This window comes from Hypomesus nipponensis, chromosome 27 (assembly GCF_054491055.1).
Source record: "Hypomesus nipponensis isolate SF chromosome 27, ASM5449105v1, whole genome shotgun sequence".
Lineage (NCBI taxonomy): Eukaryota > Metazoa > Chordata > Actinopteri > Osmeriformes > Osmeridae > Hypomesus > Hypomesus nipponensis.
Window position 1 is genome coordinate 11,295,256 of NC_140387.1, and position 288,358 is coordinate 11,583,613.

The window sequence follows — 288,358 nt, forward strand, 5'->3', positions numbered from 1 at the left end:
AAAAGAAATGGGACTGTTGCTTGAACGTGCTCAGAAAGAGAGTTGTAAAGGTAACATGGATGCTAAACAGGCAATGAAATCTTGGGAGTGTGTATTTACACAATAGAGAAATCTGTGCATAAGAGGCTGTGTATTGATCAAAAAACATGCACTTGAAGGAATGCTCTCACAAGGTACAATTTATTCCTGTTGGACTAAATCCAACTAAAATGAGTTTGCCTTTGAATATGCTCCAAAAGAAAGCTCAATATGAGTCTGATAATGACACACATTTGTCGATGATAAGTCTAGTGGACAGATATAAACAAAGACCTTGTACAAATGATTTTGAAAATATTATGCAAGTCAAAGGTCTCTACAAACAAAGAATCAAAAGAAAGTGGAATAATTCAACTGAGAAATAATTTTGGATTTGTTACTACGATGACTGTTAGTTAAAACCTCATCACTATAAGTCGTTTGAGGATTTTTACTGACATGGTGCTTTAGATTGTGGTGGAGATTTACAGTAGAACGGTAGAATCCATCGTTAAGACTAACAAAGCCATTTTTGAAAAAGAAAGGGAGAAAATAGATGAAGCTCAACAACAGTTGGCTGAAATTGGTGAACTGGATGATGCATGGGCTCATATGTCCTGAGTCAGAAAAAGAACATCTTGAGTGTCTTGAGCTAAGAGATGAGGTGGCCATTGATGAACACAATGCTGCTGAAAATATCCCTGATCTCAAAGGTAAACCTCAAACTGCTTGTACTATTGAAACTAATAATGCAACAATGTCAAGAGAAGAGGCATTGCAATTATTGCGTTCACTAAATGAGGAGCAATCGAGCATTTTGTATAAGATTCATGAGTGGTGTCTGGCCAGAATTTGTGTTAAAAACCCTGAACCATTTAAAGTTGTTGTTACTGGAGGAGCAGGTACAGGGAAAAGTCATTTAATTAAAGCATTACAATATGAATCAATCAAACCTTTGTAATAAGTGTCAGAAAATCCTGATATCACAGTGGTTTTAACAGCTCCATCAGGTGTGGCTGTATATAACATTAATGCTGCAACCATTCACAACACATTTTCAATCGGTGCAAATACCAGACTGCCATACCATCCTCTTGGTGTTAAGAAAATTAACTCTCTGCGAGCCAAATTGGGAAATTTACAGATATTAATCATTGATGAAATCTCCATGGTTGACCATCGCCTTTTAGCCTACATTCACAAGAGATTGCGTCAAATTAAACAGACTGGAGACTATTCCCTGTTTGGAAAAGTGAGCATCATTGCAGTTGGAGATTTTATCAGTTGCCACCTGTGAAAGGAACCACTCTGTATTCTGATGTGAAAACAGTTAACTTTTGGGATGCTCAGTTTGAAATGGCATTGTTGACTAAAGTTGTCAGACAACAAAATGATGCAATTTTTGCTGAGATGTTAAATCGCCTAGGAGTACGTAAAAAGAATGAGGCTCCAATTCCCAGCGATATTCAAATGCTCAAACGGTGTGAAACTTGAGAGCCATCCAGTTCAATTCACATATTTGCTACCAACAAAGAGGTTGATCTATACAATATTGAAAGACTACATGATTGTTGCCCTGAAGCAATCACTATAGACGCTCAAGATTATAACAGACATCCCAAAACTGGAAGGATGGAAAGGAAAGTTGAACATCATAAAAATGTTTACAATTCATGTTTGTCAAAATATGTTTTACTAGGTATTGGTGCTTGAGTAATGCTTAAAAAGAATATTGATGTTTCTGATGGTCTTGTTAATGGAGCATTTGGAACGGTTTCACAGATATCAACTAACTCAGATAGTGCTGATGGCTTCCCCTCTGTTATTCATGTGGCGTTTGATGATCCAAGGGTTGGAAAATGTCAACGGTCAAAAACACAACAGACATCGTCCCAAAATACTACAATAATAGAACTACAGGAAGATCATGTGACAAATGATGGTGGCATTAGACGTCAGTTTCCACTTAGATTGGCATGGGCTTGCACAGTTCACAAAGTACAAGGGCTGACCATGGTCAAAGCTGTCGTTTCACTTGCCAAAATCTTTGCTGCAGGACAAGCATATGTTGCATTGAGTCGGGTAAGAAGCCTCAGTGGACTAATTATTGAGGATTTCAAAGAGTACCATATCTTCCAATGAAAAAGCCAATAAGACCATGCCTGCATTCATTTTGGAAAAGGACAGATTCACAAAGCCGTCTAAATTCACTTTCTGACTTCACAATGTTCAAAGTCTAAATGCTCACTTTCTGGATCTTCAAGCATATAAGCGATTAATGAGTGCCGATTGCATTTGTTTAACAGAAACATGGTTAAGTTCTGAAAATACAGACAATTCACCACACTTGCCAGGTTTTTTGTTTAACAACAATCCAAGACGCAATTGTTATGATAAGTCAGCCCATTTTTGTCAAATTAAAACAACAGACAAGAGTTGGAATATAATATTCTGAGAAAAAAGCATGGCAGACGTTTTGGTTCCAGAGAATTGTAATTTAGAGTGTTTATATTTTGCTGTACCACATTGTGGTACACGTTGTATTGCTGCTGTTTTGTACAGACCTAATTCTTACACAATTGATATTTCGACAGCAGCTCCTGAATATAATTTCTGAATTAGAAATACATCATGGCACAAAGCTTGTTATGGGAGACTTCAATGAGGCACTCTGCGGGTAGCCACCAATCTCAACATAGATAACAAATACATTATTTATGCATTTGTAAATACCTGTTCTTCTTTATCAATTAATCAATTTTAAAATAAACATTTTGAATAAGTAAATTGTTATCCATTCATCTGTTTACTTATTTATTCATGCATATGAATGTATAGCTTTGCATTTGAGTTTTGTGTTTATATATATAGCAGTTTACAATTATGCAATCCATTTTTTCTACTTCTGAATATGTAGATGCCATAAAGAGAAGCAGTCTGTCTCAAAATGTCACATCTCTAACTGTACTGTGAAATCATGTAACATTGTTTACATTTGCTTTGGCAGCAGGAATAAGTATAGCAACTGGCACAAGGCTGTTTTCTCAATGAAATGTAAACTATTTTGTTTAGATTTAGCAGACGCTCTTATCCAGAGCAACTTACAGTAAGTACAGGGACATTCCCCCCGAGGCAAGTAGGGGTGCAAAACCGAACCCCAAAAAAACGAACCGTTCAACACACTACCCACGGTTCGGTTTTACATGAAAACCGCAGTTTTTCGGATCAACGAGAAAACAAACCAACACACTTTGTCCTTCCCCGTTCCCGTAACCTTTTCCGGAGAGTATCTGTCCAATGAACTGTCAGTATATCATGACGAGTCACGTACTGGAGAGACGCAATCATACAAGCTATGTGAGATGGCATGTGGAGGCGAAAGATTCGCTTTTGAGGAGGTACCATTGTCTTTTAAATCACCTGTGTGGAAACACTCTGAATTTCGTCTAGATTACAGTAGCGATGGAGCGAAGGTAGTCAATAAAAAAGAGACCGTCTTTAAGCATTGCTTGACATTTGTAAAATATGCTAACGGTAATACTTCGAACATGATGGGGCATCTACGCTAGCCTGGCTCTGCCCTCCTACGTACTACTCAATTTGGATTTTGCTTCTTTACCATGTCTGGGAGCTTGACTTTGAAGTCGGTTTTCAAAAACAAATTTTATGTAGGTCCAATCAGCGAACAGAGGTAGTGGCTGAGAATGATGACGTTAATGTTGTGCACTAGTTTGAGTAGTTCAGTAATGGCTGCGGAGAAAGATGCGAGCAAAACTATTCTGTGGTTGTGGCAACGCTGCCGAATATCCATAGGTTAAAGCCGGAGCAAGAACATGCCTTGCTGAGTTTTGTTGGTGGCCATGATGTTGTGGCCATCCTCCCCACGGGGTTCGGGAAAAGTTTGATTTTCCAGCTATGGCAGCTAGCTCCGTTACAGTAGCGGTGAAGGAGTTGGCTAAGGCGAACGCTTGCGATTGGTTATGGCAAATCAGAGTGGCTCTAGGCAGATCCAATAGTTTTAAACTTCAACAGAGGACCCGCCTTCAAGGAAGTTAACGTTTGTCAATGGGGCAATCCCAGACCCTCTGTACAAATGAAATGTACGAGGGTCTGGTTAGGACCAGGCAACATCTACACCGGCACCATCCAAACATATCCCTGGCCGGAACGAGCAAAGAGTCAGACTCGACAGGAAGGAAACAACAAACTCTCCCCACTGCCTTTCAAAATAAATTTCTGACAAACACTGAAAAACTAAGAAATTACTAAAGCTGTCGGGGTGTTTATAGCTAAAGATTTACAACCATTATCAGTTGTTGCCGATGCAGGATTTTGCCATTTGGTGAAAAACCTAAAACCGCGTTACACTTTGCCATCGCGAATGCATTTCACGAACAAAGTAATCCCTAAGATACATGAACAGACACGTGGGGGAATTGAGATCCAACTATCCTAAACTCACTACACAGCTCTCACTAGCAATCTTTGGACCTCCAGGGCAACTGAGTCATCTGACCTTGAATACTCATTATATTTTGAACTGGGAGATGAAAAGTGTAGTGTTGCAAACACGTCCCCTTTAAGAGAGCCACACAAGCACACACATAGCTGATGAATTGAAGACTGCAGTGAATGAGTGGAAACTGGCTAGGCCCAACATCACAATCCCAGTCACCACAGACAATGCACACACCATTGTAAATGCTATCAAAGAAGCTGAGGGACTTGGGCCACAGATTGGATGTTTTTCCCATGTTCTAAACCTTGCAGCTAAAAGGGCAGTCTCACTTAATGCAGTGTCCCGCCTCCTGGGGAAGGTCAGAAGAGTGGTAGCATATTTCCACAAAAGCACCATAGCTCACCATGTTTTGTCAACCAAGCAGGAGATGCTGGACATACCAAGACATAAGCTAATCCATGATGTCTCAACTAGATGGAATACCATACATGACATGCTTGAGCGTTATGTGGAGCAGCAGGACACCTACTCTGCCTTAATGGACAACACTGAAGAGGTCTGTCAAGGACAAGGGCATTGCCGTATTGACAGCCAGTGATCTGAGACTGGCAGAGGAACTAATTCAGCTACTACAACCACTGAAAAGAATAACAGTCCTCATGAGAACTGAAACATCTCCCTCTGTGTCAATGATCCTCCCACTAAAGAAAATGTTGCTCAAATCCATGGTACCAGTACATGAAGACAGTGTCACCATCAAAGAGGCAAAAACAGCAATCACCCAAGACCTTGAAAGAAGGTACACAGACCCTGATCTTAAAGACTCAAGAGAGCTACAGCCCTTGATCCAAGGTTCAAATCCCTGCCTTACCTGGATGATGCCTCTTGCCTCCAAGTCTACAGGGATCTAACCACACACATTCTAGAGAATGAACAGCAGGTATTGTTTATCATTTTACCATTGGTTTAGATGGCTGTTATTTTTACAGTTGTTATTGTTTATTATTCACCCAAATAATTTTTCAGAGTTGTTAATGTCAAAATAATAAATTATGTATGTCATTTATTCTTTATCTTAGGGTCAATGCAGTGAAGCAGGGGGAGCTGCGCTGAGCACAGAACCACCTCCCCAGAAGAAGACAGCTATGGCTGAGCTATTTGGAGAGCTTTTCAGAGCAGAGGAGCAGACCAAGCCTTTTTCCAGAATCATTGAGCTGGAGGTCAGCTCATACAAATCAGCAGACAGCATTCATGTGGATGCACACACTGGAGCACTGTGGACGTAACTATGTACAAATCAAAACAAGTCTTTTTTTTTTTTAGTTCCTTTATCCGAGCCTCTGCACAACCAGTATCTTTACATTTACTGTAAAGATAGATAGCATCAAGTGTGTGTGTGTGTGTGAATACAAACGCTGTAACGCGAGTGTTGTAAACTTCTTGTTATTTGGATAACCGTTCTGCTGTTGGTTTTATGGCGTGCGCGATATATGCCTTTCTCATGGAAATGACTGAGTGGGCATCTCTGCAAACCAGGGTGATCAGATGAGAATGGCTAAATTTGAGGCATCTTACAGCAACGGGGGCTACGAGCCATTGGGATACATCCATTGTAAACATTAGCGCATGTTGCTAATGTAACAGTAGCGGAGGGGGGTGGGGGCTGTGCCACGGTGGTGGATTTTCAAGTCATATCAATTTAAATGCTTGTGCTGTCAGGGGGTGCTGCAGCACGTTCCCGCGGCCATGATTTAGCCTATTCTGCCTTTGTAAAACTGAAGTTAAATAATGTTGAATATCCCAATACATGTCAGTTTGGAAAAGAAAATGGATTATAGTCTAATACAATTGTAGTTCAATTGTAGCATGCCAGCTGTAGGTGGCCTGCTGCAGTGCGCGTCATGCGTGTGTTGCACACTCGATTTTTTTCCATCGGAGCTTGGTTCGCGCGTGGAGCTCGACCCAAATTGTTGCTGAAAGAATTGTTATATAGGCCTATGTTTGTTTATTATAAGTTGTCACTGTTAGGATGACTATAGGCTACTGTATTTAACTTCATTTTGGGGGACTTATGACCTCTTCTTGAATTTGAATATAATGTATTTGGTAAATGGACAGATCACTAAACCCATTTTATGCATGACTTTGTGTAGGCCTACAGTATATTGCGTGTAAGAGATTCTAATGAATGCTGAATGTGAGCCTACTGGCTTCACATTCAGTGAAATTCACTGACATGTCTGAGGATGGCAAAGAGGAAAGGGCTCCTCGTACGCCCCCCGCTTCACCCCGGTTCGGCCCGTTGTCTCCTGAGGACACGGCTAGGCTCAGGATGAAGCTGGCGCGGCTGGAGATGGAGCAAAAGGAAAGAGAGGGCATGCGACAGAGAGAGTTCGAGCTACAAAATAAGGAGACTTGAGATAGAGAAGGAGGTGAGAATCCGACAACTGGAGTTAGAGGCTGACTCCCGTGTGGCCCCGCCTCCTACTCTGCTTGTTTTGACGTGGGTAACCATATTGCTCTAGTTCCTCCATTTAGGGAGTCGGTAGTCGATTCTTACTTCTCGGCTTTTAAGCGTGTGGCCACCCAAAGTCTGGTCACTCCTCTTACAGTGCAAACTGTCTGGGAAAGCCCAGGAAGTGGTTGCTGCTCTTTCCCTGGAAAACAGTTTACTATAAGAGGTGGTTAAAACCACGATTCTTAGAGCGTATGAGTTGGTTCCCAAAGCTTATAGGCAGGGCTTTAGGAATCACAAGAATGCCGGGACTAAGACATTTGTTGAGTATGCACGAGAAAAGGAGACTCTGTTTGATTGCTGGTGTTCAGCCATGTTCAGCATTCTACCGATTACACGGGTATACACGTGTGAATTTTTTTAGAGGATTTTAGGAACACCCTCCCAGATCATATGGTTGTCCATTTGCATGAACAGAAGGTGGCCACGTTGGCACAGGCCGCAGTGTTGGCAGATGAGTATACTTTGACACACAAGAGCGTGTTCCCTGCCTCCCATGCTGAGGGTAGACCAAGCGTATCCCCTGCACCCCGTTTTGAGGGTAGACAGTTTGTGCCGTCGGTGCCTCATCCGGCTCACCCTTCTGCCAGCGGACCATCTCCTACGAAGGCGGCACGTGAGTGTTTCTTTTGCCGCCAGTATGGTCATTTGATCGCAACATGTCAGGTTTTGAGAAATAAAGACAGAGATCCCACGCCTCTCGTTAGTAAACCAAAAGGGGTGAACTTGGTTGGTTATAGTAGTCGTCCAGGGGGACTGACGGGGACGCAAGCTGATAACCGGCCCATACAGATCTTGAGAGACACCGGTGCGGCGCAATCAGTCATACTTACGGATGCGCTGCCTAGGTCGGTAGATACGTATTGTGGATCACATGTTATGCTGCGGGGTATTGAAATGGGGAAGGTCGGTGCCCTTGCATTGGGTCCATTTGGCGTCCAACCTAGTGTCAGGGCGTTTCCGCTTTCGAGTCATGGACAGTCTGCCTGTAGAAGGGGTTGCACTGCTGTTGGGAAACGACATAGCAGGTGGTAGAGTGACACCGGTACTAGAAGTGTTAGACAAACCGACCCCTAAGGCAGAAGAGGAACACCTATTTAAGTCTTTTCCCGGAGACTAGGTAAGGTGGTGAATCTAGCCAAGACCGTTTTTGGCCGGGAGACCGTGAGGGGTGAGGATCCGTGTGTCCTCCCTGAGTCGGCTGGTTTGAGCCCGGCTGACCGAAGAGGGGACGCAGTAAGCCTGTCCAAGTTAGATGCGTTCCTTGTGTCGATCACACCTGAGATAGTGGTCGAACAGCAGAAAAACAATGTATCTCTTCGTAAATGCTTTGCTTCTGTTGTGTTGGTGGGAGAAGCGGGAAACAAGGAAACAGCCTACTTCTTAGAAAACGGGGTTCTAAAAAAAGTGCGGTAGTAGCCCACCATCCCCAGAAACTGACGCAGCTGGTGACGGGACAGAAGGGCAGGAAAGCTAACTATAGCCTCCACTTTGACCGCCACGGGCTGCACCTGTCCACGTCCGACCTCTTTGCCTAAGTAGGTGACTGTAGCCCTGCCAAAGTCACATTTGGCCAAGTTGAGGGTCAAAGATTCTTTCTTCAACCTCTGAAACACATCTGTAAGGGTGGAGATGTGGTCAGACCACGTGGTGGAATGGATGACTAAGTGGTCTAAGAACGCAGTACAGTTCGGTACGTCGCGTAACACAATATTGACCAACCGCTGGAAGGTGGCGGGGGCGTTGCGCATCCCAAACGCCATTACCGTGTATTGCAGGAAGACATCAGGAGGAACAAAGGCTGAAACATCAGAGGCACGAGAGGTCAGAGGCACCTGCCAATACCCCTTTAGTAAATCAAATTTACTAACATATGCAGCAGCACCTATTGTGACGACGACACAGTCGTCAATGCGTGGTAATGGAAACGAGTCGGACACTGTGACAGCATTTAATTGGCGATAATCCGTGCAGAACTTGAAGGTACTGTCGGGTTTGGGAATTAGAATACAAGGGAAGCTCCAGGGACTGCTACTGGGTTTTACCATCCGGTGTTCTAGCAGGTAATCCACCACTTTCTTCATCGCAGCTCTCTTCACAGCGTTCACACGGTGGGGATGCTGTTTGATCGGAGCAGCGTTCCCAACATTTACGTCATGCTAGAAACAGACGTACAGGTAGGAACATCCCAGAATAGACTGGGAAAACCAGTGATTAAATTAAAGGTCCTTTGCCTGCTCTACCTCCAGATGCCCCAACTGGGCATGGAGAACCTTTAATGTCTGCGAATTACACAAACATTCACATTGCTGGAGAGTGTTACGCACCACCAACCCATCCTCCTGCTCATCCTTGGCTATAGGCTCCTTAGTAAACCCTACGTGAGCCGTAGGCACGACAGCGGGGTGTGCCGACATACCCGAGGTCCCAACTGGGGACTCTCGAACATGGTAGGCCTTTAACATGTTCACATGGCAAACGCAGGATGAACGTTTTGGATCTGGGGTCTTGACTACGTAGTCTGTCTCGCTAATTTTTCTCTCGATTACGTAGGAATCAGAAAAACGCGCCGACAGAGAAGAGCCAGGGACCGGCAAAAGGACTAGAACCTGATCTCCTGGATTCAAGTCACGGCTTACTGCTTTTTATCATACTGGTGTTTCATTCTCTGTTGTGAGGCAGACAGAGACTCTTGGCTACCGCACATGCATCATGCAGCCTGTCACGCATCAGGCTGACGTAGTCTACCATGCTTCTTTTCCACTGTGGTAGCCCCTCTGACCGATCTGCTTAGCCCCAATACACCTTTTCAGTGGTCTTCCAGTTGTCAGGCTGTTTTTGACCCCGCTAAAATGCTGATCTGTAGTGCCCCAGTTCTTGCTGCCCCTAATTTCGAGAAGCCTTTGGAGGTCGGAGGTAGACGCTAGTGCCATTGGGGCTGGAGCAGTGCTTCTGCAGGAAGATGGGGACGGAGTGGACCGTCCTGTCTGTTTCTTCTCTCGGAAGTTCAACCCATGCCAATCCAGGTACTCCACCATTGAGCAGGAGGCTCTCGCCCTGCTGTTGGCTTTACAATTCTTCGAGGTGTACGTGGGCTCAAGCACGTTACCTGTGGTGGTATTCACAGATCATAACCCCTTGGTGTTCTTGAGCAGGATGTACAAACAGAATCGCCGCTTAATGCAGTGGGCCTTGCTTGCCCAGGAGTTTAATCTGGAGATCCGCCATGTTAAGGGGTCTGGCAATGTGGTGGCTGATGCCTTGTCCCGTGCGTGGTGTTAGGGGGCGTATGTGTTGTGTTGACGGAAAAACAAACTGGGGGTTTGTGGTTAACCCGTAGCTAACCTCTGTCTAAACACACTAGGCAAGACCTGGGCGGACCACCCCTTGTACTTCTTTCAGGTACTGAGTCTAGCAGTTTCTGCAGGTTAGCAAGCTGTGCGCTTCTTTTGGATTTTTACTTTCTTTGTTTTGGTTCCGCTCAGCCCCTTTCCCCCATTCACCGTGTTTTGGTTGAATAAACCTAGATCTGAACGGTATCCCTGTTTGTCTGCTTGGTCTCCTGCCTCCCGCACAACCGTACCACCTCACCCACGTCATAGAGTGCCCACGTGTGGCGGCGCGTTACGGTCTCCTCCGAGGGAGAGCGTAACAATTTTATTCGCAGATTATGGGCTATGATGACTGAACACATTTATTAGGTTAATATGTGATGTTCACAATAGAGGTTGCCATTGGTTAACATTTATTGTTATATTTTACTGCACTGCAAAATATTATTAACAGGGCCCCCCAATCAGTTTCAGCCCTCCCTGAGACACAACCCTTGCTCCGCCTTTGGTTCAACAAAATAGATACTATTGTTCAATATTAAAAGGTGACATGACATGCTGTTTTTGGATGCTTTTATATAGGCCTTAGTGGTCCCCTTATACTGTACCTGAAGTCTCTTTCCAGAAATTCAGCCATGGTGCAAAATTATAGCCACTACAAGTAGTCCCACAATCAGCTTTCCACAGAACGCGCTGTTTCTGTGTCTGTAGCTTGAAATGCTAATGAGGAGGAGAGGGGCGGCTACATGTGCTAATGTTTACAATGGATGTATCGCAATGGCTCGTAGCCCCCGTTGCTGTAAGATGCCTCGAATTTAGCCATTCTCATCTGATCACCCTGGTTTGCAGAGGTGCACACTCAGTCATTTCAATGTGGAGAAAGCCGGATATCGCGAGCCATAACACCAACAGCAGAACGGTTATCCAAATAACAAAGAAGTGTACAACACTCGCGTTACAGCGTTTGCATTCACATACACACTTGATGCCATTTTTCTTTACGTTAGCAACAGTAACTCAGCTGTTAGCTGCAGAGCTGATGTTACAGCCACATTCTAAGGGTAGCAAGCTAGGTAACCATATACAGTAAAGCAACAAAATGATCGCGTTAGTTACTTACTTGTCCAAGGTTCCTAGCTTGACCAAGGAGATTCAGTAATGATCCAGAATTTAATTTCAGCAAGGCCAGATTTGTGTTGGCTCAAGTTGAGGAAACAGTAGTGGCTGAAATGTTTGGCGCAGACATACTGTTAAGACAAACTAGTGAATGGTCTTGCAATACCAATAGCACCCAGCATTCAAAAAGCACTGAGCTAATGAGCGTCAGGTGATTCGCTGATTAGCAAATGATCGCGCAACGCCAGTAGCATCCAGCATAAAAAGGCACTGAGTTAATGAGCGTCAGGTGTGCAGAAAGGAAAATCTGGACAGGGTGCGTCAGTGTGCAGGAGACAACAGAGACGCTATTGGTGAGTGGGCAGTGCGTGTGAGGAGAAGATTGTCTGTACAGGGTTTGTTTGTTTGAATCAAAGTAAAAGAAGCTGTTTGTTTCTGAAAGAAGGTGTCTGTTTCTGATCCGTGCACTTGAATGCTGCTTTATATAGCGTGCAATGAGTGTTTGCTACTGGTCATTTGTTTGTATGTTTCTGGAGTGTACGGGGAGCTAATTGGGTATGTTCTGCTTCCTTTTTGTTTCTTTATGACCCAAAGGTTTTCAACCTGCTTTCCTAATAAAAGTGGAAAAAGAGTTGAGTTGGTACCGTGTCCTCTGTCGTCATCCTAGGCCTTTGTCAAGTTGGAGGCAGTCACTAAAGTCACACCCAAATAACTTCACACATACAACACTTGGAAGTTGTGTTGGCGCATTTCCAGCGAAAATACAATTAAGATACGGGTTGTGCAGAGGCTCGGATGAAGGAACTAAAAAAAGATTTGTGCTTGCATTTGTACATCCATGCACTGAGCAACTATTATGCTTCGTTTCTTTGCTCGCCATGATGTATCTCCAGGAAAACCCGATATCGCACTCGCCCTTGCACGGTGGTAGCTCAGTTTCTCATGGGCGGGCCAGATGATCTGGTCGGGCAAAGCAGAGAGGGGAGGTAACCTTCCCCCGATCTACGTCACTCGGGAGATTTTCAAACGGCGCAATTGAGCCTTAATTTTGTCAAAGGCGGAGAAGAACATGCAGGGCTTGGTTTACACTTATCGAAAATTCTAGCCACTGGGGGACCAAAGGCAGGCTAGGGGAACTCATATTAATGTTAAATAACCTCATAAAATGAAGTTGTCATGTCATCTTTAAGGTCAATCTGTGAGTGAGTTGAATTAGTGTTGTCAAACGATTAAAATATTTAATCGCATTAATGTCATAGTTAACTTGCAATTCATTGCAAGTAATCGCACATTTTTATCTATTTTAAATGTCCCTTGAATTTTTTTTGTCCTGTTATTTTTTCTCATTTTAATGGTGTTATCAACATGGACAAGTGGATCGGATTGCTTGGTGCAAATGTTTTTTTTAATTGAAACAACATTGTAATTGCCTGGCTTTGACGAGTGGGAGGATAATTTGCATCAGCTGTGTGGCCTAAAAGAATGTAAATCACGCGATAAAAAAATGACGCCGTTAATTTGGGTTTGCGTTAACGCTGTTAATAACGTGTTAAACTGACAGCACTAATTTGAATATTATGGAGTAGGAAATCGTAGTAGGCTATGAGACAACATAAATCTTAAATGTATTTTATATTCTAGAACAAGTGTAATTTTGTGGATGTTTATTATACAGCAGTATAGTTTGTGAGTGAATAGAACTCCCTCACAATTTAAGTTACGTTCCATCTGAACTTGTTATATGAACATTATCATCTAGTTAAGCCTATTTGAGTTTAAGTAGCCTTTTAATGTTATTTTAAAGACAATAATAATTTATTGGGGTAACATTTTAACATATTGAATAATGTTGCAATTAATCGTGAATAATCATATGAATTAATGCGATCAAATATTTTAATCTCTTGACATCCCTAGTATTTATACTTCATGTACCAATTTGTAAAATTATTTCCTATTGTGTATTTACACACATATACAGGGCCGGTGTTGTATCACCCGATGCATGACTCTCTGGATTGGCACCCCCTCGCGGGAGCGCGCGCGATTCAAAGAGTGAAGGATTTCGTCTTGATATCGCATCCAAAAGAAGGGGAGACAGAAGTCTCACATTAAACCGTCTTTGTTGTTGAATTCAGGAGAAGGATGTCTGTTATCTGTGTAAATATCAGATGCTATTTTCAACACAAAATCCTTAAAATTCGTCATTCAAACGGTATAGTAACGAACGCGAACCAACATTCTTGCTCCACGACATCGCATTCTGAGGAAATATACCCCAGTATGATCATGATTATTGCTACACAAAATGTATTTTGTGTAGCAGGTTCAAAGTATATCACATGGCATAGCTCTTCATACTAATGTATAGGTTCAAAGGCATGCGATTTTAATGCAGTTAGCCTGTGCGTAGGGTGGGTTACTCATACAGGTCGAAAACAACAACCTTCTGATCCAGAATAGGCTATCAGCTGTCCTGAAAAGGGACCAAAGGTTCACATGCCTAGCCTACAAAAGACAAGTACTAAAAACAATGTATCAACCATGTATCAACATCAAAAGAACCATCAAATCATTTAAAAGTAAGTTTCAGGCATGTCACACTGTCCTAGTCAGGGTTAACAGGGGGTTCATTGCACTTACATCTAATGGAAAACCTGCCATGAAATGTTCTCCCCCCGCATACGTTTCTATCCTTCTACGCCAGCATTATGTACATTTAATAGCATCAATTGAATACCAATACATGTGTATGTATAGGGTGGACAGGTCTGAAAACAGAATAGTCCATGGTAGGTGAGGGATTATTATGTTTTATTTTTTCATTTATTTCATTGACTCAAACAATAAGAATAATATTTCCTATCTTAAAAAATGATTTGATGGTTCTTTTGATGTTGATACATGGTTGATACATTGTTTTTAGTACTTGTCTTTTGTAGGCTAGGCATGTGAACCTTTGGTCCCTTTTCAGGACAGCTGATAGCCTATTCTGGATCAGAAGGTTGTTGTTTTCGACCTGTATGAGTAACCCACCCTACGCACAGGCAAACTGCATTAAAATCGCATGCTTTTGAACCTATACATTAGTATGAAGAGCTATGCCATGTGATATACTTTGAACCTGCTACACAAAATACATTTTGAGTAGCAATAATCATGATCATACTGGGGTATATTTCCTCAGAATGCGATGTCGTGGAGCAAGAATGTTGGTTCGCGTTCGTTACTATACCGTTTGAATGACGAATTTTAAGGATTTTGTGTTGAAAATAGCATCTGATATTTACACAGATAACAGACATCCTTCTCCTGAATTCAACAACAAAGACGGTTTAATGTGAGACTTCTGTCTCCCCTTCTTTTGGATGCGATATCAAGACGAAATCCTTCACTCTTTGAATCGCGCTCTCCCGCGAGGGGGTGCCAATCCAGAGAGTCATGCATTGGGTGATACAACACCTGTTTTAGACAATGGGCTTTAGGGGCTGCAGCCCCGGGCCTCGTCACCAGGGGGGCCTCAGGTTGCCCGATGTCGAGTGAGTCAACGGCACCGCGCATAACATTAGAAAAATTCAGAGTGAAAACAAAATTCATGTGCGAAAATTTCCGGTCAAGGAAAGCAGAGAGTGTGGCCAAAATCCGCGATGGGACTAAACTCGAATAGCTTTGGCAACTTTTATAGTACAAAATCGTTGTCAATCAAAAGGAGATGCAGTCTTTCGACACACCCTCCAATCATCAAGCAGAAACCCAGCGTCCAGGCCAGCCCACTCCTCCATTCACTCCCAGAGACGCTGAGCGTCCAGAGAAGAATACAATGGAAGGGAAAAAGATGGAACTGAAAAAGCCAGGTAAAAAAAGATCTGTCACTTCATAAATCTAGGTTCCTGCAAGGGTGGGAACAATATGTTTTCTCAAAATCCCTGAATCTTTCAGGTAAACATTTGGGTTGTAATTTCCGGAAAATATAGCTAAGAATATGACTCCAGCGTAATGTTCATATTAGGCTAGGCTACATAAAGCTAAAAAAATCAATTTTGCACTGAAATTAATGTAAACATTTCCGCTCGCGCTCCATGCGCGCTCGCATTAATGTGAAGTTCCGATTTCACCTCACATCAAAACCTTGACTAGGTAGGCTATTAGGTTCGGGTTAAGCACCAAATGTAAATCAGTTTTTTGATATTTTAGGGGAAGCTAAGGTTCCATTGCAATCTTAAAGAAATTGCCACTGCACAAAACACTTTCTGCTTTTGAGTTCCATTTTCACTTTCTCTACCTCCGCCTACTACCTTGAACGGACCACCTAGCTACGTAAACACATTCCCGAATTCAACGGCGGCGTCATTATTTCGATCAGCGTAACCGGCGTAGTGCAAGCGTAGGGTTTGGGTTCGGTGGGATAAAACATTTAAGGTTCGGCCGAAACCGAATCCCGTCCAAAAGCCCAATATTCGACCGAATCCTGGTTTCGGTGCATCCCTACTCAATAGAGCATGACATACTGCACCAACTTCTTTCAACTTGATCTCTACTTTTGAAGAGCTCATTGATGAGTTTGCATTGAGAAAGAGCAGAAAACTGACCTTTTAATATCACTGATGCGATGATGGTGAGTCACATGTTTAAACTGATCATAGGCCTATTTATAAAGTGGTTCTGTGGACTTTAAAGCACTGATGTGTCAGTGCACCTGGCCTGGGTCATGATGTGCGTCGGGGCGATATAGGGGCCTCATCCTGGTAATTAGCCCCAGGCCTCAAAATGTCTTAATCCGGCCCTGCGTATGCGACAGTATCGTGCTGTTGCAGCGATTGAGTTTGTCTATTTAAACATACAAAAAACATAATCAAAGTTACAATAAGTCATTGTATTTCAGTTATACATATTATGATCGTGTAAAACGTACAGTCATTGCTTTCTACAAGATTCACACGACAAAAAATGGCTCAATTTATGATTTAGCTAATAATAAAACACAACTCCATACTATCAAGTGTGCCTGGTGTAGCCACGGCCATCAAATTATTTCTGACAATACCCGTGACTGTCGCAAGCGCTGAAAGGTCATTTTCCAAGCTGAAACTGATCAAAACATATCTCAGAAGCTCCATGTCACAAGAGAGGCTGTCAGGTCTAACCATCCTTATAGCATAGAAAATGAATGTGCGCGCAGTTTAAATGTAAAGAGTGTGGTAAAAGACTTTGCACACAGATTTGCTAAAAGACGCGCACATGTGTAGGCTATTCACCTGCAAACCGTTTGAGCGTTTTTTTCTTATTGAATAAATTTTCCTCACAAGAGTTTTGATATCTTGCATTTATTACACGGCAGAATGTTCCAAAAAGTTCAGTTGGTCGGGGGGGGCTCATGTGTTTCTGTTACGGGCCTGATTACTGATAAATGCTGTTTGAGTATATGATAATAAACTTTAATTGAAATTTAAATGGATTGGATCCTAGATCAGCGTATACACTCAAATTGGCGCCAGACATTTCATTGAGTCCAGTGACATTAATGAAAAAGATAAGGGAATTAAAAGCAGTCGGATTGTTAATGCCTAATCATCTAGATTCCAGGTGATGCAAATGAACTTGCCAGAGAATGACAATCACACTGTAACACTGTACATCAAAATTCTGGGGATCAAAGGAATGTATGTTTTGACTTGATTAATTCTACCCCAAACATAGGTCGTTTCAACTTTAATAGGAATGGACAAAGAATGTTCAGGAGGAATGTAGGCATGTGTCGTTACTGTCATAAACCAGGTAATTGGTTCAGAAATTGTCTCATTAGAATGCAAGAGGAGCGTAAGAGCCAATTTGAAGAAGAGTTTTTGTTGTATAGATTAATATTTAAAATATTGTTTATTTAAATCTATAAAGTCATAATTTCATGTATGGAGAAATATTAGTTATTTTCATAGCTGTAGAGTACATTGATTGGATAAATGAGTGGAATGTATTACAATAGAGAAAGGTGGTGATGTGACCAAGTTATGATTGCTCAGTTTGAGATGGTCAGGTTAAGGAGCAACACAGTTTTTCCGACCGACGACACCAATATACTGTTATACCTAAAGAATTCAAGTTTGGTCTATATGTTACGTTTTTGTCAGTAAAGGTTTAAAACAAAAGTTTGGATTTTTTTGTCGCATCACACTGGTTGCTAAAAGCCTGCTCCATTAGTGGCATATGGAACAAGGACGGAGTATAGGCCTACATAAAGTCATACACATACATAAAGTCAGAAAAACTTGCTAGAGAACAGAAACCCCAGATTTGGATCAAGAATACAATAAGTCGAAGAGTGAAAGTGGAAACCAGCTTCAAGCCATGAAAATAATTTGGAAAAGGTGAGCTAAAGCTGAAGTTATCTTGCGCTAGCTAACATAGGTTATTGCTACTTGAAGTGCTGAGCCAATCGACGTGTTTGGTTAACACACTGAAGTTTGGATTCATCTAATGCTCGATTTCAGAAAACATTGAGACATTTGCTGTTGGAAGATTATTTTTGAGACATTTGTTAGTGAATTTGCATTGATTAATGAAGATGGCAGAACTTTCTGTAAGTGAATCGACACCAAATGATGTTAGCCAGTAGAGGGCGCCAAAGCTTACTGAAAAAGCTACACTAGAGAAACTGCGTCGGCTAATGGGAAACAGGAAAGGGAAATTCGGCCAGATCACTGCTAAAATGACCCAAATTGATGATCTTAAGGGAAATGAGGATGATATTTATACTGTAGTAAATCCTTTGCAAAATGATGTGTGCAACTTGCATAAATAACTCTAGAGCTCAATGAATCCATAATATATTTGATGGATGAAGAAGAAAGAACTGAAGATAAAAAATGGTTTGATAATAAATTGACATCAGTTAAAGAATATGGAAACCTCACTGACTTGGGTGTGGGAGGAGATTAAAAGAAAGGAAGAGGCTCCAAGAGCAGTGTCAGATGTCCCATCAGAAACACAGGAGGTACAAGCTGATGATAGTATGTCTCAAGTTAATTTGAAAGATAGCAGACCTAAAAGTAAATATGGATCAGTTGTTTCCACCGGATCAAGAAGATCCTCACGGAGCTCATTGTCTACAATACACGTCAAAGAGGAGGCAGAACGGGCAGCACTCAAAGCATGAGCATTAGTTTTAGAACAAAAACAAGTTCTTGATCTAGAGGAAGCAAAGCTAAAAGAGAGAAGTTGGAAGTTGATGCAGCACTTACCGAGTCTACTGCAAAACTAAAGGTGTTCGAGTCATATGAAGAAGATGGTATGAACAGTTACATTTCTAAACGGTCATGTTGAGTGAAGTTGGACAATGAAAATGATTGCCTGCAGTCACCACTAGGGAAGACACACCAGCCAATAATGAACATGCAGAAACAACCTGCCAAATAAAAGGACAGTGATGATAGAGAACTCCATCAGGTGTTACAAAAACAAAGTGTCATCACAGAAATGCTCGTTAAACAGCATAACTTATTGAGTTTTCCACGCAAAGAGGTACCAGTGTTTAAAGGTGATCCTCTCACCTACCAAACGTTCATCAGAGCATTTAAACATGTTGTGGAGAGCAAGGCTGATACCTACCAAGATAAATTCTACTATCTGGAGCAATACACCAGTGGCGAAGCACAGGAATTAATCCGAAGCTGTGAGCATGTCTCCTGAAAGGGGCTACGAGGAGGCAACTACAGAAACATTATGGCAACAAGCTTAAAATCACTAATGCCTACATCAGGGGTGGCCAACCCTGGTCCTCGAGAGCCTCTGTCCTGCATGTTTTAGATGTTTCCCTGCTCCAGCACAACTGATTCAAATGAATGGTCATTATCCAAGCCTGAGAATGACCGTTCATTTGAATCAGGTGTGCTGGAGCAGGGAAACATCTAAAACATGCAGGACTGAGGCTCTTGAGGACCAGGGTTGGCCACCCCTGGCCTACATAGAGAAAGGCGTTGAATTGGCATGTCATCAGGATGGAAGATGGCAAAGCTGTCAATGCTTATGCGTTGTTCCTGACTGGCTGCAAGAACACAATGGGTGTTCTAGAATTCATAGAGGAGATAGACAATCCAACTAATATGAGGACTGTTCTGTTTAAGCTTCCTTATAAATTGCATGAGAAATGGAGATTGACAGCTTTTGACATTCAAGAGAAGTTGGGTTTATTCCGCTCGTACAGTAGCAGATGGGTTGGAAGATGTCTGTACAAGTGTTTGTAATGAAAAAGTCTCATAATCATAAGAAACCGACGTGGACCACCCAACCAGTGGGTACTGTACTAGTTTGGGCTTTTATACTTTGTTTTGTTCGATAACTAGCACTACAGTTGAGCTAGCAAGCACACATTAATGCTACTGTACTCTAGCTAGCTAGGCTAGCTAATCATGAAACGTGAAAAGATATGAATATAATAGACTATACGAGTCTCCAATCCTGTTTCCGAAGAGCTACCTGCCAGTAGGTTTAAGCTCAAGCTCCAACACTAGCACGCCTGATTCTAATTATTATCTGGTTGATCAGGTAACTCGTATCAGGGCAAATGAGTGTTGTTGGATCAAAAACCTTCAGGCAAGTAGCTCTTCAGAAACAGGTTTGGAGACTGCTGGAGTATACAGACTAGTAGCTTGCGAAAAGTAATGCCAGAGCCTGTCTAAGGAGACATTCTCTGGTAGCCTACGGTGCATGGTGACACAACGTCCTAATTTCCCCAGACATGTCGTCTTGATGTGTGGGATGTGGAACTAGGGTCCGTCACAATTCTGATGATGGTATTGTTTTTAATCTAAGTCCCTTAATATGTAACTCGGGACAAGCTTGTTTTTTTATTCGTTTGAAGGCTCCAATCAGGGCATACATTTTATCTGTGACACTGCTGGGTGGGTGAGTGACGGTGATGAGGTCAAACAGAAAGACTGCAGACTCAAGACTGCATAGAAGTTGAATACCCCTGATCTAAAACAATTTCCCTCTTCTTTCTCTGGTTTCCTATTGAATTGTAGGTGGCCCAGAGTCATTGGATCACGACTACCTGGCCTGACAACACCAAGCTGACCTTGTCCAAAGCCGCTCTCCACAGCCCACATGGTGGACCTTGTCTAGCTGGTTGAACAGCTTCGTCTGGATTCAGTCTGAAGAAAGGATACAGTTCAACTATGTTTATTGACCTGCTGGTTTTCTGAACATGCAAAAATATTAATGTGACTTTAAAGGTAATCCAATCTGATCTCACCAGCAGAAGCAGAAGACGATACCTCATACTCCGACTACTATTTGATTGATATTTGATATGTCAGCAACTTTAGATCAGAGGAATGTGCCCTTATTGTGTACAAGTTTTTACCTTTACATCTCATGTCCTAGGGATAAGTAGTTATTAGAGGGGGCAGGTATCAATGTAATGTTTAATGTGAAGCTATTAAATGAATCCAAAGTCACATTTATGTTGTATGAATTATAATTGCTTTCTTTTAATAAAGTTTTTTTGCAATACACCATCTCCATTGTATTTTTCATTGTATTCATAAAATTGATCATATCTGCATTTATCTTACTAGCTAATGAATTATACTGTGGCCTCTAATTATTGTGGCTGTCTATTCTGTTGCTGCGGGTTCTCCATTGCATCATCACAGTAGGGATGAGATGGGTGGTCCATGATGGCCATCAGCTACTCTCAGCCTCCTTCTCCAAACTGTCCAGCATGATCCCATCAGAGAACTCAACTTTGATGAAGAAAGTGTCTTGTTCGTCTTCATTAACAGAGACTTAAGTTCAGTTCTGTATTTTTGTATTCTTAAGTGACTACATGTATTATTGATCTGCAGATTGGGAGAGAAAACAGACCTCTGACAATAAATGACGGCACAACACCAGGCTTAGGTCTCAATCATGTTTCCCAGCTTCAAAGGTCGGGGGAATGTGTTTTATTGGGTCAAATAAATTCAACATGGATATTGCTAGTCAGGTATTAATGGTGTTATAACAGTCACAGAGAAAGATTCCCAGCTCCCAGCCCATGACCATTCAGAGAGAGATCATAGGTGGAGCTCTCCCGGCCATCACAAGTTCAGTCAAGACACTCACGTGATTGATTTCACCATTTATTCATACACATGACAAATGGTTTAACATTGGCAGAATGGATGTACATGGGGAAGCGCTCCCTGCCTTCACTGCAGCATGCATGACATGAGGCAGGGAGCAACAAGTTAAATCCCCAAAACACAAACACTCCGCCAGTCTATACTATGTGTAGAGCGGAGCGTCGCGCCTCCTGAGCCTCAGGAGGACCACATGACATCCCACTGTGACTAGCAACAAAATTGTGAGACAAATCAGCGGTGCATCCGCTGTTCCCAAGGCATCTGGACGGACGTCCCCATGTAGACACTGGATTCTGATGGCGACGTAGCGCATCAGTGGACGTCTGTGGATCACCATGGCTGCATGGATATCCGAAGAGACATACTACGATTGCAATGTATGAAGCCACCCAACCACAAAATACATGCGGACCACATTGGTCACCGGAGGTCTCAGACCTGCTCAGCTTGAGCGACCTGCTCAGCCTGAGCGATCTGCTCAGCTTCTTCTCGAGCTCCTGCTCGGCTTCTTCTCGAGCTCCTGCTCGGCTTCTTCTCGAGCTCCTGCTCGGCTTCTTCTCGAGCTCCTGCTCGGCTTCTTCTCGAGCTCCTGCTCGGCTTCTTCTCGAGCTCCTGCTCGGCTTCTTCTCGAGCTCCTGCTCGGCTTCTTCTCGAGCTCCTGCTCGGCTTCTTCTCGGGCGCCTGTTCACTTCTGCTCGAGCGCCTGTTCACTTCTGCTCGAGCGCCTGCTCACTTTCCTGAGCGCCTGCTCACTTTCCTGAGCGCCTGCTCACTTTCCTGAGCGCCTGCTCACTTTCCTGAGCGCCTGCTCACTTTCCTGAGCGCCTGCTCAGCTTCCTGAGCGCCTGCTCAGCTTCCTGAGCGCCTGCTCAGCTTCCTAAGCGCCTGCTCAGCTGCTCGGCCTAGAGTAGATAGTCGCAGAGCGTTATCCAATGCAAGCTTCTTGTGTACCGGCTGCAAGCATCGCCCAACACGGCCCCGGTCTCTGTTCTCAAGCGCTTACGAGTTCTGCGCTTCCACGACGTCCAGCGAGGACGTGTACACCAGAAGCAGCCGCTCTGATCCGGAAGGAATACGCCGTATACAGATCCGTGGACAGGCCATAGCACTCGCGCAGAACTTAGTGGAGTTGCATGAGCCACGATCTGGTCGTGGCTTGCCGGCTGCATCACTGGTAAACAGGGGCTCATCAGGTGTCGCCCGGGGCAGTACAGCAGGTACCGGCGCATGAAGGAGAGGGGACAAAAGGTAGTTAGTGTGGACCATCACAGTGGGGGTACCTTTACACCGCTGAACCCGAGAAACGCTAACGAGCAGGGTGTCGACTTAGCACGAAGCACCTCTGTCTCAGTGGTCGTTTGTGCAGTAAAGGTGGAGTGTTGGGAAGACGTTTGTCTGCTTTCGGCCCGCTGCTTCCTTGAACCGCTCATTACAAGACGGAGAGACGGGCTCCCCAGAAGGCTGCATGATGAAGGATCCGCACACCGAACGTACAACTGGACACCTGCCACCAAGGTTTTGATGGACACGGTTGCAGCTTGCGGGACTCAAAACGGTGCACACTGCAAAGAGCACAGCACAGACATGTTTACAGGCAGAGGGCTCAGAGAGAATGCATCATGGTATGTATAAGAATATCAAAGCTAGGCAGGGGTTGACTTCTCTTGCCCTTTGACGAGGGCACAGATCGAGGAAGCGTTCCTGCAGGCTACCTGCAGCATGCAGATACCTATTGCAATCAGTATAGCTGGCTTCATGCGGACCGTCTCACAAGTTTTTCAGTTCATCATTATCGTTACTCATTTTCTGACACATTGATTACATCAGACACACATTCAGCATTGTCAGTACACATTGGTATATCTACAGGTGTAACCGGGCCAGGGTATTCTTCTCTGCCTTGAGAAAACGCAACAAATTGAACACATCCTCTTAGGATGTCACAAGACAACATGCAGATAGGCTACAATATTAGGGGACCGCTACGGCCTGCATAAAGCATTCAAAACAGCATGTCATGGGACTTTATATGCGTCTCTAATAAGTAAAATACATAACTAGTAGTATATGGAATTGTAGCAGGATTAGCATTGTGTATTCATTCCTTTACAGGACGCATCCTAGTAAACTATTACTGCTATTAACCGACAACGTTTGCCATCTCCATTGTTAGGCTACTTAAAATGTCACTAGGACGATGTACTCCAGTGCTTCCGCTGTATTCATAATACCGCTGCACGGAATTGAAAGAACGTCATCAAACGCGAGCGAGTAGATTGGATCTGCTCCACGATTCTAACAATCAAATTAAACGGCGCTATTACAGCAAGCATTTCTGTTCGGCTCGGTCAAGCAGTGACAAACAGGGCGGCTTAGTAACAGTAACACTACTAATGGCTAGCAGCTACCTAGCGAACTCTGGCTGCTTCTTCGAATGCGGGCTTGTGCAGCAAAGCATTAATGCCCATATTATTGTAAACTGAGAAACGTGCACATTGCATTGTCCTTGCACGATATGTCCAACCCTACACCCCGCACTCGATCAGACGCCTGTCCAACAGGTCTGTGCACTGAGAAACCTGAACGTGATTCACGATGGTACCTGCAAACAAATGTCGCTCCTCGGATATGCCAGATATGCTGCGAGTGCTCGTGGTCGGCTCCTGAACGCGAGCCCCCTTTTGGACAGCACAACAGCAGCACGGGAAACGGAGCCACCCTTCGCCGGAGCCTTCCCCGGGCAGCATGCAGGGGAGCGGATGGAACGGCGAATCATAGGGAAGCAGCTCGAAACCTTCGTTCAGATCCCCAAAACACGCACACGGCATCCGGGACCGAAGAGACGGACAGGGAAACGCGAACGAAAGACAGGCCAACACAACACAGAGAACGGGGAGCAGTCGGGAGGGCACTGCACTGCACTGCACTGCACTGCACTGCACTGCAATGCAATGCAATGCAATGCAATGCAATGGCAGCAGCGCAAAACACAAGGGGGCGAGTACGCGTGTGCGTGCATGTGTGCGACTTTATAGCGCCGCCTATCAAGCTAAGCCTATGGGCTGAGAACACGGGGATGGGTTATATGGCGCGCGCTACCCGAGTTCCATGCCTGAACTAGCTCCGCTTATGTACGTTCACCCAGTACTTTCTCGTGACCCTGAACATCTATTCAACCTGACTACACACAATCTACTCTTATCAATAACAAACTCACATGATAACATACTAAGTATCCAATGACTAGTTCTATTGATTTGCGAAAGTTCTATCGATTAGTGAATAACTTAAGAACATGGGAAATCCCATACATGTATGTACAGTGAGACAGACACAGTGATGCAATGTGTGTCCAAGTTAGGACTGTAATTGGAATGTTTCATGTTCAAGTCTAACATTTGTCAGGTACACAGAACAACACAAGTTCAGACTGGGCACTGAAATTCTTAACAACGCAAGCACCTGGCATAACATAACATATTTTACATCTATGCTGAGCTTAAATAAGTGAAACTTTCTAAATATGCAGATAGCAATAAATAATCGACTATACTAACCCTAATACTAAAACTTCCGAAATATACATATAACAATAAATAATACACTACACTAACCCTAATTGCACATAATACTTAATACAACCCCAAAACCTATTCTAACCTAGGTGGAGTACAGTACAATAGTGCAAAATTGCAGATCAGTGTCAATGACTATACAGGAGCCTGATGGCGAAGTACAGTGAGGTACAGTAGTGCAGTGTTACTGATAGTGCAACCAGTAGCTGAAAGTGACAGTGTATAAGTGACTAGTGTGCAGTGAATCAATGTCCATATCAGTGTCCATTCAGAAGCCTGATGGCCCTTGGGTAGAAACTATTGTCCAGTCTGCGTGTGCGCGACCGGATGCTGTAGTAAAGCCTGCCAGAAGGCAACGGGGTAAAGAGACTGAAGGATGGATGGGAACAGTCTCTTAGAATCCTGCCAGCTTTCCTGAGGAAACGTGTGTGGTAGATGTCCTGTAGGGCTGGGAGCTTCCTGCCGATGATGAACTCAGCAGAACGGACCGCACTTCGTAAGGCCTTGCGGTCCCTGTCTGTGCAGCTCCCATACCACACTGTAATACAACCGGTCAGAATGCTCTCTATAGTGCATCTGTAAAAGTTAGTGAGGATGACTGAGTCCATACCAAACTTCTTCAGTCTCCTCAGGAAGAAGAGGCGCTTACGGGCCGCTTTGACCACCTTGTCCGTGTGAACAGACCAGGTGAGGTCGTTGCTGATGTTCACCCCGAGGAACTTGAAGCAGCTGACCTTCTCCACTTCAGATCCGTTGATGAGTAGGGGTGCATGCTCCTCCTGCTGCCGCCTCCTATAGTCCACAATCATCTCCTTGGTCTTGCTGATGTTGAGAGAGAGGTAATTGTCCTGGCACCATGATGTCAGGGTGTCAACCTCCTCTCTGTAGGCTGACTCGTCACTGTCAGAGATGTGGCCCACGATTGTTGTGTCGTCAGCAAACTTAACAAGGAGGTTGGAGCTGTGCGTTGCCGTACAGTCGTGAGTGAACAAGGACAACAGGAGAGGGCTGAGCACACAGCCCTGGGGGGTGCCTGTGTTGGTGATCAGTACAGATGAGGTGCGGTCACCGATTCTCACCACCTGTGGCCTCCCCGTCAGGAAGTGGAAGATCCACTTGCAGAGGGAGGTGCTCAGTCCCAGGTCCACAAGCTTGGAGACCAGTCTGGAGGGGATGATGGTGTTGAATGCTGAGCTGTAATCAATGATCAGCATCCTCACATACATTGTCCAGGTGGGAGAGAGCGGTGTGCATAGTCAGAGCAATGGCATCGTCTGTAGACCATTTGGACCGGTATGCAAACTGCATAGGGTCCAGGGTGGGGGGCAGCAAGGAGCAGATGAATGATTTGACTAGCCGCTCAAAGCACTTAATAACACCCATTGGAAATGCCAGTCCTAGGAATTAATGACTGCATCTTTTGCTATGAACTGCAAAATGTCAACATATTTGTGAAATAATAAAACACAACGTCTGCCTTTTCCCTCCCACATGGAGAACATAGGCCTACTTATGTAAAATGAGCTGGTTTTGGATTGCGTTGGTCGGTTTAGCATCTATAGCTCCAAGAGGAAAGTTTAGTAGTTTTATTATAAATAATTGAAAGCTTAATGTATGCCAGTAGTGCTTCCAAGTATTGGGTGGTATAGTCTCATAAATCTTCATGCGTATGTTACTTGTGTGTACCTGCTACTCGGAGCAGTGGATGAACTGTAGATGGCGTAGTTCCGCCAATTTAGTGGAATTTAATCTGAACCCAGATAACTATGTTACACATACAATACATTCATACAAATAAAAAAAGGACAATGATTATGTTTTTGGGGGTCTCAAAACATCCAACTTCATCTATTTTCAAAATCAATGTTGAACTAAACCGAACGCCAACGGATGGCAAAGTCTACAATGGCCGCAGTGGGCAACGCTCTTAGCGTTAAATGTTACGCCTATGCAAACAGAATTTACGTAGCCTGCCTACTCCCGCCCACATGAAAGTCATAAGTATACATTGTTGATTTCCAGAATTTAATTCTGGAAATCCCACACCCATTCCGTACATTACTAATTTACCAACTGTTTCTTTGTAAGCACTTTTTATTAAATAAATACATGTTTATTCTTATTACTGTGACTTGTCACTTCCTGAAGTTCTTATCTAATCTTCTTATGAATCCAGTTATGACAGCATTAAACAAGCACTGGTTGGCTACACACCTCATGCCGGGCTTATACAGATGTGTGTATTGGCACTTTGAAAGGTTTAGTGCAGGCTACTACCTTGTGTGAATGAATACATTCAACGTTTGTATAGTGACCTGTATCCATTTACGACATGTCTAGCACCTCTACTCTCAGGAAAATACTATATTTTGACTATCTTTCTGTCCCCCTGGTCCTCCCCCAGCACCAAGGGTGTTCCCAGAGGCCAACACCTGTGACATAACCCTGCCCATACACACAACCCATGTACAGTTCAAACAGTACATGAAGTCTGGGATAATACAGTCACCCACCTTTGGGCAGGCATAATGTCACGGCCACAGCCGTGCCCCCCTGTTTTTGGTTTTGCCCTACCGCGTCCTTGTGTCTGCCATTGTCTTCACCTGTGTCTCGTTGAGTGGTTTCAGTTCTTGTTTGTATTATCTTGTCCACCTGTGTCTTGTTTGGTTCTGTGTATTTTAGGTTCCTGTTTTGTGTCCAGTCTCTGTCTTGTCCTTACCCTTGTTAGCGTGAGTACCCTGTCCAGTGCCGGTCTTTCCTATAGGCGACATAGGCAGCTGCCTATGGCGGCATAAGAGTGGGTGCTGGTGAAAAATCTTGCCTAGGGCGCCAAATGTGCTAACACCGCTACTGACCCTGGCTGTTTCCCATTTAAAAGAATAAACCCTTTGAGGCAATGTATGGCTACTCTCCTGCGTTTGGGTCCTACCCCACCATACACCGTGACACATAAGGCATAATTGAATTAATTAAAGACATCAAATTAAATTGTATAACCTTACTTTTAGAGTGTTTGATTTTAAAAGGGTTTCTTAGTAGCAATTGGCTTCTGAGTGTAGGTGGCAACCAACAGATATTACCGTTGGACTTACAAAAATGTCTATTACAATTCTTTAAACTTCTCTTTAATTAATGCATCTGCAGTCGTAATCATGAATGGAAGTTTAGTTAAAATCTAGTATTTTTCACCCTTTACCAAGACACTGTAGCCTAATGATGGTACATTGTGTTAGTTTGGAGTATGTTATTAGGATGAATGTAGGGGAAAGTGTATTACATGAGAAGGAAATGTAACAAAAGATTAGGGTATGATTTCCCAGATAATGAAAATGGTGTTACCCATATAGATGGTGTCACTAAAGGGTCAATTACCTTAGCGTCAAGTCACCTCATAAAAGTAGAGGACGCATTGCGTTATTTGTTATGGAAAATTATCCCTATTGAGAGGGAACTGCGAAGATAAATGAAAGTTATCACAATTATTTTATTAGTAGCCTAACACAGCATTGCGAGAGCAGGTTTCTGCTCTTTTGTGTTTTTCTGCAGACATTGAGAACTTGGGTTGGACATCTTTGAACAGTGCTAGTTCATGACTATACCATATCAAGCTTGACTTTCTATTCGCGTACCATTTAGTTAGCTGACGATTAGCAGTGTACGATATATTCCTAGCTACTTACACAAGTACGCCACACACATTTTCAGGTAGGTTAATTGGTCTAGTTAGCTTGCTAGTGCCACTTCAATGATGTACTACCAGTTTGCTCGGTGACGCATAAGCGGAGCTAAAGTTATTTCTTCACAGATAACTGGTGTTACTGATAATATTGTATTTTACTGGGCGATATAAGGCTACTTATGACACCTAGGCCTACTACTAAACATAAAAATATACTTGCCGAAAGCTCTCGAGGTGTCTGCCTGGCATCCCAAGTGCAGCCACGATGAGCCTAAGGAACCACTTGACCCACCCAGCAATGTCATGTTGCCAACTGGTGGTATGGAGGCTTTACAGCTACCGGCACATATCATCGCACGTGTACATGCACAGTCGCACACGAGTTGTGGATTTGTACAATGGCATAAGTGTAGCAAAAGTCACGTGTAAAAACACAGGCAATTGAGAGGCCAGCCTTTGTGACTACATATTTGGACAATGTTTTACACATAGACAAATCTGAGTGCGCATTTGTGGATCCTTGTACGCATTTGTGGATCGCGGTACGCATTTGTGGATTGTACACAATTGTGGATCGTACACATTTGTGGATCATGGTACGCATTTGTGGATCGCGCTGTGCATTTGTGGATCATGCTGTGCATTTGTGAATAGTTTTACTACAATAATAGCCCCATACCGGGCTCTCCACTTTTATTACTCATTTAAAAAATATTTGCAAAATCGAATATAAAAGCATTATAGAATGTTAAGTAAAGTAACAGCTAGCTGGCGTCAGTTACTTGTAAAATGCATAAATAAAGTTTAATAATAAAATCTCAATTTAGCTTCATCTAACATATTTGAGTGTGCTAACATTAGCAATAACATCAACTAGTTCGAGGTGTATGCATAGGCTAGGCTAACCATTAAATTAGCAGCACATTTCCTGTATTTAACAATGATTAAACATGGACTTAACTGAAAGTGATGCACGGGCATCATCTTGCAGTTTCTTTCTTTTTTCTGCCCCTGACTCCTGTTGTCTTTTTGAGTCCATTTTCGAAAAGTTGACCTAGCCTATAGGTCAACTGTCAAAGTTCGTCAGGCCATTGAGATAGGAAAGGGCACCCACGGCGAGCTTGGGAAGTTGAGTGTGTATTTTATTTTGGGGGGAGGGGGGGCACCATCGTAACTTTTTTTGAGCTATTAAATATATCTCTTGTTCTGAATGTTTTGTGACATACATGGCTAAAAGGTGCCTAATATTTCTATACTGAAATAATATCGGCATTATAATTATTATAACTATGATGATTTTCCAGTTGGCTATTTTTTGGTGCCCCCTACAGTGCAATGTACAGTGCTTGGTTCTAGTACCTGATAAGCCAAGCCTGGACCTTCCCTTTGTGAATGGCTAGTGGAAAACATCTAATAAATGATGACATTTTGATCGGTGATTTGATTTCCAAACAAAAAAACTATAATGATATATTTAACAAAAAGTAGAAAAAATGAGTTTTCACAAGTTTGAGGCTTGACCATGACAACAGGTCAGGGATATACGGCAGGCAGCACAGACATTCCTCTCAGTTGGATTTTAACACAACAGAGATGGAACCTTCTGAGGCAGCTGTCACAACCAACCTGAGATTTTATTTGGGGAGGGAGGATTTTGGCATGTATGAAAAACAGTGTCGCCAAAATCCTACTCCCCTTCTAACTTTTACATTTTTGCAACTAGTATCAAAAGCTTTTTATGGCACACTCTACAGGGCATAAGGAGCCACCAAAATAATGTTGGGGTGTGTCAGATCTTACAGTCCCAAGATATGAGGGGGGGAGGATTACGGCAGGTATAAAAAACAGTGTTGCCAAAATCCTACTCCCCTTCTAACTTTTACATTTTTGCAACTAGTATCAAAAGCTTTTTATGGCACACTCTACAGGACATGAGGAGCCACCAAAATAATCTTGGGGTGTGTCAGATCTTACCGTCCCAAGATATGAGGGGGGGAGGATTTCGGCAGGTATGAAAAACAGTGTTGCCAAAATCCTACTCCCCTTCTTTTAGATTTTTGCAATTAATATCAAAAGCTTTTTATGGCACACTCTACAGGACTTGAGGAGCCACCAAAATAATTTGGGGGTGTGTCAGATCTTATAGCCCCAATATATGGGGGGGAGTAGGATTTTGGCAGGTATGATGAACAGTGTTGCCAAAATCCTACTCCCCCAGTAAGTTGAATTGCTGCATCATTAAATAGTTGATACAAGTAGCAGTTGGTTTTTAGGATTGTTAGATTGGTGAGGTAGCGTGTGAGATAAAGAGAACTCATACACAGTAGCCTAATGCAATACATACAAGGTGAAAATAATGGGGGATTAAGTTGTATTAAACATAGATGAACACAGTTCTATTTGAACATTTCAGGGATATAGGGCGTGGAAGAAAATACATTTCCTATGTGCTTATGCTGATCACAATAGCCATGTCCTTATCACCCGTTCAGACAGCCAACTCCAGAATTACTGGCAACACTTTGACAAATATAAGTGAAAGATATGTAAAATACACAACAATATTTAGGAATTTACCAGCAGTAAAATATTGTAGCCTATATGATAATAGGACAGTATAGCACAACATCGACTTCAACATGGTTTTCAAGTGCAGCTCCAAACTACGTCTATTTTCGTGAGTGAATCATTCGGATTTTATGAGTAGAATGACATACAAATCGTATCGGCTCTCAAGTGCAGCACAACAAAAACGTATATTTTGACGAAACATGAATTAAATATCCTACTGACAGTTTCTTCAAAGCCTAAGACGAGGGAATTTAGGCTTGTAAAAATCGCCTTGGTTCGTCAAACTGCAACTAATACGCAAGGAAGGCAGTGCGCGTTCAGGGGTAGGGGAGTGGGATTCTGCGGGGGAGTGAGAATTCGGTCCAACACGGGAAACGTAACACGTTCTACGGCCATGATTGCTGTTGTATTTGCCTGCAGCGTGAATCCAAGGCAAACTGTCAGGCTACTGCGCCCAGGAAGTGTCGCTTAGGCAACCATCTGTATTTATCAGGCTATTTAAGTAATTTGTTGAATTCATGCAGTAACTTGGACAGGTAACACTGGTCATCTGTAACCAGAGCTCTCAAGTGTCACACATTGAGCGTGACAGTCACGCATTTCATTAAAAAAAAAAGGGTCTACACAATAGCCAATTGGAAAATAGCACCATTGTATCTGGGTAAGATTTAATGCAAAAACCAATGGGAAAAAAGCATATCCTGTAATTTTTCACGTGATTCTACCACAACGTCTTCCGAAAATTTTGTCATGATCTCCTGTTTTAATGTTACAACAAATTCACAACTTGTCTGACACAAATAATGACAACTTGACTGCTGTTAGAAAATGTTTCCTAGATTAGCCCCCCCCCCCTCAAAAAAAAAAGTTTGTTAATTTCTCTTCCTAAAACCCACTAGAGGACACTATTTAAAAGGATATTTTCACAAATTTCTTCTGGGGGAACACGCCCCCAGACCCCCCCCTAGTTTTGCTGGGTCACAGGAAAAATAATAGATTTTATCTAGGGGCTTTGCCCCCCCCAAAAGTGGGAACCTAGATTCGCCCCTGGTTTTACAGCCTGTCCACTGACAACACCTGCTCAGAACAAGTAGTTCATAGATGTAGCCGGTGTGTATTGGTGAAACTCACTCCTCAGATATGTGACAGACCACCCGCTTCTACGGATTACTAGCTTTTCGTTGGCGTAGTTGGTAGTGGTGGAGCTTGGGATGTCAGAAGTGGCAAGTTCGATCCCAGTGCGAGACGAACATATGCCCGATACCTCTGACGGTGCTTACAATAGCACGTCTGTTACATTAAATAGGCCTAGTCATATTTTTGTTATCCCAGGATGACTGACATATTGTCACATTATAAACATCTCTTTCCAAATAGGCGTAATAATTTTTGTGTTTTGTATAGTCGATGTTATAGGTCACTTTTAAAATAATGTTTTATTTTATAATTATATCCTGGCCATGGATGCATTAATCATTGCAGCCTTTCAAAGATGTCAGGTAAAAAGCAGTTAATTAATTAATTAAAAAAACATTTTTGGGGGGAGAACATTCTTGCCTGTCTTCAAAACTTGAGAGCCCTGTGTAGCAGTTGTCCCGGAAACGTTGTGATAAGTTTGAGTGCACAAGCAGTGGCTATATGACCGGGGTCTGACTCATGACGAGCAAGCACTTTATTACTGCTGCTGGCATAGTAGCTTCCTCAAGCAAAATGTGCAGAAACAAGCACCAGGCGCTCTCAGTTTCTCGCACCAACAGCCAAAAGGCTTGCCGTCACTACCTTCTTCTATCCACTTCCAGCGCCATTTATTTTTGATTCAAGTTCCCAATTTTCTTTTCTTCTCATGGCACAGTGCTGGAATACTTTTAGCCCTACACATGTCACCTGCCTGTGCGCACGCCATATCAAATGTAATATGCACAAATGATGGCTGTTTATACGCACACACCAAATTTTCTATCAAACTGTAAGGTGTAGTATTCATTACGTACTTTCTAAAACTTGCCAGAATAGCCCACATGTAATTCACCCGTATCAGCAAGGCCAGATTAGACATGCATGTGTTTTATGTAGGTCACGATCATGGAAAGCCCCTTCATGCCCAAGGGCCCAGATTGCCCATATGGTAGATCCGGCCTTGCGTATCAGGTACACGGTGAACGCACTGTGTGCAGCTACGCTGACCAGGGGCGTGGCCAGGGGTGGCCTAGCCACCACTGAAAAGTGAATGGCCACCACTGGTGCCACCTCTACCATGCAATCGGCTATTTGCTGACAGTCTTGTCCATATGCATAAAAACTGGCCAATAAAAAAATCTAAAATATGAGGGGCGGGAGTTCAGGCTGAGCGGCATGTTCAACAACTACACTGGAGACGCATGAGAGAAGACGCTGATGATACTAACGTTGAATCTATTGATAGGTACACTAAAGGTATTTTTCCATATTATGTGTGCTGAGAAATATTTGTAAGGATATAAACATTCAGAAACTAAACATGAGCTAGAAATTAGCATAACGTTATTCAACACCATGCAGCCCATTTAGTTTTGGTGTATGGAATACAATTCGTATTACAAAAATAGCCTGATGTAAAGTGTCTACAGACTGTAGCTTGCTTTGCTTAATAGAATGCTAGCTAGCAAGCATTCACGACATGCGAGACATTTTATTTATCAGAAGTTAAATACCCATGCCATTTGTCTTTAAGTGTTTCACATGATAATTGGTTTGTACAGTATTTAACATAAGTAACGCAAAGCATTGTATTATTATTGTGCTAAGCTTACGATTTTAAGTGTAAATCATGATCCTGGCTGACTTCAGTCTTAAGCTGAGATCTATACTGACTGCATATTATTTAGACATTTAGGCTATGTCAATTAAATTGAATGCAAATCCATAAATACTTTTCAGTATACAATACAAAAGAAAAAATACTTCTATATAGGGCTGACGTGAGGCAAACATTATATTATTATTGAACAATGTGAACTTTCTTCTTCAAGGTCTGACTCTGAGGCTCAGTCAGGGATATAGGGAAAGAATAGCCAGGCAAAATGAAACATTCCAAAAATTAGCCAGTTTCTTTCTTCTGAAGAAACAAAGAAATGACTGACACAGATAGCAATGAGCCCCCAACAGTGCCTGATGCAATGTCTGCTCCTCAAGGTATGTCCTCTGAACATCAGTAAGAGTTAATAAGTATGTTTTAAACGTATGATATCGATTTTTTGTAGGTCCAATCAGCGAACAGAGGGAGTGGCTAAGAACGATGGCGTTAATGTCGTGCACTAGTTTGAGTAGTTCAGTAATGGCAGCGGAGAAAGGTGCGAGCAAAACTATTCCCGGACTTTCCGGGAGACTTGGGATGTCTGTTATCATCCAGTTAGGCCTATCTGAAGTTAAGTACACCCTTTTCATGTTCTTTCCACAAAAAAAATATTTATTGTGGTAACATTCTTACATATTAAAAAGATTGAATTATTTTGCGATTAATTGCGATTAATTGCGATTAATCATATGAAATAATGCGATTAAATATTCGAATCGCTTGACAGCCCTATTATAAATACATTACAGAGGTCTTCAACCCTGGTCCTCTGGGACCCCCTGTCCTGCACGTTTTATATGTTTCCCTGCTCCAACACACCTGATTCAAATGAATGGGTTGTTATCTAGTTAGGCAGAAGCCTGTTAACGACCATTCATTTGAATCAGGTGTGTTGGGGCAGGGAAACATCTAAAACGTGCAGGACAGGGGGTCCCTGAGGACCAGGGTTGAAGACCTTAGCATTAGAATAAATCATAATTTGCCACAGGGAAATCCCATATGCGGGATGCTCAATTTAGATTAAGGATGTGATCATTTACTAATAACTACACACAGGAGGAACATTTTCATAGAAAAATGTTTAGTTAGGTGGCTGAGCGGTTAGGGAATTGGGCTAGTAATCTGAAGGTTGCCAGTTCGATTCCTGGCCATGCCAAATGACGTTGTGTCCTTGGGCAAGGCACTTCACCCTACTTGCCTTGCCTTTATTGAGATATAACACACAGTGTTTCGTTAACTACAACAGAAAGGGTAGATAAAAAATGTTTAACTTGAGTTTCAATACGTGGTTGATGGCCACCCTGCTCTGGAGTTGTGCCCCTGCCTGGCCATCCTGTTAAAAATGTTCTAGACACGCCCCTGACGCTAAGACACTGATTACACCCCATAGAGACATAGTGTATGTGAAGGGTGGGCTGAATGCCTTGTTTAAGGTAAATGTAATGCTGATCATAGGAAGCTCTGGTTAATTTTACCCAATCCCAAAGAGACATATTTTGCAACAAATTACTGTTGCAAAGAGGCTTGCTGTTAACAAGGCTTAATATGTGTAGTGAAGGTATGTTGGACCATGCAGCTGTCTGCTTCAACAACGGATCTTCAGACCATGCCTCTGCTTTAAAGCCTTTGCAGCGCCATGGACTGTGCAGCCATGACGCATCAGCGCAAGGTCATCACGTGTGTGAGTGTGTCTGTTTCTGCGAGTGTGGCAGAGAGAGTGAAAGAGAGAGATAAACTGCACCTACATTATGGCCTCGACGCATTTTATGGAACGCTTTCTTTTGATCTAGCCCGGTTGATGTCTTATCTCAGCTGTATTCATTTTAGCCAGGAGCCTATAGTCTCTCTCGATCTGTAAATTGTCTGATTTATGGTTGCTTGAATGCTGACAATCACGCCGTGTTCTTGTATCAGACAATATATGTTTATTCACATAAAAAGTCAGTCACGGTCTCGTTCATAGAGTCGGTTCCCCCCTCCTCTCTCTGCCTCGAGACTCATGTGGTCCAGTCCCGCCCATCACTGTCTAGAATAACCGTCCTCTACAATACAAAACAGTATACTCAGTACCTCCCTCTAGTTTCGCTCCCTTTTAAACTGCACTAGCATCAGTGTGTGATTCTCTGCCTACCTTCCTAGACCTACACCCTTTTGTCTAGCTAAGAAAAAAACACGCATTTAGGAGCTTGCTCAGGTGCCCCCGAAATATCGGAATATCTCTTCCGATTAACGGAGCTCGCCAGCTTTCAATCCTCTCGACATCATTACTCTCTTCTCTGTGTACTGATGCTTACGACCTCGCCGAACCGAAGGATTTCTCTCGAGCATGACAAGGACTCCCAACTCATCTGCAATTCAATACCTACGTTTGATCAGGATCACTGGATACATATGCTCCAGCAGAAGTTTTCAGCTAAACTAAAACACCTTGGACAGCATCCCGAGCTGAGAGGAGAATCAGATTTCGGTAAGCCAGTCATCTTATCCATCTGAATGATCTTCATCCATGTTACTGTAATCATAGACGTTAGTTGAGAGATGAAGGCTATACGGAAGCATGCTTAGTGCGGCAATGTTGCATGCTCAGCAAGGTAAAATGTAATCTTATCAATTTATAGCCTTTTTAAGCTCGTTTACGGTTTTGCGTTCTCAATCATTGCATAATGGACCTGTATCCTATGAAGCAACGTGCACTTGTGTGGTGTTACAATTCTGCTTTAAATTTAAATTCAGTGTATTGAAACACAAATCACCTACTTACAGGCTGGATATGAAATGCCTTGCAAGGTGTTCTGATGAGTGCATTTCCTTTTAATTCTGTCAGAAGCGCCGTTATGGTAAAAGAAGAGAGATGCTCTGGAATGGAACGGGAGGGGTAGGTGAGGGGACGAAAGATTGGAATAAAGAGAGAACAGTGCGAATTCGTTTTCTGTTCACGCACGGTTTTCTTTCACACAGATCCTCGCTTCAATGAATGGCCTACTGAGTCAGACCATGGCACATTCAAGTTCGAGGGCGTAACGGCATACAATAATGTCCAAGGCTTAGGCCTAGTATAAGCTGCATTTTACCCCAAAACAAGCGACTGGTCATTAATAATTTTCCACTCCGCGTCTTTTCAGACGGATCGGTTACATTTTAAAACCGGCCTCTATACAAATTATTTTCGTTACACTCGTTAGCCTACGTGCTTTGGTGTTTACAGGCAACTGATTACTGCGCATTCCATTTTCTCACAGTATTTGGTTCATTATGTGTTCTTTGTAGCTTGTATTGTGAATCAACCGATTTAATTTTGAAGAAAAAATGCACAATAATATTAATATACTTGTTTGTGTGTGTCTGTATGTGTGTGTGGGTGTACATATTTTCCATCGAATGTGCAGGTAATAAATTAGTCGTCATAGGACTGCAGGCCCAATAATGGGTAAACCCGTTCAATGTGGATGCGTTTTTAAAACATTCATTCAAAATGTGTGAGAGACAGAAGAAAATCTATTTTTTATTTATTGTTAGTCGTTAGTAGGTAAAGTTCCCCCTGTCTCTGTTATCTCTTTGAAATGGTCGAATTGCGTTTCTGTCTAGCAACTGCTGGGGGAGCTCTCACTCTTTTCTGCCAGGTGTCACGTTTTCCACGAGTGGCTGAACTAGGCGTATGCTGATAGATACTCCACGAAATTATAGATGCAGTTACTAGAATTCGAATTCAATTAGTTTGAACTTGCTTGTGGCAAATGGTGTACAAAGTTTGTCCCTAAAATGTGTATGGTCGGGGTTTGACAACAAATGGGTTATCAATTATTCAGTATGCATATGTTTCAATGAGTACGCATTTGAGGCATTAGGCCGCCATTGATTTTTTTTTTACATTTATTTGTTCAGGGACATTTGGCATGGAACTACCATTGTTGTTACAGTGATTGAAATAAATGTGGTGATATTGCATAGCATGTAATTAAGCATGTAATCTCCATATATAGAGTGTTCAGTTGTACATTTCTGTCCTATCTGAAACCATACTTAAGTACCAATCTATAGGGCCTGTCCAGGTCCCAAAAACATGCTGGTACTGTCAATAGACCTCACTTTGTGAGTTATGCGCGTTCATCATGGAAATATTCCCAAAATTTGTCAACGTGCCTTTAACACACATTGACAGTATGCCAATACATTGTATGACAATGTTCTTCTTAAGGCCCCGTCACACCATAACGTTCTGGTCAACGTTCTCTAAAAGTTCTAATTGTTCAATTTCGAGCGTTCTAGGGCGAGGTGGACACATCTGGCGTATGACTAACGTGTGACTATAACACATGAGGAGCGTGGGACTGACGCATGCGGAGCGTGTAACAGCGACCAAGTAAAACACCCCTGAAAACTATTAGCGTGTGATGACGTGTCACTGGGTCGCGACGACGTCTGACTAAAGCAAACGATGAATAACAACCAAGTAACGCTAGGGTAACAACAAACTAACAAGCCAAACACGTGCAACGTTAGTCAAACGTTCCACAAACGTTCTTCAGTGTGCCCAGCATTTAAAATGTAATCTTTAAGAACGCTGGTCTCCATGAGAACTTTTGTGCATGTTCAAAACTTTTTTTTTGGACCAGAGTTCTCTGCTAATCACTGACGATTACCAGCGTCACCAGCGTCCGCACAACGCTCTTCTGGCGCTATACCAGCAACCATGGACCATTAGCAACGTTTCCTCGAACGTCATAAAACGTCAACCAGAACGTATGGTGTGACGGGGCCTTTATCCAAAATGCCTAATTCAATCTGTTGGCCTTTCAAATGGCAACATGCTTGCAACATTCTGTAATAATTTTCAAAGGGAAAGCATTCCCTATCACATATGACAAGAAGGAAATGCCAGCAGTAGCTTGAAGCTGCATCTCTGTCCCAGTCTCTCTGACCCTGTGTTGACAAAGCCTTCAAATACTAGGGGAACATGCAGCAGCATAATGTTTCTATAGATTTGTGCAGTGCACCTCAATGATTATTTGATTGCAGCCTTGTGTGTTGCTATCATTCATAAAGGCAAAGAAAGAACAATGTGCATTTCTAGGCTCTAACAAACATACACACACAGAGACACAAGAACTGCCTGTCAATGCTTTACTTCTTTGCACTGGGAGGAAGGCAATACTTGGTGACAAGAATATCAACTACAAACCTTTCTCAGTGTTGCAATAGGAACAACTTTCGGCTTACATTGGCACCATCTCTGTGCCTGTTGGCGGGCTGCAGCTGTGGTGGCTCGAAGGCAGCTTAGACATGGGAAATAACTATTTAATTGAAGGGGAAAACAACCAGCTCAAATTATTCATGTTACAAGCTCAACCTGCATGAAAGTGATCGTTAACCCTATTTTAAATTGCAGCGGGACCATTTGACCTTCTATTTTGCTCGTCTCAGTTTTTTTATGTTTCTTGTGACTTAACACATTTCATTTGTTTTGTCGGGCATTTGTATTCTCTGAGGTTGTGTTCTTTGTATTTATAGGCCACATATCAAAAAGTATGTACAGAAAAAGATTAGCTACTGCTGCTCTTCCATTCAAGTTGAGAATAACTGGGAGTGATTTAACTGTGAAAATGAAAAATAATATAACATTACATTAATAAGTCTGAAGCACGTTTGCCTCTTTGTCAAGTAATTGCAATACCTAGCCAAGGACAGTACAGCTGCATCAAGTTAGTTGTGCAGTAACTCCAACTCCATTGTGAAATGGTACAGTAAATCTTCATTTGGTATTGGAGCCAGAGTTGTAGGGATAAAGTCTGCACGGATCCACAATTCTCCCCCATGAACAAAAATCAGCAGCGTTCACCATTTGGACTCAATTAACCTCAGTAATTAGTGGACTTGCTAACAGTGAGGCACACCATGGTTCTTAAACACATATATTATTGGGGGAGCTTGCTTACAGCAAGGCACACTATTGTTACCGCACATAGTATTTATTATTATTATTTATCATTATAGACACCTTAACTCATCCCTCGGTTTTGCACTACGTAGACATGAAAGATGTTCAAATATGTGTCTTACTCCCAAAAATTACTTTCTGGAAGGTTTGCTAGTGTCACTTCACAAACCTGTGCTTGTTTACCTACTTCACAACTTAGGTTCAGTTTATATTCTTTTCAACAACTTTAATATTTATTTAACTGTGCAACAGAACCTTCCAAAAAGTAATAGCAACACTTTCTGGAACGAGATGCATGTTTTGACACCTTTGACAGGTCTTTGTAGAGCAAAAACAGAGACAAGTTAAGGTAAAATTGACTACGCATGAACAAACTTGTTGTGATTTTGATGGTTATGGAGATAACTATAATGAGTTGAGACCCATAGAGGAGCTCTGCTCCTAGTGGTTTACCCCTTCGCATACACACAGCAAATCAACTGAAGCTTATAGGTATCCACCACACATGCCCTATATGTGACACACTCTGGTGAAAAAGGGCTGTTGTCGGCCAAGGTAATTTCTCAGTTTTTACTGATTGTGATAGTACAGATTGTAAGCTTTCAAATGATGTGTCATACATTGAAATCTGAAAATAGTTTAAGAAGAAATGCGTATCTGGATGGTGGTAAACCTTGAATGCTCTAGCAGAAAATCCCCTTGAAAGATTCTAGTCCTTTTCATGTCTTCAGACAGGGATTGTTTTTGTGAAAATCATTAGAGGCGCATCGGTCATTGCCGGTGCCGGGCATTTCACCGCAGTGAAGATAGAAAAAAAGACAATTCTTTGTGCTCGATCAAATTCCAGGATCCTGCGTTCTTGACTGATCCTAGATAGCACACCCAGTATTATTTTTTATTACACTGGGAAAAGATCAATTAGAGATTTCTGTGTTTTGATTTGTATTGTGATTATTGTTTTGTTCTTACATCAATGGACAATGATCAACAGTTTTCCTTTCAAATACAATATTTTGCCCAATACCCAAACCACATCAATGCTTTCATTTAAACCTTCCCACATTTTATTACTGGAAGTTCAATTTGAATGTTAACCATATTTAGCCTAAACTTCATTTAACAATTGTACTGTAACAACTACTGAATAATATAGCTTTTGAACACTCCATACAGAAATGGACACTAAACAAGTGCATTTGGCATTTAAACAATAATAAAAACTGATGTATTGGGCATTGACACGCCACACCAGTAGGGGGCTATTGTATGTTTAAGAGTGGATGTGCGCATTAAGAAATAAACCAGTGTGGAACTGTAACCAAGCGTGGTCGGTCGTTACTCTGAATTGTCTCGCATACTGATGCTGTACAAGTGAACAAGTACCCTATAGATGACTAGGAAAGTCACTACAAATTGGCGACGAGAAAGGTAACCTACTCATGCCGTCAGATGAGGAAGAGAGAGACGTGAGTGGGCCCCAACGCGATATTAAAAGGGAAAGATTGCGAAAATGGCAGTGTTCATCGGACGCATTGATGCCTTCGATTAAGCCACGGAGCAATGGTCGACATATGTCGAGAGGTTTGAACATTTTATCAGTGCTAATGAGGTCCCTCTAATGAAACTGGTGGCTGTATTGCTGAGTGTAATGGGGGCCACTACGTATGGATTGCTGCGGAGCTTGCTAGCTCCTGCTAAACCGGCAACTAAAACATACAGGGATATAGTGGACACCCTAAATGCTCACTTTTCACAGAAGCTCATTATCATTGCGGAAAGATTCAGTTTTCACAAATGTAATCAGGAGGAGGGGGAGAGTGTTACGCAGTATGTGGCGTCATGAAAAAGCTCTCAGAACATTGTGATTTTGGCGCTCATTTGCTGGATGCTTTGAGGGATAGACTTGTGGACTTGGACTAAGCAATGAAAATATTCAAAGGAAACTTCTGACTGAGGAAATGCTCATATTCCATCGTGCTGTAGACACCACAATGTCGATGGAAGCTGTAGCAAGAGAATCTCAGCATTTGAAAAGTTCTGACTGAGAGTCCAGAAGGAGAACTGTGAGTTTTTCAGAGACTCTCTAGAGTACCTAGGCCATATTATTGACGCAACAGGACTTCACAAGTCACCGGACAAAATTTGTGCCATAGTGGATGCTCCAGTGCCGACCAACACAAGCCAGTTGCGCTCTTTCCTAGGACTCATTAATTACTATGCACGCTTTGTTCCGAATCTGTCCACACTTCTCCACCCTTTAAATGGGTTACTGCACAAAGACATGAAGTGGGAATGGTCCAAGGAATGTGCGGATGCATTTCGCAAGGGGAAGGAGCAGCTCTCTAGAAAGAGCATCTTGACCCATTATGATCTGCAACATCCGGTGATACTTGCCTGTGATGCCTCGCCTTATGGAGTTGGAGTGGTCATTTCCCATCGAATGCCAGCGGTGGAAGAAAGACCTATAGCCTTCGGGTTTAGAACGCTGAGCAAAGCTGAACAAAACTATGCCCAAATTGAACGAGAAGCTTTGGGAATCATGTTTGGAATCAGGTGTTTTCACTCTTATCTGTATGGACGTCACTTCATATGGCTCACAGATCACCGTCCTTTGACGACCATACTGAGCCCTAGCAAGGCTATTCCTTCAATGGCGGCAGCAAGACTGCAGGGATGGGCACTCTTACTAGCAGTACATAACTATACTATCAAGTACAGACGTGCTGCTGACCATGGCAACGCTGACGGTTTGTCTCGCTTGCCGCTTCCGGTGCAACATAAGGAAAACCGAGGACAATTGACACGTTCCTTGCTTAAGGTCACATGACATGAAAACTTCACTTTAAGAGGTTATTTAACATTAATATGAGTTCCCCAAGCCTGCCTTTGGTCCCCCAGTGGCTAGAAATTTCGATAGGTGTAAACCAAGCCCTGGGTATTCTTCTCCGCCTTTGAGAAAATGAAAGCTCAAACGCTCGGTTTGAAAATTACTTTGAAGGTTACTTCCCCTCTCTCTGCTTTGCCCGCCCAGATAATCTGGCCCGTCCATGAGAAACTGAGCTACGATCATGCAAGTGTTTTTATCCTCGAGAGACATCATGGCTTGCAAACGAACAAAGCATTACATTTGCTCAGTTTGGATGTACAAAAGGAAAACAAAAGTATTTTTACAGTTCCTTCATCTGAGCCTCTGAAGACCGAGTAGCATAATTTTATTTTCTCTGGAAATGCGCCGTCACAACTTCTGACAAGACTTGCGACAAACATTTCAGCCTCAATTTGAGCAAATACAAAGCTGGCCTTGCTGAAATTAAATTCTGGATCAGTACTAACTCTCCTTGGTCCAGCTACAAACCTCAGACAAGTAAGTTAAATAACGCTATATAATTTTGTTGCTTTACTGTATATGGTTACCTAGCGTGCTACCCTTAGAATGTGGCTGTAACATTAACTCTGCAACTAACAGCTGAATTACTGTCGCTAATGTAAAGGTAGATAGCATCAAGTATGTGTGTGAATAGACATGCTGTAACGGCTGTAACAAGGCTGAATTTCAAGAAAGAGACTTCAGATACAGTATTAGGGGACCACTAAGGCCTATATAAAGCATCCAAAAACAGCATATCATATTACCTTTAACCACCAAGAATGTCTACCAATTTGCTGTACTGATGTAAGGAGAGAAACCAGGCCGAATATCACACTTTCACAAGTTATGGAGATGGTGTCAACTGGCTGGTTTCCGGCCGCCAAGGGCTCTGACAGTAGCCTGAGTTCATATCTAGTAAGGGAGGATGAGCTGACAACGAGTCAGGGCTGCCTCCTGTGGGGTTATAGAATTAATGTGCTTCCAAAGTTGCGTCAACAGGTGTTAGAGGAACTTCATACAGGGCACCTCGGAGAAGTTAAGATGAAAGCCGTGGCGCAAAGCTACGTGTGGTGGCCGGGCCTCGTTGCCCAAATCGAGGAGAAATGCAAGATCTGCTTGCCTTGTCAGCGCACGCAGAAAACACTATGCCTCACTCCTCTTCACCCATGGCCATGGCCCACAGCCCCATGGCAGCGTATTCACGTTGATTTCGCTGGTCCATATGAGGGCCGCATATTTTTCGTAGTGGTTGACACCCACTCCAAGTGGCCAGAGGTCATCTTAATGGAAGCAACCACTTCAGCAAAGACTATCTAGGCACTAAGAGGTCTGTTCAGCCACTATGGAGTACCAGAGGTGCTAGTCAGTGATAATGGCCCACAGTTCACATTGGAGGAGTCTGGCTAAACGCTTTGTACAGACTCTCAAGCATTCTCTTAAAGCGTCCAAGGGGAGGTCCGCCGTTCAGAGGCGGCTGGAGGCTTTTCTGCCTCAGTAGAGGAACACTCCCCATTTGACTACTCAGGAAGCCCCAACTTAATGTGCTAACATTAGCAATAACATCAGAAAGTTTGAGGTGTATGCATAGGCTAACCATTCAATTAGCAGCACATTTCCCATATTTAACAATGCTTAAACATGGACTTACCTGAAAGTGATGCACGGGCACAATCTCACAGTGTCTTTCTTTCTTTTCTTTCTTCCCCTGACTCCTGTTATCTTTTTAAGCCCATTTTAGAAAAGTTGACCTAATATCTAGTTGGCCACAGTCACTAACGTCAAAAACCCATGCGCGATTACCGATCGTAGAACATTAGTTTAGCTAGGGTAGCTACCTAAAACGACAAGACAGCTGCTGAAATGCCACAGGCAAAGGCCAGGGGGATAACATGTGGCTAGTAATGTTTGCAGGCGGTGATATCAACACCCTGTATTTTTGTCTGCCCTTTGACTGGTTAGCTCCAGCAATTACCACACAGTCGTAGGTTAGTAGTAAGCTAGCTCAGCTGTACAATTTACCTGGGGCCTATTTCATAAAGGCCGCTCAAAAAAGCTAGATTTAAAGTCCTAAACCAGACTTGAATAAGTTTAATTAGTCAAGCGGGGTTTAATCGGTTCCATAAAGGCCAATTTCAGCTCACCCAGTCCTACTAATTCAAGTCAGATTTACATAGTCAAGCTAATTGCGCGTCCACCACAGCAAAAGCAATGCACACGGCCACATGACTTCTTCCAGAAAGAACGTCCCCTTTAAATCGTGTATAATGGCAGCTCCCTCATCCACCGCTTCAATCAAAGTAAAATGACTCCCCATGATTGACGTTTTGAACGTAGACCTTTGTTGATGAAAAAATACCCTCTAAACTAATTTAAATTGACTTTTTTTGACATCGTTTAAAATAAATAGCCTACTATTAATTAAAACATTATCCAGTAGCCTAGTGCTAACTTTTGAACATGGGTTTTGTGTTGGGGAAATGGGGGGCGGATTTATGTTCGTTTGGCAATTGTAGGCTACTGTTAACAACTATATTGCTATGATAATTATACTTGGATAATTTAGATTGAGATCAGGCCTATGCCTAAACATTTGAAGTCACAAACTAACATCCATACATTTAACGGCTATGGTGCGTTGCCTATCAAAGCATTGTTCATCATTGTTTATATGTTTACATTGTTTGTAATGCATTAGGCTAAATGTTGTAGCCTATGTAGGCCATTTACGTTGATTTTCTATCAATGTTGAACTGATGAGATTAAGAAAACAAGATTATACGTGGTAAATCATCGTCTTCCCGTTGGGTCAGTGTTACAGGGACGTCTGGTTAAGCACTAAGTCATGCTAAGCCTGACAGTTAGTCTGACCCTGACCAGACTAGTTTTGTAGCCTAAGTTGCCATAGTAACCGAGTTCGAACTACGTTGAGCTAGCTTTATGGAACCGGATGAACAAGAAATGAGTCTGACTAACTGACAGAAGTCTGGCTAATTCGGTAAACTCGCTTTATGGAACAGGCCTCTGGGGTGAAATCTGAAACAAAGCAAAACAGAGCACAGCTGGCATCTCCAGGCAAGGCTGTAGACTGCGAACAAATGGTCACATTTTTCTGTTGTTATTGTCAATGATCACTTCCAGTAAGCTTGTTATATTAGCCAGTTTTCCAGAAATATATTTCAAGCTTAGGCTATATACATTATGGGGGGAATATTTTTTTGCAGGTGGTACTAGATTTGTGATTCCAGCGAAGATACTGCCAGTGACAACCTTGTTAGAATCATCTTGTTTCAAAAGGGGTTCTTTATTGGGTGTGCTCAAGCCTTCGGCGAGCACACCCATTGTTCTCCCTCTCATATATATATATTTTATTATTAGTTGTTTTCCCACCCCTAAAGATCCCTCAATATTTGGGCTACATAGACAACGTCGGTGTCAAAAGGTTAGTCTTGTTTGCGATTGTGTTGCTTGTATTTTTATTTACATTCATTTGCACAGTTTAGGAAGTTACAATGTTTTTGTTGCATAAAGTATCTTGTACAAGGGAACTCAGTGCTATCCTTACGTCACAATGTCATCACACGTTAGCGATGATGCATAGATATAACGTTCTTGTAAGATCAGCGAGCCCAAGCATTAGTATTCCCGTAGCTAAAAGTCTAGGAAAGTTGAGGCTACTTGGGTTCTCTTCATTCTTTTGGTGAGCAGTCTCACGACCCGGCGTCATGGAGCCGACCAGCTAAATACTTATTTAGCACTAGCGCTGCTACTTGCATATAGGCTACCTACAGCTGGCAGCTGTGCTCCGATTCATACCTTGCCCGGATAAATTGTAGAATTAGCTAACTACCAGAGCTACACTTCTGCTGTGTGGGAATCGCAGGAGCTAACCAGTCAAAGGGCGTACAAGAATACAGGAGCACACCCCACAATTTCCCCAGAAATTGTACCCTCTCTAGTTATTACTTATTTTCCCACCACCAAGGATCCATCAATATTTGGACTACATAGACAACGCCGGTGTCAAAAGGTTCGTCTTGGTAGCAATTGCATTGCTTATTTTGGGATTTACATTCCGTTGCACGGTTTAGGCTTTAATTGAGTTTGCTGTCTTCAATGCCATAGCCTAAACTTTATGTCAAAATAAACATTTTTCCTTTCAGGGGCATTGAAACAATCCCCTCAGTGAAGTTTGGCTAGCAAAAACAGATAGCTTGCTCATAGCACAATTTACCGGGGTTCAGCTTCTCCACGCCGGGCTCTAGACTGAGACCAAAAAGTCTCACTCTCCGTTGGGCTGTGACTATGGGGCGTGTTTCAACCGAACTCGTAATACAAATGCCTCTTCACTCAATTGGATAGACCTACAACCAATCAGAGCAACGTAATATGTTGTTGGTTGAAAACAAATTAAACCCAAGCGCTCTTTGGTGACGTTGATTACGTTACTGTTGATCATCTGTCCATCATCGTATAAAGACCGCCCTGACAATTTCATTTGTCCGAACAGCTCCTGTTCGGACAATTTTCCCCCAAACGTGTGGGCGGGGATAAGTTGGGCTGGCAGCCAGGCTACATTTTCCCCTATATACATGTCAAGCTTTTTGATGTTTTTGGGGGCACATTTTCAGTTAGCAGATGGTACTGTTTTAATTGCAATTTCATCTGAAATATTGCATAGCTTGTTTCAAAGGGGGTTCCTAATGAATGAATGCCATATGAGTAGGATAAATGCTTGAAAATATCACTAGAAGGGAAAAACTTCAGGTGATGTATAAGTCAGAGGTTAGGACCATTTGTACACTGGTTTGCCCAATATCTTCCTTGGATCCAACTTTTCAACTGAGGTTGCTAGCTAGTGTAAGGGGTCCTATTATCGTCCACCTCGCTCTCGATGCTCGTTTGAAATTTTACGAAAATGTAGATGTAATACAAATTAAAAACATTATGTCACAGCATTGTATTTAAATATATAGATACACACCTAAATTATAACATTCCGGTTTGAAAGTCCAATAAGGATATGCCTAGAAATTGTATTTTCCTAATTTTACCAGTTAGCCAGGGGTCCCATTATCGTCCACCCAACCACTTTCAATGGAGAAATGTCAAGTTTGACGCTGCGGAAGGCAGATGCTACATATACTGTTTAAGAGCGTATTTACATACTCAAAACTCAAAATAAGAAGCTGTAATTTGGTGTGCAACAATATAAGGTGTATACATATCGATTAGATACTTTCTTTAGTTACTGCTGCATATCTTCTTTAAGAAATGAACTGAAAAAATGTTCATGGACGATAATGGGGTCTGGAACGTTGGCGAGTTTGAATGGACGATAATGGGGCCGCTTACTCTATAGAGCTTATCAGTATTCCCTCTTGCATGGGAAATGAGAAGGCAACCGTTTCACTCTACACTTAACTTTTTGTATTTTTAATTGTAAATGAGCAGCAATATATCTATGCAATCTTCATAAATAAGAAGTATGCATTTTTATATAAAATATACAGAAGTTATATCAGTTGTAAAAATTACAGCTAATAAACTGACCCATCTGCAACTGACACAAGCAAGCACACCCTACAATTTCCCCTGAAATTGTACACCCTAATTGCAATAGTATGAGTAAATGTTAAAAAAATATCACTAGAAGGAAAAAACTTGAGGGAAGTCCTGCCTGACTGAGCCAAAATTCCGAAAATTCTATTAGGTGCTAGAATATGGTAATGATATAATATTCATATTTACATGAATTGTTATATTAAATCATACACCTGAACTGTTCATACCATATTCAAGAGAAGTAGGGGTTTCTAATAATATAAATACAGTATATGTATGGTTATGTAAGAAATATAGCCTGACGTCTAGTCAGAATATGAGTCTGATAACTCTCCGTTGGGCTCTGACTATGGGGCATGTTTCAACCGAACTCGTAAAACAAATGCCTCTCCGCTCAATTGGATAGACCTACAACAAATTATAGCAACGTAATATGTTGTTTGTTGAAAACGAATTCAACCCAAGCGCTCTTTCGTGACGTTGTTGATTATGTTACTGTTGATCATCTGTCCATCATTGTATAAAGCCCGCCCTGGCAATTTCATTGGTCTGCCCAGCTCCTGGTTATATATAGTTTGTCCCCAATACAAGCCCCTCCAGACCCAACTTCCCAACCACATTTTTGTTGTGGGCGGGGCTAAATTGGGCTGGAAGCCAGGCTATAAGAAATATCCTTTATCAAGAAAATGTTTACACAAATCTTCTCTGTCCGCTATACTTCATCAGACAACTTTTTTTTCAACCAATTGTATTACAAGATAGAGGAACATTTTGGCATATGAAATATACATAATTGTATGGGCAATGTAGAACAGCCGACAGATTGGAAATATAACATGTTGTTTAAATGTTATTAATATTTTTATGATGCCGGGAAAAACTGGAATTCCCCTCCCAAAAAACTAGCTATCGCTAGGTGGCTACTCCTCTCCATAACTAAAAAGGTTTGACTTTCCAAGCAAGTAAGCAAAGTTATTTAGCTTAAAGGGTACATAGTGTCGCTAGATAATGTTTATTTAGCAAGTTTCACAGAAATGGTCAACTATTGTCAGTAGCTGCCTGTCTCGAACACCGAAGCTGAGTCATACAATATTTTCTTGAAAGAACTCACGTTACTCTAGCAAACAGCTAAAAGCTTTTTACTTTTAATTGACAATACTGACAACACATGTAAAGAAACTTGTCTTTACTTGAAATATCACCTCAGTTTTCAATTTGACGCAGGACATCTATCACTGTAGTATATCTCCCATCCTCTCTGGCTCAAAAAAATCCAAGGTTGCACCTGTGCACCTAACCTCCTCGCATCCGCTGCCTCTCCAGGAACAAAGCGTTTGTTTCTTCTTTGACGGAACTCACACTCATGGTCGGAACATATCGTGGTCTAAACTAATCAGAGACAGAGATAGGGCGGGTCTTTGCCTCATGTTTTAGATGTATCCCTGCTCCAGCACACCTGATTCAAATGAACGGTCATTCTCAGGCTTGGATAACGACCATTCATTTGAATCAGGTTTGCTGGAGCAGGGAAACATCTAAAACATGCAGGACAGAGGCTCTCGAGGACCAGGGTTGGCCACCCCTGCTTTAGGCCTACACAGAGCCATTTTTCTATGGCTCTGGGCCTACACTGGTCCGTGCAGTGAGATTGAAATTAAGACCTGAGCACCAGAGAATCAGTTATGGCAGACCTAGGCATTGTACGGCCCACAGGCTGTCCCAATCCGGCCCTGGGTGAAGTAAATCAAAAATTTAAAATAAATAAATGTATTGAGCGGTAGTAAATATGTAGTCCTGAAAGACTAGTGTGAAATAAATTTTGGACCTATGTACATGAATTTGTTTTAGGAGAAGTTTACAGTTGGATAAGAAGCTTGATACAACGTATGTTAATTCAACTCATTTGGTAGAGATGCAACCTGTAGTTTTATAACACCTAACTAGGAGACATGAAGTCTAGGAGACGGGAAGTCTGGGTGACCTGAAAGAGTTCTTGTCACCTGGGGGGAAGAGACAGTTGTTCCAAAGACAATGTGGATTCAACTGTATTGTTCTAAGGATTTAACCAATGACAGAAGAGATATAGCTTCATGGAAAGAGGTATAGCTTCATGTCTGTAGGATGGACCAATCACTTTTGAGAACTGTCGTATCTATAAAATGGTCTGTTTGGGCCATCAGCTGAGTAGTGTTGGTGGGCTGGATTCTCCCAGTTCCATTCTAGAATGCTAGATGGAGCTGTATGGAATTGTCTTTGTGTTATTGTCTTATGTTTGTGTGCTGATGATGTTATGTTGGTAACGTTATTATCTTTAAACCTACGTCAAATAAACATTAACTCTATACTTCACCCGACTTCAGCTTAAACGATTGATTCTCTCAAAAACTTCCACGACACTAGTGATCAGGCAATTTATCGCCGACAGGAAAGTTCGCTGTTGGTTAGCCCTCGAAAATGAAAAACGAAAGGTTGATACAGAATGTAGAGTTTTTAATAAGACATGGATTTCCAAGTATCTGCTTACTGAGGTCAAAGTCAAAGCTGTGTTCTTAATTTTGGAGAACAGGTTGCTGTGTTGAAGGATTACAATTTGAATCGGCACTAAGGGACCAAAGAAAAAAAAACTAACGCAGACATAAAAATAACTTGACTGATTCAGTGGGCGCGGGCTGATGGTTTGCATGAAAAAAATGTGTGTGAGGAAAACAAAATATATAAATATTACGAGAAATGTTCTTCCCACATTCAATTTCTGCAGTCTGACTACAGTACGATTATCTGCGTCGCCAATTCCAACTGTTTTCAAAATGTGCATAGGCCTAAGAGAGGGTCAGAGTTTGCATGGAGGACCGCACATTCTCCCGTCAAGTTTGTTTTTTATAAATCACAACCGTTGCGTGGAAAGTGGCGTACGCACATTTTCAGCCCGATTTTGTGCGTACGCAAGCTTTATAAATAAGATCCCTGGTCATGGCGCCATCTATAGCGTCGCTGCGAAAGCGCAATCTTACAGCCCGACAGGATGTGCTGAAGGCTTCCGATGGGAGTGTTACAGAGTGGGCAGATTTCCTTGTTTCTGAATCACTGGTGGAGGTTCCGAGGACAGGGAAACGTGTCATACGTTGACCTGATGAGGAAGCCGAGCCTCAATTGAGGAATCTTCCACAAGTCTGACCAACTGATCTTCCGGTCGACAGCCCCCTCCCAGGTTGTCCAGCTTCTTTGTCGGCTCTGGGACACAGCCTTGATCTTATATCGTTGCTCCTCCGTCCTTATCACCTCTGACACCACCATCTCCTTTCTCTCTTTCCGGTTGGCCTTAGACCAAAAACGTGGTGCCTCTCCCCAGCCTAGTCCTGCCCTTCCTGCCTGGACCCTGCCCAAGATTTCTCGGTGTTGCAGCCTGCCAGCTGCTCGGTCGACTTCGGTTTGGGCACCCCACTTCCGACCAGTACGGATCTTGATGTTTGCGTTTTTCACTGACTGATCAGTGGACTCTTAATTCAAGAAGCAGCCTGGAGCCTCATGTATAAACGTTGCGTACGCACAAAAAGCTTGCGTACGCTGGTTTTCACGCACACTTTGTGATGTGTAAAGGTTTACTTGACGTGAGAATATGCGGGCCGTCACAGAAAGTTTTGAGCAGATGTGAGAATGTGCGAACCGTCCGCAGTCTTGTCTGGCTCTGTAACACTGCCGAAACTCACCCAACATTAAGTTTGATCATTAATGTGGATGATCACATCAAAATGCTAAAACCCAAAACGGGAAATGTTATAAAGCCTTCCACCACCACTTAATAACTTCTGTTAAACTTCAGGGTGTCAAACGAACGACAAAATCACTCAGGAAATGCATGTCACGCAAACCTGCCATGCTGTTACGATGCGCCACCACTCGTTTCTTCATTCAGTTTCTTCACAAGTTTTACATCGGACCCTTTCTTCTTAATTTCTGTCATGGTCCGGTTCTCTGAACCCACAGCATTTATGGCACTATAACAATCAGAATTAGAATCAGAATTTGGTTTATTCGCCATTGGAGCCTATGTAACATGTAATACAAACACGGAATTTACTGTGGAAGGGAGGTGCAAAACATTAAGTACAAAAGTTAAACTATTTCCAAGAACTAAACAATCTAAGAATACAACAATTTAAATATAAAATAAAAATAATGATTTTATTTAAATGTAAGGCACTTTACATTTAGCTAAATCTCAAAGAGCTACATGTTAAAAACAAGAAAGGGCACAAATAGTGAATAGTTTTCCACTCCGCTCACTTTTTTTTGTCGCTAATACCTGATGACAGGCGCCAAACAGGACAAATTTTCTCGCCTCCACCTCTGTTGTCAGAACCTCTATCTCACAGCCACCGTATTTCTTTAAATCAACGCTGCAGCGTTTAACATTCATTTTTGATGCAGCGTTTATTTAAGGGTGGCGTTTTTTTTGAAGAAATACGGTAATTCAGACAAAGAAATTACCCCAGGAGCGCATTTATAGCATTTATCCATCTGCATATTAATTTATGGGAGGAGGCAAGGCGGGGTTAGTGGCTCGTTCATGTGCGGTCAATCTCATGTTGATTGTGATTTATAAAGGAAAGGTGTGCAGGACCTGGCGTACGACCAGTTTTATACATGTGAATATTTCTGGGCATAGGTACTTTTCGAGTTTTGTCCGTACGCTGTCTTCTGGTATGAAAGCCCCAGCCACTTTTGGATGAAAGGGCTGGCTTTCCCATCCAGGGGCGGATTTACCCATTAGGCAAAGTAGGCAACCACCTGGGGCCCCCAGCTGCCAGGGGGGCCCTTGAAAGACTCCATACAAATACTACATGATCAATAATAACTAACTATAATAATAATAATACAAATCAATTAAAAGTCAAAACCTTCCCCAAAAGGATCAACAAAGTACCAACACAGCGTTTATTCTATTTGTGTCAACGCAGGCTTCCCTTCCCAGCCCATTCTACTGTGGACTATTCCATCGACTGCAGCGACTGCGCAGCAAAGCACGTCATTTCTGTTGGTTAATATTGAGACAGTAGAAGAGTGAAGTGAATGCAAAAACAATTTGCTAAATGAAACGCAACTCCCCGAGCGGAGCACAAAAGAGAAAGACAAAAGAGGAGAGTAAACAAGCAGTTGCCAAACTGAAACTACTGAAGGAAACGTCATTTTTCTCTCCACTTGTATCCAATGATATGGCAGCTAGCACAAGTGCTGCTCAGTGACGTTTGGCTAGCAACAGCAGCTACTGTAGTCTAGCTTGCTCGTTGCACAATTTATCGGCGTCAGCTTCTCCATGCAGGTCTCTATACTGAGACCAAATTTGGCATTGTTACTGACAATGATCGCTTTCAGCAAACTTTTGAATTAGCCATTTACCCCTAAATAAATGTCAGGATTGACATTTTGGGGGCATATTTTCAGTCAGCAGATGGTATTGTTTGAATTGCGATTCCATCTGAAATACTGCCGGTGACAATGTTGTACAATAGCTTGTTTCAAGGGGGTTCTTAATTAATGAAAGCAATATGAGTAGACTAAATGCTTGAAAATATCGCTAAAAGGGAAAAACTTAAGGTGTCATAGAGGTTAGCACCGTTTTACACCGGATTGCTCAATATCTTCGTTTGATTCAACTTTTCAACTGAGGCTGCTATAGCTTATCAATATTCCCTCTTGCAGGGGATATGAGAAAATAACCGTTTCATTCTACACTTCACTTTTTGTATTTTGAATTGTAAATGAACAGCAACAAATGTATGCTTTTAAATCTATGCAATCTTTATAAATAGTATAGGCATATGCCTTTTTATATAAAATATACAGAAATAACTGTTGTAAAAATGTGTTAATAAACGGACCTTTCTACAACCGACGCTAGCAAGCACACTACAATTTCTCTAGAAATGGTACCCTCTCTAGTTATTATTATTATTATATTAATAATTATTATATGGATTGAAACGAGTGAGAATAGGAGTTAAGGGGGCCCCATGCCTGTCTTCGCCTGGGGCCCCCAAATCACTAAATCCGCCACTGTTCCCATCCATCTTGGTTGTTGTAGATGAGGTAATCTCACTCAGCGGCCACATTATCCTTCTGTAAAGTGTGAACTGGTAGATCCACACCTTGTACTTACCCGGGAGTTGGCTTTGGTCGATCTTTGCAAGGCCATCTGAGAGTTGCTTCAACACAGCTCTGCCCATTTGCTTGTCAGAGAGCTCTGATGTGTACTGTCGACCCAGACTTCTGATGGGATGCTCAGACAGAAGTGGGATTCTCTCGCCCCCTGCTACAAAGATGGGGTTGTCATTTCTCACTCCCCTCCTGAGGGAGAAGCTGTGGGACTTGGCAGGCTTGATTTTCATTCTTGCCCAGGACATCAGCTCACCCATCCTTTTCAGCAGTCAAGTTGTGCATGGTGCTGTGACATCGTCCATGTAGCTCCTCAGTGGAGTTAGCTTCTGTCCGGACGGTAATTTAATCCCTCCCACATTCTGTCTTGCTCCAATGAGGATGATCTCGAAGGCTGCCACAAACAGAATGGGAGAAATGGTTCACCCCATGGCGATTCCTACTTCTAGTTGTTGCCACCCGGTGATGAACTCCTGTAGGGCAAAGTACATCTGCAGATCATTGAAATAGCTTGCTACTACGTTCTTAATACAGGAGGTTATGTGGAAAACTCCATAGCATAGCTGATCAGCTGATGTGGCACTTGAACCATAGGCTTGGCGAGGTTGAGCCAGATAACATGCAGGTCCGTCTTCTCACGCTTGGCCCTGGGAGCAGCCTGGGAAGCCTGGGACTCCTGCTTTCTGGCAGCTGGTGTCAATGTAGCCATTCTCCATCAGGTAGTTGGTCAGCCAGTACAAAGAAGAACATCTTTCCTTCAACATTTAGCAGGGCGATGCACCTGAATTGGCCCATGTTTTTGGAGTTCTCTTCTTTGGGGATGAAGACTGCTACCGCTCTTTGCCACTCAGACGTAATGCATCGCTTTTTCCAGACAGTTCTCATAAGGTGCTATAGCAGATGTAGCAGTGTTTCTTACACAGACACACTTGCTGGTGTAATTTTTTTTTCACTATTTAGTTTAAAACACGCAGCGTATTCGTTCAGCTGCATTTCCTTTCCTTGCTCTCCCTTCTTCTCTCTGTCACTCACGCGTCTTTCTCACATACGCACACCGTTACAACGTCAGCCAGGGTCGGACTGGCCATCGGGAGACTCGGGAGATTTCCCGAATGACCGGTCAAACAAACGGCCGCTACGGCCAAGGCACTATTCAAGAAAAAAAAATCCTAATAGTTTACGCTCACTTTGAGGACGGTATTATACCATTCAACTGTTTAACTGGAGCGATCCAAAATCCAAAGGGTGGGGGTGGGCATTTCCCCCGTGGAAACTTGAATGGTGCACTTGTCCGTCCGTTTTACAGATCACGATTGGTAAAAAATCAATAGTTTTCCGAGTACAGCCAATTCGCTGGAGCTATTTTAGCTAACATCTTTGTTTCTTTAGCAAAGAAATGGAAAGGAAAATAAAAGGAGGTTTGCAGCCCGAAGATGCGGCTGTACCAGAGGCGCCATGTGCAAGTAGCTGTAAGCTGCTGTATTTTCGACATTTAGAAAATTCCAATATCATTCCAAACCATATTGTTTTAATTTTTCTAAAAACATTATACATTTGGTATTACTGTTAGCCAATATATAGGCTGTACATTTTAAATGAAGTCAAATAAATAAATAAAGAGAGATAAAGGCACTCATCTAAATATGCACAACATGTTTTTTGGCTTTAAATAATAAATGTGCTATGTGGCTCAAATGCAATTGTCTTCATTTTTTGTTCTGTGAATTAAAGCAGGCACAGGTGACACAGGGAAAGAGATGGAGGCTGTTGTGGTGAAAGGGTCCAGTGGAGAGACTATGACAGGTGCAGCACTGCAACTGTACTCAAGAGTCAGTCTGTTAACAGGGTTATTATATGGAAATTAGTTTGTTGAAATGAGTGTCATTATTGAATACAGTTAACTGATTGTTGTTCTTTTGCAACATCAAATAGCAGATGCAGAGACAAGTATGGAAAAAGAAAGTGAGGGAGAAAGTGGAGGGGGGGGGGGGCAGTCTGTAATTTCAAAGTCCTGGGCTGCTCCACCAGAGGACCTTCTTCCTCCTCTACTTCCCTGCCTTCAGCAACATTGAGTCCGTCAGCACAACCTACATGTGTATTATGAACATAAGTTTCAATTTACCTGAACCTTGATGCTGTGTAGGGGTAGGCAAGGCTTCCAGGCAATATTCCGGCAAAAAGGTACAGCATGTTTGAGTTGTGTGATGTACTGGCTATATTTAGGACATGATCCTTTACACAGGATCCACTATGGACATCCAGGATCATGGTGAGCTTGGGATTTCTGTGTCTGTTGTCATTAAAAGTCAACTGGCATTTATTGTCATCATATACTTACAGTACAAAACGTACTTCCAGGACCTACACATAACCTAGACAACTACGTACAACTCGTCCAACAAGACAAGATGAAATTTGTGACAAATGCCCCAAGACACCGATAAGTGGGGATACTCTGAATGTAAACAAGCAGGCTTGTGCAAAGGGAAACTGTGAATGTAAATGTAAACATAACATACTAATACCATATGTGGACATCAGTTAATGAGGTAGTAGCGATGAGGTAGTATATTGAGTGGAGTTTGATGATGTACAGGAGTGTGTGGGGTGCATGGTTTGTCCACAAAGAGTGTAGCTTTGTGGATGCAGCGTTAGGTGTAGATATTTGTGAGGGAGGGATGAGAGACCTGACAATCTTCTCGGCTGTCCTCATTATCCTCTGCAGAGTTGCGGTTAGAAGCTGTGCAGTTCCCAAACCAGGCTGTGATGCAGCTCCTCGGGATGCTCTCTATAGTCCCTCTATGTAATGTGGTGAGGATGTGGGATGGGAATAGGCTTTCAGCCGCTGCTGGTACACTAAGGAATTAGGTGCTCGACGGTCTTGTTGATGTTCAGCAGGGAATGGTCGGTATGTGCTGACCTTACTTGCTCACCACCTGAGAGAAGGCCATGTACTATACATGGACAATGTGTACAGCAGTGCAACCATCTTTAAACATTTTCTGTCTCTTAGAACGGGGCCTGTGCGGCCAACATTCACCTGTAAAATTTGAAAGGGAGATGTTCAATAAATAGAAAACAGTCAACAACAGGCAGTCAAGTGGTATGTTATGTCATACATAACTGTCTTGTCATTTCAATAGGTTGTTACCGTATTTTTCGGAAATAAAACAACGGTTTATAACCTTAATCTATAAGCTTTTACATTTTTCTTGTGGTGTTGCAGTTTATATATCGAAGCGGCTTATAGAACGTTTTAAATAACAAAATAACAGTAGCCGTTCAAATGCGGGTCTCATAGCGTAACGTCGCTGGTTACCTACATGCTCTGTTTTTCCCTTTGGCACTTATTTGTTTTTTCACAATGTATGCTTCATGTTTTGGCTACCCACAATGTTTGGGGCTATCTTGTTGTTATGATCAGTGACCTATGCACTTTTGTAAAGCTCTCTTTTAGAAGTCGCTTTCGATAAAAGCGTCTGCTAAATTATATATTAGGAGGTTTATTATATTTTTGCTTATCATAGATGTAATCTATGTTCTGTGTACTTATATGTTATGTTATGCCAGGTTGCTTTGCGTTGTCTTGTCCTAAGGATTTTTCAGTGACCAGTCTGACCTTGTGTTGTTCTGTGCATCTGACAATAACATACCTGTCTAGAAATCCAGCCCCTGAAAGTGTGTTGCAGGTCGTCCACTGCAGTTGCAAGCAAGCCAAATGTGAGTGTGGAAAATGTTCTTGTATGTCTGCAAGACTTTCTTTTATTGATTTGTCGGTGCCAAAATTGTGCAAATGTTACCCAGGAAACAGAGGAAAGGGCTACATGGGATGACAGCTCTGACTGACTATAGCAATAGGGATGATACTGATGCTTAAGGATGATACTGATGAGTAAAGATGATACTGATGAGTAGGGATGATACTGATGATTAGGGATGAGTAAAGATGTTACTGATGATTAGGGATGATTCTGATGATACTGATGAGTAGGGATAATACTGATGGGTAAAGATGATTCTGATGTGTAGGGATGATACTAACGAGTAGGGATGATACTGATGAGTAGGGATGATCTGATGAGTAAGGATGTGCTGTGTTGTATTTTAGGTTGTTTTTGAGCTGTAATGAATCTATTGTAGAATTGTCAAATGTTTGGCATTATTCAGAATTAAGTGACAGGGTAGCATTTTGAGTCATTTCAGCCAACTTGGGCCAGTGTGCTTCTTTCTTTTTATCTTTCTGTGATTACACTGTACCTACTGAACATTTTGATGTATAAAACATCACAGTTTTGCTAAATTTATAATGTGTATGTTTAATTTTGCTTGGTGCCAATTCATAAAGTATAAGCATATTTTCTACAAATTTACCATATTTCATGGTCTACATTCACACTTGAGTATAGTAATGCACCAATACATGTCTCAAATGTTTTGGTACATGTATAAATGACAGTTTGAGAGCTATTTTGTGTTGCTAAAATGAATAAAAATAAAGTTACAAGCAAATCCAGCAGCATAAGAATTTCGTTTTTTTAAATGTACAATCTTATACATTTATGGATCGTGACAAAAAACTGCAGGATATTTTGCGGAGAACTTTTAACAAAGTCCATAAGGGTGTTGGCTATGCAAAAATGCATTTAAAAAATAGTGCCCAGGTGTGGGAACAAAAATCACTTTCTAGCCACTTTTTCCTAGTTCACCTTATGGCCTATAGTAGAACATTTCATAATAAATTCAGTAAATCAAGCAACGCTGTAAGACCCAGTGAAATGTTATACAGCTAGCAAACTAACGTTAGCTAGCATCGCTACGACATTGGCTGACTCTACTTTGGTAGGCTATCCTCAGTATTTGCAAGTTATCTAAACTTATACTTATACTGTATCTAAAATATGAGAAATGGCCACGAGACAAGCTTTCACAGGTGTTCGCATGTCTATGTTGTTTCACTCCGTGGGCCTGCACCTCGTCCATTACTGTTTACAATGTTAGCAGGACTACTTGGTTTGCGTTGCCTTCTCAGCATGAGAAGTACAAGGTTTGGTGTGAGAGCGTCTGAGCAGGGGCGATTCTAGGATTAGACCTTTAGGGGTGCTCAGCCCCCAATTAGAATGTGTCATGAATACAGTGCCTTGCAAAAGTGCTAAACCCCCCTGCTAATATAAATCCCTAATTTCACTTGATAACAATTAATAGATTTATGTATTATTATGCAAAATATTGAATGAATAAAAAAACTAAGGATGTCCCTTTCTTCATGAACTACCAGCATCAAATGATAATAAAGAATAATATATATATATATATATATATATATATATATATATATATATAAGGGTCTAAAACCACCATTGGTGTATAGCCTACTTTACAGTTGAATATTAGCTGATATTTAACTACATACATTTAACCGATACAAATGCTGCTAAAGCTTGCTAGGTACACCACTGCCGACGCTAGCAAACTAGAAACGTCAACGCCATTTTCTTTATATATAAAATGATAAATCTTTACCCGGACAAGTGACTTTTGTGTATGGACAAGTGAAACATTAATGTACTTGTCCAAAGGACAAGTGCCTCAAAAAGTTAATGTCGAGCCCTGCTCTATCACCAGATTCGTCACAAATTCACACAACATTCAACATTATTCGCACTAGGGCAAAAATACATGATTGTTGGTCCGTTGAAGCTATTCAGGCTCATGGATGAAAGGAGCTTGTAGTCACAAATTTATTGGCATTTAAGCTACATTTTGTATGGCCTGGGTTCATCGAAAACAGCTGGTTATTGTGGGCACACCTGAAAATTACTGAATGTGTAGGCTAATCGCGTAGGCCTATTTGGGGTTGTCTTGAGGCAATAGCCAAATTTCCCACAATACCACAGGCCCTTATGAAACTACATCTTACAAATTAGCCTACTTAGGGGAGTCAGATGGCTGAGCGGTGAGGGAGTCGGGCTAGTAATCAGAAGGTTGTCGGATCGATTCCCCGCCGTGTCATATGACGTTGTGTCCTTGGGCAAGGCACTTCACCCTACTTGCTTCGGGGGGAATGTCCCTGTACTTACTGTAAGTCGCTCTGGATAAGAGCGTAAAATGTAAAGTCATTCATGGAGGATGTGAAAGACATGACCAGTGACCTGAACCAAGAAAAGGTGACCAATCTGCTCCAAAGTCCACTCTCAGCTGCGCCGATAACCCTGTGGGCATACTTTCTAGAACACCCCCGTCACAACAATGGAGAGCTCTCTGCATTCTGGATGTCATACATTGACATGGTAGAGGATGTAGTACTTGGCCTTCTGCATGCGTCTCGTGAGGGGGACTGGGAGTTGCACCTCCACGCTATAAGATATAATGATCCCATGGTGCTTTTTTTATTTTATGCCAGGTGCATTTCTGTATGTTTGAATATTCTGCATCGATTCAATTTGATTGCAAGATTGCTAGCCAAAATATTAAAATCAATCTCTCATCTCTCAGATACCTGTCCCCTTACTTTGCTCAGATGACCAACCTCCCAGAGAAGTATCCTTCTGTGTATGAATCCTTCAAGACAGGCCAGTTCTCAGTGCAGCTGTCAAATAACAACACATTTGGGAGGATTCCTGTAGACCAGGCTATTGAAGTCACCGTGAATAAAGACACACAGACTCCTGGAGGCATATCACGGTTTAGCCTGAAAGCTGGAGCGGTCAGGCATTACTACCTACCAGCTGAGCACCGCAGTGCATTCCTTGGACAGTTAAGGGAGATGCTACAAGGCAACAAATCACAGCTTTCTCACTCTGAGCTACAGTCACCAAGAATCCAGAAAGATGAGGAAGCAGTTTCAGCAGTGGTTCCTGGGACGGCCACGGCGGCAGTCTGTCTTTGGCTTCACCAGTCTCACGGAACTTGGTCCTAAGTTTGGAAATGGTACCAGGGCTGACACTACATAATGCTGCCACTCTGCGTACCAGAACACCAGCTTCCAGTTGTCCTATTGCACAGGCCTTATCCTGAAGGGACAAGCGTGGCATGTTTATTCTTGGAGCACACAATTACTCAACAAAGTTGCAGGACCCATCCACACAAGTGCTGTCAATTAGGTTAATTAACACACCTGTGGTCAATTAACACACCTGTGGCCAATTAACTCATCTGTGACTGGCATTTTTTGGGATCGCTACCCACACGGTTAGCTGTGTTGCTCATTCCACAAATGCACGATCCTTACAAGTTGTACCTCTTTGTAAAGGTGACTAATCAGGCTTTTCAACGATATAAAATACATATTTAAGGGGAGGAATAATCGTCTGAAAAAACGTTTCAAAACTTTTTTTGAGGAGTTTCATTATATAATGCTATATTTATATATTTATTGCCATCTTTTTTTTATTTCAGAATTTTTTTCATAGCCATATTTATTTATGTATGTATTAATCTATTTATTGGGTGTACTTTTCCTTCGGCAAGGGCACAACCATCGTTATCTCACATATATATAAAAATATACAATATTTGGACTACATAGACAACAGCTGTGTCAAAATGTTTGTCTTAAGGCCGATTTATACTTCTGCGTTTTTACGCACACGCACACGAGGAACGCCCCCTCCGTCAAAAAATGGCCTCTGCGTGTCCACGCAGAGCCCTCGCAGAGCTCTGCGTGTGCCTTCTGATTTTCCTGACTGTCCGTCTGTCCGTGCGTCTTTTTACGGATACCCCTTGGCTATGATTGGTCCGTATTAATAACCGTTTGCGTCAGGGGTGGGGGCGGGGTTGCCGTGAACAACAAGAGAACAGAATCCTTTGACCGCCATTGTTGTAAGTTTTTACAACTCTTATTTCAGCTAAACAGTACATGTAAATCAGCATCTGAATTAAAATGTGACGAGAAATGGGCAGTGTAGTTGCTGAAAATGTGCTTATTTTATTGATGAAATGGTTCATTTGTTCATCTGCTCCGACCTTTCGATAACCTAGCTAGCATCGCAGTGCAGCGTCATCTACTGTTCTGGCGGTAAATTGTTTTCAACACGCAGAGCCAACGGAGTAGTATAAATTCAACCAGTCCGTCCGACTCCGTGCGTGCGTCTGTCCGTTAACGGAGACGCAGAAGTATAAATCGGCCTTTAGTCTCGATTGAGTTGCTTGTATTCGTATTTACGTTCCGTTGCACAGTTTAGGAGGTTACAACATTTTTGTGGCAAAAAGTGCCTTTAGTCGATGAAGTGTACTCTGTGCTAGCTACGTCACCACACGTTAGCAACGACGCATGGATACAACGTGAGAGACGTTCTAGAATGCAAGTTGGAGCTTGGATTATGAGTAAAAAATACCACCCCCAAAAATGTCCAACCATTGTACTTTGCTGAGAAAGTGATTTCGAGTGGAACTGCAATCAGATTTTTGATTTAGGTTGTGAAAATCTTTGTAATTTGAGTGAGTGCGGGTCACCCGTGAGACCGCCTAGTCTTTTAGGCGGCAGCCATGCTAGAAAGCGTCATAGTATTTTCGTAATTTTATAGTTCAATTTTACACGAAAAAACAGAAAGAGGGAAGTGTTATGAAGATATGACCAGCCAGGTGGTGAGATTTTAATGTAGGTTGCTGTAAAAACTTTGATTTGTTTGCTATGTGAGAGCCCCGTCCGCCTCCATTGACGATTGCGGCAGCTACAACAGTATTGACACTCGTCGACAACAGTGTTTTCGATCTGCGTCTGATGAGTATTTTCTTAATTTCGCACCAGGGTCAATTCTACATCAAAATGGAGAGCAGTGTTTTAAAGATATGGCGATTGCAAAGACAGCCAGCGGGTCAGCATATTTTTGTAATTTGTGTAAAAATTTGAGTGAGACCACGTCTTGTTTTGACGTTAGCCATCAGACTCGGCTCACCCACAGGCAGTGTGTAGTAGGCTACTGTATTGCCTTCAATGTCACAGCGATGGCTAAACTTTTATGTCAAAAGAAACGTTCTCATTTCCGGCACTTTCAAACAATCTGTAAAGTGTGGCTGGAAACAGCAGCCAGCTTGCCTCGAGGAAACTTCTTTTGAATCAGCCGTGTCCCCCTAAATTAATGTCAAACGTATTTACATTTTGGGGGGCATATATTCAGTTAACAAGGCTCAACGCTCAAGACGTACTTGTTCCGGGAGTACAACGGTACTTAGGAATGGTTTGCTTGACCCAATGTTAGTTTCCTCAAGGATCACAATGACTCTTGCTTAGAGTCTTCTTGCTCTTGTGGTTAGTGGTAACTGAGTAACATTTTTGTACTCGCTGCGATATATTGTTGCTTGTTTTTCCACAGGTACACTTGCCCTTATAGCGGTCCATATTGTTTAATTGTAACTTGTTTAACTACATGCTCTTATGGTTCTTCCCTTTATTGGCACTTATTTTGGTTGTTCACAATATGTGCTTCATGTTTTGGCTACTCACAATGTTTTTGGGGCTATCTTGTTGTTACTATCAGTGACCTATGCTCTTAGTAAAGCTCTTTCTTGGAAGTCACTTTGGATAAAAGCGTCTGCTACATCAATAAATGTTAAGAGACGGTACTGTTTGAATCGCATTCCATCTGAAATACTGCCACTGACAACGTTGTTACAGTAGCTTGTTCCATAGGAGGTTTGCTTGTTTCAAAGGCAGTTCGTTTTTTAAAGGAGACATGACATGAAAACTTCATTTTATGAGGTTATTTAACATCAATATGAGTTCCCCTAGCCTGCCTTTGGTCCCCCAGTGGCTAGAATTTTCGATAAGTGTAAACCAAGCCCTGCGTGTTCTTCTCCGCCTTTGACAAAATGAAGGCTCAATTGCTCTGTTTGAAAATCTCCCCCTTGTGACGTAGATAGGGGGACGGTTACCTCCCCTCTCTCTGCTTTGCCCGCCCAGATCATCTGGCCTGCCCAGTGCCCATGAGAAACTGAGCTACCACTGTGCAAGGGCGATATCGTTTTTTCCTGGAGAGACGCTGTAACGCCAGTGTTGTACACTTCTTTGTTATTTGGATAACCGTTATGCTGTTGGTGTTATGGCGTGCGCGATATCCGCCTTTCCCCTCATTGAAATTATTATGCGTGTGCACCTCTGAAAACCAGGGTGATCAGATGAGTGTTCAAATTCGAAGCATTATACAGCAACGGGGCTACGAGCCAGCTGATGTGAGGTAGATGGCATCAAGTGTGTGTGTTAATACAAACGCTGTAACGCGAGTGTTGTACACTTCTTTGTTATTTGGATAACCGTTCTGCTGTTGGTGTTATGGCTCCTCATTGAGGGTGTTATTCTCCTCATTGAAATGACTGAGTGTGCACCTCTGCAAACCAGGGTGATCAGATGAGAATGGCTAAATTCAAGGCATCTTAGAGCAACGGGGGCTACGAGCCATTGCGATACAACCGTTGTAAACATTAGCGCATGTTGCTGCCCCTCTCCTCCTCATTAGCATTTCAAGATACAGAAACAGCCGTTTGAGGAAAGCTCATTGAGGGACTGCTCGTAGTGGCTGTAACTATGCACCAAGGCTGAATTTCGGGAAAGATACTTCAGATACAGTATTAGGGGACCACTAAGGCCTATATAAAAGCATCCAAAAACAGCATTTCATGTCTCCTTTGAAGGATATTCTTCATGAATTATACAATATGAGTAGGCTAAATGCTTGAAAATATCACTCGAAGGGAAAACTGACCCACCTGCAACCGACGCAAGCATGCACACCCTAGTTTACCTGTTAATTTATTTAATTTTGACTAACTCGGCGTTCCATATGGCTCAACTTGGTTGACAATCGTTTTATTTTTGTTTAGCTGGTTTCCACCCAGTTACTTATTTTGTGAACATGGGCTGTGTTGCCAACTCCGTAGATTTATGAGATGGAAGCCAGGTAGAGAAAACAAAACGATGCGTTACAATCCTAGCAAATTAGTCTGACTGGATGCACCTGCATCATTTTGTACTAGTTATAATCCGACCACACAATGAACGCAACATAGGCTGGTAAATAAGCAACAGCTAACTTGTTGATTGACTCTTTACTACACTACGAGTTTTTGTTTTTTTGTTTGGCAAAAACACCACATACATGTGCAATACAACAGCTCATTTTTTCATCTCAGTATCGTGCAAAATATAGCCTACGGCTGGTAAAATTTACGAGTTATACAAATACTTCAGTCATAATAGCCAAAATGTATACTTTGAAAGTCTCGCCAGTCCCCTGAAGCGGAAGAAATACGTCACAAGAAGAGGGAAAAACAAAAGGTGTATTCGACTTCATGCAGGCTGCTTCAAGTCAGCCGGGCTGCAGGCGACGCCGGCGCTGCGTTAAGTCGAATGCACCTACTATCACCAATGAATTGAGTAGTTGTCACTAATACGGGGTGCAAACTAGGTCAATTTCAAATGTGAACCGAGAAGTGCTAAAATTCTCTGGAAATTCGATTTTAAAGGGGCGATTGATTTTACCTTGTCATAGTTGAATAACGACAGTTCGGTGGGTAAATGAATGTGAACATACAGTGAACCTCAAAGTCCATTGACACCTCTTTCCTAAGCAAATCTCAAAATAAAAAAAATTGGCCTTAGGGCATGTAAACTAGTTTAGCTAGCTTGCTAACGCAAGAGCATAGGTAGAATGTGTGATGATTTACTAGTAGCCTAGTTTATTGGCAATGGGGCTAATGGTTGTTTCATGTTCCTGACCGTGTTTCATTCAAATAAATAACCAGTGTTGTTATGTAAATCTACAATTCACGATGCATGTTTGTCCAGATCTTTGTCAAGTTATATTTCATCAAGATATCTAGAGCTAGCTCACTGAAGCTGAGTTGAATCACAATATAGTTTGGTTGCTAAGCTGTAACGTTCTACCCACTTAAGTCAATCCAGTTTGCTTCGACAACAGAAGTGGAAACAACTAACGTTATCATTTCAAATGATATCTAGTCAATCTGTTGAAAACAGTGTTGTGTAGACACAATAGATTTATTTGTATTTCAGGTCTCCACCTTCGGTGTTTTAGTGAGTGCTGTTGGCCGTGTTGCGTTTTTGCTCCACAGCTTCACTCGTTGACATCAACCAATCAGCACGCAGCTCATCTAAATATTAATTGAGCACACCATAAAAGGAGAAAAGCTAAAGGATTCAGAGGATCTATGAGGGGGCATAGAACAGCACCTGGGCCATTTTCAACCCAACCAATGTTACATTCCCTATTCAGAGACCATAAGGAACAGTGTGAAATACCCCAAAAACCCAGTCAATCACCCCTTTAATGCGTCCTAATCAACTTCTGGAACGTTGAAATGAATAACAAACTCTTGTGCATAAAGATTTAACGCTGGGGGAGCAGTCAAAAAATGTAGAACGTATGTTTGAAAGGGTTAGGATATTCATCTAGGATAGATAATGTAAGCCATGGTAAATTTAGGTATTAGCTTAGTGGCTAAATGCTTTACATTGTTATAAGTGGACAGTACAGGGGAACCTTGAAGAGCAGAGAGATTTCACAGGCAAGATGTCAAGAGCACTCTATTTTAAGTATTATATGGCAAATGGTCGACTGGTACAACCTGTATCAAGGGCACATTTCACCAACAATAACTTCACACAAATTAGAGGAGGAATCCAGGCAAAGAAAAGAAAGAGCTTCCCTCAGCACAATTGCACAAGCCTTTAACTCATATCAGGCCTGGAAATGTCTTCCTTGGATGCCTGTGCACATGCATTGTAAAAGCAGGTGTGTGTGTGCATATACAGTGTGTGTGCAAATGCCTGTCACAAAAGCAGCTATGAAAGTATCATTAGTACTAACACCATATTTCATTCAATTATCTATATCTCACCAAGTTAGAAATATAGATAAAGTTAAGTGCTGTCTTTTTTATTTGATTCTCTGCCCAAACACCTGGTAACTGTATTTCACCAGTTTTTCCTCCATTTAATGTATATCTGAAATCATTGAGTACAGTAGAACTCCCAAATTTTTAATAATCACAGCAATTGCCCACAGTGCAAAATAATGTTTAACAATGACAGGAACAGGTAGTTAATTATACATCATGACAACAATTTGTTTGTGAAATAATTAATATTTTTATACCCGGCATTATGTCTTATCTTTTTTTACTATGTTACTGGAGGGCTTAACTCCATCAGAGCAAAGAGATGTAATTTGCCTTCATGCTCCCTCTCTTCCTCTCTTTAAAAAAAATAATAATTGGCAGTTCCTTGTTGCATCTGCTGCGACACAGTGCCAAACTGTCTCAATAGTTTGCGTCCAAATTATAATTATTTTTTTCCCCATTGGAGTCAGGCATGATTATCATTGGCAAGGGAGCCCTTGACACTAGGGTAATCTCTGCATTGAAATGCATCCAGGTCTATAAGGCAAAGGCGTGCAATTCCACTGGAGGCTAGAAGAAAGCAAACAGCTCAGACTGGTCCTTCATTAAAAACAGCTGACTGGCTGACAAACACAGCAGAGCCGACACACACACAGAGACCAACCTCATTCAGACAGTCGAAGGACACTTGTTCGGACAGTGCCATTTGGTGCTAAATTGAAACAGGATAGTTTGATATTGAAAGGAGTCTGTGTGTGTGTGTGTGTGTGTGTGTGGACATTGGGAATTATTAATATAGCATTGTTAATACAACATACCTTACCCAATCACCAACTGGGAATTAACTTACAGTACCTTAAAACCTGATTGATACAAGACTGTGAACCATATTGATTGTTAGTGAAGCATAAAGGAAAATTAATTATTTGGAACCTGAACTAAACAACTTTTGCAATATTGATTTACAAACACCTTGCAAGGCAGAACAGAGGCTTTTCTGGTTTCTGAGCTGTTGTCACTCTGCTACCCTTCATTTGCAAGGAACTCAGATGGGTATGAGAGCAAGAAAAAGCACAAGGCTTTGTTTCCCCACCACCTGCCTGGCGTTTCAGCAGATTTCACAGATGCATGGAACCCTCCATACCTGCTCCCTCCTCTTTCCTTCCATTTTACAAATGTATGACGTGGAATTCAGAACAATGGATCATTGATTTTTGCCTTAAAATCCAGTTATACTCCCTCTCCTCTTGTTTGAGATGGCGTGTTGCTGATTCTTCACAGTAAGGTGAAGTGAAAAGTTTTTAAGTGTCAAATATGAAATTGGTGATAAATATTAAGGTGGAGGGTATAATTAGGTCAGTAAATTCAGGGATTGTATTGCACGTCGGGGACTGGGAAGGGAGGGGTTGTGTGTGTGTTGGGGGAGTTGAAAATAACGCACTGCAGTGGGATGGGACTTTGTTCCACACCGTAGCAGGGGTCGGGTCTCAGGAGAGCGGGACAGATGTTCCATTATCCTGTCAGGAGAGGAGTTTGCAGCAGCAGGCCGGGGTTGAAAACAAAAGCTTGTACAGCGGTATCACAAAAAGTTCCAAGGTGCTAAAGGTTGTGGTAGGGATGACAACATGACCCCCACTGCCTTTAAGTGTGAGTAGTTGTCAAAATGGTTTACTTTATCATATCTGGGGCTGTGGTTTGTGATGGACAAAAGCCATTGGATCTCTCAGAGGTTAATTGTGAATAAACAAAGGATTCACACTAGGGCTGGGCAGTTTGGCCCAAAATTTTTATCACGGTATAATTCGTAAGCACTGATGGTAACGATATATCACAATATTTTTGTTATTCTTAAAATGTCATGACAATGCAATCCGCACTGCAGTGGCTTGATGTGGAATTGACCCTGGTACGAAATTAAGAAAATACTCATCAAACGCAGATCGACAACACTGTTGTTGAGTCAATGGAGGCTGACGGGGCTCTCACGTAGCAAACAAATAAAAGTTATTACAGCAACCTACATTAAAATCTCACCACCTGGCTGTCTTCACAATAGTCATATCGTCATAACATTTCACTCTTTCAGTTTTTTAGTGTAAAATTGAACTAAACTATATAGGTTTCTAGCATGCCTGCCGCCCAAAAGACTAGGCGGTCTCACGGGGACCCGCGCTCACTCAAATTACAAAGACTTTCACAACCTAAATCAAAAATCCGAGATCCACTCGAAATCGCTTTCTCAACAAAGCCTAATGGTTGGAAGTTTTTTGGGGTGGTATTTTTCACTCATAATCCAAGCTCCAACTTGCGTGCCAGAACGTCTCTATCCCGTTGTATCCATGTGTCTTTGCTAACGTGTGTTGACGAGGTGACGTAGCCAGCACAGAGTACCCTTCGTCGACTAAAGGCACTTTTCGCCTCAAAAACGTTGTAACCTCCTAAACTGTGCAATGGAACATAAATCCCAATACAAGCAACTCAATCGCTACCAAGACGAAACTTTTGACACCAACGTTATGTATGTAGTCTAAATATTGATTGAGCCTTAGGGGGGCAAAAAAATTAAAAATAATAATAACTAGAGAGGGTACAATTTCTGGGGAAATTGTAGGGTGTGCTTGGTTGCTGGGGTTCGTATTTAAATTTTACCACTGATATTTCTGTATATTTTATATAAAAATGCATAGCCTACTTATTTATAAAGATAACATACATTTAAAAGCATATTTTTTTTCTGCTCATTTACAACTCAAAATACTAAGAGTGAAGAGTAGAATTAAATAGTTGTCTTCTCATTTCCCCTGCATGATCAGCCACCTCTAGTTGAATCAAAACGAATACATTTGGCAGATCGGTGTAAAAATTGACCTAATCTCTATGATTTAAACGTCTTTCCCCTTCTTGTGATATTTTCAGGCATTTAGCCTACTCATATTGCATTCATTCATTTATAAAGAACCCCCTTTGAAGCTTATTCTAACAACAACATTACCGGCATTGAATAGCTATCTCAGATGGAATCGCGATTCATATCACAAAGTAAAATGAGTTAATGGTTATCACCCAGGCCTCTTTGCTTGTGGCGTTTCTGCAGCTGCCTTGCAGTAAAGCAGTTAGCCGAGCTATCCCCCAGAAGTTAAGGAGCTGCTAAACTAATGTTCTGCTAGAGTAGTCACGCCAGTTTTCTTGACATTAGTGACGTCAATGACTGTGGCTAGCAAGTTAGCCACCGTTAGCTTCACTTTTCACCACAAAAACGTAATTTCAACTTAAACCGTGCAACGGAATGTAAATAAAAATACAAGCAACTTAATCGCTACCAAGACGAACCTTTTGACATTGACGTTGTGTATGTACTCCAAATATTTAGGCATCCTTAGGGGTGGGAAAATAAACAATAATAATAAATATATATGAAAGAGAACAAAGGTTGTGCCCTTGCCGAAGGCAAAGGACACCCAACTAGAGAGGGTTCAATTTTGGGGGAAATTGTAGGGTGTGCTTGCTTGCGTCGGTTGCAGATGGTTAAATTTTTATGAAACAAGCCGAACCCCCTTTGAAACAAGCTATTAGTATTAGCAAGCTAGATAGTAAGATGGAGGAGGCATCGGCGAAACATGCGGCTGCTCTGAGTAAATCTTGAATAAAACCGGAGATTTACACCACAGTAGACAGTCAAATAGTGGTGGAGGATAAACTATTGAACTTTCTTGTGGTTAAAATTAGAACTCTAAGTCAGGATGATATTGTTATGTTGACTGTCAACCACTTTGGGTCAGAGTGGATTGAGAGCTCCAAGAAAGTTTTCTTGGAGCTCTGCCCGAATACCAATCAACGCTGTATTTCGCACAAAGGACAACAAAATGACGCTAACAAAATCCCTCGGTTTGTGTCTCATCATTTGGAGGATCTTCCACCTGTGACATTCAACAGCATTGATGTTTCTTTCCTGCTAGGGAAAATCAAACGTCTAAGCATGGATGTATTAACCATGAAAGAGGCTATGTCTGTGCAAACTGATATCTGCGAGGATCTCCGTTCCGTTACAGCCAGTGTAGACCAACGCCTGTGCGCAATTGAGAAAACTGGAGGAAGTAAGCCTTCTACTTGGGTCACCGAGGAGGCCCCGAGCCCGGGTATGGACGGTGACAGGCTAGTACCTGGATGTTCGGTTGTGGGTACCAGCGCAACGGAGGAAGTCTCGAGTGACAGAAGCGCTGACGGAGAGACAGCTACCACAACATGGAGCAGGGTAGTGAAGCGTGGCCAACGACAACAGTTAACTGGAGGTACTACTCAGCCCAAGGCCAAACCGAAAGCTCCTAGGAATGAGAAGAGAAGTGGCATTGTTGGAACCAGTGCAGGAGGAAACATTCTTGCTACAAAATTCTCCCCTGATGTGAATCTGGAGACATTGGCTAGTTACTTGAAAGAGAAACTAAATCGTGATGTATCATGCCAAAAGATAGAAAGTGCCCAAAGACGGTATAGCTCTTTCAAAGTAATTGCAGAATGCAATGAGGTGAGCGAAATGTATGAGCTACAGTTGTGGCCAGAGGGCATCTTTGTGCGGCGTTTCTATGAAGCATTGGATCAAAGAAATGTAACTGCGAATACGAATGATGATGTGTCTGAGGATGGAGCAACTGCTGCAGTGAAGACTGGACTATGATCTATTCATGAGAGTTGTGTCAGATAACTCGCGTGGTTTACGCCTTGGACAGGGGGCCGGGGACAAAGCGAGACGTATTGTTATTGACAAGCTCTTAGAGAGTGCTGATATCTTATGTATACAAGAGACTCTGCTACCCAAACAAGATATAGAGAAACTCAACTGTGCATAATAACTTCTATGGCGCAGGGGAGTCGACAACAGATCTAAGTATGGGAATAGTGCGTGGCAGAAACCTGGGGGGGTGGCAATACTATGGCATAGGAAACTTGACCCACTGATCGATGTGATTCGATTAGAGGTGGACTGGGCCTTAGCAATTTAAGTTGAACATGATAAAAAATGTCTGTAGTATTAAGTGTTTACACACCATATGAATGCTACCAAAATGAAAATGAATATCTTAACAGACATTTGTCAGCTCATTCATTAAAGAGAGTACAACAACATGCATTTTTGTGATGGGTGATATGAATGCTGATATGTCAGATGTTAACTCTCTATTTGCCTAACACCCCTAACACCTTAACCAATTCTGTATAAACGGTAAGTTGGTTCTCTCAACCAAACTGCTGTTACCAGTAGACAGTTACACATATATTAGTGAAGCATGGCATACAACATCTTGGCTAGACCACTGTATATGTACAGCTGAAGCTCATGATTGCTTGGAAGTGGAGATTCTGTATGGTCGAGCCACAGCAGATCACATACCTGTCTATATGATAATACATCTTGACAGTCTACCTGAGTTGACCAGCTATGGTAATGTTGATAATTATGAGCCAAATAGAAGACTGGACTGGGCAAAGCTCAGAGAATATGATCTATGGAAGTGCAACGCACTGAGTGATAATAGTCTAAGTAATATTGATATACCACTTGAAGCTATTTTGTGTGGCAACTTCAATTGTAAGAGGCACAAACATCATAGTGATATAGTTATTATGTATGACAAAATTGTGAACTGTTTAATTAATGACAGTAAATTATTCATCCAAGAGAAAAGAAAGCGTAAGATTAGACCAGGATGGAACAAATGTGTCTGAACTTCATGTGGAGGCTAAGGAAGCTTGTTTGAGCTGGGTTTCATCTGGAAAACCTAGGTATGGGCCAGAGTTTGAACATAAGAAAAAGGCAAATGCCAGGTTTAAATATTCTGTACGCTTTATCAAAAGCAATGAGCAGATGATGAGGGCTAATTCTATGGCCAGAAAGTTTCAGTAGAATGCTTTGTATAAATTCTGGAAGGAAGTGAAGGTTATCAATAACAGCAAGACGCCTTTGCCATCCAGCATTGATGGGATCTCTGGGGAGGAAAATATTGCTGAACGGTGGGGGAAACATTTTGGAGAGATTTTTAACTGTGTTGAGAGTGCTGAATATCAGGTTGGTGATGTCACAAAAAATGATGGCATGGTCATTAGACCTGATGAAGTGTGTCATGCTATTTAGAAATTGGCAGTGAACTAAGTGTGTGGTCTTGATCAAATAACAGCTGAACACTTGAAGTATGCAAGCCATAGAATCTCAGTGTTGCTTGCGATATGTTTCTCTGGATTATTAGCACATGGCATATTGCCTGACTCCATGTTACCAGTACTATTAGTGCCAGTTATTAAGGACCAAACCTGTAAGGTATCTAGCATAGAAAACTACAGGCCAATTGCTCTAGCGAGTATATTGTCTTAAGTGTTAGAACAAATTCTATTTGATAGACTACAACAACATATAAAAACCACTGACAATCAATTTGGTTTTAAAAAGAAACATAGTACAGATTTGTGTATATATGCACTAAAAGAACTTGTTTTTAAGTATAAAAGCCATGGTTCAACAATATTTTCATGTTTCCTTGATGCATCCAAAGCTTTTGACCTTGTTAATCATGGAACTACTGAAGGAAACGTCATTTTTCTCTCCACTGGGATCCAATGGTGCGGCAGCTAGCACAAGTGCTGCTCAGTGACGTTTGGCTAGCAACAGCAGCTACTGTAAGCTAGCTTGCTCGTTGCACAATTTATCGGCGTCAGCTTCTCCACGCAGGTCTCTATACTGAGACCAAATTTGGCATTGTTACTGACAATGATTGTTTTCAGCAAACTTTTTTGAATTAGCCATCTCCCCCTAAATAAATGTCAAGCTTATTTACGTTTTTGGGGGCATATTTTCAGTCAGCAGATGGTATTGTTTGAATTGCGATTCCATCTGAAATTCTTCCGGTGACAATGTTGTACAATAGCTTGTTTCAAAGGTTTTTGTTTTTTTTTAATACTTTTTTTAAAGAAACAAAGATACAATGAGACATACATACATACATGGAACAAGAAGTTGGTCAACTATACATTTATATTGATGGTAGAATGATGGAAATAAATGTAAATTCACACAATAACAGTGATGATTCTGTGAGGTCACTAACACAATCCATTTTTCACAGTACTGCAACTGTATTTCTCTCCATATTTTGAACATCAGTTACAATATCCATCCAGTCAGACTCTGTTGGAGGTTCGGCCTGTAGCCATTTTCGTGTTACATCTTTCTTGCTGGCTGCCAGTAATGTCTTTAATAAATATTTGTCTTGCAACAAAAGGTGAGCTGCGATATTGCCCAAATAAACTGTAGAAAAGGAAAAGTCAAATCCATCTCTCAAAACTGTCTGTATTACTTGTATCACCACCTGCCAGTATGACTGGATGGCCGGACAGCTCCAAAATATGTGGTAATGATCTGCCAGTTGTTCACCACATTTCCTTCAACATAGGTCCCTTCCTGCCTCACCCGTTAATGCACATTGTAATTTGGGGGTAGTGAAGGATCTAATCAGATTTCGCCAACAGAATTCCCTCCAAAGACCCGAGCTGGTGGAAGTGGACTGCACAGAGCACATATTTGACCAGACCTCCTCTGAAATGACAAGTCCAGATTCTCTCTCCCATTTTAATCTAACCTTATCCGTTGAGTGTTTTCTACTGGATTGAAAGTTTGTGTATGATTTTGAAACAAGCTTCCGTTTGTCCATAGTTTTATATATGTCAATAAATACGTCAATTAAACTGGCATCACATTTCCCCTTAGATCTAATCTCCTTATAAAAGTAAGTCCTGGTTTGTAAATACCTAAAAAAGTCTAGTTTTTCTAAACCATACTCCTCTGAAATGTTCTGAAAACTATCCAGTTCTCCTCAAAGGGGGTTCTTAATGAATTAATGCAATATGAGTAGACTAAATGCTTGAAAATATTGCTAGAAGGGAAAAACTTAAGGTGTCACAGAGGTTAGCACCGTTTTACACCGGATTGCCCAATATCATCGTTTGATTCAACTTTTCAACTGAGGCTGCTATAGCTTATCAATATTCCCTCTTGCAGGGGAAATGAGAAGACAATCATTTCATTCTACACTTCACTTTTTGTTTTTTGAATTGTAAATGAACAGCAACAAATGTATGCTTTTAAATCTATGCAATCTCCATAAATAGTATAGGCATATACATTTCTATTTAGAATATACAGAAATATCAGTTGTAAAAATTACAGTTAATAAACGGACCCTTCTACAACCGACGCTAGCAAGCACACCCTACAATTTCTCTAGAAATTGTACCCTCTCTAGTTATTATTATTATATTAATAATTATTATATGGATTGAAACGAGTGAGCATAGGAGTTAAGGGGGCCCCATGCCTGTCTTCGCCTGGGGTCCCCAAATCACTAAATCCGCCACTGCACGAAAGTCTTTTGAGTGAGAATGTCGCCCGGTAGACCGCTTAGTCGGGCGGCAGCAATGTCTTCACGTCATGTCACAAAGTTCATAATTTTACAGTTTTACAGTCAATTCTACATCTAAAATGTCGACCAGGGCAGCTTTCAAGAGATATGGGAATTCTGCTTTTAGCCTTGGTCCGATTATTTTTGAGATTTGTTTAAAACTGGCAATCTGAGTGAGACTACGTCCCCGTTTTGACGTACGCATCAGTCAGACTCGGGTCGCTCACTTGCAGTGTGCACAGTGTTGTGTTTCACTCCATTCCACCAGAAACGTCTGGGAGAACTGCCTATTGTAGATACGAGCCTCTTGGATTTCTTTAACCAAACCTGTTTCATTCATCATTTGCCTGAGAAAGCGACCTCCGTTAGCCAGGCTAGTTTTGCCCGAGCCATCCTAGTTTTGCCCGTTAACTCCGTTCTACCCCAAAAACGTCAGGGAGGACTGCCTGTTGTAGATACGAGAATGAGACCTCCGTTAGCCAGGCTAGTATTCCCCGTTCACTTGTCAGGCTATTTAATGGTATCGGGGTCAAGTGACTTTTGTGCATAGACAAGTGAAACGTAAATGTACTTGTCCAAAGGACAGGTGCTTCAAAAAGTCTCAAGCCCTGCAATCTAGTGGCCAGAGATATATGATGACCTGATTGACACTTCAAGTGTAATAGACCCGGGTGAAGTTCGTCTTTTGCAACCGACATGCCCAGTTGATAATTTGTATATTTTACCTCCTGACGGAGGTATTGTAAATATAGCTGCAGGCAGTAATGGCGGGTTCCTCCTCAAGATTGCAAACTATTACAAAATTGACATGAATCAGACAAGTATTTCATACATGTACACTACATTTCAAGACAATTGGATCAATGTCTGATTTTAAGGCATTTTTTTAAATTCTTCACAAATTGTCAATGTAGAGACAAATCCATGCTGCTGACATTATGCATTCTTAGACTTTTGGTCCCCATGAGCAGTAAGGCATGTGAACCAACTTTCAGACATTGTGGCTTGATGGGGTCAAAATGCTACTCTTTTGAAAGTGACAACTTTGAAGTGTGTTCTGTAAGGCCACCTGTGCTCTGGTCAGGCCCATCATGCAGAGATCCATAAAAGCTTTGACTCAGAACTGGGAATGACATCACACCTGAGTTCAGGGTTGCCAGATCCGGCAAAGATTTCCAACCCAACAAGAGCTCAAAACCAACCCAAAATGCCTAAAACGTAGCCCAATATTTGTTGGGTGTACAACAGAGGACTTACCATATTTAATAGATGCCTCCATAGTTAAAATGTAAAAATGACTGGTGGATGAATATTTTCCTCATTTTCTGCTATCCTCACGTTTCATTGGTTCATTACAACAAATGATTTAATCATGCGGTTTCCTATCACCACTGAATAGAGAGACGGAGCAACAATAACTTTACGAAAGTGAGGATACACTTCACTAAAGAAAGGGTGTGTAGGTTATGAACTACTACTGCTTGCTCTGCCCACACACTTTCCCCATCCATGATGTTTTCCTCTCCCAGCACAGGTCATGCCAAGGCAGAAATTCAGCGGCCGCATAAGGTTTAGAAGTAGCCCAAAAACATGCCCCCAGCAATCAATACATTATACCGCAACACTGTTTTTAAAGTTTCCGAAAGTTCTTGACAACCACGGATATTGAAACTCTAATTGAGTTTTGAGTCACAATTGACAAGAGTCATGTGGGCAACTGTGCTTGGGCAGACTCAGTGAGTGTAACTTGTGAATGTGCAGCAGACCGAGTATATTTTAACAGACTCAGAGCCTCTGGTCCCATTAAACTACACAACATGCACAATCAGGGTGACCAACAGGATTATCTTAACTAACAAACAAACAATAACATTACACACATTTAACTGTGTTGAAAAGGACTGATGGTTTGCCCCTGTGCACGTGAACAGCCCTTTCGCTGCTGCTGGGTCATTTCGTTAGTGCATGCACCCCTAATGGCTCCACTTGTACAGCCAATCAGAGTGCAGTCTGGGGATGCTTGAGCTGACGCTACCCAGTGGGGGGGAATAGCAGATCAGTGCCCTGACGATACAGAATTATACGGTGTTGACATTTCAGTTTAAAGATTAGAGTGAGAGAGTGTTGGAATGATGTGCATTCAGATACCTGTAAGTATTTATAATGCTCATTTGTTGTTTAGTTATAATGTTATCAGTCTGTGTTGTTAGACATGGCATTGAAGTTGTTAATGCGTTTTATGGGTCGTGGCCTGTAGCGCCACCTATTGTCTCACTACCATACCATGTTTGGTATGGTAGTTCCTAATGGTCTGCAGTTTCAACATTCGAAATTTCACAACTTTTTACCATTTTGGTCTAGGGCCTGCCATTGACTCCCATGGAACAACCGTAATACTAACAAATAACAATAGAGTTCTCCTACTGGAGGAACCCAAATAATAATAAAAAATACTAACATAAACAATAGGTTCCCTCCTACCAGAGGAACCCTAATAACAATAATACTAAAAATAACAATAAGTTTCATCCTGACGGAGGAAGGGTCTGAAAACCCTTGGGGCTGGTGGGATAAACTCTCTTTGTATGATCTGAGCACCTTCATCCACAGGGTTGTCAAAGAACGGATACGCCATAATTGATCGTAACTTGGCCTTATTTTATGTCGATTAACCAATAGCTTTTGAAAACAGTTAGTGACATTATTTTTTAACTTGTTTATTAAATTAATACATTCTTTGGAGATTAAGTAAACACGTAAATTCATTCATGTCTGCACTTATGTTTCCAAACAAAGTGCTTTGCGCTCAGGAATTTACAGTGCAAAATTTGATACCATTGATCACGACATCCTAATCAATAGACTGGAAAAGCTTATTGGGTTCACAAATAGTCTAGTGAACCAGATGAAATCATATATTACAGGAAGTTTTATGTTAGTTTAGGAGACCATAGGTCTAAGAAACATGAGAACTGCTACAGGGTTGCTCAAGGAAGCTACCTAGGTCCATTTCCTTTTTCTCTTTATATGTTACCACTCAGCGACATAATCAGAGAACATAACATGAATTTCCATAGCTATGCAGATGACACACAACTTTATATATATCCACTGAACCCAACAATGCAATAGCCATCAATTACATTACCAGCTGCCTGACGACAATAAACAAATGGATGAATGATAACTTTCTTAAATTAAATGAAGACAAAACTGAAGTCCTATTATGTGGACCCAAATCCAAAAGAGAGAAAATCTAGGAAGCTTAACCCCCTTGCTTAAACCAGAGGTGACAAATCTCAGTGTAATCCTGGACTCAGATTTGAATTTCAACTCTCACATAAATAAAGTGACCAAAACTGCTTTCTTTCACCTGAGGAATATAGCGAAGGTACGCCCATTCATAAACCAAAATGATGCAGAGAAGTTAATTCATGCTTTTATATCCAGCCGGCTGGACTACTGAAACGCACTATTCGCTGGTCTTCCCAAGAAAATCACTGAACGACTACAGCTCATTCAAAATTCTGCAGCTAGTTTATTAACCAAAATTAAAAGGAGAGAACACATTAGTCCTGTCCTTGCTACTTTACACTAGCTCCCTGTAACCTTCAGAATTGACTTTAAGGTCCTCACATACAAAGCTCTACACGGACAAGGACCTAGCTACATTGCTAACTCTCTTATAAACTACACACCAACTAGAACACTGCGATCATCAAATGCAGGCCTATTAGAGGTCACCAGAAGCAGTCATTAAAAGATTGGAGATGGAGCCTTTGTCAATTATGACCCAAACCTATGGAACAAATTACCCATAAATATTTGGGAAGCAAACACAGTAGACATTTTTTAAACCTACGTTTTTACCAAAGCATTTAACTAATTTGATCTCAGAAGGGTTTTACAACTTTGGTAGTTATATTATTGTTTTTATAGATTTGCTTTGGATTACCGCAAAGATTGCGGCTTGTTTTATGACTTGTGTTTCGTTCGCTTTTATTTATTTTGTTGAGTTACATTTTCAATTATATTGGGAAACCACAAAGACTGTGGCTTGAGATATCCCAAAGACTACGGCTCGAGATACCGCAAAGACCGCGGCTTGTGTGTTTTTGATTCCCGCAAAGACTGCGGATTGTATTTTGTTGAGTTACATTCTTCTTTTATTTGTATTATTATTATTATTATATCTTGTTTATTTTTAATTATTATTATTATAATTGTACTTAATTTTGTTTTTTATTTGGGAAACCACAAAGACTGTATTGAGATATTGGAAAGACTGCGACTTCTGCTTTGTGGAGAGTGTGTTTTGTTGTGTTATATGTTTTGGAAACTGCACTAGGCAGCTTGGATCTAAGACGGATTAGAGAGACTGCAGATGGAGTGCGGCTTGTCTGGGTTGTTATGTGTGGAAATTGCAATTGCAACTAGGAATACATTTTCCCTGAAGCAAACCCGGCGGCTTCATAGCTGCATCCATGTTAGCACGTCACGTTTGATGTGGTAATTTCATACACAAGGCATACACACAGGTTCAAAGACTCGTTCTCGCCCCCTACAGTGCAATTCGGCTAGGTATACATCCGCGCTAAAATATCAGGGTGAAATACATCATAGCTTGCATAGTACACCCAGCTCCCAACCAAACTTTGAGAATAGATTAACGGCAATATTTTTTTTATCGCCCGATAAGTCTCACGTTAACGCAGCACGTTAACGCCGATAACGGCCCACCACTAAAATAAAGTCTTATAAAGACTTACAACTCTGACAAAGATCTGTGCCAATTCTAGGGAAGATTGGACAACAATTGTAGGAGGAGTAGCGTGTTTCCTTAATATTCAAAATGACGGAAAATCTATATAGCCGGAATTTGTGTTGAACTCGTCTTAATCCAGGGAATCCAACGATACTTCATTTTTGAAAATTGGCCATTCAGTTCAAAAGTTACGTGTGTAAACACACGTCCAACTTGACCCTTTGGTGGCGCTAGAGTGGTCTAATGGGAGACATGAAACTTGGTGTAAATAAAGAAGGGACTGTCCTTGATGAGTGTTCCAAATTTCACAACTTTTTACCATACGGTTCTAGGGGCTGCCATAGACTCCAATGGGAGAAGATGTGTAATAATAATAAGAAAAGGTAGAAACACTTAAGTTGCTCCGCAGCTTCGCTGCTGACGGATTCCTCCTGATAATAATACTAACAATAACAATAGGTTTCCTCCTTGCGAAGGAATCCTAATTATACAGTTTTTTACAATCGCTTTGACAATTTTTTCAATACTAACAAGTTGTCTAAACTCTTAATGCACCAACACACCTACCACACACAATTGGCAAAACAGTTAATTTCATGCTCAAAATCACACATTGTAAACTAAACTCAAACACAAATTTTCATAACACAAAAATACACCACGTCTACCAAAACACTAACCCACATTCTCTTTCAACAGGAAAATATAGTCAATCATAGCACAATGTAATAAAATACACTAACATCAGATGTTTAAGGACCCATCTCAGAGTATCTTTATAGAATGTACGGTTACTGTATTGAAAAAAAGAAGACAGAAACATAATTGCTGCAGTAAAGGCTTCATTTGCAACAGGACATTACTGCAATAAATATGCATTATAGCTGCCATTTACAGGATTTCATCAGTTACCCTAGCTCTGGCCCTTCTCTGAGCGCCACCACGTATTCTAACTCCTCTCCCTTGTCCTGGTACTTGTGTTCCTCTCCCTCCTGCAGGCTGTACATAGAAGTAATCTTTATATATACCATATGGTCATGCAATTGAAAGAACCTCAACACCTGAGTGTTTCCTAGTTGGAATCAGCTGTGATTTACAGTATTTGCATAACTTCAACCAGCTGTTTCTCAGTAGCAATAGAATAAAATACAGGGGATATATTTGTGTTCCAATCAGCGACGGACTGGGGGGAAAAAGTGGCCCGGGAGATACTGTCAGACCGGCCCACTCAATGCATCACACGTATCGTTCTTTTTCTCCCTGAGCTTTTCAACTCCACCTTTACATTTTGGTGCCAATGACATGCTCTAACTCTCAACAACTTTGTCTGCTAGCGAGTGACGCAAATGTTGAGTAGGCAAGGCAAGTTTATATGTTATACGTGTTCAAGCTGTGTAATATGGAAAATAGTTAAAGGTGCCAGCGATGTCAGAGGGAGGGCCAGTTGGTGATGGAAGTGGGCCGGTATTTTGGACCATCCCAACCCCGTCGTCCCACCAGGGATTCCCCCACTTGTTACCCGGAATCTAGTCGACATTTTTTTTTACTTTCAAATGCTGCCCATCTTGTTGTACTTGGAAAATGTTTTCCATTTTATTTGGAAGTCCTTGTATTTGAAAGACAATGCCCATAAATGTTCTGTACTGCTAAACAAAGTATTTTTCACATTCAGGATTAATCCCAATGTCAATGTGTTCAGTTTGTCTAATATGTTAGATCTGACACTTGGTCCTCATTTTTTATTACACAGATCCCTTTTGAATAACCATTGTTGTGACTTACCTTAACTTTCTCAAGCCATTTACAGACTATCAGTGTCCCAAAATTAATGTTCTATTTGATGTTTTGCAAAACAGACAGTTTAATCTTGCCTTGTCTGCACTTTAACAGCACCCATTAGTCTGCTGGAAAAAAAGCCTTGCAACCATGGATATAATCAATTTTTAACTGCAAAACAAACGGGCAACATTTCCTCTTAGAATGGAGAATTGAAATATGGAGGTTCCAAGAAAACTGTGAGCATATGGTAACAAAAAAAATCAGAAAATAAGGCCTGACATAAATAAGTTCTAAAATCTTGTCATTGTGAAAACAACCATTTTGATGAGTTGTCACGTTTGGTTTTCATCAAAACGATTAGCTTTATTTTTTTTGCGATCAAATAACACGATTAGTTTGATTCAATTAAGTCTATTTTACCCTAATTTGAAATAGACATCTCATGTTATATACTTACCTGTTGCCTTTATTCCTCTGTCTCTTTCTCACTCTCTTTCTCACTTTCTCTCTCCACAGGTCTCCACAGAATGGAGCGAGAATGAACAGAGAGTGGCTGAAAGAAAAGCATGAACTGGAGGTTTATTGAGGTAATCTGCTTCCTGTTTATATGGGACCATATAACAGTTCAGTCTTCCCGCCAGGACCCGTTGGCAGCAGAGCAACATGTCACCAAACAATTTGATTGGCTCATCTCTGACCGCGGACCTTTCCACCACTCTCGGACTTACCTCTTCTTCATGGAAAGATTCCGCCAAGGATTTACAACCCGATATAAAATTTATAGGTGAGTTAGCTTTTAATCATGGCATGGTGTTTAAGGTACTTTGTAATTGTATTTTTCCTTTCTGTATTTGTCAAGTGACTGCTGAAGGGGTGAACTGTGTAAAACATTTACAGTTTTTCTCGATTGCTTAAGCACGATTTTTATTGTTTTGTTTTTCAAAACACCGCACACAATTAGCACAACCACACACCCAATGAGAAAAACACCTCAGATCTTTTGCAAAATGAAACACTTAAAAACTATACACTCATTTAACAAAAACATATTTTGTTACCATATGAAACACACACGTTGCATATGAATTAATTCTGTTTGTACCAGTTACACACTGCTGTTGCAAACCAGAAAAACGTTTAGCCATTCTACTTATCAGTGATTAGAGTAGTGTAAGTGAAGTACACAGAGAAAGTGCAATTATACGATAAATTCACCAGTACACAAGACCGATGGTGCAGACTGATGAAAATATGAAAAAGATTTCCCCATATACCTAAATTTGTCAACATGGAAAATCACAACAAAAACAACGAAACATGTCTCAGTTTTCATAACTGCATACTGTGTAAGTTATCAGACAAATATAATTGTGTCCAGTACCAAAAAAAAGAAGAAAAAAAACATATCTGTAAAAAAAATATATATATAGTACAGAAAATGCCATACATCATCTCTCCGCCTAGCTGGATCTGGCCAGAGAATTTCATCTACATCACAGGCAGTATCCTCATTGGCAAGCAATGTGGGACGAACCGTCTGGAATGTTGAATCCATCCTTGTCCTGCCGCAGCGTCAATTTGGTCACAGGCCTCCTCCATGGCCTGAATGAGGGTTACCTGAGCCTGGGGCCGGAGATCGTATACCTTCCACCGCCATGCAGAGAAAAACTCTTCGATTGGGTTAAGAAACGGAGAGTATGGTAGAAGGTAAAGAATTGTGGATGGTGTTGAAACCAGTTCTGGACCAGAGCAGAGCGGTGGAATACACATTGTCCCAGACAACAGTGAATTGCATCTGGTGCATGTAGTTAACTGCAGTGATGATGTTTTGCAATCGGACCAAAAAGGTTGTGAACTGTGTTACTGTATAAGGGCCCATATTGGCATGATGGAGGAGGACCCCATTTTCGGTGATGGCTGCACAAAAGATGATGTTACCCTCACGTTGCCCCGGTACATTGACGATAGCTCTGTGGCCAATGATATTTCTGTCTCTCCTAACTTTTGTGAGGTTGAACCCTGCCTCATCTATATATATATATATATTCCTAAGGGATTGCCTCAGTATCCATCTGTAAAACTCTGTAAAATACAGTGAAAGACAAGATTGTGTAGTTAAGCATAGATTTAGTATACGGTACATTTACATGTAAAAAGGTATGCAACATTAGAATGCTAAAGTGAACAATACACACCTCCACATACTCATGCCGCAGCTGTTTGACCCATTCGAGTTACGCTCAAAAGGCACTCGATAAATCTGTTTCATCACAACCTGATTTTTAGTCAGGTGCATGCCAGTGTAGAAAGAGAGACCTGGTTGACATAATGGAAAATGGCATGCTCGCCAATAATGTTGGCTTGGATTTCTCTGAGCTTTATTGCATTATTGGCCAGAACCATGTTACAGTAACAATCTGTCTTTCTTGCTGTTGGTTGAATATGGCGCCCATTCTCCTTGTCGTGCTAGACCCTCAATTCTATGTAGAACAAAATACATCTGACCGACTGTAAAATGTCTCCCTCTGATTTCTTTCATTTTGGTTGAAGATAGGTGAACTCAGCTGCTGCATTTTTATAATGCTTAAACCTTATTGATGTGTCTACAATTAAGCAATCACGTGTCTACGTACCTGATGGCTTTGTTTAACCAATTGCCACATAGGTGTGGTAATTTAACTGTCAGTGCTTTGGAATGGCAAGGAAGTGACATCTTGATATACTTCTGTGTTTAATGCATACAAGTGTGTTTAGTGTTTTGCAAATAACTTGTGTGTATTGTTTCGCAAAAAGTGTGATGTTGACATGTGCTTATAGTGGTGCAAATCTGAGCCGTTGTTTTGCTCCTTGAGTGAAGGTTTTGATAATTGTGTAATACTTTTGATTTTAATGTTTATACAATCGTAAAAAACTGTAATGTGCGCAAGCTTTCCCTTTTGCAGTCGTCGACTCTGCCGTCACTTTCAAAAAGGTGTGATGGTTTTTTAACCTGTTAAATAAGCTAATCATTAGACGTAATTGTTTTGTGTAATCCTACATTCACAAATTAATTGACACTTAAATCAGGTAATTGCTATAACACATTTCTTGAAACAGTCACCAATTTCCTCAAAACTGTAAACACAAAACCTAATCTTCAAGCACTATTTACAAAACCTCTGAATCCTCTTGCAAAATGACACTTTTGCCTCAAAACAATTTAACCTGAACTCAAAATCAAACACTGCTCTCAAATCATAAACAAAGTGATCAAAATGATATGCACTATCAAGCAGTCAGTAAACAATACACCAAAAAATAGAAAACACATTGTTCAAAACAAATGTTATATTTATCCGTCATTGTCTTTTGATGAACAAAAACATGTTCTATCATAGTAGCTAAAAATTGATCAGAAATTACTACTCTGCTTTGCTCTTTGCAAAGCAGTACTGTGCCCTGCAACTCACTCTTGTTCTTTGTTGATATGAACCTGCAACCAGTCAAAATCTATTGAGCAGTCAGTACTGTTACTGTAACAAATGGAAAGCACAATGTTCAGGGCCATACAATTTGTTCATTGTACAGTATACAGCCTCCAATGCACTGTACTACAGTATACAATACTACAGTTTTTCACAATTGCTGAAACACATTTTTGAAACAGTCACCCATTTTCTCAAAACTGTAAACACAAAACCTCATCTTCAAGCACTATTTACAAAACCTCTGATTTCTCTTGCAAAATTTAACTTTCGCCTCAAAACAGATTTACCTGTGCTCAATCAAACACTGCTCTCAAATCATAAACAAAGTGATCAACATGATATACACTATCAAGCAGTCAGTAAACAATACACCAAAAAATTGAAAACACATTGATCAAAGAGAAGTACATTTTTACGTAATCTCAAAACTAATTTCATATTTATCCGTCATTGTCTTTTGATGAACGAAAACATGTTCTATCATAGTAGCTCAACATTTATCAGAAATTACTACTCTGCTTTGCTCTTTGCAATTATTCTTGTTATTTCTCCTCCTTGTATCCTTATACAGTACTATACTGGCATTGCATAATTTGTCACCAAAGGGCACTCTACAACGTCCCTGTTGGCCACACGAGTAAGGCAGAATGTTAGGGAAATCTGTTTGTTTTGTCACGCATTTCTGGATTTTTATTTCATTCATATTCTATATCGGCCGATATATGGGAGTACCATACCCTGCTTCTCACTACCCACAACTCACTCTTGTTCTTTGTTGATATGAACCTGCAACCAGTCTAAATCTATTGAGCATTCAGTACTGTTACTGTAACAAATGGAAAGTACAATGTTCAGGGCCATACCATTTGTTCATTGTACAGTATAGAGCCTACAATGCACTGTACTACAGTATACAATACTTTACAGTAAAAGGGACAAAAATCAAAGGAGTAAACATGTGATCAATGTGCTTCTTCTTGTCTTTGGGCTGGGTCAGGGTCATTGACATCACAAGGAATATTTTCCCACCTTCAACAACCTGTTTGCTCTCTGAACTGGCTTATATTGGTTGTGTCACATCATTTGAAACAAGTGAAATCAATTTTGAGTGGTTGTGTTTAGTCAATGACATTTTTTTTCTATTTGTATTTGATTGTTGCCATTTGTGTTTACCAGTATGGATGACATGTGCATTAGAGTGCAGAATGTGTTTTGAGAATGAGAATGTGTTTTGAATGTGTTTTGCTGAAAAGTCTATGTGAGATTTGCAAATTGTGTTGTACCATGTGAAATGGTTTAAGGTATTGACAACAGACTGCACAATTAGCTACATGAGTTTAGGCAACTGATAACTTTGTTCAGCCAATGGGTTTTAGTGTTTTAGCAATTCAGAAAAACTGTAAGGGATAAAAATCAAAGGAGTAAACATGTGATCAATGTGCTTCTTCTTGTCTTTGGGCTGGGTCAGGCCAGAGCACTTTGTCGACAACACAAGCAATATTTTCCCACCTTCAACAACCTGTTTGCACTCTGAACTGGCTTATATTGGTGTGTCACATCATTTGAACCAAGTGAAATGTATAAACAGTAAATGTATTTACGTAGCAATCAAGAAAATAGATTTTGGATTTTGAAACACTGGATTTTGGTGTTTCAACACCCATTGACACTTTCCTGATGTATGACTGTTTAGCCTGTGTTCTGCACTTCTCTTTTGCCAACCATCTCTGGAGGAAGGGATCCCTCACTAAATTGCTCCTTCCAAGGTTCCTTGCATTTTTTTCTCCTCTAGTCATTTGTTCTGGGAGTTTTCCTTGAGGGTTGAGGTTGGCTGAGGGGCAGTTCTATCAGCGTATGTGAAGCCCACTGTTGCATTGCTTGTAAAAAGGGCTATACAAATACTGTACATTTGGTTTGATTTGAAAATATTACAGTAACCATCACAGCTTAGTACTGTCAACAAAGAAAAACCCTCTGGTGTGTTGGATCCAGCCTTGGAAACGCTCCACACCTATGTCACCACAAGCCAATTCCATTGCCTGTAGGAGATGGGTTTCGGTCACATACCGTTCGCCGCCACACAGAGGAAAACTCTTCAATTGGTTTGAGAAATGGGCTGTATGGTGTAAGGCAAACATTTACAGTAAAAAATGCTGGTTGATGTTGAACTATTCTTGTATACAGACGCCACGGTGAAAGCTGACATTGTCCCAAACCACCATTAGAAACAAGTGTGAACAATTTTGAGTCATTGTGTTTTACAGATGACAGCTGTGTTGTAGTTGTGTTTACTGTTTGCCGCTTGTGTTTACCATTTTGCAGCACAAGTGCATCACAGTGCAAAATGTGTTTAGTGAATGAGTAGAGTTTTGCCAAAAGAGTGTCTGATTTGACAAATTGTTTTAGTTCACTGAACATTTGATTCAGAGAAGGGGGTTTAGTGTTTCAGCAATTGTGAAAAACTGCAATTGTATATAGCGGGACAAGTTATCCCTTATTTCTCAGCATGAGAAATGGTTGAAATACGTGAGAAATACAAGGTGTTACGTGAGAGTGTGAGAAATGGCTGAAATGCTTGAGTCTCACGGCGGGAGACTTGAAAGCCATGCTGAGAGTGGCGGTCCTAGCACATTGTGCGCCCAGGGCGAGAGATTTTTTAAATGCTTGTGCGCCCCCACGTCGCATGAATGCCTCCCCGGGCTGCCCGTGCCTAAAACCGCCCGTGCCTGCTGATATTACAGTTTTTTTCAACTGCTTACACACAAAATCCTTACTTGTCACACAATTTCAGAAACCTGACACTCAAACACCAGAACCCCACATCAAATCTGCAAAACCATATGCACATTTTTGACCTTGGACTCAGTTTTCAATTTCAACACTTCTTGCATAATACAACACGCTAGGACAGCCACTATGCTATTTCATTAGACATACCGGTCATCATCACAAACAGAAAATGGCATGGTAAAATGCATTGTTACAAACCTGAAACTAATGTTAGAAGTCACAGAACTATTCATATTCTTCCAACAGATTTATCAACCCCTGTTTTATCTGTTAATACCACACAGAGTAAACTGGCCCTTCTAAATGTTAGATCACTAAATTTTGTAGTTAATGATCTGGTCAAAGAAAACAACTTAGACTGCATCTGTCTAACAGAAACCTGGCTAAACAATGACACGGCAACAGCAACTCTGATAGAAGCGTGTCCACCCGATTACAGCTTTCACCAAGTTTCTAAGAATTCAAAAAAAGGTGGAGGAGTCACAGCTATTTTCTCCTCTAAACGGTTGTTCAAAATTACTGAGCTAGGTGAATTCACATCATATGAATATCTTGCTATAGAGCTCAAAACGGAATTAATACTTTTTGTTATTATATATCGGCCACCCAAGCACTGGCCAATATTCATACAAGAATACTCTGAACTATTATCACTATGTGTCACAAGATATGACAAAGTAGTTTTAAACAGAGACTTCAATATCCAAATAAATAAAAAAGCAGATCCAAGAACTATTGAGCTCTTAAATCTCCTAGACTGTCTCAATCTAACTCAACACATAACAGACCCAACACACCGGCACGGAAACACACTAGATCTATTAATAACAACTGGATTAAATTTAGACGATACAACTATGATGACATTTTCTGAACAATTTGCTCTATCTGAGCCAACTAATCATGATTGCTCTCTGAATGAAATGGTAGAGAACCTCAATGATGCACTATTATCTGTGTTAGACACTGTTGCACCACTGAAAACCAAAAAGAAGTGCACAAGCAGAACCTCCCCGTGGCTGAGAAATAAAAATGTTAGTGAAACGAAAAGAAAATGCCGTGCTGCAGAGAGAAAATGGAGGAAAACAGATCACTATCCACTACAATATTTACAAAGATACACTAACCACCTAAAACAAAACCATCCGTCTAGCAAGGAGAGAATATTTCTCCAACATTATTACAGAAAATGCCAGAAATTCCAGAGTTCTTTTCTCCACCATTGACCAGCTGCTAAACACTGTCCCTGTCCCACCCCCATCCTCAGCAGCTAAATGTGAAGAGCTTGCTTTGTACTTCAAGAACAAAATAACTTTGATCAGAGCTAGTATTATTAATAGTGTGGTCAAAACTGACATCAGTAGATTCTGCAACATTAATGACTGCACTTAGTGAACTTTCCAAAATTGTCGGCAAATCTAACTCCAGAACCTCAGATATTGATCCTATACCCACAACATTCTTTAAGCAAGTGTTTGATAGTGTCTCAGGTCTGGTGCTAGAGATTATAAACACATCCCTTAGAACTGGCGTCTTCCCAGATGCCTTCAAAACAGTTGTTGTAAAGCGTCTATTAAAGAAACCCAAATTGGATAACAGTCTACTTGCAAATTACAGACCAATATCAAACCTTCCATTTATTAGTAAAGTACTGGAAAAGATTTTAGTTTTAGTCCAATTGAATTATTTTCTTGAAGAAAATAACATCCTGCATGTATTGCAGTCAGGTTTCAGGAAATATCACAGTACTAAAACTGCTCTCACCAAAATAATTAGCAACCTCAGACTAAACTCTGATGCAAATAAAGTCTCTATCCTTATCCTGCTAGATCTCAGTGCAGCATTTGATACCATTGATCACGACATCCTAATCAATAGACTGGAAAAGCTTATTGGGTTCACGGATAGTGTATTGAACTGGATAAAATCATATATCACAGGAAGGAAGTTTTATGTTAGTTTAGGAGACCATAGGTCCGAGAAACATGAGAACTGCTATGGGGTTTCTCTTTATATGTTACCATTCTGCGACATAATCAGAGAACATAACATGAATTTCCATAGCTATACGGATGACACACAACTATATATATCCACTGATCCCAACGATGCAACAGCCATCAATTCCATTACCAACTGCCCTTTTGGCAATAAACAAATGGATGAATGATAACTTTCCTACTATGTGGCCCCAAATCCAAAAGAGAGATGCTTACTAAGAATCTAGGAGGCTTAACCCCCTGTCTTAAACCAGAGGTGACGAGTCTCGGTGTAATCCTGGACTCAGATTTGAATTTCAACTCTCACATAAATAAAGTGACCAAAACAGCTTTCTTTCACCTGAGGAATATAGCAAAGGTACGACCATTCATAAACCAAAATGATGCAGAGAAGTTAATTCATGCTTTTATATCCAGCCGGCTGGACTACTGTAACACACTTTTCACTGGTCTTCCCAAGAAAACCACTGAAAGACTACAGCTCATTCCAAATTCTGCAGCTAGATTATTAACCAAAACTAAAAGGAGAGAACACATTAGTCCTGTCCTAGCTACTTTACACTGGCTCCCTGTTACTTTCAGAATTTACTTTAAGGTCCTTTTCTTCACATACAAAGCTCTACACGGACAAGGACCTAGCTACATTGCTAACTCCCTTATAAACTACACACCAGCTAGAACACTGCGATCATCAAATGCAGGCCTATTAGAGGTCACCAGAAGCATCATAAGAAGATTGGTGATTCGGCCTTTGCTAATTACGCCCCAAAACTATGGAACAAATTATCCATAAATATTAGGGAAGCAAACACGCTAGACATTTTTAAAAGACAGCTTAAAACCTACCTTTTTACCGAAGCATTTAAGTAATTTTATCTCAGAATGGTTTTACTACTTTTATTAGTTATACTATTGTTGCTATTTTAATTATTACTTTTATCACTTGTATTATTGTTTTTATTGATGTTATGTAAAGCACCTTGAGTTACAATTCTTGTATGAAATGTGCTATATAAATAAAGTCTTACAATTCTCCACGTAACACACAAAATGTGTGTTTTACTGTAGAAATGAACAGGTATGTAACAATCTACTGTAATGTACACATGTCCTAATGTACAGCACATGTACACAATGTTCTGTTTCAGCACAACACACGGTATACTATACACACATATACTTTTGCACCCATGCATCCATTGACTGCAGTGCACTACATGATTGGTCACAGTCTAGTGGATTACTGTATCATACTGTGCAACAGTACAGTGACTGTAAGAAGACATTCAGACAATAATGTAGAAAATAGTATTCATTACTGTATTCTACAGTTCATGGCACACACACACACCATTCCGTAATCACCTTTTTCGAAATTAGGTATGGTTCCTATTACACTCTTTCTTTTGTGCTGTGTAATACTGTATTCACAACCACAAATGCTTACAGTAAAAACTTTTTTTTCTGCTGCTAGTTTATGCGTTAGAATAATGCATTCTGCAGAAAAGGAAGACTAGCGTTTTGGAATGGAAGGGAGAAAACAGGACAAAGTAACACGGCAGATATCGCCTTTATTTATTTTTTGACAATGTCGTTAAGGCAGCAGGCATGTGTTGCGTAGGCGGCCGCCTTAACTGTGCTGTGGGAAACCCTGGAATATAATGCTTTGAAATTGAAACTGAATCAACATGTCAAAATTCTGTTTGCACTCAAAGCCACTCATTTGGGGATCAGGGGGGTATTCCAGGTAACGGGTTTAGTGAAAACTTTGAGTTGTTTAACCCTGAAAAGAGGCATACTCCGAGTTCCACGTTCCAGAAAGAGAGGTAACGAAACCTTAAGGTAAGATTCCATGGTAACTTACTCCGTGAAACTAACCTGCTCGCCGGCAGGTTTTCCATGCCAAACTAGCCGAGCAATTTCTAATTTTTATTTATTTACTTAGTTATACGCTGGGAGACGATTTTAAGATTGGGATTTGATGTGCTTTAATTCCCTGATGAATACCTAAGTTAACGTTAACGTTTTGCGTCACAATCTGTAATTTATTTTAGCAACATTCTCAACCCTTGGGCCTTCGTCGCTAGCCTGGCTCTGCCCTCCTACGTACTTCTGCTCAATTTGGATTTTGCTTCTGTCCTAGGTCTGGGAGTTTGGCTTTGAAGTCGGTTTTCAGAAACACATTTTTTGTAGGTCCAATCAGCGAACAGAGGGAGTGGCTGAGAACGATGACGTTAATGTCGTGCACTAGTTTGAGTAGTTCAGTAATGGCGGCGGAGAAAGCAAAGTTATTTTGCGGTTGTGGCAATGCTGCCGAATATCTATAAGTTAAAGCCGGAGCAAGAACATTCCTTGCTGAGTTTTGTAGGTGGCCAAGATGTTGTAACCCTCCTCCCCACGGGGTTCGGAAAAAGTTTGATTTTCCAGCTACGGCAGCTAGCTCTGTTACAGTAGTGGTGAAGGAGTTGGCTAATACGAATGCTTGCGATTGGTTATGGCAGATCAGAGTGGCTCTGGACAGATCCAATAGTTTTAAACTTCAACAGAGGACCCGCCTTCAAGGAAGTTAACGCTTGTCAATGGGGCGATCCCAGACCCTCTGTACAAATGAAATGTACGAGGGTCTGGTTAGGACCAGGCTACTTTGTTGCTACATGCCGTGGACATGCACTCAGAATTGACCAAATGCTTTTGGGCACTGAAATAAATACAAATAATTGAAATTGAGTAGCCTAGACTATTTCTATCGGCTATTGTTCCTACAATTTACATGATTCATATGATTCCTACAATTTACATGATGTACCATCCTGAAACTAGCATTTCAGCATATCTATTTCAACATTGTAGGGGGTCAATATTGGCCAAACAACCTAAACTAATTCCCCTATGGTTTGAAGGAAGATTGGAAACTGAACAGTGTATTAACATTAACCAAATAATTCCAATACCAATGGAATTACAGTTATTTGACTATTTTGATTTTTGGGTTAAATCAGAGCAAGAATGGTTAAATTAAGGTTAAATAATTTGTATCATATTGCAAATGAATGATATAAATGAAGGTTAACTCTTATGCCTACTCTTCCATGATTATTCTAAACCAGAGATAGAAAGTAAGAGGTGAGGAAGAAGGAGTAGGACAAGCTAGAGCTGAGGAGAACGTTTCAGGAGATCAATAATCAACAGAACAATGCTTCACAATTCCTTAAGAACAACTACAATCACACCAGAATCTTGACCCATACTTACCAACATGACTAGCAATGCTACAGTAAGTTAAACAATGAGATGTGAGAGCCATCAAGTTGAGACTCCATCCAGTAACTCCATATTTTACCATATGAAAGGTGGGGGTAGGTTCATAGCCTTATAAGATCAGCCTTTATTCTTCTGCCCCAAGTACACCATCTCTTGGTCAAAATAGAAATTCAGAAAATATTCAACTATTAATATTCATATAGGTTATTGTTCCTACAATTAACATAATCTGTGACCATGTATCCTCTCATAACTGGTGCTCCAGTAAATATTTTTCGAGATTAGCCTTTATTTTTCTACCCTAAGTAGGCCTACACCATCTCTTGGTCAGTTTTTTTCTATTGGCACTTTCTTCACGAGGTGCAGTTTGCACAACCAATTTATTTGTAACTGGGTATACATGAGATTACATCAGCTACATTTCACTGTTCCACATGCAAAATTCACTTGCCATTAAATTAACATCTCACTGTATACAGCATGCCCTGTTGTCAGAATGTGCAAATCATTTTTATATTCATTATTCTCATAATGTCAGTGTAACTGACAATTACCAAAAAAGCCTGTAAATAAAAATAGGCCACATGGAGAGAGAACTACCAGTAGCTACCATAAATAATTCTCTACATCCGTTGACGAGGCAGCAATTGTCTCCCATGCCAATTGTAGCTATAGGCTACGCTGCTACAGCCGTGTTGCTTTTTTTCCAGAATATGTGCTCAGATTGACCATGAATACGAAATAAAACTTATATCTAAAGTGTGGTGAAGTAGGACAACGTTTTTTGTCGTCGGTTGCCATGCTGAATCCTAGTATCGGAGCTCCATAGATATTGGCTTTTGGAAGTAGTCATGCACGCGTTAAACTCAGAGTTGCTGTACTCCGAGTTGAGTTAACAAATTCATATCAGCTTTTCTGGAACCGAATCTTCGGAGTTTCCCATGTTAGAGTAACTCAACTCAGAGTTCAGGGTTAATCTCAGAGTTTGTTAAACCCGCTACCTGGAATACCCCCCTGGACTACAAGAGCACCAATTCCATAAAAAGAAATTCCAGTGCACATGCTGAAATATAACTATAACAATTATTGGTCTGATGTCAGCCGTACATCATCGTTGTAGTGTTTGACAGTAGGAACAAAACAGTTACATAGCTAGCTACTTCAACTATTAGCTACTCTCCCTTTGAATTATACAGTTTTTCTCAATTGTTTACGCACAAATACTGGTACTTGACACAATGACCACAACATGTAACTCATGCACCAACCCCCTGAACCAATTTAGCTAAAATACAAGCTTTACCCTCAAATTGCAGTTCTAAAACACACTAAAACAATTCTCTACATTTGGCACAATTTTCATGAAAAAATTTTTTTGTTTTCACAAGGAACACACTGCCATTCAAATATGCTGTCACACAGTTTTACAATCAGCAATTAGAGCTTTAGCATAACAGGGCAACAGGTGACCTCTTCTGTTTTGGAGCAATGGATGCCAACATTGGAAGCAAAGTCAGAGCCAGAGGAGTGAGAGTAAGAGGAGGAGGACAAGAAGGACGAGGAAGGCCAAGGACTGTAATCTCTGATGAGATCCGAGCCACTTTGGTTGACCATGTGGTGAACTATGGTCTACAATGAGGGAGGCTAGGCACACTGAGTACAGCCAAATTTGAGCACCTACACTGTAGCATCCATCACCTGGACTTTCCGAAATGAGAATAGGTAAGAAATCTATTCTCACTAGAAAATTGCAGTAGGCCTACTGCATATTAATACAGTACTCAATGAGTACAGTAGCACAGTATTGCCTGTGGACTGTTCTGTAGGACTGTAAAAATAAAGTATGTTTCAAGTATTTGGGAAATGTATCCCTACTTTGTATTCCTTCACAGTATTTTACTATTTGTTTGGCAGAACTGAAAGATTACTAACACAAGGTGGTTCTGTCTCCTGAACAGGAAACTGAAATCATGAACATGGTCCTAGAAAATAACGCCATAACATTAGGCAAATACAAAGAAAAATACTAATAACGTAACTGTATACAGTAAATTCTTCTGTTGTTTTGTATGTAGACCACTGTATGTGCAATTTTGTGTTGGTTGGGATGTACACTGTGGACATTGTTTTTGTGGGGAAAATAAAATATATTTGTTACCGTGTATTTTTGTGTTCAGAGTATAAAAACTATATTCTCAAATATTTTGTAATACATTTATGTACAGTACCAGTCAAAAGTGGGAAAATGTTTCCAAACTTTTGACTGGTACTGTATGTACTGTCTGTAGGAAGTGTAACACTGGACAAAAAAAGGCCTTAATCATTAGGATAAATGGAGAAGTATTTTCCATTCATCATAGTGTTTTACATTGAACACATCAGTGTTCAACTGGTTCTTATAAATGTCTGTTCATATGATGGTTTGTGTGTATCATTTGAAAACAAAATACCATTTTGAGAAGAAATAACATTGTTTTGAATGTAAAGTTTCATTTTGCAGGAGAAGTGAGAGATTTTGCCCATTGTGTGTTTTTTGATTTGTGTGTAATTCTGAGAGTATGAGGCATGTTTTCAGAACATGTGTGTAACCGATCGAGTAAAACTGTAATAAGAACTAGATTTCTAATAGCTGGGGAAAATGGGTCAGTTTTTCCTGACATTTTTACAACTGATATTTCTGTATGTATTTATAAAGTTGACAAATTTAAAAGCGTACATTTGTTGCAATGTTGTCATCGGCAATTGGCACCGGCAAGTTCACTGGTCGCAATCATTGTCAGTAACAACGCAAAATGCGACCATTTGGTCTCAGTTAGAGCCCTGCGTGGAGAAGCTGACCCTGGTAAATTGTACCACTACTAGACTACTGCTGTGTTTGTCTTGGTAGCGATTGTGTTGCTAGAATTCGATTTAACGTTCCGTCAGTGGTTTAGCATAGCCGTGGGAACATATTTCATCAGGGGGACGCTGGGGGGGGGGGCTTAATGTTGCGGGGCAGTGTCGAGGTGGTGGATTTTCGAGTCATATCATTAGGGTTTCTCCGGTAGGAAGAAACCTATTGTTTTTGTTAGTATTCTTATTTTAATTGTTTTCTTCTTCTCCGCTAAATGGCTCAATAGCTCTCAAAGTCCTGGACCCCATTTTTTCCAATTTGGCCCAATGATACAACAGGTCACTCATTACTCCCAGACGGCTAGTGGCCCAAGTACGCCCATAGGTGACGCTATAAGCCACGCCAAAAGTCTACGTGGATTTCCCCAGCACCCCATTTCTCCTAAATGCCTGAAAATTGGTTTAAATGCCTTATTTCTCATGGGGAACAAAAAAGTCTCAAGGACCCATATTTTCAGACTTTTCTTGTACTGTCCAAATTTGGTACAACCTTCAAAACCCTTCTCCTCATGAACCATAGATCCAATCGGCTTGAAATTTGTTCCAGATGTGTAGAATACTGTTTTTATAAAGGGTCAAATTGAATAAGAAATGCAATACAAAATGTCTGAAAGAAGTGTATTTATGTAAATGTGACATTGCTTCAATATCTTTGTGTTAATAAATCTAATACAATTTTTACTGATTGCAAACCTAAAAGGGTACAAGACGACATCACTCTGAAGTACCATAAACAATTTCACCTTGGTATGTCAATATATGATTGAATTCAATTGAATTGTTCCACAGCACGCACGCTCCTCATTCTCACAGACTCATCCTGCCCCTTAACACTAGGGTGACCACCTGTCCCGCTTTGCGTTGTGTCGAACATCATTTTCACCCCTTGTCCAGCACGTTGCATATTGAATATGCTGTGCGATACAGCGCAAAGAGGGACATGTGGTCAACCTACTTGACACACGCGCAAGCTTGGCGAGACGCACACACATCTTTTCTGGAAATGGTGTGCTGACCAAGCCCCCGCCTTTGGTCTTTAGCTCCTGTTTAATTTTGCTTCCAATCGCAGCTCCCCGTTACGAATATATATTGTTTTTCGGCGGCCATTGTTGTTTTCAACTGGAATCGCCTGATAGCCGTGTTGGAGGTAACCACGTTCGGTAAGTCCTATTTTCACACATTTTAAGCTAAAATCAATGATTGGGTTCGTGAAAGTACACTACTCTTGAATTATGGTGAAGGTTTGAGCCCTTTGAGACCTTTAGATCGTGAGTTTGTAGTGACGCAAAACTGAACTTGAAAAGTAGCTAGCTTTTTCCCTCTGTGTAATTAGTGAATAATTTAGCGTCTCGGCGAATTCATCAAAAAGGTAGAGAAGGGCAGCTTTTAGGAGAACAAGCGATTCCCCACAGACCTGTCGGCTCAGAATTTAGATTTGGGTCGTGAAAGTCTTTGTAATAAGCCTATGCACCAGGGAGACCGCATAGGCTTGGGCGGCAGCCATGTTTTGGTTGCCTCATGTTCATAAGTTCACCATTTTACAGTTCGGTCGACACGAAAAAAGAGGTCAGCCTTTAGGAGATGTGGGAATTGTGCTTTTAGCCAGATGCTCCGATTATTTTTGTGATTTGTGGAAAACTTGCAAGTGAAGTGAGACTGCATCCTGGGGGTAGATTGTTTTGACTTAGCCTCAGAGACAGACTCAGCTCGCTCACTGGCAGTGTGTAAACAATAATGCATTTCACTCAATTGACCGTTCCCGAAACTCCTCCCTAGAACGGCCCTCATCCAATCATACTTTAGCAACCGCTACTAAGAGAAGAAGGTCCGTCAAGCTTTGACTCAGAAGAAACATGGTTAAACGGTGTGCCTATGGGACATGTTGATCTGACACCAGATATTCCAAAAGGTGTGGTATTTTTTCTATTTGCAAAGCCGAAGACTCAAGAGGGAAGGTGCCAGCGGTGGATAAAACAGTGTGGGAGACCCCACTCCCAACTTAATTTAATGAACATCACCAAACACACAAAGCATATGTCTCCAAGGTAGCTAGCGTTAAGCTGCTAGCGAACAATATTTAAGATGTTAGTTGAGAGAACATCCCCAAACAGTTATGGTTCATGTAAACTAGTATTATTACCACTATTAGTGCATAACTAGTCACTCCAACAAATTTGTTAATGTTAAAATCAAAATGTTAATGTTCATGTCTGTAAAATTGCAAGCTGAGCTAGCCAACGAACGCCAGCAAGTTGCCAGGTGCTTAAAATACTGTATCAATGTTGAACAAAACGTCCCAACAAGCCATTATAAACTTATTTTAATCTTCGTAAATTTTGTGAGTGGGCGACTTATTCCTGAGTATCCCAACCCCGTGCTTGCTGTTCAAGTGCCTGGCCAGACAAGGCTACTTGAGACCTGTATGCTTTGGCTTCGATTTCTGTTGTTTCACCTTTGTTGCTAATTTTTATATTTTGAATATATCCTTCCACTGCTTCACTATGGAACACTATTTCACTGTTTACTATGGAACACTGAGTTAGTCAAAATTAAATAAATAAATAAATAGATAAATACATACATAAATAAATATGACTATGAAATAAATTCAGAAATTAAAAAAAGATGGCAATAAATATAGCATTATATAATTACATAATTGAATCCATTTACCGACGTCAATAAATAAATACATTTATTTATTTTAAAATTACATTTATGTAAAGACAACATTTATTTATTTCATGGGACTTTTATTTCCAAATCCCACATTTATTTAAGACTTTTACACGCCACATTTATTTCCTCATATATTTCCACGCCACATTTATTTTTGTGCTGTATTTATTTCCAATCTCACATGCAAACGAAAGGGAAGTGGTTATCTTCAGACCAACGCAGCTGAACAAAGCACAAAGGTAGATAGGGACACCTAGATTCGGAAGATGATGGAAGACATTAGTTGTGTCAGAGATTGCATGCTAGCCTTATAGATCAAATTGATTAGCATGGCTTGTCAGGATATATTATTTTGGCACACGTTGTAGATTTTGTAGAGGTACTTGGGCAGATAAGTGCTCTACAGAACATAGAAGTCTTAAATAGTTTAAGACTTATCGAGCACTGTTCGTGTGCAAGATGTACAAGTATTGGGGGCTGATTAGTGCCAGGTAATGTTAGCTAGCTAACACAGCTAGCAATCGTCACTACGCCTAACAAAGAAGACAATCACTGCCACCGCTACATCGCTCTACTATTATGTGGATAAAGCTAGCTAAGCTGATAAGGCACCTAGCTACAACTATCTACCCTCACCATTATGCCATGCCGGTTTTACCATTTCCATTTAGTGAGACGACACCTGAAGTGAAGCCAGACCATTCAAGACATTACCCATACCTTTGGATTTACAGTACTGCTTCAAATTGAAGTCAAGTTTCTTAACGCTTTGTCAATATTGGCAATTTAGATGTCCAGACCAAGACCCATTCAACACGGTACACAATATAATACATAATTTATGTAATTATTCAATATTAAATCAAACCACTACCAATAGACACTAGGCTGTTGTGCCAATACAGCACAACACAAGCTATCTGACATGGCCACTCAGATGTTGCCCTTTTATTATTTTTCCAGCTAGCTAGCCGGCTAGCCAGCCACTTGGCCTACAGTTGCCGACTTTGAGACCGGTGATAGCCAACATACCACCTAGGAAGACGTAGTGGTGGCAGTGATTGTTAGCTTTGGAGACGAGTTACACGTCACACGAGCAAAAGCAATGTTTACAAAAGTAACATCAGCGTTACGTCGCAGCTATCAAAGACCAAGTCCCCACACGTAGGCTACTAGGTCATCGCCATCACTCCCATTGGGAACCAATGATAAAAAGGCAGAGATGACACAGACATTGTGGGCAAAGCTTGTCTACATTGTAAGCTTTTCGGCAGTGCGATGCCACTGTCACCCCCCATACAGGTACCTCGACAGCTATCCCCTTAGCACAGGTGCTGGACACCCGCGGTGTTATCGCCCTGGTTTCCAGACTACCTGGTTTCCGTAAGCATGCAAGCTGTGCGTTCACCTAACAACAGCAGCTGCCGTTGGCCTCTATCACCAGATTCATCACAAATTCACACAACATTCAACATTATTGGCGAACTTCAAGTTGCATCTCATATTTGCTCTGGTAGGCTAAGAAAAAAACCCATTTGCAACCTGGTATGAAGTGGGATTCAATCGACTAGAGCAAAAGACATGATTGTTGGTCTGTTGAAGCTAAATTGATATAAAAATATAAATGCGCTACCCTACAACAGACAACCACACACGCTGTCCGAAATTATCATAAGAAAATTAATTTGTCCCCCCCAATGTTGACTCCATGGCTACGTCCTTGCGCCCAAGTACCTCTACAAAATCGACAATGTGAGCCAAAATAATATATCCTGACACCACGATAGATAACCACGCCCCTCTCGTTTGCATGTGAGATCGGAAATAAATGTGGTGTGGGAATATATGTGGAAATAAATGTGGTGTGTAATTGTCTCAAAAAATAATAAATGTGGCATCAGGAAATAAAAGTCCCATGAAATAAATAAATTTTGTCTTTACAAAAACATAATTTTGAAATAAATAAATGTGTTTACTTATTGATGTTGGTAAATGGATTCAGCTCTATAATTATATAATGCTATATTTATATATATTTATTGCCATCTTTTTTCAATTTCAGAATGAATTTAGTGGCCATATTTATTTATGTATTTATCTATTTATTTACCTATTTATTTAATTAATTTTGACTAACTCGACGTTCCATAGTTTACAGGCAAAGGTTGAGCTGGTCTTTTGTCAGATGTGTATATATTGACCAGTTTAGAGCTAAATACTCTAGCTAGAGCCTGTGTTTTGAGTGACTTTGCAGTCTGTATCAAGTGTAGATGGAAAAAGCTTCATTTTTCACCACTGACATGGACCCTTCACTTTTACAGGTCATGCAGAGGCCTGCTCAACAGAGTGCAACAAAGCATGCTGAGAGCAACAACAGAGGATGCTGAGTTTAACAAAGGATGCAACAGAGGATGCTGGAGCAACACAGACCCCTTGCTGGACTACCCCTCTCTACCTGGACAGCTTCTCTTCAGCCCTGACCCCAAGACAACTTCATCCAGCTGGCTTGCCCTGCCTGCCCCTTGATATCTCAAAAGATCACTGAATTACAGCTGTTTAAACTTCAGCCAAATCTTATAATGCTTGCCACAGAACAAATAGCTTACTTTCCTATACAGTAACTGACCACGATGGTTCGTAATACTGAGAATAGCTCAGTTGGCTAAGACAGTGCACTGCAAGGAGCAAGGTCACAGGTTCAAATTCAGTCTTTTGGCCTGTCATATTTTTGATTATCTGTTTAGTTAAACAGGATGACATCATTCTGATATACCATGTGCAATTTCACCTTGAAATGTCAACCGTTTCTTAACCTTTGTCCCAAAGCTGACCAAAGCTAATACTCAAATCACGGTCACAGCTAAATAATCAGCGTCAGCGCCCCTTGGGTACCCAGCATGCAGTGCCAGTGCGGTATGTCAAATAGGCAAAGACTTGTGGAAATCATTATAAAGCCCTACATCTTGTCTTCAAGATGGTATAAACAGTTCAGGTATATTATTTGAAAAAGTCTGCATATTCAGGCAAGAAAGTGACTCGGTGAGAAACAGTTCTGTCAGGTCATGACGTCACAATTGAATTTGACTTGAAAATTCTGAACCATTGAAACCCATGAATTTGAAGCACTTTAAACTTTAATAACTTGAAAACTTAGTTTTTTCGCCATCAAGTGATATTTTCAAGCATTTAGCTTACTCAAGAACCCCCTTTGAAACAAGCTACTGTAACAACGTTGTCACCGGCAGTATTTCAGATGGAATCGCGATTCAAACAGTACCATCTGCTAACTGAAAATATGCCCCAGAAAACGTAAATAAGCTTTACATTTATTTAGGGGGAAATGGCTAAGTGTGAGGGGATTGTTTGAAAACGCCCAGAAATTAGAATGTTTGTTTTGACATAACGTTTAGGCTGTGGCACTGAAGCCAGCGACGCACCACACAAGCTTGAGTTTGAACTTTACATACTTTCTTTAATGTGACATTACTTACTGTACATGCAAGTCTTGATTTGCTTAAATGTACATGTATGATGCTGCTAGTAGTGGTAGTACACCACGGCACGATACGACACTCGCTGTGCAACAGCACTTCAATCCATGAGTCATTGCTAATGTGTGCTGTTGCTAGAGTACCCTTCGTTGACTAAAGGCACTTTTTGACACAAAAACGTTGTGCAACGCTCCTAAACCGTGCAACGGAACGTAAATAAAAATACAAGCAACGCAATCGAGACCAAGACGAACATTTTGACACAGGCGTTGTCTATGTAGTCCAAATATTGACTGATCCTTAGGGGGGCGAAATTAAACAATAAAAATTATAATATATATGTGAGAAAACAATGGTTGTGCTCGCCGAAGGCGTGAGCACACCCAATAATAATAATAATAAAAGGTTGAAACACTTAAGTGGCTTCGCTGCTTGGCCACCAATTATTTGTCTTTATTTCAGTGCCAAAAACCATTGGGTCAGTTCTGAGTGTAACATTAGCGATGAAGGACCAAGGGCTTAGAATGTTGCTAAAATAAATTACAGATTGTGATGGGAAACGTTAACGTTAACTTAGGTATTCATCAGGGAATTAAAGCACATGAAATCGCAGTCTTAAAATTGTCTCCCAGCGTATAACCAAGCGGATTAATTTTTTTCAAGATCCCTCGACTGAACCAGGAAAGGATATCCCATGTCTGCCACAGCTAGCAAGCTCCAAAAGTGGGAGGGGATAGGTAGAAACGCAGAGTTTGGCATGGAAAACCTGCTAGCGAGCAGATTAGTTTCACAGAGCAAGTTGCCATGGAAACTTACCAAAAGGTTTCGTTACCTCTCTTTCTGGAATGGAAACCTTGGAGAAAGCCTCTTTTCAGGGTTAAACATCTCAAAGTTTTCACTAAACCCGCTACCTGGAATACCCCCCTGACCTACTGTCTCAAAACAGTCTTTATTAAACCTATCTCACAGAATCCCCCCTTTGCAGAAAATCCCATCATAAACTCCAGGGGGCATCTATCTCAAATGGTCAAGTGTCCTTTTGCAGGATCATCAACATCGGAAGTAATTAAGCAAATAGTCATCTACTCTACAACATCAACAATTCCCCTTTCCTGTATGCAGCAACAGCTGGTCAAACCTGTATCTTAACCATGAACATAGTAGCCTTACAAATCAAATTACATTTAAACCTCTACATATGGCCTATCAGTTGTCAGCAATGCCCTTCCATCCTGGGTCTACTCACCGTGTTTTTGTATGTTATGCAAATGGTTAGTTATTACGACATTTAGAGGTTGTCTATGCAGTGAATAAATAAATTCACAATTAATTGCTCATGGTCCCGTAATTGCTTAGCTATTTTTGATAACGTTTACAATGTATAGTACGTGCCAGCAATAGCAGCCAAGTTTTTGTCCTGATTTAATATAAAATTGCGCAATGCGAAAATACAGAACTTTTCCTTGCATCAAAATGAACAAAAATTATCCAATTATGTATGAGAAGCATCCAACTGTGAAATTGCCATGGATTCTCCAAGAACATGGATTATTACAAAACAGTTCAACTGAAATAATGGATGACAAATTCTAACCCTGTCTTAATTCAAATGTGCAAGTCCCTTTCAAGATTCCCAAAAATGCACAGTGCTACAGAACTGGCCTAATACCTCACATTTGTGCTTCTGTCTCAATTTTGGGGGGATACACTAAGAGTAAGCAAGTTGAGGAAAAAAGAAAGAATACTTGAGTCTAACTGGCAATGTGGAGTGAATTGCTTTGTAAATTTCCCCAAGGGCTTTCTGGTGATTTACTGCTTGAAAGTGGCTAAATCAGATTTGTGGAAAGACAAAGCATCCAGTTCTCTGTTGCTCAAAACAGATTACGCCTGAAGGCAAACTGCTGGCCAATTCCTACCCAATCAGGAGCAAACAAATCTCCACCCCTTCTTTAATAAACAGGTCATGGCCTCATTTAGGCCAAACATACTGATTTGTGATTTGCCGACCCCACAGTTGGAAGGAGGAAAAGGTCATTGTCACTTGGAGGGGGAAAAACTTTTTGTGGGACTTTAATTACCGTATCCCCTCAAGAATTACGCTTCCCAGAGAAAAGAGAAAAATAACAATAGGTAATTGTTGGTGACATGGCATCACAGATTGCAATCTCCAACCCAAGTGTTCTTTTCACTGTCCCCTTAGTCTGATGAAATGTATGAGTGTTTAACTCCTGTATAATGTTCATCATGCGTCAGACAGCCTCTTTTGGCGATGTAGAGTGTCATAGTTTTCTGCCTGAGATTGAATCCTTATGGACAGGGGTTATCAATCCATGCCTCAGTGATGGTATCCAACAGTCTTGTTTTAGCTTTTGCTCTCCCATCCTGATTCTCCACTCTGTAACATTTTCTATTATGAGGTCATTGTATCAGATGATGTGTGTTGGCAGTTTTTTCATTGTTGGCATGCTGGCTCTATCTCAAATCCTCATGCTGCATGTGGAAATCCAATATAAATGCAAATCTGTGGCCATTAATGCATTTTAAAATGCTTTGAATTAGCATTGTGCTATAATCAAAGGAACTAGATGGTTGTTGTTTTTAAGGATGAACATGGTTATGAAAATGGCATGGCCGTCATTGTTCAGGGGGTGAGATTGGAGCAATTGGATTGGATGCAAACTTTGATTTAAGGCATGGATTCCCCCCCCCCCCTCCAAAAAAAAAAAAAACACCTAGGGTAAATTGTTTCTTGGACAAATAGATTTTTTGCTAATAAAACACGAGGGCGGGCAGGATTCTTGGGGTTTGTGGTTCAATTCTCAACTCTTCCTGGCTATGTGTTAAAGTTTCATTGATCAAGACACTGAACCCCATAATGTTCCTGATGAGCAGGCCAGCACCTTGCATATGTGTGTGAATGGGTGACTGAGGCAAATGCTATATAAATGCAGCCCATTTACCATTTCACTGACAGCATCATCTTGAATCTTATCACTTTGTTCCAAGTAGCCGAAAGTAAGCACCCATGGACGTGTATTTTTCCACTGACATCAGTCAAACCATGTCAACCATACCTTTGATTTGACATGGCTTTGATTTTACAGACAATACATTCCTCATTCATTGGGAAGCCAATTCTCGTGATTTGTCTGTGAATAATGTAAGCACACAGGAAATCTAAATTTCTTCCACAAGATGTGCACTTTTATAACTGAACGTTTCCTCATCTACTTAATTACGTTTTCTCTCATTAGTTCTCTGATCAGGGATGGATTTGCGTTTGATCTAAGCAGGTAATTTGCATCAACAAACAGCCTGTACTGGTTAATCTCCCCTTGAAACACCACATCAAATGGATGTCATCTTTACCTAGTCAGGAACCAGACCAACCTCCTAACTCATGGTTTATTTTTTCTCTGCTAGATGGGTCTGGCCAACCTCCCATTCAAACAGATTTCCCTCCTGTATGAAAAATGCCTGGAAATCCAGTTATCTGATATTATTTTATTGTTCTTTACAGTTTTCATTTTTTGCATATTACAAAAGATAAAGTGTTGAAGAAGCCACTCAATATAATAAACATGTTTGGGATCACTAAACTCATAATTTGTTCTTGTTTACCTAAGGTTCCAGTTGAGTTGTGGGCACGTCACGTGTGATGTGATTTGCATCATGGTGCAGCCGTTTTTTCCCTAGGCTACTATAGTGCGGGGATACTAGCTGTAATGTTTTATATGTAGGCTGTTTGTCTGTACAAAGTACAATCCCATCCCCTCTTCTAATTAAGTAGTGAATCAGCAGATTTGGTCTGGAGTCAAGCACCCTTAAATATTGTAGTTGTGTCATATTTCAAGCATGCCTGCTGCGTGTTCGACATATGTTCGAGGTGCGCTCAGAAGAGCCAGAACATTTAGAGACTGACAAAACCCTTTGGCATTCCCTGATGAGTATCTTTATGAAATATATAGATTCTCAGCTGAGGCAATTACGTATCTTTGTCAGCTTCTTGAGCCGTATAGAGGGTTTTCACGACGCGTCATCGGACCGGAAGACGCCATCTTGGAGGCACTCCGCATCACAACAAAGCACTGGCACTGAAGTATATCCCGAACGTCGTCAAGGAAAATTTTGAATTATTGCTGTGTTTCAGGTTGTACCAATAGGACAGATCGAGAAAAACATTTGGTATAGTATCGACTTCCAAAAGTTATTAAAAACCAGGGAGAAGAATGCCAGAGATTATGTAAGGAGATTATCTAAGGAGTAAAGGAGGCGCTTGTGGTTGGCAAAGCTCAACCAAGATCTACGAGGGAAAAATCTGGACAACATCCGTATTTGTTCGGCACATTTCTTGTCAGGTATTGTGAAATGTTTATTTCAGCGGCTCATAACAAATGTGCTATTGTAATGATAATATTTGTAATAGTAAATAGTAAAAACAATTACTGCTTTTATTGTTTTTACTGTGCTTATTTTACTGTAAAGCTGACATTGACATTATATAAATCATATCAAACTACTGCATGTGTATGGGTTCGGCAATAAAGGTAGTTAACAATATCGGGACGGTCCGTGTACTTTGCGGCCAATGGATTTTCGTTTTAAAATTAGAAAACCAAAATCGGGAAACGAGCTGTTCCCCGATTCCCATTTAGAAATAGGAAAACTAAAAACGGAAAGCGACCCATAAAAAAAAAACGACCCGTTATCTGATTTTCTTTGATGTGCTTAAACATGAAAATCGGGAAGTAAAATAGTGTGTGGAAATATTATTTTTCAATTTTGCATAGATTTTTGTGTAGTGACCCAGAAGTTGCTCCCACGAGCTTGACAGTCACTCTGGTCCACATATTCAGGATGTCAGCAGAGGGTGCGCTGCCATTTGTACGAAAGCAAATCAGTGACATAATGTTTTGAATTTTAAAAAGCATTGAATACTTAATATTGAAATGTAAACAACACCGAATTCACATCTGAATATACATTTCAATGGAAAAAAAAATCTGACCCAAAAATTCAATACTCGGAAATTCAGGTTGCTCAAATTTGAGCCCCCTAAAAAATTGGACCTTAAAAATTTCAGAGCCTATCAACTTTGAGCTTAAAAATGTATATCTTAAAAAATGTGAGTGTTATGGAACAATAGGTTCATTGTAATCAATAGGAAACCATCGTTTAAATAGGCTGTGATTGGTATGAATTGTGTATAGTTATGCATTGTGTTTGTGAATGATGTTATCATTTAGATGTCTGGTAACCTTTTTGAATATAAAGCTTTCTTCAAAAAATATAATTAAAACTGTACTTATAGAGAATACAACAAGATCTGTAAAGCAATACCGATACCATTATTACGGTTAGTTCAATGTAAGAATAAGACCTTTACCAAATGTTTTTATTAATAATTGTACTTTATTTGACAGTAAATGTAATAATACATATATTAGTGATGCTTTTAAATCTAAATCTTTTTTTATATTAGAGGATTGTGTGTACAGGTTCCAAATATGGTTGCATTGTCCATAAAAATAAAAAAAAACATTTCAAATTCATTAAATGGCCCATTTCCCCAAAAGTCAAAGAAACTCACTTTAAAATAATTTATAAAATATATCCAGTTGCTGACTTTCTTAGAAAAATATTCAAATTTGGTGTAGAACAACAGAATGTCTAAATTAATGTCTAATATAATATATCCGTTAATTCGTAGTGTCACATATATGTGATTGTTCGAAAGCGGGCCCCACAGAGTACCGTCACACATGTGATTCTGAACATTCCAAACGACTATTTTCCGATAGAAAAAAACTATATGACAAACGCTATAGTATGGCTTCAAAATTTACAATTAGGAGGCTAACAAGTAACACTAGCGGGTAGTAGCATTGCTACGAGTATTATGCTAGGTTGCTAGGTAACAGAAGCTAACTAAAGCTAGCTAGCTTTCGTTTAGAAAAAAAACCTCATTCTGCTGGCAGCGTCGGTAATATTTAGAACTCACTCCTCTAAGGTTAAACAGGCTTTGATAGAACCTTCTTTATTTTGTGAGGTGGTTGATGAGACTCTGGAAACATGCTTCAGTCCGATGTAATCAAATTTTGCATTGAGGCTCTATTGCTCTGCGAGCTATTTTATCGTTCATCTACTCTCCTATGCACCCTCTGCTGACATCCTGAATATGTGACTGTCAAGCTCGTGGGAGCAACTTCCGGGTCACAACACAAAAATCTACGCAAAATTGAGAAAGAAGATTTCTACACACTATATTACTTCCCGATTCCCATGTTTAAGCACATCAAATCAGATAACGGGTCGTTTTTTCGTTTTCCGTTTTTGTTTTCCTATTTCTAAATGGTAATCGGGGAACAGCTTGTTTCCCGATTTTTGTTTTCTAATTTCAAATTAAAATCCATTGGCTCCAAAATACACGGACCCGGGACATCCAACTGAAGGCAGAATCACCGAGTCATCACAAATCCAAGTAGAGGGAGCTAGGTTAACTGGAAGGGATCTGCACCGCCAATAAATTCTAATTTCTCAAAATATCGACCCTTTTCTTGTGGTCCAAGTCCTTCCCTGTATGCCTTTGGATCTTGGACGCGTTTTGATGACCATTTCGGTCGTTTGGACATGGCTACAGTTGTACCAAAGAGTATAGAACATACGTTGTTTGGTTGTACTCCGTTCAGTTGTTTACACCAAGTGCCTCCAATATGGCCGCGCATCCGAGTTACAGCCTAGAAATGTGACGTTGGTGAAAACCCTCTATATTGCCATGCGATACATCGAAGCCGTGCCCTCACAGTCCCACAGACTATGCTGCGTTATATTGCTACGGGTACTTTATGTATAGTTTCATGTTGATATGTTATCCCTATTCACTGGGGTGTCTCTCCGAACCCCTTCTGTTGTCCTTGGGTTGCTTTGACCCATTTTCAAATTATTTCCATATCAGAAATTTGGGTTTCCTTCAACCAAAACATTTCAATCCAAAAAGAATCCCCTTAGGGCACAGCACGCAATGGCCACACAGTGCTATCACGCCCACACTTCACAGCCACCTCACACTACCCTGCTGGCAGGGTATCTTATGGAGGGCAAGTATTACGACGCCCCCGTGTGTTAACCACGCGTAATTAACGCTGATTTTGCATGCAAAGACGGCGTCCATTGCGCCGACTTCCGTACAGTCTGGAGTCTTTTTCACCTCAAATTGAACCGTGCCACATGACACGTTCAAAGCACACGTCTAAATAAAAGTGTGCTTTTTGAAACGTGTCTAGCAAACCACACGAAATTAAAGCCTGGTTTGGCTCAATCAGCGTCTTGTTTTCCAAAATGAAAGTCTGCTTGCTTGAATCTCCGATGGGAAATTACGACAACATGTAACGTTTAATACGTAAGTGAAGTAGGTCTTAGGATGCTTGGTTAGCACACATACGTCGGGCCGACGCATACAATATACGTCGGCCCGACATCGTATGGACATCGTTTGCACATTGGCAAGACGTCACCGAGACGTCGGTAATTGATCGAAACCGACCTCCAGACGATGTCTGGAAGATGAATCAAAACTGTACCAAACGGCCGTTCTACAGATATTTCCTTTTAACTCTACATTTATTTATTTAGTTTGGATCTCTCAGACAGCAAGTATTTCACTATCTATCTGAAATGTCACTTAGCAAATGAACATACAATGGGCTATTAGCAGTAGCTAGCTACTTGATTCAACCTAGATTTTCTGTGTGTGGGTAATGAAGAGACACAATTCAAGTTAACAATCTTTTATTATCAGACTGGATGTTGATGTCATCAAGCTCTTAAAAGAACTCCAACACAGAAAAGAGAGATCAACGGAACTCTGCTCTAGTTAGTAGCTACATTTTTGTCTGACCAGTGTTGAACTAGCCTAGCCTGTTGGGCTTCCTTTGCGCCAGCTCTGTAGCATAACGTTCACTCAAACCTAGATCATTACCAGTGGCGACTGGTCTTCAGGGGCAGTGCCCCACCTGTTATCAACAGAAAGAACTGCAACAAAATTGTGTTATTTTTAACTTCTCAAACATTTTTATTTTAGTTTACTTCGAATAATTTACAATCTATGAATATAGCGTCTTCTTAAATTGTTTCGTTTCATTCGTTTGTGTTAAGATTTTATTTCATGTTCATTGGTCCCTGCCTTGTTGTTTCAGACTGCGTTCTGCCGATTCGAGTTAGCATAGGCTAATCGTGAAGGTGGGGCTCTGGTGGGGCTAGCCCCTTTCTCACAATGCAATGTACATTGGACGAGGGAAAGTATTAATACGCATGCTCAGACTATAATGGAATGTAAAGTAGATCACACAAATGTTATGATAGTGGGGCTGAGAGCCAGCTGCCCCACCACAGCGTCATTTCGTATTTCAGACCTGATTGGCTATCTGTCGTTCTGGCGCCAACATTAGTCGGCAAAAAGGAGAGTGCGGTGCGGCTAGCCCCTCTCTCATATTGCAATGTACATTGGAGGTGGGAAAGTATTAATACGCATGCTCAGAATGTAATGTTATGTGGTTCACACACATTTTATGCCAAGTGGGGCTGAGAGCCAGTTGCCCCAATACAGCGCCATTTTGTATTTCAGCCCTGATTGGCTGCTTGTCGCCAACATTAGTCGGCAAGAAGAGCGAGGAGATGTAGCTAGATTGTCTTAGCTAGCTTGTTAACTTCACAAACGCCAGATAACTTGAGAAAATGAATAAAGTGATTTTCATACTTGAGCACCGGTTATATACCCTATAAACCCTTAATTTGGAGGAGAAAGTTGAAGTAAAGCAGCTTAAGTGGTGCCCATCAGCCACGATATTGTCATCGCTCAAACTGCTGGTAAAAGTAACCGCAGTTTTAACGTGGAGTGGTTTTTGAAGAAAAAGAAAAAAGGTTAGTCTAGTTAGCATACTAAAGAAGGCACCTTTCTCTTCAAGTGAGCTCTCAGCCTTGGTGAGTGAAAGCATATTTTATTATCCTGCCTTTGTGGTGCTGGTCCGTGCATTGGTCATATTATGGGGCTGGATTGATAGATAAAGATGGTGACGTGTCAGTGTGTCCATGCTTATCTGGTTGTTGTCATAGAATGGATCTGTATCCCTAAAAAGTTGTATTTCTGCTTAGTTGTGGCCTTCCTGTTGTGTTGAGCTCATTGCTGTTTGCGCATGGCCCTGTAGGCAAATTGGTTCTGAGCTTGGTTGCATTCCTAATTTAGGTTTGTAAATATGACAGTGGTAATTTTACATGTGTGTGAGAGACAAGGAGAGCAATCACACAAGAAGGTCTCTCTCTCCAGTTTGTGTAGCCCTAACCCTACTACAACACCCGGTAGAAGCAAGCCACTCTGTTGTTAAAAGTTTTGTGTGGAGCTGTCAGGCCAATAGTGTCCTTGGCCAAATAGTGTCCTACCTGACGTCACAATGCCGTTCCGAAGCAAGGACGCGTCCGTCGCAATGCCGACCTTAAATTCCTGAGATAGCTACGCGTGCTAGCAGGAAACTGTCATGGTTGCTATACTGGTTACTAGGTAGGATGTTTTGTATATAGGCTTATTTAACCCAGTTTATTTTACTCTACGGTTTGATGTTTTCACTCCTTCGATAGCTAGTGCTAGCTAGCTAGTTGTTTTTGTCGAAAAAAAGCATCAATTAGGATCAATTTTAACAAACCAGGAAGGCAACACGTATAGTATTCTACCTGCGCGCGTTGCTGTCTCGGGAATGTCGAACGAGTGGAAACTTTAAATCGTAGAGTAGAATAAACTGGTTTAAATAAGCCTAAATACAAAACTTCCTAGCTAACCAGTATAGCAACCATGACAGTATCCTGCTAGGGATAGATATCTCAGGAATTTAAGGTCGGCATAGCAACGGGAACGGCATTGTGATGTCAGGTAGGACAGTATTTGGCCCTAGGACACTATTTGGCCTGACAGAGCCACGCTGTTTGTTGACGTGTTAAATAAACACATCAGTAGCAAGAGGGACTTTTGTAGCTTACTGGTATCCTATATTTTGAAAGGTTTTTTGCCCCACCAATTTTTTACATATAAAAACGCACCTGCTCATTACAGTAACTTTACACATTGTTGTAGGCATAGGCTACTTATCGCAAAACGTTTTGGTATTTTTCTACTTTCATTTAGTTACCTAACAACGACTGCTCCTTCTTTGTGAAGATAAATAACGGTTTAAAAAGTGAACGCCTCTGACTCGCGAGTCTCTGTCTCTAGATATGCTTGCAATACAACACAATGAGCATAATGGAACGTTCTTCCTGAAACAGTCAGTGATGAGCGGCTGAGCTGACGATGAGCCAACGTATCTGCGACGTTTGAAATAGAGCACAGAGATGAGAAATCCGACCATTTGCCGACGCTTATCCGACATGAATAGAACGCAACGTTTCGATCTTAACCCGACGTAGGCTATGTGTGCTATCTGGGTAGTTAGCTATTAGTATGAAGTTGGTGGTCACAATTGCAATGCTGTCTGGCTTGGAGCTTTGTGAACTTCCCTTGCACTGCGATTGCGTTGCCTCAGTATTGTGCGCAAATTGGTTTCACTGCCAACATTCCACACATTTGTATAAGGCCGGCACGAGGTGTGTAGCCAACCAGTGCTTGTTTAATACAACCACCAACTAAGTTTGCGCATTTGCCTCTTACATTAAAGAATGTTGGCAGTGAAACCAAATTGCGCACAATACTGAGGCAACGCAATCGCAGTGCAAGGGAAGTTCACGTAATTTCCCATCGGAGATTCACGCAAGCAGACTAATTTTGGAAGACCAGACGCTGATTGAGCCAAACCAAGCGTTAATTTCGAGTGGTTTGCTTGACACGCCTCAAAAAGCACGCATTTATTTGTCCACCACAACGGCTCCCAGACCAACACCCTCCCCTATCGATCTTCTCGATACTACTCCACCCGACACTCCCCCGACACTCCCTTCCACAGGTGCAGCCACTTGCTTAATTGTCAGCGCAGCACTTGACCGCTAACTACCCCCGACATTCACTACAGTACCGTACAATGCTCTTCACAAGTTAAATAAATGATAATTTCACTACTTGAATTTGGATGGAGAGTGCCAGCTCCTCAGCGGGAGTGAGTCCTGTGGAGGAGGGCCTCCCAGTTCTTTGCCTAATTTTTCTTCCTGTTGGCTGAAGGTATTTAATTGTTCTATATGCCCTTTGTATACCAATATCCTACCAGGGTTTCTGCAGGTTTCAATAAGTCAAATTTAAGACCTTTTAAGACTTTTTAAGACCATAAAGATCAAAATTTAAGACCTACACGACACATTACCAAAATTCAAATCAAATAATTTTATTGAAATGAATTCGGTAATTGAAAAAGCATTAATTTTACACATAGGGCTCCAGACTAACTTTTTTTACTAGGAGCCCCTGACTGAAAATTTTAGGAGCACAAGCAGAAAATTTAGGGGCACACCTTATATTGACCTGCAATGCATTTATTAATGTAACTAGAGGGGGTACAATTCAGTGGCAATTTTAGACCCTTTTAAGGAGTGCTCAAGCACCCCTAAATGTAATCTCAGCACCCCTAAAAATAATATATATTTTTTAATATATTATTTATTATCATTTGATGCTGGTAGTTCATGAAGAAAGGACATCCTTAGTTTTTTAATTCATTCAATAGTTTGCATAATAATACGTAAATGTATTGATGTATGTCATTGTTATCCAGTGAAATTAGGGATTTATATTAGCAAGGGGGTTTACGTTTAGCACTTTTGCAGGGCACTGTATTCATGTCACATTCTCATTGGGTCTGAGCACCCCTAAAGGTCTGATCCTAGAATCGCCCCTGGTGTGCCTGCGTCGGTTGCAGATGGGTCCGTTTTTTTACTGTCATTTTTACAACTGATATAGCCTACAGCGACACACCATATAAGCTTGAGTTTAAATACATTATTAAATGTGACATTGGGTAGGCCTACTGTTCATGCAAGTCTTAGCTAAAAGACTTAAATGTATGATGCACTTTTCGATCAGTCCTCCGACACCACAACACGATACTTGCTGAGTATAACAGCGCAACAGCTCAAACACATGCAGGGATACAGTAGCAACGCTAGTGCTAAATAAGTATTTAGCTGCTCGGCTCCATGACGCCGGGTAAGAAGGGCTAGTGAAACTGCTCACCAAAAGAACGAAGGGGAACCCACTTGTCTGGCAGATTAAGACATGTTTGTAGGAACCTAGCTAAAAATAGAACTAGCCTAAACTTTCCAAGACTTTTAACTACGGTAATAATGCTGAGGGCTCGCTGGTATCGCTGTGTTACTGGATTAGAACGTCACATCTATGCGTTGTTGCAAATGTGTGCTGACATTGTGCACACCCAATAAATTCCAAATTTGTAAGTCGCACATGCGCGAGTGCTTGTTAAAAATGCTCGCACTGTCTCAAAAACTTATATTTAAGACCTGACTAGATGAAATTTAAGACCTCGGATGAAAATCTAGCCATTTTTAAGACTTTTTAAAGGGGCAATTGACTGTTTTTTGGGGGTATTTCACACTGTTCGTTAAGGTCTCCAAATAGGGTATGTAAAATTGGTTGGGTTGAAAATGGCCCGGGTGCTGTTCTATGCCCACTGACAGATCCTCTGAAATGTTCCCGGGAAAATACACAAGTTTTTCTCGTTTTATAGTATGCTCATTAATATTTAGATGAGCTGCGCGCTGATTGGTTGGTTTTCAACGAGTGAAGCTGGGGAGCAAAAACGCAACACGGCCAACAGCAGCACTCGCTGAAACACCGAAGTTGGTGACGTCAAATAAAAACGCGCAAATAAATCTATTGTATCTACACAACACTGTTTTCAACAGATTGACTATATATCATTTGAAATGATAACATTACTTGTTTCCACTTCTGTTGTTGAAGCAAACTGGATTGACTTGGGTGGGTAGAACATTAGGCTACAGCTTAGCAACCAAACCATATCCTGATTCTACTCGGCTTCAGTTAGCTAGCTAGCCCTAAATAACTTGCTGAAAAATAACATGACCAAGATCTGGACAAACATGCATCTTGAATTGTAGATTTACATTACACAGGTTATTTATTTGAATGAAACACAGTCAGGAACACGAATCAATGTTAGCCCCATTGCCAATAAACTAGGCTAAATTATCACACATTCTACCTATGCTCTTGTGTTAGCAAGCTAAACTTGTTTACATGCCTACAGTCTAGGTGTTACTAGTAACAGTTACTAGCAATGCTACCGTATCCTGTATCAAGCACCTGCCTTTCTCCAGTTCTTTCAAATAGATTATCTAGACAGGCGTTAGCAATAAGCCAGACTGCTGTTCGTTTTCTGGCTATTTTTCGGAAGCTTCCCTTCTAATGCCGACTACAGCTAGTCTAGCTAGAGTCATTTGATGTGTGTAGAAACTTATTTAGCATTCTACCTGGTATGCTATATTATACAGGAAACGTTAGCATTGCTAATAACTGTTAGCACAACATCATACTGTCCTTATAGGCGGTTGCAATGAGCATACGGTCGGAACAGCACCTCTTTCCAGGTTCAGCTTCCTAGCCAATCCTGCTTGCAATTGTCCAAGGTTGTCAAAACTGTCTTGGGTGAAATGTTCAGAGCAAATGAATGATTGAGTGTCGAACTTCGCCGGGATCTTCTCATAAGACAACAGCAGCCATGCCTGTTGAATGTTTGGCTCCTTGGGAAGACTGAGTGTTAGCCTTCCCTGTAGGCTACAGCCTGGAACACAGCATTTACGACCGTGGTCCATTTTCAATATTCTTGTTATAATTCAAAACGTTCTTCTTTGTAATTCCTTATAAGTAGCTTACACAGAGCAGCGCGCAGCTAAACTAGTATCGGCGATAGACGCTACCTCGGGCTGGTCTGGGTGTAAATTCTGGGGCGTGACAAAGATACAGACCAGAGCCAATAAGAGGGCGATCACCAGTCCTACGTAGGACCGGTAGCATTGTTGAAAAGCTAGCGTTTTACAGCCAAATATTTTCTTTTTGAGATTTGAATAGGAAAGAGGTGTCAATGGACTTTGATATTCACGGTATGTTCATTTTACCCACCGAACTGTCTTATTCAACTATGACAAGGTAAAATCGGTTTTGCAGTCAATTGCCCCTTTAAGGCCTTAAATTTTTAGTTCTGAAATTAAGACTTTAAGACCCCGCGGAAACCCTGCCTACATAAGGGACTGACTCAGACAATTCAGCCTTGTTCTTGTTGGCCTTAAAATATGTGCAAGGATTGCATACTGCTACTTACCGGTTTGAATTATGTTTTTATATATTTTTTTTTATTTGCCCCCTCCATTGTTTGCCACTGCCAGGGTTGCAACAAAAATAATACAGCAACAAAAGTTTAATGTTATGGAATGCACAATTGTAATTATGGTCACATCTCGTGCCTGGGTCAGTGATATCAATAAGTCATGTAATTTACGCATTTACAGCGTTTGTAATTTTCTGCCAGCTTTCTGTCCTTGATTTGGCAGCAGCGAGTGTGTTGCTTATTGCCTGTATTTTATGTCTGTATTCCTGATATGTTTGTATTACAATATTTCACTCAGGAGGAGCAGACACTAGGTGCGTTCGACTTTATGCAGCATCGGTGTCGCCTGCAGCCGTCTGCAGCCCAGCTGAATTGAAGCAGCCAATGGCATTCTCAGCTTCAAGGTCGAACGCACCTAAAGATCGTAAGATTATTGTCTGCTCCTCCTGTGTGAAATAGGCAGCTCTTGTTTTGTCCATGTTTGCGATTGGACATATGGTGCAAACACCGCCCCTTTTATGTGAACACGCGTGCCTCTAGATTGGAAAGATCTGGGTTGAGTTAGAGAGTTGATACCGCCGTCAAGATACCGCTTATCGTGACTGCGGTTGTTAGGGTTTGTGAAGCCGGGTAACAAAGTAATCCAGAGCATGTTGATTTTGATTCATAGTACAGGCCCCCGGTAAACCGTGAATTCAGGCTGTTTTCGGAAGATGCAATTTGCACCAACAGTACCCATGTTGATTTAACACATAACTTGACCATAATCGAGCCAGGTACGGTGCAATGTAGTTAAGACAAAAAAACTGGGTATTAAAACTATGGCTGTCGAGCAATTAAAATATTTAATTGTGATTAATCACGATTATTTCATATGATTAATCACGATTAAACGCATTTAATCTCACAATTATTTAATCTATTTAATCTGTAAACATTTTACCCCAATAAATTATTTTTTTGTGGTAATAAAATCAAAAGGGTGTACTTAACTTCAGATAGGCCTAACTGGATAATAATGTCCATATAACAATTTCAGATGGAACACAACTTAAATTGTGAGGCAGTTTTATTCACTCACAAACTATACTGCTGTATAATAAACTTCAACAAAATTAGACTTATTCTGTAATATAATATACATTTAAGACATGTTGTCTCATAGCCTACGATATCCTGCTCCATAATATTCAAATCTCACTCAAACATACATCAAATACTTAAGCAACCACAGATTGACTTTAATATTGAACAATACAGTTTCTATCTTGTTGAACCCAGTCAGCTGCTTGCGTCTTTTGCATGTGTTGTCTGCCATATATTTCCGGAGCGAACGCTGCTGCTGCTACCGCTGCTGTTAGCTGTGTGCTTTGCTTGCATGTGATAGTTTAGGCTGGAAGTACTCCAGTGATAACTAAACTTAGCCTGACAATCAGTACACACAGCCTTAGTTTTGTCAACCGAACCGTCTTGGAACTTTTTCGAAACTGTCAAAATCAAGTGACAACAGGTGATTCCCAGGGACAAAAAGAAACCTGCGTTAACAGCATACATTTTTTCTTGTTTTGTCTTTTTTCAAATTCCAGAATCTTGCTTTCTCGACTTATCCTAGATATGTGTTTTAATTAAAACACATATCTAGGAGCATTGAGCATTGAGCGCTAGTTATTTCACCGCAGTGAAGAAAAGAAAAAGAAGATAATATTTGCACTCAAATTCCAGAATCTTGCTTTCTCGACTTATCCTAGATATGTGTTTTAATTAAAACACATATCTAGGATAAGTCAAGAAAGCAAGAAGATTCTAATGATTAACACAAAACAATCACGCCTCACCAGGCTTTACAGGTTTACCTACATTCAGATATCTTTAATTTTTTTTCAGATTTCAAATGTATGACACATCATTTGAAAGCTTATAATCTGCACTTTCTCAATCTATAAAAAATGTTTTATCAAACTGTGTCACATATGCATTTGCAAATTGGTCTGTTAATACCAGGCCAATCTTCACCAAATCCTTACATTCAATTCAACTGCCAGTTCTTTGTCATAATTTTCCATATAGCCGTCTTTACTCTTTTCCTTTTAGGTTTTACAGATGCCTACTGTTAACAAACTGCAATTTGTACAACAAGGACACATGAGCTATTCATTCATAATAAAAAGAAGTGTAAGGTAAAGCAGTGCACTTTTTACAGATTCCTCATGAGTAGTCTGACTGAGGTGTACTGCCTGTTGTCTTTTAGGATTAGACTAATCATTGTCCTGAGGCTCACTTGAATGAGTTTGAATAATCCGCCAGTAATTCTGTGTAGACCAGTGGATCATTTATATGCAGTCTTCAAATTTGTAAAATGACAATTGGAATGTCTACAGCAAAGAGAGAGAGAGAGAAGGACAAAGGGTGAGTAGAGCTAGTAGTTGGAAATAGTAAATAGAGACTGAATTGATTTAACCTTTAGAATATTGTTAAATTTGCCTGAAAACGGCATACCCAAAGAAAATTGAAAGCTGTTCTTGAATAATTTGAAGTACATGCATGTAAATTGTCTCTTTTGAAAGGTGTCACTCTGAAGTTATTTCCCGTTGTCAGGACCCCTATAAGTCCTACTGGTGTTAAGTAATAGAAGCTTGAACACAAGGAAATTGAAAGTTTCTATTTCTGCCTAGATTTTGTTTTGAAAACAGAGGCCTAGAGGTGGTAGGTATTAGCTGGAAGACAGAATTGGACCACAGCTTGAAGCCTTACTCAATTCAAATTGCAGGTCAAACTTAATACCACAATATATTAATATTTGACACGTTTTATAATAGTACATCCAGTCGTTTTCTAAAAGGGCCTTTTGGAGACTCCAAAATGACCCTTTGTAACCAAGGTCAAATACTTAGGATAAAAAGGTATTATTTTTTATAATTGTTATCTCTAATGAAAGGTGGTACTTAGAACTATCATATAGTATAGCTAAATCCCCCATTAGTATTGCTGAAACACAAAAACTGAAGCATGAACACATTGGAGTGCTTTATCTGATTCAGCAGGGTTGACGCACAAAGAACAGCTGCTTTTGTCATCCATTTTGCGCGTGGACTTTTATTTTAAAGGCTCCACAGATACCTAGCAGGTTGGGTATTAGCATTTGCAGCATTTCCTTAGCTACAAGGCTAACAAGCTCAATTGAATGGCAGGAAAAGCCAGTTTGAGAAAATTACCTTAGAACGAGGGGGGGGGGGGGGGGGGGGGGGGGCAGGACGCACAGACCTAGTTGGCTTTAGAAGGCTGTCACCAGGGCATGGAAGCTCCTATTAGGTCAAACAAGGTGTCAATCAAAAGGGCAGAGTTTAGCTATTGTGCTATTGTATAATGCCTGTTTGAAATACGTATTTCAGAGTAGGGCTAGCCATGATCTAGTAACTTAAAGGCTGGCAGTTGATTGAAAATAATAATGAAGATATGTTTAAGATTGAGATTGGACTCAAATGTGGGTAATTGGATGTGTAGGCCTATATATTATTTTAGCTTACGGTTCACTTCAGTAAGTAAGTAAGACTTTATTTATATAGCACATTTCATACAAGAATTGCAGCTCAAGGTGCTTTACATAAAAACAATAATACAAGTGATAAAAGTAATAGATATAAAACATATAACAACCCAGACAAGCCGCACTCTTTCTGCGGTCTCTCAAATCCGTCTTAGATCCGAGCTGCACTTGCAGTTTCCACACATATAACAACCCAAACAAGCCTTTTCAAACATTAAAAGAAAGAGTGAGATAGCAGACTTCTTCAAAAAGCTGAGCAAACAGGATCAGGTAGAAATAAACCCCAGTCCTTGCATCACCCCAAGACCTCAAAGCAGCTCTCTCCCCGAGGCTACAGGCACCAGGTCAGAGCATAGGCAGTGCTTTTGCTTTGTTTACATATTTGTGACTGGACAAAGACAATTGCAATACTTGGTGTTGCGACTTGATCTTGAAACAGTTTCCATAAGTACAAGCACATGAATCGTAGCTTTCCGATGATATATAGCATGTGTAGCAGTCTAAAAAATATATTTGTTAAAATGTTGTGCGTAGTAACTGGAGGGGGAAGAGTTTCCATCCCGCAGGCAGGTCTGGAGCGTAAACAGGGGAAGAGGAAGAAGTGGGCAGGAAATTATGTAAAAAAGAAGAGCAGAATGTGGATGTGAGATAGTTAGAGACAGAAAGTTATGCTTCGTTCTCACTCGATATTTACTGACTGTGCATTGAGTGTCAGCGCAATTCCCTTGCATGTCAGCGCAATATTTTGTCAAAATATGCTATGGTGAGAGCGTAGCATTAGTGTCTGTTAGTGATGGGGAACAGGGGAATGATGGCAAGTGATGGGGAACAGGGGAATGATGGCAAGTATCAGACACACAGTATCAGAGGCTCCCATACTGACCCTTCCCCTCTTCCTGCCTTCTGTCCCCTCTTCTTTGCACCCACACACAGAAAGTCACTATTCCATTCCCCATCTTTGGTCGCTTATCCTTGATAGTGGGTCAGATTTAATATCCATGATGCCAGTGATTGATACTGACATTGGCTAATTTTACAGTCTCTCTAATGGCATGATTACTGCAATGTTTTCTGCATGCCACTTTGAGAATACTGTCTCCTTTGAATGAGACCTCCTTATTACAATTATGGGTCAGCTTGGTGCCGAGTGAGCTGTAAGTTTGAGGAATCAACAGCGCCAATCTGGGGGAGGGAATCATGTCTCTTCCCCTCTCCAGCCCACCGATAATCAGCCCCACTGCGGGATGACTTAATAACAGGCAGGGAAAATATGGTAATTAGCTTGATGAGGAAAGAAGAGCTGGAGGAAGTGTCAAGGTTAACGACTGACTAATTTACTATGTGGGATGATGCAGCAGTTCCTCAAGACTTGGAGACAATAGCGTTGCCACCAACACCACCTTCATTATCTTCACTGTGGAATAAAACAGCCTAAGATGAGGCAAAACTCATTATACCATTGTCTGGGTGAATACTCGATTCTGATGCATGGGTGTCCATTATCAGGTGATATATGGACACCTACTAAGTAGTTCCAGCAAAACTGTTTGTTCACAGTTCTAAATTATTGTGCTTGCTTCATAGTATGAGTCTGTACAAAGTGTCTGAAATAAGTAACCGTAACAACAGGAACAAAGTCAAAGCCTAGCATGTAATTAGCTACAACAATGAGTGACTTCAATATTTCTTTTCACCTATTTTGAAAATGCTACTTTTCTGAATTTACTGTAATTGTCACGTAACTACGGTGGCCCTGAAGTGAAAAACACACCCACTAATATGAGTGCATCCCCCAAATGAAAACACTCCCCCTGTGGCATATTTTGCCCCCTGCTTCCAGCACTATCTCTTTCACTCTGTTGTACCAGTACAGTGAGGCATCTGCCAAACCATACACACATTTTTTGAGATTCCATAATGTTCCTTTGCAGTCTGCCTCCAGGGGAGGCCTGATGTAAGGCTGAATCCCAATACTCCCCCTTACCCCTTCCCCTTACCCATAGCCCTTAATTTAGCCCTAGCCCTCGAAGTTGAGGGTGCAAATATGTATGTACAGAGCCGAAAATATTACATTTGGCCGCCATTGTTGCCAGTCGCGCAGTATTCACATAGCCCTAGGTTTCAAGTAAGCTCCCGATCTTACTTGGTTTTAAGGGGTGTACACCCCTTCGTCTTAGCCCTACCCCTAGCTCCAAAAGAGTATTGGGACACCACTAGCTCTCATGGGAATGCGCAAAACTAAGGGTAAGGGGGAAGGGGTAAGGGGGAGTATTGGGATCTGGCCTAAATGTCACGTGACAGCTCTACTCCTTGTAGGAATGCAGCTTTTATGTCCATGGAATGTAGTGTCCTTTGTCTTTGACATAACAGCCAAAAGTAGTTGAAGGGATTCGGTTGCACATGTCGGCGAATCTTTCTGTAGCTCTGACACTCTAAGCTCCTCAAAACCTCTTGCCACTAACCTTGCTTTGGGTACTATCCCAGCAGAGGTCTCTTTCAGAGTGCATACCCATCGGATGCTAATGCTCCTTTGTCTTGAACAACTTCCAACACTTTGTTATCACTCCGATTCTTTATCTCCTCTTGTTTAGCTATGTCAAATGAGACATCTTTTGTTAATAGCACATCCTCACTGTTATCTGTCGTCACAACAGAGGGCTCTATCTTAAGGTCATTCAACTTTGATACATCAACTGAATCAGTTTTGCCCTCAACCATGCTTGGTTCAATGTGTAGCTAATTGTACCAGTTTTTGTATTGGCCTGTAGCTTTACCTGCTTGACCAAGAACCTCTGCTCTGTGTAAAGTCCCACTATAGCCATCTCTGTAATTCAGAATTTGCCCTGTTTTCAGAGGGACAGCAGTTCTCAGTTCTGTCATTTTGTATCCCTGTGTCATCATCTACTTGCCGTGTTTCAGTCTTCACCTCTGTGAGCACTCCTGTTCCTGTATCATCCATGTCACATTCAACAGAAGTGAGATCTTTTGCAGCAACATCATCATGATCCTTATTGTCAGCAGCATCTGTCAAGTTATGTCTCTTTCCAAAGTCAGTGGTACTTTCTGAATTGTCATTGACGGCTTCTTGTTCATCAGCTTCATTTCTTTCATAAGTCTCAGGTAGTGAACCCCGACACAGGTACCACCATGTCTGACAAATACCACTGCTCTATCTTGGCCTATCACAGTGCCGGGTCCTTTCCACTCTGTGCAATCTACTCTCTTGTAGTACACCTTGTCATCCGTCTTGTATCTCTCATTCGTACTACGTAGCTGTTTACGCAGTGCTCTCATTCTTTCTGAACACTCTGTCTCAGTAAATGCCCTTCTTGCTGCATGTAAGGCAGAGATGTGTCTTGCTACCCACTCACTTTTTGTTGCGCCCTCTAAGGCTGGTAGCTTGTGAGTCAGCACAGAGGGCAAGTTAGGGTTCTGTCCAAACACCAACTGATGAGGACTGTAGCCCGGTTCAAGGCAATGTTCCAGTCACAGTTGTTACTGTTTCTTAATTTCTTTATGATCTCAGTCAGTGTTTGATTGTGACGTTCACAAAGTCCATTACTCCAAGGGCTGTACGCAGAGTTGTTTTTACTCCTATGTTGAAATTTTCTCCCATATCTCTGACCTCATCATTATTAAACTCTCCTCCATTGTCGCTGAATAGCTTCTGAGGTGGGCCATGCACGCTTATCCAGTCATGGATGAAGTGTTTTACAATCTCGGGTCCTGCCTTTGTGGTCAGAATGCTTCCTGCACTAAATCTTGTGAATTGATCAATGATGTGGAGATACCACAGACCTGGCTTTAGTTCATGAAGGTCTACTGCCACTGTTTCATTGTGCTGAGATGCCAGAGGAAGACCAACAGCAGGCCTGGGTTTTCATTTTACTGTATCTTTGACATGTCTCACACTCACTTACAATTTTTTTAAGAATTATGGCACATTCTGCATCTTTGGTGCCTGAACTAGATAGAAGCCTTAGCAATCGCTCAGCGGAGGCATGACCAAACTGTCTGTAAAGTTTCACTAGCATTTTTTGTTTCTCAGCTTTGCTCTTGTTTTTTGCGACAGCCAGTATTTCCTCATCGTTGTGTTCATTAGAAGCGCCACCTCCAGTGGCTACAAGGACAGTCATCACTTTGAGAGGGTTCACCCCCAGTGTCCATTAAGTTCACACAGTAATGCCCAGAACTTTTTAAGTCCAATTGTACAGGTTGATTGAACATTATTGTAATTTTCAATGTTGAGAACAGTCCCTGCCTTTTTCATGGACGACTTGCTTAAAAGCAGTGGAATCTGTGCTGTTTGGCTGATCTTTGCAGGAATTTTCTGTATTTGGGGGGAGTGGACCACTTTTCCATCCCCAAACTTGAATGGTCTATTACTGCGTTGCTCTGTCTTTTTCATATTCTCTGATTCACTTTTGCTTAGTGCTGTGATACAGCTATCTAGCCAGTCCTCTCCACACACAGTGCGTGTTCATGCAGTGTCTATTATTGCAGAGCTAAAACATTCTGTCAAAAATATTTCTGCATCAGTAGGAGACTCTTTTGTAAAGAGAGTGATGTTACACTCATCAATGTTAGTTTCACAGTTTTGCGTTAATTTTACTTGCTCACTATTGTGTGGGCAGTCAGATGATTCACAGGGTAAAAAAGAAACCTGCGTTAACGGCACCAGTTTTTTAAATCGCGTTTAAGTGAGATTGCGTTAACGCATTAACTTCGACAACCCTAATTATATTACATTATATTATATTACATTGTGCACAAATTATTGCGTTATACACATACCTGCCTAAGCTCACATCAAACTTACAGCCCTTAACTGTACATAAAGTGGGTTAAGCAAAGACTCTGTACCGCACCATATGCAGCGGGTGCCCTTTAAAAAAAACGCCCCTGCCACTCAGATAGCCAGAGTCCACCACTGGTAACTCATGCTGCACACCTAACCTGCTCCGTAGTAGGTTATGTTTGAGATAACAGATCAACACTTATAAAAGCACCACCTAGTGACCAACCAAAATCGTCTTGGAAAATGGCATCACCATGTTAAATGGAAAACACTATTGTATTTAGAGTAGTGCTGGGCATAGATCAAAATAAACATAAACATGGCCTTACGGCTACACCAACGGACATCTTGCCGTGCGGAAATAGAACGTTGACGGTGCGGATGTTTTATTTAGCCGGCTACACTGGACGCGTAAAGATTTACATTTAAGATGAACAGACTGTATGTAAAAAGGGCCACGCAAATAGTGATGGGGGAAACAAAGCTTTTCGAAGCAACGAGCTATTTGACACAATTGTCTCGAAAAAGTATCGCTTTTTCGAAGCGTTCGATACGTCTTCTCCATAGGGACATCTGCTGGTCAGTTCATGGTATGGCGACTGTATCGAGCGATGGAAGGAATCAAGTGACGTCAAGTCCTCGAGACGTCAGTCTCATAATCGTCATTGACAACTTGATAAATTAAGGTTATGTGACAAATGTTTTGATTTGCAAGTGTCAAAAATATGTTATCATATATCTTGTTTTATTATAAACAACGTAACGTCTTTGCTACTTTACGTTTATGATATTTATTTTTAGGTTTTTATAACATTAATTACACATTCTTCAACTGAGTATGGCCTCGTGGTAAGAGCGCAACCTCTCACTCAAATGTAGTGAGATTGCATCCCCTCATCCCGTTTTAGTAGAAGTATATGCTAAAATAATATATTACTAGCAGTACTAAGTGGAATACAATTAAAATAAAATGTATATTCTATTTTATTTTAATTGTATTCCACTTAGTACTGCTAGTTTATGTATCCTTAGTATAGTTAGACTACATATTGAAATTTAAGATTCCTATATGTTTACTGTATGCACCTTCCTGCCAAAGCAAATTCCTTGTCTGTGCAAACTTTCATGGCGAATAAATCCCATTCTGATTCTGATACTAAATGATAATGTAAGCTAGGGGTTAAGGTTTTGGAACATGATTTTGCAACCGGGAAAGGGATGGCCACATTTGAAGGCTGGTAAAACTAGAGAAAGATGTAGGCTATGTGCTTGTGTACACCTACTATCTCATATCTGTATCTATCTCTGTCTATCTATCTCTGGCAATCTATCTGTATCTCTGGTTCTGTCAATGAATGTAGTGTCCTTAAATGTCACCTCTTTATAACCTACGAATATTAGTGATGTCTGATGTCTTGATCACATGGTTTTTGCCCATTTGAAGCTACGTTTGACACGTTTGTATCGGTACAAATTGTTTCAAAAGGTCAATACCGCTTCGTGAGCACGGTATCGAGCATAACATCACTAGGTGTAACCATGAATCATAGTATGATCTGAGTAGGCTACTTATATGTCAAGCTATGCCAGGTTGCCTTGCGTTGTCCTGTCTGTCCTAAGAATATCTCTGACCCTGTGTTATTCTGTGCATCTGACAATAAAAGACTTGAACTTGAAAGTTTGGAGCGCCCTATAAATGGCAAGAGTGACATTTCACCCCCCCCTCCCCCGCCCTATGCAATACACTTACATTTATTTAGTGCAAATAAAATTATTAAGCCTATTTGGAAAGAGATGTGTATAATGTGACAATGTCATTTATCACGTGATAATGAAAATATGACTCGGCCTAGACTAATTGTTCTGAGCAGGTGTTGTCAGTGAACAGGTTGTAATACTCAGGGCGATTCTAGGATCAGCCCTTTAGGGGTGTAGCCTGGCTGCCAGCCCAACTTCTCCGCGCCCACAAAAAAAGAACTACATCAAACCAGGATCGGGGCGGACCAATGAAATTGCCAGGGCGGGCTTTATACGATGATGGACAGATGATCAACAGTAACGTAATCAACAACGTCACAAAAGAGCCCTTGGGTTGAATTCGTTTTCAACAAACAACATATTACGTTGCTCTGATTGGTTGTAGGTCTATCCAATTGAGCGAAGAGGCATTTGTTTTACGAGTTCGGTTGAAACACGCCCCGTAGTCACAGCCCAACAAAGAGTTTTCAGACTCATATTCTGACTAGAATTATGAGTATGACAACGTCAGGCTATTAGGGGTGCTCATCCCCCAATGAAAATGTGACATGAATACAGTGCCTTGGAAAGTGCTAAACCCCCTTGCTAATAACAGGCATGCAAACAAGTAAGGGGTACAAGGATACGGCAATCTTCCAACCCTCTAGGGGAGTTTGGGGTAATGCTACCCTGGAAGAACATTTATTACATTTTAAAGTTAAACGCATAAATCTGGTGCACTTTGAGAGCAAAATTAAGAGGCTATATCTATGTAGAATCTGTGCTCTTGTGATAAATGTCATGTTCTTTTAACTATAAATACATGTTTTGTATATCATACATCACAAATAAACTATTACCTGTGTAAAACTACTTTAAAAAGCAAAAGTCACCCATAAAAACGGTCTAAAATCGCCACTGGTAATACTGTTGGTTAATTTACAGACAAATTTACAAAACGGATGCTAATTATCTGGGAAAGATTTTCTAACAGCAGTCAAGTTTTCATTGTTGGTGTCAAACAAGTTGTGAATTCGTTGTAACATTAATACAGGAGATCATGACTTTGTGCTCAAAGTAATGCCCGAGCTCCAGTGGTTTCCACTGTGGGTGAACAACATTTTCGGAAGACGTCGCAGACTCACGTGAAATATTCCAGGATATGCTTTTTTTCCCATTGGTTGTTGCGTTAAATCTTACCCAGATACAATAGTGCTATTTTCTGATCGGCTATTGTGTTGCCCCTTTTTTTTCTTTTTTGATTGCCAGAGAAATTTGTTTGGGCGCTGCGCCATATTAAAATATATCATGTTTTTCCGCGTGAGAAATACAATCTGTGGCGGGACAAAAGCCCGAAATGAGTGACTGTCAAGCTAAATAAATGCGTGACACTCGAGAGCCCTTTAGTAGACCTAGGGTTGCCAACCGTCCCGATTTGTCTGGGACATCCAGATTATGGGTGATTTTGATTTGTCCCGTCCGGGACAGCTCCAGTCCCGTTTTCCAATCACAGCCTCGCCGGCCGGTATTCATATTCAGTGAACTGCAAACAGGTGCGTGTGTTAGAAGGGAGCGCGAGTGCATGGAAATATTAACGCGAAGGGCCTTGCATCACCAGTGCAGACGACCATCAGAAGCTGAAAGCAGTCCTGGCCTAAGACTCGGAGTCTTACCTGACTGAATTTGGTGAATGATGGTTTCAATCATTTGTATATTTTCTGGCATATCTAGGTTAAGTTACCCAAGTCTGTTGACAGACTTAGCTAACGTTAGCTACAGCTTGGTGAATTGAGTCATTGAACACAGGAGGAGAGAACGCAACGTTTGCCAGCTAGCTAAAGCTCCGGTGGAAAATTCCAAATGAACGTATGCAGCCCTTACAGTGCGTTCACACTGCAGACTTTTTTACCGCTCAGCACCGCCGGCCTTCCCACAGTGCACCAAGCTCGGGGGCGTGCCACACAGATTCATTCAGAGCTGTAGTTCTCTTAAATCACTGTTGTAGTTCTATAATGCCATGGCAAATGTGCAGACAAAATACAACTTTTACACACATTAAGCAAGAATCCGACACGCTTTCTAGATCTGACATGATCTTATCTTCAGCACGCAATAGGTTATCTTTTTCCACACTTTTTTTAGGCCGAGTGAAAGATTAAATGCCACCCGCACTCTATGTAACGGGTCTTTTTCCGGCTGGAAAAAAAGATGCATCAGACATAAACGTTGACATGTGTAACCTTTTATTATATTACTCGAAATCTGTGCAAATAATTCGCTAGATTATGACTTGCCTCTACACATTCACTGTATGGATAGCGAGTGGCTGCCAGCCAGCATTTCAGCGTTGAATGTCAATCGTGTGCCGGGTGAGCTAGCTAGACTATGCAGCTAGCACAGATGAAAGTTACGTAATGTGAAGAAACTGAATTAAAGTACAAAATACAACACACCAAGGACGCCGACAACCTCAGCAACCCTGCGCCAGGCATAATTTTTTTTGTTTACGTCTCTGTAATCGAACATAGACGTATCATACAATACTGAGTATGAAGACACACATACGATGAGTTGCTCTTCCATCTTGAAATTGTCAAACCTAGAAATGTTTACCATGAGCAACAGTTGCTACGTTACAAGAAACAAGAAACCAACCCGATTGGCCATTGCTGGCGTTTTCACGCTCCTCATTTACATAAAGTTGAGAAAATCCAACTTTCGCCGCCCTGCTCGCCTTCCCACAATGCCCTACGCGAGCGTCGCTGCCCCGCTCGCCTTCCCACAATGCCCTACGCGGGCGTCAACGCCTGGTTTCATTGAAAATGAATTGGAAGCCGACGCCCCGCTCTGCCCGCCCCGCTGCAGTGTGAACACACCGTTAGTGCCGCTTACACACAACAGTGACACTGACAGATCGAAAGCTAATTTGAGACGATATAAAGATGGAAAACTAGGCTAAGAAACGTAAACGTAATTACCTTCACTAGACAACGTTTTACCACAAACGGCTATGTTTGTGAGGTACTGTTTGCCTCCCCTCTGCTTTTTCACTGTGGTTTTATGTCGGATCAGACTAATAGGTTATACGCATATGTAAAATAAATTTCCTATTCTATGGATAGAAAGGACATATAATAAAAGTGTCTAGAAATATTACAGTGGTGACAGACAACGAGAAAACAAAAGGCTCAACCCAGTTTGTGAGGGATTGCACATTCTGAGATGAGGCGCAGTTTGTTGCTAGCCTGGTCCTAACCAGACTCTCCTATATTTCATTTGTACAGTCTGGGCTAGCTCCATTGACAAGCTTTTACTTCCTTGAAGGTGAGTACTCTATTGGATCTGCCCAGAGCCACTCTGGATCTGCCACACCAATCGCTATTGTTTGCCTTAGCCAACTCTAGCTGGAAACGAACCCCGTGGGGATCAAAGATTGTTCTTGCTACAGTGCCTTGCGAAAGTATTTGGCCCCCTTGAACTTTGGACCTTTTGCCACATTTCAGTCTTCAAACATAAAGATATAAAAAATTATTTGTTTGTGAAAAATCAACAAGTGGGACACAATCATGAAGTGGAACGAAATTTATTGGATATTTCAAACTTTTTTAACAAATCAAAAACTGAAAAAATTGGGCGTGCAAAATTATTCGCCCCCCCTTAACTTACCATACTTTGTAGCGCCACCTTTTGCTGCGATTACAACTGTAAGTCGCTTGGGGTATGTCTATCAGTTGTGCACATTGAGAGACTGACATTTTTGCCCATTCTTCCTTGCAAAACAGCTCAAGCTCAGTGAGGTTGGATAGAGAGCGTTTGTGAACAGCAGTTTTCAGTTTTTTCCACAGATTCTCGATTGGATTCAGGTCTGGACTTTGACTTGGCCATTCTAACACCTGGATATGTTTATTTGTGAACCATTCTATTGTAGATTTTGCTTTATGTTTTGGATCATTGTCTTGTTGGAAGACAAATCTCAGTCTCAGGTCCCAGTCTCAGGTCTTTTGCAGACTCGAACAAGTTTTCTTCCAGAATGGTCCTGTATTTGGCTCCATCCATCTTCCCATCAATATTAACCATCTTCCCTGTCCCTGCTGAAGAAAAGCAGGCCCAAACCATGATGCTGCCACCACCATGTTTGACAGTGGGGATGGTGTGTTCAGGGTGATGAGCTGTGTTGCTTTTACGCCTAACATAACGTTTTGCATTGTTGCCAAAAAGTTCGATCTGACCAGAGCACCTTCTTCCACATGTTTGGTGTGTCTCCCAGGTGGCTTGTGGCAAACTTTAAACAACACTTTCTATGGATATCTTTAAGAAATGGCTTTCTTCTTGCCACTCTTCCATAAAGGCCAGATTTGTGCAGTATACGACTGATAGTTGTTGTATGGATAGAGTCTCCCACCTCAGCTGTAGATCTCTGCAGTTCATCCAGAGTGATCATGGGCCTCTTGGCTGCATCTCTGATCAGTCTTCTCCTTATATGAGCTGAAAGTTTAGAGGGACGGCCGGGTCTTCCTAGATTTGCAGTGGTCTGATACTCCTACCATTTCAATATTATCGCTTGCACAGTGCTCCTTGGGATGTTTAAAGCTTGGGAAATCTTTTTGTATCCAAATTCAGCTTTAAACTTCTCCACAACAGTATCTCGGACCTGCCTGGTGTGTTCCTTGTTCTCCCTGATGCTCTCTGCGCTTTAAATGGACCTCTGAGACTATCACAGAGCGGGTGCATTTATACGGAGACTTGATTACACAGAGTGGATTCTATTTATCATCAGTAGTCATTTAGGTCAACATTGGATCATTCAGAGATCCTCACTGAACTTCTGGAGAGTGTTTTCTGCACTGAAAGTAAAGGGGCTGAATACTTTTGCACGCCAAATATTTCAGTTTTTGATTTGTAAAAAAAGTTTGAAATATCCAATACATTTCGTTCCACTTCATGATTGTGTCCCACTTGTTGTTGATTTTTCATACAAAATTACTTTGTTTGAAGCCTGAAATGTGGCAAAAGGTGAAAAATTCAAGGGGGCAGAACATTTTCGCAAGGCACTGTATCTGTTTGAACAAGACATGCGCAAATTCAGCAATTTTGATTATAAAAATGCGTAAACTGATTGGAATCATACAGAAATTACATTTATAAGACAGATCAGTAGAAAAAAATATATATATTTGTATCATCATTAGTTTTTTGCCTCCCTGACCGCACGTCCCTGATAGGCTACATTATAGACGAATCAGATTTGTGTGATGTGTTTTTTGGCCGCGAAATTGCGGAGTGAGCTGTCAGTTAAAGGTGACATGACATGCTGTTTTTGGATGCTTTTATATAGGCCTTAGTTGTCCCCTAATACTGTATCTGAAGTCTCTTTCCCGAAATTCAGCCATGGTGCAGAATTATAGCCACAATCAGCTCTCCTCAGAACGCGCTGTTTCTGTGTCTGTAGCTTTAAATGCTAATGAGGAGGAGAGGGGCGGCAACATGCGCTAATGTTTACAGGATGTATCTCAATGGCTTGTTGCCCCCGTTGCTGTAAGATGCCTCGAATTTAGCCATTCTCATCTGATCACCCTGGTTTGCAGAGTTGCACACTCAGTCATTTCAATGTGGAGAAAGGCGGATATCGTGAGCCATAACACCAACAGCAGAACGGTTATCCAAATAACAAAGATGTGTACAACACTCGCGTTACAGCGTTTGTATTCACACACACACACACACTTGATGCCATTTATCTTTACGTTAGCAACAGTAACTCAGCTGTTAGCTGCAGAGCTAATGTTAAAGCCACATTCTAAGGGTAGCAAGCTAGGTAGCCATATACAGTAAAGCAACAAAATGATATAGCGTTAGTTAACTTACTTGTCCAAGGTTTGTAGCTTGACCAAGGAGATTTAGTAATGATCCAGAATTTAATTTCAGCAAGGCCAGCTTTGAGTTGGCTCAAGTTGAGGAAATGTTTGGCGCAGACATACAACACTTTGGGAAGTTGTGTCGGCGTATTTCCAGCGAAAATACAATTAAGATACGGGTTGTGCAGAGGCTCGGATGAAGGAACAAAAAAAAAAGGTGTGCTTGCATTTGTATATCCAAGCACTGAGCAACTGTTATGCTTCGTTTGTTTGCTCGCCATGATGTCTCTCCAGGAAAAACCGATATCGCACTCGACCTTGCACGGTGGTAGCTCAGTTTCTCATGGGCGGGCCAGATGATCTGGTCGGGCAAAGCAGAGAGAGGGGAGGTAACCTTCCCCCTATCTACGTCACTAGGGGGAGATTTTCAAACAGCGCAATTGAGCCTTCATTTTGTCAAAGGCGGAGAAGAACACGCAGGGCTTGGTTTACACAAATTCTAGCCACTGGGGGACCAAAGGCAGGCTAGGGGAACTCATATTAATGTTAAATAACCTCATAAAATGAAGTTTTCATGTCATGTCACCTTTAAAGTATGTATCAAACATGGATGGGGAACTTACTGGGACTCTACCGAAAATGAGGCGGGTATCTGAACAGCGTTACAAGCTGGAGTACAACGTTCAATGGCCGACCATCACGGTCCAAGCTGAACGACGTCCACGCCTACTGTATGTTGTGCAAGGCAGATTTCAGCGTGTGCCACGGCGGTCGTCATGATGTCGAAAAGCACACCAGGACCAACAAACACCAGTAGTACAAGGCAGCGGTGGAGTCTACAAGGCCCATCGCGGGTTTCCTAACACTTGATAAGGACACCAACGTCATAAATGCTGAAGTGCTGGCTGTTGACTTTCTAGTGGAACATAACATCCCGATCACGGTGGCTGACCACATTGGGCCACTAGTAAAAACAAATTCCAGACTCGAAAATCGCAGGTAAGGCTCAAATGACATCTAGCCTTAATGTATCACAAGCATCCATAGGTATAGATTTATACTTGAATACTGTCACAATACACTCTACAAATTGTACAGTCTGTACAGTACAGTTACAGTACTATCTTTGTTGATAATCTGATTAAAATCATGAGAATTAATGATTGCTGACTTATACTGATTCTGTTTCATTACACATTACATTTCATATGCACATTTTTCATTTCATATGAAAGTGAAAAAAAGGAGCCTCATACATGAGCCTACTTTACAGAGGATTAATTTCATGATTGATTAATATTGATATTAATATTATATTAATATGAATCTATAATATAATCATGATAATACATCGCAATATTTTTGTGATTGCAATTGCAGGAAAGTATGGGTCTGGTTGCTCAAAGAGCAGCGCCATTGTAGGAGCCCTTGCCAAGGAAGATGCGTCTGTGATCACGGAGGCAATGAAGACGGCTCCATACTCCCTAGCCACAGATGGGAGCACAGATTATGGAGACTGCAAGCTGTATCCACTAGTTGTCAGGACTTGGGCGTGTTCTGACAGTGTTGTTGTCTATGCTAGACTGTCATGTGGCATCTACTGGTCAGAACATATTTAAACTCATGGACAGTGAACTTGAGAAACGTGACATTACTTGGGACTGCATGAGCTTTGGGGCAAATAATGCCATGGTGATGCAACGACTCAAGGAAGCCCGTGCCATCTGATTCATCTAGCTACAGAAAAAGCTTCTGCTCAGCTGCCAGTGCCCATTGAAGAGCTGCTTGTGGATGTGTTCTTCTACCTGGACAAATCCAGCAAGACGAAACAGGGACTGAAAGAGTTTCAGGACCTGTGTGGAGTGGAAATGCGGAAGATCGTGAAACATGTTAGTACTCGGTGGCTCTCTTTAGAGAAATGCATTGCCAGGTTGTTGCAGCAGACAAGTCCACGCAGAGCAGCAGCAAAAACAAGGCAACTCACAGCAGCAGTAAGGACATGTCAGCCCACAGCAAGGAGAAATCAACTCACAGTGGCAGCAGCAAGGACAATTCTGGGTTTGATTTGGCAGGCTCCCTCCAGCCAACAAACCCTAGCCAAGTCCAGTCAGGCAAAGAAAAGACCAGCAGCTACGACGACCACACAACCCAAGACTGCAACTGCGAAGCCCAAGACATCTAGCACTGCAGCCACTCAGCCCAAGACATGGGCACAAAAGAGAGTGAAGAAGGCATGTCAACATCTGAATGACCCAACATTCAAACTTTACTGCTACTTTCTGAGTGCAGTCCTGCCGGAATCTGATGAGGCCAACACTGCTGCAGCTAGACAAACCTTGCATACATGTACTATACAGGACCATGACAACACAGCTGAAGGATCTCTTGAACCGATTTGTGGAGCCTGAGGTGATCAATGCAGCTGCTGAGGTTTACCAGGTACCATTAAGAGAACCAAGCAACCAGAAGAGCGATGAGACCTTGTTCATTGGGCATAATACAAGAACCTTAATAGCAGATCACCCTGAGCTTGAGGAGCTGCAGCTGGCCAAGGTCTACAGCACTGTGCGGGCTTTCTACATGACGGCTGTGGAGTACATGGTCAACAAGTTTTTGTACGATGACCCAGTTATCCTGAATGCTTCTGTGGCTGACATGCCTACACGGGACAGCGCAGACTTCAATTCTAAAAGGTACTTCACAGGCAGATTCCCCTGCTTGAGGATGAATGCTGAGGAGATGGACAAGCTTGAGGGTCAACCTATCTAACTGATGTTCTGCCAGAGAGCATCACCAGCTGTGACAGACCAGACACACAATGGCACTTGCTGAACCAGCTGAAGGATGGGAATGGCCATCTCAAGTATCCTTTGCTGTGCAGAGTGATGCTGGCTATCCTCTGCATCTTCCATTCCAACGCAGACTGCGAGCGCATCTTCAGTCTCGTCACAAAAAATAAAACCAAGTTCAGACCCAGTATGCAAATGTAGACCCTGAGTAACATCATTACCCACAAACAATTCATGGCGGCAAAGGGATCAGTCTGCTACAAGCAGGCGTACTCCAAGAAAACTCAACAAAATTAACAACCTATGACCAGCTAAAGTGAAAGGTTGATCAGATGGTCATGTCACGTCCAAAGGTTCCCTTGAGTTGGTGTCAATCCACCTGTTTAGTCAGTACTGCATTTGGTCAGTACTGTATGTTATTTCATGTGTTTGGTTAATAAAATAAAAATAATAAATAAACAAATAAATACACTTTTTTGTGTGTCTGTGTATAATGTGTTCAACAGTACAGGGAAAAGACAACATTATACACTCAAAATACTGCAGTTCTTTGCAGATTAACATGTCCTTATATGACCTAGATTGCATCTCAGAACAAGTAAAATCTCTGGCCTACATTTTTTTCGCCTCGCTACGCTCGGGTTGCTACTACTTTCAAAAGCACAATGTTGGAAGCTCTGACAATATAAGACAACACAACACCAGGGGCCAGTTGCATAAAAATAGACTTGGTCTTAGACTTAAATGTAACTTTAAGTCCGACTTGCCATAGACACTTCTTTACCTGTTGCATAAAGCTTCACTATCAGTGACTAACGCAAGACTGACTTAAAGCCTGTTGCGCTTTGCATTATGGGTAAAATAGGACACAAAAAGAAAAGATGGTAGACAAAACAGCGAGACTTAAGATTTCAGATTCACTTTATTAGCCAATTGCAGTGTAACCTGCAATTAACGACGAAAGATTGATGCATTTAAACTTGATGAAACCCAATATCTGTTGGAGGAATACAATATGGAAAGTTGTTTGATTAGCAAATAGTGTATGCGTTTTTAAGCTTCTTAATATAACCCCAACGCTACTTCCATTTAACAACAACTCCAACGCAGATGGCTGGTGCTAGCGTCAATAAAGTGAGTTATGTTGTCATCTACTCACTCGTTTAATAAAATGACATTTTAGCGGAAAAGCAGAACCCAGTTAACATTTTCTGAAGTTGCAATTAACAAACTGAATTCCTCTCATAATAAATTATGCTAAGATAATGATGTAGCCTACTAACAGATTGTTGTCATAACACCTAAGCCCTTAGCGCAAGGTTTAGCCAGGGGAAGGTGGCTAACTTGTCTACCTCAAATTAAGTCAGTCTTACTATTTATGCAACAAACAGGCTTACTTAGAATATCTAAACTTACGATATTTTACAGTCTAAGGCTAAGACTAGTTTATGCAACTGGCCCCAGGCTTAGGTCTCAATCATGTCTCTTTCCCCTCTGAAGGCCGGAGGACCATCTTTTATAGGGCACAAGAATGTAAACATAGATAGTGACAGACAGGCAGTAATGACGTTACAACAGTCTTACACATAGACACAATCTACTCTTATTAATAGCAAGCTTACATGAGAACATACTAACTCCAATGACTAGTTCTATTGATTAGTGAATAATTTAGGCACACGGTAAATCAATTTATTCCACAATGCACACACACAAACCCATTTCCTCACCAGTAACGTTAACTGCTGACAGTAGCACTTATCACCCATCTTTCCCCATTCACTGTGGTTACATGGATTCGAATTACAAATAGAACTATCCTTTTCTTGTAGACACCTTTTTTTAAATAATTGTGGTCCAACGACAATCCGATCGACACCCCAAGATAACTCGGTCCGAGTCGGTTGATAATTCGGACATCACATGTAAATGGTGAATTGGGCTATGAACTGGACTCTGCGTCATTGCGCATGCTTGAGCCCTCCCGCCGACGATGAAAACAAGGTACAATCATAAAACGTAAGGCTAACCTGGGTTAGCCTGGCTTAGCCTGGCTCTGCTCTCCTACGTACTTCCGCTCAATTTGGATTTTGCTTCTGTACTAGGTCTGGGAATTTGGCTTTGAAGTCGGTTTTCAGAAACACATTTTTTGTAGGTCCAATCAGCGAACAGAGGGAGTGGCTGAGAACGATGACGTTGATGTCCTGCACTAGTTTGAGCTATAGTTCAGTAATGGCGGCGGAGGAAGATGCGAGCGAAGCTATTCTGCGGTTGTGGCCACGCTGCCAAAATCAAATTAAAGCCGGAGCAAGAACATTCCTTGCTGAGTTTTGTTGGTGGCCATGATGTTGTGGCCCTCCTTCCCACAGGGTTCGGGAAAAGTTAGATTTTCCAGCTACGGCAGCTAGCTCCGTTATAGTAGTGGTGAAGGAGTTGGCTAAGGCAAACGCTAGCGATTGGTTATGGCAGATCAGAGTGGCTCTGGGCAGATCCAATAGTTATAAACTTCAACAGAGTACTCGCCTTCAAGGAAGTTAACACTTGTCAATGGAGCGATCCCAGACCCTCTGAACAAATGAAATGTACGAGGGTCTGGTTAGGACCAGGCTAAACCTGGATCCCACTTAACCCTAACTTTCGAAGCTAACATCGGTGCCAGTTGCTTGCTGGCCCTTTGTCTTTGAGACGTGTAGACCTTCACCCTAACTTGCAAGGAATTCAATTTAGGATGAAAGCTAGTTAGAAATGTAATAAAGTGTACATTACATAAAGTGTACTTAAAACACTGGAAAAATCTGGGACATAAGGACTTAAATACATTTATTTCTCATTTATTTCAGGGACAATGCATACTGATCAACAACAAAACTGTAAGTGTGCCAGAGTTAGCCAGAGAGGCTAATTTTCATATGCTGTCCCCATTGCATATGTTGTCCTGCTAACAGTCAAAGCCCTGAAAACGTACACATAATTAATTAATAGGTGAAGGAGAAATAGAGAGAGAAAGGGAAAGAGATAAATACTTAGCTTGGCATGTTAACACATTTGCTGCAGGTTTATTGACTTATCATTATTCAATTTAGATGAGTTACTGTGTGCAAAACACAAATGCTTGTTCTCAGAAGTTGCCAGCTAAATCAGCAAAAACCAGTGCACACCACCAGCCCCCCATGCCAAGAAAAGTGCTTATTATTCTGACATTGAATAATTGTGATGTTTCAGGGTTTTTTTCCCCCAAGAAAGGGTCATGGAATACAGTCATATATCGGATAAGAACAAAACGCCGGGTGATTTATGGAAATATAAAGAACAAAAACATGATACTGACATATACTGTTTGTACAGTATTTTGCTGGTTTGTGTTAGAGACCCCATCTTGTTCTACCGTAGCAGATCAGATTCAATTAAGTCTTAATTCAGGTCTGGGACAGCCCATCATGCAGACTATTAGTCAGGTTCCTGTTTTTGTTCTACTTTAGAGAGGTAGACAAAGCACTGAGAGAGAAGTTGATATTCATGATGCCCTTGTTTTTTTCATCCAGATAGGCTTACACATGCCAAAGCACAGGCTTTCGAGCCAATGTCATTATGTGAATATAGGACTTCAATGTAATCTCACCATGTGATGTTGTCGCGCAATTGCTGCACAGAAGGAAATTAATCACAGTTGTATAGTCACAACAGCAGGCTGAAGAGGCCCAGTGAAAGCAGGCCACTGTTGAGCAGTACATTGGTAGATAGAATCCGGCTGATTGCCTCTCAGAAAATTCAAAGTAAGTAATGGTTCAATTTGAAGGGCACGAGGAGCTATTCAAATGTAAATAATGTTTAGGAACTTTTGCAGGTAGGAGGACCTATGTAGTAAAAGGAAAAGACTGAACAGTGAAGCATTTGATCTACCCCACTCAAGTACATTTCCTGTGCGTGTTATTTGATAGAATTCCTTTGTTATAACCAGGCAATTGCTGAAATGCTGCATGAAATACAATGCAAAGTTAAGGCTCTTTCAAGAAACCTGCTTAAGCTGAATCAATTAGTTGGTAGTTGACCATGGGTGCATATTGAGCATCTATTTTCTTTTCACCAAGAGCCATTGTTGAGAATCGCCTGTTCTTCTGTGCAGTAGTGTTTACCTTTACCCTGCATCTGCCTGAAGTGACATACTCTGAACCTCACTGTATGAAGATAGAGGAAAGAAAGATGGCAGAGAGAGGCCAAGGTCTACCAAACACTTTACAATAAATTGTTTTGAAGCAACATTGAATGTACCATTAACATCTATCTAATAATGCTAATAATCTGTCTGTGTGTGTGGTTTCATAGTGGGATTTTAGGGCAACAAGTTTTCCACCATTATTTTGAGAACCAGGCACTGTGCAAAGTTTTTATTTTGCAGGTGTTAGTTTCAAGGAAGACATGTGGTGCCATATTTGACGTTGTTTGGATGAGGGCTTCCAGGTTCCCAAAAAATATTTTGTGCCAGTTTTATGATAGATCCCTTTCAGCCAGGTTAGCTGGCACTATACATAGCGTTGAGCTGCACCAGAGGCTGTACAACGTTTAGCTGAGCACCACTAAGCACTTGATGGCAAAACATTGATTCAGCTTCTTTCAAAGGGTTTTCTTAGTGGATGAAATGCTGGCTAGCTAACATGGATATAGCATGCCCCAAACGGCATACGACAAGAACAATGGGCCTCATTCTCGAACATTTTCTTAAGTTTCTTCTGAAATGTTTCTTACGGGCTTCGGAAAAATAAGTAAGAAAAACACATCCGCCAAATTCATGAACGCTTGAAAATGTGTTCCTACGCAGCAGAAGTTTTCTAAGCTGCGCTCCCCGGGAAGAGTTTTCTTAAGTTGAAAGCGCGTCCTCGTGCTCCTGAATTTGCATACATACACGCCCCGACAGCTCCTTATAAGGGCATGCAACAGCAGTGACGTGTGCCGTCAGAATTGACACAATTAATTGACACAAAGCAACAGGAACGCAAGTTATGTCCAAGAAAAAAGCAACCGGTGCACAGGTGCATCGGTGCAACATCATACCAGTAAGATGAGCAGTGGAATTGTTCTCCACTGGATCTAATAGTGTGCACATTAAGCAAGGTTAATTATTATAATTCTTTAAATCCGAGGATGTCTGTTATGGCAAGCCGTTTTATTATTTAACCAATGAATTCTTGATATCCAAAATTTGAATTCTTGATATCAAAAATACAATTCTAAGCTTTTTTTGTAAGTCTGACAAGCCGTTTTATCATTTAACCAATAATTGAATTCTTGATATCCAAAATTGCAATTCTTGATGTCAAGAAATCGAATTTTGGATAGCAAAAATTCATTGGTTAAATGATAAAAAGCTTGCCATAGTCTGCAGAGTTGAACGCAATCTCCAACAATTTCTCATAACTTCATTACCACTTAAAACACTGAGAGTTTTCTTAAATGTGATCCCTTTGATCCTTCTGTTTTTTTAAGGAATCGCATTTGAGACAACTCTGGCCGATTTACAACTGCTATTTCGAGTTCGGAAAGTCTTCTGAAGTTCAGAACAAATCCCAGATGAGAAAACTTTAATGAATGCGAAATATATACGAATTTTGCCTCCTTAGACGGTTTTTGGTGTCTTATTTATTAAAATCTCAAGTTTAAGTGTACTTTGTTACTTTTTGCTTTATTAGTGCATTAATTTAGATTGCTGATGAGGGGGATAAATACAAAATACAATTAATAAAAATTCCCGCATCTAATACAAAGCAGATTCGTTCTTCTGCCAACTGTCTTTGGGTAAAAGATTTGTTAATCTCCCGACTCTTTGGTTACGAGCAGGCGCGGTTTTAGGCACGGGTAGACAGGGCCTAAAACCGCATTTATCATTCCCTCCCGGGGGGGAGGGGGGGGGGTGCAAGTGATACACTCGCGCACAATGTGCTAGGCCCGCCACTGGTTACGAGTCTCAGTCTCAGAATTTTCTATATAATTTTCTAATCTAAGACCATTTTACTTGAATTGCACATTCTATTAAATACAGTACAACATGACATTTTGTATGGTTTTAAATTGTCATTTATTATCACACTGGCATTTGATTATCACAGCAAACAATTATACTGCACTAAATTGTAAGTGTAAATGTAAAGTAAAAATAACAAAACCAGTCAATATGACTTGTGAACAAATTTCATTCACGCCTTACTGTACTAAGCATAGCAGTCATCCGAAAGGGAAGGAGGTATCTGTTTCCACTACTAAACCTATGCAGGTCATGTAAAAAGGATCCAAAGACTCGTACCTGAAGACACAGTCTCGAAATGAACAAATCATTTCTGTTTGCTCTAGCTACCAGTCCTGAGCCTATACAGGTCACGAGAAAAAGCATCCGAAGACTTGTACCCGAAGACACAGTCGGGAGATGGCTGAATCATTTAAGTTGGCATCTGCCAAACAAGCACACTATTCTCCCTTATCTGCTCGAGACATATTACAAAGCCTTGTTGCGTTTTCTGTCTCTGTTTCTAATAAAATGTAAGCATATACGTTCTTCTAACTCATTCTCCATCTCCTCCTCATACAATTTCAATGGTTCTATCAAATGTGTCATACCAGAATGTTTCTTTGTGTCTTTTCTCATAGCTAGGTAGCTAGCTATAGACAATAGATCGATAGCTACTTAGCTATATTGGGGAAGATGCAAAAAATAGTTTTGTATACCAAACCACTTCTTCTGTGAGACTAGCACACCTCAACTTGAGTGATGCATGCACTGTAGTGCTCATTATCTTCCTCACTTTACCTCAAAGACTTGTTGATGCAAAACCAGGCACAGTACAATTTGCATGCATTATGTTGTCAGCTTCTGAAAAACAGGTAATTAGAAAGCAGTTAGATGCATTTTTGAAGCCTGAGAGAGTGAGAGAAAGAAAGAAAGACATGCACCTGTCACAGAACCACTGCTTATACTTCACATAAATGTATGTCTTTGTGAGTCTGCGTGTGTGCATTTACATCTGTATCAATTATGTTTGCTTATTTGTGCTTTGATAATGAATTTACTGAGTGCATATGTGTATCTATGGGGTAGAGGTCAATATCTGAGATTGTACTGTTGATACTTTAAGTGTTTGCTTACATGACATATATGTGCTTTGGAAGGACATGGCCATACTTTAATCCATTTAAACTTTTAACTTTTAACCAATTTAAACCCTCCTGTACTCAATGCAATTTCAGTCTCCAACTGGGATTTATAAATCTGTTTTGACTGAGGTGTCAAAATCAAAGAATCAGAATTGTGCAGATAGACTTAATTGTGCATTAAGACCAGTCAACCTTAGCTGGCAAGTGACATTTCTATTGTGGCCTCTCTGCAGTTTCCATTCACACACCACCCCCATGCCTCTCCCATATACCCCATGACATTTGTTTGTTGAGATGCTACCTCTAAACATCTTTGTCAAGAATAAGATTTATTGAAATAAAAATGAACAACTATTCAGCCAAAGGGATTATTGCAAATCCCTGCAATCAAAAGGGGTCTGCCTCCATGTCATGAACTAAAGTTAAATGAGCAGTTCATATTATGTGAAATATTTACATCAGTGCTTGTTTAGACAATAGCTAATTGAGTATAAATATTATGTTTCATTTAAATAAGTGTAATATGTGTCAGGACAATTCCTTAGAACTGGTTTATTGTTTGCTGGTACAGTATACTGAATTGTTATTGACTCGTATCCATATAATAATTCCTGTCTCTATTTGTGATTAAATTAGGGCCCTGGCTTTTGGCTTGATGGTGGGCCACATATCTGGCTAGTGGATGTGTGTGGTTTTTCCATGCTGATGCATTTGTTACTCGGCAAACATAATTACAAGACACACAGCTACCCTGTGGCTATGGTTTGCATTAGTTCTGCATAGAGAACACACACTCTTCCTCTGGATTTAAGATTGCTGAGGATGATGTCAATCAGCAGTTTTCCCCTTCAGGGCACAGCAAATTGATTCTCATTTCGTAGTACAGTTGTTTCTATGGCCTTCTGGTGACAGCTGCCTTTGAACTGGAAGGGAGTGTTTTTTTAACGTTTTTGCTTTTCAGTCGAGGACACTGTAGACATTTAGACTACGATAAATATTGTTAGTTTTGTGAACTTCATTCATGTAAAAGGGCCTTATACATGCAAGAGTACTTCTTATTAAGTATTTAGCTTACAGTACAATTATGGAATCGTTACTGTATCATGAATGCCAATGGTTATAATGACCTTTACCGTAGAAAAATGTTTACTTCTCCATTTGCTTTTGGACTTTTGACTTATCTGTTCTTTGGCCTCTGAGATTGCCATTACAGTACAAATGTTTGTCAGAAAACTATTTGATAAGACTATTTCCGTTTTGATACACATTGTCTTACAGAGAGGACCAAGATGACTTGACGTAGCATTAAGATTACATTAAATTCCATGTAACTACATAGGAATACCTATTGTAAAAACATTGGAACTGGAAGTACATAGGCCTTGCTCTGTGTTAAATTATATTAAGTTTTAGCTGTAGAGGTTTCAAAGGTGTAAGAAAGGATAGTATCGGGGAAGGGTGTAAGGAGTAAATGGATTTTGTAAAGGGACAGTTGAAGGTTGATTTACCAAAACAAGATCAATGTTAACATCCACTTACCCTTGGAAAACCTTCCCTTACCAGGTTTTACAGAATAACTTGTACCATTAAACCATAATGAAGTCTAACTGCATACCAGTTCCCTTGTAAATACAATGTTGTTACTATACGTATTGCTATGGAGGTACATGCTAGTTAATCTATCTTTAATGGAAATCTCATTTATAGTTCTATTTTGTTGTTTTCTACCTTGCAGGGAGTTTGCACGTTGGAAGGTGAGGAACACAGCTATTGAGAGGAGGGACTTGATCCGGAACCCTGTCCCACTCATGCCAGAGTTCCAGCGAAGCATTCGCTTGCTGGGGCGAAGACCCTCCACTCAACAGTTCATTGATACCATCATCAAGAAGTATGGAACACACATCCTCATATCTGCCACGCTGGGAGGTAAGATTATTACATTTACAAGTATTAATTTAGTACATGATTCATTTTACACAAAACAACAGTGACAAACACAGCACAGTTAATGTAGCCGTTAATCAAGGACTAGAAGTTTTAACCAATTGCCATGGTTAATCAAGGAACAATCTCGAATTTACTTAGTACAATACAATAATAGCATCATGGTGGTGTGATCAGACAGTTCTGGAAGGTTCTGGTGTCCGAGTTCCTTTGAATCCCTAAGGGGTTCGTTTAAGAGCATGAATTGGGTCCCTCCCGTTTGGAATTTACCTGACGTTTGGGCTTTGGGAACACATTTTCCTGTTATAGCAGCCTGTGTTCAGCATAATTTCAGATGAAATATAGAATTTCAGTCGCAGAAGGGAGTTTCGTAGGTAGAAGGTGTAGAGTTGCCATATCATAAAGGCCCTCAAGGTGAATCAGCCTACTGAATAAATATGAATCAGAAAATGCAATATTGTGGTGAAATATGATACGATGGTGAAGTATAAATACCACAAAGTAAAGAGTATTGAACGCTGCCATAGACACAGAAGTGACTAAATATAGGTGATATATGAAGAAATTGTGACTCTGGGTTGGTTATAACATTGGTTATTAGATTCCTCCATCTCTCTCCCCCTCCCTCTCTTCCACTGCTGTCTCCACTGGTACAGTACTGGTACAGTAAGTGTCACCAGATGATATTTTAACCCTGAGGGCATTAGATGAGAGTTATGGCCTGGAAGTTTCTAATCTCAAACTTTGATACCCATTAAATAACTCAATTTGTGAGGAGATAAACCCAGAGAACCAAAGTGTACTGAATTGCGGTCTGTGGGCCATCTCTCTGTCCATTAGATCTTAATAGATAAAGAAGTAAAGCACAAGACATTTTATGACCAAAATAGATTTATAGAAAATGTGGGGGGAAAGAGTGCCACAGTGAGTGCCATTCAGTAGGCATTTTAGCTTTTTTCACCTTTGCCTTTTGCCACTGTTTAAAAGCACGCACAGCATTGCAAGCAAACCTCACCGGTCTTTTAGTACGACTGTAACACACAGCCGGCCCTTCCCATTCCTGTAAAGCTATAGTGAGGCTTCATAGCACCAGACAGTTGTCTGTTAATGATATACAGTGTAATCAATACCTGCCCTACCACGTATGGGTTTTACATACACAACAGCTGGTATTATGTTATTGCATGGCCCCATAAAATTATACATACATAGACCAGATCCTACTCTACAGACTTTCTGAGATGGGCATCACTGGCACTGCACTCTAGTGGATCTCATCCTACCTGTCGGGAAAATCCTACCAGGTCTCCTGGGGAGGCAAACTGTCAGACCCTCGCCAGCTCTCCACTGGTGTCCCACAGTGCTCCGTCCTTGGACCCCTCCTCTTCTCTCTGTACACCACCTCACTTGGACCAATCATCACATCCCACAGCTTCTCCAACCACTGCTACGCTGACGACACGCAGCTGTACCTGTTGTTCCCCCCAACCGATCCGGGGATCTCAGCTAGGATTGAGGCCTGCCTCATAGACATCTCCGCCTAGATGACCGAGCACTACCTCCAGCTGAACCTCGCCAAAACAGAACTTCTCATCATCCTGGCCAAACCCTCCATCTCCCACAGCCTCTCAATCACCCTGAGATCTGCAACGGTGACCCCCTCATCCTCTGCCAGGAACTTTGGGGTTACCATGGATGACGAGCTCTCCCTCACGGCCCACATTGCTGTCTCCCGGTCGTGTAGATTCACCCTCTACAACATCCGGAAGATCAGGAGATACTTGTCTGAGCACTCCACCCAGCTGCTTGTCCAAGCACTTGTCCTCTCCAAATTGGGCTACTGCAACTCGCTGCTCACCGGTCTCCCAGCATGCGCAACCCGCCCTCTTCAGAGGATTCAGAACGCTATCCAGATGCTCCCACGTTACTCCGCTCCTCATTTCCCTCCACTCCCATCACGGCCCGCATCAGATTCAAGACCCTGGTACTGACCTTCCGAGCAGTGAACGGGACTGCACCCGACTACATCAAGTCTCTCCTGCAGCCTCACACCCCCACCCGCCACCTACAGTCTTCTTCAGACAACCACCAGATGGTCCCACCGCTCAAGACCGCCCGGTCCCAACACAAGCTCTTCTCCTGCCTGGCCCCCCAATGGTGGAACCAGCTCCCCACCTCCATCAGGGACACTGACTGTCTCCCCAACTTCAAGAAAAGGCTCAAGACGCACTTGTTCCGGGAATCCAACGGCACTTAGGAATGCTTGATTGGACCTGATGTTAATTTCCTCCAGGATCACAATGACTCTTATTGAGTCATTGTGACTCTTGTAGGTTAGTTATAACAAATATTACAAATATAACAATATTGAAAATATTTGTTTACCTCGTTCACTTTCGCGTGACTAGGTTTAGTAAAGGCCAATTTACACTTCTGCGTTTTTACGGACACGCACACAGGGAACGCCCTCTCGACGAGGAACGCCCTCTCGGTGCCCTCTCCGAGCCTCTCGGAGAGCTCTACGCGCACCTCCTGATTATCTTGACCGTCCGTCCGTCATTTTACGGATACCCCTTGGCTGTGATTGATCCGTATTAAGAATCACTTGTGTCAGGGGCGGGGGCTGGGTTGCCGTGACCAACAAGAGAACATAATCCTTTGACCGCCATTGTTGTACGTTTTTACTATTCATATTTCAGCTGAACAGCACATGTAAATCAGCATCTGAATTAAAATGTGACAAGAAATGGGCAGTGTCGTTGCTGAAAATGTGCTTATTTTATTGATGAAACGGCTAATTTGTACATTTGCTCTGACTTTTTGATAACCTAGCTAGCATCACAGTGCAGCGCCACCTACTGTTCTGGCGGTGAATTGCTTTCAGCACGCAGAGCCGTCGGAGTAGTATAAATTCAACCTATCCATCCGACTCCGTGCGTGCGTCTGTCTGTAACGGAGTTGGAGAAGTATAAATCGGCCTTAAAACGTGAATGATATTCGTAATAATTAATTATGACAATTTATAATTACAGGTTTTGTTATTTTAATTTTTGGACTTTACTTACAGTTCAGTACAGTATAATTGTTTGCCGTGATAATGAAATGCTAGTGTGATAATAAATGACAATTTCAAATTATACAAACTGTCATGATGCGTTATTTTAATGCAGGATCTTTTTTTATAGTAACTGCTAGTTTACATGCACTAACATATACTGTAGATGAGATTATGATTAATATTTGAAGTAGACGTATTCAGGCCCGGGAATTGGCTATAAAATGTTGAGCAACCCAACCCAAATAAGTCTCTAGATTATACCTGGAATTAACCGATTGAAAATCTCCAAACCATGAGACATTGGACCGGACTGCACCCCTTGGTTTTAGACACCACAACTGAAGTCACCAATCGCAGTGCAACGTCATGGGCCGAATAATTAATCACATTGCAGTAGTCTTAGAGCACTAGTGGCAGCCATCATTGTTTGCCCTTTGAACAATGAGGGCCTACAAGGAGAGGGGAGGAATTAGTTGTTCAACCTTTACTCAGTGTCAACAAACACACGTTTGATATTCAGCATCATTGTTAGTGTGTAAAGGGGGCTTGCTGCTGTGCTGTTTCATTCCTCTTGTTCTGGGGGTTTATTTGCAGAAAGATCACTTCCTGTCTGTGAAAGCACCCCACTCCAGCTTCACCAGCCTCAACCTTTAGACGTGCATATGTGGTGAATATTAACAACAATCATACTGTTTTATTAAGAAAAAACAGCTGCCATAGACCTTGATATTGAGATTAAAGGGGTTTAAAGAACACACAAACAAATACAAAGAAAAAGAAAATGCTTGTTGTTAATGTAGCCTTTATGGGACAGTGTGCATGGTGTGTGGCCATGAAAACAGAATTCTGTTGTGCATTAAACAGTTGAACAGTATTTGACTGTACTATACAGACAACACTACACTGTACTGTACAGAGTACAAAATATTGTGATCTGATATTGCATCTTACACGTTACGCATACACTTAATGGATTGCAACCCCCCCCTCCCCGGTCTGACAGCAAACCCCACTCTACCACCTTAAATAACACATTTTCTGCGGGAAACGCTGCAACCGAGTATATTGCTTTATTCTAATCTGAACGTTTATGGTTTACTCTATCTTGACATTTAATCAACAACAGTAACCCTGTATTGAAACCCATAATTGCCTTATTCCTTACAGGGGAGGAGGCACTGACCATGTACATGGCCAAGAACAAACTGGACAGGAAGCTGGTCAACTCAACTCAAAATGTGGAAGCCCTGCACCAACTGGCCTCCTCCTACTTCATAGACCGAGATGGCACTATGAGGAAGCTTCATGAGATCCAGATATCCACCAATGCCATTAAGGTACAGAAGTGTATGTCCCCCTGCAATACATAAAAGCACAAACAGACACACACATGCGCACACATACAGACATCACACACTCCTGAACAGACCCTCTTTCTTGGAGAAATCTGTCTAGCTATTTCTTGTCTTAAGTGATAGTTGGATGAAGAGGTTTTGTCAGACAGTGCTTGCGGTAGCAGGAAGTCAAGCATGACCAAATGAAATAGAATTGACTGGCTGCTGAGTCAGGCCTTCAGAAAGAAGCACACGCTGCACATTCTAGACTGGATAAGTATTGCCATTCTTGTACCTCAATGTGTGATAGGGCTTAGGTGTGCCATAAGGGGATGGCTTCCTACAACCTTGTGTTCTGGGTTAGGAAGGGTGCATTGGCTGGGAGGTGGGACTTTGAAAAGTGAGTAATTGTGAACGTGAGTAAGTATGTGTCCCTGCTTACCATTTTAAGTTGACTTTTGGATTAAATAGGGATATTGAAATTAACTTTGTATTACCTGTAAAAAATGATATTATCTGTAAAATTAATATGAACAATCAACACTCCTGTTTATTGGTATAAGGTAAGCAGACACTCCATATTTGTGAATGTAAACCCCAAAATTACACTGGAAATGCTTATCACAAAAGAGATTATTTCAAGCCTACTTGAAAGCTTACTAAATAAAAATAAAGCTTTGTAATACAATAAGCAGACCCAATAGAACGAACATGAGCAAAATCAATGGCAACTGTCTCTGATTCCCATTTCCAGTAATCATATCTTTTGGCTTTGTCAGAAATACATTGTTTCAAAATCATCTTGCTTTTTCTAAAAATAGGAGGTGAGCATACAATGCTTGGTCTGCAGTCTTCTAATGCAGCAGTCGTCCAGAGCAGCAGACCCTCAGATTTCAATCAGAACTTTGTAGAGGAAGCCTGTTTTGCATGTGGGTTTGTAAGTGTGGCAAACCAGGCCTGCCTTTTTGGCTATTGTTAGAGAGGCAGTCCAACTTTAAAAATGACAATTGATACAAACATATTAACAAAGATGCTGTAGTAAGGGTTTATGTATCAAAAATAAAAGTGTGTTTGATTTGATGAATTTGTTTTTAAGTAAAACACTCAACACTACAGTAATAGGTATAATTTTATATCAAGGTGCTTGTAATAAGTGTTAATAGTTAATAATTAACTTTATAAGATGATTTCTAACTTTGATCTGATTAACTAAATGTATATGTAGATAATAGCATCAAAGTTTATTTGTTAGAATATAAAAATGTATAAGTACTACAAACTCAGTTTACAGATGCTTAGGAACATTAAGAAAAGTTTCTTATAATCATTTGTAATTGCAGTACAAGCTTACTCATTGAGTTTTCCAAATACAATTTTTTTTTATTGTTAAACCATTACTTAGCTTTTCTTTTTGCTTTATTCAAATTTGTACATACTTCACTATGCATTTATTTGCAGTTTATTATGAAGTCATCAAAAGTTAACTATGATTTTCGGGGGTACCAGACTTAAAGTGAGAACAAAGCTAATTAAGGTTAGTAAATCCTTTATTGTACACATATCGACAGTTAACTATGCTTTTTGGGGATATCTGATCTAAAGTGAAAACAATGATTCTCACCGGGCTCACCGAGGAAAGCACATACCACATAGACAATGCCTTCCTGCACAGCCTGGGTTCAAATCTGGCGTGGAATATTTGCTGCATGTCTTCCCCTCTGTCTCTCTTCTACATTATGACTATCATAATAAAAGCAGAATTGCCTTAAAAATATGTATTTTAAAATATGATGCACTTTTTTTTTAAATAAAAAAAACACATCAAATGACTCTAGCTAGACTAGCTGTAGTCGGCATTAGAAGGGAAGCATCCAAAAAACTGCCAGAAAACGAACAGCAGTCTGGCTTATTGCTAACGCCTGTCTAGATAATCTATTTGAAAGAACTGGAGAAAGGCAGGTGCTTGATACAGGATACGGTAGCATTGCTAGTAGCTGTTACTAGTAACACCTAGACTGTAGGCATGTAAACAAGTTTAGCTTGCCTTGGCCGTGTTGCGTTTTTGCTCCCCCAGCTTCACTCGTTGAAAACCAACCAATCAGCGCGCAGCTCATCTAAATATTAATGAGCATACCATAAAAGGAGAAAAGCTAGTGTTTTTTCCCGGGAACATTTCAAAGGATCTGTCAGTGGGCAAAGAACAGCACCCGGGCCACTTTTAACCCAACCAATGTTACATACCCTATTTGGAGACCTTAAGGAACAGTGTGAAATACCCCCAAAAAACAGTCAATTGCCCCTTTAATATTCTCATTGAGAAAGGATAGGGGTTTATAATTACTGCATTGGGAAGCTTTGTTTGGCTTAGGAAGCAGCATGATTATAGCAGTATTAGCACCAGAGCTGAGTACACCTTTAAGAGTACACCTTTATAATCCTCTGAACGAGGATTTGTCTGCTTAGCGGCCGTCTTCCTCAATGTTGTCGCCATCACTGTCGGGAACCGCGGAGCTATTTTGATATCTACTTCAGCCCTCGCAATGGTCACATGACTCTCATACTATGCACTTTTTAATAGTTAACTATGCTTTGGGGGTACCAGATCTAAAGTAAGAACAATTTGAAGTTTGTACTGTTATTGTGACCCTAGCTTTAAGAAGCATCCTATAAGGGCCATTCTAAATGGTTAAAAGTCAGAGTTGTTAAAATCTTGGGAAAAAAGTGTATTTTCCCCCAAACTTTATGTATGCAAATGATATACTATCTAAGGTACACAATTGTAGTTCATTCTCATTTTGTATTTTCACACAGTTTGGAAATATTTTTTCTCTCCCCAAGTTTGTCACTACCAAAACACAATAATATGTAATATATTAAGAAGTTTTATATTGACCTGTTTTCTTTACATTTACCTTGTAAATACATGTTTTGTACTATTATTAGAAGGTTTTCACAGTAAATAACCATTTGAATTTTAACTAAATGTAAGTGTAATTCATGAGAATTGTAGTATTTTGAATCCAATCTTTCTTTTCCTGTTCAAGAAACCAGTTTGAGATTATTTTAGCTTTGTGACATGGTGCATTATCCTGCTGGAAGTAGCCATCAGAAGATGTACACTGTGGTCATAAAGGGATGGACAAGGTCAGCAACAATACTCAGATAGGCTGTTGCGTTTAAATGATGCTCAATTGATACTAAGGGGCCCAAAGTGTGCCAAGACAATATCCCCTACACCATTACACCACCACCACCAGCCTGAACCGTTGATACAAGGATGGATCTGTGCTTTCATGTTGTTTACGCCAAATTCTGACCCTATCATCTGAATGTCACAGCTGAAATCGAGAATCATCAGATCAGGCAACATTTTTCCAATCTTCTTTTGTCAAATTTTGGTGAGCCTGTACAATTTGTAGCTTCAGTTTCCTGTTCTTAGCTGACAGGAGTGGCACCCGGTGTTGTCTTTGGCTGCTGTAGCCCATCTGCTTTAAGGTTTGACGTGTTGCGTGTTCAGAGAGGCCATTCTGCATACCTTGGTTGTTAGAAGTGGTTATTTGAGTTACGCTTGCCTTTCTATCATCTCAAACCAGTCTTCCCATTCTCCTCTGACATCAACATGGCATTTTTGTCCACACAACTGCCTCTCACTGGATATTTTCTCTTTTTTGGAGCATTCTGTGTAAACCCTAGAGACGGTTGTGTGTGAAAATCCAAGTAGATCACCAGTTCCTGAAATACTCAGAACAGTATTGTACCAACAAAGCCACGTTCAAAGTCACTTAAATCCCCTTTCTTCCACATTCTGATGCTTGGTTTGACAACAGCAAGTTGTATTGACCACATCTACATGCCTAAATGCATTGAGTTGCTGCCATGTGTAAGTCGCATTCATTTAGATTTTTTCTCACAAAATCCAAGACCAAGAACAGACAATTTATCTGGAAAGGGAAGTTATTGAACTACACAATAGCACACAGAACAACAGGCTTACTAGGTGTCCGGTATGTTAACGTAACACATTAACATTCAGCTACACAATAGCATAAAGAACAATCTGGGAGGCGAAATAGGCTAAATTAACATAACAAGCTAGCGAGTCCAACAAGCAAGTTACTAGTATGCTAGTTCACCAAGCTCGCCTCATGTATAAACGTTGCATACGCACAAAAAGCTTGCATACGCTGGTTTTAACGCACACTTTGTGATGTATAAAGATTTACTTGACATAAGAATGTGCGGGCCTTCTCAAAGTTTTGAGCAGACGTGAGACTGTGCGGACCGTCCGCAAAGTCTTGTCTGGCTCTGTAACATGGCGAATTCTAACTAAAAGTGCCGAAACTCACCAAACATTACAAAATAAAGTTTCCACTACTACGTTTATGACGTTGACTATTCAAAAAACATTAAAATAAAAGTTTGATCATTATTGTGGATGGTCACATCAAAATGCCAAAACCCAAAACGGGAAATGCTATAGCCTTCTGTTTAATCCGACACCACTTAATAACTTATGTTAAACTTGAGGGTGTCAAACGAACCACAAAATCACTCAGGAAATGCATGTCACACTAACCCTATAGCTGCCATGCTGTTACGATGTGCCACCACTCGTTTCTTCATTTAAAGCTTTACATCGGACCATTTCTTCTTGATTTCTGCCTTGATGGTCTAGCCTGACGTTGTCATACTTATAATTCTAGTCAGAATATGAGTCTGAGAACTCTCCGTTGGGCTTTGACTACGGGGCGTGTTTCAAATGAGCCTGGAAAACAAATGCCTCTTCGCTCAATTGGATAGACCTACAACCAATCAGAGCAACGTAATATGTTGTTTGTTCAAAACGAATTCAACTTAAGCGCTCTTTTGTGACGTGGGTGATTACGTTACTGTTGATCATCTGTCCATCATCGTATAAATCCCGCCCTGGCAATTTCATTACGCCCAGATGTTGTTTTTCTGTAGTTGTTTCCCAATACGAGACCCTCCAGACCCAACTTCCCGACCAAATTTTTTTGTGGGCGGGGAGAAGTTGGGCTGGCAGCCAGGCTAGCCATGGTCCGGTTCTCTGAACCCACAGCATTTATGGCCCTATAATAATAATAATTTTATTTGTAATGCACTTTACATCTAGCTAAATCTCAAAGTGCTACAGGTTAAAAACAAGATAATGCGATGCAAGATAATAGTGACAGTTTTCCACTCTGCTGACTTTCTTTTGTTGCTAATACCCGATGACAGGACGCTAAACAGGACACATTTTCTTGCCTCCACCTCTGTTGTCAGAATCTCGATCTCACAGTCACCATATTTCTTCGAATAAACGCTGCGGCGTTTAACGTTCATTTTTGGTGCAGCGTTTGAGAGTTCCGTTTATTCGAAGAAATAATGGTAATTCAGACAAAGAAATGAACTCAGGAGCGCATTTATAGGCCACATGCATATTTATTTATGGGAGGAGGCAATGCAGGGTCAGTGGCTCGTTGACGTGCGGTCAATCTCACGTTGATTGTGATTTATAAAGGGAAGATGCACAGGACCTGGCGTATGACCGGTTTTATACATGTGAATATTTCTGTGCTTAGGTACTTTTCGACTTTTGGCCGTACGCCATCTTCTGGTATGAAAGCTGGGCAATCCTTTATACATGAGGCCCCAGATCTCATTCCACATCACTGAATTAACATTTAAAAACATGTTAAAGGTCCCATGACATGAAAATGCCACTTCAGGAGGTTATTTAACATTAATATGAGTTCCCCTTTGGTCCCCCAGTGGCTAGAACTTTTGATAGGTGTAAACTAAGCCCTGGGTGTTCTTCTTTACCTTTGAGAAAATTAAAGCTCAAACACTCAGATTTGAAAATGTTCCTCTTATGTCGTCATAAGAGGAATGGTTAGCTCCCTTTTCTCTGCTTTGCCCGCCCCAAGAATTGGGTCCGCCACTGAAAAAATGAGGTACGACCTGCGAACACAATATTGTTTTTTTCTTGAGAGACAACATGGCTTGCAAACGACTGAAGCATGGCAGTTAGCCCCGCCTCCCTCCTCCTCATAGCATTTAAAGCTACTGACACAGAAATGGCACATCTTAAGGAAAGTTCATAGTGGGACTGCTCGTAGTGGCTGTAATTCTGCACCAAGGCTGAATTTCGGGAAAGAGACTTCAGATACTGTATTAGGGGACGAGTAAGGCCTATATAAAAACATCCAAAAACAGCATGTCATGGGACCGTTCCCTTCCCTTTCCTTAAATTTTGATATATAAGTCACACCTGACTTTAAGTCGCAGGACCAGCCACACTAAGAAAAAAAAGGCGACTTATAGTCCAGAAAATACGGTACTTTTTCATGTCTTGGTAGTGACCACAATATTTAGTTAGCCATGGCTGAATCAGACTGTCAACATTTTATGTTAATACAAATAATTTCTAACTCATAAATGTTGCACATGTAGCCAGCATGTATAGCAGATACACATCTGACAATAAATATCTGATCAGACTGCATAACAGATTTCAGATCACACCTCACAAAAGAGCTTTTCTAGAGTTTGGGTCGTGAAGAGAGTGCAATTAAGAAGAGGTGTGCACATTTTCAACCTAAAAAAACATTTTCCAATGAAGACTATCAAAATCACTTTTATTTTTACAGAATGTTCATTATGATAGTCAGCAAGATTATTTTAGTCGACAAAAACTGTCACAGTTAACAAAGTCATATAAAATCACAGTAAATCAAGGAACATAGTTAGACTCCATTCCACTTTTTCATGTTTTATTTTTTCACATTCTCATAACTTCCTGTGTCCATGTCTACATATCAAATATCTAACGTGAACAATTTTACCAACATTTTGCTTTTGAGTTTAATTTTCTAATAAATCTTCAGAACCACTCAATGTGTGTGTGTGTGTGTGTGCATGCTTGCTTGTATAAAACATTAATTTGAGGATACTTTTTTTTTATTGCTTGCAGGTGTCTATTCAACAGTTTAACTTTTCACATACTGCTTTGCTGGGTTGATTTGTACATGCCTACGTGACTTTGTCAGGTGGACAGATTATGGTGATGACCTTGCCTGCCATGTACCAGATTTTGTCTTCCATTCATGGCTATTAAAATGTGTTTCGCCCAATGTTGTGCATGGTTTTGACGTCCAAGACGGTAGGAGACATATAATGGGTAAAGAACATGACAGGGAATCTTAAAAAAGAGGATTCTTTTGGAACAGTAAGATGGAAAATAGCTTTGCATTGTTAATGTAATGCAATGTTTTAAAATATTTAAGGGTGAGAAGCAAATTCAGGTTTCACCTTCGTCCACATATGGATTCCCGGATATGGATAATTTGTGTGACAATGCACCACTTTCCGAGAAGTTCTTTGGTGAGATCCTCGACTAGACAGACAGTCCCCTCACACCCAGAATTTTAGGTAGAATGGCTACAATCTTCTGGGGTTGGTAGCTCAGGAGATACTACAATTCTTCCAGGCTTAGCCTGTGGTGCAATGTTGGTGGATATTGGGTGGAAACAGGAGCAGATGTCTTCTCGGTTGCAGAAGCAACTGAGCACTCTAGAATAGACTGTTCCTGGAGTAGTACAGATCACCTGATGAATGCTTAGTGTGCCTGGTGGGCAGCTCTTTTGCCAGGAGTGCACTTACCCTAGAAATCTGTTTGTCTTCCACATATAAGAACAAGTGACAAGGCACATAATGTCAGTGTGTTCTCTAAGGTGTACAAAACAGCATTGTGCAGTGTTGTCTGTTTATGAGATGCTTCAAAACTTGGACGTGCTGTACCTCCTTCGCATATTTGCACTGCCAATTGTCTGCATAGTCAAAGTGAAGAATCACCTCATCTTCTTTGAGAGATCTGTAAAACTGTATTTACAAAGGCAGCGCACTTGAGTAAAAATGCAGATTACCACTGCTGGGAGGGTATAAGGGAAAGTGGGTGTGTGCCGCACAGAGATGGGAGGAGAGGTGTATTTCTTCCTTGTAACATGTTAATGTTAGCTGTAACTTTGTGAACTAATATTTCTGTCTCCTGTTAGCTGAACCTTCTTTTCCTCGAATCGCCCATGGTAAAGGGCACTCAAGGAGTCAGGCACTGATTGCCCGACGAGGATCTGGTTTGATAAATACCATGCAAATTGCGGAAATGCACAGTGCGCTATTTGCGGTTGGGCAAAGGTGCAGATTAAGCTGCAGTTGCAATGTTAGTAAATAAGGCCCTAAATGTCATGAAATATCACCCAGAACAATGCTTAATTACAGAAAATAGGAGTTTGGTATTGTTGTTCATATCTACTCACCATAAAGAGATATGAGAGAGATGGACACAGGAACACTTACTGGTCCAATATGTAGGGGTGTGGTTAAAATCAGTCTCAGCCAATGGACAACAAAAATATACAGTTTTGGTAGTGACATGAAAATTGGGTGATCATCGTAATATTTGTTTTTACACAATGCTTCATGATTTTAAAAGAAAATATAAAATACATGTTATTTATTTTTTACTTCACAAAAAATTAATAATCCCCCAAAACATTTTTAAACATCATTGAATAAAATTAGGGCGTTAACGTAATCTCACTTTAACGCACAAAAAAATACAGTGCTGTTAACACAGGTTTCTTTTTGACCCTGGGAATCATCTGTTATCACATGACTTCGACTGCCAACGGTAGCTGAATGATGGAGAGAGGGCTTTTAGATGGGAAGTTCCATTTCAAAAAGTTGCGAGATGGCTCGGTTGACAAAACTAAGGCTGTGTGTACTGATTGTCAGGCTGAGTTAAGTTATCGCCGGACTACTTCCAGCCTAAACTATCATATGCAAGCAAAGCACAGCTAGCAGCAGCAGCGTTAGCGGTAGTAGCGTTCGCTCCGGTAATATGGCAGACAAAACTCGCAAAAGAAGCGAGCAGTTGACTGGGTTCAACACAATAGAAACTGTATTATTAAATATTAAAGGTGACATGATATGCTGTTTTTGGATGCTTTTATATAGGCCTTAGTGGTTCCCTATTACTGTATCTGAAGCATCTTTCCCGAAATTCAGCCTTGGTGCATAATTACAGCCACTACGAGCAGTCCCACAATGAGCTTTCCTCAAAACGCACTGTTTCTGGGTCTGTAGCTTTAAATGCTAATGAGGAGAAGAGGGGCGGCAACATGCTCTCTAATGTTTACAACGGATGTATTGCAATGGCTCGTAGTCCCCGTTGCTGTAAGATGCCTCAAATTTAGCCATTCTCATCTGATCACCCTGGTTTGCAGAGGTGCACACTCAGTCATTTTAATGAGGAGAAAGGCCGATATCGCGAGCCATAACACCAACAGAAGAACGGTTATCCAAATAACAAAGAAGAGTACAACACTCGCGTTACAGCATTTGTATTCACACACACGCTTGACGCCATCTATCTTTACATTAGCGACAGTAATGTCGCACAATTTAAGTTGTGTTCCATCTGTACTTGTTTTTAGGACATTATCATCCAGTTAGGCCTATCTGAAGTTTTTAAGTACACCCTTTTAATGTTATTTCCACAAAAAAATCATTTATTGGGGTAACATTTTAACAGATTAAATAGATTGAATACTTTTGCGATTAATCATGTGAAATAATGCGATTAATAGCGATTACAATTTTAATCGCTTGACAGCCCTAAATAAAATGCAAAAAATATTTTCGTAAAATATTTACAAGTTTAGATTTAGGAGTCAGGGATCGGGACAATCAAGTTTATGTTTTCTCCTTTCTAATACTTCTCCAAGTTGTATCTCATCTGGTCTTTTGAATTTATGCAAAATGACTATTATTCGGTGCTGGCCAAATCAAAATGAGTAATGGGCAATTCAGAGGCAAAGTCACCTCATGGTTACTCTAGAATGCTCACTCTAAAAAGTCTATATTAATGTTGAGTGTAATAGTAATAATGTCTATATTAACCATTTTACTACAAGTATTGTCTCTTCTGTGACTGGGGTTATAGTATCCTCACAAGATTGATCCCAAAAGGTCCCCTCACCAAGTCAGTGACGTTTCACATTACCACTTTCGACAAGGGCAACCGTCTCATTGCAGATTAAACACATCATTTTTTTACCCCCACCGGCAGCACAAATGCATACCTGTCAGTCCACTCTGTCTGAAATGTGCTTTTTGATGGGTTTTGTCACCTCATGATTTTCGCTAAGGAAGAAACACGTACCGTTAGCAAAATGATTAGCCTGCATTGTTGCGAATGACACACACAACCTGCGTGACCCACAGAGGTTGTGGCCGACGTTGAGTGAGTGAGTTGTCATGGTGATTACAGTTATTACAGCTCCTGAATGGACCTTAGGATTGGACACGGAAGATAGAAACCACATCTAGTAGGAAAAAGATAAAGGCTAAAGGCTATAAAACATGTGCCGGTTATAATGGAAACGTTCCATCAAAATGAATTAAATCCATAATAATATATTGGTTATAGGTCCTGGTCCCGATAGGAAACCGCCTGGTTCCGGACTCGGACTGCGGTCCGCCAACTAGTGACCCCTGGTCTACAGTATTAAGTATTCAATAATGTCAGGATTTTAACCATAGAAAAGCAATTTGTTGCTGATTCATGCTCTGATTTGATTCCCTCACATTTTGCTCCTTAAACTCTTTCTCACACACACATGTATATACAATCACACCAAAGGTCTCACGTTTCTCCTTCCATTTCTCCTTTCAATTGTGTCCTGATTCTCTCACAGGTGACAGAGACACGCACAGGACCGCTGGGATGCAGTAGCTACGATAATCTGGACTCAGTGAGCTCTGTACTTCTGCAGAGCCCAGAGAGCAAGCTTCATCTCCAAGGTAAACACACCAAAAACATTCCACCAGGGTTCTACATACATCAGGATGGGTGTGTGTGTGTGGGTGGTCAATATTGGGGTCAATCTTCACTTTAACCTCCCCAAACATTCAGGACATCGAGAGAATGTATACTGACACATCCAGAAAATCATCTTTAGGGATTTCCTGTATATGGTTATAAAATCATGAATTGGAAATGAATTTGTTTTGCATGGATGATGAAGATGTGTTGTGCTTTGCAACAACCTCTATTTTCTTTTGTCTGATCTGTTTCTGAATTTCTGTCTCTATTGATCACTTTTACCAAATGTCCACTGAAAAAAACTGTATTTTCTCTTTCGTAGTCGATCTGTAGATCAAAGCCGTGACTTATTTCCTGAACAATCACATGAACGGTGTAAGCTCATAATACTCATTAGACACTCCAGATACTTCAGTAGCATGTTTCTGTGATGCATAATGTTGCTTCAGATGAATGTATAACTATAACAAGCTTGCTGTAGTTGCCTTTTAAACTGTAAAGCAGCAGGGTAGCCTCTGCTAAGCAAACCTTCATTAATATTCAACTTAGCTGAGCTGGATGTGACAATGTGAAAATTCCAAATGGCCGACGCCCAAAGTGGCGGCCACGGGACAATGTGATATATTTCAACTTGGTATGCCACATAGAATCAGAAGATTGACTGATTTTTGGTCAAACCTTTCAGAAGTTATAAGCAAAACAAGCCTTTTGTTGTATTATTCTGACCAGTATAATCGGCTGTGCCAAAACTGTGCAGGTACCCTCAAGTCATGCTTATGATGATAGTTACTGAGTTTCGTCTAAATATGGAAAACCGTTGCAGAGGTATAGCCTCACGTCCACTTTGGCATGCTCTTTGTCAAAATAGTTTGTGCGTTATTCGAGAATGGTTAGACTAATAAATTTGATTTTTTTTTGGTCTAAAGATTATCTGGTTCGATTTTTGTGAAAATCGTACCAAAAGCCTAGGACGACTAGTTGGTTTTTCAGAAAACAGTAAATGGCGGTCAAATTCATGACGTCATGACAGGTATTTTATAGGGTCCACTTGAATCGTCTTGATCCAAGGAATTCAAAGATCCCTCATTCTGAAAATTGGTCATACGGTTCAAAAGTTACGTGTGTAAACTCACTTCAAACTTTGACCCATGTGTGGCGCTAGAGTGCACAAGTGGTCGGCATGAAACTTGGTCACAAGGATCAGGAGGAATGTATTTTTACCATATGGTTCTATGGGCTTCCATAGACTCCCATGGCCGAAGAATAATAATAACTAGAGAGGGTACAGTTTCTGGGGAAATTGTAAGGTGTGCTTGTTTGCGTCGGTTCCAGATGGGTCAGTTTTTTAATGACATTTTTACAACTGATATTTCAGTATATTTGATATAAAAATGCATGTGATTTATGAAGATTACATAGATTACAAAAAAAAAAATTGCTGCTCATTTACAACTCAAAATACAAGATATTACAAGATATATAAGAGTGAAGTGTTGTTATCTTCTCATTTCTCCTGCAAGAGGGAATGGTGATGTGCAGCCTCATAGTTGAATCAAAATGAATACATTTGGAAGACCGGTGTAAAAATGTACCTAGCGCATATTATTACATTCATAGATAATGTTGTAGATGTGTTGCATAAAAGGTTACTTTTGACATTGACGTTTTCTATGTAGTACAAATATTGATGGATGCTTAGGGAACATTAAGAAACATTAATAATAATAAATATATATGTGAGAGAACAAAGGTTGTGCCCTTGCAAAGGTAAAGCACACCCAATAAAAAATAACAAAAACAATAGGAGCTGTGCTGCTTGTCCCCTAATTAGAATACTAATGATTACAATAGGTTTTGTCCTGCTGGAAGAATTCTGATAAGGATACTAACAAACACAATAAGACAATATTCATGTAAAAACTCTTGGGTGCCTAAGACTTCTGCACAAGACTGTATGTTTACATTACCCAAATATGTTTTCCCAAACATTTCAAAGCTTTCCTTGTGTCTTTCTTTGATTCTGCAACTACCGACAAATCATGCTGCGCGAAAGGAAAAATGTAATGGTGGTCTAATGGTGTAATAATTAATATGAATTATTTTATGGCAATGACAGTACGAGCGTTCTGATTGGCTAATGGGTAGTCATGCCAGCCGCGTATTGCCCTCTGACGTCATCTTCTAAATGAGCAATATTGATAGACATCAACAGCCATGAGGAAATTCAGAAGCAGCGAAAATTTGTTATTGAAAGTGATGACGAAGACTAGATTTAGCTGAGGCGCATTGTGTCATGAGAAGACTTGAGAGCTGAACAAAACTACATGTTTTCTATTAACAATTAGCCTACCATTTTTTTTCACTTACAAAATGAAAGGAGTGAAAAATGCCATATTATAATCAACTTACTAACCTCGATCGTTCGGCTTTGGCGTACTGATACGTTAAAGCCTCAGTCTGATATTTCCCGGCATGACCTCACTCTCGGTCGAGGTTAATGGCCTAAGTAGTTAATATAATTTTTTTTAATTAAATGCATTTTTCACAAAAACAGAAACCCTCCCTCTCTCTTGCTGCAAGCTGAGCCACCTGATGTGAACATGTGAAAATCCTCAAATGGACCAACTTTATTGTTATTTGATTCAGATGAATGTAGCCGTGATGTATGATGAATTGTAAATTAAATGTGACGCAATCTGCCTCTGAGCCTGTGCGTGTGTCCTCACCATCCTTATTGCTCTTTAAAAGATCAAAAAATTGCCTTGTGTAACTGAAATGTATTGAAACTTTGTTGCAGTGTTTCAGGGCTTTTTCACACCTGTAGTTTGTTTTCTTAGTTCCGATTCAGGGATTAATATGATGAAAGTTTGCAGTTGCCCCTTTGTTCGGTTTGTGTTTACACTGCAACATTTAACAGCGGGATACATTTTGTGAACAAACTCCATGCTCTAGCAAACTGTTCTCTCATTGGTCCGATTTTAATGCGGCTATAAATAGGCTGTGTTGCTTTTTTTTTTAAGGTGTGGGGGTGCGTGAACCCGGTCAGGATCTAGAAGGGCTAAGTATAATAATAATAAAAACAATAGGTGCCCTAGCAGCTTTGCTTGGCCCCTACATATAGCTGCCAGTGGCAATGGGGGTTCCTCCAGAACATTGTTAACAGTGGAACCATTGATTTGGACAATGTCATTCAGTGATTTGTAACGGGCAAACGTGGGTCCTTTGCTGTGTGGTGTGTTACTAATTGTCTGTAGTTTAAAAAGTGTAGGGGGTTTAATATTGGCCACACAACCAAAACTATTCCCCTGTGTTTGAAGGAAGAGGGGAAACTGAACAGTGTATTAACATTAACCAAATCCCATCCAAATCCACAAATTAACCATCATCCTTGTGCCAAAAAGCCACAGTCAACAAGACTTAATGACCCGTCGCCCTGACCTCTGTGGTAATGAAGTATTTCGAGCGCCTGGTGCTGGCACACCACAAAGCCATCACAGACCCTTTCCTGAACACCCTGCAGTTTGCCTACAGAGCCAACAGGTCTGTGTACTATGTAGTTAGTCATGCCCTCCTCTTCACCCTACAGCACCTGGGGCCTCATGTTTAAAGGATTGCGCAGCTTTCATACCAGAAGATGGCGTACGCCCAAAACTCGAAAAGTACCTACGCACAGAGATATTCACATGTATAAAACTGGTCATACGCCAGGTCCTGCGCACCTTTATTTGAAGAAATACAGTGACTGTGAGATCGAGGTTTTGACAACAGAGGTGGAGGCGAGAAAATGTGTCCTGTTTGGCGGCCTGTCATCAGGTATTAGGGACAAAAGAAAGTTGGCAGAGTTGGCAACTGTCACTATTTGCGCCCTTTCTTGTTTTTAACTTGTAGCACTTCGAGATTTAGTTAAATGTAAAGTGCATCACAAAAAAAACATTATTATTATTTTAGGGCCATCAATGCTGTGGGTTCAGAGAACCGGACCATGACAGAAATTAAGAAATGGTCCGATGTAAAACTTTAAATGAAGAAACGAGTGGTGGCGAATCGTAACAGCATGGCAGCTATAGGGTTAGCGTAACATGCATTTCATGATTTTGTCGTTCGTTTGACACCCTCAAGTTTAACATAAGTTATTAAGTGGTATCGGATTAAACAGAAGGCTGTATAGCATTTCCCGTTTTGGCATTTTGATGTGATCATTCACATTAATGATCAAACTTTTATTTTAATGTTTTTTGAATAGTCAACGTCATAAACGTAGTAGTGGAAACTTTATTTTGTAATGTTTGGTGAGTTTTGGCACTTTTCAGTTATAATTCGCCATGTTACAGAGCCAGACAAGACTTTGCGGACGGTCCGCACATTCTCAGGTCTGCTCAAAAGTTTCCGTGACAGCCCGCACATTCTTATGTCAAGTAAATCTTTATACATCACAAAGTGTACGTGAAAACCAGCGTACGCAAGCTTTTTGTGCGTATGCAACGTTTATACATGAGGCCCCTGGTCTCCCCAGCATCCTACGCCAGGATCCTGTTTATGGACTTCAGCTATGCCTTCAACACCATCATCCCCGGCCTGCTTCAAGACAAGCTCTCCCAGCTGAACGTGCCTGACTCCACCCGCAGATGGATCACAGACTTCCTGTCTGACAGGAAGCAGTGCGTTAAGCTGGGAACACAAGTCTCTGACTCCCGGTCCAAAAGCAAACGGTTGTAATGGTTTGACAAGTTGTCTCCCTCACCGTGTTAATTGCGTTGGGGATAATTTAACGCTGCTGAAAATAACACCACTCTGCTGGTTTACACTTTGCTTCTTACGACATATCTCCTGTTTTCGACAATCGCCTCTTCTGTTGTCCGTGTGCGCATACAATCTAAGTTTACTGAGGTCTAGCTTGAATAAGCGTTGCTTGTTAGTGGAACGGAACATTAGTGGAACGGCTTGCGGCTTAAGTCTAAGTTGACGTTTACCAAAGCAACACTTTTTCCTGTTAGCGAGGCTTTTGTTAGCGACGTTGATGGAATAACCCCCTGCTCTCTGCAAGGCTTTCTAACTTTCTGACTTGTGAACCCATAGACATAATAAAGAGAAGATGCCGCATTGGTTGCTGGGCACGAGAAATGCGTCCGCCATCTTGGAAAGGGCATATTCCTAGTTGCTTAGCATCAGAATATACAAGATACCAGCACTGTGCAGCATATTCCTGCTCAAATTGGCGGACAATCGCAAACAGGGCTCGGGGGATTAGTTTTCACAAGTAAACTTTAACATTACCATACTATTGGTTTTATTTTGTGAAAAGAATAATGTCCTGTATCATAACTACGTGTAGGACCTTTGCAGCAAAGCAAACCGCGTGAAAATTAGTTCGGTATTCAGTTTGGTATGATAAATTAAATGCGCTGACAGCTCATTGCCCCAGCCAAACAGATTACACTGAGTGGACCGGTTGCCCTTTCCAAGATAGCGGCCCCACAGCTCATCAGCGCCAGTAGGCAGTAGCGGTCGATGCGGCGTCTACTCTTTATTATGTCTATATATGAACCTACATAAATGTGTTAATTTCCTGTTAATGTCACATGAGATACCTTTTTTTCAAAACTTGAAATGTTTAAAGGAACCACGCCAAATAAAAGACACAAAGAATACATTCAGTATAGAAACAAGTCTGATGCATTCTGATGCAACAGAACAGTTGTGTTTGTCTGTACAAAGTACGATCCCATCCCCCCTCCTTCAAGTAATGAATCAGCAGATTTGATCTTGAGTCAAGTAACCTTAAATATAATGTTTCACAAGTAGTTGTGTTAACTTTCAAGCATGCATTCTGTGTGTTCGGCGTACATTTTTGTCATACATTCGTTTTAGCCTACATCCATGGACTAAATTGAATGAATAGTCAAATCTCGGGCATTGCATTGTGCCAGGGGCATTGTTAGACATAAAACTCTACTGGGGCACAGGCCCCTATTCATATCCCTTTTTTTTCTTTCAAGCTTGCTGGGCATAATGCACAACTCGGCTATAGAAACTCCCCTTGCTTAACCCACTATACAACAGTTCAGGGACACAAGTTTGATATCAGCTTTGTCAGGGACATTAATAGTTAATGCAAGCACCCACATTTTTTTTGCATTCACTTTTTGAGCTTCATGTAATATGGTTTTTATGTTTTAGTCCAAATAAGATGATCGGTAGGCCTATCATTTAGGAATGAATTCTGTAGTTTTGTAATGTTTTCTTAGCCTACCTCCATTTACATTTATTCATTTAGCTGATCCCCAAAAACGACCTAAAAATCTGAAGGCCAAATCCTGGTAATTTATTTATTTAAATTACGAATGCTATCTCCTTCAATTACCTTAAGGAAATTGAATCATCAAGATACATGTTGCTGCAAGCTGTGGCAGGTCCAGCTGTCCCAAGAAAGCACCTTATTTTTGTCCAGCTGAATCTCTGACTGGTATAGTTCAAATAAAAGGTGTGAAATGACTACTTTTATTTTCTTGGGTTCAGTTATGATGTTGCCTGCAAAAGAGCGAACAGAGGCGAGATCCGCAAAGAGCTCAGTGGTCCTGGGGGGTATTCCAGGTAGCGGGTTTAACAGACTCTAAGCCTGAACTTTGAGTTGAGTTACTCTAAAATGGGTTCCCGTTCACCGCTCGGAAGGTCAGTACCAGGGTTTTGAATCTGATACGGGCCGTGATGGGAAGCCAGTGGAGAGAGATGAGGAGCAGGGTAACATGGGAGTGTCTGGATAGGTTGAAGACCAGGCAGATTGCCACATTCTGAATCCTCTGCAGAGGGCGGGTTGCGCATGCTGGGAGACCGGCAAGTAGTGAGTTGCAGTAGCCTTATTCACTTCCAATCGATAAGCCTATGGGCAACGAGAGTGGAAGTCAAAAGGGGGAGGGGGTATGCCCCCGACTCTGTTTACTCTGCGGTACTGCATGCGATTGCCACCTGAGCCTGCATTTTCTTGCACTTAAGAGACGGTCACGGTTGTTTTATTCTGTGTCTGTGTTTTATTCTGTGTCAAAACTGCTTTGATGTTGTGAGAAAAGTTGAGTTTTAAGTTGTAGAAATGTATAACAAACGAACAATCATCATCAAGTTTTATGAAATCAATAAAAATCTTCATAAATCCAGGCTCAGTTTGCCATGTTTAGCCTAAATAATCAGACAGCTAGCTTGCCTACCAGACAACCAGCCCGTTATCACATGCAAATTTTTTGGCAGGAAAACCAAGCTACATGTCTGCTGATGGTTAGTTTATAACATTTTGTTTTAACAAGAAGAATAATGATGGAAGTAATGCATTACATGAATTATTGTCATTAGTAGGCAGGCTATTTTTTTCTTTGGGGGGGGGGGCTTTTTCCAGGCCAGAGCAACTGCCCTTCAAAATTCCTGTGCACATACCTGCATTTCCCAGTCACATCCTACAAAATAACTAACTTATGACTATACAGGCGCTATTTGGTGACATGGTTGATTACGTTACCGTTGATCATCTGTCCATCATGTATAAAGCCCGCCCTGACAATTTGATGGTCCGAACAACTCTTGTTATTTTGTGGGCGGGGCTAAATTCGGCTGGCAGCCAGGCTAGGACAATACCACTGTTGGGACTTTTTTGTTTACTTACTGCAATTTTTATTATATGGAGGAGGCATTTAACATTATCAGCAGCTAGCCTAGACTTTATGCATCAGAATTAGTCAGTGCTGGCATATGATTCTGAATGTTTCAGGCAAGAACCTTTGCATTAGTCTTAAGATATGAATTTTAAAAAACTACCGTATTTCTTCGAATACACGCTGCAGCGTTTATTAACTAACGTTCATTTTTGGTGCAGCCTTTATTTGAGGGCGGCGTTAAATTTTTAAGAGAGATTTCATAAGTTGTAGCTGCAGTGCAGCCATAGACAAACTCGTTGCTGGCATTGTGACAGATGAATCATGCACCATAATCAAGCTTTAGCAAACAGCATATCAGTGATACAAGCAACATAATTCATACATTTCTCTCCTGGGCATGACCCAAGGTCATGTTCTCATGAGCTAATATAGCAGGGTATCTATCAACAATTGTTTATTATATTCAGAACATTCAAAACAGTATAAAGGTAATATACTAATCATTATTTATTTATTAATGTACTTATCTTTGTCTTTTTTTCAAGTGCTCTGGCCCCTAGTTAGGTATCAGAAAACAACAGGTCATAAATACCTTAAGACAATCTGACTTACAAGATAGAAAGTCAAATAAGATTCTACACCCATTCTACAATGAACGAGATCGCAAATACAAGCGGCCAAAATTAGCTTTCTCCGCAGGATGTCCGGGCTCTCCCTTAGAGATAGGGTGAGAAGCTTGGTCATCCGGGAGGGGCTCAGAGTAGAACCGCTGCTCCTCCGCGTCGAGAAGAGCCAGCTGAGGTGGCTCGGGCATCTGATCAGGATGCCTCCCTGGTGAGGTGTTCTGGGCACGTCCCACTGGGAAGAGGCCCCGGGGAAGACCCAGGACACGCTGGAGGGACTATGTCTCTCGGCTGGCCTGGGAACGCCTCAGGGTCCCCCAGGAAAGGCTGGTGGAAGAGGCCGGGGAGAGGGAAGTCTGGGCCTCCTTGCTTAGGTTGCTGCCCCCGCGACCCGACCCCTGGATAAGCGGTAGATGACAAGACGAGTATGTATCCTACAGAGCCTCAGTTTCTTACATTCACTGTCTATCCTTTATCAATGAACAAAGGAGCTTACAGATTACCACTTATAAAACACATACATTGTAACTATGTCCTAAAATTATTTCACATCCTCCCTCCTCCTTGTCCTTTTCCTCCTCCTCGTCCTCCTCCTCTTCCTTCTCTCTGTCCTCCTACTCTCGTCCTGCTACTCTCTTCCCAGGGCTCTACAGTGCGAGTATTTCACTCGCATTTGCGCCTTAAAATAGGTATGTGCGAACTTGAAAAATAATTTACGAGCACAGTGCGCGAGTGACGGGATGTTGTCAATACAAGGAACAACAACGCGATGAAGTGAAGCATACCAATGATTTCACATGGAAAGCAAGTGACGGAGTCGCGACTGCACGATATGAACCTAGCATAATGACACGCGAGCGACGATTCGCAACCAATGGGCCAGACATGTCATCACTTGGTTCAAGTAGGTCGCAGACATCACAAGTCTCCCGGAAAGTCCGGGAGTCTCCCGCATTTCAATAGCGGCTCCCTGATGCCCTCAAATGCTATACAATCTCCCGGAAATCGGGGATTTTGTATTACGAGCGAGCGAGAGACTGTGAAATGGTAATTTATGTTAGAGATAGGTGCATATCGCGCATCATGAGAGCGTTTCGGAGAGGGGGGTGTAATACGGTTGCCAGCGAAATTATAAATAGTAAATAAATAGTAAGCTCCCTTTCAGCACAAAATAGTTATAGACAACAAACATTGTGTATCGCATTTCAGTAGCCGAGAGAAAATAGTCCCTATCAATGGCTGTTGCTATGCAACGGACAAACTGCACTGTGAACTTCACATTTGTTAGCCTAGCTAGATCTCGCACCATCTCATTCATTCAATGCTCATTTTTTTTAAACTGCCTTTAAAATAACGACAATGGGACACTTTCAATAAAATAATATTAAATTTTAACAGTAGGCCTACTGTAAACATTCTAAATCAATCATAAATGTTTCGTAGGCACTGGGTATATGGTAGCTAGCTAGCCTACATATGCTGTAAACAAGTTACGGTGACTTGGGACTCGATAGACTAACATTAGGCTGTTGTTAAGGTTAGCTTATGTTGATTTGGATAGCTCCATTAATTGTGCATCCGTGGAAAACGTCCTTTTAAGAAGCCAAGACCAGGTCATGTACTGTAATTGCATGGCTACGAAGCTGAAATTAAATAAGTGGATATCAAGTTAGCAACTAATGGCTAGACCTGAGCTTCCATCCAACGTTTCAGTAGTTACACCAGCTAGTTAGCACTGATAGCACGGGACAATCCAATATTATTGCTCAAAAATTAACCGAATGTTGCTAGTCAAGTTTGTTTTTAGTGAGTGGACCTGAAATTCCTGCAGAATGTCGACAGCTAGCTGGATGATAGGGGACCCCTTAATCTGCAATTCATTGTTGCTAGCTCTAATCAGATATGCATTTAGAATCTAACAAGCTATATATTACAACAAACTTGAAGTAAAGCTGGCTATATAAAATTTGGACCCGTACATGTCCTCTTTTCGAGACCTAAAAAATGAAATTTGTGTTTTTCTGGGTCTTTCCCAAACTATTAGCTACGCCATTCATGTTCAGTGTTACGAAGCAAGTTAGCTGGTAAATTGATCAAATTACTGCATTACTTTAAAAGCTATTTTCAAAACAGCTAACTTGATTGGTTACACTGAACAGGAATGGGGTTGAACGTTGCAAAATACAATGTTTGGGACTATAGGTCGCAAATGACATGCTTACTGATTGGGATATTGCGTTTATTTTTGGGAGGATTATCAACCTTAATTAATGCACTGCCTAAATTGTTAAAACTCAAACTTTAGATTTTACTGTGGCACAGCAGATTTATACTGGGCACGTGCCCCTGTAAAAAGGGTCTAACGACGCCCCTGTGTTAAGTTATGTTTAATAAACGAATACAAAAAAAAATAACACTGCTCCTAAATTTCTTTGTGTGCTCCTAAATGTTTTAATTTTGGAGCACGTGTACTCCTTGGTGAAAACATTAGCGTAGAGCCCTGCCTCCCCTTGTCCCACTCCTTGTCCTCCTCTTTCTCCTCTCACTCTCACCCCTCTCCTTCTCGGGTTGTTGATCTCTTCAAAGTTCTCCATTGTTCACCAAACAAAACAGAGGCTCAAGGCACTTTTATACTGCAGTCCTGATTGCAAATTGCTCAACAGACCTGAATGTGTAGAGATTTGAATATTTGTGTGGTGTAGGATGATGCTTTGAGATTTTACTTGAGAATTGTGTGCAACAACTGAGCATTGTGTGTAGTGTTTTGACAACAAGGTGATGTGTAATTGGCATCAGAGTGTAAAGAAAGAAGGTCAGCGAGTGTGAAGTAGTGCCAAATTGGGTTGAGTGATTTGTACATGAAGTGAAGGTTGTGAAAATTGTGCTAAATTTGCACTTTATGTGTGTGAACAACTGAGAAAAATTGTAACCCCCACCACTTCCGATAACAAGGGACAAGAAGAAGACCAGCCACTAGGCGGATTTCTAGGTTAGAGGCCTTTGACTTTTATGTATCCTGTCTCAAGAGCCTTTATTGTAATTTAATACTCCCATTGAAGTAATGCACTTTAGTGCACCAGTGGATTAAGTTATGATTATTTTGCGAATTTGCAGGCAACACAATGGTCAATTAATCTTTAATTAAGCTGTTGCTTATAAGGCAGAGAATAGCATCACAATGTGTTGGTAAGCCTTGCCAAGGTGGCAGGAACAGGCTAGGCTATTCTAGCACTTCTCATCCATCGCTGTGTAAAATAAGATCTCTCCTGAAAAAAAGATGGAGTTAAGTGCCAGCAGTCATGGGATATTTGGAGTATTCAAAGGGTTTTTCATAGACATTCATACTGCTGTAATGTTTGCTATAAGCTATACAGCCTATCTTGTCTTCACAACACTGACAAATGTCAGTAGACTTTATGTTATTGCATTATATTTTTTGAAAAAAATTGTAATTAGTTGCAGTTAAAAGTTACTTATTTCAGAAGTAACTGCATTACTTTCCAAGTTACTGCATAGAAAAGTAATTAGTTACAAGGGAAAGTAACCTTTGCGTTACTTTTAATTTCCCGCTTCTATTATCAAATTAACGCACACAGATAGTTATATAATATTTTAGTGTTGCAGTGGCTCAGTGTGGGACAAGACAACTGTAAAATGTTATTTATCATTGTATGTTGCTAATTAGTTTCCTGAAGGCAACGGACTCAACTGTTGACATTGGTCACATGTCTTTGACAACATACCTGGCGATCAGTTTGTTTAGTTCTGCCTGGCTTATAGACTGGGAATACTTCTGTTTAAAATCAAGCCTGGGCTGTTTTGATGGAGTGGCTCCGACTGCTTGATGAGCGGAGCTAGCACTGGGTTCTTTCGTGGTTAGCTTTATAAAAGCGTGTTGTTTTACTAGGTGCTTGCAATTAGAATTACTATTCTTCACAGTGGATAGTTCTCGCACCTGCACACAAACTAAACCAGTATATTTTTATCCTTGATCTGGACAAGGGAAAAATTATGTCCATATTTCCATGACAAAGCTTGCACGGTCCGAACTGTCGGCTATTGTGTGGGCTAGTCTAAAATGCCGATTGATTCATTCATACATTGCATCGCCGTAAACTTGTTTGTTAGATTAAACAGGAAATTGGGGAATTCATGCAAGAAAACAGTAACGAGTAACCAGACCATTTAAATTCCAGTAATTGTAACTGCCTTATTTAATTGAAAAAAGTAATTGGTTACATTACTAGTTACCCCCAAAAGTAGTGGAGTTACAGTAACGCATTATTCCAAACACTGGGAATGACAGATCGGAAAAGAGGGGTACAAACAGAGAAATATGAAAGGGAATTAATGAGTGAAGGGAAAAGGAAAATAAATGAGCGAGAGAAAAACAATGGGGGAGTTTGAGGAACAAAGACCTAGTAATGAAGTGAAACGTGGAGAGAGGTACTGAGATGCAAAGAGAAAGAAAAAGAGCTAAGGAGAAAGATACAGAGACATAAAGACAAGGATAAAGACAGAACAAACAAGACAGACCTTTACTGCTGATTGCGCAGGCAACAGTGTGCAGGCAGACTCTTTAGGGAATAGTAAGGGTTTTTTTTTTTTCACCGGGGAAAGGACTCGCTGAGATAAATCTTTTACAAGACGTTCCTGGCTAAGACAGCTATCAACAAACAAATTCAAAACAAACAACAAATCTCTGGAATCCCCACTCTCTGAACAATAATTGTGTAATTTCTAAAAGGATAAGGGCCCTGGTGCCTGGGAGAGGAGAACTGTGGGTTTGGGTGGAGTTTGGCGTTAGTTCCGCAAACCACTCTGTTTTATTGTGCACCCAGCCGCTGGCACTGGCTCGGTCAGTAAGCTGCGTCGACCCGTGAACTCACCATCTGGAATCTCCCACAAATCACATTAAAGTTTCAGGCATAGGAATACATCAAGCTAAGTGAATATTGGCTCTGGAAGACCGCAGACAAGGACTGGATGAAGAAAGAGAGACAGATGGAACGAGTATCTTACTTTACACCGCTACAAGAGAATCATAATGTGATCAATGGAAATGTATCAGAAGATTAGGGTCTTTCGAAAGATGGTACTGTTTGCACTATAGAATAAAACCCACTGAACAATTTCTGCTCTTTTTTGGTCAGCTATGATCCATCCATCCAGTATCAAGCCCTCCCATTTTTCCAGTATTCATCTCTTCCTCGATCACCTATTCACTGATGTGTTCAGGTTCTGATGATATGGAGCAGTGGCGGCTAGTGACTCAAGAAATTGGGGAGGACAAGAGGAAAACCAATCCACATATCAGTTTATTTCACAGTAGTTGGCTACTTAGTATCTCAAATTTATGTTCAAGTTATGTTATATTGCATATCTGTCAGTTGGACTGCATCTTGCAGTTACAAAATCCGACAAAAACTTATCTGTTTAGAATAGCTTTTATATATTTTATTTATTGATCTGTATGTTTCAGTGTAGTGTAGTGTATGTTTGTAATTTTACACTATTTTGTTCATATGTTTTTATGATATAAGGTGTCCTTGAGTGCCGTGGAAGTCGCCTAAAATAAAGGCATTTGTATTTTTTGGGTGTGCTTGCCTTTAGCAATGCACAACCTATATTCTCTCCAATATATATTATTTATTATTATTATTTTCCCACCCTAACTCGTCCCTCAATTTTTGCACTACATACACAATCGGTGTCAAAATATGCGTCTTGGTCTCAATTGCGATGCTTGTGAAGCCCGGGTATAACTTGAGGGTATGGTAGTGCTATAATATTAATATTATACCTTAAGTGTATAGATGGTACTTAAATAACTTGTGATCAAGTAATAGGATACGTTTTGGCAATGATATGCCTACCAATCTCACATGCTAATTGGGTGAAATGGTCAGCAGTTGGTGGTAATGTCCATCACTCATGTATAGTGACTCCCTATTGGTGGAGATGGGGGATCAGAAAGGGAAACGAGGGAGAGAGCCCGCGAAACAGGAGAGTTAAGACGATACCGACTTGTTGCTTTCCGAAGCAACAAGCTATTTGACACAACTGTCTCGAAAAAGTATTGCTTTTTCGAAGCGTTCTATACATCTTCTCCAAAGGGACATCTGCTGGTCAGTTTATGGTATGGCGACTGTATCGAGCGATGGAAGGAATCAAGTCAAGTCCTCGAGACGTCAGTCTCACAATCGTCATTGACAACTTGATAAATAAAGGTTATGTAACAAATGTTTCAATTTGCAAGCGTCAAAAATGTTATCATATATCTTGTTGTATTATAAACAACGTAATGTCTTCGCTACTTTACGTTTATAAAGACAAAGTGAGATTGCAGCCACGCATCCCGTTTTAGTGGAAGTATATGCTAAATGAATACATTATTATAGGATCATGTAAGCTAGCGGTTAAGGTTTTGGAACATGCTTTTGCAACTGGGAAAGGGATGGCCACATTTGAAGGCTGGTAAAACTAAAGAAAGATGTAGGCTATGTGCTTGTGTACACCTATCTCATATCTGTATCTATCTCTGTCTATCTTGCTTTGGCAATCTATCTGTATCGCTGGCTCTGTCAATGAATGTATTGTATAGCGTCGGTAAATAGGCATATGTCTCCTCTCTATAACCTATGAATATTAGTGATTTCTGATGTCTTTTTAAGCGTTTGAATAAAACGCAGTTTGTCTCACCTGCTCTTCGACTCTGATCACGTGGATTTGCCCATTTGAAGCCACGGTCGACACGTTTGTGTCGGTACTAATTGTTTCGAAAGGTCAATACCGCTTCGTGAGCACGGTATCGAGCGTAACATGACTACTATTTTGGAACTAGCTAGCTTGCTCAGCTGTGTGAATTTATTGCTAGTGCTAGCTAATCTAGATGCCTACTCATGTTATTACGGTGACCCGCGGTCAGTATACAAGAGAAACTGCTGCTCAAATAGCACCCGATTAACCCGGGCACTCGTGGTTCCTTTGAGGCGGCCTACGTGGGAGCCACGCCGCTGAATAGCGCTGCTAGCTACCGCAAACGTACGTGGGACAACCAGTTTGCCAGGAGTGATTGCCGGTGTTCCGTCCCAACTAGTTCCCAATTTAACTGGTTCCCCAGCTGTGTGTGCACCTATCAGTCTGCTTCTATCACCAGATTCGTCACAAATTCACAAACATATTACTGGCGATTTTCAAGTCATATCTCATATTTGCTGCGGCAAATGGCCTTCAGGTAACATTTTGATTTGGCTTCTTCTGAATCAACTGGTTCCCATAGACACTACCCAAATATAGGCTACTAATCACATATTTGGGGTTGTTTGGAGGCTATAGCCGTATTTACCACAACATCAAAGCTCCTTCTGACACCACATATTAAAAATTCATACTAAGAATGTCGCTGCTAAGCCAGACAATAACGATCAAAATAACGATCAAAATATGCGTAACACAACATGGAAACATTCGTTTCCTATGCGATTTGTGTAGCCTATGGCTGAGTGTTTCTTCGCTATATCTTTTGAAATCAATTCATTTCATAATTGTATATTCTGAACAAATGTAGTGAGCACTACATTACAGCCATTCACACCATAATACATTAATTGATTTCAAAAGATATAGCGAAGAAACACTCAGCCATAGGCTACGTGGTACATACGGCTATAGCCTCCAAACAACCCCAAATACATGATTAGTAGCCTACATTCGTTTAGTGTCTATGGGAACCAGTTGATTCAGAAGAAGCCAAATCAAAATGTTACCTGGCCAAACAAAAAAATAGTACTGTGTGTAGTGTTGTATGCAGTAGCGAACCGTGACTTTTAAACCTTGGCCCTCTGACCCAATTTACTCGTCGGAAAAAAAAACACTATACAGCGAGCACACAGTATTAAGGCCTACATTACATTTTGTTGGTCATTAAGCACTATTTGAGCCAGCCTTTGCGGCACTATTCACAGTAATTGTGCATAAGGTAATTGCATGGAAGCAAATTGTGACAAATTTAAATTAAAATGCTTTAACAGAAATGCTTTTTCATTTTAAGAATGTGGCTGCATTATTTGACTCATAAATAACATTTAATTTTCTTCTTCAAGAATGCTCAATCTTTCACTCAATTCAAATGAAAAAGAAAGACATTTGAGATTTAATTTTCAAAATATTCCCCAGCAAATAGATACCAAAATTTAATTTGAAAATTAAAATGCATTTGCAGAAATTCTGTCATTTTAAGAATTTGGCTGCATTATTGGACAAAAATTTGTAATCAATCATTGGGGTGTGCTTGTTGTCTCATATATATTTATTATTATTTGTATTTCCTTTCCCACCCCTAAAACTCAGTCAATATTTGGACTACATAGACAACCTAGGTGACAAAAGTTTCGTCTTGGTAGATTGAGTTGCTTGTATTGGGATTTACGTTCCGTTGCACACTTTAAGTAGTCGTAAAGTTTTTGTGTGACGAAAAGTGAAGCTAACGGTGGCTAACTTGCTAGCCACAGTCACTAACGTCACTAACGTCACGAAAACTCACGTGACTATCTCTAGCAGAACATTAGTTTAGCAGCTCTTAACTTCTGGGAGATAGCTAGGCTAACTGCTTTACTGCAAGGCAGCTGCAGAAACGCCACAAGCAAAGAGGCCTGGGTGAACTATTTGCTTATTTTACTTTGTGATATGACACACAATTGTAATGTGTAATGTACAATATAAGCTAATATTATTAAGGAAGTACATCTACTTTTGGAAACAGTAGTCTACTATTTCACTGAAGCCTTAGCATCATGACATTAGCCTCTGTTGCCCGGGCAACACATACTACAGCGGTCTATGATGCATCTCTTTTCAATCGTTAAAATAAACATTCCTCAGAAATACATTTTCGTTGTAGGATTTATTATGACATTAGATTACAAGTAAAGGATTTGTGGGTGAAATTATAATTACCTGTGGTTTCAAACCAGTGTAGCTCACTGCAACGCTGTAGCCTAGTGTACTGTAGTAGCTAACAAAAACATCTCCACAGCTGTTTACAGTATTAGGAGGAAGTCAAACGGCGGCACATGGTCGGCACTACCCTTACTTAAATTCTAGCAGTGCCGCGCTAGGCTTTGCTCATGCAGTGAAACTCCGTAGAAGGGGAAAGCGCAAGTTTGGCTACGCAGACGTGGAATCCGAACAGTGCTTCCATGTTTTTTCATCTCCAACGTACGTTCACTGTGCAATAAAATGGACGAGCTTCAGCTCCTGATGGTGAAAAACAGAGACTTTCTTTCATCTTCGGTTTTGTGCTTCACGGAGACATGGCTGTGCGATTTGATCCCAGGTCCCGCATTACATCTGGCAGGCTTTCAACTCATGAGAGCTGATCGGGACACTGCACTCTCTGGCAAAACTAAAGGCGGTGGTATTTGTTTCTACATCAATAGTGGCTGGTGTGTAGATGTGACAGTGATTCTGCAACATTGTTCTCCGGATCTGGAATCATTTTTTATAATCTGTAAACCTTTTTACTCGCCACGAGAATTTGTGTCGCTCATTTTGGTCGGAGTTTACATGGCGCCGGGTCCACAGGTTAAAGAGGCCCAACGCACGCTCGCCGACCAGATTGAGTGTGGAGCGAGCAAACCCGGATTCCCTTGTTATTGTACTTGGCGACTTTAACAAAGGTAATCTAAGCCACAAACTCCCTAAATACAGACAATTCATCAAATGCCCAACCAGAGAAGAGAACACTCCTCCTGGATCACTCCTACACTACAGTCAGTAGAGCCTACCACGCCGTCCCTCGTGCAGCACTGGGCCACTCTGACCATACCATGGTCCATCTGATTCCTGCATACAGGCAGAAATTAAAGCTCTGTAAACTTGTTGTGAGGACATCAAAACAGTGGACCAGTGAGGCTATGGAGGATCTGCGGGCGTGCTTGGACTGTACTGACTGGGATATGTTCACGATTGCTTCCAATAGTCTGGATGAACTCACGGAGGCTGTGACATCATACATCAGCTTCTGTGAGGACTGCTGTATACCAACACGCACCAGGGTGAGCTTCAACAACGACAAGCCCTGGTTCTCAGTATTTGTTTTGATTCAACTGGAGGTGGCTGATCATGCAGGGGAAATGAAGACAACTATTTAATTCTACTCTTCACTCTTAGTATTTTGAGTTGTAAATGAGCAAAAACAAATATGCTTTTAAATGTATGTAAATTATGATATTAATAAATAATAAGTAGCCTATGCATTTTTATTTAAAATATACAGAAATATCAGTTGTAAAATTTAAATACGGACCCCTGCGTCCAACGCAAGCAAGCACACCCTACAATTTCCCCAGAAATTGTACTGTCTGTAGTTCTATTTGCATATGCATTTTCTTCTTCAAGACTGCACATTTTATGCCATAATCAAAAAGAAAACAGAGCGGACCTTGCTTTTTCGTTTTCGTGGTCTGCCCATAATTCGAAAACCATCCATCCATCATCTGCCGCTTGTCCGGGGATCGGGTCGCGGGGGAAGACCTAAGCCTTCATTTGAAAACGAAAAAGAAATCTGAGCGGCGCAGCAGAGTGACGTCAATAGCCGCTCTTCTTCAGCTCCCTGATGATTGAGCTACCCATCTTGTTCGGTAGGGGGCGGTGTGCACATCTGCATTGCATTACATTGCAAATGTGCCGGGAAATTGGTTGAATTGCCGGGGCTTTAGAGGGCGCATCACTGATCATGGCGCTCTATCAAATTCTGCAAACACTGTTAAAATGAGCAGATCAGGTAGAATCTAATAATGTATCTGAGTCTGATGCCCGTGACCGTGTAAAACAAGTCATAAAGAGCTTGGCTGCATACTATGCCAACACAGATTTACACATTAATGAGGTTGCCATAGTAAACCTCTGTTCAGTCCTGGAACTGCTGGATGCTGTGGAGCCTCAAATGGGACGAGGATGACCAACCATCAACATCCCGTTTGCAGCAGCGGCCTCCCTCAGTAGCTCTGCCACTGTTTTAGTCATTTTTTTAACATCAAGTTGCTCACTCTGTGATGCGTCCTCTAAAGACCCGGCAATTCATGAATGAACAAGCTGACCTTAGCTAGTTTATTAGCTTGTGATCGCGTTTCTCCCTTCCCACAGCTGGTGGAACTTGTCATTAAGTTAGTGATAACAAAACCCACCCATTTAGAAGAAAGATATGATTGGTCAATTTTACTGTCAACGGAAATTAGTTTAATTTCATTTCACTTTCATTGAATTTCTATATGGTGGCCCTCTGTAAATTCATAGCTGGACTGCTAATCACAGAGCTGCTGCATAGCATTTTCCTTCCAACAACTGAGGCAGCAAAATTCTGATTGGGTGACAAAACAGGATTTTTTTCATTTCACTGAATAGGCAGGATTGAAGGGCTTATTTCAGAAACAATTGGCCTCATTCACCAAATGTTCTTACGAACAAATTTGTTCTCAAACCCCACTTACGCAGTTTTCACAAAGATTCTGGCATTCACCAATGTTTTCTTATTTGGGATTTGTTCTTAGGTAAGAACAGAATTTACGCACACCCAAGAGCACTCTTACTTACAATTGAGAGCTGACATGTTTGCGCAAAATAAGTAGTTATACCTTTTTCGTCCGTTCTAATTTAAAAAGGAATATTTCTCTCCTTTATGATTTCCCAACTAATAATTTTCATAATTTTACACCTATTTTTTGGTTTGTTTTAATAAATACACACTACACTTACACTTCTGCTCATTTGTAAAGCACTTGGAATTTCCATGGTATATGGATTATGCTTGGCCTATATAAATACAGTATTTTACAATCGCTATGTTTCCTAGTTTCCTAAACTCTTGACACAGTTAGCACAACATCCGTCTGTGTTGGCTATACAATTAACACAATATGTTCAAAACCTAACTTATTGGCTAAAGCCAAAGTGAACAGCTGTTCATATTTAAGTGATAAGGTACTCGAGGCAGTACTTTATCGTCAATAATGTACGGGTTCCCTGGAACCCGTACATTATTGACGATAAAGTACTGCCTCGAGTACCAGCGAAAATTATAAATAGTAAATAGAAAATAGTATAAATAGTAACAGACCAGGTCATGTAATTGCGTGGCTACAAAGCTAAAATTAAATAAGTGGATGTATAGTTTGCAACTAATGTCTATACCTGAGCTTCCGTCCAACGTTTCAGTAGCTAGACCAGCTAGTTAGGACTGATAGCACGGGACAGTGCAATATTATTGCTCAAAAATTAACCGAATGTTGCTAGTCTAGCTTGCTAACCAATAAATTGCTGCACACCAGTACTTGTAGAAAGGTATTTTTCTTCTGCAACATTTTTGTTATTTTGAGTGCGCACTAATATGGAACGCTCCCGTTTTAAGGTAAATGTAATAAGGCGTACAGTACTTTATCGCTCAATAATGCACACCCCGGAACTCCCTGTCAACCAATCAGAATGCTTGATTTCATCCACCCGTATTATAATGTAAATTGAAACACAAACATATTCCCTGTATTGTATTCCATTGCTACTGAGAAACAGCTGGTTGAAGTTATGCAAATACTAGGAAACACGTAGGTGTTGACATTCTTTCAGTCGCATGACCATAAGGTATATACAGTAAGAGGACCTCTTTGGGCATATCTTATTTTGAAAAACAACAATACAGAGAAACACGAAGAAAGAAATAATATGTAATGCCTGCACGAGGGAGAGGAAGAGAAGTACCAGGACATGGGAGAGGAGTGGGGCAAGTGAGAGGAGTTAGAATGTGTGGTGGTGCGGTGAGAATTGCCAGAGCTAGGGTAACTGATGAAACATTGTAAATGGCAGCTATATAGCATATTTCTTGCAGTAATGTCCTGTTGCAACTGAAGCCTTTACTGCAGCAATTTTGTTTCTGTCTTCTTTTTTCAAGAGTAACCGTACATTCTATAAAGCTACTCTGAGATGAATCATTCATCTTTTGTTCTGAATTTCTGCAACAAAAGAAACAAAATGCATGCATTTACCTAACCCAACAAAACAGAAATGTTAAGAGCCTTCAAAAGAAACGGCATTGCAAAACAATCTATGATCCATATAATGTGAGACCTGACACATACTGTATAATAGAATGCAGTTTCTGTAATTTCATCTGATGTTAGTGTTTGTTATGACATGTGCTATGATTGATTAAATGTTCCTGTTGAAAGCAAACATGTGTTAGTGCTTTGGTAGACATGGTGTATTGTTGGTGTATTTTTGTGTTATGAAAATGAGTGTTTGAGTTTAGTTTACAATGTGTGGTAGGGGTGTTGGTGCATTAGGAGTAACAAGGAAACTTGTTTGATGTATTGAAAAGATTGTCATAGAGATTGTAAAAAACTGTAAACTAGCCTTGCTTTGCCTTCAATAAAGGGAGTCCGGTGGCTATGCGGTTAGGAAATCGGGCTAGTAATCTGAAGGTTGCCAGTTCAATTCCCAGCCGTACCAACATGATGTTGTGTCCTTGGGCAAGGCACTTCACCCTACTTGCCTCGAGGGGAATGTCCCCGTACTTACTGTAAGTCGCTCTGGATAAGAGCGTCTGCTAAATAACTACAAATGTAAAATTCAAATGTTAACAGGGAACTTTTGCCATCAAATAATAAGTGACTTATCACTGTATTTATAGACCCAAAGTAGGCGTATTCCGTACACTAGGACTACACCACACAATGGTATTTATTGCTCCTGCAAAATGTTGCAGATCTTTCCCTGAGGAGGGAACACATCTTCCTTGACCACACCGATTTATTTGCAGAGAGCAACGAGTAGGCTACCTGTTGGAACACTTTGGGCTACCTAGAGCAGTCCTCATGGATATTTGTAACAGTCAACTGATTTGTTTTTTTGCTTAAGAATTCAGATTAAAGTTAAACCATTAATTTTTTCACTTTATCAGTTCTGCGCACTTCTCCAGATACAGCGTTCACTGTGTTGTACTTTTTATTTCAGGAATAAAACTATGCGTAGGCTGATTCGTGTTGAACACCTTGCATGTAATGTTAAATAACCACGGCTCAAAGACACAGATCTCGTGATCACACATCACTCATAAGGTTGCCAGGTACAAACATAATCCCAGACTAACAGACCACTTCTACAATATACCACATCCTCTTTTCCAAGTACGATAGTCCCCTTTGACTGAATAACTGGACCTCAAAATAATTTCAGCAAGTGACATTGGTCACTAACAACCATTCTTTTTATGCATACAATATGACCTGAGAAACACAAACTGATTTGCATAAAACTCATATCTGTTTTAACTAATATTATTTGGTTAACTAACATGAACTTAAACTTAACCCATCAGCAGGTCACACTCATCAGCATTAGCTCATCTCAAAGTCCTTGTACTTTGAAGGAGTTCTGTCTCCCGCTTCTGGTGCTTTGGATAGGAGTTGATGGAGAACCTGTGCTCTCTTCCCAGGCAGGTGCACTCTGGTCTTGCTGTGGGCTGAGAGGTGGTTCTGAGTCCTCCTTTGGTAAGGCTTCTGGCTGTTCAACTAGCTCAGACTCAACATCTCTCTGCAGATTTGGGTGGATTCTCCTTAGATGCCACCTGTTTCTCCTGAAAGCGACACCACTGGGGGTTTGCACATCATATGCTCGCGGCTCCCCTCTTTTGCTTATGACTGTTGCTGGTTCCCATCCACGTAGTGTTGTCATGAACTCCAGGAGTGAACTCAGGCAGAGGTTTTGAGTTATAGTTGTAATAGTGTTCCTGTCTTGCTTGCAAATGTTAAAGCTTTGACTGAAATCCTTCTGGTATGGCGGGTTGTAGCACAGCTGTAGCGATTGGCAAGGTACTTTGCAACACTCTTCCCATCAGTACTTATGCGGGGGAGAACTCTGTACCAGTCACTGGTGTGTTTCTGAGTGACAGGAGAGCCAAGTGTGGATCTGTACCTGTTTGCGTTGCCTTTTTAAGTGCATGCTTTCTGTCTTTACCATCCTCTCTGCAAGGCCATTTTTATTGAGGATATCCTGGACTGGAGTGGACGAGCTTTATACCCCATGAAGCTGCAAACTGTCTTATGTCACAACTTGCAAAAGGAACATGGTCGCTTACCAGCTCTTTTCCATGCCTAGCAAAGACCGCTTTCATCTTGCGTATGACCGTTTGGGCAGTCTTATCAGGGAGATGGAGCACTTCTGGGTATTTTGACAAATAATCCTCAAGTATAAGGTATGACTGTCCATGGAGCTCGAAAATGTCTGCCCCAATCTTCAGCCACGGCAGCTCAGGGACCTCATGTGGGATAAAAGGCTCTTCTTGATTTTGTGGCTGAAGCTGTTGACATGGAGCACAGGTTTCCACCATGTGCTCAATGTAATGTGTCATCTTTGGCCAGTACATCACCTTCCTGGCCTGTGCTTTCATCCTCTGTATACCTTGATGTGCAGTCTGTCAAGCATCATCTGCCTCGCACTCAGTGGAATCACAATCTTATCAGTATTCCATCCCCGATGCTGATGGCAGTTCGCATAGGCCAGTACTGGTAGAGGTTAGTGGCAATGCTGCTTCGTTTATTGGGCCACCCATTGTGGTGCATTGCGACTACCTGCTGCAACACGTTATCCGCCGCTGTGGCACTCTTCAGTGTCTTGAATGTCAGCGTCCATTGCAGTTGTGGCCTCCATTGCATGAACTACTCTCTCTTCAAACAGATCCTCCTTTACTTTGTCATTGTTGCCCTCAAAAAAAGCACGAGACAGGGCATCAGCGACATCCATGTCCTTGCCAGCAGTGTATACTATATTCAGATCATAGCGTTGGAGCTGCAATAACATGCGCTGTAGGCGTACCGGTGCTTTGCTTAGATGTTTCGTGAAGGTTATTTCCAGCGGTTTGTGATCTGATTGGACTGTCACTGTGTTGCCGTAAACATACAGGTGAAAGCGTCACCAGCTCCTTCTCAATCTGACTATAGTTTTTCTCAGATTTGGTAAGTGCACGTGAAGCATAAGACAGCGGACTACCCTCTTGTAGAAGACAAGCACCCAGTCCATCTTTTGATGTCACATTGTATGGTGAGAGGCTTGGACTGACCATAAAAGTTGAGCGCAGCTTCTTTTCTTAGCAACTGTCGTAGTGGGGCAGTTATTGTGGCCTTATTTGGAATGTACTGGCACAGATATCTTGTCATTCCCAGTAGGGCTGTCCCCACTTAGTCGACTAGTCGATTTTCTGGTCGATATGCTCTTGGTCGACTAAGATTTTCTTAGTCAAGCTGCCATATGGCAGTGTGAGATCTGATTTCCGCTTGTCATCATTGCTGAATTAACGAAATGTTCAACAGAAATGGTAGATTATATTATTTAAGACAAACAAACCATCAAAAAAATATAGAATTTAAAAGAAAGGTGTTACTGTTTTTCCTTTCATTAATCTGCGCTTTGTTTTAGTTTGGTATTTTGCACACGGCACGAGGACAATTGGCTGCAGAACTACAAACTCTGCCATAGCCTACTTTGTTGGTGTTATCAGTCAAAATAGCAAAAAAATCTGTGGTTTGGCAGCATTTCATTAAAGTACATTTACAAAGTACTGGGTGACTCGAAAAATCATATATCTCTGGGCACTGGATTGCAGGGCTTGATATTAACTTTTTGAGGCTCTTGGCCTTTGGACAAATACATTTACGTTTCACTTGTCTATGCACAAAAGTCAATTGAACCCGATAGTCTTAAATAGCCTGACCAAGCGATCGGGTAAAACTAGCCTGGCTAACGGAGGTCGCTTTCTCAGGCATATGACGAATGAAACAGGCTCGGTTAAAGAAATCTAGACTCGTATCTACATTAGGCAGTCCTCCGTGACGTTTCTGGTGTAGTATGGAGTGAAATACAACATCGTGCACACTGCCAGTGAGCCAGTCTGACTGAGGCTAACGTCAAAACAGTGTAACAGGTATGCAGTCTCACTCAGATTGCCAGTTTAAACAAATCAGAAAAATAATCGGACCAGCTGGCTAAAAGCAGAATTCCCATACCTCTTGAAAGCTGCCCTGCTCAACTTTTTAGATGTATAATTGACTGTAAAACTGAAATTATGAACTTTGTGACATGACATGAATGGTTGCCGCTCGACAATGCGGTCTGTACCGGGTGACATTCTCACTCAAATTTCAAGACTTTCGTGACCCGAATCAAAATTCTGATGCGACAGATCAATGGGTAATCGCTTTCTCTCTCAAAGGCTGTCCTCCTCGACCCTTTTGGTCTTTTTAAATCTAACTATTTGTATTATCTGTGTGGTCCGTTTGCCATTTAAAATGCTATCCTTTCCCGGTTTTCTGCAGCCACATTGCGCGCGCATCCCGAATGTTTACAAACAAATAATTGGTCTATTAGTAGGCTATTAGCGGCTGAATCTGAAGCGGCTGTGTTTGTGGGGCTTGGGAGCAAGCGATCGTACCTGGGTGAGTGCATCAAACAACGTCTACTGCCCGTCGGACATTGCTAATGGAGGCACTTGTTTCATGGCTGTAGTACACACCGTACAAACCACAAAACAGTTAGCGGAGGATACAAACTTTTCAAGGAGTATGCTCAGAGACCTACCCCGCCTCCAAAACCTGCTGCCTTTAAATAACTACTTTGCGTGCTGTGAGAGGGCTAGTTCGGACTTCGGATATGAAACGTCAAAGGAATTGACATGTATTGTTGCTAAACAGCGATTGTTGATTGTTTTATTATTGCTTATATCTGGTAATGTGCAGCCTAACCCTGGCCCTGAGCTGCAGTGTATTCAGACGCCAGCTGACTTCATATCCTTGCCTGGTCTACATATTATGCATTTAAATGTGCGAAGCTTGTTACCAAAAATTGATAAGTTAAGAATATGGGTCAAATCATTAGATGCTGACATCATTGTGATATCCGAAACATGGCTTACAAAATCAATTATTGATGATGACATTAACTTGGATGGTTACAATGTTTATCTTGCTGACAGGGCAAAGAAAGGTGGAGGAGTTGCCTGTTATGTGAAATAAAAATTTGTTGTCAAGGTGGTTCTGTCTAAATCGATTTGCAAGCAGTGGATGTTGAAATTTCGAAGGGCCTTTGTATGACTGTTGTTGGGTGTTATAGGCCTCCATCTGCTTCAAACGAGGCATTACAGTGGCTGATACACCTTATATCCCGACTAAATTATGGTGAAATTGTTTTAACTGGAGATCTTAACTGGGACTGGCTTATGCCTGTGGCTAATGATTTTAAATCTCTTTGTGATTTTGTTCATCTTACCCAGTTAGTAAATTCACCAACTCAGCCAAATCCTAAGTGCCTTGAGAAGTCAACATTAATTGACTTGATGTTAACTATTGTTCCTCGTAAATTCTCAGCTGTTGGTGTTTTCTTGACTTAAGTGATCATTGTGTTGTTGCTGCTAGCAGGAACACTAAGGTCCCTAAATTAAAACCATGTATCATTTATAAGAGGAATCTTAAACATTTTAATGAACAAGGGTTTTATTATGATTTGTTTAATTTTAATTGGTGGAGGATAGAGCTAATCCCTGATGTGGAAACTGCCTGGTCTTTTTTTAATGATGGTTTTCATAAATATACACGCCCCTTTTAGGAAGTATAGAGTACAGGGACGTGAAAATTCCTGGTTCTCCGCTGATCTAGCAGACAGTATTCATGAGCTTGGGCTAAGGCAAGAACAACAGGTTCTGCCACTGACTGGCTTGGGTTTAGGAAACTAAGAAACACATGTTCCTCTTTTATCAAGAAAGCAAAATCTGAATATTATTTGTCTATTACTACTGAAAATGTAAATAATCCGAGGAGATTCTGGAAAACTATAAAATCCCTCTCTGTGAGTAAGAACTCACACGTTTTACCTGTTTTTGTTATGAAGGACTCTGTCGCTGTTCATGACAAAATGGAGATACTGAATTGTTTCAACACACACTTCATTTCTTCTGGCTCTCTATTTGACTCTTGAAGTCCAAGGTCTGTGAAACCTTGTACTGAGGTTCCAGTTTATACTGGTCAGCCTTTTAATTTTACACCACTTCCTGTGCAGGAAGTTCATAAAGCCTTAAAAAGCCTAGATCATAGGAGCAGCATTTCATTAGCAGCATTCATCCCCTGCAGGGCCTGATTGTATAGACCCTTACTTTTTGAAATTGGCTGCTGATTTTGTTGCAGAGCCACTTACATATATTTTCAGTCTGACAATGAAAAACAACGAATTACCAATGAAATGGAAATCGGCCTTTGTTCTTCCACTGTTTAAAAGTGGTGACCCAGCTATTTTAAATAAATATAGGCCAATATCTAACTTATCTGTACTTGCAAAAATTCTAGAAACTCTTGCCCAGGTAGCAAAATGTGTCTGGCCCATCTCTGGGCCCCATCCTTGCTCCAGTTCTGGTCCAGTTCTGGCTGCGTCCCCGGCCCAAAACTGGTCCACATACTGAAATCAGACACATACAATGTGTTCTGGCCCAGATGCGGCCCCCACCCTGTAAAATTGTAATATTGTGTTATGTGGCCCAGGTCTGGCCCAAATACTGTAAAACTGTTCTGGTTGAGTGTCGGCTTGGTCCCCGGCCTAGTTCTGGCCCAAACACTGTAAAGCATTGTGTATTGTGTTATGTGGCCCAGGCCTGGCCCAAACACTGTAAAACTGTTCTGGCTGAGTGTTGGCTTTTTCCCTGGGCCAGATGTGGCCCAAAAATGGCTACATGTATTCATTTTAGAAGGAAAAGATAAATTATTATTTTTTTAAATATATAATCTTTAATAAAAAATATAGTTCACTATCAGGAAGATGTATGTAAAAAAATTATATATATGTATGTATGTATGTATGTATGTATGTATATATATATATATATATATATATATATATATATATATATATATATATATATATACACATATGTATGTATGTATGTATATATATATATACACATATGTATGTATGTATGTATGTATGTATGTATGTATATATATATATATATATATATCTTACATTATCTCTCACAACCACCCACCCATGTTACAATCATTTTAAACCACTATGGACAAATCACAATTAAAAATGATTTATTCAACTTATGTACAAAAACAGAGATTGAGAAAAAAAAACTGATTAAGAAACAATTTAAAATAGAACATGAACCAGCAAAACCAAACAACAAACTGATTAAAAAACAATTGAAAATAGAACCAATAATAACAAAAAAACTTTATATACATATATACATATTTAAAGATCCTTGAGCATTCGTCTTTTTCTCCCTCCCTCCCTCCCGATCCAAAGCCAGCTGAAGCCACCTCTTCATAGTGGCCTCAACGTCCGCCTCAGCAGCATTGGCCGTGAGGGGGTTCCTTCGAACAGCAGCTTTGAAATAAAGCAATACATTTTGTAAGATCACTGTGAAATCTCAAGCATTGGTTATGCTTCTACTATGGTCCTTTTTGCACCGGTTTTATCAGTTTGATCACTTAAATCTAAATCAATGCACAGCCAACATGCACATGCACACATGTAAATAGACACTCACACATACAGACATTCCTTGCCTCCAAGTTATGCATTATGCACACCTTGCCGTGGATTAGTCCTTACATATCATCTGGAAGAGACAGGTAATTATGTTGGTAAACAGATGTACTTACCGATCACAACCGCCCTGAGCAGCAGATTGGCCAGGGAAGTTTTGCCATTTACTCCCCGCCAGTTCATCCGGATGGCGAGAGAGTTGGAAATTACTCTTTTTAATATTCTCCAGGTGCAGTCACGCACATCTGCCCCCCCAATCAGTCCCAACCAGTTGACCTGAATCAGATAAAAAAACTATATTATATTTATGTAATCATATTCAAAGAAACTATGAATAAACATCAACTGTGGTTGCAGTTAACCTGACCCGTGTGTTTTCCATGTTTTCCTCCTCTACCAAAAATGTGAATTGTTCCCTCATATCAAAGTGGTGTTTCAGTAGCTGTGTAATAGTGAAATTGTTACGGGATTAAATAAATACAAATTCTCACCAGTCTTTGGTTGTACTCAGGATTTATGAGTTTTTCCTCCAGACTTAGGAGTTGAGGAAGGTCTTGCAGAGGCAGTAGACCTTCCTCGATGTTGCCTGGCTGGACCTGCACCTCTCGGTGCTGGAGAATCCGAAGGATCTGATGTTGTTGGTCCAGCACCATCTCTAATTCCTTTAGGACCTCCCTCAGTATGGCTATAATATAGAAGTATAACAATAATGTTTTTAGATGAATACACTACAAACCTATACAACTCCATCCTCAAGGCCCATTCACACCAAAGACGATAACAATAACTAAGATCCAGTTATAGAAATCGTTCTATATATAAAACAATAGTCTAACGGAACAATATAGTTTGGATCACTTCAAAACTATTTCTTTCCAGATGATTAACAAAAAACACAAATGCCAGTAATATGGTTGAGAAGTGATCACTATTGACCCTACCTGGTTCTGCTGTTTGCTGGGGTGGGCCTGGCAGCACTACAAGAAAACAATATATTTAGGAAGTGAGGAAACATTATCTACAAAATGAATACCTACAAAGGAAAGTCAATTAGAAAACAAAAGAATACATTCACATGTTGAATTGATAGGCTCCCAATTTGAAAGGAGCTCTGTAAAAGAGCATTCACGTGTTGCAGCTGCTAAATTGGGGATGGTGGGGACTGCAGGGTAGGCTATCGGGGGGGCAGGTGGACATGTTATTTTAGGGGCCGGCTCGTCTTCCGAGTCCTCTTCAGGGGTGTTAGTCCGGACACTCTTCCTATAAAAAAAATGTATCAATGTAAAAAACAACTGTAAATATGACCTCAAAGCATCAAGGAATAGTATGGTACCCATACGTTTTGCGCCTTTGTGGCCTTTGAGGCCCACTCCCACATTCAGCATCTGATTGCAGGTCAGACCATGTCTCCGCTTCTTTGGCCTTCCTCCTGCCCTCTTCATAGCTGTCTGTAAAACACAGTTACATTTAACCTTATTAGACTCAGGCTAAGAATTACACAAACACCATTAGAAATACAGTGTTGAGCCAAACAACAGGTCTGTTATACTGGCAAGTGAAAAAATATAATCTAGGGACCACAGCATGCTGCAATTGACCAATCAAAGTCATGTATTCTGGAGGGTTGTGTAACAATTACCTTAGCTAATGGTCATGCATAAACTATATCAGAATAAGTGAAACCTAGGTTTAAAATGTCAAATTTACCTGTTATATACATTGTGCGGACCTCCCACCGGTCCCAGTCAAGGCTAAGAGCCATTAGGGTCTTGATGGCCTGGTGGAGGGCCATGCCCCTTAACCCTCGTGCTGCCTTCGGGTCACATGACCAAAAGGTTCATAACGAACCATCGTTGTGTTTACCCAATTTTACCCAATACAAAAGCAATTTTTTTTTTTTTTTTTTACCTTCGCAATGTGGGGGGTCTGAGACAGCCCAACGGTTAAAAGAAAATGCTTCACTTTGTTTTTGTATGCGGTAAAGTTGTCGCAAACGACGGTGGGTCACAACGACTGATGGGTCAGAATGACCCGAGGAGAACACAAGGATTAAGTTTGGCCAACCACACTGGCCATTCTCCTCCCGAATTGCTGGGACCAGCTCCACCTCACGAGTTTCCAAAAACTCAACAATTTTAAACATTCTGTTTGAAACAAATCTTAGTTATTGCAGGTAGGTATGGTACCAACACAAATAACTGACAACATCTGACCAACGTGAAAACTGAAACTATTTACAACCTCAAGTAAACAAAATAGCTGTGCTTGGGTATACAGATCTCAGCATACATGCAGCCCCCTTGACAAAATAGCACTTGTGTAATAACCGGCTTGTGTGTTAGATGTTTGTGGGCTGTTTACGTCATCACGTAGGTGCGTGCAGCTGTAAAATGCTAAATGACTTGAATGGAAAGATGTTCAATGCAGACGTTTGAAAAGAAGCAGAATTTCCTTTCCAAATAATCGTGTTTGGTGAACAGAATAATACTACATTTGGTTTCCCTTTGGAAAGCGGAGCGAGGTAATTTGTATATACGTTTAACTTGTCAAACTTGTCTTATTCTCATTCCTTTGTAATATTTTACCTTTACAAGTACTATGTATGTAATTGCTAGCAGCACACTTTTGATACATAATTCCTTTGTGCTATAACCTGTGTGTATTTACATTGTTGTATTTGTGCATTATTTTGTATAGTTTTACGGTGTCTACGTGTGCGATGTATCTTGACGCAAAGAAATCAACGTCGAACGGCGATAGCTAAGACATCAGTGAGAACCCTCTGCCTCATCGTGCTTCCACCAAGGGGTCGCTAACAACTAATGACCACAAACCAAGGCTATCCAAATTCCAAGCACCAGAAATCTACACAATATTAACTTTAGCATCAACCAGTCAACGGCAAAACAACCTCCCCAATTCCAGGGAGTCTCCAATCAAGTTATTGGCTAGCCTCTATATTTTACAACCAGGCTCAAGACATCAAGCTTGTAAAGGTAATTATGCACCAGAGGTAAAAAGATAGTGGAGATGCTACTGGCTTTTATATCCCGCTCAGTAGAATGGTGAAGAAATTGCAGACTACAACATTCCTATCTATGCGTTTTTTGGTGCTACATAAACAACTAACTCTACTGGACAGAGAACCAAATGGGGAAAGGACTGTCTTTATCCTGCTGAAAGGGCTAAATTAAATCACTGACACAAGTGCAGTAGTGGCACTGCAACAAATTTGTCTTGCTTTGGTAACCTCACATATTTCTCAACATGGTCAAATAACTCAGTGATTTTAAGAGTAGATGAAATTTTGCCAACCAGGAAGATACCCAACTTACACGAATTCAGAGGATACTCCAAAAATGGTTTGATTACTTCATATTCCCTGAAAACAATATGTATCTCATGCTGACACTGAAGGATGTTGTCAACCAAAACAATGCAACCACCAATCTTAACGCATCTGTCTCCTTCACTTGATACATAAATTTTTGTACCACCTATGAAAAGCTCCTGGAACTAAAGTACTGGCAAGCCCACTATAGAGGGTGGAACTGGGCCACGGTTATGCTCCTTCTGCAACTTTCTCTTTCCATGTGAAGCTTCATCATTCACTGTAAAAGGGGCCATTTCTGAGATCCGCCGAATAACCTGGGCTAGTGGATGATGCGGGGTTCTCACCATCTTTTTGATTTGACCTAAATAATCCTCAAATGGAAATCCCGATATGAGGTCCAGATTGCCGTGTAGCCGATGATGAGAAGACAAGCGGCAGAGTAAGGGCCCTGATGCAATCCACAAATCCAACAGTCTACGTACTACCCCAAGACAGACAAGATGCATGTAATCGTGAGGAAAAGAAGACACCATGCCTATGCCTGCATCAACTAATGGTGACTTCCTTGTATGATGCTCATCATCAGACATCATTTCAAACGACAGATCAGTTCGGACTGGGCTATTGACTGAAGGAAATGTCATCCTATGTTTAAGATAAACGCCTGTTTGGAAACACTTGTCACAACCTGAGTAACCAGTGTGAGATTTTGTTCCTTTAATGTAAGCTCTTGCTGGGGCATCACAGATGACAGAAGTGACCTTTAGGAAGCATTGTTTACCCTTAATAATGAATCCTTTGCTTAGCCCTTGTAACTCACTGACAAGATCTTTGAGATACTCAACCAGACAACTTGGCTTTGAGTTGCCACAAAACAGAGCAATGACAACTGGCTTTTTAACAACCCCCTTTATCAAGCCAAGGATTGGCCAGAACTGGACTGAGGAACTCTTAAACAAAGGTAATCCATCAACATTCAGCTGCAATTTGAATTCATGTCTGTTAGGAATGTGACACCAGATTCTTCCAAAGCTTTTTGCGAAAGCTTTTAAAATGCCAATGTAGTGGTAAGTACCACCAGCAACAACTTGGATGGTGTAGGAGGTAACCGTATTGAGTAGAGTTCTGGCATCTTTTGGTAGAAAAGGATGATACACTCTCAAGATGGCACGAAGTGCAGTCAACGCTACTAAAGACACCCTGAAATGAACTGCCCAGTCACATAGAGACTCAGTAAGGGATGGACTAACAATTTCCATGTCATCATCATCCTGGGAATCATCTTTGCTGTCATATTTTAGTCCCTCATCAGCCTGATCCTGGTATTCCTCTGAATTACTAGCATTATCTGCAGGTCCACAGGCCTGTGGACCTGTGGAGGCTAGATCCACAGCTGCAGACTCACCAGGAAAGGAAGCAAATGTAGAACTTACCCTTTTAACTGCTCGTTTTCTAAGACTACGCCTATCCATGTTTTTTACCTGAGTTGTTTTCTTTCTTTCTACTTTCTTTCGTTTTCTTTCCCCAACCTGAGGAAACAAACAAGTGAGACATCTACATGATGGTGTTGCAAGATAAACATGTATTTTTCTGTTTATATTATAAAATACAGAATGTGGTAATCAATTAAATATAGATAGATATAAAACACAAAACATATTTTAAAACAAATGAGTTAATAGTTTATAAAAGTTGTTTAAAATCTAAGCAGAACATAGTGAATGGTATTCATTCAAAATGTCAATTTATTAAATGACAAACATGACATGATTTGCTGATGACTTATTTGTAGAAATGTTGCCATAACGTTAAGTCCATTCATATTTCTGTTATGAAAAACTTCTTCCATGCCGCCTTTTCCATACTCTAGCGCTTGATCAAATTACTGTAGCATTCTGAAATCTGACACAAACTACTACACAAACTTACTGTAGTCTTAGAGAGAAAATTATTGATCAATAAATTGAATTCCAACTTTAAGTTGGAACTTTTTCGGCTAATGAGACTTAATGAGACCATCGGCTGAAGTTCGACCTGAACGGACTTCAGTTGATGGTGCTACTGAAGCACCGCTCAATTGCACCAGTAACACATAACTTGAACCATAATCGGGGCAGGTGCAATGCAGTACGACGCCATGCCAGAGTCGGTCGACTTAATGAGACCATATAGGCCTACTTCTTCAGCCAACCGGGACTTCAGCCGATAGGGCCGACACTCAGGCTGAAGCTTTGCATCAACAACGTAACGAATCATTTGAACCATAATTGGGCCAGGTACAGTGTGATGTAGTCAGTATGACTACACCATGCCAGAGTGGGCCTGACCAGGTGAGAAAATACTTCAGCCGACCCGGACTTCAGCCGATTGTGCCAACATTCAGCCGGAAGCGGGCCGACAGTGCTTGCTATGTGGGTGTGAGCAAGCAGCTTAAGGAGTTCTTGTACAGCAATGCCATTTTATCACCCTACCAGTCAGGCTTTAGGAAAAAACAAAGTACTATTAAAGCTGCATTGAAAGTGGTCAATGACATTTGTGTTGCTCTTGATAAGAAGCAACATTGTGCGTCACTGTTTATTGATCTCTCCAAAGCATTTGACACAGTTGACCAGGATGTTTTAAGGCTGAGGCTCCTCAACTCAGGACTCTCGGAACAAGCGGTCGCTTGGTTCACGAGCTACCTTGAAAATAGGTCTCAGTGCATCTGATATGAGGGTCTATCCTCTGATATTGCTACCGTCTGTAAAGGTGTGCCACAAGGATCAATATTAGGTCCACTTTTATTTACTATTTATATAAATAATTTGGGCCAAAATGTGGTGGACGCTAACTGTCACTTCTATGCGGATGACACTGTGATATATTGCTGTGCGTCAACTCTCGTGCAGGCAATCGATCTCCTGCAAAATGCTTTTAATGTTGTTCAAGATACGCTTTTTTGACTGAAACTTGTTTTAAATATAGATAAGACTAAACTTATGTTGTTTTCAAACAGTCGGAGTAGGCCACAGAATATCCCTTCGGTGGTCACTCTTGAAGGGAGTGAAATAGAGGTCGTTGACTCTTATAAATATCTCGGTATTCTGATTGATGACTCCCTCACCTTTCAGCCACATGTACAGTACCTGGTGAAAAGGTTGAGGTTAAAACTGGGTTTTTATTTTCGAAATAAGATGTGCTTTTCCAGTAATGTAAAAAAGCGATTAGTTGCTGCTACTTTTTTACCTGTGTTGGACTATGGTGATCTTCGTTATATGCATGCCTCTGCTAACTGTCTTCGTAGGGTGGACGCAACTTACCATGCTTCGCTGCGGTTCATTACAAACTGTAAGGCTCTGACTCACCATTGTGAGTTATACTCTCGGGTAGGATGGCCTGCTTTGGCCACCCGTAGGCTCTCTCATTGGTACACCCTTATTTATAAGGCAATCCTTGGTCTGCTCCCTAACTACCTGTGTGTTTGCATCAACCTGAGAAGTGTCGGACAATATTCTTTGCGATCTCTGGACTTTTTTATGCTCACTGTTCCAAATGCCAGAACGGAAATGGGAAAAAGGGTGTTTGGGTACTCTGCCCCCTCATCATGGAATATGTTGCAGAATGTTTTAAAGCTCAGGGAACTAATATCACTGATTACTTTTAAATCTCGAATGAAAGAAATAGAGGCAGGTTCCCTAATATGTAAATGTTTCTTAAATTAATTCTACGTCACTGTTAGCTCTTAGCTTTTAAGTTTCTTTTAACTTGTCTTGTTCTGTGTTTTTCTGTCTGTAACTCTGTTTTTTTATGCTGCTACCTGTCTTGGCCAGGTCTCCCTCGAAAAATAGATTTTAATCTCAATGGGACTTCCTGGTTAAATAAAAAAAAATCTGCAATGTCCAGCAGCCATTGAGTCAGATTGCGAAAATGTTTGTACGTTTTTTTAGTTTTTTTTAAAAGTTCGATAAGTCGATTTTCAGACGTTTTAGTTAAGTCTTGGTCGACCAAAGAAAATCTTAGTCAGCCCTAATTCCCAGAAGTCTTTGCAGCCCTTTTCTGTCCTCAGGCTCTGGCATGTTCTTGATAGCCTTGAGCACCTTGGATTCATCTGGCTTCACTCCTTTGGACGTGGCCACATGTACCTGACTGTGTCCACTTTGTATCAAATCTTTTCCTTATTACACTTCACATTGGATCTTTGTGCAGTATCCATAACTTTTTGAAGGATGGCATCATGCTCTTCAATAATCGCAGCAGCGATTATCATAATGTCTGCTATTATGTGCATGCCATCAATATTTTGCCATCAATATTTCCAAACGTCTCACAATTCTTTTGCTGAAAAACTTCACTGGTGGATTTCACACCAAAAGGAAGCCTCTTAAAGCGAAACTTGCCCCAGGGTGTGCTAAATGTGCACAACATTGATGAGGATTTGTCAAGCGTTACTTGCCAGTAGCCGTCCTTCTCATCTAAAATTGTGAAGATGCACTTTCCGTTCAACCTGCACAGGACTTGTTCTGGGGAAGAAGAATAAGAAGGGAGGAGGAAAAAGAAGGAGAACGGTCGTCTCTAATGAGATTCGGGTCACTGTGGTAGACCATGTGCTCAACCATGGTTTGAGCATGGGCTGGCCAGAGGGTCCAACCAAATCTCAGCCGCTTCACAGTTGCTGCCATCATTAGTACCTTCAGGATGGAGAACAGGTACGTAATCTATTTGCCTTGTGTACTGTAATACTGCATATCAATAGAATATAGTGTGCTCACAGTATTTGTATTTGGCAGGACTGAAAGAGAACCACACCGTGGAGGAAGAACACACACTTTCACAGCCGAACAGGAGACTGTAAATATGGTTGGTGAGAGAAATGCTATCACACAGGACAAACACAAACTAGGAACCTGGCTGGCCATGCTACATTCAGGAACGTCCAGACCGTCAGCCTCTCTACATTGGACCATATTCTTTGCAGGAATGCCATGCGGATGAAACAGGTGTACAGGGTCCCATTCAACCGGAACACAGACCGCATCAAGGAGTGTGGATGGGCGGGGGGGGGGTGTTGAGCAGGACGGTTTACAGTACTGTACTATTCTGTGTGTACAAAAATAAAACTGCTTGCTGCATATTTGTGTGCTGTTTTATGTTTGACTATGAAAAAAGTAGGCCTCCACAGACAGACATTTTACAAATGCAGAAATGGCTCATTCTCCAGAGTCCTTTTCATTCATATGGTGTGTTCCATTTCTATAATTGTGTTTTCCATGTTGCACTTCAGTGTGCTGTGAATGCTTGGTACTGTGCAGACAAATGCTTAGTTGTGTGTACTCAATGAATGGTATGTATGTGTCATTTGAAAATATGTCTGTGTGTACCAAATGAAAACACGAGTTCCATTTTGTGAACAGTTAAGAGATTTGATGACAGTCATCTTGCAAAGGGAGTGTCAGGTTTAGCATTTTATGTGTGAGGGTTTCAGTTGTGTGTGTGCTGTTTTGAGAAAGACGTTATTGTTTTGAGAAACGTGTGTTAACAATTATGAAAAACTGAAACACATCTAAATATGCCTCAATGTTCCTGCAGGACTCCAGGTCGTCTTTCCTGAGTACCTGCAAGAGAAGTTTGTTCAATCGGCTCTCAGCTACATCATGTGTAACGGCGAGGGAGAGCATGTGTGCCAGAACAGCCAGTGCATTTGCCAATGCACGGAGGAGTACCCCCAGTGCAACTGTCCTATCACCGACATCCAGATTATGGAGAACACTTTGATTGGGATGGCTGAAACCTGGGCCACCTCTTACAAGGACTTTGAGAAGTCAGGTAATTTAAAGTTTATCTAGCCTACTTAAGTGTGTCTTGAGGGATGTAACCATTTCCACGCAAAGACTCCTTCACAAGTTATATGACATGATCCCTTCCTAAGGACTTTGGAAGCTACAAATACCTTATCATAGAGAGGACATGTATCACTTTCTTTCCAAGACGAGATTTATATCTATAATACAGTATAGACTTGATTTTGTTCACACTTTTTTTCATTATTAAAAACACTTTTTTCATTTAATCGAATCAGCTGGTATCACACGTTATCATGTTTCACACACAAGATCTCCCAAAATATCATGAGACAAAGGAATCACTTAATAAAGGCAAACAAATCAACAGTTTTTGGCCAAAACACATTTTTGCTTCCTGCGGCCGCTCCCAGGGATCACATCCTCAGAAGAGGGTTCTGAGTCAACATACCAAGTTTGGTGTTGATTTGTCAAAGAGTCGCTGAGATACGACACAACTTACTGTTTGGTTGCTTTGTTGCCAATTTTGATTGGCTGTACTGGACAAACAGCTTCGATAATCACAAATCCATTGAAGATTGTAGTGAGGGTTGCTTTGACGATGATCTGTGCCAATTCTGGGGAAGATTGGACAAAAATTGGAGGAGCGAAAAAACGTGTTTACATAAAATTCAAAATGGCGGATAATCTATACAACCGAAAATTGACATCATAGGGTGTGTTGAACTTGTCTTGATCCAAGGAATCCAACGTACCTCATTTTTTACAATCAGTCATAATAAATAAATAAACAAATATTAATGGGGGAAAATTTATGGGGAAATTGTAGGGTGTGCTTGCTTGCGTCGGTTGCAGGTGGGTCCGTTTTCCCATCTAGTGATATTTTCAAGCATTTAGCCTACTCATATTGCAGAATTCATTAAGAACACCCTTTGAAACAAGAAGCAACCTTGAAACAAGCTACTGTAACAACGTTGTCACTGGCAGTATTTCAGATGGAATTGCGATTCAAATAGTACCGTCTGCTAACTGAAAATAAGACCCCCAAAACGTAATAAGTTCGATATTAATTTAGGGGATATGGCTAATTCAAAAGCAGTTTGCTAGAGGCAAGCTAGCTGCTGTTGCTATCCACACTTCACTGATTGTTTGAAGACAAAGTACAAGCAAATTGACAATACACAAGCAAATTAAGAAAACATGTATTTGACCACACATGCCCAGCATTCAGCAAATGTGCTGCAAATATAGAAACGCGCTGCAAATACACACAACACAACCAAATACATAAACACGCTGTAAATATAGAAACGCGCTGCAAAAAGGAAAACACACAAACCCTGAAAACAAATGCTAACAGAAAAATGCTGCATCAACATAACAGAACAGAATTGCTCCAGGCCAGTGGGAGCGCTAAGTAGAAGAGCGTGATTTTAGAACCAGAGAGGGCAGATGAGAAGTTTGTTTTGAATAGGACCAAAATCGAAGTAAAGAGGTGACATAAAAAGATTAGTATTAATTTTTACATGTGCCCCTCCTCTTTGACAGTTTTTCGAAAGACTTACTTCGATGGTCCAAACTTTTCATATGCTCTCTCTTACTCTCTCGCTCCATGGGGCCGAAAATCAAGATGTTCCACTTGGCTCTCCCCCTAGAGGCCTGGAAACTTCCATTGTGAAAACGGGATGCAGCATTTTTGGTTTGCGTGCTTTTGTTTTTGCAATGCGTTTATGTACTGCAGCGTTTTTGGTTTGCGTGCTTTCGTTTTTGCAACGCGTATTTGCAGCGTGTTTATGTATTTAGTTGTGTTGTGTGTATTTGCAGCGTGTTTGCTGAATGCTGCACATGTGTTGTCAAATTAATGAAGATGTTTTCTTAATTTGCTTGCGTTTTGTCTATGCATGTATTTTCTTAGTTTGCAGCGTGTTTGCACATGTTGGCCACCGTAGATAATGTATAGAACGCTGGTCATTATCGAGAAACTAAGCCCCGACAGGGCGAACAGCACCCCGACGCGAAGCGAAGGGGTTTTGTTTTGCCCTGAAGGGGCTTATGTTCCCAATAATGACCGGCGTTCTATACATTATCCCGCTAATTACACGGCTATTTGCCAACAAAAATAACTTAACACAGTGTGTCTTTTTACAATGTATTTGTTACCATTCGTATTGTTGATCAGCATAGAAATAGTTCGCCAAAGACGTTGAACTTCATAGACTTTGAACATTCTTTAGGCTTCAAATCACCTGACGTCGCTAAGCAACAGAGTACGCTGTGGTTGAAAAGTTAGATTAGATGCAATTTCCCGCATTCTGGTGCATTTACCACAACTATTTACCATAGTTGTTATACATAAACTGAGGGGCTGGACATTAAAATATTTTGAAAACTAAACTTCCCAATAAGCAATGGGACATCTTCAACTACCGGTCACCTTTCAGCACTCACCTCAGCAACAGAGCTGTCTCCACTGCCCCTGCATGCTGCCCCTGTTTCTGACTTACTCTCTACCACCTATATCAGGAGACATGGAGATGCATTGAGCATTCTTTCATAATTGATAATAATAAGCTTAATGTAGATTTTTCATATGAAGACTTCTGAGATGTAAATCATGTTATCAGCATATGAAATTCACAATTGGTATAGGTTTAGTAGCCTAATAATTATGTAGGCTACATAAAAAAAATAGCATTTCCCTAAAGCATGACTGGACAGTTCAGAAATGATCAAATTTGTGTTCAAACCTGTGGTCTTTTCCACAGATCACATCCTTAGGACGTAAGCTTAGGATGTAAGAAAAAAGCATATAGCCTACTCCATTTACCAATACCAGGGTATGCGCGGGGTCTTAAAGGGGCAATTTACTGGTTTTTTTGGGTATGTCACACTGTTCCTTAAGGTCTCCGAATAGGGTATGTAACATTGGTTGGGTTGAAAATGGCCCAGGTGCTGTTCTATGCCCTCTGACAGATCCTCTGAAAGGTTCCCGGGAAAAAACACTAGCTTTTCTCCTTTTATGGTATGCTCATTAATATTTAGATAAGCTGCGCGCTGATTGGTTGGTTATCAACGAGTGAAGCTGGGAGCAAAAACGCAACACGGCCAACAGCAGCACTCGCTGAAACATTGAAGTTGGAGACTTGAAATAAAAACACGCAAATAAATCTATTGTGTCTACACACCACTGTTTTCAACTGATAACATTACTTGTTTCCACTTCTGTTGTTGAAGCAAATTGGATTGACTTAGGTGGGTAGAACGTTAGGCTACAGCTTAGCAACCAAACCATATTGTGATTCTACTCGGCTTCAGTTAACTAGCTAGGCTAGCTCTAGATATCTTGCTGTAAAATAACATGACAAAGATCTGGACAAACATGCATCGTGAATTGTAGATTTTCATTACACAGGTTATTTATTTGAATGAAACACAGTCAGGAACATGAATCAACGTTAGCCCCATTGCCAATAAACTAGGCTAAATTATCACACATTCTACCTATGCTCTTGCGTTAACTAGCAAGCTAAACTTGTTTACATGCTTACAGTCTAGGTGTTACTAGTAACAGTTACTAGCAATGCTAACGTATCCTGTATCTAGAACCTGCCTTTCTCCAGTTCTTTCAAATAGATTATCTAAACACGCGTTAGCAATAAGCCAGACTGCTGTTCGTTTTCTGGCTATTTTTCGGAAGCTTCCCTTCTAATGCCGACTACAGCTAGTCTAGCTAGAGTCATTTGATGTGTGTAGAAACGTATTTAGCATTCTACCTGGTATGCTATATACAGGAAACGTTAGCATTGCTAATAACTGTTAGCACAACATCATACTGTCCTTATAGCTTGCGGTTGCAATGAGCATACGGTCGGAACAGCACCTCTTTCCAGGTTCAGCTTCCTAGCAAATCCTGCTTGAAATTGTCCAAGGTTGTCAAAACTGTCTTGGGTGAAATGTTCAGAGCAAATGAATGATTGTCAAACTTCGCCGGGATCTTCTCATAGACAACAGCAGCCATGCCTGTTGAATGTTTGGCTCCTTGGGAAGACTATGAGTGTTAACCTTCCCTGTACAGCCTGGAACACAGCATTTACGACCGTGGTCCAGTTTCAATATCCTTGTTATAATTCAAAACGTTCTTCTTTGTAATTCCTTATAAGTAGCCTACACAGAGCAGCGCGCAGCTAAACTAGTATCGGAGATAGACGCTACCTCAAGCTGGTCTGGATGTAAATTCTGGGGCGTGACAAAGATACAGACCAGAGCCAATAAGAGGGCAATCACCGGTCCTACGTAGGACCGGTAGCTTTGTTGAAAAGCTAGCGTTTTACAGCCAAATGTTTTCTTTTTGAGATTTAAATAGGAAAGAGGTGTCAATGGACTTTGATATTCACGGTATGTTCAGTTTACCCACCGAACTGTCGTTATTCAACTATGACAAGGTAAAATCGGTTTTGCAGTCAATTGCCCCTTTAAAAAGTATTAAAAGTTGATAAATCCATTTAGGGAAAATTAAGGCCCTTAAAAGGTATTAAAGTCTTAATCCTGATTTTATGAGGTATTACATTTTGTTCACGCTTTTTCGTCCAAAGAGTTTGACTTCAAAAAGTATGCATGAATGTATTTATTTTCCTCCCCAAGACTATTATAAACAACGACGTGCTTGCGTATTTTGCGAAGTGCACGGTTAGGTGATGTGTCGCCCTCCACATGTCGCGAAACAAACTCCGAAATGGGGAAATGTAAATTTGCAGACCCCTGGTTGGAGAAGGATGAGATTATATAATGGTTGAAGCCTGTCCCTGAAAACAGGCTTACTGTACATATTGTAAAAAAAAGATTAGCGTAGCTTGGATGGGCATCAAGCTGTCAAGGCCGCCGTTGGCCGCAGAGAGCAGCCGCAGCTGTCCATTGCCAGTTTCTGTGCTCCACCAGCGACACCACTACCCGACACGACAGCTGAACTTGCCAAAACGGCTACGACAGCGACTTCTGCGCCATCGCTTGCTGACATCAGGGTGGCTATGGGTGACACATCAACGATACGCGCGGACGTTGTCTGGTGTCTCAATACTGCGGTGAATCACCACTCACTGAACTCAAACATTCAAATTTTTCTATAAACCTTGCCTTTTATTCTGAGGTCCTGTATCGAAATGCTGCGCCCCCCTCCCTCAGTGAGAACGCACTCAATTCAAAAAAATATTTTTTAGATAGCTACACATATGATACCTCGTCGGAAAGCTACGATTCTTGTGCTTTCATTGAAATGAACCAATTCAAGCTCAACTCACAACAGCAAGTACTATCAACGTCTTTGTCCGGTGACCGTTCCTTCAATAATGCCAGAGAAAAACCTCATCTGCTTACATTCCCAAAGGTCCAAAGTATCAAACCATGTCGAGTAGTTGTCCAAACAATGAATTATATCCACACATAGCCACGTTCTTGTTGCTTTATTCTTCCGCCGTCAAAAAATGGTTTTGATTTGTGTCACAAACAATCGCTCATAGCAAGAGATCTGAGCAGTGTAGAAAGACGAGGATAGTCTTAAAATGGCTGCTACACCCTAAGCTTTTGATCGACGTCTCATTTCACCCAATAGGAGCTTCCATGCTCCGGTGACAGCCCTCTAAAGCCAACTAGGTCTGTGCGTCCTGCCCCCCCCACCCCCACCCCCTCTACACAATTTTTCTAACTGGCTTCGACTGGCTATGAAATGAGCTAGCTATCCTTGTAGCTTAGAGCTAGCTGTAAATGGCGATACCCCATATGCTAGGTGTTTTGGAGCCTTCAAAATAAAAGTCGATTGCGCAATATGTCAGTGTTTGTATGAGTGCCAATCCTGGGAATCAGATAAAGCACTCCAATGTGTTCATGCTTCAGTTTTTGTGTTTCAGTAATACTAATGAGGGATTTAGCTGTTATATATGATAGTTCTAAGTACCACCTTTCATTATAGATAACAATTATAGTTTATTTACCTTTTTATACTAAGAATTTGACCTTGGTTACAAGGGCTTCTGGAGTCTCCAAAAGAAAACGCCTGGATGTACTCTTATAAAAACTCAAATCTGAATATATTGTGGTATTATGTTTGACTTTTGATTTGAATTGGGTAAGGCTTCAACCTGTGGTCCAATGCTGTCTTCCAGCTAATACCTACCACCTCTAGGCCTCTTTAGGCCTCTGTTTTCAACACAAAATCCAGGCGGAATTAGAAACTTTCACTTTCCTTGTGTTCAAGCTTCTACTACTCAACCCCAGTAGGACTGACAGGTGTTCTGACAACAAGGAACATAACTTCAGAGTGTCAGCTTTCAAAAGAGTCCATTTACATGCATGTACTCCAAATGGTTCAAGAACAGCAGTCAATTTACTTTGGGTATGCTGTTTAGGCGTTTTTGGGCACATTTAACAGGACGCCTAAGAGGTTAATGTATTATTTTGAGCTGTTTCTTCCGAGTTCTGTTGTATGGTTGTGCTCTATAGATTTCTTTGCAAACTACAACTGTTTATTACGTTTAAGGTTTTTTGCAGATTAGAACTTGAAGGGCGATGAGGTCTTAAAATATTTTGAGGAGGTCTTCAAAATGTCTTAAAAAGGTATTAAAATTAACTTCAGGATTCCTGCATATACACTCAATACCAAATGTATTATGCATGGGCAGCATACTAATATGGAGAGATGGATGTGTCTCTTGTCTCATTAGATAACTTCCTAGGGTATAAGCTTGCATAGGATATATGGTTGAATCAGTTTTGCCTTCATGTTACAGACTAACATGTAGCAATAAAATTCTGTGAGTTGCCAAAATTACAAGTTGAGCAATCTTATTTAAATTGGAAGACAATTCTGAAATAAAGGTTTTTTTCTTCTTTTTTTCAGTCATTAGAAAAACTAGCATGTTAGCTAAGGTTAACTCCAGATTAGCTCACGGTTGTTATGGCAATAAAAAAAACACCAGCAATTTATTTTGTAGCTACTTGGAAAAAACATCCTCTTTCTGCCTGAAACAGATGCCTAGGTCTGAACACGGCCAAAAGCACAACATATTTCAGACCCAGATTAAGAAATCAACAAATGCTGTTCCACTTGTAATGGGTAAATAAAGTATGGTATTGCCTAGTGCTAGATGTAGGTAAAAAGCTTGCTTATCTAGCTAGCAATAATCATAATGTTTGCAGAAGGATCTTTGCATCCTATTATAGTCAGAGAATGTCTTATAAGGGTCCTTTGGCCACTGAAGGGAAAACTGGGCAACTTTGACTTACTTTCCTGTTCCTCGAAGAAACCCTCCTTATGCCCATCTCGTCTGTGGAACAGTCATGTCTGAAGTGCTACTAGCTACAAGCGCGATGCGTCGATCAAAGAGTAAGGGAGTTGAATCTGCGTGCTTGATGCTGTTTTTCTAGAAAACGTGGAGTGGAATTCTATTGCTATGGGTATTCTCCCTACTTATAAAGTGGAACGGATTTGATTGTGAAGCAATGGAAAGATCCCTGGACTCGTAGACCAGTCATGCACTAATATTTTGATCGCAAATGTGGGGGGGTCCAAACGACTTTTTTGGGGGGACCCTGCCAAGTTACATTGCGGCGACGCCCATGACTGTAGCCTAGCTACTACTACTACACACTGCCAGTGGGCGAGCAGAGTCTGTGACTGGAGGCTAACATCAAAACAAGACGCGGTCTCACTCAAATTCCAAGTTTTACACAAATCACAAAAATATGCTGACCCGCTGGCTGTCTTCACAATCGCCAAATCTTTCAAACACTGCTCTCCATTTGGATGTAGAATTGACCCTGGTACAAAATTATGAAAATACTCATTAGACGCAGATCGACAACACTGTTGTTGACGAGTGTCAACCTTCATTGACAACACTGTTGTTGCTGCCGTAATCGTCAATGGAGGCTGACGGGGCTCTCACATAGCAAACAAATTAAGTTTTTACAGCAACCTACATTAAAATCTCACCACCTGGATGTCTTCACAATAGTTATATCGTCATAAAATTTCCCTCTCAGTTTTTTTGTGTAAAATTGAACTATAAAATTAGCTACTAAATATACTACTATGACGCTTTCTAGCATGGCTGCCGCCTAAAATACTAGGCTGTCTCACGGGCAACCCGCACTCGCTCATTTACAAAGACTTTGACGACCTAAATCAAACATCCGAGATTGCAGTTCCACTCTAAATCTCTTTCTCAACAAAGCCAAATGGTTGGATTTTTTTGGGGGTGGTATTTTTCACTCGTAATCCAAGCTCCAATTTGCGTGCTAGAACATCTCTATCACATTGTATTCATGCATCGTTGCTAACGTGTGGTGACGTAGCTAGCACAGATTACCCTTCGTCGACTAAAGGCACTTTGACGCCACAAAAACATTGTAACCTCCTAAACTGTGCAACGGAACATAAATCCCAATACAAGCAACTCAATCGGGACCAAGACGAACCAACGTTGTCTATGTAGTGCAAATATTCATGTTTTTTTGGGGGTGGGAAAAGAAGAAGAAGAAGAATATATATTTGATATAACAATGGTTTGTGCTCGCCGAAGGCAAGCACACCCCAATAATAAATAAATAAAACATAAGAATGGCTAAACTTTTAGCCTGACACAGACCAGGCTAGTTCAGAGGTATAAGTTTCCTTGGTTACTTAGCTAGAACTAGAATAAGCCACCTTAACCTTTAGAGCAGTGTTTCCCAAACTTTTTTTCTGGGGACCCATATTTTAAAAGTCACAAGCCTTCGCGACCCAAGCCAATAGAGATTATTCGTAAATCACAAAATAAAGGTGGATTTGACCATTATTGCACAATAGTGAGGATATTTTACTGTTATATTATTGTTATTTCAGAACTTGTACGCCTACTGCCATTGTTAATAAGCTATCTCAGACTGAGTGATCACTTCTCTCTGAACAATTGAACCAGCAATGTTTAAAGAAGGTATCCAATAAGTGCCTAATTGGACATACAGCTATAAAAAAAACATATAGCCCATGTATTCTTATTTTCAACATTCAATTGAACCAGCAATATTGGAACAAAATATGAAATGATTACAAAAAGATTACATATTATACAAAACATGTTGTATCCTTTTCAACATTGCTAATGGGATAGGTGGGCCTGTCTGCGTTTTTGTAGTGCGTTTCAGTCCGTGGTGCAGGAGGAGAGCGCAACACGCATATCAGGCGCAGCATTCAGTCTGTTTCTGTGCTTGTCTTCATTTTTGTGAGCACAGAAAATCCCAATTCGCACATGTACGTGGTAGTGAAAAGAATAAGCATATAATTAGAAATAGTGGCCCTACTGAGGACAGGATATTCTGACAAAATGCTTATCCAGAATGATAAGGTCACAGATCCATAGCGTCAGTGCGATCGCAGCTGGGCTGCAACAACTCGGTTTCTTCTGTAGGACTAAGCGTCAACTCAAGTTAAGCCTGAGGACTCTCAAATTCGAAGGGATTTAGCATCCACCTTTCATCATTCAGAAGGGCATACCTCTCTGTTGGAGTTTTATTACGCGCAGACGGCTGCTGGTCTTTCAAATAGGGGAAGTTCATTTTCATAAATCATATATATTTAGGATTCCTCCGTAAGGAGGAAACCTATTGTTATTGGTGGTTTTATTATTTAGGATTCCTCCGTAAGGAGGAAACCTATTGTTATTGGTGGTTTTATTATTTGTAATTCTTGTACCATGGGAGTCAATGGCAGCCCCTAGACCCCATCGACAACTTTTTGTGAAATTTGGCACACTCATTAAGGACAGTTTCTTCTATACCTACACCAAGTTTCATGTCTCCCATTAGACCACTCTAGCGCCACCAATGGGTCAAAGTTGGACTTGTGTTTACACACGCAACTTTTGAACCGTATGACTCATTTTCAAAAATGAGGTACCATTGGATTCCCTGGATCAAGCCGAGTTCAACGCACACCATGGCGTTAATTTCCGGTTATATAGATTTCCCGCCATTTCCGGTTTTATCAAAAACCTTTGAAAGCCTACTCCTCCTACAATTTTTGTCATATCTTCTTCAAAATCACCAGAGATGATCTTCAGACCAAGCCTCACAAAAGTTATCAAAGGAATTTTGATCCTCATAACCGTCTGTCCGGTACAGCCAATCAAATTCATCAGAAAAGCCGCAAAACAGGATGTGAAGTCATGTCTCAGCAAATCTTTGAGATATCAACACTAAACTTGGTAGATCGGAGGAAGACACTACAACATGTTACCATGTGCAAAGGCAAATTCATATCTCAAAAAATGATTGATATAAAGCAAATTGAACTTATCGCTAACGCTAAAATTATGCTTTACACATCAGCCATTCAAAAACTGATACTCTGATTCAATCACAAGTTCATATGAAAACACAAGTTCATATGAAAACAAGTTCATATGAAAAAATCGCTAACGCTAAAATTATGCTTTACACATCAGCCATTCAAAAACTGATACTCTGATTCAATCACAAGTTCATATGAACACAAGTTCATATGAAAAAGTTGACTGTAAGATGAAAGGTCGATTTTTGGTGAATATTTGAAACATGCTTGCTTGGCTAATTTCTAGGCAAATTTCCAATGAATGTCTCCCTTGCTCCTCCCCGCGCGTGCTCCAAAATCTCACACACACTCAGCCTTCCCTTGACACACGCGCGGCCAAGACGCACACGCAACATTTCAGGAGAGTGTGGGCTGACCAAGCCCCCACTCATTCCTTGGTCTTTAGCAAAGGCCCATGTGGCTCTTGATGGTATTGCATTTCCGATTTTGTATGCAATGGTAAAAAGTTAAAAACATCCTGAAACATTGATAGTATAGGCCAAGAGTAACTACCACACCACAAATGGCCCACCATTACCAATAGGTGTCGCTACAGGCCACGCCCTAAAGCACAAAGCACTTCACTTCTTGTGAAGATTAAAGCACTTCACTTCTTGGCTTGAAATAAAGGCCCTTGTGGATCTTGATGTTATTGCATTTCAGATTTGGTCTCCCATTGGAAATTCTGCAGCATTGATTTTTCTATACAGTTACAATTTGTCAAGAATATACATTTTTCAATGGTTCGCAATGCTTTACACGTAAGCAAGTCAAACAAGTTCATATGAAGACTCTTGAGAATGTTTAGTACACAAATCTGAGAAAAAGTTGACTCTAAGATGAAAGGTCGATTTTTGGTGAATCTTTGAAACATGCATGCTTGGCTAATTTCTAGGGAAATTTACAATGAAATGTGTCCCCTGCTCCTCCCCGCGCATGCTCCAAATTCTCACACACTCATTCTTCCCTTGACACGCGCGGGCTTGGCAAGACACACACGCAACATATCAGGACTGTGTGGGCTGACCAAGCCCCCACTCATTCCTTGAATATCAGCATAGGCCCTTGAGGACCTTGGTGTCATTGCATTTCCTACTTTGTATGCAATAGTAAAAAGGTCTCCAAATCCTGACACATTGACAGTACAGGCCAAGAGTAACTACCACACTTTACCCAAAGCCCATGTGGATCCTGTTGGTATTGCATTTCCGATTTTATATGCAATGGTAAAAAGTTTTTAAAATCCTGAAACATTAATAGTATAAGCCAAGAGTAACTACCACACCACAAATGGCCCACCATTACCCATAGGTGGCGCTACAGGCCACGCCTTAATGCATAAAGATACAAGGCTTTCTGGAATGGATAAGCTCACCAAGCCCCCTTCCTTCACTTACTGGCTTGAAATAAAGGCCCTTGTGGATCTTGATGGTATTGCATTTCAGATTTGGTATGCCATTGGTAATTCTGCAGCATACATTTTTCTATACAGTTACAATTTGTCAAGAATAAACATTTTTCAATGGTTCGCAGTGTTTGGAGGAATCCGCCATTACTGCTTGCAGTTATATTTTACATTGTTTTTCTAGTTCACTGGCCCTTAGGACACTAGCCGAGCCTACTGTATGTATAGTAGGCCTATGTATGAATGAATGAATGAATGAATGAATGAATGAATGAAGGAACGATCAACGAAACAATATTAAACTCGAAGAAAATGTGGGAATTAAGTTCAACTGAAACAAGGCATGTGGTGTATAATTGTCTGAAATGTATGATGAAAACTCGCTAGCAACTTCGCCAAGCAAATACCAAGAGATAAGTTGCAGCAGCTCTTTCAACAATTCGACTACACTTACAGAATCCGCGATGGGACTGAGCTTGAATAGCTTCGGTGACTTTTTATAGTACAAAATTATTGTCAATCAAAAGGAGATGTCTCTCAACAGACCCTCCAATCATCACGCGGAAGCCCTGCATCCAGGCCAGCCCACTCCTCCATTCACCCCCACCTGAGCGTCCATGGGCGGGACATAATCGCAGCATTTATCCAATGACCGTATAGTTTCGAAGCACTGAAAAAAACTGTTCAACGCAGCCCCATTGAAGTCCATAGAAGCTGAGCTTCAACAGGGAAATGCACTGTGGCGCTACAGGAATGTATGAGAAGGAAATCAGTCAGTCGACCTGCTAATATATGTAGCTGATTCTGAATGAACTCGTTTTCGATATGAACGTGTTCTAACGCATTTAAAATGTTAACACAATAGTAAATATTAGACCATTAATTAGTTTAAGAAATCGCCACTGGCAGATCGTGACAAGGCGACCCCCCAAAAATCTCTTGCGACCCACCCGAGGGTCGCGACCCAGTCTTTGGGAAACACTGCTTTAGAGGAGTGAGTTCTAAATATTACCAACGCTGCCACCAGAGTGAGTTATTTTTTCAAAACAAAAGCTAGCTCGCTTTAGTTAGCTTCCGCAACCTAGCAACCTAGCATAATACTCATAGCAATGCTACTACCTGCTAGTGTTACTTGTTAGCCTCCTAATTGTAAATTTTGAAGCCATACTATGGCGTTTGTCATATAGTTTTTGTCTATCGGAAAATAGTCGGTTGGAATGTTCAGAATCACATATGTGTGACGGTACTCTGAGGGGCCCGCTTTCGAACGATCACATATACGTGACGCTACTAATTAACGGGTTAATGGAATGGAACTCTCGCTGAAGTAAGTGAGACTTGTTGAAATATGTCTGGCTTTTCCTTTATCTACTTTGATGGAACACAGTTCTGCCTGATTAACAAGCTACTATTCACGTTTTGTTAGTGATTGAATGATAATGTAAGCCAGCTTGGCTAAACTGGTTTTCATAGCAACAGAAATCAACAAATCAGATCAATCAAACTTAATTCAGAAAGGGGGGGTGGTGGGAACATATACGTTAAAGGTGAAATGGTACGCATCTTTCTGCCTTGAAGCTGTGTGCGCATCCTCAAGCCAGGTGGCACATTGGACCAGGGGCTCATCTCCTGTTTCCAAAATGCATCACAAACTGCTTGAGAAAGCTGTTCTACTATGATAATTGGTGATGAAAATAAATTTGGTTCAATAAGATGTACTTGTGTTAACTAACTGTTTATTCAGTGAATTTGAATTGTAGGCCTACATAAGAGGTGATAGAGCTGTGCTGACGGGCTTACCTCGGTTACACAAAATAGTAGTTTGACATCCATTTATACATTTAGTCTCTATTATTTACTCTACTCTTAACGCATGAGTATGTTTAACTTAATGTCAGCACCTCTCTGTCATCAATTGTCTCTGGAGTGGGGGGTTGGGGCTTCTTATCCAATAAATGACATCCCTGAACTTTTAAAACATATCAATGTCCTACTACAATTGTAAATATTCTTTGGCCTCTTCTCCAATTGGTCCTTGATACAATCTAATGTAAAATCAATTTTGAATCAATTTCATTTTGTGCCCATTCTGCACAGTTTTTGGGGACTTTCCACATCAGCACCCATTGGCCAGTTCCTCTATTCTTCACTACTACACTTTGGCTGTTGAAACTTTCATGTAGGCCCATACTGTAGCAGTTACATATGTAGGCTGTGAATCGAAAGGCCAGAGACGCGCTTGGTGTTTGTCCCTGGCTTGGGAACCACAAGTCACCTTTAGTTAGATTCTCAGGGAGATAATTGACTCGTTAATATCTGACTCCAATTTTTGACAATGTGCACAAGTGCGTTACCTGTAACCTTGAGCGCTAAACAGTTAATGACATGAAACTCTGACGTAGGTAAAAATCGTCTGCTTGATCAGAGCACCGACCCTAAAGTATGCGTGTTCACTAAACAGTCGTTTATCTCTACTATAATATGGATTTTAACCATAGTAGACCTAGTAGGATATGTAATCGATCACTCAGAGGCTCCGGTAAATTCCTTCGGAGCGTGGAGATCCACTGTAAGTGACTCAGAGGCCTTAAGTTAAAACCTACTCCAAAAGTCTATGTTTATAATCAGTTAGCCGCATCAACCAGACTAGATCAAAGTTTTCACCGCCGTAGCTTGATAGATACGTTTCAAGGAGAACAAGTAACTTTAAAATGCACACATTAATAGTTTATTATCTAAATAGCAAGATAATCAATACAATGATAATGAAATATCATCAAGTACAAAACATACCTTCAGAGCAATGGTTAACAAAGGTATTCACAATGAGGACTAGGCGCCTAACGCACCGGAGCTGTATCGTAAACAGAACTCGAAGTGATTGGTAAAAACTTCTTCCTATATACACCCAAACCTAACTAAAAATGGGGACACCGGTCACATGACTGAAAAGTTGTCTAACGCATACAAATTCAAATTGGATCATTAATCAACGCTGCAGTAGACCAAGTGTTGCCCTTGCAATGACAAGGGAATATGTTAAACACATGTTGGTCTGCTGCAGGCACAAACTCTGTAAAACCCTGTACATGTACATGTTACAGTATTAAAATTATTACAAGCATGTAATACATAAAATAAGAAACAAAAGCATATCAAACATGACATTAAAAGCTGTTTAAAATGATATTTACAAGAACACAACTTTTAATGATCATTACAGAGTCTTCCTCTGTCAACCTTCCTCTTCAACTGTTGAGACCACTTCTCCACAGTTGGGTCATTAAGGTGTGATTGTCATTTTAGCATTCATGCAAATCAACGACTGTCCCAGACGAGTGTCTGGGTGACCAGTGACAAAGGGGCTGACAAAACAGCCCTACACATATATACAACACAGATGAGAGTGAATAAGAGAGATGATGAGCTGTAAGGCATATAATAAATCTGAAAATGTTGGGACATATTGTTTCACATGGCCCATGTTTGGTATGGTAGTTCCTAATGGTCTGCAGTTTCAACATGCCAAATTTCACAACTTATTACCATTCTGGTTTAGGGACTGTCATTGACTCCCATGGACAACCGAAATACTAACAATAACAATAGGGTTCTCCTACTGGAGGAACCCTAACAATAGGTTCCCTTCTACCGGAGGAATCCTAAATATAGCTGCAAGCAGCAATGGCAGATTCCTCCAAAACATTGCGAACCAATTAAAAATTGAAAATTCTTCACAAATTATCGTGGTATAGAAAAATCTGTGCGGCAGACACAGTGATGGGCAAGCTACTTGATATGTGTAGTGAGCTAAGCTACTAGCTACTCTACAATAAATTCAGCTTCACTACACAAGCTACCACTCACAATGTAGCAAGCTAAATTAAAAAAATCTGTCAAAAGTAGCTTGATACATTAGTAGCTACTTTTAGTTAAACAAACTGCATGCCAAGTCAATGCAATTTTAGTGATCAACACAATTGTTAGTCAGATAAAGGCTCAAATATGTTTAGATGTATTTACTGAACAATAGCCTAATCCACAATGCTAATACACAATTGCTGTTATCTAGTCAGACTGGCCGCACAGGCGCTGTGTGAGTGGAGATGAGACGATGACAGCCCTCACTGTACTCAGCTGTTGTGAGATCGGTTGTAACGTGAACTGCAGAATGGGATATGTGAGATGCTTTTTCAGTGCTTTGTCAACACAATAATCCACCAACTTTATGCATGAACATCAGAAATGTCCAGGAGAAATTAGCTTTCGAGGACACTACTGCGCTACTTGATCAATAAAAGAGCTTAACGACTGACAAGTTACTTGGTTTTGTAGATAGCGACGTTACCGCCAAGCTACTGACAAATGTAGTTAAGCTGGTAGCTACTGCCCATCACTGTGCAGACATTATGGGTTCCATAAGGATGGATCAATACTTTTTAGCAAAGTCTGTTAACATTCAATTGACCATATTCGGCATCAAACTGTTGTGAAACATCTTCGGTCGCTTTGACATAAAAACTGGACGGCTAGCGGAATTTCACAGATTTTCAGTCTGAATAACTGCAGGAAAAAAAAAAAAAGTGAATTATGTTTGGGCATGGTAAAAAGTCATGCATGCCAACCTTCAAAAAAATTTGACTTGTGGGGTGGAAATGCCATCACTTTCAAAATATACAATGTTTGCGTGGCCTGTAGCACCCCCTATGGGCGATGGTCTGCCATTTGTGGTGTAACGTGTGGCCTATAGTTTCAGTGTGCCAAAATGTGTACAACCTTATACCAAATTGGAAATGCAATACCACCAAGATCCACAAGGGCCTTTGCTTCAAACCAAGGAGTGAGGGGTGGGGGCTTCGTCAGCCCACCTTTTCCAGAAATCCTTGGATGTGTGTGCATCTCCCCAAGCTTGCGTGTCTGTCAAACGCCTGGATCAGTCAAGCAGCAATGAGGTGGCCAGCAGGTCAAATGTCCAAGAAAACATTTTAGACATCCTCAGAAGAGGGTTCCGAGTACACGCAGCAACTTCCTGTTTGGTGGCTTGGCTGCATATTTTGATTGTCTGTACTGGGCAAACAGCAGTTGATTACTTTTGTGAGGCTTGGTCTCAAGATCATCTCTGCCAAATTTGGTGAAGATTGGACACACTATGTAGGAGGAGTAATCCCTAAGTGTATTAAAGTATACTTCAAATATACTTAAAATGGATAGGACACTTTTAGTTCACTTTTGATATACTTTTAAGAAGTATATTTAGAAAATTGTTCACTTTTGATATACTTATAAGAAGTATACTTTGAAAATAGTTCACTTTTGATATACTTTTAAGAAGTATATTTAGAAAATTGTTCACTTTTGATATACTTTTAAGAAGTATACTTAGAAACAGAAAATTGTATACATTTCTTCTGGAGTAGGATTAGGGTTGCCAACCGTCCCGATTTGTCTGGGACATCTCGATTTATGGGTGATTTTGATCTAGCATAACTAGATAACGACCAGTGTTGGGTGTAACGCGTTACTAAGTAATTACATTTGTAAATACTGTAATTAAATTACTTATCCACTGAAAAAGTTAAGTAAGGGATTACTGTTCATTTTTAGGTAATTTACTTACAGTTACTTGTAATGTACTTGCGTTACATACCTACTGTAAATTAGTCAAACAGTTCTGTATAAATCAATACTGAATTGAAATTTAAATGTATCGTTGTAGGGTAAAAGTGTACGCTGCCTCTTTAAAATTGTTAGCTGTAGTGCAGTTGCACGGGAGACGCAAGTTTTTGCTGCATAAGTGCGGGCTAGCGGTTTGAAGTGGAAGATTTCGGACTCAGCGGAAGCAAGTAGCTCGAGCTGTTTTACCAAATGGAAATATTCCAAGTACTTTACCTTTTTGTCACAGGTTAACAAGAACATTAATGTCAAGTGCAAGCTATGTCCTGGGGAGAAAAAAACTATACGCGGCTGCGGCTAGCACAAGTAACCTACTGAAGCACCTCACAAGGCAGCATCGACAAACAGTTTTGAGTGATCCATGTTCATCAGAATCAGAAAGGGTTTTAATCGCCTTGAAAGTTTGCACAGACTAGGAATATACTTTGGCATCGACAGATAACACCTCAGCAACACCTGTTAAGCAGGCAAAACTTGATTTTACATCGCCAGTGCAGAAAGTGTTTGAAGGTGAGCTTAAAAAAATTATTGCAAACGAGATTGCAGGAAGAGATGCTACTGCTGCGTACTGTAGAATCATGTGATGTCATGTTTAACTTAAAGTTAAGCTTTTGTGTTATGCACAAATTGTTTGGTAACTGAAGATGAAAGAAGGTTACACATGTTACTAAAATGTTAAGTATTAGTAGGCTATGTTTTAAAAAGGTAAAAGGCTAAACTACTCCAAGTTTGACTTGTATTTAATTATTGAAAGACTTTCCTTTCTGTTGTCTATCCAGACAAGGTTTATAGGGATTGTAAGAAGTAATGCATTACATTACTTATTGAGTAATTAAATTACTTTTCAGACAGAGTAATTACAAAAGTAATTTAAATACAATATTGATGAAGTAATTAGTAATAAATTACTTTTTTGAAGTAACTTACCCAACACTGATAACGACCCATTCATTTGAATCAGGTGTGTTGGAGCAGGGAAACATCTAAAACGTGCAGGACAGGGGGTCCCTGAGGACCAGGGTTGAAGACCTCTGCTTTAGAGTATTCAAAGGTATATTTTGAGGTACTTTACAAAGTATACTTCATAAACTAAAAGTGCACTACACAGGCTACTTTACAGTATTCAACTTCAAGTACACTATAAGTGTACTTTAAAGTGTACTAAATTACCTAAAAGGCCAATTCAGTTTACCTAGTACAAACATAGTATATAAATAAGTACACTGCTCGTATACTATAAGTTCCGTTATAATAGTAACGTTTTCCCTTCAAATTCAAAATGGCGGAAAATCTAAATGACTGGGTATGACATCATAGAGACATCCTTCAAGCAGCAATGGCGGGTCCTCCTCAAAATTGCAAACCATTTAAAAATGTACTTGGCACAGACATGCATTTCATACATGAACACAACATTTCAAGACAATTGGACCAATGGCTGACTTTAAGTTATTTTTTGAAGTTCTTCACAAATTGTCAGTGAAGAGAAAAATCCATGCTGCCTACATTTGTTTTTTTTAACTTTTTGTTCCCCATTAGCAGGCCCAAACGGAATACGCAGATTTTTTTTCACATTTTCTGCGGTTATTCAGACTGAAAATCTGCAGAATTCCGCTAGCCTTACGTTCTTATGTCGGAGCGACCGAAGATGTTCCACAACAGTTTGACGGCAAATATGGTCGATTGAATGTTGACAGACTTTGCAAAAAAGTATTGATCCATCCTTATAAAGATCGCCTGAAAACTCCCTGGACCTGTATCTTGCTGTAATTTGGGTCGATAAGTGTTTCCTTTTCAATTCTTAGAATTTTGGGCTAACGCTTTAATAACAGATGTAATATGAGTTAAAAAGTGCATTTACATTTGCCTCAGACCAATTTGTTCTACTTGAAAATTGGCAGATTTTCGTTGGAATTCTGCGCCCGCGTATTCCGTTTGGGCCTGCCCATTAGCAATAAGGCATGCATACCAACTTGCCATCCTTTTGAAAGTGACAACTTTGAAGCGTGTTATGTAAGGCCACCTGTGCTCTCATCAGGCAAATCATACAGAGATCCATTCTTTTCAAGTTTTGACTCAGGACTGGGAATGACAACATCTCCAGCCCAACGAATGCTCAAAACCAGCCCAAAATGCCTGAAAACCACATGTATACAATAGATGCCTTTATAGTTCAAATGTAAAAATGACTGGTGGATTAATATTGTCCTTGTTTTCTGCTAGTTTCACATTTCATTGGTTTATTACAACAAATTATTTAATCATGCTGCTTCCTATCACCACCGAACAGAGACACAGACTCTGACATTTCTTTCTCCCTTATCTTCTCTTCTGCCACCTTCCACCTTCCATCTACCTTTTCCTTCTTTATCTCCCTTTCCTTTACAGATGAGTTCAAGTCCTTTCTTAAGAGGCTGCCTGCCACCCACTTCCTCCCTGTCAGCAGTGTTCACCTCTTGTGGGGCAGTGACTGGGACCTGCAGGCCCGCTACCGCCTACTCCAGAGTTCCCTGGAGTCCCAGAGACTCAAGATCCAGCGAACAGCCCGGAAGCTCTTTGGTCTGAGCATTCGTTGCCACCACAATCCGAACCACCAAAGGCCTAGGGAGAGGTGGGTGTCTGTAGGGAGATCTGGAATTCATGCAGATGGAGATAAGGTTACATTGTTTTCAGACAATAGGTATTGTTGTCTTGGGTCAGGTTATCGAGTTGATATGGATTGTTTTCTGGCATAGAGATGGCCAAAGGAGAAATACTGCAATGCAAGTATGTCAAAAGGGAAATGCAAGGCTTGGGAAAGTATACCGTTGTTGGTGGTTGGGTTCAGTGTAGTTATGATGTTTCTTTTTGGCATATGTACTTGACCAGACAAAACAAGACCAGACAATTTAGTGGTCAATTTTGACGTAACTCTCAGGTATGTACATACATAATACACTGTCCTCAATAAGAGCGCTTTCTGGATAGGATTAATAAGTCACCATCTATTGTGACAGCATGGGGAAGGCTAAAGACATGCCATAATTAAGTGCAGTCTGAAATGGATTCTAGGACAAAAATGTCATCAAGCAAGAACGGAAATAGCATGTTAAGGTAACATCCAGAAGTATTGTTAGAAAAATCAACATAAAATGCAAATAGAGAAAATTATTCTGTAAATGTTTAATTCTGTTTGGAAAACAAGCAACTGTCAGTTGCCACTAAGGTAGAGGAAACACCCACACACATTTTCAGGTGTTGGCAAAGGTTTGTACTGAAGTGTTATCAAAGCAGTGCAGTGCGCTCACTGTGCTCAACAGCGCACACAATCAAGAATGCCTGACAGCGCTTTGTAAAAAAACTGGGTTTGTGTGAGTGTGACCATCTGTGTGTGTGTGTGTATATGTGTCTCAGATGAAGTCAGCCCCAGGATTTATCATCAGAGTCTGTATGTGCTTTAATATGTTTCTCTACACATTACAGGGAGAAAAATTATTAAGCCAACACATCCTTCCATCAGACCAACGCCATCAACACAGTGTACTCTTATGATACCACAAACATAGCGGGACCACATTCTGGCTTTACAAAAAGAGGACACCTTTTTTTCAACGAGGGGGTGGGGGAATAAAAGGGTAAAAAACTGTGTTACTATAATGCAAACTTGAATACAGTGAAAAATACGCTATACGTTGATATTATATACTAAATATTATATTTATATGTATACATTTATAGTTTCGCCATTGTTTCCACTCAGCTGTCATTTGCTGCTACTGTCAAACAACTGTTTGATGCTCTTTGATGCTGAACACAACAGCACTTTGCACGTGGAATTTGGCCAAGAGTTCCTGCATCCTCTTATAATCGACCAATTGGTGTGTGAGAAGGCGGGACTTACAAGAAGGGTTAAATCAATGCATGCACACACAATCAAGTATAATCGTAATTCAACCAAAGCCAAATCCCTGACATTTTAGCAAATTTAGAAAATCCTCAGCTGGATGCTTTTTTAAAGTCTGAAAAAGAGGTGTATGGGGAAAAAAGTACCTATGGTCACCCTACACAAACAAAACTAGAGATGGTACAATTTCTGGGGAAATTGTGAGGTGTGCTTGTGGCCGCTACAACTGGGGCAGTTTTTTTTACTATATCACTTCCAACTTATTGTTTAACATATCACTCATCATGTCATTGATTTAGTAAATCTTTCTAAACAAATGTTGACAACACCTGTCTTGGGTCTTACAAGAGGTACTACATGTACCTTTACACCTTGGAAATATGTACTCTTATCTCCCAAATAAACGTACCTGTACATTTATTTTTTTTACCCGAAAAAGCCACCCGGTACGTTCTTATTTTGGACGGTACGCTTATTTTTGGGGGTAAAATCGAGACATCATTTTAGAAAATTCCATGCATTTTTTTCGGATAGGAAGAAAAATTTGAACTCTTTGATGTGAAAACGTTAGCTACCTTAGCTAGCTAGCTACTGACAGTCACAACCTATAGACAACGAGCCTTTCATCGTCAAATACAAATCCCAGGGTATTTCCGTGGTTACCAGTGCGTCTTTCAAAAATGAATTTTCTACAGTGCAGTAGTAATGTGATTGGTCAATGTTTTAACACATGTTGTGTGCGTCCAATCGTAAGATCAAACAACACTCAATTTCTAGAAAACAACACAATATGTGTCTGATTGGTAATAACACAAAAATTGTGTCAGCTGACAACACATTGGTTTTACTAGTAAGAGTGCATGGAGTCAAGCAATGCAAAAAAGAGAAAGTATTCGCTTGTAGATAATAGATAAGTATGATCTCGGGAAGCGCTGCTACGAGTTCAAGCTACAATATGAAGGGGAAGCGGCTGCCCTTCCCAAGAGGTGGGATGGAAAACGTAAAGATTGGATTCAGCCCAACGCCCAAAGAGGGATATCTGGCCGTGAGGGAGGCTTTTCCCTCGCTGGCAAGAGCTGCAAACAGCAGGGATTTTCAAAGTGCCAAACAAGTTGCCCTGCGCGCACTTTGTGAGCAGGAAAGACGGCTTGAAGACCCCACTGAGGTGAATTAAGTTTTCCGCAAGAAATGGTACCGCCAGCCTGGTGGCGGGAGGAAACAGGCCGTGCCAGAAGTGCGACAAGCTGCATTTCAGTGGTAAATTTTTTAATTCTTATTTATCAAACTCTGTTTAGGTTTTGAATAGCCTATTTGTTTATATAGGCCTACTCGACAAAATGTATAGTAACACTTTCGTTTCGTTAGGTTTGTTGATGTGCGAGGATCTTTGAAAGCCTGCCTGTCAAAAAAGATCTTCGTGGTGAAATGCAAGCAGCTGTACGAAGAATACTTACAGCAAAGCGGCCTCGATCCAACAGACAAGGAGCGAGTCAAGTTCAGTGACAACTGGGTGCCAGGATGGATGGAGAAGTATCGGGTTTCCCTCAAACACCCAAACAAGCATTTTGCTGTGTCGGAAAATGTTCGCAAGGAAAGAATCATTGATTTCCTGAAGAACATTATTTGGGTGAGGGTTTTCTTCGAGAAAAGATTGAAGATGAAGGATGTTGACATTATCAACGGAGATCAAATGCCACTACATCGCAACGAGACAGCCGGACAGAAGACCTTGACCATAAAGGATGGCCCCACCTACATCAAAGACAACAACTACTAAATTATTTTCTTGAAGAAAATTACATCCTGGAAGTCTCGCAGTCAGGTTTCAGGAAATATCACAGTACTGAAACTGCTCTCACCAAAATAATTAGCAACCTCAGACTAAACTCTGATGCAAATAAAGTCTCTATCCTTATCCTGCTAGATCTCAGTGCAGAATTTGATACCATTGATCACGACATCCTAATCAATAGACTGGAAAAGCTTATTGGGTTCACGGATAGTGTATTGAACTGGATAAAATCATATATCACAGGAAATAAGTTTTACGTTAGTTTAGGAGACCATAGGTCCAAGAAACATGAGAACTGCTATGGGGTTGCTCAAGGAAGCTGCTTGGGTCCATTACTTTTTTCTCTTTATATGTTACCACTCGGCGACATAATCAGAGAACATAACATAGGTTTCCATAGCTATGCGGATGACACACAACTATATATATCCACGGAACCCAACGATGCAACGGCCATCAATTCCATTACTAACTGCCTGTCGGCAATAAACAGATGGATGAATGATAACTTTCTTAAATTAAATGAAGACAAAACCGAAGTCCTATTATGTGGCCCCAAATCCAAAAGAGAGATGCTTACTAAGAATCTAGGAGGCTTAACCCCGTCTTAAACCAGAGGTGACGAGGCTCGGTGTAATCCTGGACTCAGATTTGAATTTCAACTCTCACATAAATAAAGTGACCAAAACAGCTTTCTTTCACCTGAGGAATATAGCAAAGGTACGACCATTCATAAACCAAAATGATGCAGAGAAGTTAATTCATGCTTTTATATCCAGCCGGCTGGACTACTGTAACACACTTTTCACTGGTCTTCCCAAGAAAACCACTGAAAGACTACAGCTCATTCAAAATTCTGCAGCTAGATTATTAACCAAAACTGAAAGGAGAAAACACATTAGTCCAGTCCTAGCTACTTTACACTGGCTCCCTGTCACTTTCAGAATTGACTTTAAGGTCCTTTTCCTCACATACAAAGCTCTACACGGACAAGGACTTAGCTACATTGCTAACTCCCTTATAAACTACACACCAGCTCGAACACTGCGATCATCAAATGCAGGCCTATTAGAGGTCACCAGAAGCAGTCATGAGAATATTGGTCATTCGGCCTTTGCTAATTACGCCCAAAACTATGGAACAAATTACCCATAAATATTAGGGAAGCAAACACGCTAGACATTTTTAAAAGACAGCTTAAAACCTACCTTTTTACTGAAGCATTTAAGTAATTTGATCTCAGAAGGGTTTTACTACTTTTATTAGTTATATTATTGTTGCTATTTTAATTATGACTTTTATCACTTGTATTATTGTTTTTATTGATTTTATGTAAAGCAACAATTCTTGTATGAAATGTGCTATATAAATAAAGTCTTACTTACTTACATGTTGTCAAGGGAGAGAGTGACTGTCTTCACTCAAGCCTCCAGTAAGAATTAGGGATGGGCGTGGTTAATAGAATATCCGGATATCCTAAAGTAAGTTAGTATTCGAATACTTTTTTCGAATACTTATGAGCGTAGTTTGATTTAAAAAAGGTTTTATTGAAAAACCGTCGCGTCATGTTGTGCATTCTAATAGTTGTGACGTTAGAAAATGATGAAAACCATCAAAAAAGGTAGGCTACACCTGCGTTCTGCTGCGAGTCTCCTTTCATTTCATTTGGCGCTACAAGAAGCATAGTGTCCTGGCTAAGCAGTACCACGCAACAACCTCAGTTCCTGCAGTCTTTTCTATGCCGGCCTGCTCGTAAATCGACTCCGTACTAGCCTCTCCCCTGAGCATGTTTACATGCTAATGCTCCTGAATAAAAATGCGTATGGCTAATGCAGTTGTGGCTTATTTATTTTCTTACCAGTAGCCATGTAGAGCTAGCGTAATCGGCTGTTTATGTTCGCAATGTGTGGTGGCGCACCGTATCCTATAGAATTCCGGTTCCAAGTTAATATCCAAGTTAATATGCAATATTTCTCCGTGTGTCTTTCGTTTTTATGGAGGATAGCCTACCCAATGTGTTAAATTTAGTCCAATGTAGCCTACTTTTTATTTCACATAATAATAGGCTAATCGCTTTTCCACCAAATTAAGAGCCTACGTCTGAAGACGCAGCAGTTTTTCAAGTTCATTGTCTTTTCGTCATGTTAATAAATTGATCTTTCATTTGTTTTTCTTTATTCAACCCTTATTTAATCTAATAGTTTAACAGTCCCAATTATTGCCAGAATATGTGGTGGTTCATGTGTTTACTGTATGCTTTGCGTCACGTCAGGCTAATTACATAACGGAACCACATTAATAAGATAGATTATCCTGATATTCGAAAATAATTTCGGATACTATTCGAATATTGAAATCAGTTCAAATCTCCATCCCTAGTAAGAATGGCCTGGGGATGCAACCACAATTTGTGTTAAAGGGAAAGGGCACAATTCTACAGGACAAGTTACATTGTCCAGAGGGAGTGACCACTCACTGGGGCCCCAAGGGATCTTACAGTCTCATCACCATGAAGGCCACAATCAAGACCCTCCCCAACTTGAAGGCGCAAAACATCTTTAGGAGTTTGTGGCATTCCGCCAGGAGGAGATGGCGAAGGAGCCACCAAAAACACTGAAAGATCTCCTTGCATCCATTACACCACCAGAGGGAGTTCGACGTGCTGCCCCACAGAATCAGGATCCAGTAAATGAAGGGAATGAGCTACTGGACACAGAAGATGGGGAGCTCGAATTCAACATTGATCTTGAATTTGAGGCGGAAGATGAAAATGAAGTAGGAGCGCTAGCCCCAGATCAAGTGCCAGCACCAGCACCTACAGTCAGTAGTACCATGACCAGGGTATCTACAGACCATATTGGCCTACCAACTGACACAACTGATCAGAGCCTTAATAAGGATGGGAAGTTCCTGAATGAGCTGGCAAAAGTGCTGAACACATATGGCAAAGAGACATCCCTGCCATATCTCTGCTATATAAGATCGACGTATATGCCAAGGCACGCAACAGTGTGAAACACCGCCTAAAGTCTAATTCCGATCTTGTACAGAGTTTGGTTGAATCAACCACTGTGATTCCCATTTCAGTTTCCACGTCCGGCATGACACCTGTCACAGCTTCCACATCCAGCACGAAACCTGTCACAGCTTCCACATCCAGCACGACACTTGTGTCTCTACCCAGTACTGACAACACACCTGTGTCGCTGAATGTTGATGACCATGTGCTAGTGAGATATGGCACTCTCAAAATGCCAGCTGTAGTTGTACGGGGGGAAGAGGCTGGACTTGCTGTTAGATACTTTGAAGGTGTAACTAGTACTGGTGTAAGTTCAGGATTGCATGCCGCACAAGACGCGGAATATGACATGCTGCGAGATGATGTAATTAGAAATATCACAGCACCTGCAATTGTGCTGCGCGGCAGTCGTGTCTACTATGAGTTTGTTGAGGTATACCATGTTTGTTTATTTATAACTATGTATTTCCAAGCTACAGGCATTGAAGTATTTTCCTAGCAATGCTTTATTTGGTAGTGGTTGTCATGTTGACTTAAGCTGTTTTAGGAAAAGTGATAGTACTAGTACATGTATGTTTGTAACTAGACAGACTTTTGAGGAAAAGTACTACCATATATTTGTAACAGCCTCTTTAAAAAAAAATTCTAACAATGATTATGTATTTCAGTGTGTTGAAGTGTTTACGTTTTTTCCTAGCAATGGTATATTTGCTGTCCATTTCTATTCCTGATTGCTAGTGACAGTAAAAGATGCGCACTTACACTGGTAGGAACACATATTGATAGCATATTGACACAGTTTGCGTACTGATTTGGCAATTTTCCGGGGGGGTACTTTTATTCCGAGGGATACTTTTATTCGGGAGGTAAAGGCAGCTGTCACTTACAATCACTGCAGTTACATGTATACTGGTGTCTGTCTGGTATGTAATTTAAAGTGTAAATGAAACGTTAAAGCATATTTGAGATGCACACACAGAGATAAAGTTGATAGCTAATTTAGACAGACTTACACTTTCCCAGTCATTGAACAACATAGGATAACATCTTGAGCATCCCTGAAGGTCTGGAAATTTCAACAAAAAACTAGGGTTTAAGCGTTTCACGTTTTGTGATGACTAAATGACAAAATGTGTTTAAGCAATAAGGCCGAATCCCAATACTCCCCCTAGCCCTTAGTTTACCTCTAGCCCTTGGCCCTCGAAACTGAGGGGTAAGTGCTACACATCCCTAAGAAATGGGACACCACTTGGTTACAGGTACATCATCTAGCATGTATCGATATCTCCAAAGCAAGTACTGTTATGCACTGATATTAAACAAAATTCGCTGCTAATGGAGTTTACTTAAAACTGTAGACATGCTAGTCAAAGAAATGCGGGACTGTTGTGCAATTCAGCACTGTAACATTAGTGTACCAAACTAGCGATTTTTAGAAACGTTTCAATTAGGAAAATGGTTGCAAATATATATGTTCAGGACTGTGTATAACACAAAACAAGACTGTCATAATTTTTTTACAATTAATTAAGCCGAATATATTACATTTATCGGACTCTCTGGATGATCTGGCCACCATTATTGCCGGTCGTGCAGTATTCACATAGCCCTAGGTTTCAAGTAAGCTCCCGATCTTGGTTTTAAGGGGTGTCTTAGCCCTACCCCTAGCTCAAAAAGAGTATTGGGACAACACTAGCTCTCACGGAAACGCGCAAAACTAAGGGGAAGGGGCAAGGGGGATTATTGGGATTCGGCCTAAGCCCCAAGAGGCCGCGTTTTGCGCTGATTCCTCCGCTACATAAATTGTTGCCACGCAACAGCTGGATGGACACCTTTGCCGTCTTTTTTAATTTTAAATATTCGATGCGCAGTAATATGGAATGTTAAAGAATGTTATGAGGGCAACCTGTAAGGTTATGCTGGATTTTACAACGGCATGGAACGCGATATAGCCAATCACAATCAAGGATGGGAACAACCAGTTTTAGAATTTAAATTTTAGTATAGACTATAAAATTCAAGGGATTAGGTTTGTTGATTCAACCATAGAATTATTTTTATTTATTTTTATGACCCCACTTATTCCACAAAAATTAGTGATTAGATGACAACAAAAAGCTATGGAAAGAGATAGTGTTATTTTGCTTATGAAGTAACTACTGCTCTCCAGAACAAAGTGCCCACTTCCTTTTTAAAGACCCTACAGCGCGAGCGGTACTTTCCCCCCAAAATCATAGGAAAGCATATCAAGCTACTGTATATAACAGCTGTCCCCAACTTTTTTTGCACCACGGACCAGTTTTGTCTAAGACATATTTTCACGGACCAGCAGGGACGGACTGGGAGGAAAGATAGGCCATAGACTTTGATCCAAACTGGCCGACCAGAACCGGCCCCCACCATCACAGCTGCCCTGCTAATGCATGCACATTCTGGGTTTGATATGATCCTAGATAGCGACTTTCACATCTAATGCGAGCTCGCGGAGCTGATTTGAACAAAACAGAACATAGGGCCCCATGCCTGTCTTCGCCTGGGGTCCCCAAATCAATAAATCCGCCACTGCTTATACCCAGTTTATTCCGTGATTTTGTTTGATTGCTGTCACGGCAGAAAATCCAGTTTCACAAAGGATTTTGGAAATGTAAGCAGGGTTTTGAGTGCTTTTGTGGCGATCTCAGGACATTCAGCCTTCATCCAAAACACCGGCAGAGTTGTTGTCTCAAACAGGCTTCATTGAGTGGTAACGTGTCATGTGTCGAAACTTGCAAAAAAATTAGTAAACAAACGTCTTTGCAGAGATTTTTTGCTCAGGGGAAGAGGCCCGCAGAGAAGGAGAGAATCCGTTAATTTTTTCAGAATAAAATGTCTTTCAGACTGATAATCAATTAAAAGGAAATAACCGCGGACCGGTGGTTGGGGAACGCTGGTATATAAGACATTGGCTGTTTATCAATACACGTTTTTTTCCATTCTTGTGTTCTTGCGAACTCGTTTGACATAATCTTTCATTGCCCAAGTGCGGTTCCAATACAAAGAACACAAGCAGAAAAGGCTCTGACACAAGTCACCAAGAATGCCAAAAATACCCGGAAATGTTCCTGATCTGCCCCTTTTATCGAGGATGCATCGGATGGTGACATGACCAGCGAGAACGCTTATGATTTCCCAGAAGTCCTTGCGGTCTTGCAAGACCATTCTCGCAAGGACGCTTGCAAGAGCGTTCTTCAAAAGAATGTACTTGCGTTCTCAGCGTTCTTCGGATTGATAAACTAGTGCAGCAATTTAGCAGACCAAAAAGGGTATTTGATGCAGCCCTAGACACTAAGACAGCACCAGCCCCCCTCGGTTGGAACATGAAATCTGTTCCAGGGAAGTGAAACTTATATATGATACATATACAGACAAACACACACTTCAGGTTTGCAGTAAAAGTACACACACACACACACACACACACACACTTAAGCAGCCTTAGAACTGACTAAACAAAAACGTTTTTTTTACCTAACTTTGAATGTTGAAACAGCATCAGCCTCCTTAATGGAGACAGGTCATTTGTTCCAGAGAAGAGGTGCTCTATATGAGCCCTGCCTCCAGCAGTTTTCTTATACATTTTGGGAACCACTAGATAGCCGGCATCTTGGGATCTTAGTGTCCTTATGGGGTGATAGGGTGCAAGGATACCAGAGAGGTATAGTGGTGCTCATCCATGGAGAGATTTGTAGGTTAGTAGTAGGACTTTGAAATCTGCTCTGGCTTGGATTGGGAGCCAGAGATGAGAGTAGATGTTATATGATCATACTTTCTGGTTCTGGTCAGTAGTCTAGCAGCAGCATTTTGCACAAGCTGTAAAAATGTTATGTAGGTGCTTGGTAGGCCAGAGAATAATACATTGCAGTAGTCCAATCAATCGGGAAGTAACAAATGGATGTATTAGTTTTTAAGCATCATCCTTTGAAAGGACATTTCTTATTTTAGCTATGTTACGTTAAAATTTTGGTAATGTGCCTAATATGGTACTCAAACGAGAGGTCTGGTTCTATTGTGACTCTTCGATTTTTGACCAGCTGGCTTTGGGAGACATTGATGCCGTTAAGGTGTAAGGTGAGATTGGATAAATTATTTCTGTATTTTTAAAGTCCAAAAACCTATCCATTCCAGTAACCAGTAGCAGTTCAGCAGTGACATTGTGGTAGATCTCATTGTCCCATTTTTTTTGTTACCTGCTAACCATGTCTCTTGGTGGCCCTGAATGTCCATTCTCAAAAACACGACACGACTTCCTGTGACATTGTTTGTTCAGCTCTTGAATTCCATCATTTCCATCATTTCATGTATTCATGCTCAACTTTTGAGTAAAATAGAAAAATATATACAGTTGTTAGTGTGGTCTTTGCACTCATTAACAATTATAGGAAACACAGTTCAATCATTACCCTCTGAGATGATATTCTTGAAATATTTAGCTACTTTGCTTAGCTGCTTCCAGGGAGAAGAATTAGCTTCAATATGCTTTGACCAGGATGGGGGAAAGCTGATGGTGGGTGAATGATAATTGTATTTCCCCAGGCTTCACATATCCTAATCACATATTTACTTAAATCACTATTTCCCAACCATGCACAAACCACAAACAAGGTTGGTCTGCAACCTGATAAACATTCATGGTATTTAAATTCTGATATATTATGAGGTGAATATAGTAGAAAGAGCAGAAAAGAGGGTGTCTTTTTACACACTTTTGTTTTAGAATGACCAATTGAATGATGATTAGCTCAAATACATAGCATTAACCAGAACCATGGACAAGCATAATATAAGAAATGTATATACATGGAGTAAAGCTAATCTTACATTTAAAAGCAGTACTCACTTAAAGATCCTGTAAAGCAAATTCCATGATTTGCTTCTCAGTACATTCTATACATCTGAAATGAGTTCCTGAAAGCATGTGCAAAGTGCAAAAACTTTGTCGCACTGAAATGTGCAATGAGTTAGAACATTGAACAGTTTCTCTTCCGTTTTCAGCTCAGGTTTTGTATAGGTGGAGCCAAAACCCGACCGATCTATGTCACAGCGACTTATCTACGTAAAATCACAGACGGTTGCATTCTGTTACTCAGCTGGTATGATGCAAAGTAATTAACACATAAAACACTCAGAGACTGCATTTAGGTCTGTTCTGATATCTGCAAATTGATTTAGCTAGTGTTGCTGTTGTTGCTAAATTTAATAAATTTGAGGAGCCAGAGCTTCAGCTACTTTAGGCAACACAGCCTCCCAGTCTCAAGCAGCTGCTAATTTTCTCACGATTTCAAAGCCTAATTTAACATACTTGACAGTGTTTTTTTTTTTCATTCGAATTTGGATGGGTAGTTAACCCATCCATGGTGGTGTGATGAACTTAAAACTCGAAGTACTCCGTACTCCCTGTTGCTCATTACAAATGTCAATGCTCACGGCAGAGATCCTAATTCAGACTTTTTAGAACAATAGTATATATGACAAGCTGATATGGCAGCTCTTGTAAAGAGTACAAATTGTAACATTTACGAAGTAGCATGTAATGTCGCCAAATAATTAGCAGTCGTATGTAGACATCAACCTTATTTATAAAAAATGATAGGTCATATCATATTATATTAGGCCTATATATTTACAATGTACAATTTTCAGTTAGAGGTGATGAAGAAAGTGTTTTGTCCGTCTCTTCATAAACGGAGTGACTAAGTTCAGTTGAGTTCTGGATTTTAATAAGTATTTATCAATCTGCAGATTGGGAGAGAAAACCAGACCTCTGACAATAAATGACAACACAACACCAGGCTTAGGTCTCAATCAAGTCTCTCTCCGCTCTGAAGGACAGAGGACCATCTTTTATAGGGCACAAGAATGTAAACATAGATAGTGACAGTCAGGCAGAAATGACGTTACAATAGTCTCAGAGAAAGAGATTCACAGCTCCCAACACATGACCACTCAAACTACAGAGTTCATAGTTGGAGCTCTCCTTGTAGTCATGACAAGGACCATTTAGCCAGTACTTTCTCCTGATCTCAAACATCTATTAACCCTGACACATAGACACAATCTACTCTCATTCATAGCAAGCTTACATGAGAACATACTAACTAGTATCCAATGACCAGTTCTCTTGATTAGTGAATAATGTAAGCACACAGGAAATCTCAATTTCTTCCACAGAGGTATTGTATTTGATTTTGACAGTGTAATTAATAATTTCAGATGCACTAAATTAGACCTCATATTAGTAATAACAGCTTGTTACCTTACACAGTGTATTGATCCTTAGAGCCTTTCATATTAGTAGACAGCTTTTCATTTACAATATTTGGTATTGTCTATTCTTGTGTTTCACATTGAATACGGCCAGGTTCAATGTGTTCCCCTCTTTTTCTCACACACAAACTTACTTTCTCTGACTTTCTCTTTCTGTCTTTCAATCTCTTCTCTCTCCCATTTTCTCTCTTTCTCTAAACCTCCATCATAACCTTACGGTGTGTACTTGAAATTGCGTCATCTGTACTAAGCACTAGGGCTGTCTTATGTACATTTTTAAGTGGAGCAAATAAGCCAAACTGAAACAATCAGCACAATTATTTCTTCTCATTGCAGACAAGGAATTTACTTTAATTTGGCAAGAAGGTGCAAACATTCAACATATAGGAGTACATCTTAAATAAGTGGTGTAAGTTTAAACAAGTGTAACTATACTATACAAAAGGTGCAAAGTTGAATTAACTAATACTAACTAATACTAAGGGTATGTAGAATAAATTAAATATAAAGTATAAAATAGCTATAATGTACAAACATAGCTAAGCTTAGAAACGTTGACATAGACATCCCTCACAATACATTTCTTGTCAGCACGGATGACCCGATCCAACTTATACTGACCTCTCAAGGTGTTTTGGTCAGCCAGCCAAACTACATCCCCCACAGCAACAATCCTCTTCTCGAGTGCCACTTGCCTCTCACAAACAAGTTTGGACCAGTCAGCTGGCACCACTTTTTCCTAAAGTTGTCCACTTGTCCCTGGATGACTCGTATCCTTTTGTTGGGGTAGTTTTCAGACACAAAGTCTCCTGAGTCCCAGCCTGCCCCAGCAAAGTGTTGGGACTCATGTACTCCACACAATTCTCCCAACTCACAGTTTATTGAGAAAGTATCTGATATGTCATTTTGGTCAGCATGTTCAAGTACATTAAAGTACAGTTCTGGGATGCTATAAGCTGTTTTTCATCCAACAATGAATAAATAAGAAAAGTAGATGTAAGATTATGATATAATACCAAAAACCTAGCAATGACATCATTTTCCTTTAATTTAACTAACCGGAGATCTATAAGCTAATAATGTTTCAGATTGTTTGGTGTGAAATAAAATCAGATGATTGTTATAAAACATTAATAAAAGAAAATTCAAAGAGCTAGAGGTTCTAGATATAATTGTTCACATTCATGAAATTAGAACTAGTAACCACTGTAAACTTTAGCCTTATTAAATAATTTTCTTTATGAAAAAAACCTTAATGGCAATTTTTACTATCGCTAAAGGTTCTGCCACTAAGTGTAAACTAACCTTAACTGCCTAAAGTATAACAGTATGTTGGTTTTGTGTCTACAGTGCTTGTCTATTCATGAAATTTAGAAAAAAGCATTTTTCTTTCATTTTGGTAATCTCTTTTCAGATGCCTTCAAGTGTGTTGTTATTTTGCAATGCTCCTCTTATATTTTGATACTGACTAACCTCAGTGAAAAATAAATAAATTAGTACTATGTCTTATCACAATGTGTTTAGAAGACATCCAAACACCATATTTTAATATTTTCTTTGATAGTATTCAAGTCTAGTTCATGGTTCATGTGCATAAAGATAAAGATGTCAAACATTTAAATCTCAATGCAGATTTGAACACATTTTCCATTTAAAATCAGAATGGCAGCACACCGAGACAAGTAGAATTTTCCTATTATTATGTCTGTCCAACCTTGAACGGATCCTCTCCAAGACATCAGGATTCATCTTCTATTCAGAGGAAGTTTCAGGACTGTCAAGATGATAGGGAGCAATGCCTGAAGGTGAAACGAATTAGAAGATTTTCATAGGAAATTATGTCTCCCGGTGGATGGAAATAAAAAGACTCCTTCCCCTCCTACAGAATATATTATGCTGCTCACTTATTGGTTCATAACAAACAAGCCTACTCTAACATTGACAGTAAAGTTGAACTGGGTTTGAGTACACTGATGGTCCCTGTTAATAGTGCATTAAATTAATTTGTCTCACTTTTTGTTTTACCTTCACCTTGCACTGACACTTGATTGGCTTTCTTTTTTCTTTGTCTCTAATGTACTTATCCTTCCTTTCTCTATTCTCCAGGTCGGTGATGCAGTGGCTGAATAGGGTTCAATCCTTCCTCTACTGCAATGAGAATGGTTTCTGGGGTACCTTTTTAGAAAGTCAGAGGACTTGTGTGTGCCACATGGGTGTCACCCTATGCCAGCGACCTATACCTTGCATAATTGGGGGCAACAACAGCTGTGCAATGTGCAGCCTGGCCAACATCTCACAATGCGGCTCCTGCAACAAGGGTTACCGCCTGTACCGTGGGCGCTGTGAGCCACAGAATGTGGACTCGGAGCGCAGCGAGCAGTTCATCAGCTTTGAGACGGACCTGGACTTCCAGGACCTGGAGCTAAAGTACCTGCTCCAGAAGATGGACTCGCGCCTCTACATCCACACCACTTTCATCAGCAACGAAATTCGCCTGGAGACTTTCTTTGACCCACGGTGGCGCAAGCGCATGTCACTGACCCTGAAGAGCAACAAGAATCGGATGGACTACCTTCACATGATAATTGGACTTTCTATGAAGATCTGCCAAATGCGGAACAGCAGCATTGATCCAATGTTCTTTGTTTATGTCAACCCCTTCAGTGGGAGTCACTCAGAGGGTTGGAGTATGCCCTTTGGTGAGCATGGCTACCCACGCTGGGAAAAGGTGCGCCTGCAGAACTCCCAGTGCTTCAACTGGACTCTTCTTCTGGGAAACAGATGGAAGACTTTCTTTGAGACGGTGCACATCTACTTGCGTAGCCGTGCAAAAGTGCCAACTGGACTGCGCAATGACACAGGCCAGGGTCCTGTTGACCTCTCAGACCCCAATAAGCGTCAGATCTACATCAAAATCTCTGACATCCAGGTTTTCGGTTACAGCCTGCGTTTTAATGTCGACCTGCTTCGCAGCGCAGTTCAGCAGGTGAATCAGTCTTACACCCAAGGGACTCAGTTCTACTCCTCCTCTTCTGTCATGCTGCTCCTGCTGGACATAAGAGATCGGATTAACCGTCTCGCCCCTCCGGTGTCACCGGGAAAGCCCCAATTGGACCTGTTCTCTTGTATGCTGAAGCACCGGCTCAAGCTCAACAACAGTGAGATGATCCGGGTCAACCACGCCTTGGACATGTTCAACACAGAGATACTGAAACAATCAGATCACCTCACTACCAAACTTTGCTGAAATTCAATGAACAAACAAAACAAGATAAGTAAACAAAACAAATGCTCCACAAAAAAGGGATATTAATCTAAACTTGGTTTTTCCCTTTTTTTATTTGGGCCTTTTTGTTCTGCCTTTTGATGTAATATTAACAACTTTGTAAGTGTAATTGTTAAATAGAAACTGAAAAAGATAATGATCAAGGGTGATCAAAGGTATTTTAGGTGGATAAAGAAGAAGATTCATGGAAACCACTGTACCATAATTGTCCCAGCATGTCTGTCATTTCCAAAAAGAACATAAAAAAAAAAAAAAAAAACTGAAAACATTAAATCCATTTTCTGGTGACAAAGAGGCCTTGAATTTACTCTGAAGGAACAAAGGTTATATCTGAAACTGCCATTCTTCTGACGAGTCAAATATTTTTTAAGATATTAAGTCTTAAGGGCAGACCAGATAACATCCTTTCATTAAAAACCAATATGTTTCATCAAAAATCTAAATACAACAAACATGTAAAAGAAATCTTTTATGATCAAGTTTATACATTTTAGGGGTTACGTAGCTTAGTGAGCAATTACTCCAAGAGTTAGCTACAGCACAGACGTTGTATTACATCAGAATCCATGACAAATCTGCATCCCTCTCTTTGCGATGCAAGGTATGAGAACCTGAAAAGAGTAGGCTCACAGCAAGCTGTCATGTCAAATAACAAAAGCCAGCTGTTTATATAGATATATATATATATGTATACCTTTTTTCGCTTAATGCTTGTTGCTGTTTGTTAGTTGAATGTGTCATTTTAGAGTGAGTCACTCCAGTCTAAGCTGAAATCTGTCACTGGGCGCTACCTCCCATGTTTAGAATCCTCCCCATATTTCTCACAAAGTTGGTTCCTACTGGTGCCTGAGTGCAATATCATGGTCTGAAGATGAACAATTAATGCTATTTCGTACAGCTTTGCAAAACGTACACCTTGTGACTGCTGATGTGTCAAGCTGTATGGGCACCAAGAGCACTTGAAACATTGATCATTCACCCCCATCCGTGACAGACAACATGAGAGCCATACATTTCCTTGAGGTTAACATAAGATGTGAAAAGCCCTTTCCTACATACATAAGTTCCATACATATGTTCCATTTGTGTGTACGTGATTCATTTCAAATCTAGGACAGAACACTTAAAACCAAGAGAATGTATATTTGGTGGAATTTTAACTTGAGTAAACCCATTCAGCATGATAACTGATTGTTATTAAAGCTTCAAAAACATGTATTTTTATTTTAATCTGTTAATTTCCTTTGGTTAATGTTTTTTTGTTTGTAATTTGATTCCAAATGATGAACTTTTTCTAAATTCAGATTCAACCCACATGCAGAGTTTTATAATTCTAGAATGAAATGCAAAACTTTCCTGAAAGCCTAGTTTATTGCTGTCTGACCACAGATTATCACAGAAAACCTAGGAAATATCTATGGACACTACCTACAATATAAAATATTGCTATATTATTAAGTGCCTGTTATGTATCCCTTTAACGTATTTGATTTTGTTTATTTTGTTTCCCAAACACACCCCAAACCACCCAACAGTATAACAGAAAAATTCGGTTGACAAAGGGTTACATTTATTAGAGCCTCAGAGACCACAACTGAAAAATAATTATTTTCAGCATGAGGAATTAACTGTTTATCTGGTTATATGGTTTGCATATGAGAGAAATTAAGCCATTTGCAGGATATTGAAGTCTTGATTTTTAGGCACTATTACAGGCTACATTATAAATATATAACGTTTTCTTGGTATGACTATATTAAAAATGAAAATTATAGTAGGAGCCTACAACAACAGTGAACTAGGCCATTACTGTAGTACAAAGATAACCCATAATTACAATTTAAATATAAGTAACTTTAACTCCAATTTAACCCCAATTTAACTTTAACTATAAGTCGTACCATTTTATTGTTTTAGTTATCAATCTCAGAGGAATTACAACTTTTTACAGTTATGCTCTTGTCTAAAATAATGTACAAACATGAGTTACTTCGTACTTTTGCATACATGACACAAGCACACATTTGATCTATTTGCGTAACATCACTGTATTGTTGCATATATCCCTTCTGATATACCCATGAAAACATTTAACTGAAGATACAGCTCCTAATACCTTGCCTATGTAATTTTTGCTATTCTGTTTACATCCTTCTATCAGCTTCTTTCAAATGAATGTTTCATATATTAATCTATTTCTCATTAAAAGGCTATATTTAATAAGAAGAGCACTTTGTTTGTCTGTACCAGTTTGACCGGCACATAACATGACATGGTGTAAAAAAAAACTATCAGTATGTGCAAGATATTTATTTGTTTAGAACTACAAAGTGTTACACTATTACTACCTCAGTGGAGTTTCAAACCAGCTATTCATCGGTTGGAACAAGTCTATCTCCTCCTTAATCAGAGTTTGTTTATCTAAGTCTACTGGATATATCAAATATAGTGCTGCAATATGGATAACCATTTTTTTGTGTCTCCTATGACATTTACATTTATGCATTTAGCAGACGCTTTTATCCTAAGCGACTTCAAAGAATGAGTTTTACGAAAGTGCATAGGTCACTGATCATAACAACAAGATAGCCCCAAACATTGCGGGTAGTCAAACATGAAGCATACGTTGTGAAACCAAATAAGTCCCAAAGGACTGAACAATGAGAGCATGTTGTTAGACAAGTTACAATTAAACAGTAATACCTCAAAAGTGCATGAGTTTACCTGTGGAAAAAGCAAGCAACAACAATATATTTCACAGCGAGTACAATCATTTTAAGACAGTTACAACAAACCTACAAGAGCAACAAGTCTCTCAATAAGAGTCATTGTAATCCTAACATCAGGTCCAGCCAATCATTCCTAAGTGCCGTTGTACTCCCGGAACAAGTGCATCTTGAGCCTTTTGATGGAGGTGGGCGTTGATTCCACTATTGGGGGGCCAGACAGGAGAAGAGCTTGTGTTGGGACCGGGCACTCTTGAGCAGTGGGACCAAGAAGACCATAGGTGGTGGGTGGGGGTGTAAGGCTGGAGGAGAAACTTGATGTAGTCAGGTGCAGTCCCGTTCACCGCTCAGAAGGTCAGTCCCAAAGTCTGAATCTGAATATGATACGGCTGTGATGGGAAGCCAGTGGAGGAAGATGAGGAGCGGGTAACATGGGAGCGTCTGGGTAGATTGAAGACCAGACGGGCTGCCGCATTCTGAATCCTCTGGAGAGGGCGGGTTGCGCATGCTGGGAGACCGGCGAGCAGTGAGTTGCAGTAGTCCAACTTGGCAATGACAAATTACTCACTCTTCTATCATTTTTCAGGTCCTGTAGTCACAGTAGGTTGCACATGTAGGTAAAATACATTATTTATACACAGATTCTGAGAAATGTCAACACAAACCAGACAGATCGCATTGTACCGATCTAGTCATCACTAGCATGAATATAGACTAAAATAGGTTATAAGTTACGTTATTCTAATCAAGTTTTGTGGGTGCTAGACTAAATACAGTTTAACAGCTCTACAAAAAATATTTTTAAACAATTGCAATGAGATTATGGATACCTGATTGAATGGTTTTTATACAAAAAAACAAACATTAATATACAGTACTGTACTTAAATTTAAGAAATCTACATCAGTTGTCTGTGAAAACGAAAACACTAAACACAGTCTGCTAAACAGTCCACAGTAAATACACACACTAGATGTATATGTAATGCTAAACATTTTGGCAGGTATAAACTACTAAAATGGTGGAACAGCTGAGGAAAAATTAAGGGTCCCATGGCATGCTGTTTTTGGATAGTTTTATATAGGAATAAATGGTCCCCTATTACTGTATCTGAAGTCTCTTTCACGAGATTCAGCCTTGATGCAAATCCAAAGATGGTCTGGACCTTGATAAGTATCACTCCCTCCTCAAAACCTTCTCTGCCCGCACAACTGAAGCTAAAACCCGCTACTTCCTGAACAAATGAACTCTGCCTCAAACCCTCACAAACTTTTCTCCACCTTCTCCACCCTCCTTAACCCCCATCCCCCACCCACCCCCCTCCACCCTGACAGCAGATCCAGCAGTCAGTTCCCTGAACCCACCTTTCCTACCCACTCACCCTCTATGACTGACCCTACCAAATGTCTAAACTCTTTCTCTCCCCTGTCCGAGGCAGAGATCTCTGACCTCATTCTCTCTCATCGCCCCACCTCCTGTCCCCTTGATCCAGTCCCCTCCGCCCTCTTTCAAACCATCTCTCCTTCCATCATAACTTTACTTCCCCATGTCCTTAACTCTTCTCTTACTTCCGGCACTTTCCCCTCTGCCTTCAAACAGGCCAGAGCCTCCCTTAACCCAGCCGTCCTCCAGAACCGTCCTCCAGAACTACAGACCAGTATCACTGCTACCCTTCTTTTCAAAAATAATTGAACACGCTGTATCTAACCAACTGTCAAACTTTTTCTCTCAGAACAACCTGCTTGACCCCAACCAATTGGGCTTCAAGACTGACCACTCCACAGAGATCCTCCTGTCAGTCACCACTGCGCTCCAGTATGCCAGAGCGGCTTCAAGGTCATCCGTCATCATTCTGCTGAACCTTTCTGCAGCATTTGATAAGGTTAACCATCAAATCCTGCTCGCCAGACTTTCTGAGATGGGCATCACTGGCACTGCACTTCAGTGGATCTCATCCTACCTGTCGGGAAGATCCTACCAGGTCTCCTGGGGAAGCAAACTGTCAGGCCCTCGCCAGCTCTGCACTGGTGTCCCACAAGGCTCCGTCCTTGGACCCCTCCCCTTCTCCCTGTACACCACCTCGCTTGCACCAATCATCACTTCCCATGGCTTCTTCTACCACTGCTACGCTAATGACACGCAGCTGTACCTGTCTTTCCCTCCGACTGATCCGGGGATCGAGGCCTGCCTCACAGACATCTCCGCTTTGATAACCGAGCACCACCTCCAGCTGAACCTCGCCAAAACAGAACTCCTCACCATCCCGGCCAAACCTTCCATCTCCCACGATCTCTCAATCATCCTGGGATCGGCTACGGTGACCCCTTCATCCTCTGCCAGGAACCTCGGGGATGACGAACTTTCCTTCACAGCCCACATTGCTGCCGTCTCCCGGTCATGTAGATTCACCCTCTACAACATCCGGAGATCAGAAGATATCTGTCTGAGCATTCCACCCAGCTGCTAGTCCAAGCACTTGTCCTCTCCGAGTTGGACTACTGCACGTCGCTGCTTGCCGGTCTTCCAGCATGCGCAACCCGCCCTCTCCAGAGGATTCAGAACGCGTCGGCCTGTCTGGTCTTCAATCTACCCAGACGCTCACATGTTACCCCGCTCCTCATCTCCCTCCACTGGCTTCCCATTACGGCCCGTATCAGATTCAAAACTCTGGTACTGACCTTCCGAGCAGTGAACGGGACTGCACCCGACGACATCAAGTCTCTCCTCCAGCCTTACCCCCACCCCCCACTTACGGTCTTCTTCTGACAACCGTCTGGTGGTCCCACCACTCAAGAGCGCCCGGTCCCAACACAAGCTCTTCTCCTGTCTGGCCCCCCAATGGTGGAATCAACTCCCCCAACAACGGCACTTAGGAATGCTGGACCTGATGTTAGTTTTCTCCAGGATCACAATGACTCTAGTTGTGACATTTTTTTAAATTCTTGTACTCGCTGTAAACTATTTTACTGTTGATAGTTTTTTCTACAGGTACACTGTTGCACTTTTTGAGTTTCATGTTGTTTAATTGTAACTTGTTTAACTGCATTCTCTTATGATTCGTCCTTCTGGACTGGGCCGGATTAACAATTTTACTAGTGGTGTACTTTAATGAACAAAAGGTGGCGACCCTGTCACATGCTGCCGTGTAGGCATATGAGTTTGTGCTAACCCACAAGACTAGCTCCCAGGGTCTGAGACAGTCCAACCGCGAGTGTCACATTGTTGCAGATTGCTGTCCTGAAGCGTACACAACAACCAACGCCTTACGCTTTGGGCTTTAATGGCACAGAACAAGAACAAGAAGGGGCCTGAGAACGTAGTGGCCGATGCTCTTTCCCGAGCATGGGTTTTTAGCTCTACCGGTTGTTGCTACATATCTCTTTTGGGCCAGCATGCTATGTAACAAACAAACTAGGATTTGTATTATTTTTTTTTGGGGGGGGGGCGTGTTAGGTCCCAAGACCCGTCCCTGTTTGTACTGTTTGTTCTCCCCCTGTCCTGTTCATGTATGTTTCCCAAGGGTTCCAGGTCCTGCCCTCCTGTGGCCATCCAATCAGTGGCATCAAATCCGTGACCTCCAATTCCTCAATTAATAAATCACCAGTCTTCAATCACCCATCTGCCCCGCTTCCACCAATCAGAGCCGACTTCCTGTTATTTAAGCTACTTTGTCTTCCCTTGTGAAGGGGGGGAAAGAGGGTTTGGCCCCATTCCCCTCACCCTGGTTCAGCAGTTGCATTTGCAGCGGCCCGTTGCGTTTCCCTGCCTTTCAGGGATCTGTAACAGTTGACATTGTCCAGGGCCCCTTAGATGTCATGTGCCCCTGGGCAAGTGCCCAGTTGCCCTAATGGTTAATCCAGCCTTGCCTTTGGCACCTATTTGGTTTTTCACAATGTATGGTTCATGTTTTGGCTACTCGCAATGTTTGGGGCTATCTCGTTGTTATGATCAGTGACCTATGGTCTTTTGTAAAGCTCTCTCTTGGAAGTCGCTGTGGATAAAAAGCGTTTGCTAAATGCATAAATGTAAATGTAATATACCTTGACGCTGGCACCTTACTGTCATGTTTTTTTTTTTATGGCATCATTTCGTTTTTTTATGGCATTGTTTCGTTTTTATTATGTACAACCATATGTAATTAAAAATGACAATAAAATAAACTTTGCTTGAATGGTAGCCTAACAACAGTTGTATACTTATTGCCACCAATGGAGTTTGCACATTGCCTCTTACATTACGGAATGTTGGTTGAAAACAAATTGCGCACAATAGGCTACTGAGGAATTGCAATCGCAGCGCAAGGGAAGTTCACAAAGGTCCAAGCCAGACAGTTAGCCAGCCTGATACTACTGCATTTATTTGTCTCTGTACCCCTTTTTATATCATACAGTATTGCAATTGTGGCCACCAACTTCATACTAATAGCTAACTAGCTAACCAACATTGATAGTAGTTCTCACAAGCATCCTTGGACCTACTTTACTTAGGGTGAGTTCAGGTAATGTGGGACATCAGGTTAAGTGGGACAGTTATGCATTTTGATGATTTAATATGTGCAAAACCAACATCCAATCACCTGAGCTGATCTTGACTCGTAAATACAACACTTCTAGTCACTATGCAGTGGTTTTTATTTGTTTGACATCATCAGAGTATGCGTGATCTGGCTTGACAAGAGGTCTATACAGAAAAAATGCATCCAAAGTTCAGTTATATTTCTCAATGATAAGGCTGGCAAACAAATTTAAATGAAGTTACAGTGAGTACTATTGCAGCATATTGAAGGGATTTAACCACTGATTGAAACACACACAAAAATGTGTAAAATAACGCTTTGTTAGCTGAAAAAAAAACTTTTATGTGACTGTCCCACATTACCTGATCATGTCAGGTAATGTGGGACAGCATTTTTCAGGTAAAGTGGGACATCTGGTGATGCTGTTATTATGCTAAAAAAGTAATTTAATTCGACAGTTCTCAAATGTTTAATACCAATGCATCATACTGCACTTAAATTACCAACTAAGCGGTTTCAGACTTGTAAGCGTGACCGCCAACGCTAGTCCAATAAAATGCTAACGCAGCGGGACTAGCTAACTAGCACATAGACTGCAGATCCCTACGGTTTACATCAGTTACACTTTATGCCTATTGTATATGTCAAACCTCACAACTAAATGAATCTTGCCACACCATTGCACCTAGCATTGTTTTATATAAACAGATTATTATTATTATATTAGCAGAATAGGCTAACAGACGATGACTGTCCCACTTTACTAAACAAGCTGTCCCACATTACCTGAAAATGCGGCCTGAGTGAGAGAGGGGCTCATGGTATGTTTGAAAGTGTGTAGCTTCTAAAATATTGTGTATTCCCATTTCATTCCAACATGAAAATGTTCCTAAGCCCTAAAACGATTTACAGAAACACCACTGGGGTGAGTTAACAATTATTTTGTAAGTTTACTGGAGCCTTTACCAAAATGTGTCCCACATTACCTGAAATCACCCTACGTATTAGTTGTTACAGTTGTTGTTATAATTTCCCATCGGAGATTCAAGCAAGCAAACTTTAATTTTGGAAAACCAGACGCTGATTGAGCCAAACTGGGCGTTAATTTCGTGTGGCTTGCTAGACACGTCTCAAAATTTAGACGACATTTGTGTGTAAATGTGTAAATCTGGTTATGCGATACTGGTTACCCATTACGATAGAGGGCTGTATTCTAGCTTGCCGATCTTAGATCAAACTTGTAAGGGACAATGCCCGACGAGGTGTCCAATATCATCTGATAACGGACGATGCGGAGGCGTGAACCGTCCGACTCGCAGCAGAGGCATTATCCCACTTATACCATGGTCACTTGGCAACGATTTTTTTTTACAAACATTAATTTATATTTTAAGGCGTTTGCAATAGAAATCTAACGTTTTTCAACGTTAGCCAACTCAGATATTTAAAGTCCGCTCAGCTCATAGAACCAACACCGGCTTTCCTTTGGCTGAGTTATTAGCCCAAAAGCTAACGTTATGCTAGCAAGATTTAAAGGCAATAACATTGTGTACGGTTGACAAACAGTAAAAATAATTTTACAGTATGTTTGAAAATAAGATTTGCTAGCTAACCAGCCATGTCACTGTCCCAAAATCAATATCAAGATTTTCACGAACAATATCGGCCATATACTAGTAGGCCTACTAGGGCCGCAGCATGTGGAGCGAGTTGAATAGCAAATGGCTGTGAGATGATCGCAAGTTTTTTAATTTTTTCCAAACAGTGATTATAATTTGTCAGTATGTTTAACAACAAGACTAGCCAGCTATCGAGCCATGTCATTGTCCCCAAATAAAAAAAATTTAAGAAGAAAATAATCGCCCATTGGTACAGTAGAGTTGCTGCTACTGTCGTGTTGGCCGCAGACCAACTGAAGTAGATTGACTAGCGAGGTGAATAGCGAATGGGATGTGAGATGAGCGGTTACGTGACACTGACACACTACATTCAGAAAAGAAACATTTTTCAAATAGGTTAAAATAAATATTGAAGTCACTCATTGTTGTAAATACAAGTTAGCTTGTTAAAGTCTTTCAAAATTGTAAATGGAGGCTTTGACTCCGTCACTGTTGTTATGGTTACTTATTTCAGATACTTTCTACAGGCTCCTGTGTAGCCAGCAGAATAATTTAGAACGGTGAAAAGACAGTTTTTCTGCAATGACGCAGTAGGTGTCCGTTATCACCCTATAATGTACACCCCCGCAGCCAATCAGAATCGAGTATTCACCCAGACCATGGTATAAGCAAAAGTGTTGTGCGTGTTATGTTAACATAACTATATTAATTGATCTATAAAGTATCCACTTTAGATTGTGCTGCAGTTATTAAAAGTTGTTTTTACATTTTCAGCCATGGAGCTGACTTAAATTAAGCATTAAACTGAGCTGCACTACAATAATTGTGGATCTTGATTTAAACCTACTCAGTCCATTCAGGGCCTCATTTACTAAGACTGCAACCGCAGCTTAATCTGCGCCTTTGCCGAACAGCAAATAGCGCACGGTGTATTTCCGCATTTTGCTTGGTATTTATCAAACCAGATCCTTGTTGGCAATTAGCAACTTACTCCGCCCTTTAGTGTTAATAAGTGCACCGCTAAAAGACGGGAGAAATCGGCTGAATATTACTGCCACCATGGGTGATTCGAGGAAAAGATTCAGCGAACAGGAGAAAGAAATATTGGTTCACAAAGTTACAGCTAACATTAAGATGTTACAAGGAAGAAATACACCTCTCCTCCCATCTCTTTGCGGCACACATCCACTTTCCCTTACACCCTCCCAGCTGAGTGCGAATTATACAATCACCATCGGCGGGGTCAACTCAGTGGTACTAGGAAAGTGTCACATGCCTGAAACTTACTGTGCTTACTCATACTAGTGCCTTCAGTGTACAGTAAGAATTATTTGATGCTGGGATATACAGAACAGACAATAGAGGGGGGGTGCATCTCACAACAGGCTTGTTATATTCCTTCTTGTCGCAAAATACACCCCCCGCTAACCCTGACTAGGAAAGTGTCACATGCCTGAAACTTACTGTGCTTACTCATACTAGTGCCCTCAGTGTACAGTAAGAATCATTTGATGCTGGGATATACAGAACAGACAATAGAGGGGGGGTGCATTTCATGACAAGCTTAATGCACCCCCTGCTAACCCTGACTAGGAAAGTGTTACATTCCTGAAACTTACTGTGCTTATTCATGCTAGTGCCCTCAGTGTACAGTAAGAATAATTTGATGCTGGGATATACAGAACTGCCTTGACATAAAGAAGTTCTTTGTGAAGATGTACCTCAATAAACATTAGTAACGAAGAAAATAACACAAAAAGGAGTCACGTATTTATCATACACTAGACTGTATTGGTTATGCATATAACTACTGTAGTAGTTTTCATACAAACTACTGTAGCACAGGATGCAAGTTAGTATGTCTCATTTAGTATCTATTAACAGCACCGGCAAGGGCTGGCCTGATAGGTTTGCCAAACTGCCTCAGAGCATTGCCTTAAAAGAAGTATGCTCTGATACCCTCATAGGTCAGAGTGACATGGAGTGGCTGAAGTGCGCAACAACATGTATTGAGGGATAGGCCTATCTGTGTATCAGGGTTGCAGGCCGATTGCCAATGAAATATTTGTATGACGTGCATGCCCTGTATAAATATCCCTTGTAGCCATGATAAAGTTTAGGTTGGTCTCAGAGCTGAGGCAAGCCTCGTGAATGTATTATGTTCCGGGCACAATAAAGTAAGACCTTTGTTATAATCGACTACGACTTGCAGAAATCCTTCTTGTCCACATCAACTGACCTTGGACCATAGAGAGAGCAAATTGAGTCCACAACACTACAACAGGACAGTGGTTGTCCTGTCAGCTCATTTGTACTGTTTCCCAAAATCAAAATACCTACCAGCAGGTAATATGGGACTGCAACTGCATTGCAAATAATAAAAGGTTTATATTTAATTGTATTCAATATCTTTAATTTTATAGTGTCTGTTATTCACAGTGTGTGCATTGCACAATATGGGGCTAGTATGAGTAACCACAGTAAGTTTCGGGCATGTAACACTTTCCCAGTCAGGGTTAGCAGGGGGTGCATTAAGCCTGTCGTGAGATGCACCCCCCCTCTATTGTCTGTTCTGAACTATTCTGGAGGGACACTCAACCTCCACAGCGCTCACGCAAATGACAGATGATTGGTTAAAAGATATTGATCAACAAAATATTGTAGGAGCAGTGCTATTAGATTTTAGTGCCGCTTTTGATGTAATTGATCATAACTTGCTACTGAAAAAACTGAAGTGCTATGGCTTTACACCATCTGCCAAAGCATGGATCGAAAGTTACCCAACCAATAGGAAACAAAGGGTTTTCTTTAATGGAAGCCTCTCAAAACCAAGACATTTACAATGTGGAATTCCTCAGGGATCCTCATTAGGACCATTGCTCTTCTCAATTTTTACAAATGATCTCCCACTTGTTTGTAAAAAAACCTGTATGTCAATGTATGCAGATGATTCAACACTATATATGTCTGCACCAACAGTTAAAGAAATCACCTCAGCCCTCAACAAAGAGTTGCAGATGGTATTTAAATGGGTATCTGATAACAAACTGGTCCTTAACATTTCCAAGACTAAGAGCATTGTATTTGGGACAAAGCAATCATTAAGCTCTAAACCCCAGCTGTACCTGGTACTGAGCAATGTTGCTGAGTACAAGAAACAAAGCTTCTGGGTGTAACTTTAGACTGTAAACTATCATGGTCAAGACATAGATCTACTGGTGCAAAAGATGGGTAGAAACATATCTGTGGTTATAAGATGCTCTTCTTTTTTAACACCTCATCTGACCAAACAGGTTCTGCAGACCCTGGTACTGTCACAACTAGTTTATTGCTCGGTAGTCTGGTCAGGTACCACAAAAATTAACCTTAAGCTTCAACGGGTACAAAACAGAGCAGCTAGGCTTGCCCTTAAGTGCACACCAAGAGCAAATGTAAATAACATGCATGACCGACTCTCCTGGCTGAAAGTTGATGAGAGGCTAAAAGCTTCACTTCTGTCTTTCATTAAAAAAATTAACACATTAAAAAACCCAGACTGTTTGTTTAGGCAGCTCACACTCAGCTGTAATGTACACACATACCCCACCAGACATGCCACCAGGGTAACTACACAATTCCAACAATTAAAACAAACTCAAAACAACGTACAGTACTATGCAGGGCTATGGTTGAATGGAACTCCCTTCCAGATCACATCTCAAAAACCCAGAACAAAGCTAGTTTCAAAAAACAAGTGAAGCAACACCTCATGGCTGTTTGCACTGGATACTAGCATGTATTACTAATTTGTATTTATCTACTCATTTACCCTTTTTTCTGGTATGTTGATTTCTTTTTTGCCATATGTTTTTTCCTTTTCCTTTATCTGTTGTCTGTATGTTGATTTCTTCTTTGTTATATGCTTTTCCTTTTTTATCTGTTGTTTGGTACGTTGTTTTCTTGTGTGGACCCCAGGAAGAGTAGCTGGTGTCTTTGGCATCAGCTAATGGGGATCCGAATAAAATCAAATCTATTGTCTGTTCTGTATATCCCAGCATCAAATAATTCTTACTGTAAACTGAGGGCACTAGTATGAGAAACCACAGTAAATTTCAGGCATGTGACACTTTCCTAGTCAGTGTTAGCAGGGGGTGCATTGCACTTATATCTAATGGAAAACCTGCCATGAAATGTTCTCCCCCCGCATACGTTTCTATCCTTCTACGCCAGCATTATGTACCTTTCATAGCATAAATTGAATACCAATACATGTGTATGTATAGGGGGGACAGGTCTGAAAATTGAATAGTCCATGGGAGGTGAGGGATTATAATGTTTTATTTTTTCATTTATTTCATTGACTTAAACAATAAGAATAATATTTCATATCTCAAAAAAGGATTTGATGGTTCTTTTGATGTTGATACATGGTTGATACATTGTTTTTAGTACTTGTCTTTTGTAGGCTAGGCATGTGAACCTTTGGTCCCTTTTCAGGACAGCTGATAGCCTATTCTGTATCAGAAGGCTGTTGTTTTCGACCTGTCTGAGTAACCCACCCTATACGCACAGGCTAACTGCATTAAAATCGCATGCCTTTAAACCTATACATTAGTATGAAGAGCCATGCCATGTGAAATACTTTGAACCTGCTACACTAAATACATTTTGTGTAGCAATAATCATGATCATACTGGGGTATATTTCCTCAGAATGCGATGTCGTGGAGCAAGAAAGCTGGTTTGTGTTCATTCAATTTCAATGACGAATTTTAAGGAATTTGTGTTGAAAATAGCATATGATATTTACACAGATAACAGACATCCTTCTCTTGAATCCAACAACAAAGACGGTATAATGTGAGACTTCTGTCTCCGCTTCTTTTGGATGCGATATCAAGACGAAATTATTCACTCTTTGAATCGCATGCGCTCCCACGAGGGGGTGCCAATCCAGAGAGTCATGCATCGGGTGATACAACACCGGCAAAGTCGTGGTAAGTTTGGTGCACTGGCAGCAGCTCTAGCTAACTTTTAAGTTGGTGGTTAACCATGTTTCTATCATTAACATTATTGTGAATATTCTATAGCTAATTGCCATTACAAATACAATCGTGACAGAAATATTATAGATCTAAATGATATTAGTATTTATTTTTTGTATTAGCAATTAGCTAGCTAGCTAACTTGCCTTTCTTGAACTTTCTTACGACGCAGAACGTACCGCTACGTAGCTACACTGCGATTATTTTGAACGAATCCTTACAAGGACTCGGGAGTAACGAGTCCTCTCAAAGAGTGATTCGTTCATTTTCTCATGGCCGTACACTCATAATAATTCATGGGATCAGTAAGTAAAGCTTAAAATCATGAGCTTTTACAGCATAATTTTTTTTATTTGTTACATATACATGTTTTGGTAAGTTGATAACTTATTTTAAGAAGTAGATCAAAATGAAAATAATGAAAAGTGTTTTAACTTAAATATATATCCATTATGAACAAACACTTTTACCTTTTCTTAACAATAGAAAAGGAATGAGTTAGTGCTACTTATCATTCTACTGAGCGTCTTTCAAAAGCTGAGTTCACTGAGTTCAGTCAGAGCCTGTTTAAGGAGAGCCTTGCCACTCCCTATTAAACCCCATTGTACCGAATTTGGTTGCAGTTCCACCAGAGTTCCACTGGGAGTGATCGCGAGCGAGTGCATGTTGAATGGGAGTCTATGGAGCTAAACGGCTAATTTAGTCTCTTTTGCCTGATTGTCGTTGAGAAATCTCAGATTTGATTGTAGTTTTTGCATGTTCAACATGGATTATAGGTCGAAAGTTGAATGAACGAGTGTTTATGTCCTTTTGATTTCTTACAGGGTGAGTGGTTGTTGCCTATAACATGCTAGCATTCTGCTAATGAATGCTGATTGGTTAGTGAAGGACTGATACGACCAGAGCTCTTGCTTGATGGCATCCGAAGCGGAATCAGAATGTCAGAGCATTAGCAACATGAGCAACAACATTAGCAAGCCAAAACTCTTTCTAGCATGTGTATTGACAGGAAGAGCCTAACCTGTCAGCTGTGTTGTCGATGCCCTGAGAGAAAAAAGTAAGTGACCAGAGCTTGCCGTAAAGCAGTAGCTCTGGTCGTACGATGTGTATGACGTCAATTACATTTTCAAAAGCTTTTTAGAACAGAAAGGCAACTTTAAAAAAAATCTAACAGCCAGCAGTGTGTATTTTTTTTGCCTCCCCTTTCGAATTCAGAATTCAAATTACTAGACAAAAAATTTTATCCTGAGAAAAGTGGATTTTGAGGGGTACTGCTCCATAGACCTCCATTCATTCTGCACTCGCTCGTTAGCGCCCTCACATGGAACTTCAACCAGTTCAGAACCCGGAAGTTTCCCAAAAGTGGCAGTTCTCTCTATATTAGACATTCTCTGGTTCAGTACTGAACTTGCCCGGACATGTTTTGCTGCTTAATTGACCACACCTTATACAAGACAAAATATTAGCGGGAGAAACGGGCGTTTGCAAGAAAAGTGTCTTGGTGAGTACCGGTATTTTTCTTTCATTTGCAACATGTACTAACTGTATCAGTACCGGTATACAGAATTTGTTTTCACACGGTAAAATTTCAGTTGTAGCTTGTCCTAAGCTAATTCACCAACTGTTGAGTTAGCATACTTTTAGCTAGCTAGGGTATTAAGAGCACCATGCTTCAGAGCAATCTTTTGTTTGCAGTCAGTGGTAGCTAGCTTAACAATGTGTGCACTGAACTGCCATTAATGTTTGCATTCTGAAAAAGCATGGAGTAAGAAAAAAGCCAGTTTCTGTGCAGATTTTTGCAAGCAGATTTCTTAGTTTTAACCCTTGTGTTGTCTTCCCCAATCGACCTGCAACTTTTTGTGGGTCAACATGTTAAATAAGTCGATACGTTTTGGTCGTTTTTTTCCACACTTTTTTTCGAAGTATCTGTCAAGTTTTCTGCGTTTTTTTAAAGCTGTTTTTGTCACTTTTCCTAACCTTTTTCCCAGATGTTTTTGTCCGTTTCTGTAACGTTTTTCAATGTTGTAATATACATTTTTCTTTACATGCTATACCAATTAGTTATCTCGTGAAGAGCGCTGTAGGGAACCACCCACGTTTTTAGCTTTAACATTTGTTTAAAATAAACCCAAATTTCTGATACAAACTTATTGAAAAGGGTCAGATTTGACCCGACGACAACAGAAGGGTTAAAATGAATTGGATTTGTAAAATTTGCAAATTTGAAACACCAAGAAGGTCTGATCTCTTAAAACATTATAGACTTAGACATGGACATGGTGGATAATTTCTCCCGTGTCTTTATTGGGAGTGTTATTGCTCATTTAAAACATGGGGCAGTCTGCGAACCCATCCTTCAAGAGGCCATTCAACCTGTGAGACAGTGACACATAGAGATGTCCTGTCTTTTAAATGTCCATGTTGTTCTCTAAACACTATCTCAACAGAAAGAGAATACTTTGAGCACATTGGCCGTCATTTAAAAAAACAGGAAACTGTGTCTTGTGTCATGCTTGAGTCATGCGTAAAGAAGCATAATTGTGAGGTTGATGATTTGATCATCTCAGAGATGGTGACAGACCTGTGTGAGGGTAACCCAATTACATTAGCTCAGGGGAGTAATGGTCCTTTTGCCACCTCCTACAAAAGGGTTAGGGTTAGTATTTCAAGGAGCATTTTTCTGTGGTGGAACCCGTAGAGTATTTACTCAGTGCCAGGGAGCAGAGAAGTTTTCAATATGTACCTATTTTTAAGTCCTTACATGAGGTCTTGAAGAAAAAAGACACTCAGAATTTGCTCACACACAGCTTTGAATCAAACAGCAGTTCTGAAACTCAATACAAGTCATTTCATGATGGCACAAATTAAAAACAACACATTACTATCAGAAAATAATCCATCCATTTCTCTTATTCTGTATGTGGATGATTTTGAAGTATGTAATCCATTTGGTACTTCTAGAAAAAAACACAAAATCACTGCTGTATTGTGGTTTTAGCTAATGTGCCACCGTTGCTCAGATCCTCACTGACATCAATCTACCTTGCCATCCTCTGCAAGGCTGATGATATAAAAAAGTTTGGCTATAATGCTGTTTTACACCCACTACTAAAAGATCTTGCCAGCCTAGAAGAGGATGGACTTTACATTCCTTCATTAGGCATGCGAGTCAAAGGTACTGTGTATTGTGTTGTTGCAGATAACCTTGGTGCCCACTCTATTGGAGGATTTGTGGAGAGCTTCTCTAGCACACATGTCTGCAGGTTCTGTCTTGGAGAAAGATCCCAGTTTCAAGTAAGTGAAGATGGAACCGGAGCGTTTTGTCCTAGGACAATACAGGAGCACAGCGTGCATGTTCAGACAGCACAGGGAGACAAAAGTGTGTCTCATTGTTATGGGGTAAAGAGACAGTGTCCATTGACTGAAAAGCTAAAACATTTTGATGTTGTATCTGGCTACCCACCTGATTTGCTACATGATCTCTTTGAAGGTATTGTACCTTTAGAGTTAGCACTCTACCTAAATACCTTAATAAAGCGGAAGTATTTCACACTTGATGAACTAAATTAATTAATTAAAGAGTTCCCGTACAAATGGACAGATAAAACTGATGCACCACAACCAGTTCCATTGACATTTGTTGCAACAAAAAAACTGTTGGTGGGAATGCCCATGAAAATTGGTCTCTGCTTCGCCTCCTTCCCCTGATAGTTGGAGAAAGAATACCAGAGAGTGAACCAACATGGCAAGTCCTTCTGAACCTTAAGGACATAGTTGAACATGTCCTTTCTTCTGTTCATACAGACTTCACCATTTGTTTTCTTGACAGCAAGATTTCTGAGCATCGGCACAGGTTCCTGGAGGCTTTCCCTTAGCAAAGACTTATTCCGAAGCATCATTTTTTAGAACACTACCCACAGCTGATAAAGGCCTTTGGTCCATTTGTGTCTTTGTGGACTATGCGCTTTGAAGCTAAACACAGCTTTTTTTAAGCGTGTGGTCAGGCATACCCCCAGTTTCCGAAACATTCTGTTGTCTCTTGCAGTGAAGCATCAGTTTATGGTTGCATACCATCTACATTCCAGTAATTATAAGGATGATGATTTTGGAGAGGAATATTTATCTTACTTCAACTAGTGACATCAAGCACAAGGACACAATTAAAGTGGTTCACATTGTTGAACCTCCCACATTTACTCTGGCCTTTACTGATGTGGACAGTTCCATTGAAAGTGCATCGGGTACCTCCATCCATAGCTCAGCAGCCTCAGCCCATACTTCACTGACCTCCATCCATCCTTCTACCAGCAGGTCTTCTGGATCGCAGGATACACTGATTCTTTCATCACCTGAACATGTTAACCAGCGTTCATGGCGTTGGCCTACTGAATTTCCAGTACCTCGCTTTGCCTATGACACAGAGCTTTTGCTTGCCTCAGGAGATGACGTTTTCAAGAAAGAGGGAATTCAACTCAACTTTACCACAATCCTCCCTGACGTCCTTGAGAAACTGGCTGAAAGCACATTCCGATATGTTGCATACCCAACAAGTTCAGTTGTCTGATGTTGCTGAGGCACTGATTCAGAAACATCCTTGCCTGAAAGAACCTGGATCCTCAAACGGATGCTACGGATGGCTTCAAAGACTAAAATATAAAATGGGCAACTACAGATCTAAATTGAGAGGGCTTGGATGCCCTGAGCTTGATGTGAACTCTCTCAAAAAGAAGCGAGCACATGAGAAAGCACCGGCAAAGAATATCAAAAAGCCACGAAAGGCAGAGGTGAACTTTTTACCCCCTCATCCACAAGGAGAAACTGAAGAAAGTTTGGAACATTAAAAATTGGAGCTCCTTGATGAATTAAAGAAAATGAACAACTGTTAGACCATCAGTGAAAAAATGGCGAAGACATTCTCCATTCGCAGGCAGGAGGTTGTCAACGAAGCACCACCAGTCACTGACCTAAAAGACCGATGGCCTGCTCTTTTTGATGCAGCTCTGGGAAAATATTTTTTTCTTCATAAAATGGTTCACAGTACGTGCTATCAGGATATGTTGCACTGTTATGTTTTGTTGTGCAAGAAACAGCACCTGTACTGTTGATAGTTGGCACTTACACCTACTTACAATGGCAAGTGTTGTTGCCAGTTTTTTTGAAGTGTTAAAACACTATTTACCAAGTCCCTTGGACCATATGCCTCTATATTCGCCATTTAGAATACATATAGCTGTTTTTATTTATTTTTCCAACATCAGCAACATTTTATTTGTATTCCTTTTCACATGGTATGGTGTTTTTATTTTTTTTTTATGCTTTAACATGCACAGAGAATGGAGCACTGGATTCAGGGGATTGGTCCTCAAGTTAACGTTAATAATTTGCATTTTGCATGTTCCTCTTTGTAAGGGCAACTTCCTTGTAAAAGCCTGCAAGGATTTGACTTAGAAAGTCCCACACAATACAATAAAATGTTTGATCATAAAAAAGCAAGTGCTATGTGTATTTTATTGTGGCTGAAATGAATCAAGTTACTAACACAAAATTAAGGTAACAATTTGCATGGACATTTCTGAGTAGAATGGAAGCAAATTGAATAAGTTAAAATGGCTTAAATTAAATAATTTGAGAACTTAATATGACCTAAACATTTTCAGGAAATGTAAGTAGATTTTAGATAGACTTTAAGTTTGTTAGTCATGTTGGTTGTACTTAAATAATTGAGTTAGTCTGACTATAAAAGAATCACAGAATTTACTCAATAATGGCTGAGTTGGAACTACTTAAAAAAGTCCATGCAAATTGTTACCTTATTTTTTTAAAGTTGAGCCACTATAATTTTCTTTAGAGTGTAAATAGAAATGATTCGTTCATTTCCCGACTCTGTCTTTCTACGAGTCTTAAGATCATTGTTCACGTGGCCTGCATTGGTCTTTTGATCTTTTTTTCACCCTCATTGTATTTTGTAGAAGAGGAAACAGTTTCCTCATTCCCTTTTGCGTGGCCGCTGTTTTAGTAAGACGTGAATGATATTCGTGTAAGTCATCATACAGACTGGTTTTGTTATTTTCACTTTACACTTACAGTTTAGTGCAATGTAATTGTTTGCCGTGATAATTAGATGCTAGTGTGATAATAAATGACTAAATCATACAAACTGTCATGATACGTTTACTTTTGAAATAGTATCTGCTGGTGCACATGCACTAATCTACATGAGAATATGATACGTGTCGGATAGCCCCCCCCCCCCCGGTGTCACTCACACCGTGTGTTTTTATTGAGTTATAGCGAATTTTGACTATGGCAGTCAGTGTAATACTGTGTGATATTTTTTGCCATAAATATATTGTAATATTTACGAATACAGGTAAGAACGATATATAAATGTATCGACTCCCCCGACCTGTGGTTTTTACCTCTTTCGGGGGGGTCCGAGCCTTAATTGGTGGGGTCCGAGCCTTAATTGGTGGGGTCAGACCACCCCAAACCCCCCCATAATTTGCACCCTGCCTCCCAGCAGTGGTAATCTGCGGTTTTACTGCAGTGCGCTGCCTTTGTAAATACGGTTTTATGTCTTTACCCGCTATTTTACGCACTGTACACCCAAATAAATTAGCAGAACTCAAGAAAACTAAGGCAACTGATTGCCTTACATTTTTTTTAAGTAAATAGACTTAAATGTTATGTTTAAATAGTTTAAATATTTTGATTCAATGCTACAGGTACCTTTTGATTACAGTTAAGTTAAAGTGTTTATTTAGTCAACTGACTCAACTCAAATATATCTGTTCTTTTGACAAAAAGTTTTCATTCACCTCTCCAAAGGGATTAGCTAACAGAACAGAAAAATAAGTACACACATTCACTCTGTTATGTAAACTTAACTCAATTTGTATTAGTCTCCATTGCATTTTTTTGTACACTTAAGTCAAACACTGACTTAGTAAACTCAAAAAGATGAAACTCAAACTTAAAAGCTTTGTGCCAATTTATTGCCTCACTTAAATTTAGTACAACCAACTCAAATGTCTTATTTTCTTGCCCTTGCCCATTTTCCTCATCGCTAATATTTAAAAGACAGAAGAGAAATAATCACTAAAATGTAAAAAAAATTCTTAAGGAATGTGAATGTATACTTTTGGCTCAAATGCACCGCAATTCTAAACAAAATCTTGTTAAATACTTAAATACAAACGAGCTTATACTGCAGAGGCATTATTTTTCACAAAAGAAATCCCTTTGAACTCCTCTCTCCCCTCACCCAACTTTCTCCATTTCTAATCCTCCCCTCACTTTCTCCTCACTCCTCTTCTCCCCTCCCCCCCTCTCCCAAAGTTTTGTGGCAACTTAATACCTCACAAAAATTGAGTACAATAACTCACTTTGGTAATTGTCTTTTTCTTGCCCATGCCCATTTTCCTACATTGCTAAAAGACAGAATGAAGAGATAATCACAAAAATGTACATGGAATGCAAAAAGAATGTATACTATTTGGCTCATTGGGTAATTGATTAACAAACCAGCTGAAAATCTGCAGAGGCATTACTTTTCACAAAAGGAAGCCCTTTGAACTAGACTCTCTCCCTTCCCCTCACTCTCCCCAACCCTCACTCTTCCTCTCCCCACGCTCTCTTCCTCTCCCCTCGCTCTCTTCCTCTCCCCACGCTCTCTTCCTCTCCCCTCGCTCTCTTCCTCTCCCCTCACTCTCTTCCTCTCCCCTCACTCTCTCCCAAAGTTTTTGTGGTCAAGCTACTTTTCTACATCAATAAGTCATTCTTGAGACTCTGCAGCTTGGGCGACAGTTTACCTTCTTCCAGACCAAGTAAAATCTTCTGAATGAAGTCAAAAGTGTTGGTCAATCCCATGGGATAGCTGAGGTGTAGTGCATATATCAGTCCAAACATTACCAGGAAGGCATCAGCAAGTATGGGGAGGCTGACCACAATGTCATTTTCAATGACGACAGATATTTTCACAGGCTGGTAGTGAACTGGGCTTGTGTCATTGTCACTGATGACTGTAAGGAGGGCCAACGCAACACCTCCAAACTTTGGCTCAAGGGAGTCTTCCTGTATGAATGAGAGACATTATAAACTAATCCTTTTTTTGGGGGGGGGTTGACTCCCCAATTATCTCCTGCACTAAAGTATGCTAGTCATGAACTAGGTTCAATTATCTACAAAGCCAATATTATACTGTTATGTAGTCATATTAACAGAAAGTGCAAAAACATTTGTATTTTGATGAATGTTCACCATATAAGTGCTACTGTTAATTATTCAGAGACTCACTGTGCAGGTTCTGAAAAATCCAGAGACTTCCTCACGCAGATACACAGGGAGGGCATGGAGAACAGTGGTACGCGTGGTGTGGATGTCATGCAATTCCTTTAACAATAAAAATAGAAGTTGAAGATGCTGACCTGCTTTTAAACCGTCCAATCAGAACATGTCCACAATATTCACATCACATGTTCACATCTTTAATACAATCACACAAATAGCTAGAACAATGTGACTTGTGAGTGCTAATTGACTGTAGACTAATTGTAGAACTGAAAAGCTAATTTGAATAATTTAAAATGTACAACATTAGAGCTTCAATCTGTCCAGTCGGGGCCCACATGGGCCTCACTTGGGCTTCGGCTGGGTATGGGCTCAGAGTCGGCTTTGTTGTTGGGCCCCACATGGGCAGTATATGGGCAAAGTGGGCTCCAGCTAGGCACTCCTAAGATATTCAAAATTGATTGTCAGACATGGATGCTATTTTTAACAATATAGCCACTGGGCTTGGTCAATTTTATACACATTTTATCAGGCTATTAAGCTATTTAGAAGGCTAGCCATAGCAATTTAATAGTCTTAAGCACCATACTACTTATACCAGACAAGTTCGCTAACGGTTTCTCCACAAATTTTCAAACCGTAAAATAAGCAGTACGCACTCCACTGTGGAGTGCACATCTGGAAAGCTCCGCCCCCATCACCGAGCTCAAGAAAGAAGTCTGCCCAGCAACAACTTTGCCGCCTTTGAGAAGTACTCTGCAGCTGTCCGTTGGATCCTCAACAGTTCAAGCTCAAGTTTGAGACAGTGTCGTGTGGACAAATAACAGGTAAGAACCTGCCTACATGTATAATACAGGGGATAGTTTTAGTTTTTACCGCATGATGTTAACCAAAAGCTTTTATGGAGTTAAGAGGACAGGAATTAGCAAGTTTTTAGCGAATGTGAAACAGTGAGGTAGCTAGCTAGCTAACTTAGAGCTAGCTTTAGCTGTGTAGCTAGCTAGTTTGGGTAATTAAACCTGGTTAAAGCATGTTGTTGAACAGACAAGTTTAATTTATTAAGTCAATATCAAGCATATTTTGAGTGGTTGACTTAAAGATATTGTTTAGAAGGATTTGGTTGTGAACTTGTTAGCAAGGCAGGCGAACAGGCATGGTTAACAAGCTGATAGAAAAGCGGTCAAATGCTATTTCTCCGCTTTTACCAGCTGGTGGCATTTTAATGTTTGCACTTGTTGCATTTACAGCTAAAACAATGATGTTGTCAATGTGAATGTGAGCAAAGTTTTATCGGCTAGGGTTTCTATCCATTAATGTTCTTACTTCCACAGGGCTGAAGTGCTGAGGCTACCATCCGTGGGCCGTTTTCCTACTGCGTGCTTGTTTTTTGTCTGTTGCCTTCCCTTCGGTTTTCTCGAACGTGCCAGAGTACTGCTGTATCATTGACTGGGAGAGAATGGATTTATATCAGTGGTCGGTGAATTAGGTGATTTCGTCTCAAGTTAGTTGTTTAGTAATGGTTTTGCACCAGAGCAAATTAAACTAAGGGCCCGTTTACACGGAGGTTAAGCGCATATACGCACTGTTTATATATATTTTCATGCGGTTTGGCCTTTCATTTACACAAACATTTAGGTTTTATCACGGGAAACGATCATTTCTAAAAACTCTGGCCAGAGTGGAGCAAGTGAGCGCCGCGCCCAAACGACGGAAGGAGATACATTTTATTTTTTATTTTTTGCTGTTTAGGTTGTGTTGGGCCTAGGAATGAGCGGGCTGGTAGGTCCATTCTGGAGAAGTGGTGTTAGTGCAAAGCAATTGGCTTTAACAGGGACTAATGCTATCTTTCAAATAGTGTACTGATCACACTGAAGGCTACTAGTTGGTAAAATCAGCCACACTAATACCGGCTTCAACAAACTATATTATTTGCAATTCTACTCTACAGGTTATTCATTCCTAATCCCCTGTAGTCATAGCTAAAAACTAAAATGGTTTTTATTTTATTTTTCTTAGAAATAATGGAGTGTTCAGAAAGAACTAAAAGGAGGAAAATATCAGCGAAGGTGGAGGAACACTTGCGTCTCCTTGAAAAGGAGTCTATGATCGATGATTTGTTGACACAGGATTCTGATAAGGAATACCCACTGGATTTGTTAGAGCATACTGAAAGCGAAGATTCCACTGAAACTTTCTACGATGCTTGTGATCAGAACTGTTTTGAGAATTCATCAAATGATTTAGAAGATGAAAGTTCCTCATCTTTTTAAAATGGTTTTAACATTTCCTCATTTGATTATTTGGATTCTGAAAACTGGGTGCCAGGTAGACCTGGTTGTGATAGTGACTGTGATTTGCATGGAGATGAATGTTCTGACTCAGAAGATGATAATGATGATGAGTCACGTGGGCTGCAGAATTCAACATACCACAAACAGCGCTGTCTGCACTTCTTAAAATCCTAAGGAAGAAGGGCCTTGATATCCCAATGGATGCCAGAACTCTTATGTCCACTGACAGATCTTGCAATGTGACGAATATGGCTGGGGGTCCTACTAACACTTTGGAATCGAAAATGCTCTCATAGCTGAACTAACATCTTTAGGACATTTAGCAAATGTGAGATGCTCTCACACTTCGAATTAACATCGATGGATTGCCCTTATTCCGTAGCTCCACTATGAGTCTGTGGCCTATTCTGGGTAGGATTAAGGAAATTCCAGAGTGTAATGTGTTTGTAATTGGAGCGTACGCAGGTCCATCCAAACCCGTAAATGTGCAAGAGTATTTACAAGAATTCATTGTAGATATGAAAGCCGTTTCTCAGAGTGGTATTGTGAGAGGTGCACTCAAAAAGGCCAGTACATGAATGGGAAGGTGGTTTATCCTGAAATATCAGCAGAGCTCAGGACAGATGAGCAATTTGGTAGGCAGGCTATCAACAGCACCAACGGTCAGCCTCACCCTAAATGAGCTGGGTATAGGTTTAGTTACCAGTTTTGTGTTAGATTATATGCACCTTGTGTGCTTGGGGGCAATGCGCAAGTTAATATTTCTTTGGTTAAAGGGACCGCTGAAATGCAGACAATCTATGAAGTTTTTTGTAGTAATGTCAGCATATATGGTTTCTATCAGGCAATATTTACCAAGCAATTTTGCAAGGAAACTTTACTCTGGCCCTGTTGTCCTCCTCAATAATATACCCACTAGAATGTACAGAAACTTTTTACTTCTATCTGTATCTATGAGAATTCTTCTGAGTCCTGACTTATGTTCTCCTGACAATTGTGACTATGCTGAGGACATTTTGAAACTCTTTGTAACAGATTTTGCTGCAATTTATGGCACTGAATTTGTCAGCTATAACATACATTCATTGATCCACCTAGCTCAAGATGCACGAAAATTCGGCCCATTGGATAGTGTCTCAGCTTTTCCCTTTGAGACATTTTTAAGTAAACTGAAAAAACTTGTCCGTCGGCCTCAAAACCCTGTCCAACAACTCGTCAGGCGTATCCACGAAAAGCAGAAAGTGGCAAGCCAGAAGACCACATCAGTTTTCAGTCCACTTATACAGCTCCACTTTTCTGGACCAATGATTAATTCAATTGCAACATGGGAACAATACAGGCGTTACAATGACAGACAGACATTGATCTCCACCTCTCGTGGCGATGACAGTTTTTCTGTAGGGGGAAGGGTTCTTATTGTGCGGAACATTTTGGCACATTCTGGAACTGTTAAAGTCCTGTGTAATTTCTTTGAAACTGCCAAATCCTTTTTCACCTATCCAATGGACTCATCATGTCTTGGTATCCTTTTTGTTTTCAATTTATCTGAACACTTGCAGCTGTTACCTGTGGAGGAGTTAAAAACAAAAATGGTCACTCCTGCACCAGTTTGCTATTATTATTTTATTGTTTCTTTAAATTATGAATGTATGTATTTTGATGTATGTATTTTTCTTTTTTAAGCATGTTACCTTTCGCGATAGTTGAATTTATAAATGGTGGAGGATTGGCAGTTATACCGACCAAATAGTTTATCGGGCCTGAGGAGGATGAATGCTATTGGCCACCAGCAAGGATGAACATGGCAAAGGCAGTCATAGATCAACAGGACCCTCACACTGACTGGGTGACATACAAGTTGACTGTCAAGAGAAAAATCGGTAATGTGTCCATGTGTATGATATTATCTGACATGATGAGTTCACTGTTGATTCGGTTTAAATTTGCTTTGAATGAAACTAATTGCCACTAATTTTTCTGTCTCCCAAAGCAACTTATGAAACTGCCCGCACAAAATTAGTCGAGTATGAACAGAACACAGATGTACCAACAGAGTCCGATTCTACAGAGAATATGGGAAAGGGGAAGCGTAAAAAAAGGTGAGGCTATTTGAATTATGAAATGGTAGATACTAAATGGAAATATGTACAAACTCTGTGTATAGTGGTGTCACCTGTTGTCCAAAATGTATATTTTTTAATCAATTGTTTTGAAAATGCTTTAACTGTTAATTGATTGTGCTTGTATATTATACATTTCTAGGCGAGTGAATTTGTCCAGTGAGGATGAGGATGATGACAATTGGTCTGGCAGCCCCATCAGGCCTACACCTCAATCCACCCTCAGATCATCACCTCAACCGACTCCATCCAACCTGAGATCTGTGCTGATATCTCCACTTGCTCCATCCAACCTCAGATCTACGCAGACACTTCCACCGCCTCCATCCAACCTCAGATCTGTGCTGACACCCTCCACTTGCTCCATCCAACCTCAGATCTGCGCAGACACTTCCACCGCCTCCATCCACCCTCAGATCTTCACTTTCACTGCCTCCATCTAGTAGGCCTACACTTTCACCACCTCTGGGTAACCTAAGATGGCCCAATGATTCAACCAGTCACCATGTCACCACGTCACCAGCAACCCCTCGAAGACCAATCAGGGACAACATTTGTTCGCACAACTTTGTTCGCATCTTAACCATCCTTGAGGAGATGAAAGAGACACAAAAAATCCAAGGGAGGATGCTACAAACGCTTCTACAACAGCGTGGCAACATTGGCACCACTGTCTCTTCTACCCCAGAGGGTTTTCCTCTAAAGACAGTTAGGGATGTGGAAATCATAGAAGAAAAACTGGAAAACCCAAACTTCATGTCCGAACTGGTATGTATGTTAAGCCTAGGGTAGTGCAACTCAATTCAAATGTATTGGGGGGCTAGCAATGAATTTGATCTGAAACTTGCTTGAAATTGCTCACACCCATGCATCTGGCAGTTCTTTCATGTTGAGTGGTTTACTCCAGTGAGCAATATATATACATTTCAATCAGGAGAGACCAGGTAAGAGGAGAGTGGTGTTTATTACAGAATGGTAAATGTACAACAATGGTTTTGGAGCTTAGACCCCGAGGGGAATCATAGCTCAGCGGGCGCCTGCCCGAAATCCGAGAAGAATCCCCTACGGAGTCCAGACACTGGTGGCGGTGGTGGCAACCCACGACCAACGAGTCGAAGACGGAGACAGGAACTGGGTGGCGACGGGGAGGTGGAGGGTCGCGCACTTGATCGCCTGGAGAAACTACACGGGGAGAGAATCTTATTTAAAGGCACGGTCATGTGATTCTTCGACAGCGGTAATTGATAGACGAGATCGACAATCAAACCGAACCGTAGGACAGCCCGGTATAGGAAAGAGGGAAGAAGAGCGTTCGTAGTGGGGGGAGTTAGTAGTGAACCATTGTTGAAATTGCCCGAGCGCAGGGAGAGGTCTTGCCTGACTGAACTTGCGCTATGCTTCATTTCAATCAGGAGAGACCAGGTAAGAGGAGAGTGGTGTTTATTACAGAATGGTAAATGTACAACAATGGTTTTGGAGCTTAGACCCCGAGGGGAATCATAACTCAGCGGGCGCCTGCCCGAAATCCGAGAAGAATCCCCAAAAGAAAAGAGGGTGAGAAGCAGAATCATAAAACATACTCACCAACGGGATAACCTATGACCCTTTGAGGAATAAGCAACACAAAACATATTTGAGAGATCAGCATATGGTACTGCGGATACAAACCTGTCCGGATCCAGAGGGAGAAAGCAAAGCAAGAACAGATCAGTCGAACCGTTCCGAACCGTCAAAACCAGACGAGGCAAGTTAGGCTGCAGCCTGCCGAGCTGCCGTGGCCCGTCGGCCACAGGACCAAAGTCCCCGTGTCAGAGTATGTTTTAGCTACAGGGCCGACACCCCTCATGCTGTCGGAAATCGCCCTTGAAGGCTGGGGCTCGAGCCCTCGAGTATGCAGGTGATAGCCTTGGACGGCTTAGTCGGCCGGTGCCCTTGAGTCTATGTGAAAAGCCTGTGCGGATGGCTGGAGGACCGACGTCCCCGCGTACGTGACCTATGTAGGCTATAGGGCCGACGCCCTTGAGTCTATGTGACCAGCCTGTGCAGATGGCTGGAGGACCGACGTCCCCGCGTACAATGACCTATATAAGCGGAGGGCCGACACCCTCAGAAGTCGGAGATAGCCTGCGCCGGCTGAGGCCCGACGCCCTCGAGTATGCAGGTGATAGCCTAAGACGGCTTTGTCGGCTAGAGGGCCGGAGCCCTTGAGACTATGTGACAGCCTGTGCAGATGGCTGGAGGACCGACGTCCCCGCGTACGTGACCTATGTAGGCTACAGGGCCGACGCCCTTGAGACTATGTGACAGCCTGTGCAGATGGCTGGAGGACCGACGTCCCCGCGTACGTGACCTATGTAGGCTACAGGGCCGACGCCCTTGAGACTATGTGACAGCCTGTGCAGATGGCTGGAGGACCGACGTCCCCGCGTACGTGACCTATGTGGGCTAGAGGGCCGACACCCTTGAGTCTATGTGAACAGCCGGAGCTGATAGCTGGAGGACTGACGTCCTTGTGTGCGTGGGGATCCTGCGAGGCTAGAGGGCCGACGCCCCGGGGAGAAGTCACCTAGAACACACAGTTGGTGCGAAAACGAAACACCACCGACCACCAGTTATTTGCAAGAAAAGAAACTCACCGAGAGCCATCAAGGTCGTAGAGATCTTTGGGCCTCGATGATGGAAGCAGCATCAGGGCGGACGTAAGACGAATAAGCTGAGGAAGACCAACGCCCCAGCTGTTGTAAAGTCGCAGTGGATAACCCTTGGACTGCAGCGGACCTGGCAGCACCTATCCTGAACGAGTGGCCAGAATATCGTCCGGGGGGTAAATTACACTTTGCCACTACCTGCGCTAAGTGGTGACTGAACCAGGACTGAGACATAGGATTATTGGTAGGGGTCAAGAAGAGAGGGGAGAGCGGATCGGAGGAGGCCCTCATCTTAACGTACCTTAGCATGGAAGAGAAAGGACCCCCCGTGCGAGCAATGACTACGGAGCAAGAGCCTCCGGATTTAGAGTGTCTAAGAAAAAGGTTGAAGAATTCAGGGTGAAACGTCAAATCAGAAAAGCAAACATCCGAGGTGGGATTAAACGCATTTGCCCGAGTGGTAAATTCCCCGCACCGAAGAAACCCGTAGAAAGCCAGTAGGAACGAACAATCTAAAAGGGAGTCGATGTAGCGGGAGAAACAACCACGTCTGAGCACCGAAAGCATGGCATGCAGAATTGAAAGAGTGAACGGGAGTCTGTCGTCCACTTTAGGGGGAAACGCTTTGCAAATTCCTTTGAACAGCAATTTGATGGCCGGATTGGACAAGAGGCTGGGAAACGAAGGGTCCAGGCATCTGGCGTTGAATTGGATGCCCGCGACCAACCCTTTAATATAGCACGGCTGGAAACGGCGAACATCCGTGCAGTGACAAACAAAAGCACATACCACATTAACACACAAGGGAAACAGGGGAACAGAGAGAGAAGAGCAAAACATAGCATATGTTCTCCACGCGAAATCGTAGGACCGAAGGGTGGAAGCCGCCAATCCGTTCCTCATATATCCCTTAGCTGCCCCTAAATACACCTGCAGTGAGTGCTCCTTTAATCTAGGGCCAGTGACGAGAGAGGGGGAACAGCTAGGGGCCACTGGCATGCGTCCGGGCACAGATCCCTGAAAACCTGGAAATTAAAACGAGAGAGAGCATCAGCTATCGAATTTTCGTGGCCCGGAACATGACGTGCAGTGAGGATGAAATTATGACATACGGAGAGCCATGTAATGCGTCTCATGAAAGACATGATTAGCGGGCAGTTTGATCGGCCTTTGTTAATAATGTTAACCACGGCCTGGTTGTCGCACAAAACAGCGATTCGCTTGCGGCACCACGACTGGCCCCACAGGTGACAAGCAACCACTACTGGGTATATTTCGTGCAGAGCGGAAGAAGCACCGGGTGCAGCGAAGTCGTGAGGCCACGGGCTAGCAAACCACTGCTCCTGATAATACCCTCCAAAACCGACGGACGGAGCAGCGTCTGTGAAGAACCGAATCGAATCCGAAGATCGAACGACGTCGTCGTAAAAGAACGACACGCCGTTCCAGCCCTCTAGCAACCGAAGCCAGAAAGACAAGTCGGACCGGCACCCGTCGTCCAAGCACACCGGGTCGTGCAGGCCGGACACGGAGGAAGCCAAGACGAGCAGCCGGGAGATAAATGAGCGTCCCTGGGGAATAACGCGCATAGCGAAATTCAGATGCCCAAGAAGGGAGAGCAGATGCCGCTTGGTAACAAAAGAAGAACATGCAACATGAACCTTGCGGCCGCGGACATCCAAACCCGTCGAGCTGGCCCTGCGAGAAGCCCGGGGCGGGGACCCGGGCTCCCGAGCCTGAAACGGCACCAACGGGCATAAGGAAGCCATATGCCCCATGTCGCCGCACGAGCTGCACGACACAGCCTGCGAGCCCCCGACCAGCATGACCAGGAGCTCGGTGTCCAACACGGACCAGTCCAGCAGCGTATTGCAGCGGGTAATCTGGAGGGCGGCCTTGCTGGAGAACCCCTTGTGATATTGGTAGAACACGTTCTTCCCGTAACGCAGATTAAGATCGCCAATTAGAGCCAGGTACCCGTCCAGTTCCTTCCTTCTCTGGGGGAAGACGGAGCACAAGACCTCACAGAAAATTCCGAACGCCACGACAAACTCTCCGATAGACATGTCCCTGGCCAGCCTAGGGTCGGCTGACTTAATGACGGCGCAGATCTGACTGCTGGCAGTGAAGCTGACGTCGCACTCGGGGGAAGGGAGGATCAGCCGGATCAGATTGATGTTTCGGCCTTGCAGAATATGCGACCTCAACCTGGGGGAAATGTCAGCACTGGCAGGAACGTAAGGCCTACCCGGAAACGGTGCTGCCACGGCGGAGGCCAGGGTGTACTGTGGCTCATCGACAGCCACCGGGGGCGCCAGGGCAGGAGGTGGAGCGCCCACACCCGGAAACCTCCCAGCAGCAGCGGAGGTGGACGCCCCGGCGCTCTCCAGCGACCGCAGACGGGCGTCGATGGATGGCAAAGACGAAGCGAGGACCAGGAGGGTAGAGGACATGGCCTCCTCAGGAGGAGTGGATGCGGGAGCAGACGGAGTTGCAACGGAGGGACCGGCAGAAGCGTCGGCGGTAGGATCCAGGAGCTCTTGATGAAGCGTCTTCCTAGCACGCTTACGACCAGATGATCGAATTACCCCAGAAACCGGGGGCGACTGGGCCTGGTCAGAGGAGACGCCGTCCGCCTCGGCGACCAGAGCTTGGAGCTGGGAGAGCCCCAATCCGGGGGCTGGATTAATGCCCCGGGCACGCAGCCCCGTAGCCGACGCAGACCCATCGGAGCCCCGACGAGACGCAAGCCGAGAGCTACGGCGAGAACCCGGAACGACTTCCTCGAGCTCGGGCTCGGAATCAGACATAACGAAATTAATTAATTCCCCCCCAAAAAAACAAAGACAACGAAGAGATCAGCCAACGCATCACGTAGTCGCGCACTTGATCGCCTGGAGAAACTACACGGGGAGAGAATCTTATTTAAAAGCACGGTCATGTGATTCTTCGACAGCGGTAATTGATAGACGAGATCGACAATCAAACCGAACCGTAGGACAGCCCGGTATAGGAAAGAGGGAAGAAGAGCGTTCGTAGTGGGGGGAGTTAGTAGTGAACCATTGTTGAAATTGCCCGAGCGCAGGGAGAGGTCTTGCCTGACTGAACTTGCGCTATGCTTCATTTGCTTTGTATTGCCTTTGTTCCCACTCAGGTTGCAGCTGTGACTGACATAGGGGGAGGGGGCTGTTGAGGCCACAAGAAGGATGATGACCTTCCTGCTAGACCATGGCCTATCCAGGCAGTACAACTTTGTGGGCCGAAACGGGAAGAGAGAGTTCAAGGCCTTAAAACAGTTTGAAGTAATATATGGTAGGTGTGCATGTGCATAATGTTTTAAGTTGTACCGATACTAGAAAGGTTTTAAATATTGTGTATGGAGCGTTTGTTGTCCTGGCTGGGCAGTGTGTTTGCACGTTTCTCAGTTGCCTAACTTGTGTGTTCAAGAGTATGTGTAGTTCTAATAATAATCTTATATAGTGCTTTTCTTAACAATGTTGCTCTTACAGTCCTGGCTGAGAGTTGTGTTGGCACATATCAGGGCTCGACATTAAGGCTTGTCCGCTTGTCCGGGACAATAGAGTCTAATGGAAATTTACTTGCCCCACTGGACAAGTTAACTAAAACAAAATAAAATGCCATGTTACTTCACGTTATGTGCCACTCATTACGTATATTTTTCCGATTGTATTTTACCGACTTGAAACGAATACATACATTTCTCCACACAATCCGTCGCACCAGCGTCCAACTCAGAATGCTTTGATTTTCCCGCCCGCAGTCGAAACATAGTGCTACATTTTTACCCGCCTCAGAAGAACAGTTGTGGAGGAGTGTAGAGTTATGTTTCTTCAAGCTCCGCAGCCCGGCCAAGTGCCAGGGAAAACACCAAGAAGATTAAACATTACAACAACAGCACCTTGCGAGTCAAAAAGGGAAAGGAAATTTGTAAAAAGCTGGAGGGATGAATTTGACTGGGTGCGTTGTGAAGAAGGAGTGATGTTCTGCGGCGTCTGCCGGGGACATCCCAACTTGGCTGACAAGTAAGTGGTGTTAGCTAGCTAGCGTCGGCAGCTGAGTACCTTGCATCGGTTAAATGTAGAGCTACAGTTATCAGCTAATATTCAACTGTAAAGTTGCTACACCTTTAAAGCATCCCTTGGTAAATCAGCCTCTTCCGGGTAGAAAGTGAAATTGTAGAAAACAGTGGCAAAATGTATGTGTGTTATGTCTACAAAATCATTTTAGATATAACCTAGGTTAGTATAAGTTTAGCTAGCTTGCAAATACTGAGAATATAGCCTACCGAAGTTGAGTTAGCCAATGTCGACGGATGCTTGCTAACGTTTTGCTTGCTGTATAGAACATTGCACTGGGTCTTACAGCTGTTTGAATTACTGAAATTATTATGAAATGTTCTACTAGCCATTTGCCTACTTTAGCAAGTCACAGTATTTCCAAGCCCTGATAGTGTAACCGAGACGACACAGTAAATAATTCCTCTTTCAAGTAATAAGCAAGTTCAAGTGTTGAGCATTAAATTAGCTTCAAGGTCTGTAAGTCTTGGGACAAAGCTGCGATACAGTACATAACAGAAAAAGTTTCATTCTGCAGAAATAGTGTACATGTTTTATGTAACAAACTATATTATTTGTATAATATTACAGCTCATCTTCGTTGGTCAAAGGGACAAGTGCCTTCAGACATGACACACTGCTGTCCCATGGGACCAGCAAACGCCACCAGCACTGTGCTGTTGCTGAGAAGGCAAAAGATCCTCATGCAAAAGTGCCAGCTGTAGTCCAAGGAGTACAAAAAATGGACCCGGCAATGTTTAATAAAATGAAGAATGTTATGCACACAGCCTATTACATTGCAAAGGAGGAGCAACCCATCACTCAATTTCCTGAACTTCATGGGCTCATTAACAGGACCGGTGGGACACTCCCAGACAGCTACAAATCTAACAGGACCGGTGGGACACTCCCAGACAGCTACAAATCAGACAAAGCTTGTGCTCGGTATGTCACACACAGACCAAATCCAGTAGCCGAACAATGCTTTCTTGTGTGCATTACCCAAAGTGTTGACATTATAATGTTGTTCTTTGCAGCTTCATTTGTAACATATATGATGTGGAGAGGGAAAAGCTAATGGAGAACTTGAGGAAAGCCAAACACTTCTCCATCATGATTGATGGGGCAACTGATGGTGGCACCATTGAAAATGAAGCTGCTTCATGGCCGACGAAGGTCCAGTAAATGCTTTCCTCTCCATTCAGGCTGTTAAACAAGGGAATGCTTCTGGGATCCTGGATGCCATCTATGCAGGTAATGTGGAATGGTTGTATGGTAGATTAACTGTGAAGTGTTTTCACAAATATCATTATGATATTGGAACAAACAACGCAATTGACAAGTGAACCTGATTTGGTTGCAACTCCCTTGAACCAGAGGGGTTTGTTTTTGCAATGCAATATCTATGTTTTCATGTTTACATTTTAATGAATGGTGCTCAACTTCTTTATTTTTTTTTCTTCAAAGCATTTGAAGAAGCTGGCATTGATGACTGGAAAGACCGGCTAGTGGGATTTGGCAGCGATGGAGCAGCAGTCAATGTCGGATGCAGGAATGGGGTGGCAGCGCAGCTTCTGAGGGACATCCCATACCTCATCTCCATACACTGCATAGCTCATCGCCTGGAGCTGGGAGTGACTAAAGCAATTAAAGAAAATACCAACATGTTCCAGCTTCAGAATACACTGAAGAACCTATACGACCAGTACCACTACTCCCCCAAGGCTCTCAGGGAGCTTCACCAGGTTGCTGAGGCCCTGGAAGAGAAGGTACTGAAGCCGTCAAACCTCCATGGTGCCCGATGGCTACCATATGTGCATCGTGCAACAAAGGTCAGTGCTAAATTAACTACATATTTTTCAGTAGATTTTATTAATGATTCATGCGAAATGGATATTATGTAATCATAATTTTCTTTTTTTTGTAGATTGTATGTGATAGTTACTCTGTCCTCCTGGCCCATTTTGAGGACATGGCAAGCATGGAAAGGAGCCCCAAACCATCACCAGCTGTTGTTGGAAGAGCGAAACAAGTCACTGAGTATCTCAAGAACCTGCACCATGTAATCTTCCTACACTTCATGTGTGACGCACTTGATCATCTCGCTCTTTTGAGCAAAGAGTTCCAGAAGACAACAACACGGTGTGTCAAGCGGTTGAAAGCCTGGAGACATGCTACTGCAACCTGACAGCACTCAAGACAGAAATGGGTCCACAGATGGCCAAAGTCTTCGAGGCAGTGAAGACCAATGGAGAATACAGAGGAGTGCAGTTCCAGGTTCAAGATGCTGTTCCGAGCTTGGAAGCAGAACGAGCTGCAGTGATTGGTAAGAAGAAATGTAGTGTTAGTTACATTACGTAGATTGGCACTCTAATTTAATGTAGTGGCAATGATGTAATTCAAATGATTATGTTTTGATCCAAACAGATGCCATCTTCTTTCACTTAGAGGAGAAGCTGAGGGACCTTCAAAGGGGCAGTCCAGTCAGTAAATTTAAGGCCTTTGATCCCTCTTGCTGGCCCAAATGTGATAGGTCAGACGGCAGTGCTCAATTCAGGGAGAGTGGTCAGGAAGATCTGAGGGCACTGACTAGTCACTTCAGGGTCCTCCTGTGTAGGGAGGGCATAAGCACAGAAGATGTCATGTCAAACTTTCAAGACTACAAGGTCTTTGCCCAGGAGAGAACAGCTGTTCCAATGAGGGACACATTCTTAAATATTCTGAAGTCAGGTGTGTGTGTACTACTATAAGAAATTGACACAAATTCTGAATGATTACTGTAGGAGTTCATTCTCGATAGCCTTTTCTATATGTAACACCTCCTGGCGGCAGGGTAGTGTCGACAGTTAAAGTATCCTAAAACAGGATAAGTGAGACAAGGAAAACGTGGTGCCATTCAGGACAGTTGCTGTCATCAGAATGAGAGACCGATAAAATATAACCTTGTGTTCTTATCTTTTCAGGTGAGAGATGTGAACGGTTCAGGAGTTTGGTGACACTCCTGAAAGTTTACATGGTCCTGCCAGTCAGCACAGCTGTGTGTGAAAGAGGGTTCTCTACGATGGAACGGATCAAATCCGACTGGAGGACCAGCCTCAGCTCAGTACAGCTTCAGAGGCTGATTTTTCTGTCAGTAGAGGGCCCAAAGTTGGAAGACTTTGATGCTGGGTTGGTGGTGGAGAGGTGGTGGACCTGCAGCCAAAGGCAGCGCCGCCCAGGATTCAACCCCTGGGAATCAAGATGTCTGCCTGAAGATCAATAGTGTTCCGAAAACATGTATATAAATGATGATAAATAATACAAAATTATACATTTTTACCCGGACAAGTGACTTTTGTGCATGGACAAGTGAAATGTAAATATACTTGTCCGAAGGACAAGTGCCTCAAAAAGTTAATGTCAAGCCCTGCATATGAAGTAAGTGACCGTTATATTTGTTTCTTGCAGGAGGCTTAAAGAAAAGCGCCATGACCAGCCAAATCACCCGTAAAGATGCCGAGAAGGCAGTCTCCAAGTGGCTCATTGGTGCTAGGGACCGGGGGGGGTAACAGACAGGCCCGACAGACAACGCCTCAACAAGGACTTCAGGCCTCAGGCTCATCTGAGGTGTAACTAATTGTCTGTGACAGTGAGGGAACACTGAGCAAAAGAATGTTTTCATCAATTTACTTTAATAAAAGGGTAATTGATTGTATTCCTTGTCTCTTTGTTATTGGACCATGTTTAAAGAACAATATGGGTGAACTGTAAAATAAGCCCCCAAAATGAATTTGTTAGCCCATAATAATAATGGTTATAACCCTAATCAGCCCACATGGGCCCGGCTAGTGTGGGCCCCAGATGGGAGAAACCTGGGTTGCCCATGTGGGTTTTAGCTCGGGCCCATGTAAAGCCCACCTTAGGCCCATCTGGGCTTGCCCACATAGGGCCACCATGGAACCCCCGGACAAAATTAACTGGGCCCCAACTGGGCAGCCCAGATGGGGCCCACTCACCAGCCCATATCCAACCCATATGGGCCCGACATGGGTGTGTTGATAGGGCGTATAATCTGGGCATCATGGATTTTCAGCCAAAGCATCTGCCGTCTTCCCAGTCTTGGATGCCTTCTGTCTGAATAAGGTCATCAGTCGAGGAAGATGGCGATCAAGCTCAGTGTAGAATGTGTTGGGCAGGTTCTGGTTTGTAATCCGTTGGAATTCTGCATACACCTACATTTAAAAACAGAGCAAAAGCACAATACAGCTATATCAATTAGTTAGTTCAAAATTACTCAACAGTGATTTTCTTCCCCACAAATTGTTATTTGCTCCTCCATACATTCCATAAGGAGCTGAGGAGTCCATTAATAGCCACAATATGAAAGAACCACAACTATCACTTTAAACTACACAGAATATGCCATACTTCATCATCAAATGAAAAAAGAGGGGTAATCCATATTACCTCAGACTCCACTTAGAGACCAGGCCAAAGGTCCATGAGCTCATTTACTGGTGGGCCTGTATTCACTATGTTCTGTCGCCGCAGGGCAACTTCAGGTGTTTGTTGTTTTTCCCAAATTCGTTATTTCCTTCTCTAAGTTTAAGCTCGACGTCAAATGAAAATAGGGGAATTGGAAAAGGACCTGAAGGCCATCTGCTAAGACGTTCTGGAGATGACAGACTTGCAAGAGGATGCAAGAGAGCTGGTATCTTCATTAACAGAGATATGCACAACAGCCTTTAGTGGCAACTCTTCGATATCAGAGAGGGATGTAAGTTTTCCATCAAAGTCTGGATCTTCATATTGTAAACTAAAATCTAAGTCTATTTGCAACTGTTCTTTTATAATCCTTATCAATGCATCAACATGTTCGTCGGCAGGGCCATCATGTTCAAGATGGCGCCGAAAAAGGCAGCTGCGGTAGCTAGGTGCTCTTTGTTCGAAGCAGCTGGGCCGGACTGTCTCTCCAGCCACCCTCAAGAACTGCGCTGACCAGCTGTCTCCGGTATTTACCTACATCTTCAACACCTCCCTGGAGACATGCCATGTACCAGCCTGTCTCAAGTCCTCCACTATCATCCCTGTGCCCAAAAAGCCCAGGCCAACTGGACATAATAAAAACAGACCCGTCGCCCTGACCTCTGTGTTAATGAAGTCTTTTGAGCGTCTGGTGCTGGCACACCTTAAATCCATCACAGACCCTCTACTGGACCCCCTGCAGTTTGCCTACAGAGCCAACAGGTCTGTGGACGATGCAGTTAATATGGCCCACTTTACCCTACAGCACCTGGACTCCCCAGCATCCTACGCCAGGATCCTGTTTGTGGACTTCAGCTCTGCCTTTAATACCATCATCCCCGCTCTGCTTCAGGACAAGCTCTCCCAGCTGAACGTGCCTGATTCCACCTGCAGGTGGATCACAGACTTCCTGTCTGACAGGAAGCAGTGCGTTAAACTGGGAACACAAGGCTCCCTCACCAAGAAAGCACAACAGAGGATGTACTTCCTGCGGCAGCTGAAGAAATTCAACCTGCCAAAGACAATGATGGTGCACTTCTACACAGCCATCTGGAACGCTGCTGCCACTTCCAAGGACAAGAGCAGGCAGCAGCGTATCATCCGCACTGCAGAGAAGGTGATTGGCTGCAATCTGCCTTCCCTCAAGGTCCCTGAGACGAGCGAAGAAGATTGTGGGGGACTCCTCCCACCCTGGACACTCCCTGTTTCAGTCACTCCCCTCCGGCAGAAGGCTGCGGTCCATCAGGACCAAAACCTCACGCCACACAAACAGTTTCTTCCCTTCCGCTGTTGGCCTCCTCAACAAGGCCAAGAGCTCACACTGACTGAATGTCTTAAAAACTATTTACATTTTGCACTACATTCAGCTCCTGTAATATTTGTATTTTACATTGTATTTTATATTGTAAATTGGCTTATAAACTTATATTTTATTGTATATTTTATTTTAATTGTATTCCACTTAGTATTGCTAGTTTATGTATCCTTAGGATAGTTAGACCACATTTAAATTTAAGGTTCCTATATGTTTATTGTATGCACCTCCCTGCCAAAGCAAATTCCTTGTCTGTGCAAACATTAATGGCGAATAAATCAATTTCTGATTCTGAACAGAGGCTGGTCGTGTACTCAGTTTAATCTTTCTTGCCTGATCTGGCTGGACAACCCGAAGGATCATGGGTTGTGGGGACGCATCTGCCATTGTGCCATCAAAACAAGACAATTAAGATGTTATGATAATGAACTGCTCGATTAGAGTAATAAATTAAGATACAATGATTTATTAATAAAGAACTACTCACCATTGGCTAGTCTGAGTTCTCTTTCACCTGTATAAAGTGCTTGGGAGTCAACAGCAGCAATCTTATATCCTGAGAGAGGAAAAGTATCATTGAGATCAGATAGAAGATGGATTGACAGTCTTGTACGAGTGGCTGACAGCTCATAGGACCTAAGATGTTCTACATACCAGGACTCATAATCAGAACAAAGAAACATTGTGATTCACAAGGTAGATTTGTTCCATTTTGCGAAATTTGGATAGTCCACTACTAACTCCAACAGACAGAAACATTCCACAGACAGTCTGTGCCATCAATGGTCACCTTTGATGTTTGGTAGATTGTGTCACTAGTTGTTTGTGTTTTAATGTGTGCCATAGCTACTTCTGGTAGAGCTGAAACCAGAACAGAGTCAACTCTGGATGCTTGTGTTCTTGGCTTGAAAAATGATGGTGCAGCAAGATAATATGCCATCATGTGTTGGTGTCTAACTGCCATTGTCTTTAAAATATTTTTGAAGTTTTGAGTGTCATGCACTACTCTTTTGAAAAAGCGGTGTTTGGCCTCAAACCGCATGGTCCAAACATGCAGCAGGGGCCCAAAGCACTTGACAGGGTGGGAATAATGCTCAATATAATGATGTTTAGGACGAAGCTTAACCTCAGGAAAGACCTCTAGTAGTACCCGCCTATGATCACTGATTTTGCACTCAAAATAGTCTAAGGTTGCATTCGTATACGATGGACGCAGAGCTAACTCCACCAACTCTTTCAATTCCATCAAAACTGCCCATGCACCTTCACCCTCTGGTACTACACCACCTACAAGCAATGGAAGCACACGGAGCAGTGTGGCATTTTCATGCCCATTGCCACCTATTGTTCCTCGAGAAGTAAATGTCTTTGGAATTGGGAGAGGTTTATCCACTTTATCAGTGTGCTGATATGGGAATGATACAATCTTTTGGTTCAAAGACTCCAGAGTGAAGTACTTGAGCCGGATCAGCTCCTTAATACAAAGAGAAAGCTCCACAGGAACGATCCCTTCCAGAAGATCATGCAAGATATCTGGAGGAAATCCTGTGATTGGATGGAAGTAATTCAGGGACTCTTGCAAGACACATCCACACTTAACACCAAAGTGACTGCTCAAAGTTTCACTTTCTTGAACATGATGTACATGAAGGTCATGGTTGGCTTTGGTTCTCTGAGAAAACGTTTTCTCTCTGACTTCAGTTGCTTGAAACTGTTCTTTTGTGGCCATACAGAATCTGCAAACATAGCCAGCTCTAAATGACTCCACAAAGCCACTCAATCCATGGGCCCCCAGATCATCCGCAGAAACACAAAAGATGGTGCCTTTGACATTCTGACCAACCTTTTCAATGAACACACCATCCTGTTCAAGAGTACGAACATCACGCAAAAATGGCGCGACTATAGCTGCATATCCATACTTATGGTCACTTTTACTAGCATTGCTAGCTGTATAGTGTGTGATGCTGATCTGTATTTTGGTGGCACATTGGCAAGTAACCAGTAAACAGCACAGAGTTTGTTAATTTTACGTGATGTGCCAAGCGAGTTGGCAATTTCAAGGTCATCAATGTATATTTGGAGTGATAGGATGAGATCCCCTGCAGACAGTAACTAATTTTCTAGAAAATGAGAGCCATTAGAGCATGACACATATTGGCCAGGCTCAGTATTCTGTTCAGTTATCTTGTTGAGAATGTCTGTGTTCTTAAATATCTCCTGAATCATTTGAAGGATAGGAACATACATGATGGTATGTCCAGGTTGCTCCAACAGATACTCTACTGGCATTACACATGGATAGTTGCGCTCAATAAAGGTTTTTCTGCGTTTGCACCTTTAGAGGTAGCAGTAAACAGAACATTGGAGTCTATGACAGCACTAACAATTTCATCCACTGTAGGTTCTTCTATATTGTGACCATTTCTCTGCAATATCTCACTAATTGCCTCCTTGATCAGTGGCTGAGATAAGAAGAATATCTGACTCAAGTGGTCTACTATTTCCTGTGTAGCTGTGTTTGAGACATGGAGGATAGCCTGCATCTTTAGGAATAAGGCAGATCCATTCATTTTGAGTTGATTTTTTAGGTTGTCAGTGTCACACTGATCATCATCGCCCATCTCTGTACTTTGGCATTGACATTCTTGACGCAAATCATTAGAGACCTCAGAAATACTGGCCTGGAGATTCTGTGGATCACCAATGACGATTTCACTTCGAAGGTTTGATGCAAGACTTAATTGGTGTGCTATACTTTTAAGGGAATTGAATGAAGATTACACATTTGTGCTATAGTCACAATCCTTATATGGGCACACCTCTTTTTCATGACTTTTTAAATGCTTTCTGAGATGACAAAACAACAACAACAGATTCCGAAAAAGGTTGCTGAAATGTGCATATAGGACATTTAAATAACACAGGGTCCTGACTCTGCTCTGCAATACTGCTAAGTTGTGCAGTATGATACCGTGACAAATGAGTTCTCAGTGCATTAAGCGTTTTAAATCACACATGCAATCATTATGTACATGGAAGGGGGCTAACGCTTAAAAAGTGGCTGTGCTGTAGTCTATGTTTAAATAATTGTATTCTGTAATTAAAAGAAGCTGAGCACAACCAGGGGCGCAAAAAGTGGGTATGCGCTATATGCGGCACATAGGGGCGCAGCTCCATGGGGGCGCCAAAGCGATGGTGAAAATTTATAAATATAAACACATAAAAAAAATGTTTGGGTGTATTTTCAATATTTAGCTTCTGTTGTGCGTTTCTGCATTTCCTCAATGTTATATAACATTTTAGAGGACTAACAGGCTAGAGTAGGCACCCTATCTCATAAGACTACGTCATAGAATTTTGAAATAGAAGAGGGAGAGGGGGCGCCGTGAGCGCTGAGCGAAGATGGATAAAGCAAAAAAGCTGTTGGGGGCGAAAAATAGAAAAAGAAAGAGGGAAAGGGAGATGACATGTCGAGGGATGCAACAGCAATTGAATACGTGGATGGTGAAAGCCAAAAGGTAGGATTTTGAAGTGTCACGTCTGTGCTTGAAGGCTTGCAAATATTAATGCTAACAGCTAGCGTTTGCTAACACTGGGAATGTAACAGCCAAATTGGGGTTTAAGGCTAGTTTAGAATATGCAAAAACAAGGTTGCTGAGCTGAAAACTGGAAAACAAAAAGTAGCATCATGTACAATAAATGACAAGAATCTGGAAATGCTATAACTCTGGTTGACCATCATACATCAAGCTAGATACCAAACTTGGAGGCTTGCAAATATTCTTGTTAACAGACCGTTCTCAGATTAGCTAACGCTAGTGTTTTCTAACACTAGCAGCTGAGGTGGGGTTTACGGCCCATGGTCTTAATGCAAACCAATGTTTATGATCGCAAGATTTAGATTTTGGTTAAACCCTATGGTACCAATCCCATGCATGACATATCTCCATTTTATTAAGATAAAATAACAACTGGTAAATATAATGTAGCCTACACAATAAATACAAGAATCTGGAAAACATAACTTGTAATATATTCAGTTTTACCATTAGCTGTTCATATTAGCTGTGCTGTCAGACATACAGGCTATAGATACATCTGTTGGGTAACATGGAAGCTGTAATTACAGGGTCACATATCTCTCTTTCTGTCAATGCTAAGTGGCTCTCCATATTTGTACTTTTTAAAACAGCAGCACACCTTACTGCATAATAGTTGTCTTATCTGATGCTATCACTAGGCTGATTTAAGAAATGAATGTAGGCTGCTACATTTAACAGTGAATTCATTTCATTCAGGTGTGAGGATGGTGGATCAGGAAAGACAAGGGAGGGCAACAGGTAGGTCTAACATTAGATGGAAGTGTAGGGGGAGCCACTTGATACCAACAGACTAATTTCTTAATATTATTAATATGGAAAATCTATTACATGTTTTTTGACAATGTGTGTTAGTGGAGAAGAACACAGGCAAGTGAAGGAGACAGACATGATGTCGGCGATGGCAAGTAGAGATGAGGCCAGTGATGACATCAGGTAGGTGTTCTGTTAGTTAGACCACACAAAACTAAATGTCCAGTATGGTTTGAAGTTCTGTTGACCAACCTATTCACTGTGTCCTTTTTGGGGGTGAAATAGTGCAGACAGAGATAGAAAGCCACTCACCACTGAGGAGGAATTGGGGGAGAATGTGGAAAAGATAGGTGAAGATGAGGTGGAAGAGAATGTGGAACAGAGAGGTGAAGAGGAGAGGGCTGAGACAAGGCCTTACTCAGAAGACCCATCTGACTGGCCACCACCACACCAGATTGAGGACTTGTTTAGGCAGTGTATGGTTGAGAATGGCCCACAGAAATGTCCTGATGGGCCGTATCCAAGATCAGACAAGAGTATAAGGTGTTTTTCCAAAGCATACTGTTTTCGTTCAATGTCCAATGGAGAAAATGTGCAGCGGGATTGGTTACTGTACTCAAAAAGTACGAATAAAGTTTATTGTTTTGTATGTAAGCTTTTTGGTGGAGCTAGAGCTGTTGACACTTGCTTTGTGGTGGGGTACAATAACTGGCAGTGTCTTTCAAAAACGCTGCAGCACCATGAAACCAGTGGTAATCACATAAATGCTTATCTGTTGTGAAACGAATTAGCATCCCGCTTACGCCTTGGTAAAACCATTGACATAACATTGCAAAGAGCCATAGATGCTGAAAAGGCACACTGGAGAAGTGTGTTAATGAGAGTGATCGACTGCATACTCTTCCTTGCAGAAAGAAACTTGCCACTGAGGGGGAAGAATGCTAAGTTAGGAGATCCTAAAAATTGAAATTTCCTGGGTGTCTTTGAGGTCATAGCACGATATGATGTCACACTAGCAGAGCATCTCAGAAAGGTAGCCTCTAAAAAATCTACAGGATATCTTTCCTGGTGCACTCAAAGTGAATTTTTAGATTCAAATTCAGCGTGTGTACTTGTTAAAATTTGTGCCCAGGTTAAAGCCTCTAAGTACTTTGCAGTGGAGTTGGATTGCACACCTGATATTTCAAAGCAGGAGCAGGCCTCAGTAATAATCCGGTATGTTCATACAGACGGCAACAAGAATGCCACCATCAATGAGTCTTTTGTTGGCTTCACAGTCGTGAAGGACACAACTGGTAAAGGCCTCACAGAAACACTGACTGGGGTGCTGGATAACCTGGGTTTGGAGTTGGCTAACTGTAGGGGGCAGAGCTATGACAATGGCTCAAATATGAGGGGTATACACAAGGGTGTGCAAGCATTGGTGCAGCAGAAGTGTCCAGAGGCACTATTCATCCCCTGCTGTAGCCACAGTCTGAACCTCCTGTTATGCGATGCTGCGTCATCAAACAGAGTGTGTCTAACCTTTTTTGGCACTCTCCAAAGACTGTACACCATGTTTTCGGCTTCAGTGAAGAGGTGGGATATTTGAAAAGAATTTGTGGACATTACACTGAAGCCTCTTTGCCTTTGAGTGATACCAGGTGGGAGGCAAAACTAGACTCTGTCAAAGCTGTACGTTTCCAGTTAGGGGGGATTCTTGATGCTTTGGAAAAGCTTGAGGAAGTGGAAAAAGATGGCAAAACTGTCTCAGAAGCCAAGTCACTGTCTGGCGAGATTGTCAGCATGGAGTTTCTCATGTGCCTCTTGGTTTGGTATGATCTATTGTCAGAGATCACCTATGTCAGCAAGGCAATGCAAGCAGTGAACATCTCAACGGACACTGCCATTAGAATGATAGATTCTCTTTAAGAATTCATGCTTAAGTATAGAGTGGAGGGCTTTCAAAAATCCCTTGACATTGCACGTCAAATAGCCATTGAGATGGATGCTTCCCCTGAGTTTAGAAAGAGACATTTTAGAAAGCAAAAGAGATTTCATGGTGATGATTCCAGCACTGGCCATTATGAGCAGGAACCCGAGACCCATTTTAGGTAATGGTTTTCAATGTAATTGTTGACACAGTAATTCAGGAGTTGTCTGACAGATTTAGCAATCTTCAGCCAACGTCCGAAAAGTTTAAGTTCATCTTTAAAATGGAACACATGACAAAAGCTGAGTTGGAGGAATCAGTGACAAAGATATGCCCTGACTACCAATGATGTTTCAAGGGATATCATTCAGGAAATTTACCCAGCGAGCCGTCTACTTAGGGGTCATGAAAAGGCTCTGGATAAATTAAATGTCCTCCTACAGGAGAACCTTGATTTGGTTTTTCCAAATCTAACGGTAGCCCTGAGAGTTTTCCTGACAATGCCTATGACAGTTGCCTCTGCGGAGAGATCGTTCAGCAAGCTAAACCTGATAAAGACATACCTTCGTTCCAACATGAGTAATGATCGCTTAACCCAATTAGCAGTAATTTCAATAGAAAACAGTGTAGCACGAAGTATTTCATTTGATGCAGTACTAGATAAATGGGCAAGTGCAAAGACACGCCATGTTAAAATTTAGTAGGAACTAAAGAGCGCTCTACAATCTTTGGTAGCAACACTGTTACATAAGCTACATTATAGGAGGGTTCTAAAGGATCTTTGTTTGTAGGCTTACTTTTGCATTTTAAGGCATTATGTTGCATTGGTTATATGTTATATAGGCTATAATGATAATGTTAATGTTTGTCAATTTGCAACTGTTTATTATTTGTTAACATTGTTAATAATACTATATCATTATGTATCATTATGGTAGGCCTACAGTGGCTGATACACTTGAACATAAACCTTTATTATTTAAAACCCATACATGATGATGTCTGGCACACGTATTTATTTATTTTGGTGGGGGCGCCAAAATTGTTGCTGCATACCCCTCCGACACTGGGTAGTTGCGCCCCTGAGCACAACTCACACTGCCAGATCATAATGGAGCCAGCAACCTGGAAGTCAAGAAAAAAAAAGTCAGAAACTTAAAGCATGTCGGGCCTCCATTAAAAATATTCAAAGTTAATGTTGTGAGGTGAGGAAACGTGCTAATTGTTACCAAACAGTCCAATTCAGTAGTCTATGGTTGGTACATAAGTTTTAAATTTAGCACGTGGGATAACTACAGCTTGGCAGTGCAAGGCCACAACCTTTTTAATCAAGTGGCCTGTTAAACCGCTAACAATAAATTTTTCTTAATGCTTTTCAATAAAAAGTTGACAGCCCTACTTTGGTATCAACAGTTTTTGAAAAAATAGTCATCTATAAATGTAAACATTTTACCAATCAACATTGTACAGTAATTGTGCAGATATTTCAAGCATGTCTGTAAATCTCCTGACTCAACTCCTGGTTTAGGAGACACGTGAGCTAGCTAGCAATTATCTGGCTAACATGTCAATACAGCGAACAGCCACGGCATGGTCAATTAATTGTTAATTCCATAAATGAACAACATGCATTATCCAACACCTCATATTCAAACATCCAAACCGAATGCATCACACTGCAAATATAATTTTGACAATTTGAGCTTGCATTTTCCTCGCCTTCTTACCTTGGACTTTAGGTGCGTGACTGAGGACGGTTGGTTTGGCTGTGCAAATCCCGCATGTCTTCTTTGTTGAGCAGTGCATTGCGCCACCAGCCGCTTCGGAGCGTCGATAATTATACTGTTCGACCCATTTGGAAGATATGAGCTGAGCTTCTAAACCAGATGTCTTAATTATTCCCTCATATGTTGTCTTTCTTGATCATACTAAAGTAGCATACAGTATGTGAATGCATGCATAGCCCTCTGGGTTAGCGCTCGCGTTGGCATTAGCGTGTGTTAGCATAGTGACTGTTATAAATGAGTAGCCTTGTAGTGGTCGCGTAGTTCAGGTAAATCAAAAAACAAGGCTCTCAAGTTTTGAAGACGGGCAAGAGTGACACCCCCCCCCCCCTGTCAGAGGGTCAAAATTAATTAATTAATTGCTTCTTACCTGACATCTTCGAAAGGCAGCAATGATTAATGCATCCATGGCCAGGATATAATAATAAAATACGACATTATTTTAAAAGTCAGAAGCGCCGCCACTACCAACTACACCAACGAAAAGCTAGATATCTGTTGATGCGGATGGCTTCTTAGTTACCTGAGGAGTGAGTTTCACCAATACACACCGGCTACATATATGAACTACTTGTTTTGAGCAGGTGTTGTCAGTGAACAGGCTGTAAAACTGTTGGTTAAGAGACTCGTGAAAAACTGATGCTAATTATCTGGGAAACATTTTTTTAACAGCAGTCAAGCTGTCATAGTTTGTGTCAAACAAGTTGTGAATTTGTTGTAACATTAAAACAGGAGATCATGACTGTGCTCAAAGTGATGCTCGAGCTCCAGCGGTTTGCTTTGTAGGTGAACAAAACTTTTAGCCTGGCTGCCAGCCCAACTTCTCCCCGCCCACAAAAAAATGTGGTCGGGAAGTTGGGTCTGGAGGGTCTCGTATTGGGAACAATTACATAAAACCAGGATCGGGACGGACCAATGAAATTGCCAGGGCGGGCTTTATACGATGATGGACAGATGATCAACAGTAACGTAATCAACAACGTCACGAAAGAGCCCTTGGGTTGAATTCGTTTTCAACAAACAACATACTACATTGCTCTGATTGGTTGTACCTACAACTTGTAGGTAGATCCAATTGAGCGAAGAGGCATTTGTTTTACGAGTTCGGTTGAAACACGCCCCGTAGTCACAGCCCAACAGACAGTTTTCAGATTCATATTCTGACTAGAATTATGAGTATGACAACGTCAAGCTACAAAACTTTCGGAAGATGTAGCAGAATCACGAAAAATTACAGGACATGCTTTTTTTCCATTGGTTGTTGCATTAAATCTTACCCAGATACAATGGTGCTATTTTCCGATTGGCTATTGTATAGACCCTTTCTTTTTTGGATTGGCTGATAAGTGGCAGACTCGACTCCAGGGGAGACGCGCTTGACTGCTGGTTCCATAGTGAGAGTGGGGCAGCCAGAAGAATTTTGTTTGGGTGCTGCGGCATATTAAATATATAATAAATATTTTTTTTCTGCGTGAGAAATACAATGTGTGGCGGGAGGGCGTGACTAAAGACCGAAATGAGTGACTGTCACTCTCCATGCGTGACAGTTGAGAGCCCTGAAAAAATAACAGTTCAATTAACTCAAAATGTAGAAAATGTCACACAAACTCAACATATTTGAGAAAGTTGGACTGTTTTTTTTAATTAAGTTTACGCTACTTAATATATTTAATTACTTTGAACATTTGGGTTTACAGTGCGCCTGAAATGGGCCCAAATGCTGTTAGTAAATGAGGCCCTCAGTGTCAAAACAATGTATCCAAACTTCACCATACAATGGACTACCTGCAAGAAAACCCATAATTTCAAAATCCTTAGTTTATCTCTCAGACAGATATGTATATCATTGTTCACACATATGCTAGTCAAAATGCTTGACCAAGTTTTCAATAGGCCATAACATAGGCCTAGTAGTCTTAAGTATTTTCTGATGTAAAATATGGCCAATGACACTGATGGAGACTATTCAACAGACAACCAATATTATTCAAATAAGCAATGATAATGTTTGAAACAGAATGGTAATGTAGGAAACAGAAGACAATTGTAGGCTACATTCATTTATATGAATGTATATTAATGTATAAAAGCATTGGCAATTTGTTCATAATGAGTAATTGCTTTTATGATATGCATAAATGACTAGAGTTTGAACAAGTAGTTTTGAGAATTTAAATTGTGATCTGAAAAAAAGAATTGTGATCAGAAAGTTCTGGAATCTCTGTGTGTCACTTACCATCGACTGTATCACCGGCACTGTGCACTAGTTAAACTAATTCAAGCCAGGTTCACGTAGTCAAGATAATTGCGAGTGCACTTTAATCTTAAGCAGCCCGAGGCAGAACATGGATTTATATCAATCCACCGTTGCAAAAATCAATGTTCACAGTCACATGACCTCTCCCTGAATTTATGTTCTCTTTAAGCCATGTACTAGTTGACAGCTCCCTCGTTCACTAATAAATCAATTAAAGGACATGCCTTGATTTACATGAATGAGACGTAGGTTGAGGTCCTTTATTATTGACTTGATTATTTAATTCATTGAGTAAAAAAAACATACACCCACTAAACACATTTAAGTAGTATAGACTAAACATGGTTTTTGTATCTGGAAAATATATGATAGAATCATGTGGATTTTTATGTACCTAACAGGGGCGATTCTAGGATCAGACCTTTAGGGGTGCTCAGCCCCCAATGAGAATGTGACATGAACACAGTGCCTTGCAAAAGTGCAAAACTCCCTTCCTAATATAAATCCCTAATTTCACTGAATAACAATGAATACATTTATGTATTATTACACAAAATATTGAATGAATGAAAAAACAAAGGATGTCCCTTTCTTTATGAACTACCAGCAACAAATGATAATAAACAATATATATACATATATATATATATATATATATATATATATATATATAAATACTTACATATATATATTTTTTTTTAGGGGCGCTAAGATGAAATTTAGGGGTGCTTGAGCATTCCTGAAAAGGGTCTAAAATTGCCACTCGTACCTAACTAAATTTGGATTCATTTTCTGTGTAACTGGAGGTAGCAAACCATTCCAAGAAGTTCTCTTGGATTGGATCAAATCTCTACATGGATTGGCACCACTGTACCTCTCCGGTCTCCTTGCACCCTATTGCCCCGCAAGGACTCTAAGATCTCAAGATGCCGGCTATCTGGTAATACCCAAAATTAAGAAAAAAAACTGCTGGAGGTAGGGCGTTCTCGTATAGAGCACCTCTTCTCTGGAACAAATTACCTGTCTCAATTAGGGAGGCTGATACTGTTTCGACATTTAAAACTAGATTAAAAACTTTCTTGTTTAGTCAATCCTTTGATTGTTAAATGTGTGTACTTTCTATGTAAACCTGGGGTGTGCGTTTGCCTATGTGTGTATCACATGTAACTTTTAAATTGTAATTTTAGCTTATGTTCACACTGCCCATTTAAATGTTACAAATAAAGTAAACCTGTTATTGTATATTGTTACTGTAATAGTTCCGTTGCTGTATATTTTTATTGTTATAGTTTACTAGTTGGAGACAACGGGGGGCTGGTTGTTTTCATCCTTATTCGTATAAATATAACCTATTTTAGAGTTGTTTTCCCCTGGAACAGATTTCATGTTCCAACCAAGGGGGGCTGTCGCTGTTTTGGTGTATGGGGCTGCATCAAATACCCTCTTAGTTAAATTGCTGCACTAGTCCACACTTGACCGGTGGGGATCTCATTCTATTACGACTGAAACTGTTAGCTGCTCCTGGCATTCTCTAATCCCTGTTCTCCTCTCTGTCCCCCCCACACATCCCCTGTGGTGTGGAGGGTCTGAGCTGTCAGGACCTGCCTGGTCGTCGGTCTACCAACGCTGGACCAGGTCGTCAACCGGAAACCAGCCTCCATGACGGCCAACAGCGAGTTTCCAAGTCCCATCCAACGTCTATAAAGCCGAACAATGGATTTTTGGTGTTTCAAAACCCATTGACACTGTATGACTATGTTTAGCTTGTGTTCTGCTCCTCTCTCTTGCCAACCGTCTCTGGAGGAGGGGATCCCTCTCTGAATTGCTCCTCCCAAGGTTTCTTCCATTTTTCTCCCGTTGGGAGTTTTTCTGGGAGTTTTTCCTTGTCTTCCTTGAGGGTTTAGGTTGGTTGAGGGGCAGTTCTATGGGCGTATGTGAAGCCCTCTGTGACATGCTTGCGTGTAAAAAGGGCTATACAAATAAATTTGATTTGATTCTCTTGACATCGTAGCATATCTATCAAACTTATGAGATTGATGTCTAAAACCAACACAGCATAATATTAGCCTCCTGGTTGCTGAGGGTTAGAGAGACCACACCACACTGTATCATTTCCTGTTGCCGTTAAACTTATCAATTTAAGCCCATCATCCAAATATGTGATTTATGTTCAGAGGAAGACAAGAGATAAACTCTGTACCAAAGTTATGGCAAGCAGAACATATTTAAAGTTGTACTACATAAAACCTTTCTTTATTTACTGGTTACCAAAGTTTCTAGTTTCCTTGTTGCTCCTTGAACCAGTTCAAAGCCTTTGTATTAAGTAGATTTTCTGTAAATGTAAATGTTTTACTGATGCTGGTTGATAAAAGTAAATATGTTTATAAAACTCTGTCCTGGACCAAGTAGGTTTTGCAGTATAAGTTGCCATAGTAACTGAGCTTGAACTAAATTGAACTGGCTTTATGGAACCAAATAATTTGCAAAACTGCAAATGAGTCAGACTAACTGACATAAGCCATTGCAAAAATGTATTGAAAATCTTATTTGGTAAACTTGCGTAATGAACAGGCCTCAGTTCCAATTTCCCCTCACTTTGTTAACACTAGTTTGATTCTGATAACATTCTGTTACATACATAACTTTTATGGGAAGATGTTGCAATTTAAGCCAGAGATAAAAAATCAGCTTCTTTCTTGAGCAGTAAATGCTGAATTCTAGTAAGCATTCATTATGGTGCAATTGTTTACAGTTAAAATTGTGGTCCCCTGTGGAAAAACACAGTACAGCCGTTAATATATATATAGGCTACATTTTCACATGTTGATTACCATTTTTTAAGTAACAAGCAGGAGGTAACATTGCTGTTATCCATAATCAACAGGCGCATCTCAGTTTGTAACAAGCTTAGTTTCAGTGTGCTCCCCTTTCAGTCCAAATAACACAGGTGATCAGTGACAAAGATACACATGCTTTTAATTTTATGACCTGTTAATGATTTGGAGTAGAGTTCCTGATATGATGACAGAGTGACATAAACAGGTCAGTGTTTCCTCTAGGATTAGCATGAACACTGTCTGCTTCATTTGATCTTGATAGGCTAAGCATTCTGTAGCAAATAATAACAATATACCCACTATTTATTCATTAAAACTACTTCAGCATAATAATGCACCTAAAATACAAACGTGAGCAAGGGCAGCAATCGCTATCAAATCAACAGACGTGCAATTTTGCTAGCAGGGGAAGAATACAAACAACGAAAATCACCAGTTAACTTAATTTAAATTAGCAAGAACTATAGACTAATACAATAACAGGCTTAAATGAACTGACAAAAGTTATATGACTTACAGTTCTCAAGGACGCACACGCACAATCTCAACTGCGCTGTGAAGCGTGTCTGTGCTATTCTCCGACATGCGCTCTAACAATCACGGCTGATAGACGGCCTAAAATTTTGTACAGCCCTATTTCTGATACCTTGGTGGCAGAAATTTAACTGTGGCAGGCCGCCACGGAAAAATTGACATAGCGGAAACACCGCAGCTAATTCACTTAACATGCATTCATCTCTCTCTCACAAACACATACACTTGGTCTCAGCCCCTAACATGTCGAGGAGTGTCGCCTCTGTAAATACGTATAGACTTTCACACAGTGATCCCAGCAGTCTAACACTAGCAGCTGTCCTTTCTGGGTGATGGCCACACCCACGGGGCAGGTCAAGCCCTCCTGAATAAGGATGTTGAACCCACCCTCTTTTGGGAATTGTAGGATCTCTTTCCTACCGCTGTCTGTGACCAGAAGGTCCCCATTGATGTCAACACACATGCCTGTAATACATCGGAAGTCCTCTGTCTCTGAGAAAAAGTGGCTAAGCTGCTTGCCAAGCTGCCCATCCATGCCCACTGAGCCGATGGAGAAGCCACCCTCCAGGTGATGCTCATTGTGGCGGTTCTCAATATTCAAGCCCAGGCCTTGGGTAAAGTACACAGTGCCTGTTGCGTCGCAAGTCACAAACTTGGGCCGTATAGCTGAACAGAGGCGGTTGTAGTTGACCACGCCCACGTTGCGGTCCACCGCCAGGCACCACAACTTGCCACCCTCTACGTCAGACACAACAAACTGGCCCGATGGCATGGCAGCAATGCCCCATGGCTTGATGAGCTGGTTCTTGTGGCATGCCACGCAGTGACCATCTGTGGTATACACCTTGACAGAATTATCGTAGTTGTCAGTGACGCCAATTAAACCTTGGGCAGTGATGGCAATAGACAACGGGATGAGGTTAGGCAGGTCAGCACCCAAAAAGCTGAGGACAAAATTGTCAATGCTACTGGGGTTGCGTCGGATCTCCCTCTGGAAGCCCTTGCGATTGAAAATCTGTATGCGGTAATTGCCGCGGTCAGCCACCAAGACCTCACCCTGTGGCGTAACACAGATGCTGACAGGCAGGTTAAACATTCCTGGTAGGTTGCCTTTGCAGCCCATTTTCTTCACAAACTGGCAGAGCTGGGCTGGGGTACCTGTCCCACTCCCTACAGGCAATGCATCTCCACCATCCATAGACTTGGACTTGAAACTACCGGGCGAGGTGCAGACAGCCTCTTCTATAGCCGTTATCATGTCTATGTCTCTGTAGAGATCCAGAGGAAGCTCAGC

General features: G+C 41.1%; 3 protein-coding genes, 1 long non-coding RNA gene and 1 pseudogene across 6 annotated transcripts in view; 2 read left to right on the plus strand and 3 right to left on the minus strand.

Moving 5' to 3' along the window:
* The first annotated feature begins 114,268 nt into the window (after positions 1 to 114,268).
* brinp1 (bone morphogenetic protein/retinoic acid inducible neural-specific 1) lies at positions 114,269 to 236,464 on the plus strand. The gene is made up of 7 exons (XM_084694089.1): positions 114,269 to 114,355; positions 145,090 to 145,280; positions 149,524 to 149,693; positions 160,451 to 160,556; positions 198,327 to 198,563; positions 218,365 to 218,587; positions 233,080 to 236,464. The coding sequence occupies exons 2-7, from the start codon at positions 145,163 to 145,165 to the stop codon at positions 234,218 to 234,220; spliced, it is 1,995 nt and encodes a 664-aa protein (XP_084550215.1). The 5' UTR covers positions 114,269 to 114,355; positions 145,090 to 145,162; the 3' UTR covers positions 234,221 to 236,464.
* Positions 189,932 to 190,666, minus strand: LOC146220805 (uncharacterized). The gene is made up of 3 exons (XR_014750866.1): positions 190,557 to 190,666; positions 190,369 to 190,404; positions 189,932 to 190,112 (listed from the first exon to the last, which is right to left on the minus strand). It is a non-coding gene; the product is annotated as an uncharacterized LOC146220805 (long non-coding RNA).
* Positions 236,465 to 258,453: 21,989 nt separating the features above from the next.
* Positions 258,454 to 260,430, plus strand: LOC146220806 (uncharacterized; annotated as a pseudogene).
* A 1,358-nt stretch (positions 260,431 to 261,788) lies between these two features.
* On the minus strand, positions 261,789 to 265,117 carry LOC146220807 (uncharacterized). The gene has a single exon (XM_084693854.1). It carries the CDS (start codon positions 264,488 to 264,490, stop codon positions 263,489 to 263,491), a length of 1,002 nt encoding a protein of 333 aa, XP_084549980.1. The 5' UTR covers positions 264,491 to 265,117; the 3' UTR covers positions 261,789 to 263,488.
* Positions 265,118 to 286,188: 21,071 nt separating this feature from the next.
* Positions 286,189 to 288,358, minus strand: part of trim32 (tripartite motif containing 32) — a 4,431-nt gene continuing 2,261 nt past the window's right edge. For 2 of the 3 annotated variants that reach the window (XM_084693851.1, XM_084693852.1), the window contains exons 2-3: positions 287,452 to 288,358; positions 286,189 to 286,461 (exon numbers count right to left, since the gene is read on the minus strand). The exon at positions 287,452 to 288,358 is cut by the window's right edge. In XM_084693851.1, the coding sequence (XP_084549977.1) occupies positions 286,268 to 286,461; positions 287,452 to 288,358 (1,101 nt within the window). In that variant the 3' untranslated portion in view covers positions 286,189 to 286,267. Of the gene's footprint in view, positions 286,462 to 286,485 lie in introns of those variants that run through there. The other variant, XM_084693853.1, reaches the window with a different exon arrangement.

Coding starts and splice junctions, on each gene's coding strand:
- LOC146220807 (XM_084693854.1), bottom strand. CDS start 264,490: ATGCCAGTGGCCCCTAGCTGTTCCCCCTCTCTCGTCACTGGCCCTAGA.
- brinp1 (XM_084694089.1), top strand. CDS start 145,163: ATGCCAGAGTTCCAGCGAAGCATTCGCTTGCTGGGGCGAAGACCCTCC. Junction 145,281..149,523: donor CATATCTGCCACGCTGGGAG/GTAAGATTATTA, acceptor TATTCCTTACAG/GGGAGGAGGCACTGACCATG. Junction 160,557..198,326: donor GAGCAAGCTTCATCTCCAAG/GTAAACACACCA, acceptor ATGTTCCTGCAG/GACTCCAGGTCGTCTTTCCT.